General features: G+C 44.7%; 29 protein-coding genes and 2 long non-coding RNA genes across 53 annotated transcripts in view; 10 read left to right on the forward strand and 21 right to left on the reverse strand.

The window, feature by feature from the left end:
- Positions 1-1,634: 1,634 nt before the first annotated feature.
- kcnj12b (potassium inwardly rectifying channel subfamily J member 12b) lies at positions 1,635-4,436 on the reverse strand. The gene has a single exon (XM_086133165.1). The coding sequence runs from the start codon at positions 3,409-3,411 to the stop codon at positions 2,131-2,133; it is 1,281 nt and encodes a 426-aa protein (XP_085989291.1). The 5' UTR covers positions 3,412-4,436; the 3' UTR covers positions 1,635-2,130.
- Positions 4,437-8,036: 3,600 nt separating this feature from the next.
- LOC147192458 (uncharacterized) lies at positions 8,037-17,728 on the reverse strand. Of its 2 annotated transcripts, none has more exons than XM_086133158.1 (16): positions 17,581-17,728; positions 17,223-17,283; positions 15,969-16,287; positions 15,789-15,885; positions 15,582-15,714; positions 15,275-15,372; positions 14,941-15,191; positions 14,617-14,741; positions 14,450-14,536; positions 11,620-14,376; positions 11,002-11,140; positions 10,840-10,927; positions 10,611-10,770; positions 10,339-10,486; positions 10,163-10,242; positions 8,037-10,006 (listed from the first exon to the last, which is right to left on the reverse strand). In XM_086133158.1, the coding sequence occupies exons 1-16, from the start codon at positions 17,598-17,600 to the stop codon at positions 9,944-9,946; spliced, it is 4,626 nt and encodes a 1,541-aa protein (XP_085989284.1). In that variant the 5' UTR covers positions 17,601-17,728; the 3' UTR covers positions 8,037-9,943. The 2 variants fall into 2 exon arrangements, with proteins under 2 accessions (XP_085989284.1, XP_085989283.1); XM_086133157.1 differs by having other exon boundaries at positions 10,163-10,254.
- A 2,460-nt stretch (positions 17,729-20,188) lies between these two features.
- Positions 20,189-22,912, forward strand: natd1 (protein NATD1). The gene is made up of 3 exons (XM_086133870.1): positions 20,189-20,402; positions 21,235-21,353; positions 21,424-22,912. Exons 1-3 carry the CDS (start codon positions 20,303-20,305, stop codon positions 21,538-21,540), a joined length of 336 nt encoding a protein of 111 aa, XP_085989996.1. The 5' UTR covers positions 20,189-20,302; the 3' UTR covers positions 21,541-22,912.
- A 626-nt stretch (positions 22,913-23,538) lies between these two features.
- On the forward strand, positions 23,539-29,739 carry LOC147192460 (transmembrane protein 11, mitochondrial). 3 transcript variants are annotated; one of them, XM_086132639.1, is made up of 8 exons: positions 23,539-23,741; positions 24,090-24,190; positions 27,650-27,809; positions 27,890-28,008; positions 28,174-28,384; positions 28,757-28,849; positions 28,946-29,098; positions 29,403-29,739. In XM_086132639.1, the coding sequence occupies exons 1-8, from the start codon at positions 23,660-23,662 to the stop codon at positions 29,606-29,608; spliced, it is 1,125 nt and encodes a 374-aa protein (XP_085988765.1). In that variant the 5' UTR covers positions 23,539-23,659; the 3' UTR covers positions 29,609-29,739. The 3 variants fall into 3 exon arrangements, with proteins under 3 accessions (XP_085988765.1, XP_085988764.1, XP_085988762.1); XM_086132636.1 differs by lacking the exons at positions 23,539-23,741; positions 24,090-24,190 and adding an exon at positions 27,236-27,380; XM_086132638.1 differs by lacking the exons at positions 27,650-27,809; positions 27,890-28,008; positions 28,174-28,384; ... (1 more) ...; positions 28,946-29,098; positions 29,403-29,739 and adding an exon at positions 25,421-26,362 and having other exon boundaries at positions 23,546-23,741; positions 24,090-24,186.
- Positions 29,740-30,023: 284 nt separating this feature from the next.
- Positions 30,024-41,796, reverse strand: cramp1 (cramped chromatin regulator 1). 2 transcript variants are annotated; one of them, XM_086132635.1, is made up of 20 exons: positions 41,712-41,796; positions 39,649-39,998; positions 38,271-38,473; positions 38,042-38,195; positions 37,774-37,857; positions 37,569-37,617; positions 37,058-37,143; positions 36,561-36,684; positions 36,197-36,278; positions 35,080-36,024; positions 34,639-34,816; positions 34,326-34,504; positions 34,163-34,234; positions 34,004-34,085; positions 33,790-33,903; positions 33,519-33,661; positions 33,102-33,288; positions 32,841-33,008; positions 32,380-32,525; positions 30,024-31,895 (listed from the first exon to the last, which is right to left on the reverse strand). In XM_086132635.1, the coding sequence occupies exons 2-20, from the start codon at positions 39,995-39,997 to the stop codon at positions 31,782-31,784; spliced, it is 3,459 nt and encodes a 1,152-aa protein (XP_085988761.1). In that variant the 5' UTR covers position 39,998; positions 41,712-41,796; the 3' UTR covers positions 30,024-31,781. The 2 variants fall into 2 exon arrangements, with proteins under 2 accessions (XP_085988761.1, XP_085988760.1); XM_086132634.1 differs by lacking the exon at positions 41,712-41,796 and adding an exon at positions 40,379-40,617.
- A 639-nt stretch (positions 41,797-42,435) lies between these two features.
- On the forward strand, positions 42,436-46,394 carry jpt2 (Jupiter microtubule associated homolog 2). 2 transcript variants are annotated; one of them, XM_086133777.1, is made up of 6 exons: positions 42,446-42,603; positions 43,370-43,437; positions 43,806-43,957; positions 44,311-44,462; positions 44,642-44,678; positions 45,116-46,394. In XM_086133777.1, coding segments are annotated over exons 2-6 (651 nt in total). In that variant the 5' UTR covers positions 42,446-42,603; positions 43,370-43,435; the 3' UTR covers positions 45,424-46,394. The 2 variants fall into 2 exon arrangements, with proteins under 2 accessions (XP_085989902.1, XP_085989903.1); XM_086133776.1 differs by lacking the exon at positions 43,370-43,437 and having other exon boundaries at positions 42,436-42,603.
- A 2,445-nt stretch (positions 46,395-48,839) lies between these two features.
- Positions 48,840-70,122, forward strand: mapk8ip3 (mitogen-activated protein kinase 8 interacting protein 3). Its single transcript, XM_086132553.1, has 35 exons — positions 48,840-49,456; positions 50,048-50,317; positions 51,356-51,476; positions 51,805-51,875; positions 52,187-52,269; positions 53,021-53,044; positions 54,315-54,462; positions 55,528-55,762; positions 55,850-55,952; positions 56,110-56,228; positions 56,473-56,484; positions 56,835-56,852; positions 57,021-57,078; positions 57,319-57,471; positions 57,666-57,723; positions 58,031-58,182; positions 58,468-58,524; positions 58,614-58,784; positions 59,124-59,283; positions 59,948-59,998; positions 60,255-60,344; positions 60,458-60,613; positions 60,790-60,955; positions 61,551-61,748; positions 61,859-62,042; positions 62,111-62,230; positions 62,415-62,495; positions 62,587-62,654; positions 62,782-62,930; positions 63,026-63,197; positions 63,386-63,499; positions 64,267-64,305; positions 65,159-65,323; positions 68,958-69,104; positions 69,228-70,122. Exons 1-35 carry the CDS (start codon positions 49,421-49,423, stop codon positions 69,350-69,352), a joined length of 4,074 nt encoding a protein of 1,357 aa, XP_085988679.1. The 5' UTR covers positions 48,840-49,420; the 3' UTR covers positions 69,353-70,122.
- Positions 70,123-70,488: 366 nt separating this feature from the next.
- On the reverse strand, positions 70,489-72,231 carry nme3 (NME/NM23 nucleoside diphosphate kinase 3). The gene is made up of 5 exons (XM_086132552.1): positions 72,076-72,231; positions 71,585-71,715; positions 71,408-71,509; positions 71,086-71,198; positions 70,489-70,963 (listed from the first exon to the last, which is right to left on the reverse strand). Exons 1-5 carry the CDS (start codon positions 72,119-72,121, stop codon positions 70,849-70,851), a joined length of 507 nt encoding a protein of 168 aa, XP_085988678.1. The 5' UTR covers positions 72,122-72,231; the 3' UTR covers positions 70,489-70,848.
- A 580-nt stretch (positions 72,232-72,811) lies between these two features.
- mrps34 (mitochondrial ribosomal protein S34) lies at positions 72,812-74,547 on the reverse strand. 2 transcript variants are annotated; one of them, XM_086133023.1, is made up of 4 exons: positions 74,442-74,547; positions 73,937-74,272; positions 73,774-73,816; positions 72,812-73,230 (listed from the first exon to the last, which is right to left on the reverse strand). In XM_086133023.1, the coding sequence occupies exons 2-4, from the start codon at positions 74,252-74,254 to the stop codon at positions 72,932-72,934; spliced, it is 660 nt and encodes a 219-aa protein (XP_085989149.1). In that variant the 5' UTR covers positions 74,255-74,272; positions 74,442-74,547; the 3' UTR covers positions 72,812-72,931. The 2 variants fall into 2 exon arrangements, with proteins under 2 accessions (XP_085989149.1, XP_085989150.1); XM_086133024.1 differs by having other exon boundaries at positions 73,937-74,287; positions 74,442-74,518.
- Positions 74,548-75,111: 564 nt separating this feature from the next.
- On the reverse strand, positions 75,112-79,065 carry spsb3a (splA/ryanodine receptor domain and SOCS box containing 3a). Of its 3 annotated transcripts, none has more exons than XM_086133122.1 (7): positions 78,902-79,065; positions 78,220-78,424; positions 77,967-78,141; positions 77,697-77,884; positions 77,505-77,607; positions 77,266-77,391; positions 75,112-76,670 (listed from the first exon to the last, which is right to left on the reverse strand). In XM_086133122.1, the coding sequence occupies exons 2-7, from the start codon at positions 78,343-78,345 to the stop codon at positions 76,279-76,281; spliced, it is 1,110 nt and encodes a 369-aa protein (XP_085989248.1). In that variant the 5' UTR covers positions 78,346-78,424; positions 78,902-79,065; the 3' UTR covers positions 75,112-76,278. The 3 variants fall into 3 exon arrangements, with proteins under 3 accessions (XP_085989248.1, XP_085989247.1, XP_085989249.1); XM_086133121.1 differs by having other exon boundaries at positions 78,898-79,042; XM_086133123.1 differs by lacking the exon at positions 78,902-79,065 and having other exon boundaries at positions 77,967-78,136.
- Positions 79,066-79,533: 468 nt separating this feature from the next.
- Positions 79,534-82,735, reverse strand: atp6v0ca (ATPase H+ transporting V0 subunit ca). The gene is made up of 3 exons (XM_086133124.1): positions 82,510-82,735; positions 80,941-81,124; positions 79,534-80,637 (listed from the first exon to the last, which is right to left on the reverse strand). Exons 1-3 carry the CDS (start codon positions 82,583-82,585, stop codon positions 80,433-80,435), a joined length of 465 nt encoding a protein of 154 aa, XP_085989250.1. The 5' UTR covers positions 82,586-82,735; the 3' UTR covers positions 79,534-80,432.
- A 921-nt stretch (positions 82,736-83,656) lies between these two features.
- ypel3 (yippee-like 3) lies at positions 83,657-87,374 on the reverse strand. Of its 4 annotated transcripts, XM_086133762.1 has the most exons (7): positions 87,043-87,374; positions 86,746-86,811; positions 86,582-86,631; positions 85,818-85,936; positions 85,498-85,541; positions 84,976-85,084; positions 83,657-84,874 (listed from the first exon to the last, which is right to left on the reverse strand). In XM_086133762.1, the coding sequence occupies exons 2-7, from the start codon at positions 86,748-86,750 to the stop codon at positions 84,785-84,787; spliced, it is 417 nt and encodes a 138-aa protein (XP_085989888.1). In that variant the 5' UTR covers positions 86,751-86,811; positions 87,043-87,374; the 3' UTR covers positions 83,657-84,784. The 4 variants fall into 4 exon arrangements, with proteins under 4 accessions (XP_085989888.1, XP_085989890.1, XP_085989891.1 ...); XM_086133764.1 differs by lacking the exon at positions 86,582-86,631; XM_086133765.1 differs by lacking the exons at positions 86,582-86,631; positions 86,746-86,811 and having other exon boundaries at positions 87,148-87,374.
- A 502-nt stretch (positions 87,375-87,876) lies between these two features.
- gdpd3a (glycerophosphodiester phosphodiesterase domain containing 3a) lies at positions 87,877-93,397 on the reverse strand. 3 transcript variants are annotated; one of them, XM_086132214.1, is made up of 10 exons: positions 92,086-93,397; positions 91,905-91,947; positions 91,560-91,695; positions 91,089-91,134; positions 90,860-90,978; positions 90,278-90,367; positions 90,048-90,181; positions 89,864-89,923; positions 89,497-89,548; positions 87,877-88,929 (listed from the first exon to the last, which is right to left on the reverse strand). In XM_086132214.1, exons 1-10 carry the CDS (start codon positions 92,222-92,224, stop codon positions 88,765-88,767), a joined length of 984 nt encoding a protein of 327 aa, XP_085988340.1. In that variant the 5' UTR covers positions 92,225-93,397; the 3' UTR covers positions 87,877-88,764. The 3 variants fall into 3 exon arrangements, with proteins under 3 accessions (XP_085988340.1, XP_085988342.1, XP_085988341.1); XM_086132216.1 differs by having other exon boundaries at positions 91,560-91,690; positions 92,086-92,180; XM_086132215.1 differs by lacking the exon at positions 89,864-89,923.
- Positions 93,398-93,517: 120 nt separating this feature from the next.
- mapk3 (mitogen-activated protein kinase 3) lies at positions 93,518-102,678 on the reverse strand. 2 transcript variants are annotated; one of them, XM_086132213.1, is made up of 9 exons: positions 102,236-102,678; positions 100,270-100,452; positions 99,526-99,715; positions 98,813-98,929; positions 98,604-98,718; positions 98,381-98,512; positions 97,976-98,085; positions 97,056-97,184; positions 93,518-94,083 (listed from the first exon to the last, which is right to left on the reverse strand). In XM_086132213.1, the coding sequence occupies exons 1-8, from the start codon at positions 102,451-102,453 to the stop codon at positions 97,065-97,067; spliced, it is 1,185 nt and encodes a 394-aa protein (XP_085988339.1). In that variant the 5' UTR covers positions 102,454-102,678; the 3' UTR covers positions 93,518-94,083; positions 97,056-97,064. The 2 variants fall into 2 exon arrangements, with proteins under 2 accessions (XP_085988339.1, XP_085988338.1); XM_086132212.1 differs by having other exon boundaries at positions 93,518-96,787.
- A 442-nt stretch (positions 102,679-103,120) lies between these two features.
- Positions 103,121-106,146, reverse strand: nudt9 (nudix (nucleoside diphosphate linked moiety X)-type motif 9). Its single transcript, XM_086134019.1, has 8 exons — positions 105,975-106,146; positions 105,484-105,762; positions 105,013-105,102; positions 104,856-104,942; positions 104,593-104,704; positions 104,345-104,491; positions 104,061-104,145; positions 103,121-103,938 (listed from the first exon to the last, which is right to left on the reverse strand). The coding sequence occupies exons 1-8, from the start codon at positions 106,070-106,072 to the stop codon at positions 103,793-103,795; spliced, it is 1,044 nt and encodes a 347-aa protein (XP_085990145.1). The 5' UTR covers positions 106,073-106,146; the 3' UTR covers positions 103,121-103,792.
- A 1,601-nt stretch (positions 106,147-107,747) lies between these two features.
- On the forward strand, positions 107,748-111,849 carry LOC147192472 (uncharacterized). The gene is made up of 12 exons (XM_086133981.1): positions 107,748-107,994; positions 108,502-108,613; positions 108,786-108,879; positions 109,049-109,103; positions 109,264-109,404; positions 109,486-109,646; positions 109,861-109,959; positions 110,065-110,210; positions 110,351-110,522; positions 110,617-110,729; positions 111,067-111,151; positions 111,241-111,849. The coding sequence occupies exons 1-12, from the start codon at positions 107,877-107,879 to the stop codon at positions 111,295-111,297; spliced, it is 1,353 nt and encodes a 450-aa protein (XP_085990107.1). The 5' UTR covers positions 107,748-107,876; the 3' UTR covers positions 111,298-111,849.
- Positions 111,850-112,055: 206 nt separating this feature from the next.
- rabep2 (rabaptin, RAB GTPase binding effector protein 2) lies at positions 112,056-118,684 on the forward strand. 4 transcript variants are annotated; one of them, XM_086133624.1, is made up of 12 exons: positions 112,056-112,229; positions 113,337-113,492; positions 113,929-113,999; positions 114,083-114,421; positions 114,748-114,843; positions 114,929-115,027; positions 115,173-115,286; positions 116,019-116,100; positions 116,229-116,240; positions 116,444-116,598; positions 116,699-116,815; positions 117,465-118,684. In XM_086133624.1, exons 1-12 carry the CDS (start codon positions 112,184-112,186, stop codon positions 117,567-117,569), a joined length of 1,392 nt encoding a protein of 463 aa, XP_085989750.1. In that variant the 5' UTR covers positions 112,056-112,183; the 3' UTR covers positions 117,570-118,684. The 4 variants fall into 4 exon arrangements, with proteins under 4 accessions (XP_085989750.1, XP_085989751.1, XP_085989752.1 ...); XM_086133625.1 differs by having other exon boundaries at positions 116,022-116,100; XM_086133626.1 differs by having other exon boundaries at positions 115,173-115,247.
- A 103-nt stretch (positions 118,685-118,787) lies between these two features.
- Positions 118,788-130,929, reverse strand: atp2a1 (ATPase sarcoplasmic/endoplasmic reticulum Ca2+ transporting 1). The gene is made up of 25 exons (XM_086133623.1): positions 130,798-130,929; positions 130,553-130,708; positions 129,778-129,795; positions 129,291-129,373; positions 127,909-128,013; positions 126,867-127,005; positions 126,641-126,721; positions 126,479-126,564; positions 126,134-126,289; positions 125,886-126,027; positions 125,344-125,510; positions 125,166-125,254; positions 124,994-125,096; positions 124,784-124,915; positions 124,577-124,702; positions 124,224-124,442; positions 123,719-123,830; positions 123,416-123,639; positions 123,092-123,312; positions 122,762-122,964; positions 122,112-122,197; positions 121,893-122,026; positions 121,703-121,820; positions 121,268-121,385; positions 118,788-119,063 (listed from the first exon to the last, which is right to left on the reverse strand). The coding sequence occupies exons 2-25, from the start codon at positions 130,668-130,670 to the stop codon at positions 119,053-119,055; spliced, it is 2,991 nt and encodes a 996-aa protein (XP_085989749.1). The 5' UTR covers positions 130,671-130,708; positions 130,798-130,929; the 3' UTR covers positions 118,788-119,052.
- A 9,237-nt stretch (positions 130,930-140,166) lies between these two features.
- nherf1b (NHERF family PDZ scaffold protein 1b) lies at positions 140,167-161,059 on the reverse strand. Of its 3 annotated transcripts, none has more exons than XM_086133630.1 (7): positions 160,976-161,059; positions 159,519-160,439; positions 147,177-147,347; positions 145,012-145,165; positions 142,743-142,786; positions 141,415-141,525; positions 140,167-141,274 (listed from the first exon to the last, which is right to left on the reverse strand). In XM_086133630.1, exons 2-7 carry the CDS (start codon positions 160,068-160,070, stop codon positions 141,137-141,139), a joined length of 1,170 nt encoding a protein of 389 aa, XP_085989756.1. In that variant the 5' UTR covers positions 160,071-160,439; positions 160,976-161,059; the 3' UTR covers positions 140,167-141,136. The 3 variants fall into 3 exon arrangements, with proteins under 3 accessions (XP_085989756.1, XP_085989755.1, XP_085989757.1); XM_086133629.1 differs by having other exon boundaries at positions 160,891-160,997; XM_086133631.1 differs by lacking the exon at positions 160,976-161,059 and having other exon boundaries at positions 159,519-160,165; positions 160,248-160,675.
- LOC147192476 (ras-related protein Rab-37) lies at positions 160,817-169,913 on the reverse strand. Its single transcript, XM_086133632.1, has 9 exons — positions 169,430-169,913; positions 168,445-168,555; positions 166,350-166,391; positions 165,606-165,672; positions 165,429-165,481; positions 165,047-165,112; positions 164,359-164,415; positions 164,183-164,259; positions 160,817-162,702 (listed from the first exon to the last, which is right to left on the reverse strand). Exons 1-9 carry the CDS (start codon positions 169,538-169,540, stop codon positions 162,597-162,599), a joined length of 690 nt encoding a protein of 229 aa, XP_085989758.1. The 5' UTR covers positions 169,541-169,913; the 3' UTR covers positions 160,817-162,596.
- Positions 169,914-173,340: 3,427 nt separating this feature from the next.
- xylt2 (xylosyltransferase II) lies at positions 173,341-183,838 on the reverse strand. Its single transcript, XM_086133246.1, has 11 exons — positions 183,634-183,838; positions 180,235-180,778; positions 179,884-180,059; positions 178,767-178,969; positions 178,279-178,359; positions 177,454-177,670; positions 176,943-177,119; positions 176,592-176,848; positions 176,276-176,471; positions 175,814-176,147; positions 173,341-175,104 (listed from the first exon to the last, which is right to left on the reverse strand). Exons 1-11 carry the CDS (start codon positions 183,763-183,765, stop codon positions 174,782-174,784), a joined length of 2,640 nt encoding a protein of 879 aa, XP_085989372.1. The 5' UTR covers positions 183,766-183,838; the 3' UTR covers positions 173,341-174,781.
- LOC147192478 (uncharacterized) lies at positions 183,837-190,124 on the forward strand. The gene is made up of 5 exons (XM_086133248.1): positions 183,837-185,335; positions 186,087-186,196; positions 188,150-188,242; positions 188,972-189,142; positions 189,604-190,124. The coding sequence occupies exons 1-5, from the start codon at positions 185,185-185,187 to the stop codon at positions 189,781-189,783; spliced, it is 705 nt and encodes a 234-aa protein (XP_085989374.1). The 5' UTR covers positions 183,837-185,184; the 3' UTR covers positions 189,784-190,124.
- Positions 190,125-190,695: 571 nt separating this feature from the next.
- LOC147192479 (uncharacterized) lies at positions 190,696-194,663 on the forward strand. The gene is made up of 10 exons (XM_086133880.1): positions 190,696-190,833; positions 191,107-191,235; positions 192,032-192,133; positions 192,713-192,814; positions 192,937-193,071; positions 193,168-193,305; positions 193,365-193,419; positions 193,527-193,553; positions 193,674-193,700; positions 193,792-194,663. The coding sequence occupies exons 2-10, from the start codon at positions 191,176-191,178 to the stop codon at positions 194,349-194,351; spliced, it is 1,206 nt and encodes a 401-aa protein (XP_085990006.1). The 5' UTR covers positions 190,696-190,833; positions 191,107-191,175; the 3' UTR covers positions 194,352-194,663.
- Positions 194,664-195,391: 728 nt separating this feature from the next.
- On the forward strand, positions 195,392-205,948 carry recql5 (RecQ helicase-like 5). 2 transcript variants are annotated; one of them, XM_086133113.1, is made up of 19 exons: positions 195,392-195,523; positions 195,706-195,827; positions 195,910-196,431; positions 196,547-196,643; positions 196,730-196,841; positions 196,922-197,084; positions 197,199-197,281; positions 200,231-200,434; positions 200,507-200,600; positions 201,291-201,327; positions 201,497-201,555; positions 201,715-201,785; positions 202,116-202,206; positions 202,294-202,446; positions 203,521-204,080; positions 204,385-204,427; positions 204,491-204,709; positions 204,801-204,873; positions 205,050-205,948. In XM_086133113.1, the coding sequence occupies exons 1-19, from the start codon at positions 195,412-195,414 to the stop codon at positions 205,178-205,180; spliced, it is 2,946 nt and encodes a 981-aa protein (XP_085989239.1). In that variant the 5' UTR covers positions 195,392-195,411; the 3' UTR covers positions 205,181-205,948. The 2 variants fall into 2 exon arrangements, with proteins under 2 accessions (XP_085989239.1, XP_085989240.1); XM_086133114.1 differs by lacking the exon at positions 195,706-195,827 and having other exon boundaries at positions 195,408-195,523.
- Positions 196,694-199,480, reverse strand: LOC147192481 (uncharacterized). The gene is made up of 4 exons (XR_015103218.1): positions 199,259-199,480; positions 199,045-199,159; positions 198,149-198,267; positions 196,694-198,074 (listed from the first exon to the last, which is right to left on the reverse strand). It is a non-coding gene; the product is annotated as an uncharacterized LOC147192481 (long non-coding RNA).
- Positions 205,949-206,559: 611 nt separating the features above from the next.
- Positions 206,560-213,587, forward strand: cdr2l (cerebellar degeneration-related protein 2-like). 2 transcript variants are annotated; one of them, XM_086132660.1, is made up of 5 exons: positions 206,560-206,913; positions 211,088-211,200; positions 211,298-211,446; positions 211,742-211,906; positions 212,543-213,587. In XM_086132660.1, the coding sequence occupies exons 1-5, from the start codon at positions 206,835-206,837 to the stop codon at positions 213,408-213,410; spliced, it is 1,374 nt and encodes a 457-aa protein (XP_085988786.1). In that variant the 5' UTR covers positions 206,560-206,834; the 3' UTR covers positions 213,411-213,587. The 2 variants fall into 2 exon arrangements, with proteins under 2 accessions (XP_085988786.1, XP_085988785.1); XM_086132659.1 differs by lacking the exon at positions 206,560-206,913 and adding an exon at positions 209,145-209,917.
- Positions 213,588-213,634: 47 nt separating this feature from the next.
- Positions 213,635-220,615, reverse strand: LOC147192483 (rho GDP-dissociation inhibitor 1-like). Of its 2 annotated transcripts, none has more exons than XM_086132661.1 (6): positions 220,496-220,615; positions 216,694-216,889; positions 215,206-215,289; positions 214,915-214,991; positions 214,776-214,839; positions 213,635-214,696 (listed from the first exon to the last, which is right to left on the reverse strand). In XM_086132661.1, exons 2-6 carry the CDS (start codon positions 216,881-216,883, stop codon positions 214,494-214,496), a joined length of 618 nt encoding a protein of 205 aa, XP_085988787.1. In that variant the 5' UTR covers positions 216,884-216,889; positions 220,496-220,615; the 3' UTR covers positions 213,635-214,493. The 2 variants fall into 2 exon arrangements, with proteins under 2 accessions (XP_085988787.1, XP_085988788.1); XM_086132662.1 differs by having other exon boundaries at positions 220,504-220,609.
- A 1,620-nt stretch (positions 220,616-222,235) lies between these two features.
- Positions 222,236-225,055, reverse strand: alyref (Aly/REF export factor). Its single transcript, XM_086132758.1, has 6 exons — positions 224,674-225,055; positions 223,281-223,430; positions 223,061-223,208; positions 222,887-222,950; positions 222,625-222,811; positions 222,236-222,536 (listed from the first exon to the last, which is right to left on the reverse strand). Exons 1-6 carry the CDS (start codon positions 224,908-224,910, stop codon positions 222,522-222,524), a joined length of 801 nt encoding a protein of 266 aa, XP_085988884.1. The 5' UTR covers positions 224,911-225,055; the 3' UTR covers positions 222,236-222,521.
- Positions 225,056-225,851: 796 nt separating this feature from the next.
- Positions 225,852-228,833, reverse strand: mcrip1 (MAPK regulated corepressor interacting protein 1). Its single transcript, XM_086132759.1, has 5 exons — positions 228,738-228,833; positions 228,065-228,151; positions 227,819-227,937; positions 227,005-227,109; positions 225,852-226,909 (listed from the first exon to the last, which is right to left on the reverse strand). Exons 2-5 carry the CDS (start codon positions 228,070-228,072, stop codon positions 226,845-226,847), a joined length of 297 nt encoding a protein of 98 aa, XP_085988885.1. The 5' UTR covers positions 228,073-228,151; positions 228,738-228,833; the 3' UTR covers positions 225,852-226,844.
- Positions 228,834-229,684: 851 nt separating this feature from the next.
- On the reverse strand, positions 229,685-231,801 carry ppp1r27a (protein phosphatase 1, regulatory subunit 27a). The gene is made up of 3 exons (XM_086132757.1): positions 230,963-231,801; positions 230,696-230,846; positions 229,685-230,397 (listed from the first exon to the last, which is right to left on the reverse strand). The coding sequence occupies exons 1-3, from the start codon at positions 231,363-231,365 to the stop codon at positions 230,277-230,279; spliced, it is 675 nt and encodes a 224-aa protein (XP_085988883.1). The 5' UTR covers positions 231,366-231,801; the 3' UTR covers positions 229,685-230,276.
- A 32,473-nt stretch (positions 231,802-264,274) lies between these two features.
- Positions 264,275-274,492, reverse strand: part of LOC147192487 (uncharacterized) — a 12,433-nt gene continuing 2,215 nt past the window's right edge. Inside the window, exons 2-4 of the long non-coding RNA XR_015103264.1 lie at positions 273,036-273,113; positions 272,112-272,293; positions 264,275-265,562 (exon numbers count right to left, since the gene is read on the reverse strand). This is a non-coding gene — a long non-coding RNA (uncharacterized LOC147192487). The remainder of the gene's footprint in view (positions 265,563-272,111; positions 272,294-273,035; positions 273,114-274,492) is intronic.

Below are 274,492 nucleotides of genomic sequence, written 5' to 3' on the forward strand. Positions count from 1 at the left end.
AAGCAGCGATCAACACTGTGCTGGGACTAAAAGTTGCCCCGAGCATTATTTGTGCTTCTCTGCTCATTTAGGTTTGAATCTCGGGCTCCGGCCTTTGTGTGGATTTGAATGATTTTCACACACTTCGGCTTCATTTCTTCCATGTTCTGAAGACGAGCATGTTAGGATGAACCCGTAAGAGATTTTCACAGGTCTGTTCTCACCCGCCGGAAGGTGCAAAATTGTACTCCAGCAGCCACAACAAAGAAGAATTGTGCTCGCGTCGTCGGCGGGGTGATAACATTACGTAACGTCTTGGCTTCGACCAAATGCTCTCAAAACGGCGATGAGTTTGATCCCAAATACACAAATTATCAAGTACGAATAAGTTCAGACAAAGGCAAATAAATGGACGATCCTCGACAGACACCAGATGATGTCGTATTGAATATTCACGGCTCGTTACTTAAGAGCAGAGCTTGAAGTAGACTGTCGGTGGAGTCATGTTACTCCTTTCAGCCTCCACCTCCTTCTGTCACCTGTGGGCAAGCAGTGAAGAAGAAGAAGAAGAAGGCTTGTGATAATTAAGGCTGCGGCCCACTCTTCACGTTGCAATCCTGACTTTCCACGGATTCTCTTCCTCCAACTCTGCAAAGTGGGTGGGATGCATCCCGTGATATGCTTGGCATGACGCTTACATCACGTTGCACATCTCAAACCGTACAGCCAACATTCTCATGGGAGGATTTGCAAATTCAGCGATGCGAATCTTAAGTATGGATGCAAGGATTTTATTCATTATTGGAGGAGGAAGCATGAAAGCGAGAGATTTTTTTTTTGTTAGTTAGAGAACTTAAACTTGAGAGTGATGTAAGGGGGCCCTTGTGTCTGGAAATAATTGTCTTCTAAATTTGAGTTTATGCACACAAAACACAAGTTTGATAGCAAGGGTTGTCAATGAATTATATTCTTCTCACCACGACATGGGGGGGGGGCAGAGACGTCTATCCTATTAACGTTTGTGAAAATGTAACCGTTGAAAATAGGAATTTAGGTCGTCACCGCTCGTTATATTACAGTAGTGAGTGATTTGCAATCACATGCAGGGCAGATATGAAGGTCACAGGTCAGTCAACTGGCTCAACTCTTCGGGTGGAGTGCGTCCATAGCAAAGATGTTTCCGAAGGGGTTGCATAAGTGTGAAAGAGGAAACCTTTGACCCCAATCAGATGCTGTTACCCAAAAATTCTCTTGCCTCCATCCCTCCCTCTCTGTTTGTGTGTGTCCTATGTAAGAGGGTCAAAGGGGGGGGGGGAACCAAACCAATGGCTTAGCTTGCCACAGACTTATTTTAGTCGAGGGCCTAAAACATGGCTTCAACTTAGTTGCATGGCAAGACTCATTCACCGCCAGTCCCTGGTCAAACAGTGCACCTTTGGACTTCTCTAGCCGTCATTGGCAGTGAATGAGTTTTCATATTGTTTGTCTAATTCCTCAAGAACGCCATTGTTGTAATCACTGGCGTAACGGAGCCAATGACCAAAAACAAACTGCAATGACAAAAAAAAAAAGAAGCATGTTTATTTTCAGTACAGAGCTGATGAATTGAGTTCACATTCTCGTCTTCCCATCTTGCTTTTTTTTTTTTTTTTTTTTTTTTTTTGTAAAAATGGCCATATAATTTATTTCCCAGAGCAAACCGTTGCTATTTTCAGCGCACGTCAGCAAGTTCCGAATGCAAACATGTGCAACTGTGCCGAAATGGCATTCGGGTGCACACAAGACCACAACAACTCACATTGAAGAAAGAGAAATGACTTTGGATGATTTATTGGTGGGCTATTTTGGTTCTGTCGTTACATATTCTCTCATATTTACACACTGGAAGGCTTTTTAACATGTCGATTCTTTTCAGAGCTCCGTTCAATTCATAGAAATTCAGCAAATAGCACAAAACTTTGATCTGATGTCGGTTGTTTACATTTCTACATCATTTGTATCGTAAACTAAACCCCGCCCCCCTTCTTCTTTTTTTTTCTTTTTACCAACTTTGCAGTCATGCACGCAACGATCCTCTAAATAATTTTTGTAGTGTCTTTAGAGTCATTTTTCTCTTCAAAGCGATACACTGAATTTCTGTAAATGCCGAGTTCAAATCTCCGATTCTACACTGGATGATTTCTGATCACGTTCAGAGGTGCTTTGCTCATCCAGGAGCGCCGTGGAACACTGTCTGTCTTCGTCTTTGTCAAAGTCCTCATCCTCCTCCTCGTCCCTGCCGATGAAAGCCAGCTCATTCTCATAGCAAAAGGAGTTAGCGCCTGACCGTGGGAACTTCCTGTCCTCCATGTCCCTGGCGCTGCACCTCGGGGTGGACGGTACCTCGAAGGTCTTGTGAAAGAAGGCGTAATCGATTCTGTACTGGCTCTTCTCCTCAAAGATGAGCGGCTCAAACCGGTGACCCCAAAGGATCTCCGACGACAGGTAGGAACTGCGCGCCTGCGTCGTCATGGCGGTGGCTTCCACCAAACCTTCCAGTATGATGACGATCTCAAAGTCCGCCGTCTCCAGATCCTGTTTGCTGATGCCGAACAGTGGACTTTCTTCATCGATCTCGTGGATGACGGTGATGGGCGCGACCAGAAAGAGGCGGTCGGTGCCTCTGTCGTAGCCGACGTTCATGTCGATCTGATCCAGGGGGATGTACTCGCCTTCTTCCGTGTAACGAGGCTTGACCATCTGGGCTCGGACGTGAGCCTCCACGATGTGGCTTTTTCTCAGATTGGCCACCCGAAACATGAGGCACAACTTTCCGTCGCGCATGGCGATGACGGCGTTGCGGCTGAACAGGAGAGTCTCTGCTCGCTTTTTAGGCCTGGCCATCTTGGCCATAATGGCGCCAATCATGAAGGCGTCGATGACGCAGCCCACGATCGACTGAAAGACCACCATGAAGACGGCGGCGGGACATTCCTCCGTCACGCAGCGGGCTCCGTACCCGATGGTGGTCTGCGTCTCGATGGAGAACAGGAAAGCGGCCACGAAGGTGTTCACCTTGGTGACGCACGGGACGAAAGTTTCGTCCTCGGCGGGAAGCTCCATGTCGCCGTGCAGGAGGCCGATGACCCAGAAGGCGAGGCCGAACATCAGCCAGGACACCACAAACACCAGGCTGAAGATCAGGAACATGTAGCGCCAGCGTATGTCCACGCAAGTGGTGAACATGTCCGAGATGTAACGACTCGACTTGTCGTCCATGTTTGAGAAGTGAATGTTGCACTGGCCCGTCTTGCTGACGAAGCGGCCGTAGCGTTGGCGTCTGGTGTGGATCTTGCCATTGCCGAAGCTCCCCACGGCAGGCATGCCGGTCAGTCTCAGGCCTTCCTCTTCACACGGTAAGAAACTGTGCTGGTGGGCCCTTCCCACGTTCATGCCTCAGCAACGTGGCTTCACGCGATCAGGCTGACACATACACGACAGGCTGAGCTCCGTCCGACGCAGACTGAAGGCTCTCTGGAAAGAAAAATGTTAACCCTTAATGGGGAAAATCAACATTGCAAACCGAGACGGTTATCACGCCGCATATCAAGCCTTGTATATTTTCGTCAGCCTTTTAATTCCACGATCGCACGCTTCATATTGCATCTATATGACCTAAATGTATATTTTTCAGTGCGTCTTTTTTTTACGATACTACTAAAGTGATTCCAATTCCGGATTCCTCCTTTTCTTGGTCAATAAAGAGGAATGGCTGTAATTCTGATTTTGAGACCCAATCGCACGACACACACAGACAAAAAAACGCCTGCGCTCACACTTAATCACAATTAAAAATTTTGAGCACACAGCACATGATGTACCAACTATGGTTCTTTCCCTCAAATATCTTCAGCTCTGTTCCGTAAGCATGTGATGGTCGACGACGATTTCACAATCTAGGTTCCCGAGCGGCTCCCTCAGTAACAGTATTTGTGTTTGTAGCAATTGATCAATCCTTCCGAAGATGGATGCATACCGGAGTACCAGTCGAGATGGGAAAGTGTGATACGCATGGAAAATAAAGTTACCTTCACTTCGGTGATACAAAATATGGTTTTCTGTTGAACAAGGTACAGAAATAGCCATCTAATCGAATGCGCTGCCACTTTATCTGACGTATCGTCTGTTTCTCACAGCTGGCCTAAGTATTGGGCCGGAGCCACTGATGATGCCGTGTGATTCCCATGTGAGGGTGTGCTGGAAGACACTGTGGCTTGGGGAAAAAAAAGAGAGCACACCAAAACTTCAAACGCAAACTTCATGCAAGTATTTTGAGAGAAGAAGAAATTGCCAGAGACTCGTAAGTGAATATTCAAGTGTACACTTTGTTCTTTTCAAGAGCCGTATTGTGATACATTTCATTCGATTACTAACACTGCTCTTCCTCAAGAGCACTTTGAAACAATAAATCGTTCCTTCGTCACATCTCTCCTGGATGACCGTAATGCACTTTACTTTGGAGTCCGCCAATCTTCCGTTAAGCATCTCCAGTTGGTCCAGAATGCTGCTGCTCACCCCTTGACCGATACTCGTAAGAGAGAGCACACAATTCCTATTCTGGCACCCCTTCACTGGCTTTCAATACATTTGAGAGTTCTTTATTTGTTGTCAAATCTTGAAATGGATTCGCCCCACCTTACCTCTCTGAGCTCCTCCGCCCTTACGCACCTGCCCGGCCTCAGGTCTGCGGACCAGACACGATTAGAGGTACCGAGAACTAAAGGGAGGCTCAGAGGCATCTTCATTATTAATTTCATTGTTTGTTGTTGTATGTTTTTTTTTTAACTCCACATACAGCACTTTATATATACCGGTGGCTGTTCTAAAGTGCTCTATAAATACACTTGAGTTGATATCATTCATTGTCAGTCGTTTTTTTTTTTTTTTGTGCTGATTGGCTTGCGTCAATCAGACAGTTCTGCCCCGCCGCTTCCTGATAAAGGATTTAGGCTAATGTTATTACTTCTCTGCTGTTTGGTCATAATTGGGCAGTCGCAAAATTAAAAGTCAGGGGAGCATGAAATTGAAAGTTTAGGACACAAAAGTCATTTATGTTAATGTAGACTAAACCGGCGTTATAAGATGAAGTCACAGGCTACCTGTCTTGGCCTTCCAGGGAAATTGCATTCATTTGACGTCACCAAAACTTGACCCCGTCTAGCTGCAGGGACCCAGCGGGGGACATGATTCTAACTGGGTCAGTGCAAAATGACCCGCCGCTTGGCAGTTAGCTGCAAGCACATTGCTTTGGCTATCATTTGGTTATTTCCTGGCACTTTGTTCAAGTCTAAAATGAACGGTATGGACATTGATGCCGCAGTATGTGGATGGCTGGCTCATCAGTCAGGGGGTTGGACTATACACCCTTTGATTCCAAGTGAATTGTACCAGTGTATTGTATTATCATAGCCCTTAAGCAGTCAAGTCATCAATTAGGTCTTGGTTCCCCATTTTATCGTATTTTTGGTGAAGTTTGGGTTCCATCATTTCAATGTTCCAGGATGCAAAATCATCTGTCAAGAGTTTGGAGGGGTTGAGCCCCGCCTGCCTTTTGGGGTGAACGAGGACAGAGGCTGTGCGCCAGGTGCTCACATCCATGTTGTCCTTAGAGTGAAATCTAAAAAGGTTTCCTGGTTGGGTACGGATTGATTTTGTTCCCAGGAACCACAAGTAGGCGGCGTGATGTGCTGGCAGTGAACGCATTTCGCCTCGCAATGCTGAGGTTTGAGATTCGCACGATCTGCCCGCGATTTTCTCCCGCATTCCAAGGACTTGCGTGTCAAGTTCACCGAAGACAAATTGTGAAGAGTTGTTTGTCCAATCTAAGTTGTACCTCACACCTCTCACGCGCAGCCAGCTGCAATAGGGTCCAGCTTCCCGTGACCCCGAAGAAGCAAATGCAGTACAATAATACGTTTGCACATCGACGCAGTAAAGTTCGTTGAAACGCATTACCAAGTTGTGTTCGTGTACGAAGTGTGTGTCTATTTGAGTGACTTCACAGTGGCATCCTCACACCGCTCTAGTTGCTAGGCGTCAGGATGATGAGGATGAGTGCCCGAGGCGCACTATTATCTAATATATGCTATAATAACCGTCCGCCTGCTGCTGCTGTGATCTTCATGCCGGAGCAGAAAATCATTTAATCCTGCGCCGTCATGAATATATGAATTCAAAATGTGGAGGCTACTTACCGTGTTTGCTGATTAAATGTTGATCTTCCCGCTGTCTTTTTTTCTCTTCCAGAACTTTCCGTCTTTTGACCAAACTACTGCATATTTCCCCGGGGGGGGCTTCCTCGTTGGTTTCTCCTTTTTATGGGTAGAACCACTCTATCCTCGTGAGGCAAAAAAGTGCATCGCCGCACCACACATTCATCTCCACAAGTTTGAATGCACCTGTTCCTCTTGCTCCGGTCACCGAGGACAGCATTCCAACCAAAAGTCCGTGAGCGAGTTACTGCTTGCAACCCTCCTCATCTGTCATCTTCTTCCACACGTCTGCAACACTTTGTGAGTATCTCTGCTTACGTCTGCCGGTTTTGCTGAAGATCCTGCTCCGTATCCCACGTCTACAGAACTAATGCGCACCGCTCAGCCCTCCCTCCCTTCCCTCCCTTCCACTGTGTCATAGTACATACTTGGCATTTGGAGACAGCGCAGTCTTGCTTTACCAAGTGCGGCAGCGGTCAAAAATACTTAATAGCTTAGGCAAGATGAATGTGCGCCGAAGAAATTATTCCGCTAGATTTGATTGGGGTCAAGTAGGTTAAGTTTGTTGATATTCTTGAATTGGACAACTATATTAAAGACCCTGTAAAGTGACGCAGAGACTTTTTCTAAATACATTCACTCATTATTGAGTTGAGATCTTAATTCTCCCTATTTGTGACGAAGCAAAAACTGATCAGATTTGGAAATTTCCTCAATACTTGGTAAATTTCACAGGCTAGTTGAAAGTCGCAGAAGATCCACCGCTGGCCTGACCCACTTTCAGCGGAGGCGGTCACACACCATTGTATGTATGTGTGCTTGCGGCTGCAATGCAACATCTGCCAAATTGCAGACAACTGCGAGTGTCAATTTTAAGATCGCAATCGGTCGCAAACAATAGTCCTGCTTCGTACGGGTGATCTAAAATTAAAGTAGGCTTGTGTAAGTGATGCTCTCCAATGTAAATAGGTTAGGAATCCGCTGAATATATGACAGATCCGATGCGGGGGTAACAGCCAGCGCAACGCACCCTGCAAGTTATTTAAAGTCTGCAAAGTGGGCCAGCCTGGACCCCGCTTGGGATTTGGGCTACATTTGATCACATTCTGATCACCTTTCAAGTCAACAGCAAGCGCAGCCCTGCAACATCCGCAGTGTTGGGCCATGTTGTGGTTTGAACCTGTGTGAGGGGATCGTGTTTTATGTTTTAGTGGTGAGTAGCATTGTTTGTGGTCGGGTTCATATGGCAGGTATACAACGATTACATAAGACTAGAACCATCTCTTCAGGCCCATCTGAGCAGATCTCATGCTGGTCATATTTTGTTGCCGGGTGTCTCCGTACTTTTTTTTGTTTTGGGCTATTGTTCTATTTTATGCACTCTCTCGGCACTTCATGTGAATTTTTGGACAGTGACAACTTAAGATGACGATTTAAGCCCGCATTGGCTACATTGTTTCAGTGTGTTTCTTAAACCAAGACCCTCGGCTCTCCTTTGGGGCTGCTTTGCTACACCTGGCACAGTTAAGTCGAAATGTCAAGACTGTCAAGGTATTCTCGAGTCCAACCTGTCAGAACACTTGGCCTCCGCCATATGTTATGATGGATCATCCAACAGGATAGGACCCTAAATGCTTAGCTAAAAAACAGAATTAATTGGTTGAATTTCTGAACGAGGCACTGTAGTTGGATCGTCGTTCGCGGATTTGCTTCACGGTTATGAGGTTCAGGTCTACAAATGATGGCTATAAATACAGACGACAATATTTTTTCTATGTTTATTTGGCTATCAGAGTGCTTGGGGGGGGGCCCTTCGTTTTTATATTGTTTGCCTTTTGAGGGAGCTGGCTCATTGACGACACTTCCACAAATATTCATCAGCTTCATCGTCCTCCAAGCTGAGGTTGGCGATGGTAAACTCGTGTTGGATCCTGCCAATTGTATTTTTGCTTCTGGTGACCATTGTGGGATTTCCATCCATCGTCATGGAAACACTGACAAAATGTTGCTTCCATCACAGAGGATGCATGCGGGACACACGCACCCATGTAAGCCTGTCTATGCTCCTCACGGGTCTGTAAACTCAACCTTTTGGTGTGCTCCGGTGTTGTTGCTGGTTGCAGTCATTGATCTTTGCGTGACTAAATAGGACATTTATTTTTGTAGCCTGTGCGGGTGCACCTGTGCGCTGGTGAGTTTTGTATCGGCCAATGATCAGTCATGAGGCTGGGGGAGCTTTTGTGGGCCAGCTCAGCTCAGAAGGAATCCCACGGGACCGCGTGGACAGCGTGTCGTCACGCACACGCGATTGGAATGCAGCAAAACAGCTTTGCGTTGGGTCCTCCTTTTGCCAATAGGAATGGGCATCACTTAGGTTTCCATCAAAGTGTAAATGTCGAGAGAAATGAAATAAGCATGGTTGGGGATGATTATTGCATGACCAGGAAACTGGACTTTGTGGCTGCTGCACTGCATCATTTATCTAATTTAGACACATGACAGAATCTAGATATTTAAAAAAAAAAAAAAAATGTTTTCAGCATGATGCAGTGCAGGTCTACGCGACTGCGAATTTCAACCACAATAAAACACAAAAGTACATATGCAAATAAGGCGGCACGGTGGACGATTGGTTCGCACGCCGGCCTCACAGTGCAGAGTTGCAGGGTTCGATTCCGGCTCCGGCCTTCCTGTGTTGAGTTTGCATGTTCTCCCCGTGCCTGCGTGGATTTTCTCCGGGTACTCCGGTTTCCTCCCACATTCCAAGTAAACAAAAGACCGCAAGGTAATGTGTTCAGAGATGTGCATGTGTTAAAAAAAAAATAAAAAAAAAAGTAACACTTTTCAGCGACGCTTATGAACTAACTGATATTTAGGAATTTGACAAGAAAGGCAATTCTGATTCTATTGGAGACGTTGCAACTAAATGAAAACACAAAAGCAAGTTCATCTTCCTCATCTTGTGTAGGTTGCGTTGCCTCCTCCTGCTCTTTATTGAACATTTCAGCGTCCTCCTCCATGTCTGATGAGGTCACGTTGCCAAGATAGCCAGCACGTTGTAGTCGTTATTTTTGATCAAATACATCGCCTTGCACCCAACTATTTAGAGTTCTAGACAAATTGTGTAACTGTATAAAATGCGTTAAAAAAAAAAAAAAGACCTGGTTGGTGTGAATGTTACTTAAAGCTCGAAAAGACCACCGCGCAGCCTTGCTGACGATAGGTGGCATTAGCGACGAGTGTTGCTCTTTTGAAAATGTTGCCTCACATGACGAGAGCTCCTCACGTTGGGGGTCACAGGAAAGGAGCGCAGGGTTTAATGAGGTGCGATGTTCCTCTTGAGAAATGTGACTCCGAGGAAGTGAGCAACATTCAAGAGCGAGACCTCTGCAAGGACACCGCCAATCACAACATTCAAATTCACGAGAGCTCTGCACTTGTGAATGATCGGAAAGCGCATCCCAAATCATGACAGCTGCCGTTGCCACATTCCAGCCGCAGCTCCAAACAATCAAATCGTCTTTGTGAAGGCAGAATTTCGATAGACGTGCGTGTACAGTGCAAGTGAGGGTTACCTGAGGCTATTTGTCATACATCAGATTGATGCCTGGCTGATAGTGACCTGCTGTGGTATCGGTTCTGTATTGCAAGTTGGCCTCCGGTGAGGCAACCCAATTTGCCACATCTAATGGCAAAATATGTTCAGCGTAGTTTTATTTTTCTGTTGAATCAAGCCGCTTTATCCTTTCTGGGCCAGAAATACCTTCTTTCAAACTCTGCAAGGCAATCAAAATAAATATTTTGAATCAGTCGGTGAATGAAGGGGAAAAAAAAGAGGAATGAGGGCAGGATTTCAATATTATAACGTGTTTGTTTTTCTTACTGGCTAATTTTATTGTAGCTATGCCACGTAGCGCGTCATCCGGATTTACCTTTGACCTGAGTGCTCTAAGCCGACGGAGGAGAGACGGCTTGTCACTTTTCTTCACCAATGCAGCATGGCTTGAATTCACTGCGTTCACATCTGACAATTATATTCGAATGGACCACTTCATTGCGTAATTAATCGTTAATTAGGGGTTAGCCGTACAAGTTGGCATTCTCTTACCATTTTTCTCTCCGGGTGCCACTTTACCAGAAGGCAGAGTGGCAAACCTGACATCTTGACTTTGGGCCGTGACATCCTGATGGGGTTCATCGTGGTTGTTTTTACAAAAGTCCTTCATCTTTCTCTGGCTGAGGGGATGCATTTTATCCTGTCACAAAGCAAAAAAAAAAAAAAAAAAAAGCCGAATGACGGCTCATATCTTAAAAAAAAAAAAAAAACATTTCTCCCCTCCACTGGACAGTCCAGCAAATCGCACATTTGCTAGCACAGACCTGCTCCGGTTTCCTCTCTGGATGTTCTCCTTGCTTCCAGATGGATTTTCTCTCCAATTGCAGCTCGGCTCTCAGCTTTGAGTTCTCGAGGCATTTTTGAGGGTGTTGAAACGACAACTCCTCCAGCTCCTTACTCAGTGATTCCATCACCTTGCTGCAGCTAAACAAAAGAGAGAGAGAGAGCAAGAACGGAACCATTTCCCAGATGTTGTCTCTCACAGCCACTTACTGATAGTCACTGTGGATCTGTGTGATGTCATCGTTCTCTCGAAGGTTCTCCAGGTCATCTTTATGAGCTCTCCTCTTTGCGCTCATGACTGGAAGATCGATAGATAGATAGATAGATATAGATCGATGGATAGATCCAATTCCAAAGTCATGGATTGTTTACATGCTAACGTGGCAGCTGTCTCTTCCTGCATCAGCCGCTCCTTTTCCTGCCCAAGTTCCTCCACCTGTTTGTCATGCTGCCGCTGCAGCTCCGCTATCGACTTCCTGTGCATTTCCTCCAAAGGCCCGCCACAAAAGAGCTAAAGCGAAGGGGATGTCATGCGGACAAACGTGTGACACAAAGAGTACGCAGTTACTGGAAAGGAATATGAAGTTTGTCAGAAAGGTTTCAGGACTGCTGCGAGAGAAAGCGGCATGTCTGCAAAGACATCCCCCCCCCCCCCCTGAGCCATTTGACTCATTCCGCGCGCGATAAGAGGTGAGACTTTACGAGGATAAGCGCCCCTGCTCACGATATCCCCCATAAAACCCAACATCAAGATACTCGAGTTGAGATTTTGAAACACCGCGATCTATTTTGGGATGCTCGTCCTGAAACCTTTCCGACATACGGAGAAACTGCAGCGTATACAATGAGGGAGTCAAAATATTCGGAACGGCTCTGATGCCGCAGTTTACAAATGTGTCCCTTTTTTTTTTTTCCTCACGATTTCCCCATCAGGATGAACCCGCTGCAAAGACTTGTTCAGCACGTTTCAGCGGCATTTCATTCTTTTACCTGATGAGTGTCCAAGTCCTTCGGGGCGTCTTCTTGCTGCTCTGTTGGGGATGCGTGGCCTTTTTCTTTCAAGTTTGCAGCGTGTTCTTCTTTGGAAAGCGAGTCTTTCATGCCCGGTTGATTCAAACGTTTCATCGCCGCTCGGTGGATTTGCTGCCGTTCCTTCATCTTCATTTGAAACTCTGCTTGTAGTTTTTGCATCCTTTCCTTGTAATAGTCCTCAATTTTCTGCTTGTTTTCCTGAAGTCTCTGGTTTCCGGTCTCCATGGATATGATCTGTTCCTCGGCGTGCTCCAGTTCCTCTCGCAGTGCTCTGTTGACCTCCCGCAGTTGGCGTAAGGCGTGATGAAAAGCCCGCCGCTCCTCCGTTAATGAGGCCTCCCGCTGTTTGCGCAAAGCCTGCACTTTGTCCTGCAAGCTGACGCGGCGCCGCTGCTCCTGCTCCAAATCTAAATACAGCCTGTCGGACAAATACACCAACTTTGCTTGCTCCAGCATCCACCCGGGGTCCACTCCGGAGGCGGCTTCCCAGTTTTCCTCCGTACGCGCGACCTCCTGACTCAGCAGCCACATGACTCGGGCTCTTCTTTGCAGCCTCGCGAGCAGTCGCTCGAACCACGGTGGCCTTTTCTCATCCTGGATGTCCTCAGGTTGAAGCCATGTTGCCGTTTCCTCGAATACCGCGTCCTTCCCCGTCTCCCGCTCTTCATACGAAACAAACGTCGGGTGACTGGAGTCTGCGGGAGCTTTCGGATATTGCTGCTGGATTTTAAAGGCGGCGTAGATTAACTCCGCTTCGGTGCAGGCTCTCATGATGATTTGGTGGTCCTCTCCGGCCCCCCCTTCCTCTAGCGGCGTCTTTTTTAAGCTTAATATTTGCGAGGTGATGACTTGGTACCTGCGTGCAAGAGTCATCCCATCTTCTCTTGCCACTAGAAATTGGAGTTGCTCATTTGGTTTCTTAAGGGCCGCCAGTATTTTTTCTACGACAACTAATTCTCTCATCAAACGCGCCCCGACACTCACGATGTCCTCCGAACGTGCCGTGCCAGCGAGTTCAACCTCTGCATCGATGCTACGGTCAGTTCCGTCCAAAACATCATCGGGGCTTTCGTCCTCCACTTCGGAGGCGCGAAACGACGCCCGTTGTTGTTTTTCCGCATCGTTCTGTCCTTCCTGAAGACACGTCTCGACGGCCGACAGTCCGTCCTCGAAATCCGTCAATTCGATGGCGCCGCTCGTTTGAAGTCTCTCCCGGCAATTTCGTATGATGTTTAGCGCAAACTGAAAGCGACCGGCCAAAAGCCCGCAAAGGTTTTCCGTCTCCAGAGCAAAGCGCCGGCTCTGCCCGCTCCGGCTGTGAAGCAGCGGAGCGAGATGCCGCGCTGAGGCTCGGCTTGGAGCGAGCCGGCGGTCAAGACGGGGGCGCGGGCAGCTTTTGCGATCCCGCTGTTCCTCCAGCCGTTCGGTGATTTCCCTTAGCTTCTCCTCCGTGACAAAGAGTTTTGTTTCAAGTAGCTGGATCGCTGTTGTGAAGCGCTGCGGGTCCTCTCCCGAAGCGACGATGTACTGATGCGACGGGCCAAGCGAGTGGGAGCGGACTCTTGCGTGACGAGGGCTGTTCTGAACAGAGAACGGGCCTATTTCCTCTGACCCGCCGTCGTCTTTTAAATGGGGCTCCGCCTCCAAAGACTCCACGTGAGAAGTGGCACAGGTGCAAACCTTGAGCATGTCGTTGAATCGCGCCTCCGTCTCCTCCAGACTATTACCTAAGACTTCCATCTTCAGCAACAGCTCGTTCAGCTCTCGCTCCTTGGTGTCGAGGAGCCCCTCCAAGCCATCTCGCATTTCCTGAGCCTCGGCCTCCCTCTGCTGCGCCTTCTCCAAAACCGCCGGCAGTTCCTCGGAGATACTCTCATATGAACGTTGAAGGTCGCGGTGGCGCGTCTCGAGGGATTTCAAACAACCCTGCAGCCGACTTATTTCCGCCCGCGCCTCCGCCACGTGATCCCGCAGCTCTTGACATTCTTGCTCCGTCTGCTCTTTTTCATCTCGATACTTTTGCTCAGCGGCCCGCGAGGCAGCTAACTCCTCTTGGAGTTGTTGTCGGGTGTCTTCAAGGTCCCTGCACCACATTTGCGCCTTATTCAAGCTCTGGACTCGTCGCTCGGCTCCATCCAATCTCTCCTGAAGTTGTCGCGAGTGTTGCTCCGCGCTGGCCAAACCGGCTGACAACCGTTGACGTTCTCGGCCCTGGCTGGCTTGAAGGAGCGCGAGATGCTTCTGCAGGAGAGACTCTTTTTGAACTTGTGCCTCTTCGGTGGTGCGGAGTTGCGTCGCGGCCTCCCGGAGAGCCTTCCTCAGCTCCTCGGCCTCCTCCCGGACGGCCCGGTGACCGTGCGACTCCTCCTGTAGCCGTGTCGCGCGCAGCTCCGACTCTTTCCTCTTTTCTTCGCTGAAGCTCAGCCGGGTCTTCAAAGAGGTGACGGAACGTCGCCACTCCATCCGCTGCTCGCCGAACCATCTGCGTTCTTGTTCTAAACGGGCCTGAGCCAGCGCGGTCTCGTCCCCCGTCACGAGCAGCCGGGCTTGTTGAGCTAAGAGGTCGACTCTCTGACGCAGTTCGGCTTCCCTGGCTTCCTCCTGCATTCTCTTTTGTGCCTCCAACTCAACACGGAGTTGACGGTTGGTCTCGTGTAGTCGGCGCAGCGTCGAAGCCGGCTCCGATGGCGAGTTGGAATTGAATCGAAGATCATTCTGCAATGTAAAAAAAAGAAATGACAATTGTAGGCAGTTCCCATCCGTAAACTTGAATAACCTTTCCTCTTACATGACTCTCCCTTTCTTGCTGCAGTTCATGTTGCAGTTTTCTGTTGAGTTGCTGAAGCCGATAAAGTTCCTTCTGCGTCTGTCCCAGCTGTGGACGCAAACAAGCGCCCAAATCAATTAGCACGTACAATTTTTTTTTCCCGATAAATTGGCTTCGCTCCGCCTCACCTCTCGGGCAAGTTGGACTCTTTCGGACTCAGAAGGACGACACTCTTGATCAGAACCGTCTTCATTTGACAGCATCGCACGTGATGGTGAATATGGAGAGGCCGCCGCATGGAAAGTCATGAAATCTGAAACGTTTAATGACGCACACTTGCTCACCTAATTTCAGCGGGACAATCATGAGAGGAATTACCACGCCATCATAACATCTGAAGATGGATGCAGGAATTTGCCACTAAACGCAAAGCAAGCCAGACAAAAAAAAACCTGCTTGGGAAGAGGTGATCAGAAAAACCAACAGATGGTTGACGTTCGGTGTTTCAGTACCTTCTCCCGCCTGCCGTGTCGGACTGAAATGAGACGGCGAATCGGTGCGGGGTGAGGAAGTGGGCGACGGGGTGGGAGACGACGCGCAGTTTATGGCGGCGGATGTTTCCGCCATCTTTTGCTGCCGTTGGCTTTCTTCTTCTTTTGGTTTCTCCGAGTCCTCTGCACCTTCACGGCATGTGTCCTCTTGCAAGCGGTTGTTTTGGTGGCCCGCTTCAGGATCATCCTTATTGTTTAGTTCCAGTTGGGTGCTGTGAGGAAAATATTTTCTTTTAAATCGTTTTGGAACGGAAAACAAGAGGTAAAGTCATGCGAGTGTATCGTAATCGTTTACCTTGCAGCAACGGGTGCGGAGCTCACATTTTTCAACATCGTTTGGATCAAATTGCGTTTTCTCCTTGTTGTGACCAGTGAGTGATCCCAGCCTATGCTCTGTACAAAGATAGAAAAACATCCACGCATTCCACAAATCTTCATTCATGAGAAGAGACGTTGGCACCATTTATATATCGGTAACAACTCAGACAAGTTTCAACAATTCCGACAACGGGTGAATTCTGGACTCTCGAACGTGCTTGTGTCACACAACGTGCACGTAGTAAGTTTTTAACCGTCTATTGAAGTGTTGAAGTGAAGCTTACCTCTTGTTCGACGCTGTCGTCTTGTTGAGGACAGGTGGTGCAAGAAAGCTCAGAAGATGATTTCAGCGTCTCACAGGAGCTGCTCATTTGCTTCTTTTCCTCATTGTCGGCATGGCAGAGCTCTTTATGAGTCCTTCCGTGATGAAAAACATGAATGAAATTGACCAAGGCAATGCGAGAGACTGACCACGTACGAAAACAACAAACCTGACTGGCTCTTGAGAGGACAACTTTCCACCAATGAGGATTTTATTTCCAGACCATGTTTCCTTCCTTACTGGAGAATTCGCTTCTGCATCAGAGTCTGTTTCGGAAATAGCACCCGTCAGTTCTGTTGGAATGCCTACCGCACGTTACCAATACGAAAGCGTATTTGCTGCACGTCACCATCTGCGGTAGCTCTGCGGTCAAGTCTGTTGAGAGAGCGACTGCTCCTCACGAAGGGAACGGTAGTGAGGGAAGAAGTGTCCAGGGATGAAAAGCTCCGGCTGCTGCAGAGCTGCAGAGCGGGTCTGGATGGACGAGCCGACGGTGGCCTGGAGGCCCAGTGACCGCCGCGACCTTGGTGGCTGCTTCTTTTCAAAGTGACACCAGCTTTACCGTCTTTCTCGCCGCTCCTTCCTCCACCATTTAAAGTGGCTTTCGGTGCACTGCTGCCAGCCTGTTTACCTCGACTAAATAGGGGTGCTGTCAATGATGAGGCTTCCTTTGAGAGAGACAAAAGAGACCGATATAAGCCTCCGACGTTTTCTTGCTTCCTCCTTTTGATGATGCAGGAAAGAGACAAAGCTATTGGGAATTATTGGGTGTAAATAACAAAGCATTGGCTTGGTCACATTTGGACCCACCGCTCGCTGGACTATTTCACCCAATTTGGCCCTCTTGACCCATGCAGGCTAGAGGGTGTATTTAAACAGCCCTCTTCATCACGCTGCTGTTCACATTTTGACGTGATGACACCCAAAATGAGACGTCACCATAACAACAGTCCATCAGAGGGCCCAAGGAGGCCTCTTCTGTGTTGCTGTTACGGAGAAAGAACCACACGGACTTACACTTCTGATGGGACTCCGTAATAATAGAAGTAAGGATAGAAAAGTGAAATTGTTTGGTTGTTGTTGTTGGTGGTGATGCTTGGTGATGTTGCGTAGAAAATGTGTGTGTAAAAAAATGCCAGACATGCTGCCCCGCACACGCCAAATTGGACTCGATGACTTTCTCAATCCAGTAACCTCGGTTGCAAACTGTTAAATCCCAACACGATCTCTTAATTTGCTTAAGTGCCATCTGACTAACACAGTGATCACAGACACACACACACACACACGTGTGCAACCACACACGCAATAGCAGTAGTTAATCACACAAATAGACTGTGACAAGACATGGAGATTAATCACTGTCGACTACTGAGACAGTCGAGTCTGGACACTTGACCTCCAAACAAAAGTCTTCTTTGAAATTGAGTCGACGCCATGAAGGAATAACATCATATGAGCAAATGTCGCGACAGCATGCAAATGTGTGTACTGAACCCGCTGACAGAACTGTTCATTCGTAAGAGCCAACTCGGTTTCATGGTGCATTTGGAAATGTGCTCACAAAAGTTGATTTCATACAAGGTTAAAAATGGTAACCTACCTTTTCTCCTTTCTTTTGTGCAGGTTTAGGAATCTTACTGTTAACCAGGACCTCGGGCCACCTAATATTTAAACAAAGTGGATCATGTCAACTTTTTCAAGTACGGGTAAAGGCAGACCGACCAAGTTAAAGGTGTTCAATCGCAGTTTCACGTCAACTAACTGCCATGACAAATTGTTTTTCTCCTGACAAAAATTGTAGATACAAGGAATTTCCACCCGCAGTAAAGTGACACACTGGAACGTCATTTCGTTTAAGAATTCAAACACATAAAAGCCAGCACAATTTGTCATTTACTTGAGTGTTATTTGTTGATGTATTTATTTGCCATAAAATTTGACGCCAACTTGTTTCTTACCTTGGAGCCTTGGACATCATTTTCAGTGAGGATCTGAAGAATGTCCTGAATGAAAATCCAACTTTTTACAGCAAAGTGGGGAAATAAATCTGATTAAAAAATATATATAAAATTCCACATGTGAAGGCCAAAGGGAGACCTGGCTAAATTATTCATCCACCTGCAAAAAAAAAAAAAAACAAAGCTGTCCTATTGCTCACAAAATGAGCACGCAAATCACAAACAAGCTGTGCGGAGAAGTGTCGGACATGCGTAATCCTCGACAGAGTTGACAAACTCCATTAGTTTTGAGGAACGAGGTCAAAAGATTAACAGGATTACCACACCGTCACTTGGCACATCTTTAAAATCCTCTGAATGTCCGCAAAATGTATGATATTATGGTCAGTCGTTTTTTTGTTTGTTTTTTACTTGATCCACTTGAATAGTGAGGTACATCACACAAACTCCCTTCTGTTTAATCTCATTTAGTGTTCTACGAGCAACACACCAAAGGAAAACCGCCAATCAGCTGACTGGAAGTGACCTATTAAAGTATCCCATTGCTGCGTTTGTTGTTGTTGTAGTTGTTGGGGTTTTTTTTGGGGGGGGGGGGTGACAATAAGACCAATAACTGAATGCAAGATCATTATCAAGTAACTACAGTATTTATTCCGATCCGTGTCAACCTCACATCATGCAGCAGCAGGTGCAAATTATTTGAATTGACAGAATGTATTCCAGGTCCTTGATAATTGCTGTGTGTGTGTGTGTGTACAATTAAATGAAGGAATATAAGACGACCTTGAAAAAACATTTGCAAATTACATGTAAATCGCAATCACAATATTGAAGGTTATTTTATTGCACCAAAATGCCACCAGATGGCGCCAGGAAATTGTGGGCGCCTATCAGTCAAGGTAACCGCTGCTTTTTTCGACATTTTGTTTGTTGATGTGCTGTTCTATATTATATACGCCTTTGTATTTAAGATATGTATTGTATGTGCCTTGGATCAATAAGAGTTGGGGGGAACTAGTGTAGTGTGTCACACAAACAGGTAGCGATGGAGCAATGATGTCATACTTGTAAGATCTTTGCATTGACTGACGTCATCTTCACTGCTACTCAGTGCTATGAATGCTGTGGGGTAATACCCGGCAATGCGTCACCGACTCACCATGTAGCTATTTCTAAGAGAAAAAAAATATTCTAGGAGCGTTGTCATTTTTTTTAGTACACGCCCACTACACAGCCGCCAATTGGCCGGAAGTCACGTGACCCTCCAGCTGATTTCGTTGCCTGAAGTGTTTTGCTTCTCATGTAGTCTGGAGTAGTGATGGGAATTCCGGCTCCTTTTAGAGAGCCGGCTCTTTTGGCACGGCTCCCTAAAAAGAGCCGGCTCTTTCGGCTCCCAAATGGCTCCTCAGTTTTTTTGTTGCTTAAATTAATTTACTACCAAAAATAACGTAATATTATGCGTAAAATGAATTACTAATGCAAAAAATAGACAGTATATCAAATATTTATTATTTATATGGATTTATGTATATTCTTCTGAACATACTCAACATGGAGTGCTACAAAAATAAAAACAAAGTACAAAGACCCATATCAAAACATGGTCAACAAAAAGTTCCAATCTCTGAATGTGTATATTTATAAGCTTTTAACTATTTACAGTAAAACAACATAAGTAAGCTTTGAATACCACACAACAAATTATAAGTTAAAATTTGTAAAACAAAAAGAAGAAAGCAGCACCCAGGTAAAAGTTTTAACTTGTCTTTCGCGAAGATTGGCATGAAGAAAAACCAAGTGCCTCAGCTTTGAGGGGTTGATCCTGTTTATCCTCTCTGTTAATATTTGCCCTGTTTTGGAGAAGATTCTCTCTGAGGGGACAGATGTTGCGACAACACACAGCCAACCAAAATGGCTGAAAATCACTTGCAATCATTTTACCCAGTTCCTCGTCAATTGTGTTCTGTTTTGCTGGTTTATAGCTTTTTGCATAAAGTGGCTCATAGAGCTCTGGGTTGTACATCTAGGCAGTTGTGACATTGCAGCAGCAGCAGCAACAGTTGCAGACACACTAGCACCTTCATTAATAGCTGGTTCCCTTGCTTGTCTTTTCTCTTCAAATTGTACTGATGGGTGGACTTTTCTGATGTGCCTGTGCAGGTTATTTGTGGAGCCTGATCGATGGGATGTTTTAACCTTGCACAGTCTACACGCTGCCTTTGAACTATCAATTAAATTGAAATGAGTCCAAATTTCACTGCGTTTCCTATCCATTTTCTCACCTTTCCGCTTTCCACCGTGTTGTTTTTTTCGCTAACTAACTCGCTCGTCTCCTCGTTTGTCTTGTTTGCGTGCTGCTCAGTGTGCTGCTGTGTGTCTCTTCGCTAACCCCTCCCCCTTCTCTAAACTGCAGCGTGTGCGTGTGTTCGTGTGTGTGTGTAAAACCCTCCCCTTCCTCTTCTACCACGGATCTTGACCAATCACGGCGGCTTTAATCGAAGGGGGGGAAAAAAACAGGAGAAAAAAAAAGTCGGCTCCTATTCGGACCGGCTCCCAATGAGGAGCCGGGTCCCATCGTTCACTTCAAAGAGCCGGCTCGTTCGCGAACGACACATCACTAGTCTGGAGCCATTTCTGCTTGGCACCGCTGCACTCTCGTATTTTCGCATCGTCGTCGTGTTTTTGTTTGTATCTTTCTTTGTTTTTGTTTAAGCCTGCCGCCATGGCTCACACAGCACAAGCAAATGTCTTCGACGCCAACAACCCTCAAATCCAGGTGGAACACGACAAAAAGCGTCGACAATTTGTCATTAGACTAAACGGTATGTTTAACGTGTTGTTGGTGGTGGTGGTAGCTTTTCGCTAATGCTAGCTCACAGCTTGTTGTTAGGTTAGCTTCATTTAACGCTGGAAGCGCAAGACTTCATCCAGCAGTCATCATTGCACACATTTTACGATTCACTCATATGCCTTTACTAATGACTTGTTGTGGTGCAGTAATAGGAAACACGTATAAGGCCAATACAAACGATGCATTGTTATCACAAAACAAAGCCAAATGAAGTGTTCGCAAAAAAAAAAAATATTGCATTGAACCAACTAATAGAATTAGTATCCAGGCAAACACAATTAAATTAGATTTTAGGGATCCCCCCCCCCCAAAAAAAGTCAACACAAGTAGACCAAATAAGAAGAAACAATCTGGTGTTTAAAATCTGATTGATGTTTGGTTTAAAACACATTAAAAAATAGCACGATTTTTTTTAGATGTAATTTTTGGGAGCTTTGTTTTGTTGTTTAGAAAAATAGGACCAGAGTGACACAACAAATCGATTACATTTGCTTGTAATATCAATGTCGGTCACGCAGCCTTTAATTACAGTGGAAGTCTTTAATCAAACATGATTTAGGAAAGACAACAGTTTCTCCTTAATGCTATTTAAAACACTTTCAATAATTAATTTGCCATTCAGTTGTAAAAATGGTCATGGAGGCCAAAACAAAAGGGGCTATTTTAGTATCACCTTTGTTGATTTCCAGATTGCACATTAAATGTGAGCACCTAATCGATGGTGAGCTGAGGCAGTACAACTTCATGTCAACAAGCGAAGCGGATGGATAGAAACTAGTAACCGCGTCGATTTTGTCCCTCAGGGTCGCACGACCGTGCAGTTCTTCTGTATGAATATGTTGGGAAGAAGACAGTGGACCTGCAACATACTGAAGTACCAGATGCTTACCGAGGGAGAGGAATCGCCAAACACCTGGCCAAGGTAAAGTCCACCGACATTGCAATTTGTCACGTGTCGTACGAGAAATACAAGTATGCTTCTGTGAACACAGGCAGCCATGGACTTCGTGGTCGAAGAAAATCTGAAAGCTCATCTGACCTGTTGGTACATTCAGAAATATGTCAAAGAGAATCCTCAACCTCATTACTTTGAACATATTTACCAATGACCTCACATGGTGCCAAAGACAGAAAAGAGAGAGAGAGACACATTCTCAAATGTGAGGTATGCTTTGGATTTCAAGGCTTACATCCCACATAGGACCTTCCAGGCATTGTTTGAAGGAGCCAGTTGAGCTCCTTGCAAGAAACTTGAATGCTGACTTGACTCGGTGGCATCTATCCACAACAAGGGCAAGCTCCTCCAACAGAAATCAGCTGACTTGAGTCGATTGTCTCTATCAGATGGAAAAGATTCAGGATGCGAGTTCCTCACCTGTGTGTAACAATTGAAATGGGAGCCGCGTTTTATTTGCTCACAGGTAGGCAGAGCTCGTAAGGTGTATGCACCTTTTGTTTTTCTTCATGATGGTTTGACAGCATTTGACTTTTTACAAAAGTTGACCTTTGACCTCGCCGCTGTCGCCATGTTGTGTTGAGGCGTGGTCAATTTTCAAGATGGTCATAACTTATGATGTGTAATCATGAAAATTGGCAGCATACAAAGTAATTCATGCAAGACACCCTTGCGCAAGTCTCAAGGAGATCAGACAAAATCTATGCGTGCAAGTGCATTTTTAGCCTCGTGAGAAATTCAAAAGCGACCACTGTGTGTCATTAAATAGATTGTCAAACCTAATCATCTGAACACACCATTTGAAAGTTTTGCGGGGCTGAAATATTGTTGCAAATGTCAGGATATGTTAATTCTCTAATTAAAACAATATCCGATATATATCCCTGTGATTCCCCTACATTGTATATTTACGCAACCTTCTTTTTCTGTTAGGCTGAAGTGAACCGGTCTTCGCAGAAATAAAACCACTTTAGCAAAGGGCGTGATACCTTGGCTTGGTCAAGCCAAAGCTAGGAAAGAATTCAGATGAACTACAGGACACAAATCCTTTTATTTCTGACACCCATGTGATAGATAGCCTGTCACTGTGACGTGTGCAAATGAACAAACCAGCATTTTTAAAACAGCACACCTGCATTCAGGGCATTTCTATTCAAGGTCAAACACATCCTTTGTTGATTTTAGAACTTGAACCGGATGGCTGGAGTTTACTCACTGCGTTCCTATTGTTGTGTCATTCTTCGACACCACGAAGAACCGCGCTTTGGGATTTCACAATGATAGATATCATTGTGTTGTCAAATCATAATCCCTCAAATGTTTCACTGTGGTTCCCCCTCCCTAGCTTGGCTCCCTTTGCTGTTGACAATCTAGGTGTTGAGAAGCAAAACCTCAGGAAATTCCTAACACTATAGCAGCGCTACGTTCGCATGTAGGGCCAACTGACTGCTTTGAGTGCAGAAAATACTCGTTTACTGGGTGGCAATCACCGATTACTAGGCAATATTTCATTTCTTTTTCATATGTACCTGTATGTATATGTGCGTCTTCTGGAGCTAAATGATTTCACCCTTTCAAACAGTCACTTGACTGTGAAAATGTTGTGTGCTTCACACTTTATTGTACGAATAAAGTCATAAAACATACAAAAAGGAAGAATTTTTGTGTGATGGCGCAATATAATTTACAGTACACACAAAGAGAAAAAGGGGACATGCATTTATATACTCTATTTTTTAAATGCCACTGCCAAAACCATCAGTACGGTTCCCAATTCCTTTCAGATTACAAAATTAGTTTTTAAATATTGGATTTATTTGGTTTGAGTTACTTTATTGGTAAACAAATACAATTTTTTTCGATGGTAAATGTAGAAGGAAGTGTACGATTACAACGTATGGGGCGGTTGTGACTGAGAGGAACTACTGTAATTGACAATGTATTGGACGTGATTCAACATCAAGTACATTTGCAGGGACACGAAAAGCAGGAATATCTAGAACCAAATGGAATGTTTTACATCAGATCTGAAAGAAGATTGTAGGCAATGGATGCTCTTAACGAGAACATTCGGAGATGGCTCGTACAAAAGAAGAAAAAAAGTTGTCCGGTATTTACGATGAAGTTGGGGTAAATTTATAGACAGTAAACCGTCATGCTGTTCAGCAAGTGCTCTGTGTATTTTTGTTGCTCTCTCATTGTCCGGCATAGATGGAACAGTCAGCAGCATATAGTTGTGGCAGCTGTTATCACATCCAAAACGTGAAGTCATTATGTTGGCGTCAAGTTACAGCACGAGACAGCCGATAGCGCAGGAACAGAACAGAGAGGCGGAGCACGCGAGGCACTGCATGCGTGAGTACCGATCATATTCATCAATACATATTTCATTGTCCAAAAATAACACAATGTGATAAGCCCCCCCTCTTTAACTAATGCAATTGTTAATAATCTTTCACAGTTCGTGTACGATTTAAAATTTGTTTTTTAATGGCGAATTCGAATAATTGTCAAATTGCCGCTCACATAGAGTCCAATGAATGCGTCATATGCATGTATGTATTTCTTATGACCTCTCGAAACGTCAACGTGCTCCTATAAAGTACGTAACGCAGACGCACGAATCCTATGCATTATGGGCAATGTGGTTTACTTTTGCGCAGAAGTTCTTGTAAGTCACTTTTTAAATACTACATTACCCAGGAAGCCTTACACCGCCATGCGTCAATTGCCATCACGGCTCTATCTCCAACATGGCGTCGCTGGGAAGGAGGCGCGGTGTCCCAGTAAGCAGGGAGAGGTCAGTTACTTCACATCTTGCTTATTCAACGGACATATTTCGCTCTTGTCGAAACGTTTGTCCGAGTCACATATTGCCAGACAATTAACGCGTTTATGTTTCAAATACAAAACGAGAAGCCCGTACTGAAAAATTGAATTGTATCTAATACCGAGCTAACATTAGCATGCTATGTTGCTAACGTGTCTGCTGGCGAGTGTTAGCAAGGAAGAAATCTAGAGGCTCGTGTGATGTTTTCGATATTTCACATCAGCCGATCATCGAGTAGGAACACTGTCTTGAATCTTTACGTTGGTGGGACTGTGCGCTATTGTCCTTCGTTGATCCTCTAAATGGCGTGTTATGTCCCGAATTTGCTACCTTTGTCCCACTAATGGCATGGATCCTTCCTAATATAACTCGCCAGTCACCACAAGTTTCTTCCATGCAAGCCAGTTAGCCTCGCTTGGCTACACTGTCTCCTGCGCGTTACAAAAAAATACCTGTTGCCTATTCCAACGCAACAACCTTGAGCTTTTTACTGTCGTTTTAGTTTATTTAGGAATATTTCCATGTTGATGTACTGCACATCCGCGCATTCGCACCTTCAGAGATTAAAGAGTTATAACAGTACTTCGCAGACTGAAAAATTAAGTTTTATGTGCCAAACTGGACCGTGCCGTTTTTCTGACCATGTGGTGCTTTGCCTTAGTCTTATTTCATTCTGTGACGACGCTTGTAATTTAAAACACTCGTCTCTACGGTCAACTTTCCCCATTTCAATGAATGGAAATGCCTTTAATCATTTCCAGCATCGCAAAACGCCATTAAAAATGTCGTGACGTGTTTTTGAGTTAAAAAAAAAAGAATCGGACACCAGTATTGTACTATGAATAACATACAGTAATATTATTTTAAAGGATGACACGTCCTGATAACTTATTGTACCCACTGTGTGCGGCTCATTCTAGCGTGCGTACGCCTTGACCAGCAGAGGGCAATATAATAATATTGTATATGGACAAACTTCACGTAGATTTGATGTCGAAACGAAGAAAATGTGATCAGGCTGTGTGCTTTTATTTTGAAGATGTGGCTTCGCTTGGGAAGCTCGGCCAGTGTTGCGCTTAGATATTATTTCACCTTGGCATCTATTGAACACTTTTACATAATTTAGGAAATGCTTTGCGCATTGAATGGTGTTTTATTTTTTGGGGTAGTCCTCACTGTTCCCTGCGTGTCACCCTATTTGCAGGGGCGTGATGGCGGCGACTGACTGCTACATTGTTCACGAGATTTACAACGGGGAGAACGCGCAGGACCAGTTTGAGTATGAGCTGGAGCAGGCACTGGAGGCCCAGTATAAATACATTGTGATCGAGCCCACACGTATCGGCGATGAGACGGCGCGGTGGATTACGGTGGGCAACTGCCTGCACAAGACGGCCGTGTTGTCGGGCGCCGCTTGCCTCCTGACGCCGCTTTCGCTGCCTCCAGAATACTCGCGCTACGTGGCTCTGCCTGCCGGCGCCATCAGCGTCGCCTGCGCCGCCCTCTATGGGATTTCGTGGCAGTTTGACCCCTGCTGCAAGTACCAGGTGGAATATGACAGCCAAAAACTGTCGCGGCTGCCCCTGCACACGCTCACCTCCTCCACGCCGGTGGTCTTGGTGCGCAGGGATGACATCCACAGAAAGAGACTCCATAACACAGTAGCACTGGCCGCGCTGGTGTACTTCGCCAAGAAGATCTACGAACTCTATGCTGTATGAGTGCACTCTGAAGACCATTTAAGAACCGACAGAAAAATAGAGAAAAACAAAACAAAACAATAAACCTATCCACAGTCTGGTGTAAGAAAAGTGGAAGGTCACAATGGAGCCCACAGCACTCGTAGGGGCTGCTTGAACTTTGATCAGAGGTATATAGTTAAAAACTATAAGGAAGACCCCCCACCTCCCCTGCCCCCATTTGTTTTCTTTAAGCGACAACCACAGCACACACAATCTCTTTAGTACCTTTGCGCCTCCTTCCCTGCATTCTGACACATGCCGTTCGTGTAAAGGCTCCAGCTGAAGCTGCGTGGTTGAGATGGACACGTGTGATTTGAGCTTTACCCTTTCCCTCGTGGTTTGACTGTACTCCCTTACTTGCTGATCAGTAATTCACCTTTCATTAAACATTAGGCTATTTCAAACCCGTGCCTCTGTATATTTGACTTTCTGCAAGCAAACGGGTAACATCCAGTCATGGAAACCATTCAAAGTTGATCAAGTGGTCCATGATATGTATAGCCTGGGATCTCTGTATTTTATTTCTTTTTTTAAACACGTTAGAACCTAAGTCAAAGTTGTGACATTCAAACATCCACCCAAAGAATTGGCAGATTTTCTTTGTAAAGTTAAACAAATACCAAGGGACAAATGTTCTGCTTGTAATTTTATATCTTTATTCTTTTAAGCGTTAAACAAGTTGTTTTATTCTATTATATATATACTGTATATACTACAAAATCACTGTTCTGCAAAAGTGGCACTAACAGAATACGATGACAAAGTAAACGCGCAAATTTTTTGCGCATCTTGGGTAGTATCAGAAGTGGAATGCTGCCTGTGTTTAATAGTATGTGTGGTGCCGGGACGGGAAGCTTTCCACCCAACGGTTCTTTCACAATGTTGTGATGAAACCAACTGTCCGACAAGTGTTTGCAGATTCCAGGATGCTCTCTCTGTTTAATTATTTTTGGAAGGCAGAGGTGATTTTCTGCAATGAGGAGTATTCGGGTGATGATTTAACAACAAATGGTCACATTTACAGATTCCAGGAGAGCTTCAGCTTTGTAAAAATAGCTTTATTAAATTGTCATTTTGGGAAGAGGTGAACTGATTTACGTCTGAAGATTTTCTTTCTTTATAGTTGGAAATAATCCCATCCTTTTGACACAATTGAACATAAAAACGAGTGTTCCATCAATTCTTCAGTCAACAACAAACTCGAATATTCATTGCTGAAATAAGTGAAATCCAGATCCGTTGTTCAAAACGGAATTAAATATTCCATATGCATATCAGTCCCTTTGCGCTCTCTTGTACAGTAGGTGGCGGTATGCACCAAAGAGACGTAATCCGTCAGTAAATAAAAAGAAGATTGAAACTTCCGTGTCTGTGTGGGGAGAAACTCCTCAATACTCAAGCGAATCATTGTGCAAAATCAAGGCGAGTACTGCATTGTTTGTAAACTCTTCTCTGTCTCACTGGCATTAGTGCAATTTTACGTCCGGGTTAAGCGTTTACTGTCAGAGCGATGCTGTGCTAGCACATATGACCTTTCGCAGTTCCGAACGGCGCTTGACTTAAGTTGGTACCCTGACTTTTTGAGAATTTCTTTCCTCATCTTAAAGTTTTTGAAGCGGGTTTGTCACCTACAAATTGGATTCTTGTCATGCCATATACCGCGCTTAGTTGAAATTTCGAAGTCATTGTAGGTGATGGAACGTGTCACCGGAGGAGGAGTGCAATCAGCATTGCTCCTAGCAAGCGTGGGAGGTTTCCTACTCTATCGCCTACTTGGCCGACTCCGAGCCAAAGCTGCTCTCCAGGACGCAGTGGTGGTCATCACGGGTGCCAGCTCCGGATTGGGCAAAGGTCAGCTCAGCTTCCTCCTCATTTCTTCTCAACCTGCCGATTGATATTGAGTTTGCTCGATTGTGATTTTGCCATTGTAGAATGTGCACGCGTGTTCCACGGTGCAGGGGCTCGATTGGTCCTGTGTGGTCGAGATGCAGGTCGACTGCAGCAGGTGGTTGAAGAGTTGATCACAAGTACAAGGGACAAAAGGCAGCAGGTATTCATTCACACACAAAAACACCTATTAGCCACAATACTAGGGTACATAAATAACTCAATTTAGCCGCGTGTCAAACATTTAAGCAACTACACTAGTTTAAAGGCTTACTTTGACATTGTGAAGCCTTTGTGGGTTGACCACACTTCTGTGTGCAACGCACAGACGCATGTTCCCAGCACAGTCATCTTCGACCTAAGCGACACACACTTGATGGACAGGGTGGCAGAGGACATCTTGAAGTGTTACGGACGAGTGGACGTCCTCATCAACAATGCCGGAATCAGTTACCGTGGCAACATCCTGGACACTCAACTATCGGTTCAGAGGGATGTTATGGAAACGAATTACTTCGGGCCAGTCGCTCTTACGCAAGGTCCGTGTACGCAAGCATGCAGTTAGCTCGTTGGGCTAATGGTTACCACACCTGCACACAAAAAGGTCCTTGATTCAATCATGACTTTTATAAATATCAATGCACTTGACGTGCCCAGTTTAGTTATGTGAACCAAAAAAATGCAATAACAGATCAAGCTAAATATTTGTTTATAATCTTGTAAATTATGTTGGCATTCACAGTCTGTGTCTCCATGGGGTTCGCCATTGTCGAGTGACATCACATTGAAAAAAATTGCGAATTACAGTCCAAGAAATACAGTAATTAGTTCATCCTGAAATTCCCCCCGAAATACAATGTGCATCATTTTTTTGAATAGTGTAAATTAATTCTTCCTTTTCCTTTGATCAGCTCTCCTGCCTTCCATGGTTCGCCAGCACACTGGTCATATTGTTGTCATAAGCAGCGTTCAGGGCAAGATTGCTATTCCTTACAGATCAGCCTGTAAGTTCTTTATTTTGTCAAAGTAAAAATTCCCCCCACCCCCCATACTGAATTGAAATGAAATAAGATTGTGCTTTGTATCCTCTGGCCTTTTAGATGCAGCGTCCAAACACGCCACCCAGGCCTACTTTGATTGTTTACGGGCGGAGGTAGAGCGTTACGGGGTTTTCGTGACAGTCATTAGTCCGGGATACATCAGGACAAATCTGTCCGTCAATGCAGTCACTGGAGACGGATCCAAATATGGCGGTAAGGCTGAACAAAGTCCTCCTTTCCAGATACAGTACAAAGAAATTGCAAAAAAGCGCTCTTAAGGGACATAACATGGCAAATATGTTCAAAATATTAAGACGCATTTAATTTGGCATTTCTAAACACAAGCGATGGTATCTACAATTAGAAACATAGCTTGACATGTTTATAATTGTAAATGTAGTTTTACATTGCAGGACCTAGGGTAGAGTGAAATGTAAACATTGAATACATATATTGAAGTGCATGATGATCGAAGGGGCAACATTTGTGACTGGTGTTTTGTAACGTGTCCATTCAGTTGTGGACACAACCACGGCGACGGGTCGCGATCCCAAGGATGTGGCTCAGGCAGTTGTGAAGGCTGTGCATCACAAGAGCAAAGACGTTGTTTTGGCAGGACCTTTGCCCACGGCGGCGATCTACCTACGCACACTGTGGCCTGCCCTCTTCTTTAAACTCATGTCCTCTCGCGCTCGCAAGGAGCACAAACCCAAAAATACGTAAGCCTGCAAAGGTTCAAAAATGGACACGTGGTATTTGATCCTGCAGTAACTAAAACAGATAACTGGTGATATATTTATCACTTTGGTCACATTTTCAACATCAATGTTTAGTAAAAAGCCTGCTGAAAATGATCGTGAGCTGATGATTATTGTATGTCACCTCTTAAGAAATATTAAGACAACATTTTGGGAACAAGATATATTATTAATTTTGTGGCTCGGCAAAATCCACTTTTTTTTTTTTTTACCATACCCTGTCAACCCAAGCAAATTAAAATATAATCTTCACATTTCTAAATCGATAGTTGCTATATTCCAAACAGCTTTTTAAAATAAAATCTAGCTCACCTCACTGTTCATGAACACTACATCCACATCACTGTGGCAAAAAAAAAAGGACACAAATACAAAAGAAAAAGTTTTATACCAACTTTATGCACAGAATAAAAAAACCTTTGACCAATGGAAATTTTCAACAGATGGTTCCGTTTTTAGATATTGTCTTAAATTAAAGAGATCCACTTTCTTTAGAAATGTTAACAATAAATATTCCGGATAACAATTTACATTATGTTACAAAAGCGAAGTGAATATTGGAATCACAACTGTACAAACAAGTTCGTCTTCTTCAAAAAAGAAAGTTTAAAACCTGCAATTTAAAAAAAGAAAATCTCAGATTAGAAATTTACATATAGCACGGTGCTTTCTTATCTTCCTATATCAGATCCAATCAACTCAAAAGTACAAATTCACACTGGGATGATGCTGGTTCGATTAAACCACTTGACGCAATGATGGTGGACTTTTTGAGATGTGTGAGCACCAAAACGGGTAAAGTGTCTGTTCAACATCACCATCGAAAAAGCAGCCCGTGGTAAAAGCTGCGCGGTAGCAATTTGGAGTGACTTTTGGCACAGGCATTCACTTCGGGTATCGGTCAACTTTTCAACTGGCTTCAGACACAACCGGTCCAATGTTATGTCACGAAAAGTAAATCCGTTGCTCACACTCGCGTTGGAAGTTAAAAGGAGCGTTACTGTTCTATAAAAAAATAAATAAAATAAATGAACGGAGTAAAATGAATATCCGTGTACTTTGTTAATAAATTCAAAAGGTTTCGATCAGTCGGTGGAGCCCGAAATATTTTGTCATCACAGATACAAGTTCAACAAGCGGCCGGATATTTACACCAATTTCAAATATTTCAGCACCCAATTGAAATGAAGTCACCGAAGAGTTATTCTTTCCAACTTTCTCATGGCCCGAGCTGCCACTTTGCCTCCTACCTCAAAGAAAAACGGAATACGGGCCGCAAATGTTCACGAAACTGATCCAACGGAACGGATGGAGATGATATGAACGTTAAGAAATACAAGGCAACTTCAACAAGAGCACGATCGAGATTCTAGTGTTGCGTTCTCGCCTTTTGTCGGTATGTATGCACTACTCACAAAAATGTAAAGGACACTGAGCCTTGCGGTCAACATTCACAATGAACCTATACATGCTACAACCTTGACAGCGGAAATCCAATTCTCACCTCCTCTAAACTCGAGTGTGCATGTTCAACCTGCTATTCTCAAAAAAGGAGTTTATCATCAAAATTCCCGAACATGCATTTCTAGGCCTTTTTGTGACCCTTGCAGTCTCGCTGCATTTCCGTCGCAACCTGCTGTGACATTCGGCTCCTCGTCCTGAAAGCCGACAGCTGGACATGCGCATTCAAAAGACTAAAGCCGGTCAAAGTTAAGAGTGCATTTTCGGATCGTCCTAGAATTTCACCCGAATCCGAACGTGCTCAACTTTTTGTGAGTAGTGTAACTGCACATTTTGGTGGATTTGCACATTTTCGAGGACTGACATAAAACAGAAGGAAAAAACACAGGATCAGTGACATATTTTTGTTCAGATATGGCAGAGTAACTTCCTGTACATGAGGTTGTGTTTTGCTCGCGCATGAGTTTTTAAAGGGCATTTTCATCTCGTTGCAAAAAAGTTCAGTGGAGCCAACATGTCTTTGAACAATGCGGCTGTCACAATGTAATTATTGCACTTAAAAACAGAGCAGGCGATGGCTTTCGGTACTGGTCTGTTTCCGCAGTCGTTTTTGCTCCTCGGTAGCCGGTAGAACGCGCTTGTCCAGATGGTGTCGACGGAGCCGTCCCGCCTCCCACTCAGGGGGGCGGAATCGAGGGCTCGGCCACGGCGAGCTCCTGAGCCAGGTCGTTAAAGCGCGCAATGTAGTCCACGCTGCTCTCGCTCATCATGCAGGCAAGCTGCGAGTCCATCTGCAAGCGCAACATACAACAGTTTAAATGCACGATAAAGCCTAAAAAAAATACGCGAATGTGGAAAAGACACACACGGGTTCCACTGGAAATGAGTGTGCATTTAAACCAACCAATTAGCTTCAGTCCGCGAGCTAACGCTAAAACGTATTGACGTTGTGGTGCAATAGATTGGACAAAACGGTGCGAAAATATATCACAGCAGTCATGCATTCTTTATCCTCTGAAAAGCAACTAATATGAGTGCCATACAGATGAGCCGAGAGGAGTTGAGACATCTCGATGAAAAGTACGTTTGTCGCTCTAATACTGCCCCCGTGTCGCCAAGGTGGGGACACCAGAACAAATAACCGAACAGCCTTCAAATTGTTTTTAATGCACCGCAGTGCATTTGTGAACAGTGACGGTTTGAAGGTGGATTTAAACAATGCGTGTTTTATGAGTGACTGGACGTATATGCAGCTGACAAAAGTGCAAAACGCACCTCTGCCACATCTGGAAGACCGCGTGACTGAAAGGAATCATGCGAGTTGCAGTCGAGCAGGCTGGGACCCAGCAAAGCCGTGCCACTGGAGGGGCCGGAGGGGGTGAGGGTGCTCCGCCTGCCCTTTTCAGAAGAAACCATGCTGGCTGGAATGACATCACATCAGGGCACAACATGAATATAATAATAATAATAATAATAATAATAGATTTTATTTATAAGCGCCTTTCAAGACACCCAAGGACACTTTACAATAACAAAAAACACAAAACAATACGGGTTGAGCAGCGGCAGCCAAAACGTTACAAGAGGATGCCGTCCATCTTGGCACTGGTCCCTTTCGCAATACAAACGAGGAGTGCCAAATACAAATACACGGACTGATCCAGGCCTAGCAATAACTTTTTTTGTCGCTGTCAAAATCAAGTTATTTCCCAGATAAAAAGGACCGAGAGACTCACAGAGGAGGCAACCCAGAGTGGAGTCGGATGAGTCACTGGGATACCACTGCGGGTCGTGGCTGGGCGAAGGGATCCAGCCCCGGGACGGGCTGACGGAAGGGGACGAGGCCAGCAGTTTGGAACCGTCGGCGCTACTCAGTTTAGCCGAAGAGAGCGCCGCCTCCTCGCCTGCATCGTGACAGCCACGGAATCGCTCATACAATGCTTCAATTATGGCCGTGCTCTTTCGTCAAGGCTACCCGCCCGCCCGCGTTCACGCACCGTAGTGGGCAGAATTGATGGCCAGCTCAATGATGGAGTCGCTGATGTGTGTTTGATTCTCTCCCGGGGTCAGAGCTTCCTCGGGGGGGCCCGGCAGAGAGATGTCCAGTAATGAAGCCACGCTGGGTGGAGAGAGGAGCGAGTCTCCACCCTCTGTCACTCCAGGAGATGGCGGAGGCAGACCGTTCTGTGAAAGGAACACCGTGCGTTGTTTATGACACTGACTGACATCTACAACCTCAATTCGAATAGCTGATCTTGATGGGATTCATTGATTCCCAAAAGTAAATTCTCCTCATTTCATAGCATTCCTCTTGGCAGCACTGCTTTCACTCTGTGACATCAGCATACTTCTGTCACAGCATATTGGTTAGTCAGCGTAAAAAAAAAGCGACTGAGCTTGTGCATTTTTCTGACCTCCGAGACATTGTGCTGGAGGAGCTGAGAGTCTGGTTCAGTATCAACAATCGGCGTAGGGGCGACCGGTGCAGGAGAATCCGGATCCCGGCAAGGACTTCCTGGAATGATACCCGCAGTCTTGGCTGCGAGGTCAATTGCACCTGAGAAGAACGGAGAACTGCTCAGAAACATGCGCTATTTGGATAAAACACACGGACATGAAAAACCCAACAAACGGCTCTTAACGTGAACGTACTTTGACAAAAGTTAGAAACAAGATGAGACATACCGGAGAGCCGGCTGGCTCCCGCCGAGCCGGAGGCCGCTGAGGAAGAGGCTTTGGACGGTAGAGGGAGGCAGGCGGGGGCAAGCCGGGTTTGAATTGGCCGGAAAGATCCAGTTCCTGAGGCGAAAAACAGGAAGTCGGGGAGATCAACAATAATTGGGACAGTTATGACTCGGTCTGCGTTTGTGTCTATAAATCAAACGTCGGAAGGTCGTACCTGTGGCGGAGGAGTTGGAGAGGATGGATAAGGAGCAGAAGTGCTGCAAAGTGTCCCCCGTAATTTGCGGTAGGAGTGTTCGCTATGGACGAGAGACGCAAGCAGCTTAGCCGGATGTCGGCCGCGTCGGGATCAAATCGGCAACGCACGGAAACTCACCTGAACGACGAGCGGCTTCCGGAGTTTGTTTCGAGGTTTTCTTGGCCGCGAGAGGAAAAGATCCGACTGCATCTACGAACGGGAGCCATTGACACAATCACGCCGACCGCATCAGAATGTGGCGCTTGGAATTTGCTGGTGCAAAAATGCGCCCCCGTCTTACACTGATGGAGTCCAGCTGCTGCCTCAGGGCCAACTCGGCCTCCTTGTTGGGGGAGAAAATTCGGCTGTGGCGGGAACTGTTCGGAGGCAGCGTGGTGGGTACTGCAAACACGTTGCCTTCAGAGTCGCCGGCCGCTGCCCCCGATGAGCCCAGCAGAGAGCGGGCAAGGTTGCGCGCACCTGCGGAGGGGAACTTTCTTAATAAAATAAAATGCCTCCGTGCAAGAAAAGTTGGGGAAAAAAAAAACCAATCTAGCGGCTGGAGAGCGGCCGTGAACGCAACCCGCTGAGTTTAATCTCTGGCTTGCCGATACCTGAGCCCCCAACGTTTGGCGGGTGTAACTTGGCCCCTCGGACAGAGGCCGGCTGCCGGCCAAAACCCGGGCTACGGACCCCCGGAATGGGACCCTTCCCCGGAGGCGTGAGGGCCTGGTTTTGATCGTCCTGGGGAGCCTTGAGGGGCGATGTGGCCGTGGAACAGAGCTCAGGCGCCTGGAAGAGGACAAGAAACATCAAACATGCCGCTTCCGTTAAGATTAAGAGTGAAAGTGACATCCAAATTGAGCTCAAGAGAAACACAACAGTCAGGGAGCAGACTAGCATTTGGCCAACCAGTTGTCATTTTTCATTTTGTCCACAGAGGGACTTGGTCTAAAAGCCAACTAGCGCAATTTGGAGCATTAGATCTCATGAGGGCAAAACACGCACGCTGGTTTAGGTGACGATTTTAAAAGAATTAACCAACAAATGCCTACCAAAGGTTTGGGGTTGACCTCTGTGGTGACCAGTCGCAGCAGACAGCGCAGCACCCGTTGTTTCCCGTACGCTCTGAGCTGCGACGGCGCTCGGCCTTTTTCGTGAGGACGTGAGCTGGCCTGCCACTCGTACTCCAGCTGCAGCTTGCCAGGCTTTCCGAACATCAAGTACAACTCTGCCAGCGTGACATTCTCGGCGTCGCGGACGTTCCAGCCTTCCCCTCTGATCTGTTCCACGCTTCGCTCTTTCACTGCGGGGGGCGAGCCCTGCGGCACCCCGTCCTCGGGAACGACCGCGGAGAGCTTGGCCGGAGCGGTCCGGATGGCATCCGAGGAGGAGGCGGGGTTCCCGCTCGGCTCTTCCTTGCACGGTTCGAGCGAATCGTCGGCGCCGCTAAACGACGCCTCTGTCGTTTTGGTCCCCGCTCGCCCGCCACCGGACTCCAAAGTCGGGGCGGAGGTTTTGCTCCCCTCAACGAGTCCTCCCCCGTTCGCCTCCTCCCGAGGAATGACCACTTGCTGCGCAAGCGCAGCTAGAGACGATGGCCTCTTCTCCTCCACCTTGGCAGAACCCTCGGATGTGGTCTCGAGGCTGGGGGGCTCCGTTTGACAGGCGTCACTCGGCGGCGTGGTCGAAGCGGTCGGAGCTGCGTTTCCTCGTCCGGATTTGGTACCCGTACGCGAAGGCGGCGCTGTGTGAATACCCAAGATCTGGGCGGCGGCGGCGGGAAGCTCTTTGGCATTGGGCCGGGCTTTGCCACTTTCTTGCCAGTGGACTGTGCACGAGGCCTTGGAGTGCACCACGCGAGCCACGCCGGGCAGCGTGGTCAGGGAGCTGCTCTCGGCCGGGAAAAGGAAAAGCTCCTCAGGCGGCGCTTTGCTCGTCGGAGAAGCGGCGTGACACGGAGTCCCCTCTAAAGCTTCCCTTTCCATCAGACTTTTGATCTAAAAAAGCAGAGTCAAGGAAATGTCCTTTGCACAACAACATTGCTGCTTTCCGTTGATTAATGCACCGATTAGACGGTGAGAAGCGTGACAGATTTCAGAAACAAGGTCTCGCATTGCGCAGAAAATCCAAATGAGTTAGTAAGCAAACAAAAAAGTGTTGGGCGGATACAATTCTCTGGTCATGATACGCCCACTTCTGTTTCAGATACTCGATGAGGCTGGACACTTTTCTGTGAAGCTCCACCATCATCCTGGTAGCAAAAAAAAACAAACAAAAAAAACATGGGTTATGAATTACTTTATAAGCAGAATTTTGGCAAAAAAAAAAAAGTGGCTGAATGTCTTGTCTAGTGTCTACAAACACTTACGTGACAATTACCAGTTTGAAAATGTGGCGATAACTTTCCCCATATTTAAGTGTTCTCTTTCCATTATTTGTCATATAGAAAATGTGAATGCGATCCAAAGAAATCGAAGGTCCAACCGTCTTCCGGAATCGATATTGGCGCAGTCGTCGACTCGAGCTTACGGACCTGAGGCGAGGGTTGTGCGCTAGACTCTGAACGCGGGCCCAGGAATAGTTGCTGCGCGGCTGAAGCTCCACCGCCACCTTCAGGGGTAACCGCACCGGCTTCTGGTCCTCCTCGTCACTTACGCCTGCAGAGCACAATTCACCAGCGTGAAACTTAACACGGACTTGCTTTTTTCATGACACATGAGAGAGTTTCTGGCACGTTACGCCAACGTCGGGGACTATTATTGATCACGTGACAATTCATCGGTATAATCACCTACACCGTTTTCCCCGCTCGGCCTTTTCCTCATGCGCTGTTACCGTGGAAACGCCACCAGCCCCCTCATTGCTATTGTTACTCTTAAACACCCGCCCCAACAAAATCCTGTGCCTCATGATTGACACACTTTGCATTTTCAGCAGCATTGTTAAGTAATTTCTCCGCTGCATTTGTGTGTGTGTGTGTGTGTGTGTGTGTGTGTGTGTGTGTGTGTGTGTGTGTGTGTGTGTGCTCACCATCCGGGTCACAAAGTTTCTTCAGTGCACGACACATGGGAGCTTTAATTCGTAAGTTCCTCCCTTTGGAGCGCACCGTGGTGGCCCTGTGCAAACAGACGGAATAGCGATAAGAGTCGGAGTGAATTCGCTTTCGTCAACAACTCCTGGTTCACATTTGTACCGTGACTGAAAAAGCAAACTTTTTTTCCAACAATGACCACATTTTAACAAATGGGACTTGCTGGAATTCCTTTGCAAACATTGGCACCAAGTGTTTGATATCGTGTAGGCGTGTCGCCATCAAGTTGCAATATTAAGATGAAAATGATGCCGACTAGAAATGGAAGAAAAAAAAATGATGTTGCTCTTGAGATCTTAAGAACGGGCGTGAACACCAATTTCCCATCGCTGCTCTTCACCAGAAATTTTGAGGACACCTTATCGAGTGTAAATTGAACTGCGTAGTTGCATATAAAGAGCAGATGACATCATGTTCATTTGAGCTATTCAACGTGATGATGCAACTTACCCTTGTTGGATGAGTTCATTCAGCTTGACGACATTCTTGTCATCCATGACTGTATGAGACAAAATGCAGCGTCAAAGAAGGGTTTACATCAGCGTGCCCGAGGAGCAGCTTTCCCAAACGTCCAAAGGTGTGTGTGTGTGTGTGTGTGTCGCATTTAATTGCATCCCTCAAGACCCCACACACGTTCCAGGAAAACTTTACTTACGCCCTCCTACTTTCTTGCGGAGCTCAGCGTAGCAGATGAGACCATACAGCTCCTGAGAGGATTTTTTCAGCACTCGGGTATACACTGAGCCAGGAGAGGAAGCACAAGTCACCACAAGCGTCATGGTAGAAATGCAGAAGCGCACGTCAAAGCAGCAGGTGGCGCTACAACACCCCCCCCCCCCCCCACGTTCAAGACAATCAAGGCGTTAAAAAGAGTGTGCACTCAACGACATTGTGTTTGATGAGCGTGGCGCTTGTCAACGTACCGTTGGCAAAGTCAATGTGCTTGGAGATCTTGTGCCACGTGCGGTAGTAGAAGTGGCGGACCTGTTCCTTGTTTTTCACCATGTTAGCTGGCTTGCCTCTCTTCTTGTACTTCATGGCGATGTTGTTCTGGATGGCCTCGAAATCCTTGCCGTGCTGTCGAGGGGAATGAACGGAGATTAGACCATGAGATGGTCCGTTTAACGTCAAAAGGATCATTCCGCCTCGTACCTCGTAGAGCCCTTCGAAGAAGCTGTTTTTATCCTCTGCGCTCCAAGACTCCCACTGTCGACGGGCTCGCTTTTGGTTACCGCCTTGCTCCTCCTTCTCAGCAGGTCCTTGGCCCTTGGCGTTCTTGGAGACTCCTCCCGAAGAGCCGGCCACGGGTCCAGACTGTCCCACAGCCCCCTGGGAAGAGGACCCGTTCTCTGCTCCTGTAATGCGCGGACAAGTTATGGAACATTCAAGGTTGACACGCATTTGTAACATAGCTCTAACAAAATGGTGCATTTGTGTGAGGTAATAGAAACAAACACAGAACCTGCAGAGATTTTTGAAATGGGGTTTTGCTCTGGCAGAGAAGCGAGGAAAAACAAACTGGTCGCTTTGGCCGAGTCTCTGGCACGCAGGTCCAAAATCAACTCCGCGTGGGCTACAATGGCCAAATTTACCCAAGCTTAAAGCACAACGGTGCCGGACGGCATCAAAACAAACACGGAGGGAGGTGTTCGCACGTTGTGCACATCAGAGACACTAACCTTGATGCGCCTCTATGGCTCCAAATAGATGAGCACAAATAAAGCATCAATTAATGACATCTGGCCAGTGCCCCAAAAAAGATTTCCTTTTTGCCAGCAACTCAAGAAATAAGACAATCAAGCTTGAAATACTTCATCTGTCCATACAAATTCATTGCGATTGAGAAAACATTAACCAGCTGCATAATTATGACCACTTGGACTATAAAATACATGAGTCATAACTAAGGTAGTTACAAAGATAACAATATATTGTTTATTCCGAGCCGTTTCTGACATGACAAGTCAATAAATTGGACCTGACTCAGTTTGAGACATTTCAACATGACTGCAAACTACAACCATGATACCGAAAATATGACATGAACAACACTCTGACCATCAAAATGGAAAAATGTTCAATGGAAAAACATATTTTTTTTGTATTGGATCTCATTCACTTGAGCTACTGGTCAGAATGTCGCAGTAAGGCTGTGTATATTTTTGCATGACAAAACGCAGCAGAAACGTGGCTGTAAAATCATCTTTCGATTCGACATCTTTTGACCCCAACTGCCACCAAATTTTGGCAATACCGTGAGGACAAAGACAATGCCTTTCAACCTTTATCTTTCCGACTTTCATCCTATCACCTTTTGCTTTAGTGGAAATGAAGTGTGAAATCTTTGATGGAATGACCGCCTTTCCATACGCAAGAGGCAGACCTCCTCTAACTTGTAGACGCAAACTAGTGGGGTGACAATGCAAGTTTGTGTTAGCGACTTGACACAGATAGTGCCGAAACAGAGAGCATGTTAAGAACCAGTGCGAGTGGACGGGATTTACAAACCCACGGTCCTGTTTGATGTTACCTTTCGATTTGGCCCCGCCATGGCCGTTGATGGCCGAGCCGATGGAATCCTTCCGGATCCTTTTGCTTGGGGGTCGAACGCTCGATCGGAGAAAATGATGTTGGTCGTGACACGGGGCGCTGGGCTCCACCGACGGTTGGGTCTGATGGCTCAGACCCGGTCCGGGTTGAGCCGAACCGGGGCTGAGAGTAGCGGGTGCTGGATTAAGAATTTCCACTCGCTCGTCTCCCTTTGTACTGCGCTCCTCGGTCGCCTGTTCTCCGCTCTCCTCCTCGTCGCAATCGTCGGCTTTTCTGGAAGGATTCGCTGTCCCATCGACACCGATCCCTTCCCTGCAGCCCGGTGTCATGCTGCCGCAACACACGGAGTCCAAAAAGACACATGAGGAGCAGGGCGATGAGCAAAATTAACTTCTAAACACGACGTTTGCCGTCTCTCAACATGGCCGCCGCTGTTTGTTTCAAATCCCTTTTCCAGTCCCGACAAAACACCACCAAATACATTCATTTGCAGACTGAAAATAAATTAAACTTAACCACAGACACATTCCGGAAACTGGCAGGGGTATTAACTAGACTTCCGAGCTACCAAATTCGCTTATATTAAGGTTGTATATGAACTAAATTCAAATGCGAGCGCTTTTCACTTTAGCGCCCTGCAGAAACGACAACGAGAACCCGTCGGTGCATTCGACCTCTATTTAAAGTGTTTCTTTCGAACGCAATTTTACCAAATCTCATGCTCTTCGGAAGTGGGCGACGTTTTCTTTCTCTTCACCATGGGTCCGACCGGTTCGATTGGTAATAACTGTTCAAATTGGGCATAATATATCCACGACGGTCTCGCCGCTCTCTGTCTGCCCTGTCGTTGTCCAGCTTCGACTGAGGCGAACTCTGCGCAGTTCCACTGTTGTCTATCAGTATTATTACTCGATGCTTCGACAATAAAACTCATCAAACTTTTCGACCCACCACTACGGCGTCATATTTGCTCCATGTCGCGAACAATATTCCTCACAAGTGCGGTCACTTGAGCTCATTCTCCACGATAATACTTTAATAAACCTTAGTGCACGTCGCTACGTCACACTCCGTTTGAAGACGTGCAGGCTCCAAAACACATTATTTCTGATACATCCTGCATTTGTTTGGCTTTGGTGATTACAATGTAATTACGAGTTGCAATTTGTACTGTCGACAAAATCTTATTCCTGTGTCGAGATCAAAATACCATGTTCTGTATGATTCTCTGAGCATCAATAACCATGTAGTAGGTTACACGTTGGCAAGGCGATGTGGATTTTAAAGTACAGTTTCAAAAAATCTGTCACAATGTTATTTATCTGAGATTTTGACGTTCTGAAAAAGTATTGCATCGTGGGGGTGACAAGAACGTAATATTCTGATTATCGCCATGGGTATTGTTTGCGTTCGTAAATGATTAGAAATTTCAGCATTAGACACGGCCTTTAAATTCCCGTTGTGTCACCTGCAAGCTAAATGGGTAACAAATGACATCGTTTTCAAAACACCTCCTATATTTACTTTTTGGGACACAATACAGCATGTTCAGCTGTTTACACCTAGGTAATTACATCGGTACGCGCTCCGGTAATTGTGGAATCGACATGAAAAACGTGCCAACACATGCACTTTTAATTTAACGGTCAAATGCATGCCCTTTCTGACTTCAGATTACTTTAAATCTAGTATTCTTACTCAAACGTATTGCATTCAAAGGAATACTAACTGATGAATCCAAATAACCTCGCAGTTAAATGGCAACTGATTGATGACAAGAGTGTAAACAATACATTACAAATGATATAGTGTTTTAAGATAGACGGGCAATCAATTGACGAGCCCATTGACATAAATAACAGTATGTGTATGTACATTACAATGATCTCCCTTCAGAACATGATCCCACCGAAATTGCTAACATTACCAGCTAGCGTTGCTGCGTAACTATTTGACCTCTGCAAAATGCGTCAGTGTAAATTGTTTCCTTCCAACAAGTACATCCAGTTGCTTCCTATAACAACATTCATGCTTAGGTATTACCTGCAGTAAAATCCCTAATCGACATTTCCATTCGATGTCAAAATCTAGGCTTGAACCCTAGCAGCTTGCCTCCAACTTGGCTACATATGACAGTTCATGTGGTTTACTCCTCCACGCGCTTTGGCACGCCCACTACAACTCGAAAACAAATCCTGTGATTGGTTTGGAAGTCCACGAGGAGCACGGTGCAATCTTGATTGACGTAAAACTCTACCAATTGGTAAGCAGAAATACTAGTCGAAACACCAATTGGATTGCTTTTCCTGTCGCGTTCAGGTTTCTTGCTTTTTAAGTACCAAAACGCACTAATGGTCACATTACTTGTCATCTAATTCTATTTTAACACAATTTTGGTGAACCATTGACATTTGCAGCCCTGTAGAAGCGTCACGCCCGAGTAAACACGGGCACCGCCTAACAGCCATGAATTAACCAGCAAATGACACTGGTTTTGATTATTAGAACGAGTTGTGGAAAGTACAAACACTTTGTGAATTGAAGTAGATTTTTCAGGAGTGTACTTGCGTATGTATTTTGTTTTTGTATTTTTGTGACGATTCTTCACCTTTACTTTGAATTTTTTTTTGGTCCCCCCTAAACAAGTATCGCCGATTCTCTCATCAGGCTGTCCTCTGACGCAAAACAAACGCGCCATACAAAACAGCTCGGCATAATGCCGAGTCACGTCGGGCGGTGTCACTCTTGCTCCAACTGACACTCTTCGCAAACGAGTTTGGGTGGGAGCAGACAAGACGAAGGAGGAACCTACAAGTCGCCCAGTTGGCAGAGTGACGAAGTTGTCTCCGGAAACTTGAAGGCTCTCAACAAAACCCACAATGACTTCGACGAACATGTTTCAAGGGTTGGACACCGGGTCAAAACCGAGCTCAAGGTGAGTAATGAATGATGTGTTGAACATAATTTGAAGCTTAGGTAACTGCTCGACTAGCCCATGTCATGTGAATTTAACATACGTCGTAGCTTTTGGTGTGTTTATTTATCCCTTTCGAATATAACGTCAGTAGCCTTTGCGTACATCCTCTCTTGATTGTTTCAGATTGAGCTCGCACGTTTAAAGTTGACTTGTCTGATACATTTTTATATTTAGCGTTGAGGCTAATCGAGCAGGCGTTGTCCGCTGCGCCTGCGGAAGTGTGTAGCTCTTCTCTCGTCTTTGTGCTAGCTCCTACGCTACGCGGCGACATTGTTACCTGAAATGATATTCACCCGAGGTCTTCCTAAGATTCATTTATGTTGGTCAGCTTTGTTTTTTACCATAGAATTAAGAACAACCCGATTTAAATCGTGTGTTGGTCTCTGGTAACTTGATAAAGTCTCGTCAATTTTGTAGGGTTATGGCGCCCTTTCCGACCAGATGATCATGTTGTCTGTCAGCGCGGACTGCCTGCAGATTTTACGGTGCATGCTGCTTTAGCATTCCGGTGTAGCATACGGCAATGTTTCACAAGACACATCATTTACACTAGAAAAGTCTCGCAGACTAAACAAAAATGTTACAAAAAGTTTGAAGCCCATAATGAAATGCGTGGTGGTAGTGGAAGAGAGCGTTTCATTGTTTTGTCTGTCAATATATATCACGGGCATAGATAGATAGATGAACAAAGATAATTAACTTGCACGGTGATGGTCTCTCGCAGCACAGTGCATGGGAATCACTGACATTCAGAACAGTATGAGGGACGGCGTTCGGTGAATAGGAAAAAATGTGAGTAACTGACACAAGATGGTGGCAAAGCACTACTTTAGTCTTAACTGAAACTCAACTCCCTTCAATTTACTGTATGTTCTTGGCATTAAGGTGCCACAAGATGGCAGCAAACATCTACCAAATAAGTGCCAAAAATAAGTGACATTTATGATGACCAAACTGCTAATATATGTGGGCGTTCACTGTTTATGAAAATATTCCATTGGAAGTCATGATCCTCCTGTCAACCAAATTAAATTGCACACTCGGTGTTAGATAGTTCTAATTTCTACAGAGATTCAGCGTCAAAGACATTAGACTTCATATAATTGGATTGCAGACTTAATTCACGTTGAAGTTGAGCTAAGAGGCTCTGTCCACTGCAGGGTGCTGCGGCCTCCTGGTGGTGGCTCCAGTAATCTGTTTGGTGGCTATGAAGAGGAGGCCCCCCAATCTAGAAGACCTAATAAGATGGCCTCTAACCTGTTCGCCTCCCCAGAGGAGCCCCAGATTGCACCCAGGCGCTCTAACCCTCCAGGTGAGATAAGTGCGTAATGGATGTGGGGAAGAGGTAGTGTGTGAAAACTGGTACTTTGGTGTGATAATATCTGCACAGACACATCTACTGTTCTCATCTTCAGCGTAAACCGCCTCTTTGCTAAACACTTCCCTAGTTAAGCAGACTAATCTTTGGACTTGTGAGTCATCAATATGAGATTTTGTGCAACGATGATGTAATGTTCGTAATGTTGAAATGTCATATGTCGGGACCATTGTGAGGAACCAAACTTGACATGTTGCCATGAAAGTGTACGGTGGACAGCAAAGAGAAAAGCGAAAATACGTCCGCGTTAATACTCGGTCCCATAACACACATATGGTGTCTTATAGGTGGGAAGAGCAGTGGGATATTTGGGGACCCCGAACCTCCAGTCCACCCACAGAAACCGCTTCCTCCAGGTGGACCAACCAGTAACATATTTGAGTCGGGGGATAATGCAGATGTCTCCAGCCCAAGCCGAAGTCACCCAAATAAGCCAAAGGTGAAGTCGACTCGATGTTTCGATTTCATTCTCTGCTGCTTCAACACGACAAGCTTGTGGAGCGATGCTCTGCATTGATCCACGATTGAAAGGCAGTTCGAAATATGCTGAGTGTCCGAGTGCAGTCAATAATTTGATGTTGCCAAGTGATTATTTTATTTAATTTTATTTTTTTACAGGACAATCTAGCTGTAGGACCTGAACCCGAATCACCAGGTGAGCATCTAACACAATACTATTAAAATAGTTTGAGTTTTTGCATGTTCAAATATTGAATTGAATACAACTTTATTGTCAAATGTCAAATGTGCTGTACGTATGTGTAACAACAAATATTATAATGCATCCATCAAGCTATCACTGTGTTTTTGCCAGCGTCAGAGAATCACAAAATTGAATAACATTCCCGCCAAATGTGCAAATAAGAGTTATGTCAACAGAGGTGTAGGTGGAGCTTTTTATACACTTTTTGACACACCTTGATTCACTGCTTGCTTTCTCCCGAGCCTCCATTTGACATAAACTTGAGATGCACACAGTGAGGGTTTTGTGTTGTGCTCAGAAACAAATAAAGAAATGCAGAACCGAGATTTTTTTGGGGGGGTCCCCTCCCCCGTCTGGTATTTTCATAATGGATTTCTTTCATGTTAAAGGAACTGAGGCCAAAGTCAGCCAGCCTGAGGCCAAAGTCGGCCAGCCTGAGGCCAAAGTCAGCCAGCCCGAAGTCAACGTCAGCCAGCCTGAGGTTAAAGAGCAAATTGCCTCACCAGCCGTTGTGCCAGCGAAGGAGGAGCCAACCGTTCCTCCGGCTACCCCAGAGCCTGCCTCCTCTTCTTGCACCTCATCCACTCCGCCCACTGATGACATTAAGAAGCACGAGCCTCACCTGGGTCCCAAGCCTCGCTCTCACAACAGGGTCCTTAACCCCCCGGGAGGAAAGTCCAGCGTGGTGTTCTACTGATCCTCTCACCCCCTCCCCTTTTCCTAAAGAGGGTCTGTCTGCTCTTGACATGTTTTGTCTGCTCCACCATGCATCTCATTCCAAGTCCCAGCACCCCTCCTGATTGTCTCACATGTACATGAGAAGATCGGCATCGGTTTTTCTTGAAAGCAAACGCGGACTGATCTGTTGTCCTCAACTTGTTGCACTTTTCGCCTGACTTCCAAGCCCCCCACCCCTCTCCCCTATTAACCCTAAACCTGCATTATACAATCACCGCCTTTTCAATCAACAATCACGACCACTGTGAAATGGTTCCATCCCAATACTGTTTTTGGACACTAGACCCTCTCAAATTTCAGGGTGCATAAGCCCTCAAGTTTTGCGTTGTTTTCTTTTTTTCTTTCTTTCTTTTTCTAACACGGTGGCCTTTGAAATCACTTTTGCTTTTCGGTGGCTTACTCCAGACCACCAATGAGAGCAGTTGCATCAATAGTGGTCTCTTTCGTCTTCCTGTCATCCAAACACATGCCTGATACAAACGGTCTACTGTCAACTGAGTTTTCAGGGGGCAAACTACCAAAAAAGAAAGAAATGACATTGAATCCAAGATGAATGTGGTTGTTTACTCCAAATGATTTGTGTTCCCGAAAGAAATTCCATCACGATTTTACACGAATGTGTATTTTCTGTTTTGCTGTCATTGCTTGCTTTATCTGAGAACATGCCGTTTTGTTTGCTTTTTTTCTCCTCGGGGTTGGCCTCTGTTTATGTTTTAAATTAAAACAGTTGGAGACAGGGGAGCTCTGGATAAATTGTGACTCACCTGATTTTAGGTGAGCTATTTGGGTATCACCTCTTCACCCATTTCATGGTGCACATTGAAGGTATTCTGGAACCGGCCCCTCCCCCTGTGTGTTGATGTGCCTGGCAGCAATGAGTGCAGTAGAATTCGATCCTGTGTATTGCAATTAAATGTTTTTGCAGTTGAATGACTGTTTGAGCATCATTCCGCTTTACTGGTATCTAATAAAATGGTGAGACACTTTGCAAAACACATACTGCCCATACCCTGAATGTTTGCAGCGGTGTAAGTTCAGCATACAAAGCCGGGTCTTGTTTTCTACGGTTGTTGACACTTCTTTCCTCACGGAATTGCCACCCTCTGTCTCTGCTCAAAATCCAGCTTGTTTAACTCTGGTCAGAAAAAGACATCATTTAGGCATGGTTGCATCACTCCGGATTAAAATATCGCCACTACCTGCGAATCTGCCCAGCTACTGCAGTAGTTTTGATCAATCGATACTGCCACCTTGAGGTAGTTGTATTAAAAATAAAATACTAACGTATAATTCCGGTAATGTCACAAATGTTAACTCTGCTACAAATACAATTCCATCGTTTTTCAGGTTAAAAATGATAACAGGAATATTGATTTTAGGTTGTCGCCAAAGCAATTTGTTTACAATCATCGGTATGATACTGCACCGTTGACAAATCATTAGTTTGCCTTGCTGCAAAATCCTATTTCACAACAAAGCTTTTTACCTGCCACCCAACTTTAGATAAAACAAAAGAGAGAGACAACCGTGCTGTTGTCCGTTTTGTTAATTATCCATACAGTATGGATGGCTTAAAACAAAAGTATGATACTTTTGTTTTAAGCCATATGCTTATGTCGTTGCACTGAGCTATGGGCTGTGACTGTTCCTGTTAATTGCCTCAAAATAAATGATGGTCCTCCCTCCAGTGGTGTGCATAATGCAGGTCAGATTGAGACAACTTGTGTGAAAAGGGATATATATTTTTTAATTCACATTTTTGGGCTGCTGTGTTTTTTGTTGTGTCTTCTCTTTCTTCCATCCACATGACGCAGTCGCTCAAGCTTCACTCAATGTGGTTCAGTGTGCGAGGCCTTGTGACTCAAACCAATTTCAAATCATCTTGCATGAAATTGATTTTACACCAGATCTTGAGTATTTTCTCTGCTGCCCTACCACATTTCCTTTTTGACATGAACATATTTTGCAGTGATATTAGTTTCCTGACACATCAATGTACAACAACAATAGTTTCATTTTAAATTATTTTTGTTAAACGAACACTTGACAGTAGCAATTAAATTTATTTTATCAATTGTTTTAATCTTTGTGTATATAACTATTGTGCTTTCTCCTGTTAGACTCAGCCTAATGAAAAACTTTGATACCAATATCACACGTTAATTTTTGCTGAATTGTGGATAAAACAGAAACGATGATACCGTAATTGTTGAAATAGCGATCAATCAATAGGCACATGATGGACTTTAACATAAGCGATTCTATGTAGTAATCACTCCGTGTCTGAATGTTTCTTTTACTGCGCAATTCTGATCAACGAGGCTTATCAGTGAGCCCTTTTAGCTGTGTATCATCCGCGGTTCTTTGTTTTTCAGAGTGCATCGTCATTATTATTATATCTCACCGAGCACTTATCAAGCCAAGTGCTTTGGAAGATTGCCGACTTCCGGTTGCAGCCTGCAAAGTTAGAACCTGACTTTCATGCTTTTGTATCTCCCCGAAGAATTTAAGACTTTGTTGAGGAATTTAGCCTTACAATGAGTACACAATAGTACCAGTCTCTCGCCTGAACATCTGTTTAAACTCTTAAAACAAAGGATGTAGAGTGAAGCTTATGTAGTGAAAGTTTATGTGTACTCTTGACATTTGGTAGAGCAATTAGTACATAATTAACAAAAATGTATTTTTTTAGAGGCGGTCCGGTATGCCAGTGGTTAGCACGTCGGCTTCTCAGTGCAGAGGTACTGGGTTCGATTCCAGCTCCGGCCTCCCTGTGTGGAGTTTGCATGTTCTCCCCGGGCCTGTGTGTGTTTCTCTGGGTGCTCCGGTTTCCTCCCCCATTCCAAAAACATGCACGGCAGGCTGATTGGATGCTCTAAATTGTCCCTAGGTGTGAGTGTGGGCGTGGATGGTTGTTCGTCTCTGTGTGCCCTGCGATTGGCTGGCAACTGGCTCCAGCACCCCCCGCCCCCCGCGACCCTCGTGAGGGTTAAACTGTTCGGAAAATGGATGGATGGATATTTTTTAGAATGATTTCTGGCAAATGCGATGTCTTTTGCCAGTTTAAAACCCGCCAACGTGACGTTTAAGACATTTACTCGCAACAAAACCGACAGGCAAGTGAATATGCAGAGAAGCCCAAACATTTGCGGAATTTAATTGACAGGAAAAATTCTTATTTATTTTTGTAGCCTTCACAGTTTGGAGTTTTTTTTTTCAACTTTCTTGTTCAACGACGCAGGTCGATGTTACTTGTACAGTACTTCAAGGCTGATGCATCCTTTCGTTTTAATTTGAAGCTTTCACCCAAATTTCCGGTACCTTTCACTAGCTTGATGTAGGTCGATGTGACGTCATCCCCAGTGGGTCAGCCGGCCCCCGCCATCGAAAGGAAGCGAGAACCTCTCCCATTGGGAGACATCACCATCACCTCCCGACCCCAAAGAAAAAAAATGGAACAAACCTTTTCATAGTGACTTCGGTCGTCGTTGGGGGTCTTATTTACGATTATATTTATTAATTCATGTGTTTATTCCCCCCAACGAGCAATGGCTGTGTTCGCTCCCTGCGGCTGCTGAGAAGCAGGTGCGGCATTATCGACGAAAGCATCACTTTCTCTCCCCCGACTCGGCATGGCCCCGGACAGGCCACATTCGCTGGAGAGACAGCCTCACGGTTGCACCGTCACTGAAGTCGCTCTTTTGTGTTATTTGGAGGGAGTCAACTAGCTGGGCCGTGACACGACGAACTGGTGGCCGCGGCGGCGAAGGAAGAGGAGGAGGAGGAGGAGTGGCCCTTCGTATATTTTTCGCACGATTACATTTCCTTCGCCGATGTGACTGTTATGCGGAATTACACGTTTCTCCTGCGTTGACCTGATCCCAAAACACCTCGACAGTCGACGAGGCCTTTGAAAGTCTTCATCTGGCTCACCGCAGCCAGCTGCAGACGCCAAGATGATGGAGCTACAGATTGACGAGGTGGTCTACCAGGTAGGGTTGCAATGGGGAACATTTCCATGACAGTCTCGGATGGGGAATTTTGGGAACGGTCAAAATTGGAAACTTTTATTTGAATGTGTTTTTGGAATGTGGTAGGAAGCCCAAATACCTGGGAAAACCCAAGCAGGCACGCGGACGTACAGACTCCACACATAAAGACAGTTAACACATCTGCCTAAATAACCCCCCTTGTTTTATTTTTTGTTGGTCAGCTGTGTAAAGCCTCCTATCACAACAGCATTTAGAAACATTAATCCATGCCTTCGTGACAACTTGGCTGCATTCCTGTAATGCACTTTATTTTGGAGTTAGCTAGTCCTACCTTAAGCATGTAATGTTAGTCCAAAATGCCGTTTGCCTCCTAACAGGAGCTCGTGGGAGGGAGCACATAACTCCAATCTTGGTCTCCCTTCAGTATCTCCCTTTAGACTTTAAAATGCATTTTTTAAAATTTGTTTTTAAATTTGTAAATATTCTAGCCCCGCCTTACCTCTCTAAGGTCCTCCACCCCTAAATTGAGACTGCACACCATGAAAATTTCCAACATTAACCATTCCTGGAATTTTCCAACCCTATTACCAGGATGACTATGGCTCCTGTACCGTCATGTCGGAGCGAGTGTCGGGCCTGGCCAACAGCATCTACCGGGAGTTTGAGAGGCTTATCCGCAGCTACGACGAGGAAGTGGTGAAAGAGCTCATGCCGCTGGTGGTGAATGTCCTTGAGAACCTGGATGCCGTGCTGTTAGAGAACCAGGAACACGAAGTGGAGCTGGAGCTCCTGAAAGAGGACAACGAACAACTGATCACCCAGTACGAGAGGGAGAAGGCGCTGCGCAAGCAGGCGGAAGAGGTGAGTCAGGCGCACCTGCTCTCTATATTGGGCCTCCTGCCCCATCAGAACCTCCACCTTCTGTCTGAAGTCTCTTTCCATCTGTTGCACAAAACTCCTTTTTGTCACGGCGGGTATATTTATCAACCTTTCAGACCCAAGTATAAGGATTTATTTATTGGGCCAAAACTAGCGATTTTCAGTTCAAGAGTGTTGCTGTAGCGTTCTCCCACCCACAAAGGCAGATCACATCATCTGCTCCTGCCCATGGCAACTTTAGGAGGAAAATCTGAAGGGTCTACTGGTTGATGTCACTATGATGACACTTGCAAAGTATTTATTTGTCTAACATCGGCTAGATTAACAGCCGTTTGTCATCACATTTGACAACTACAATTCCCATGATCCAGCAGCACGTCCAACCGCAAGACAAAAACAGGAGGAGGAGGAGGGGAAGGACTAACCATAAACAGGCCGTCGGTCGCTGTAACCTGATTTGTGCTTGCAAGGAGTAGAAACGGAGCAAGAAAAGCTGCGAGAATGAAGTCAGACGAGATTTGGAAAGCTACGCGGTTCATCGAATTTCACAGAAGAATGTAGTGTACTTGAAGAAGGGGTCTGAGAAAAACAACGGCTCCCGCTGGGACGAGAAGCGGCAAAGAGCGGCTCAGATTACGAAGTTATTAGACTCGAGATTTAAAAAAAAAAAAAAAAAAAAGAGACAACCCTCTGTCAAATCCTTGACATCCTGATGAAGATGTGGAAACGCTTTATTCACGTTAAGCGTCGCGGGAACTCTGTTACTTGAAAAGTAGATCTTTGGTCAAAAAAGTTTGAGCACCCCTTGGTTGAGGACAACGTGAAGGGAGAGATTTCCCTCTTTCCCAAATTCTGTGCAAATCAAGCAATGCTCCACAATCACGCTGCTTTTCCAGGACATTTCGATTTACCGGCCGCCTTCGTGTTTATCATAATAGGTGGCGTTGATTCTGACATGACTTGATGATATTCATCATTTCTATTCAAAGCTGCGTTGTGCTCACTCTTCATCTCCTCTAGAAATTCATTGAGTTTGAAGATGAGTTGGAGGAAGACAAGAAGGACCTGCAGGTCCAAGTGGAATTTTTGGAGCTGCAGGGAAAACAACTGGAGCTGAAGTCAAAGAACTATGCGGACCAAAGTGAGTGGACTAAAAAGACCACTCCAAGCTAAAACTTGGTTATTCACTTTTTTTTTTTTTTTAATCTGAAATATTCTAAACTGAAATATTGAAGATTGAAAACATCAGCAACCAAGGGTCGGGGTTGGTAAATCGTTAAATTGTATTTTTAGATTGTGTTTTGCCCTTCACCATCTAAATAGCATCTATTCTTTTTAAATATTAAAAAACAAATCTGCCCAAAACAATGACTCGCTTATCATGGATTTGATTGATTGATTTTTTTTTTAAATTTCGATCGTTCGAACGCGCAACAACATTTACCGCAAGTGATTTGTCTGTTTCTCAGTCACGAGGTTGGAGGAAAGGGAGTCTGACATGAAGAAAGAATACAACGCTCTGCACCAGCGCCACACTGAGGTAAGCGCCGAGAGAAAGAAATCAACTTGACTGTATTCACTCACGAAAGTCACAGAACAAGCATTGCATTAAAAAAAAAAAACAAGACAATCACATTTTATATTCTCAAACCAGGAATGCAACAGAACAATAACTGAAGTGTTTTCCCTCTATTTGCACCTAGCATGAATCAGATTACAAAAAGAATGAAATGAAAGTCCATTTTGTTCATGCAATGTGTCTGGCAGTGTATTATTTTATTTTTTTTAATTGTTATTTACTTATTTGACTTTCCACTTCTTCTCTTCGGTTCCACGCTTTTCATATTCAAGATGATCCAGACATACGTCGAGCATATTGAGCGCTCCAAATTGCAGCAGACGGGCAGCAGCCAATCAGATGGCAGCGGACGAACGTGAGTTGCGGAAGCGTGTACATGTTGCTGTGGGAATATTTACAGTGGGTCTTTGTTTCGGTGCCCATTTCAAATGTGACTTTCACCCACAATCTTGTTTGTGATGTTTCATGATTTTTCATCGGGCCTCTCATATCTTCACTTCACTGCCGCTGCCATTTGTTTGTCAGGGTCCATCGCGCAGGCGTTACATGCACACACCAGACTTAAGACACTTCTAAAAATGCTTCTTTTTTTTTTTTTCTTAAGGGGAAAAAAAAAAGAGATACATTTAATTTGCCTGTTTTAAGCCTCTCAGCAAATCGGTTCCAAATACTTTTGAGCACGAGACAATCTGGTGCGGTTTCTGTTGCCGAAGCGCAGATTAATCGCCTCCCGTCCGCTTCATACGCAGGCAAGACTAAAATCTCCTTCCTGCGCAGATTGTCGAATAAATTGTAATCCTTTCAACATGCAGCGACGGAGAGAAATTGAGCGCTGACCTGTGAGGGTTTTTTTTTTTTCCATACAGTTGCATCATAAACATTGGAGAGAGGGGTGGACATTCGTTACATTTAGGAAAAGACGAAGAGACAGATATAAAATATCCCGCACTTTAAAAAGATAACAAACATCACTTGTCATCTAAACATTCGAGAGTTTGGTTTCATGTGTCTTGTCATTTTCCAATGTTGTGTCTCTCGCTAATCTGAGACTGTGTGTCGTCCTTGTGTGTCTTGCCGGCTTGCTCTCTGTGCTGCTGTGTGCACAGTCACCGTCACACATGGAGGAAAAGGTAAATCCAACATGCAACTGCCCCCCCCCCTCGACCTTTTCTCTCCACTCCCGAACCCGCCTGCTTGGATTTGACTTTCCGGATTCCCCTCGTTCGATGCTCAGCATGTTGTTTGTCGATGCTGATCGTGGCTTCCAAGTATTGCAAATGCTTGCTTGTCACAAGTGACGACGGTCTTGATAATGTCGCATTCCGACAGCAAACATTTACGACGACGTGCTCGGGTCCATCGCGCTCCTCCGTTTGCTTTGCCTCATCGTGCGCTCGTGTCCATCTCTGTGCCTTTTCATCTCGCCTCCTTGATCTCATGGTTGAACCTATTAAATGAAGCTAAAAAATATTGAATTGTGCAGGTGAGGTGACGATTCTTGCTTACCGCTCCTCGAATTGGTCTCGCTAGTATGTTACTTTACTAGGACATTATTTTTTTTTTTCCAGAGAGAGTATTTTCATGAGAAGCAGACATGCTTAACGTAGCCGAACCAACTTGATGGACATCCTCTAATTAGCAACGATGATGCTAATAATGGGAGTCGCTGACGGTGTCGTGGTCCACTCGCCTGACTTGTGTGCGGGCAGCGGCGGGAGCGGTTCCCATTCGGTGGCGGTGTGGACGTGGGTGTGAATGGTTGTTCATCTCTAGATGTGCCCTGCAACTGACTGGCGACCGGTTCAGGGTGTAGTCAGCCTTTGGCCCGTAGTCAGCCGGGATAGGCCGCCGCAACACTGTTCAGGATGAGCGGCGTTGAAAATGGGCGGATGGATGGATGCTAATCGTGATGAGGATATTAGCACAGTGCGCTAGTGGCTAGCATCCCTGTCTCACAGTTGTGAGATTCTGGGTTGGAAACTCAAACTTCCTTTTGTAGAATTTCCATATTCTTCCCGCGCGTGTAAGTCAGAGATGTGAACGCTTGTTTGTCGATGTCAAGATATTACAAATATTAGAACCTTTTATGTTTTATCCAGATTCCACACACACAAACATAGAGAAAGAAAAAATATTGCTTGACATAATTTATCATTTCTTAGAGTGCGGAAGTGTTGATGGCAGCTTCAAATGTTCAAATAAGAACCGTTTGAACGCCATGGGGATATTGTCGAAAGGACGTTCATTTTTGAATTGGATTTTCTGCTTTTTTATTTGCATCCCGCACGAGGCTTCAGTCCCGTTGAGAAGAACCTCATCAAAGTTGTGTGAAATATTTGGAACGGACAACTAATGATTTGGCCTTTTGTCTGTGTGTGCGCATGTGTTCGCTGCCAACAGCAAAGCAGAGCGGCCGCCGTCGTTGAGCCTGTACCCCAGCGGCGAGGGCATGGTACGTGGGGGTCTCGGGGGGGCTAGGATGATGCCCGGGAAAGACATCTGGCAGGTCAGCGAGCTCGGCCAGTCCACCCTCAGTTCGGCCTATCAGGTGGGACAGACAGCGGCCGCCTCTTTCCTCCGCAAGCACAACCGCCAGTGGTGGTGGTGGTGGGGGGGGGACTTGAGTCACCAGTTGAAGCGACTTTCTCCCACCTCTGGCGACTGTCGCTTGGGGAGTGGTGGCGCGGCATGGCCGGCCTTACCGCTGAGCATCCGGCAAGCCACACATTCCAAGGACCACCCTTCATGCCTGCTTGTGTCACTTTTGATGCAAATGTACGATTCCCATTTGAATCTAAACCACAATTCGGGGTTTTTTTGCCCCCCCCCCCCCTGTGCCGACTCAAGCAAGCCGGGGTCCTTTTTGATGGCTGTCCTTCAAACTTTGTGATCATTTATTTGTGATCATGGAGCTTCTGCCTCGTGTGCTCGTGTTTTAGTTTTGTCAGCGCTTATGCTTTTGGATGTTTTTGTTTTCTTACCATGTAGATCGTAGAGGTGGGATGCAAAATATATGTGGAGCTCAGCTTCAATTTTCTTTCGTGCCATCAATGATCTTCAATGTAACCTTCTCTTCTTGAATTTATATCATTCTATCCATGAAAATAAGCACCATAAAACCAAAATATGCTTTTTAATTGATTTTTTATAGCACTGTATTTATGAAATTACAGTGCTGCTGTATGTTTAGACGGTATATTTAGATTGCATATTTTTACGGATTCACGTATTGGTGGTTTAAAAAAAAAAAATCGATCCTCCATTATTTGCTGAAAAACTCACCCGTTTGCTGTTTTTGTGCTCAAGCCAAGGCCTTGTCACGTCATTGCTTTGGCATCATTTTGTGACTTATTGGTGCCAAGTAACGATGTCAAGGTGAGTTGAGAAGCTTCATGTCGTGCAGATAGACAATTATCAACCTTTTTCGGGGTGTGTAAATTCGACTCCGCTCGTGGCAGTTGATGATAGCTGTAAAAACTCCAGTTGTCGAGATCAAATGGATCGTAGAGACGCTTTAGCTCTTAGCGTGTCTTTGACTCCACTTCCACGATGTGATTCTCACACTGTTCGTACCCGTCTCTCGCTCCCCTCGTGCCACCGTCCCGCACAAAAGGAGGACGGATCCGAGTCTGACTCTGTGGCAGCCACCCCCAGCAGCACCGGAAGCAAGTCCAACACACCCACCTCCTCTGTCCCCTCTGCCACCGTCACCCCGATCAACGAGGGCTTCCTCCCTTCCTCTGAGTTTGATGCGATGCGGGCGGGCAGCCGGGGGAGGAAAAGCGGCAAGAGGCTGAGCCGGAATATGGAAGTCCAGGTTTCCCAGGAAACCCGCAACGTCAGCATCGGTAAAGTCACACGTGCTTAAAAAAAAAAAAAAAGCCTCCCCCATCCTCAAGTGTTGCTTCGCGCGGCTGAAATGTTCCGTTTGACAGGTATGGGAAGCAGCGATGAGTGGTCAGAGTTTCAAGAGATCATCGATTCTACTCCTGAGTTGGACACGTGTGTGGATCCGCGCTTGTACGGAGGAGGAAACAGGTTGGGCCCAATTGCGTGCACACGGCACACCGCAAAATATGCTCCGAGCCAAAAGTCACTTGACGCCCGTTGCTGGTGGATTTGGCCACACGGTCCAAGTGTACCTCATGAAGCTGAGCTCAAACGAGCACATATGCGCGATGTGTCGCTTTCGCAGCCCCTCCCAGGGAATCGTGAACGAGGCCTTCGGAATCAACACGGATTCTTTGTACCACGAGATCAAAGACGCCAAGTCGGACATCATCGGGGACGTCGATGCCGGGGCGGAGCTTCTTGGTATGAAAGCCACAGCGACACGCGTAGCCAGCTTTACAATTTTCTTGAGGTGAGCGCTTGAATGCTCACGTGCTAACGTCAATGTTCAGAATAGAATCGGTTTGAGGGAAATAAGAGCAGAGTTTCAAATTCTTTTCCGATTTAAATGCCGATCTTGAATTAAGTGCTGATATTCTCTTACTCAACCACTTTTTATTTTTCTTTCTTTTGTCCCTTTTTGTGCTTCCGCCGGTGACACCCATAGGGGAGTTCTCAGGTGTGTATTGGAACACGTTCACCTCTCGCCGCTCCGCAAATGCCGCGTCCATCAATGAGTACTTTTTAATTTATGCTTCCAACGGAAAATCGACATCAGAATTTCAGGACAATTGCCTGATAATGTGTAGCAGTCGACTTGTTTTCATATCCATTGAAGTCCAATACGTGATTTAAAAAAAAAAACTAGTACTGTATGTCAGTGTGCTACAGAATTTATTGTGAAATAGTATCTAAATTTGATGAATGCTGAACAGCATCTTCTTTCTCCAACATTAATCTCATTTTTGTTTTTTGTCTTTCCGTCATCTTTCTTTCCACCCTCTTCCCTCCCTTCTTCTTTGGCTCCAGTCCGAGATGATTTCTTCGGTGAGGCGCTTTGCTTCTGCTCACAGTTGCTTGCTGTCATTTTTGTCAATTGTGCTACTTGTTGTGTGGCTTTATTATGATTATTGTGATTATTATTATTATTTTGCACATTTTACCTTCTGTGCATTTCATAAACACAGCGCGATGAGTAACAAGTGTGTGTTTCAGGAATGGGCAAGGAGGTGGAGAACCTGCTGACAGAGAACAAACAACTCCTCGAGACCAAGTAAGAAACAGAACTGCCCCGCATGCGCCACCGTTAGAATTTTGGGCGATAGTCATAAAAAGACATTTCAGGATAATACGTGAATACACCCAAGCTTTTCCCGCCGAATTGATTTCGCTTGCGTCCAACCGTCGTCCGCCTGCCCTTTTAGAATCATGAACGATGTTTTTTTTTTCCCAGTGGACTCGAATGTGCTGCTCTGAAAGGACTTTTAAGTTCCTCTCTTTTCTCTTTTCACAGAAACGCTCTCAATATTGTTAAAGACGATCTCATTGCCAAAGTGGACGAGCTGTCCAGCGAGCACGAGGTGCTACGGGAGGAGCTGGAGGCCGTGAGGCAGTCCAAGAGCAAGTTGGACGCCAGAATTAAGGAGCTGGAAGAAGAACTACGGAGGTGAAAATGATTCTGGGAATCTTTAGAAAGAATTTTTGTTGCAAACATTGGCTCATATTCTCAGCCAACAAAATACACTCGGGGGTTGGAAGCTGTAATGTTAAAATCCAAGTCGGCGAGTGTTTATGCACTTTGTACATACGACAACGGGAGAAACAATATTTTTTTTTTTTCTCCCCATTTTTGGACTGCAGGTTAAGAGCCGAGGCTCTCGGAGCATCTCGGGACTCCAAGGATGAAGGAAATGACGATGTGAGTCTTGCTCATTTCTCACCGTGCTCTTCATTTGGCACCTGAACTAATAATATCAATCAGAAAACTTATCAGACTTTGCAAAAAAAAAAAAAAAAGATTCAAAATGTATCATGTAAACTGACTGTCGGGATGCGGCCTTGTCCCATGCAGCGGAGCGTGTGTGTGCAAGTGTCGGTGTTTTTGAGCTTTATTACTTCCAAGCTAGAAACGAAATCTTCTAAAGGCAGATTTTTCCTGATCAAACGCTGAGGATGCTTTGTGTCCCGAGGAAACCGCCGTCTCACGAGCCCTTTTTGTTGCCTAGTTCTCATCGCCCATCCAAGACGGCGATATGACCATGACCCAGAGGCGGCGGTTCACGCGGGTGGAGATGGCGAGGGTGCTGATGGAGAGGAACCAGTACAAAGAGAGGCTGATGGAGCTGCAGGAGGCTGTGCGATGGACCGAGATGATTCGGTAACGCTACAGTTTATGTAGAGCAAAGAAACCGGTGCGCGCATCGTAGGACCGTTTGTTATGAGGGGCCCCGTCGCACACACTACCGAAACAATCTCACGCAAACTCCAAAAATCTTCAGTCACATGCGCTACGGAAACATTTTTGGCTTATACCACCGAAGCACTCTCACAGTTCCTTTGCTCATTTGCAAATTTCATTCAGCAACGAGATTGCTTTCGAGCGTCCGCTGTACTTCCCGCTAAAATAATCTCAACGCACGAGATCCTGCCATGTCTCCTCCAGGGCTTCGCGTGAGAGTCCTGCAATCCAAGAGAAAAAGAAGTCCACCATCTGGCAGTTGTAAGTTTCTGCTTTGACCGCACGCGTTTCCGCTCTCCCGCCAGACAAAAATGGACTAAAACCGTGCAACCCCCTCCGCATCCCTCCAGCTTTGCACGTCTCTTCAGCTCATCGTCCAGTCCTCCGCCCGTCAAGCGTCCGTACTACAGCGTCAACATTCACTACAAGTCGCCCTCGCCGGCGGGCTTCCCTCAGCGTCGCAGCCACACCATGTGTCAGATCTCCACCTCCAACCGCACCTTGGAATTCTTCCCAGAAGAGTGAGCGCCGCACCCCGGCTGCTTCCCTCTGTGTGGCAACGCCTCGCCGCTTTTTCCGCTTTTTTTTTTTTTTGCTAGCTTCATTCTCCTCATGCATGAGGAGACAAAATTAGAGTTACAATGATCCCCGTTCATCACACGTGCAGTAAGCCTCCCCAAAGCTGGAAATGAGCTCGAAACCTTTCAAGCCCATTTTTAAACGCATTTCGGCCCGATTAAAAAATTGTACGTTAAGGCGAGGTCAATGACTTCTTTCTGTCTGTGAGGCCGGTTGCCGGCTGCCCGCTAACGCTTGGCTCTCTTTCTCCTCGCTCCTACCACCTGGCCCGTTGCTTCCAGACTGGCCAGTAACGGTGTTGCGTCTCTCCTCAGTGACTCGGCACTGTTGGCCCGCCGAGAGCAGCGGCGGGAACAGTACCGGCAGGTGCGCGAGCACATGCGTCGCGACGACGGCATCATGCAGGCCTGCGGCTGGAGCGTGCCGCCGCGTTTCAAACAGGTACGCGTCAATCCCGCCCCCCGCGGGGGGGGGTCCTGCGTCGTTTCAAACAGGTACGATCGTGACCCAGAGATGAACTCGTGGCCACTTTATCCGTGTTACCGCCACAGCAAAAAAAAGGACGAGAGAAGAAATAAAAAAGATACCGAGACATAATTCGGCGGTACATCGCATATCAGGGTGCCGTTCCATATAAGATAAAATAAATAAGAAAACCTTTATTAGTGTCGCAATGGAGGAATTCCCGATTCACAGCAGCAAAGTTATGAAAGGAAGAAGTAGAACAACAAAATATAGGAGCTGCTGGAAAGGCAGTCACTCAAGCGGCGCCATTTTGAGGTCAAAATAACAAAAACAACGCAACACAAATATCAATAATTGATCACTTTCAGTGAATAATGATTACAAAAGGATCGTTCTGATGCTGCTTCAGAGTTGGACATGCCTGTTCTACAGCAATCCATTCTGTTAGCTCAATATGAAGTCGAATTGTACCGGTAATGATTTAACACCGCCAGACCCAGACAGTATGAGAGCCCCCACCTCCCACCCCCCCCTCTAAATGAGAGATTTCATCTTGTCAAAATGAAGTCGACACTTTGGCTGGCTGGTTGCACTTGTGAAGGGCCAGCAGGCAGGCGTCTCTAACTCTGGTCTCCCACAGACTGCCGGTCAGACGGACGGCGCTCAGGACAGCCAGCTGAAAAGACAACAGGTCAGTGAGGGCAACTCGGTCCCAACCTCGACGCCCGTCCCCACCGCGCTGACGCGTACAACGGGGAGAGCAACGGAAACAGACGCGCCAACTACGAACTCGTTCACTTGTTTAGTGTCTCAGTATTTTGTGGACGACTTGCTATCTTCTAGACAGAGTAACAAAATTCACGCTAAGTGTTTTTCAAAAATTTGCCTTTATTTTTTTTTATTTTTTTTTTTTTTGCTTGGCCTGCATGCTACTTTTTACTTTTTAGACCACCGGTGAAAAAGACGACAATCGCATGAAGAATGTTCCGGTCCCGGTCTACTGTCGGCCCCTCGTCGAGAAAGACCCTAATAGAAAGGTAAGTTATTGAAAAAAAAAAAAAAAAGACAAACGCATGTCAAGGCTTGAAGAAATTTGACAGGAAACTATCAACATATATTTTTTAAAAAATTGTATTTGCGTCCACGTCAGCTGTGGTGTGCCGCCGGCGTGGACCTGACGGGATGGAAAACCGGCAGCCAAGACTCAGAGCCGCCGAAAGCGCTCCCCAGCGGAAGCGACCCTCTGCAAGCGGAAGAGAATGACGGAGGCAAGAAGAGCAAGCACAACTCTCCTGAGAAGAGGAAGGTGAGCCTTCAACATTTCGGTTGTGATCACTTCGATGTTAAATTTTCTTGGACTCTCATGAGGACCACAATTGAATCGGTACCTCTACTTTTACCAAAGTCTTTTTTTTAAAATCTGGTATCTTGAGTACTATGGCCGCCTGAGCTTGCTTCCCTAACGCTCCTCTCCTCCTCCAGTCCAAGGAGCAGCAGGAAACCGACACCATGAGCAGCCGCGTTTGGATCCTCACCAGCACGCATTCTGCCAGTAAGGTGGTGATCATCGACGCCAACCAGCCGGGCTCGCTCGTGGACCAGTTCAACGTCTGCAATGCTCACGTCCTCTGCATCTCCAGCGTGCCAGGTGAGGGTGACACCCCCACCCCCCCCTCGCCCCCACCGTCAGCTTTTGCTCTTCTGCAGTCTGCAAAAACTACCAAAATGTTGCACATTCTTAATGAAATATCAGATCAAGAAATAAACTGGTTTCGAGTTCATGACTGTATTTTGCGCCCAGCCCGAGGTCCCAACAATACAACAACTGGGCGCTTAGGCTGTGTACTTTAAGGGGCGTGGCCTCAGGAATATGACATCTGCGTGAGCTTATGGACTTGAGTTTGGTAAAAGGATGAGCAATTGTGGTGTCCAAAGTCAAAGAAATGGTCAAAGCAGGCCTACGTTCAGTGTGGCCCCGCCCCCTTCTATATCTGACACTCCCCCTGTATATTCATGATTTAAAAAAAAAAAATGCTGGCATTATGGCGCAGTTATATTCTCCCTTTTCTGCACATGAACAAAAAGTGCTTCACAGGGAAGTCAAGTCCATAATGTTCTTCACAATTATATGCGCCTTCACCAATGCTTCAACTTCCTCTAAATGTTTTTTTGGGTGTGTGTGTGTGTGTGTGTGCGTGTGTGTGTGTGTGTGTGTGTGTGTGTGTGTGTGTGTGTGTGTACAGCTGCCAGTGAGAACGACTATTCGGCTGGAGAGATCGTTTTGGATCCGGGTGACGGTGGTGCAGGGGCGGGCGATGATGCCGGCAGTGTGGAGGGTATGTTGGCTGGTATCACGCTAGTGGGTTGCGCCACTAACTGCAGTGTTGCCCGTAGCAACTGCTCCTCACGCACTGACACTCCCATACTGGACAAAGGACAAGGTGGGCGCATGCCGAAAAATTCCTCAATCTTTGTATTAAGCGCAGAGAGGTGAGGCAACGCGGGTTCTACCGGACGTCACGTTAACTCGGAATGATGTGTTGCGCTTTAGCCCCCGTCGCTCCCCCCACAAGCAGCAAGATTCTCCCAGCCCAGTCCGCCGAGGAGGCCACAGAGGCCACCGAAGTTCCGGAGTCAACATCCGGTCACGCAGAACTCAAATCCGCACCCTCGGGGCCGTTCATGGAGCACGTCTTCACCGATCCGCCACCTCGTTCGGCGGATGCCTCCGACAGGTGCGATCCGAGCGTGAACGTGCAGAGTTCGGGAGCGACAGAACTCTGTACGCTCTCTGTCCACGCAGGGCCGCCGGTCAGTCCAAAGAGGAAACGTCAGTACCTCCAGAAATAGAAGATGCTGGTGAAGAGACCAAGATTTACACCAGCATGGCACCCACCATGTGGCTCGGGGCCCAGAACGGCTGGCAAGTCCGCACGCATCATCATATCGCATACCTGTCGAGCAACACGGGGCGTTTCGTGCCACGCCTCCGGCACCTGACATACGTTGTCCTCAAAGAAACTTGCCCAGAGACTAATTTCAGCCAACTCGTGCATCAAACATGACAAGCATTTGAGTTAGTGTGACTTTTCTCTGTCCCCCTCCAGGCTTTATGTCCACTCGGCGGTTGGCAACTGGAAAAATTGCCTCCACTCCATCAAACTGAAAGACTCTGTGCTCAGTCTGGTGTAAGAGCCTCATCATTTATGTGTTTGCCGGTTGATGGACTCTCCCTTTTGGATGTTGTTTTGCATCTCTCGCTCTCTCTTTCCACTGCAGGCACGTGAAGGGTCGCGTGCTGGTGGCCCTCGCTGACGGCACCCTCGCCATATTCCACCGATCGGAGGGTAATGCTTTTTGCGTGCGCAAAGTCGCCAAATCCTTTGCGAAGGTTTTCACGAGCACGAAAAAAAGGCGAACGTTATCGTGGGCTCGCCGCCGAGCGCTCCCGATGAATTTGTCGTCTCCACGCAGACGGCCAATGGGATTTGTCCAACTACCACCTGATGGACCTGGGCCGACCTCATCATTCCATCCGCTGCATGGCCGTCGTGCACGATAAAGTGTGGTGCGGCTACAAGAACAAGATCCACGTCATTCAGCCGAAAAGCATGCAGATCGAGGCCGGTCTCGATTTTTTAAATTTTTTTTTTCCCTTCTTCATTTCGCGCGGAAAACCTTTTTGTCACACGCTCGCTTCCTCCTCCTCCTCCGGCAGAAGTCCTTTGACGCCCACCCTCGGCGGGAGAGCCAAGTGCGGCAGCTGGCTTGGATCGGCGACGGCGTGTGGGTGTCGATCCGGCTGGACTCCACGCTGCGCCTCTACCACGCCCACACGCACCAACACCTGCAGGATGTGGACATCGAGCCTTACGTCAGCAAGATGCTCGGTCAGAGGAAGACTTTTTTTTGTAAAGTCTCCAAGATGGATGGATGGATTGAGAGAGGGAAATTTTAATACGCAGTGTGTGAAACTATTGACGTGTGATCACGCCATAAAACTTGAAATAATTTATACGTGGCAATCTAACGGGATGTAAGTGCGCACTCTGCCTGACGACCGTTTTGTGATTCACAGGCACCGGCAAGCTGGGCTTCTCCTTCGTACGCATCACGGCTCTCCTGATTGGTGGAAATCGCCTGTGGGTGGGCACTGGAAATGGCGTGATCATCTCCATCCCGCTAACAGAGAGTGAGTGTCGGTCGCACAGAGCCGTCGGGTGTTTTGCATCTCATGTGCGAAAGGGAATCGACCGAGAACAAATAGTAAGCGTCACGGCGGTTGTTCACATTCTCGGGGCCTCACGATCTTTTTTTTTTTTTTTTTTTGTCTTGTGTTTGTTGTTGAGTGGAGTGTCTTTACATTGCATAAGCGCCATCATTTAGCGCCTTCATATGTGGAGGTCAAGAAAATGTGGGGTTGCTTTTGAAAATTCAAGGCCTTTAAAGGGGAAGTCTACCCCAAAATGTTCTTTGCCGTTATACGTTCTGTGCGCCTCCGCTAGTCTGAACACGGCATTCTGATTCATATTGTGTTTGTGGAATAAGAGTTAATCAGCAAAATGCCCTCATTTTTTGCCATCTCACGGAGCGGCCACATCTTCTGAAGCTGAGCCGTGATTGGTTGTTACCTGAGCCCCAAGCAACTGTCATGTCAAAAACGGGTGAATTTAACTGCTAAACTCATATTACACAAATGCAATCTGCATTTGTGTAATATGCATTTTGGCGTTCATCCAAACGAGGTGGCGGATCGATGACTACTGGAAAAAGGAGGATTGGAAATTCAAATCAGTCCTCTCCTCGTATGAAAGGGCCGTCAGTGTTGTCCCCTGAGTGGCTTCCCCCTCTGGGTCCAAACTGTTTCCGCTACTGTTACTCTACTTTCTCCTCTGCTCTCTTTCCTTCCTTCTCCTCCTGCTCCTCCTCCTTCTGCTCCTCTCCTTCCTCCCCCTGTAGCGGTGGTCCTTCACCGGGGACAACTCCTGGGTCTGAGGGGTAAGTGGGAGTGCTGCCTCCTCCCGCTACTGGCCCTCCTCTTCACCTGCCTTTGTGTCCCTTCTATAAACAAACACAAAAAAAAGAAAACAACAGGCAGTACTCTCCAAATGTTAGGGATAAACGACAAGAAGATGAATCGAAAATACACTCGAACCTTTACAGGTGAATGACATTTTGAACAATTTGACATGTACCTTCAAACATTTCAAAAAGCGCAAATCAAGTTCACTCGTAAAAAAAAAAAAAAAAGGTTCTTCTGCATTTTAGGTTCGTCACGAAATTTCACCCCAAAATCTGCCTATTCCTAACTTTTAGTGAGTAGTGTCACTGCAGGGACCCTTTTTATTTGTACTCGAGTATCACCTTTTAGTTCACAAATGGGCTCGTTGTCGAGAATAATCAATTTGTGATGTAAAAAGCGCATCAGCTTTCTAACATGCTAACTGAAAAAGGAGCCAAGGTCAATGCTATCGGCTGTACCACAGCATGTCAGCATCGATTGACCGTGTGGCATGTTCGAGCATGTTAGCAATCGGGTCCAACAATGCTTAAGGTCCAATCTCTGAAATGCGCTTGATTTGATTTCTACCAGAACGTCATGAATGCTCCCTTGGTTGCTTTGCATGCTAATCATCTTTGCCACTCTGTGTTGAGTACCTCGGTGGTATCTGTTGCTTTGGCTTACATCTATTGCATGGAGAAGATATGCGGACACCCTCCGCTCTAATTTGCAATTACTGGTGTTGGGTTTTGTTTTGGTTTTTGGTAAACTTTTTCAGTCTCTTTCAGAGCTTGTATATTTCGACTAAATAACCATATTTACCTTTTTTTTTTTTTGTGATCCTTTCAGCCAATAAGGTGTCTCCGACATCTTCCGGAGGTGTGATCCACGTGTACGGCGACGACGACTCCGAGAAAAGCAACGGAAGCTTCATCCCCTACTGCTCCATGGCACAGGCGCAGCTCTGTTTCCATGGACACCGCGATGCCGTAAAGTTCTTCGTCACAGTACCTGGTAGGCCTGGTTGTTGCTGCGTCAAATCAATCTGGAGTATGCTGTCATCAGCGACGCATTTTTTAAAAAAATTGTGTGTTTTCTGAAGTTGAACATCAAACTGATATACATGTAGGACAGTATAGGCCTTGTATAGTAAGGCGTTATTAGCAGAAAAAAAATGACCATGTATAGTAAGGCGTTTTTAGTAGAAGAAAAACGGCCATGTATATATAGTAAGGCGTTTTTAGCCGAAAAAGATGACCATGTATTCATTTTTAGCCGAAATCTATAGCCAAAAAAACGACCATGTATAGCAAGGCGTTTTTAGCAAAAAAAAAAAATCGACCATGTGTAGTAAGGCGTTTTTAGCCGAAAAAAACCGACCATTTATAGTAAGGCGTTTTTTGCCCAAAAAAACGACCATGTATAGTAAGGCGTTTTTTTCCGAAAAAAAACGACCGTATATAGTAAGCCGTTTTTAGCCGTAAAAAACGACCAAGTATAGTAAGGCGTTTTTAGCCGAAAAAAACGACCATGTATAGTAAGCCGTTTTTTGCCGAAAAAAACGACCATGTATAGTAAGGCATTTTTAGCCGAAAAAACCGACCATGTATAGTAAGGCGTTTTTAGCCGAAAAAAACGACCATGTATAGTAAGCCGTTTTTTGCCGAAAAAAACGACCATGTATAGTAAGGCGTTTTTAGCCGAAAAAAACGACCATGTATAGTAAGGCGTTTTTAGCCGAAAAAAACGACCATGTTGAGAAAGGCGTTTTTAGCCCAAAAAAACGACCATATATAGTAAGGCGTTTTTTGCCGAAAAAAACGACCATGTATAGTAAGGCGTTTTTAGCCGAAAAAAATGACCATGTATAGTAAGGCCTTACTATACTATGTCATTTTTTTTTCGGCCTAAAAACGCCTTACTATGTCGTTTTTGTCGGCTAAAAACGGCTTACTATACTATGTCGTTTTTTTCGGGCTATACTATGTCGTTTTTTTCGGCTAAAAACGCCTTAATATACAATGTCGTTTTTTTCGGCTAAAAACACCTTACTATACTATGTCGTTTTTTTCGGGCTAAAAACGCCTTACTATACTATGTCGTTTTTGTCGGCTAAAAACGCCTTACTATACTATGTCGTTTTTTTCGGCTAAAAACGCCTTAATATACAATGTCATTTTTTTCGGGCTAAAAACGCCTTACTATGTCGTTTTTGTCGGCTAAAAACGGCTTACTATACTATGTCGTTTTTTTCGGGCTATACTATGTCGTTTTTTTCGGCTAAAAACGCCTTAATATACAATGTCGTTTTTTTCGGCTAAAAACACCTTACTATACTATGTCGTTTTTTTCGGGCTAAAAACGCCTTACTATACTATGTCGTTTTTTTCGGCTAAAAACGCCTTAATATACAATGTCGTTTTTTTCGGCTAAAAACACCTTACTATACTATGTCGTTTTTTTCGGGGTAAAAACGCCTTACTATACTATGTCGTTTTTTTCGGCTAAAAACGCCTTACTATATATACTATGTCGTTTTTTTCGGGCTAAAAATGTCTTACTATATACTATGTCGTTTTTTTCGGCTAAAAACGGCTTACTATAATGTCGTTTTTTTCGGGCTAAAAACGCCTTACTATACATGGTCGTTTTTTTGGGAAAAAACGCCTTACTATACATGGTCGTTTTTTTCGGCAAAAACGCCTTACTATACATGGTCGTTTTTTTCGGCTAAAAATGCCTTACTATACATGATCGTTTTTTTCGGCTAAAAACGGCTTACTATATACATGGTGGTTTTTTTCGGCAAAAAAATGCCTTACTATACATGGTCGTTTTTTTCGGCAAAAAACGCCTTACTATACATGGTCGTTTTTTTCGGCAAAAAAATGCCTTACTATACATGGTCGTTTTTTTCGGCAAAAAACGCCTTACTATACATGGTCCTTTTTTTCGGCTAAAAACGCCTTACTATACATGGTCGTTTTGTTCGGCTAAAAATGCCTTACTATACATGGTCGTTTTTTTGGGCAAAAAACGGCTTACTAAACATTGTCGTTTTTTTCATCTAAAAACGCCTTATTAAACATGGTCGTTTTTTTCGGGTATAAATTTCGGCTAAAAACGGCTTACTATACATGGTCGTTTTTTTCGGCTCAAAACGGCTTACTATACATGGTCGTTTTTTCCGGCTAAAAACGCCTTACTATACATTGTCCTTTTTTTCATCTAAAAACGCCTGACTATACATGGTCATTTTTTCGTCTAAAAACTTCTTACTAAACATGGTCGTTTTTTTCGGCTAAAAACGCCTTACTATACATGGTCGTTTTTTTCGGGTATAAATTTCGGCTAAAAACGGCTTACTATACATGGTCGTTTTTTTCGGCTCAAAACGGCTTTCTATACATGGTCGTTTTTTTCGGCCAATAAACGGCTTACTATACATGGTGGTTTTTTTCATCTAAAAACGCCTTACTATACATGGTCGTTTTTTTCGGCTAAAAACGCCTTACTATACATGGTCATTTTTTTTCGGCAAAAAACGGCTTTCTATACATGGTCGTTTTTTTTCGGCAAAAAACGGCTTACTAAACATTGTCGTTTTTTTCATCTAAAAACGCCTTACTATACATGGTCATTTTTTTCGGCTAAAAACGCCTTACTATACATGGTCGTTTTTTTCTGGTATAAATTTCGGCTAAAAACGACTTACTAAACATTGTCGTTTTTTAAGGCGTTTTTAGCTGAAAAAAACGACCATGTAGAGTAAGGCGTTTTTAGCAAAAAAAAACAAAAAAAAAACAACCATGTATAGCAGGGGTGTCAAACTCATTTCACATTGTGGGCCACATACGGCCTCGGTAGACGCCAAGCGGGCCGGACCATTAAAAATTATCCCATACTCTGCTATAAATAACCAAAATAATATGTCTTTCCTTTGGTTTGGTCTAAAGATGCACAAGAACACTCGGAAAATGTTGAAATTTAAGGAACATATCATTTACAAAACATTTCATGAAGCACCTAAGATTTCCTTAGACAACTGTGCAATTTTTTTTAATCATTCACATATATGCATTGCAACTGATCTCACTGACTGTACAAAGGCACAAAACCTTAACATGTAATTGGCCTTGAAAAATATAGTAATGCACATTAAAGATTAAATGAGATTTATAAAGAAAGGAATTATTTACACGAGCATATAAAATCTAAATGTAATCCCTGCCTCCACCTTACAAACTAAGGAGAGTGCTATAATATGTGTAAAGAATAAAGTATTCACATGCCCTTGATAGCATCTGCTGTGTTGGGCCTGTCTCAGTGACAGACTGAGGCTGCTGTTGCCTTCTTCTCTGATCAAAACAATGTTGTCTTTTCCTCTGATCAAAAGTGTGTCCCCTAGCGGATATTCTATGAATTGCATCTTTTTAAAATATTCATTCCGTGTCTTTTATGCATTTTTTTCACTTTTAAATTATTCTGCGGGCCAGATCAAACCTCCTTGCGGGCCGATTCCGGCACGCAGGCCGGATGATTGACACCACTGATGTAGGAGCATTGACAAATGATCTCCAGCACACTTGTTGACTCTCTTGACGACACGCCGTGCTCTCCTCTGACACCCTTTCATCGCTTGTCAAAGGCAACGTTCTGGCCACGCTGAATGGCAGCGTGCTGGACAGCCCGACAGAGGGTCCGGGCTCCGCGGCCCCTCCGGAGATGGAAGCCCAGAGTGTTCAAAATGTGCTCGTGCTGAGCGGCGGCGAGGGTTACATTGACTTCCGCATAGGTGAGCATTCACCAAGCAGGAGGGAGAAAGAAAAGAAGAAAAAAAAAACAGCTTTCGTAATGTAGATGAAAATCAAGATGGAGAACTTTTTGACATGTTTGTCTTTTTACCTGTTGTCCTCAGGGGATGGTGAGGACGATGAGACAGAAGAAGGAGAAAGCGACGGCACCTCCCAGGTCAAATCTGCTTTGTGCAAAGCGGAGCGGAGCCACATCATCGTGTGGCAGGTGTCTTACATGCCCGAGTGATTTCTTCATGACTCTCTCCTCGCAGCCACTCAAACTCTGTCATGCAAAATCACCGCTCATGTATAAGTTCTCCCTTCTCAATCCATTATCGTACAAGCTGTCCATCATCCCTCGTGCCCCGTCAACTACTAACCTTATTGCCTCGTACGGTCCTAATCTGCCTGCCATGCTTTTCCCGTCCCCGTCCCGGGGCATTCGAAATATCATTGTGGGCCTTGTAACTCCGCTTCATAACTACTGGACCTTATCTGTCGTGTATTCGCCTTTCAAGCACTATGCCCTATAATGTTCCGCATCAGCGCCACGGTTACTTCGCTTCCTTTCGTTTGCCAACTGGCAAACATGAAATCCTCTCAAAGCAGCTCAAAGCCACCCCCCCCCCAAAAAAAACTCCATTGTACGTACCAAAAACAAAAAGATGCTGAGATTACATTTCACGTAGGCGATAGTTCTATTTGTCGGAATATTAACAATTGAATCACTTTGTCGTGATTGCAAATGGATGGTGAAGGCATGTTCACCTCAACCTTCAAGAGCAAGAGTCGGGAGGAGCCCTTGGTAAAACCTGCGCCCGCCTGATTCCAACTTAAGATCTGATGTCATTGCGGTGTTTCGGGTGACGGAAAGCAGGTGAATTTGTCGTCACTGTGTGTACAGGTCACTGTAAATGTCTCCAAAGCCCACATCCTCTATGGTCAATATGGAAATTCATGTATCGATCTCTGTGTGGATGATAACCTATTAAACATACGTGTGCTGATAAACGGCTACGTCGATGTGTGTAGATGCAATATATCGTGATACAAAAGCCTCCAGACTGAGCGGAGAAATATTTTCTTTGAACAACTGCAAAACAAACCCATCATGTATCATCGTGAACAAAGGGAAACGACTGAGTGGGCGCTGGATGTTGCCAATGGGCAAAAAAAACCCCTCCTGTGCATTTAAATGGACTATTTGCTGATTCAGCAACTGACTGTCAAAGACGAACATGGGCTTGCGGTATTATTGTCGCGGTTTTAGTCACAATCTTTCTTTGAATTTCTCACTTTTGCTTTTCTGACTTATCTGGTGGGCCACAGACAGCAAAATCCACCAGACTGTCAAACTATGTATGACTCAGGCAAACTCAGTGCTTACGTCTTTATATTTATTTTTAATTAGGTAACTGTTCTCACAGCAAAACTTTGAAGGAAAGTGCAATTCAATTGTTTAAACAGAATAGTAGACAGGCTTTTTTTTTTTTTTTAATAATTCAACATTATAGCACGTGTGAGCGATTTCTTGGAGCATTTTCCTTTTGATAACAATGCTGGTGTTCAATTGAAGTTGTACCTCACGTCTTTTGCCCCGCAAAATTGTAATTCAATTATAAAAATACGTTTTGGTTAAAAAAAAAAAAACAAGCCCCAAGTATACCTCCTCCCACATCTGATCAAGTGACCGACGCCAAGGTCCGATGGCAAAGCTGAAATGCAGAAGCCCGGTGGAGGTGCTCAGTAGATCCAGGGCGTGCTGTTGCGCTCCCACAGCTGGAGCTCATGACGCTTGAACCACAGGGAGATTTCCTTCTGGGCGCTTGGAACTGAGTCGCTGCCGTGGATCACGTTCCTGCCAGCACGCACGCACATGACATCACCACACTGAATAATCATTTGGCTTGACTGGGGTTATTCCTCATGATTTAGTTCTTTTTATTAGCCCCATGTAAATCGAGCGTCGGTTGTTCTTACCTTCCCACATCCACGCAGTAGTCTCCGCGAATAGTCCCAGGGAGCGACTCAGCCGGGTTGGTCTCGCCCAACATCGTGCGCGCTGTCTTGACTACATTGAGACCCTGCCACACCTAAATCAACACATGGACGTGTAGGCAAGGAGTGTTACATGTGTTCAATGGAGGTGTGCGTAGCCACGGCAACTGGAATTTTGGTTGCAAGCAAAAATGTCCGTCAGGAGTGAGCTTCAGATGCACTGCCACTTGAATGAAGTGAAAAACAACTAGGGGCCAAGAACTTATTGTAATACTGGTAAAATTCTAACACAAGATCAACTCACCATGGCAACCACTGGCCCAGACCTCATGTAGTGAATCAGTCCACTGAAGAAAGGCTTGTTCCTCAAATCCCAATAGTGGTCCATAAGAAGATCCTCTGATGCCTGGGGCACACACACAAACAATTGGTGTGAAGAATAATAAGTAAGGAGGCACTGTAGGTGGTGTTCGTCTTATACCTGCACAAGTTTGAGCGCCACCAGTTTGAAGCCTTTCCTCTCAAAACGCTGCACAATTTCGCCAACCAGTTTCCGCTGCACCGCGTCTGGTTTGATAGCGATAAAGGTGCGCTCATTCACACCTGTCCAGCCTGGAGAAGAAAAAAAAAACAGAACTGTGAAATCAAATTTGCAAATGAAGGTGTGATTTCGATCCGGTCATCACCTGATGGGTTAATTTATGTCAAATGAATGACGTAACATGGAAATGACCACTACAGTCAACATGCCTTCCCTGTATCTACTCACATCCTGCAGCGCCACGCAGCGACAACAAAGTCTTGTTTACATTTACCATAGAAACGGCTCTAGCTCCAAAATGGCCACCACAACCCACAATCCCACGCGACTTCCAACAACGTCAACACTAGCTAGCCAAACTAGCATTGCTGTCCTGACCAGCCATAAACAAGAATTATGAATTGCAAGATCGAAACGGATACAACACTGACCTGACTGGAAGACCTGCGAAAACAAAGAGAGAAAGAAGCATATCATAGTGGCTGCGGAGGATGTTCGCTGTGGGGGAGCAAGACCAGAGTTCAGCACGCGCTTCGTTTTCTTAGCCGAGTGGTGGACGTGTGTTCCGAGTCCTTGAAGCAAAATAATCGCATTCTGACTCTTTCTTCGAATTTGTCGATTATTTACGTACTTAATATGCCCAATGAAAATGTAATTATATTAAATTGATGGTGCAATTATACCTATGTTTCTGTCCTACATGATAATTCCCCTAACTCGACATTATATGTTCACTATCTTCCGGGACCTTAGTATATTGGTTCTAACGTGTACAACGTGGTAAAACAAGTTGCGGCAATTTTGACTTTTTCCGCAGTTATTTTTCCAGCGTTATTCCAGAATTAAATCTATTCTTACTCATTCAACACACAACTCTTTTTTTGTATAAAATCACATGCTCTCAGAATTGCGCTGCATTTTGTTTACGTTGAAAGATGCGATTGTGGTTTATGGCTGTAACTCATATTCCACAAACGCAATATTGATCCGAATTCGATGTTTACACACTAGTGGTGATGCAAATAACATTTGGCAAAGACATTGTGGGGGGTGGACTTCCTTTCAAGTCCTCGTTGCACCATATAATTTGCATTAAATACTCAGTTGGACAACTGGAATTGGTCTATTTCAAGAGTGGTGAGAGTAAAAAAAACAAGCAATCCAGAGTACATTCAATTGAAATTTAATGACAGATAATCACAAGTAATTTCGACACATGAAACCGGTCCCTCCAAAATGATAGAAGCGCCATATGGTTCTTGTGCTCGAGCGTCACAATTCTGGACATCACACAGCCGTCTCCTGTCTCACCATCTTCCCTTGGTCTTGACTCCGGAAATAGTCTTTGGTGAGCACAACTTCCCTTTCTAATGGCAGAAGAGGCTCCTCTGTTAGGATAGTGCCTTCTGTTTGCTTGTGTTGCGCCAGCTTCATGGCACGTAGCAGCGGAGGGTAAGGGACGTATCGCACAGGCGGGTCAGGAAGGGGCACAAAGTCTTTGAATTGTTGCTCGATGTGCTTGGGAACAAGGCGCCAGTCGTGGTACATCACTTTGTCCACTTCTTTGACCTCTTTCTCCGCTTTACCTACCAGATGCATAAATGTATTTATTTATTTTGAGGCTGAAGCCAGTTTGGCAGTAAAAAAATTCTGATTAATCTGACAATTATTTTAAAATATCTATAAGTAATATAATTACTTTTTGGTCCTTTAACACTGACAACAACAAAATTACAGGCCGAACATTTGACTATTTCTACAATATTAATATTTTACCCTACAACAGAGGATTTTTTTCACGTACAAAAAAAGAAAAAAGTCAAGAACTGATTCATTTATCTTTAGATTTCTGCCATGCATTTGTGAAGTTATTGGCAAAAGGTGAAATGTTAAATTACATTTCTTCTACTCCAATATTTTCCTTGCTATAAAATGACATGAGAATAAAAACCAGAACTGCCTTTCTCAGTTCTGGTTTCATTTTATCCACATATATTTTACAGACTTTGCATCTTGAAAAGATGCCCAAAAAAAGAGAATCACTGATGTACAAGAAATGAAAGTACCGAATTGTAACTGACAAATGTTTTCTGGGCATAGTTTGAATTTACGATACTCTGGTTTCTTACCTTTGAATGTAAGGATGCCCCAGGCTTTTCCATGATCCATGTCCTGCATAAAAATTGAGTTTGAACAAATAGTTGAGGTTGTAAATTTGAGTCAGCACTTCTGATCGTGTTAAGGTCATCCATCACTGCCATTCCTCACAAGACTAAATGAGACTGTTCTTACCTCAGCTGTGTAGTCCACCTTTACTTTGGTGATCTGCCAGTAACTGGGCTCCGTGTGGTCCTCCAGCCACGACTTGCGAGTGAACACGCGTCCCACTCCGAACATTCGCATGCCGGCCGTCAGAGAGAACAGGCGACTCTCGCGGCGGACATCAGTCCAAGCCAGCACGGGCAGCATCTTCCCAGTGAGAGGCCGCTTCATGGTGTCGTAATCGAGGGCGTACTTCTGCGAGTCCCGCGGTCGGTTCTTCAGCTCCCGGTAGGCGCGGATCTTCCGAGCCATCTCTGCTATGAGACGAAGACGCTTTTTCTTCACCATGACTCCTTGTGGGAAGACCTGTGGAGGAGATGCCTGACATCAGTAGAAGCTGTTACCTGCACAAGTCTACTATTCGTTCTGTTAAAAAAATAACCCTCGCACAGCAGTCCCCATCTAAAGTCGTTGGTTTGGTAATGAAGCCGCGATGGGCTTTTATTAAAATACGAACGCCGTTAAAACAAATTACCTGAAGGTTGTGATCGGTGATAAATTTTCAATTGACCTCCGCAAACATAACAAGCGACTTCCGGAGTGTTAGTCCGTCAATAAAATGCTCCGTGCGAATCCTTTGCGCGAACATTTGTTCCTATACTTCTTCTTGGCACTCCGGCGTAGCTGACAACCACAATGCTGTGCATCGCTGCCTACCTCTGGATACTTGTGGTATTGCGGTTTTTTTTCGTTTACGACAAAACATCGTAGAAAAGTTACCGTTATTCAGTAGTTCAATGTAAAAATGCAAACTCCTATATAGAGACTTTGGACGATATTTTGATTTTTTTGGGAGGTATACATGTACGTTTAAAACGTGGTCCAAGGAAGTTTGTTACTTCCCGAGTGTTCTTTTTTAAAAATATTAACATGCTCAAAGCATTTAATTCCAAAAATAGTTATTTTCTCACTTCCATAACGGTGGACAAATTATCCATCAACAGCCATGCCATATTTTCAGATCTCAATGAGTAATGTGGAACAACAATGTGTGTTCATAATGCCAGTCCACGTGCTGAGCCGCCAAACTGCAGAAGGTTACTGTTGTTCACAAAAGAAAACATGTTTGTCCATACTCAGCATTCACTTTCATTTCATCTGAAAATCATTTTGCTGAAAAAAAGCAAGCGAAAGGCCTTCAAATAATCGGTTAATACTAAGGTAAAATTTTTACTTTTCTTCCTTTTTTATCAAATGACACAATGGTAAGTGCATAGACGCATCAATAAAAGACAAATAGTGTCAAAGACCACAAACATAAAAGCAACTACACTAACAGATCTGCAGGAGGAAATTGTCGCTTAGCTAACACTGGAAATAGCCACACCGTAACAATTCCATTTTTTTCCCAGAAAGGACAGAATACTTCTATTGTAACTTAAGTCATCACGATGGTCGTGAGGCGTGAAAATAGGTGCTCGTGAGGACAAAGATGTGGAGTGAATCGGAGTAGAATTGATTCTCTGAACAAGCCAAATTTGTCGACTAACGCAGTGTTTTCCAATTGAGGAGAAACACCTTTCAGCGTTCTGTAATGAGCACACCTCCAAGAAAAGTTGGCTGGCCTCGCACATGCTTTGTGTATGGAACCGGCCTCCCAGGTGCCGCACAGAGTGTCCGGGTTTAAATGTTATAGCTTTTAGGTGTTTTATTAAAAATGACTTTCTTCTAAATCTTAAAAAGGTGACGACGGTGTTTGAAAAATACGTACAGTACATTAAAAAAAATACTGAAAGAGTGATGTCGCAGTAAATAAAGGCAGTTGAATGTAACACTTAGAACCAGCGTGTTGGTCCTTCTTTTGGAACATTTTCATGAAGTGCCATCCAAAGTCGTCCACTCATTCTTTTTCTGACAAATAATCTAACCAAATTACAGAGGGCAATGTTGGTGATTATTTTTGATTAAGTGATTGCATTTAATTTAAGATTATGCGCTATTTGCATACATGGCAACACAGAATAAGCACTACAATACATGGCTCAATTCAAGCAACCCACATTTGCAGAAAAACACCCAAATCATAGCCATGTTTGAGACTTCAGTGTTACGCTTGGCAGTACGTCCTCGTATTAAAAACAAATCCACTGTTCAGGAACGGCAAGAGAGATCTACAGTTGACGTCGTCTTGTTTTGTAGTCCTGCATTGGATAGCGTGTGAGGGATGGGAATCAAGACGTTCTCGTGGCAAGAGAAGACGCTCGTCTCCGATCATTTTCTTCAATACTGTAACACACTCTAAGGGAAAGTTTTGAGGCTGGTACTTCGGACTTGCAGTAACAGCGACATCTGTCTGCGTCAAGCGCGGGATGTCAAGTCCAGCGGCACCTCTTCCGCTGGCAGGCCTCGAGGTCGGACGCGCAGCCCTCCGAGTCGCTCTCCCAGGACGACGGGCCGGCCGAGGGAGGGAGGGCCAAGCGCGGGGAAGGTTCGGGGATGTCCGCGCTTTCGTCCGCGGCGCCGCCGTGGAGATTGAGCAGCCAACCCAGTTTGTTGTGCAAGAGGTGGCGAAGCCCCGGCGGCAGGGGCAGAACATCCAGGGTGTCTGTACAGTCTGGCCGGAGCTGGCGAAGGCGAACGCAGCACAGGTACAAAAGGGAGGTGGGCGCGGAGCAGGATCGGATCACTTTCATACTGCTTTTGGCTGCCGTGGAGCACGCCATCGGGTAAAACCTTTTGTTCTGGAGATCTGTGGCAGCGACGCCTAGCGGGGCAACAGAGACACGAGTCACCCACCATTCATGTAATGTTGCTAGACAGGTAGCGCACATATAAAATACATTTGACGAGGTATTACGGTCCGTTATATTTGTCGAGCTGTGGTTTGAATTTACAACAACGTTAATGTCGGCGGGTTCTTGGGTTACGATGGGCGGCGTGCCGATGCTGCCGATGTAACCCAAATTTATACAGTCAGTCACAGTCAAAGCTTAGCACTTTGAATCATGTTCATTCCAACGTGTGAGGAAGCACCACACCCTTCACTCGCTTGTGCTAAATGTGAAACAATCATCCGGGTAACTAGCAGTCTCTCAAGCACCCTCCAGTGGCCACTAATTTGTAAAGACACTTTTAGAGGCAGTTATTCAAGTTCAAAATAATTTTTTATGTGTGATAATCCAATTTTTATGCAATGGTTAGGTATGTGTCCCCTTAGAATTAGTGGGGGGGGGGGGTTATTTATTTATTTTTTTGCATTTTGTCACAATTTTTGTTTTTGCATTTTGTCACAACCAATTTGGGCATTCCCAAATAAGTATGGCTGGGAAAACTATTCCACTCCGTTCTTTTGAACGTACCGATGCACTTGCGATTCTTGAAGAATGTAAGCGTGCCATGCCACGTGTCCAGATGAACGCCAATGATGGAGCCCTGGCCGAACCGAGACGAAAAGTTCATCTTGTCTCCTTTATGATGCAACAAGCCTGTCCGAAAGAACACGACGTCAGACATCTGCACCTGTATTAAGAACTATTGATGGCATGTACAGTATATTCATGTCTAAAAACAAAAAGGGGCTTCATCAACATGCTTGTACCGGTGTAAGACAGACCCCAGCTGTCTACATCTTTTCCCAACAGGCTGCAGAACGAATGTCTGTATCTGTCAAGGTTGACGTCACAAGTACCGATTCCAACCATCTGAGCAAAGTTAAGAGAGAAAAAAAAATAATCCACTTCAGCTTCATAACAACAAAACTGTTTTTTATTATTCCAGACCGTGCGCATACCATGTCTGTTCCGTAAACGGGAGACGTCATCTTGATTTCCCAAAAGTGTTGCCCTTCCGCCAGCTCCTTGGAACCGCGGATGGCAGCCGTGCCGCAGCTGTACTCGGAGTGAAAGTTGACTTCGCGATTGTCGCAGCTCAGTAACGTGGCTGTTGATCGGCTGCCCGTGTCCCAAACCCAGTCAAAATCTAAAACGGTCAAAACAGCCAAGATTTTAAAAATCCGCTGGGATACAATAACCAATGCATCTTACTCTGCAGCATATCTGACCTTGATCATCTTCTCCACAGAGACAGTCTTTGACTTGGTAAAATCCTTGCCGGTGATGGATGGTCTCCGCCTGGTAGTCGCAGCCACAGTAAGACTCTCCGGTCACGGGCACAGCGCTGGCCACCGGAGGGACCATCACCGCCGAGTAATCGGCCTCAGAATCCGAATCGCTGTACTTGAGAGTGAAAGGGAAGAGACAGGAATTGAGAGATGATAAATGTCTTTGGCATCGCAATTACAGATAAGTGCTAACCTCCAGGCGCTGATAGCCCCATCCGTCACTTTCCGACGCCAAGACAAGCGCCCTTGCATCAGCATCTCGGCGTATTCCGCCCCAAACGTAACGCCAAGCGCGACTGTTCCTGCCTCGCCTGGACATGGCAGCAACGAGGATCTTGACTCTCACGTGGCGGTCACGTTGAATCGAGATGCCAAGGTGTCAAACAACATCTGTCCAGCTGCCGCAAGAGCGCAAATGGTTTTTAATGATGAACTAAGTGGAATGAAACAAATCTTTCATTTGTAGCCTGCATGTACGTGAGTGCCCACGCAAATTTAGATTAGCTTTTCATTAGCTTCTATTTATGAATAGAAATGTTCACCTTTTGGATGATCGCAACATCGTCCACCTAACAATGATGATTTGACATGTGATGCCTGATTTTTTTTGGGGGGGGGGTGGATTTTGAGTCATCGAACCAAGTGACCAGCTATCGCCTATTAGCAACGGTTTCGATGAGATATGTTATCTTTGTTAAAAATGTTAAATTGAGACATTTAAGTACTGTTATTTTTGTTGCAGGCGAATTTGATTAACGCAGACTTAACTAGCAGCGAACGTGTTGTAAGTTGCCCGCATGAAAATGCAAAGATACATTCCAAGCTAGTTAGCTTTGGTTGGCTGCTAGTAGCATTCTAGCATCAACGTTACCTGCCTGTTGTCAACGGAACAGAGAATCTTCATCAAAGGCGCATATCCAGAGACGACGAAGGAATGTGTGACTGTATGCTTTCTATTTTTTTGCCTGACCCAGTTTTCGTCAAGTGCGATCGTAAACAATAACATGCAAGCGGATATGGAGCTCAGGCACCACTTCGCGCCTTCCTTTGCCGGAAGTTTTCGATGGAAACGTTAGAAATCACAATAAATGGAGCTGTTCGTTATTTATATGGAAGCCATTGCATGTTTTATACAATGATGTCATCATAAACAGTTTTTAACAAGAAAGCAACATAAAATGTATTACAAAAATAATAGCAATATAATTGACATGAAGTGTAAAGAATGTTTGGGGAAATCAGTGTGATTATAGTAAAGTATCGACCGTATGACACTATGAATGTTGATCTTGTTCTAAAGTCAATGTCACAATTTAGCAAAACAAGTTGCTCAACCGGTTTTCTTCATCTACACTTCCTGTCACGTACTACAAGAACGACTTAGTTGGTAGTTTTCATCGGAAGCAAACCAAATAAATGGAAAATAATTTGGTCTTTCTAAAAATCATTTGAAATAGGCCAAGTTTTGATTTGATTCGATTTTTAAAGAATGAGCTTGATCACAATGTTCAGGAGGAGGATGAGTTTTATTTGGAAATCTGACTATAGCACAGTTGAACAGTGACCTTAAAACAAACAAAATCAAGACAGCAACACTACAGGTTGACAAGAATAGTGTTCCAAGAACCCATAGTAAACAGAAATGTACTTGCACACATGATGCAATCAGATCACACACACTTCCAACTTCATATTAACATGTGGACATCCTCCATTAATAAATCACACTACATCCAGAGGAAATTTCAAGCACTTAGAACAATTACCAACAGTGCAGTTACTCTAACTATACACAGATAATTTATATATTTTAATGTATATAGGGAATTTCATAAACAGTACTCCATTTAGACAGTTTCATTAAGTCTCCATAGCGTTCCATAAATAGCAAAAAAAAAAGATTGACAGCTCTTCACTGCTGTAATTCAAAAAAATGGTCCCCAAAAAGAACATTAAAACAAAAGAAAATACTGATGTGCACAATCCCGCTGTAGTGTCGGACGAGAGTGACAAAAGCAGAAATTATAGTAGGGTGGGGTTGGGCGGGGGGGAACGTTGATACTCAACACAGCACAGACTGATTACTACATTTACAAGGGATGACCACTGTACAGGATAAGATCAGACGACACATCAGGCAGACTGTCCACATATCATCCCACAACAACCAACACATCTTCATGCCCTCTGTACACTGCACCTGACACAACCGGATGGCTTGGAATATAAACTTTGGACAGATCACGACTATTGATGACAGAAACTGCCAGGTCAGGTCCAGCGGCAACACGCCTCAGCTTGCCATCCCATCCTGTCAGGCCCTCTTGGTGTCATGGAAGTTGGTGAAAATCTATTTGTTCTCGCTGCTTCGATGTGGAATGAATGAAATGGCGCTGGTGCGGACGCTTATTTTGTAGATAGGATAAGAGCCACAATCAGGCCATAAAGCCCCAGCACCTCTGCGAAAATCAGGATCAAGATCATGCCCACGAAAAGGCGGGGCTGCTGGGCCGTGCCTCTCACGCCGGCGTCACCGACGATGCCGATGGCGAAGCCGGCCGCCAGACCGCTCAGGCCCACACTCAGACCAGCGCCTAGATGGAGGAAGCTTCTGTTGAAGGAAACAGACACGAAGGGTGAAAACATGGAGCAAAAGGTCCAAACCGATCTAGTAGCTGCTCCATTCTATTTGTTGAAGGAGAGCAAAAAATTTCAGTGCGACAAAGGGGTTGCAATTGATTGTGTTTTCTCTGCTATCCTCGATGACATGGCCCAGCAAACGGCGATGACTCCAGACTGCACTACTATCATACATTCAACGGTAAAGAGCCAAGCAGTGGCAGCAAAAGCATCTCAGGTATACAAGTAACCACAGCCCGTGTACAGACAGCACTATGTATGTGATGAGTCTTACTTGTAGAGCGTGACCCTCTCCGAGATGTTGTTTGCTATCAGCACTGCCACCACCAGCCCGTAGATGGCGATGATACCCGCCATGACCACAGGAATGATGGACTTCATGATGAGCTCTGGTCTCATCACGGACATGGCAGCGATGCCCGTGCCGCTCTTTGCTGTTCCATACGCTGCGCCTAGAGCTAAAGGAGAAACATGTGGTTAACTGTTGAAACAGTCTTTTTTTTTTTTTTTTAATGTTCACAACGCAACACATTGTGATCACGAGGTCTCATTTTATTAAAGTATGGCTCAGACACACCGGAAGCAAATGAACACCCCCCTGAACAACTCTTATCACTTGCTGCAGCAGTAGGAAATTTTGAATACTTGTTAATTACTGTGCATTGAATAACATTTGTTTTCATTGCTCTGGACTGACAACAACCAAAATAAGAGTGATGTTTTTGCTGAGCATCGCAGGACTGGTAAATGATGAGCCATCTGCTATGAGTGCATCATGGAGCATCCCTGCTGTGTCGTCTTAGTTCTTTTCGTGGCTGGAAAAGAAGACGACGTCACTTCTGTGTCCAGCTAGTTATTAAATGAACATATTAGGCAAATGACAACTCCTGTACCCAAATGAAACTGATTTCAAACTGTATTGTAAGCCTACTTGTGAAACACCTGAAAAGGTGGCACTTCAGCAGACAAAACAGGGCTGGTTTTTGATTTGTTCAGAGTTGTGTTTTTATTGGATGCCACAAGTACAGTGAGCTTGCCATAAATTCTCAAAGCAATTTAATACGGTACTGGAGGATTTCAGGCCTACGAGTGACTGGTGACTCATCCAGGCTGTATCCCACCTATTGCCCAAAGTCAGATAGGATTGGCTCGAGAACACCTGTAATTTTAATAAGGATAAGCAGAGCAGAGAATGCATGGATGGATGGGTTCAGTTAGTAAAGCCCTTCTGAGTTAAATCCTAACTACAATGACTTTCACACCCCTGGGCTCAAATGTTAATCTAAAATCCAACTGGACATAAAGGTAGTGTACTCCGCCTTTCCAGAAAGTTGGAGGAAACGCCCTGAGTGTACCATATGTTCCTCGCCCAATGCATGTCAAGCAAGAGGCCCTCGCGAATGAATGAGTGAGTGGATGGATGTATGGTTTTCTCCTTCACTGATAGCAGGCCTCAAACAGCCTCTACCCGAATGCGTGCGATTTCATTCACAAATGATCATCAAAATAGGATTTCATGACTTCACACTATAGCCTCAAAATTGCAGAGTACCAACCGATTGATTGGTTGATTAGGTGTCGTTTCATCCGCTGACAACCAAGCTAGCAACACTTGGTGGTCACTGGCTTATTCGACGAAGGCCGGGTGGTAGCAAACCGCCCCCCCCTCGCCTCATAGCACGCATTGCCGGCTAGAGTACGAACCGTAACCACTTCTTACTCAATTCGACTGCACTTAACTAAACACGTGGCCGATTTGGGGGGGGGGTGTCACCGATTCGGGCTGCACGACAGGCAAAGCTGACAAACATCAAATGTCAAATGAAGCAGGAGCTGTAGTTACCACTGAAGACCATGGCCGCAGAGGCTCCCATCACAGCGAAGAAAGGCGAGTACTCGGGGCTCTCTTCGGATGACATTCTCGCAGTATTTACGGGCCCAAGAAGCGACGGGAGAAGGTTCTCTTCGGGTTTACCTCGATCCCACTGTCAGCCTCGGACGTGTGTTGCTACAGGGCACTGCGAAGTGCAGAACCGGTGCAGAAGGGGAAAATGGCGAAACGGAAAAAGTCACGTGACCAACCGACTCGGAAGGACCCATTTGTATGGATTCGGGGGGTGCTTGGCGCCATAATTACGGAGATGTACTATTTTAATGGAAACATTCGACGCCCTGTAAACCATCATGGATAATACAATTTTTAAATCATTTGGATGGATTGCTAATATGGATTGCAGTTTGATGAACGACATTAACTGTTGTCAGTTGAATGAACCGTGTTTATGCAGTGGTATATTCTGCTGCAAGTGCATTACCTGCAGTTCGGTCACCAGTGTACATTTGTTTTACATATTACTTTTTAGCTACAATATTTCGTTAGGGATCACGAAAAATATAAATGCACATAATAGCGAAACAAAATAAATCGTCTTCATAAAACTCCCAAATGTTAGGAATAATCTGTCTAAATTATGCCCAACCTTTCAGTAGCAAATCCTTCATGGGAAAATATTTAAATATCGTACTTCATTTCTAATAGTGTTTACTTAAGTAGGAAGAATGTGCTTAATTATAATACTGTTGTTTCTCCACAGTTCGTTACGCAACTTGCCTTTCTGCAAATTAGAGCTCTATTAACATGCTACAGTATTTTGTTTTCAACTCAGCAGAAGCAGGTTTTCCACTTTGGCAGCCTGGAGTTGATTCACCGGGAAGGTTCTGGGTTCTAGTCAGCAATTTGGCCTTTTGGTGTGGCGTTTGAGTCAGCCTTCCTCCCGTGGGGTGAAATGTGCCAGCCAAATTAATCTGTGACTAACCCCCTATTAGGTGTTTTTTAGTCGTGTACTAGACTGTTTACATTTCCTTATCGTTGTGCCCCTCCTGAGCCCAGTACAGAATAAACAGTGTATCTGATAGAGAAATGGATGCATTCATGGGCTTGAATTCCATACACGCTCAAAGCTATGACAAATTGCGACGCATTACACGTGGACTGTACAGTATTTTCATTTTAATGAAAGATCAGATTAAAATTATACTTTAATGAAAAGAAGCAGACAATAAAAATCACCATAAATATGCTATATAATTCTAATCACACATTGCTCAAACACGATTGAGTAAATGGAGCTGCAGAGGGCCTCTCATTGTTACACCGCAAACAAACACATAGAGGCTCATTCTAGAATGTCAGCGAGTAGTGGATTTCCTAATTGTGCAGGTAAAACTCCAGGTATACACTGCAAACGCCAACTTGAAATTCAGCCCCTGTGAGGACACTTTTTAGACTCAAAATCCAATGATCAAATTCAAGCATCTGACACCTACCAGAGAGCCAGTTCTACTATTGACACACCCACACTTAGCTAAATATGTGCTCTTTGTCATGCCAAGTTCCCCACAGAGCTGAATGACCAAGGACACATGTCCGCACACACTCTCACATCCCTACAAGTCAAAGAGAGTTTGGTTTTAAAATTACCTGCGGGAAATGCATATGGGCATGGGACCATTACTAATTCAACAACTTCTATAACTGACAAACTCTGAAGTGATCTTTATAAAAACAGAAACTATAATTGTTCAAAAAAAGGGCTCCACTGCTTCATCAATTGACTTGCATAATCTGCGTCTTGGCCAGATATATTAAGATCGGCATTGTAAACATAGGAAGGGAGAAAAAAAAAAACAAGAATGCAAGGTCACTATTGTTTGACTTGCACCGGCCTCAACCCTACCGAGTGAGTCTTCCTTATTGATCACTGATAAGAGGTTCATCACTCAAACACACGCCTAAAAATCCAATGACCACACATGTGCTCGAGAGTTATTCCACACACAAACCCGACAGTCATTTACACCTGCCCCGAGCGCAGCTAGCATTTGGGATTGCATTATCAGAAACCTTGCTGTGGCTGCTGGAAAACACACAAAGAACGGAGGAAGATAAGGCCTCACATGCTATTCATGGCAAAGCCATAGAGAGTGAAAGTGTGGCACGGCGATGGCTCGAATGCGGAATGAGGAAGCTACACTGGAACCCCGCCAGGACGAGGGGATGCAACTTTTGGGGAAAAAAGGAAAAAAAAGAGTCACGGAGAACAATGAAGATTTCCCGCTCAGTCCCAGCCATTGTCTTTTATCATATGAGACAGCTCGATGATGTACTTCCCTTCCTTGTACTTCTGACTCAGTTCAAAGGCTTGTTCCTGGGAAGAGGAGACGTCAGTTGTTAGGACCGGCAGCATCAAGTACGGATGAATTCCAAGGTACGATTCTGACCACTCTGCGCGCATGTCGAGACACTTACATATTTCCAGCCCAGGGTGGTGTGACAGTTTTCACAGTAGATATCAGCCACCGCGTGAAGACCCGTGAGCAGCAGCCTTTCCTCTGCAGGACCGCAGCCGATGTTCACCCTGAAAATCATCAAACAGAAGTCAGATGTCTGCATTTGTTGAAACAATGCAGTCATGCTTGGGTAGCACAGAACCAAAACATTATTCGGGGCTCAACAAATTAATATTTAAACAAGATAGACAGTCATTTCCAGTGCTAACGTCGTACCGTCAGGTCAAGAGCCAGCGTATTACTGACCTACTAACTGCATGGTTAACACCCAACTTCAGGTTCCATTCAAGAATAATTCAAATTATCTGCGCTCTATGAGATTTGTGTCAACATGTCTGATACTGGAAGACTGCTGAAGCTATGAATGGACTAATTGAAAAATAATGAGGAGGTGAGGGGGACTAACCTACATATGGAATTAGTCTAATGAGAACACTTTTGATCAGTCGTCAAAAAGTAAAACGGAAATGAAAACACTCACACAGAGTTGAAGAGGTAAGCCCTGCCTTGACTTCCTTGGAAAGACTAGGCAACACAAAGGAGGAAAATCAAAGATCAGGAAAATATTTCAAGGCAATTTTGGAACCTAACCAGATCCTTAAGTTTTTGTCGTTAAAAAAAAAAAAAGGACAATAAATGGTCAAACTATAGTCCTTGCACATCTTAAATATATGAGAGTCGTGCGGGGGAAAAAAAATCTGAATTTACAATTTAAAGAATCATGCCGCAGCGCGCTTAGTTGAGTATGAAAATATGCAAGCCACGTGAAATGATAAATACAACAAAAGGGTGGCAGCCGACCTTTGAGATAAGATCATCATGGTTGGCCAGGTGGGCGCGGCAGTGCACACAGCTGTAGCGGCGGTGGCAGGAGTCCAGGTAAGCCTGGAACGTCTTGGCTTTTGTCAGCTTGACCATATCTGAGGAAGGAAAGGGCTCACACGTTATTCTTGCTCATGCAGTTCTGAGAAACATCCCTGTAACAATGAGGAAGTCAGTAGCATAGTATGTACTGATGACGTAAGAAAAGGGAATCTTTTATTGTAGAAACCGAAGACTTCCAACCGGGGTCTCATAGCACACTAGTATGCTGCAGGAAATTAGACAATTATATCCTGATATTTTCCTTATCCTTATTATACAATTCCACTTCATTATTCTTCAAAAGAGTTTTCTAATTTATATTTGCGGCTTGGCTCGATAAAGATCGGGAACATTGCATTAGTGTGCTTATGAGAGATTATCAGGTGTGGCGGGGGAAATGACCCACTTAGACTTGTTAAATATAAAAAAATGTTATTCGCCAAATAGTATAACTGCCTAAGTCATTTTTAATTGACATGCAGTCTGTGTAGACTCCTCGTTTTCCAGGTGGTCATCTCAAAGATTGAATTGAGGCAACTGGACTGCTCTTGTTTGTTGAATGTTAGTTTTTTTCCCCTTTGTTTTCAAAATGATGAATGTTATTAAGTTGACAAAATATCTGTGTTCCTCGATCCATGTCAGTGATATGGTGACAGGCAGAACAATTTATTGCTTTTGCATTAGGTCCCCGTTGTATTTACCTTTTTTTTCCTTTTTCCATTTTGATTTGGTGATATGCCATGACATTTTTCTGAAAGTAAAATGTGTGTATTCTCAACAAAGGTTGAGAAAAGCAATTAATAGCAACCTGGTTTTGTTTTACAAATACATGGAAATTTTAAACTGGATCAGTTTGAGCACGTACATCATGGCCAATTCTCAAGCCCCCCAAGCAGGAGTTATGCTCGGACGTGTCTATCGTGGCATCCTCCTTCAACATAGAAAACAGTTTTCAAAATCAATCGGCCCCCACTCGACTTAGTAAGAAAGCATCACTCAAATTTTAGAATTATACACGACAACACCGGGTCGAAAACACAGTACAGTAACCCGATCGGATCGAGGCTGATTTAAGTTAGCATGTTGGCTAGCTCGGCACTGTCACAACATTGCAGCAGCTCAAAAAGCGCACTGCAGCTTCTTCCCGCGTTTAGCCACTTACCTCCCGATATCAGGACTCTTCTCTGCCTACAGACGGTGGACCGACGTGACTGTCAGCAGAAAAAAACAACAAACTAAAACGGTACGAAGCGCTAGTTGGGCTCACCGCAGCAGTCGACCACGCGTTGACGTCTCGGACAATAAAGAAAATACAGAGAGCTTCTGTTTATGACATGCGTTGCCGCGTTCCTTTGTAAAATGTAATCGTTTGCAAAGAATATTTGTTGTTGTTAAAAAATGAATAAAAGAGCTCTTTTCGACAGAGTTGGCAAATTGTCAGGTTCGTGACTAATTGCACCACGGACAGATGAAAATGTGGTTTGTTTATGAAAACACACTTGGCGAGGGAGTCTGAAGCACATGGGAGGGCAAAACAAAAGATTTGGACCAATAGGAGCTGCGGAATAACCCTAAGAATGTGGGTCAACCAATCAGATTGGACATCACGTGAGCTCGTTCGTACTGTTCCCAAAGCATTGGCTTATCATTTCCTGCTTTTGTTTTGGGGATTCGGGTCCAATTGACAGGAATTAACTGTACGATATTTTCTCATTTTATTCCTTTGAAACGTTAAATTATTGTATAATGTTAGACCCTATTCATGACTACGAGTTCCACACAAGATGTAATTTTGCCGTAAAAGGAGAAATCTATCCTTGTTGTGTTATGCATCTGTTCGACAAACCCAACTCAAATAAATGCAGAGCCAAATGTAAATTTTGAGTTCAAATTAAGACCAAGACAAAGGTCACCCCATTTCTTGGGTCATGAGAGCTATTTGGGTAGTGATTCACGCGAAAGGCTACTAGATTGATGCACACTTCTGAAAAACAAATTTGTTCAAATTACTTTTAATTATGGTATGATTGATAATGACATTCATCTGTGTGACTACGCCAAACATCTTAATGGTGTATGAAGTTTGGAATTTCAGTATGCAACAATTCATTTCTGGTCCTCTCTGCAAGTGTGATCATTTTTACAACATTAATAGGAAATCACAATGTTGTATGTTGCGTTACGTCAAGGACCCATTGCAGATTATATTTCTCAAAAGAATCAGTCATGCTCCGATGCCAAATCCAATGGGCTCTTCATCAGAACTTATGTATATTGCAATTTGAGAAGTGCCATTCAGTACTTAAAAAGCTTTGTCCACAAGCAAGCCGAATTTCCCTGCTGGAAGAACACCTTTTCTCCTTGAAATGCTTACGTGACTCGGCAGTGACCCTTTCATATTCCATTAACCCACTTGTCCAGTTGCACAGCACAGCTAATCGGGTCAGAAAAATACAGCCTTTGTTCTCTCTCCTAGAGACTGTTTGATTAATACCGCAGCAATGTGGTCAGACTTTGACCATGCCTTGGAAAAGCGAACACACTGTTTTTGTCTTTTCTATATTTGCTTCTTTGATAACATTCTCATTATGTGACCACATTGAAACATACAAATGATAATCGCGCGTTCGGTACAGAAGATCATTCATTCAAGTAATGACAAAGTAATCACAGTCTTATCAGAAGGAATGAGCTGTCACGTTGTTCGGAAATGTTAATGTAATACTGAGCTGTGTCTGGAAGATTCTTGGTGGGGGCTGGGAAAACGAATCAGTCATACTATAATTGAGTAACTCTGAAAGATTTGTCAGAATGTTCTGACACTTCACATGCGCGTCTTGCTTGAAGACTTTTTTCCGATCTTCGTGCACCGAAAAGCTGCCATTTATGAAGTATTGTGGACTTCAGACGCGAACGACTCACACTCGTCCCGAGTGTTTCTGAGGAGGTAGTTGGACAGCAGCGAGGGGTAGTCACTCATCACCCCCGTTGCCCCCGCTTCGAATGCTGCTCTTATGTCTTCATCTGTGTTGCACACAAACAAATGCACCTGCAAAGTTACAAAGTCGAATGTTGAACAGACTTCCCTGGAGTATCGTGACATATTCAGCACTACAGCATTGTGATAACCCGATGACACACTTGTTCTATCATTCTCTGTAAACAATTTTATTAAGATAGACTCCTAGTTTGTCATGAAAGACGTTGCTGTATTCGTTCGTGATGATTCCCACTGTAAATCGGTCATTTGAACAGCACGCCGCAAGTTATCAAATCCTTCCCATTGCCAAGATATGGACACTTGTCCTCTTTTTAGCTCTCCTGAAGCAATCTCATTCCCGCGTGCAGCCGCGACAGGGCGATGGCATTTGCTCTTCAATTGTTTTACTAAAACAATTACGGAGGCCACTCGTGGCTCAACTATGGGGGTGAGCTCATCCCTGCAGAAATGACATCAGGACGGGGCAAAAACACTCACTACGGTGCGTGCTTAATATAGTTTGGGATGAACTCACTCGTTGAACGCTTTTGGGGACGCGATTATAAGGTCATGCATGGGTTATTTGTCCAGTAGTTATTTATCCAATAGAGGTGAAAATACACAATCGCGTCGTACCTGAATCCCCCGGGCTGCAAGATGTTTAAAGAGACTCTTCCTCATCGTTAGTCTACAATCAGGAAAAATTGCAAAGTTAGCCATTTTGACAGAGAATGGGAAACAAACTCATTTGCTGATCAGAGGTCTATTCTAGCTGGCTTTGGACAAGAGGCAGGGTACACCCCCTGCACTGGTCAAGCTCAACATACGTGCTATTGATAAGTCACATTCTTCATTTCATCTGAAAAGCACGCTTTGTATATTTGGAAAGACGCCATCCAAAACGCCCCCCGCGGCGATTGGATGAGAGAATCAAAGAGTGACTTTTCAACTCACGTTCATGTTACAGGCCTACTATTTCAAACGCAAAACGAAAGCACCTCACTTTTCTATTAAAGTGACGATCAAGCCGTTCCTCAAAATATTCTTCTCGGGAATAAACGTCCTGCGCGCAAAGAGAAACAACACATGAGAAACGGAGCAAAGATGACGGCGCCGAAGGGGCCGGGCTATAAAACTAGATCAACGTTCCAAAGGTTGTCGATCGTGGCAAAAGTCCCGCACGCCACCTGTTCATGATGCGCGGCAGGTAGAACTGCAGTAAACTCTCTCCCAGCGGCACAAAGGGCAGCAGGCCGCTGTAGAAGAGGAGAAGCAGTAGCACACCTCGGGATAAGGAAAAACTGTACGGCATGGCTCCATTCTGGATGGGGAGAGACCAAAAGATAATGCGATGAACATATTGCAACGCTCACGGGACAATTTCTTGGCCACGCCAGCATAATGAGCTTTCACTCACCGTTTGGCGGCATTTGCTCAAAATGTTTGAGTTCACAGACGCCCAGACGGTGATCTCCTCCCTGTGGTAGCGTTTAACCAGCTCAGACACCTACGCAAAAGAAGTTGACAGTTAAAATAGGGCACGTAGCCGACAATTCCGGCCTTTCCGCTTTCACGTGCGTTTTATGGCCTTCGTCAAAGGCGGCAACATGAGTGGGTCAGTGCACGTTACTTTGGGAAAAGTGCAAATGTTCAGCTGTGAGAATACAAGATGCAAAGCTTATCATAGATGGATCGATGGAAATAGTCGCTAAGGGACCCTAAGGATAGTGCAGACTTACAATGGACATTTTGTCGAACGATGCATTTTGAGCTTCATGTCAGTTTTTTGTTTGTAAGGAATTGTGAGCATGCAGTTCCTCGCATTTTTGAATGTTTTTTTTTTTTAAATGATTGGCAGATTGTTAATATTTGGTTAAAAATGGTGCCAATGTTTTTGTCATAAGATCAGTTTCGGCTTTTCATAAAACCTACCTAAAAGAAATGACAGCGCTTAGATGTGTACTGTATGTGTGTGTGTGTGTGTGTGTCTCCAGGTTGCCTTTTCTATCAACTGGTCGTTGTTCTCTTTGATTTCAATACTGATTGGGATTTCTGGGAACTTTCTGAACACATCCTCCAGCAAAGTAAACGTCCTGTCGGAACCACTGCTGTAGTGACCTGGCGGGCAGAAGGCACGACAGAGATCACGCGCAAGTAAGGTCACGCTTTTGGTTTGACGGGTTTTTGTTGCCACTTGTGAATGATCTGTTTATACAGGAGTGTCTCACCTCGATAAAAAGTCAACTCGAGCCTCTCCTTGTACAAAGGTAAATCCTGAAAAAGAATATTTAATGTGTTTCAAGACAAGAGTCGTGCACAAGAGCAAAGAGACAAATGCTCAAATGTGAACAGTCACATTGTCAGGGACTCGGTATTGATGTGATCACGTTGATTGTGGTGGTTGCAGTATTCAGGATTGCATCACTGCACCTGCATCATAATGAGTACAAAAATAGAATAGAGTCGACTGAACATACGGTAAGGCTCCATGCATCTTTTTGCATGAAATTGGCTGTACAGCCCGGCGAAAAACATTTGGCCTCCTTCCTGATCTTTTTTTTTTTTTCTGAACGATCATGCTTAAATGTTTCGAATCGATGCATTTTTAACATTGCACAGACTATCCCAAGTGCCATTTTTATACATATGAAACCATATGATGTCGGTGACAACCCCCCCCCCCCCACCCACCCCCACACCTGAATGCTGACTGAAGAGATGCTGATGTCATGGCCCGTCTGCCTCAAAAGATTCTCGTCATGTGACACAACCACATAGCCGTCGCGCGTCAAGTGACAATCCAGTTCCAACATCTGCGTTCCTTGCGCCACTGCGCTGCACGTGGGACCAAAAAAAAAAAAAAAAAGAAAAAAGGAATGGTGAATGGTTGCAGTGCATGTGCTTTTCCAACGCGCTTTAACGTTTGGTATTGTCACTCGGGCATTTGCATTGGAATCCTTGGACAACTACTAAATTGCAGTCAGTTCATCAAGGTGGTGAGATAGATCATTTCTTCATACTTTTTTTTTTTTGGACATACTCACTGAGTGAAGGCCTCCATGGTGCTTTCTATCCGCTCGCCACATCCTGTTCAGACGGGAAGCAGTTAGCATAAGTCATACATTTTGACAAGAAAGATCTTAATTGGCTACGGCCACCGAGATGAAAGACGCAAGGCGAAATTGATTTTCTCGAAATCCTCCTCAAACCCGTTCACTCGCTTACCTCCTCTGTGGGAGATGTGTGTGCAGTAGAAGCTCACGCGTTTCCTCTTATGAAGAATATGAGGGTTCTTCAGCAGGTATAAGGAGGCGAGGGTGTACCCTCCCAACGCTGGGAGGACGACACACCAAAACCCGCACATCTTCTTTTAAAAATCTCTGCAAGAGCTCCCCTCAAACTGAACCGATTGGGTGATTTTTTTGTCTGCTGAAAATGTGCGGTTCAAGAGAAGCTGAGGAGAAGACTACCTGCTGCTCTTGCTCTTTGGCCACCTGCGAAAATCTTGACAGACAGGTATTGCTGTCAGTGCTCCACAATTGTCGCCGTACAATCTTTCTTTGTCTCAGCTTGGCTTGTTGCAAAGATAGCGGGAAGGGCAGCCGTAAAAAGGAGTTAATGAAGCACCAGAGCTGACCTGCAGCTCACCTTTACCTCGACAGCCTCTCCCTCATCTGGGACGGCACATTTTCTCTCTTTTACAGGGCATCTTAAGAGTATCGCACCTTTTTTGTTTTCTTTCCCTCTTCATGATCAAAACAGGGCAATGTCCACAACAACTAGCAAGCACCACTTACATAAACTTTCAATGTTTATTTTTTTTATCCAGTCTGCAAATAGGAAGTTGTTTACTCTGAAAAGGCGTCTACTACATTGAGATTGCGTATCGTACGATACAATCTATCGACAAGCAGCGGGGTAATCAATTTGTGTGAATTTTGATTTGCTGCGTGCAAGAGTACGACCATCCCCCCCCCCATAAATGCAGTCAGGTAAGCAGAGTGCACGACAAGGACTGAATAGTTGGCATTGCACCAAGAAGCTGGAATGTGAGCAACAATAGAACAACATCCTAAACGCACTTTGAAGAAAAACAAGCCTGGTTTTCAATAGCATAGAGCGCCCTATTCACGCCCAAATCATACAAGACGAGCAATTTTCCCACATTAGCAGCGTTGGACTTTGTGTAAATCCGGATTATTTTTCCGTACGTGTGATAATCAATCAACCGGCAATGTCATTTGAAATGGCGACGTCAGATTATTCCCACGCAGGCAAGGGAATTTCCGAGGTAAAGGGCGGTGGCGTGCCGAGACGTGTTGTAGACAAGGATGTGAAAGTGGCGCAGCTGGAAAAACAAGATGGCGTCAAGTGAGAGAGACAGACTATCAATTTAGGAGAAAGAACACACTGGTGTTATCGAGAGACGTGATTTTGTTGTTGGGAATATTTGGAAAAATGTATTCAAGTGGACATGATGAACATACAACTGCAGTTACAAAAAATATTGAAATTATTTTTTGCGTCGATGTTTTGTGGCACCCGATATTTCTATTTAATGATAAATTAGGAACGTCATGATCTCAGGTCGACTAATTTCACCTACACAGAGTAAGATGAAGGATACACGGAAAAAGGAAGAACAAACCAGAACGGCAACTGTATCAGGAAATTTTTATTCAATCATATGTAATATAATTTGGTTGTTTTGTTAATCATTTAATTCATAGCCATACAATATACATACTACAACCCTTAACTCATATCTCTTTGACAATTGACAAATAATTCCTTTAAAAATAATTCCTTATAAAGTTGAAGGGGCAAACCCAAGAAAAAAAAAATCTAATCAGAAAAACTCAAAAGACTGGCAATAATTATCACGCCCATATGAGAAATTTGCAAGAAAAAAAAATACAAATAAAAACATTCAAATGATATATATATATAAAAAAATGATACAACTTTAACTCCCTTTTAATTAAAAAAAAAACCTCACCAGTATAACAACAGTAATAACAACAACCATTTAAAACCAACAATATCTGGAACCAGGCCACATGACAGACGGACCACTAGACTCATCAATCCCGTGTGAATGTGTATGGCATGTTCAAGTGCCACATTTCACAGACACACACAGATACACTCCTCAGTCAAAGTGTGTATTTGCGTGTGATTGCGAAACCTGGTCCTCTTGGTTGGGAACCATGGCGACCTAATCTGATGTCACATTAGAGAGAGAGAGAGAGAAAAAAAAAACAAGCAGGGTCGGTGTACTGATGGCTGATGTATAATCAAATGAAACAAACATTATCTTTGTCAGACCCACTTTGCGCTGGATGAAAAAAATTAACTCATGTATGAATGACATCCAAGCCAACATGCCAAAAAAAAACGCCAAAAAATTGGCTGAATGATATTAAAGATACACATACACAGAGCGTCAGATTTAAAGCTGCGCAAGCAGGATCAGACACAGAGGGAAAGATTGAGGACCAAAACCAAAAAAGTGCAGACGTGCTGATTGGGTCACGTGATTGGTGGAAGCAAGTAGCGGCGGATGGCTAAAGTGAAGTCGTGGCTGGAAAGAAGTGCACGCAGGGAGGACGGGACGGAGGCAGCCCTTTGAGTAAAGCGTGGCAAGTGCTGGGAAGGCGAATTTAAAAAAAAATTTGATAGATTTCACCACAGGTGCACAAAAAAAAAAAAAAGCCTCACACCCATTGTAGGGACAGTCATAGTGCTGGCTATGGCTTCTGAGAGAACAGCGAAGCTTTGGACAACATTTTTAAAACGGGGCGGGGCTGAAGCCAGCAGGTGGTCCAGGGCCGGGACCTGAGCACACATTGGTCCGCTCTCTTGACATTGATGCCTGTGCAGTTATGGAGATGGACCCATAGGTGGCGCTCCACCAAGCAGCAGTTAAGTCATGACACTGATCCGAAAAGAGAGCCCACAGAAATAACACGCGCACAAGCCGTCTGTGGGAAACAATGCCACTTGTAAGCGCAGTGAGGCATGGTCACTATGGCAACTGGATCAACAAACGGGCAAACACCGGAGAAGATGGGAGCACAAAAGAACACACCTACACGCGCGCACGCACTCGCATGCAGTTTCCTCAGTTGTCACAAGAAGAAGCCGCTCTCAGGAGGGGCAGTAGGGGAGTCCAACGACAGCTACTTTACACACAAATACACGCTCACGCATATTTAAATGATTCAAACCTGAAAATAATTCCTGACTTCCACTCTGTCATTAAAGCCCATGAGTTGAGATTTTTGTTTCCATTTGGCCCCCCGCTGACGGTTCAGTGTAAACGTGAAAACAGCGCAGTACGACGGCACAGTCCCGCCATGCTCCAGGATATGTACTACCCACATAAGGTTAGCGATACAGTACTTTTATTGTTGAGTAAATTCCAGGATGAACCTTAAATGCACCTTAAGTCCATTTCCAAGGATGCTTTTGCCGATTGGGTCCGACGATGTCAAAACGGCACGATAGAGACGACCGTTTAAAGAGCAATTATAAAAATGATCCAGGATATTTACTGGCCCATCCACATGGATCGAACTTTGTGTCCGTTTTGCCATCCAGTCACCTTTTTAGAGAACGGCGAGAAAAATTAAGAGTGCATTTTAGGTTCATTCTGAAATTCCACCCGAAAGCTCAAAATCCCGAACTATAAGAAGTGTAGGCTCCCTTGTAACGGAGGTGAGGAATGATCGCGTTAAGCCGGCCAACTGAGATAGTGTTGTAATGCGGTAACAGGATGCCACGGTGGCTACTTGGTGTTAGTCGTGAGCGGTGGAGGAAAACCAGTGCTTGAGTTGAACCGCGCATGCATCTCACCGGTTATCTTATGTCTGTACAGTGGCAGCATTTGTGCTTTTCCTGCTCATACAACCTCTAATACAGAATAATAACCAAGTGGGCGCACATTGTAGAAAGCATCCAAGCGTATTCTGGAGCTTGGGGGGGGGGGGACTTGGCAATATGACTGAGTCCAGTAACCACAGCATAGTGGGACTAACTTGTTGCAAATAGAGGGTGGGGTCCAATCCGTTTGCCCTCGGTCTAAGCTGGAGCTGAAGAAATGTTACACGTGGTCACTTTCCACACGAGTTCCTTGCATCTCTTAACCACTTTGGTTACATTTCAGGAATGCATGCATTCATATGAATAGCATTTAGAGAGAACCCCCCCTGGCCCCCCTGCAAACCTGCAAACATGCCAGTGAAAACATTGGCCGGGAGGTCAAAGATTTAAAATGATTTACAAAGGTGAATCAGAGAACATACTGTAAATACAAGAAAGCTGATTTTAAAGCAAACCATTGTGTACGAATGAAAGCTGTGATGGGCTCACTAAAAAAAGAAAACTAGCTTTTTTTTTTTTTTTTTAAGTTTTTGTATCTTAAGTACATAAACCCACATATTAAGCACCCCCGATCTTTTAGCCCTCAGTTGCAAGGTCAAATGTACATGTATGTAGCAAGACAAGAGTACCGGTAATGATGTTGGTCAATAAGGAATAGTAGTTTATATGATAAGAGCGGCCAGACAGGAGGAAAAAAAAAAAAAAAAACAATGAAGAAGAAGCGATCGATTGGGTCGCGAGAGGTGATCAGGATGGAGGGGGGAGGGGGCTGGACCAACCAGGGCACAGGAAACAAAAGAATGTTTTGAAAGGAGCGGGGAGAGTAAAGCGCAGAGAGGCACGACGGCCCCATACAAATCAAAGCTCAACACTTAGTAGCTTTCTCGCTGTGGAAATGGAAAGAAAGCAGCCAATGTTCAGAGTTTTTGTATCTTTTCCTTGGATTCTTGAGGATGCATTTTCTTGAATTTAAGCATATCATATTGGGGGGGGGGGGGTCTTCAGGTGTCAAGCCTGTGGTTGGTGTTGACACTTTTTTGGACTACAGGAAGGAAAAGAAGAAAGGAAAGAAAATGGGGTTTATCCAGATTTTCATCACCCAAATTTTTTTCAGGATCACTTTACAGTGAGGCAGTGTCGAATCCCAATCTGACAAAGCTATTTTTCTTTCTTTTTTTTTTATATTTTTTTACTTCCCTGAGTCTCCCTAAAGGTGCCTTAGAGACTGAGCCAGTCAAGTTGAGATTTTTTTCTTTTTTCCAATGAAATGGTGCGTTCGGGTGAATGTGAATGTGTCTTTTTGAACTGACCTGCGTGTCTCAGGAGCCCTGATAGGTCTCCTGGAAGCGAGCCGTCTCTTCAAATATGAGTTCCTTCAGCTTCTCCTTGGGAAGGTCATCCAACTCCATGGTGAAAGTGAAGGGCTCCTCCGCCACCGGCTGCAAAGATCGACACCGACAGGCGCGGAATGCGTCAAACAGAAGTCTGTCTCAATGACGTGCGATAGAATGAGGTCTATTAAGGTTTGGTGGGGTTGGTCTCAACAAAGACATGAACGTAACACGACAAAGAGTCTTTGATTTTTCATCGGCTTGCAGTTCAAATTGGTGCGGTGAAGTGTTGACGTTTGTATTGGCGCCGTGCAGCAACATTTAAGCTAAGTGCAATTAAAAAAAAAGGAATGAAGAACACTCGCAGTCAAACTTGCGTGACTTGAAATGAAGACAAACACTTGCGCAGTCAACAGGAGGACCATAACAGTTAGGGACAATTGATTAAGCACTTAATGAAGAACTGTTGACTGCTCCGAAATGATTGTTCTCCGGTGTGGATTATTAACTTTGCATCGCTTTTGCATTCTAACAATTATATAATATCACACAAGTGTGATGCGGGTGTCATTTTTGTCCACTAGGAGGTCGCCATCCTCACATTCTATATAATATTTAGAACTATGAGTGTGTTTAGCTTTGAAAGGCGGGGTTTGGCCTCGTGAGTGACGTGTGTATCAGCGAATGAAAGTAGAGTGGCTTTTTTAAAAAAAAAACTCAGATTAGCCATTGTAGTTGCTGTAGTAGGTCATGTCTGAACATGCCTGTGCGTATTGTGTTCAATAAAGCGATCGAAAGTCAACTGACGGTTGTGTGTATATTGACAACTTGTGAGAGCATGACAATACGTTGGAAGTAGCGGCGCATGTTTGTTTGTTTTGTTTTTTTAATGAGTGTACCTCATCTGTGGGATCGTAGTACTGCTCCAGATAAGGATGAGCCAGCGCCTCCTCAACACTGATACGCTTGTTGGGGTTAAAGGTCAACATGCGGCCCAGCAGGTCCAAAGCTGTAGTGGGGAAAAACTTACATTAGATCAACCACCAGAAATAAAATAATAGGCAAAACAAAAAAGGAGGACAAGAAAAAGAGAGAGAGAGAGAGAGAGAGAATGACATGGGGATAAAGGAGTAAGGTTTGTAGATTGGCTAGCCCACATCATGAACTTAATGAAATTCCTTTTGACAACCCATCCTCAATGTTCTTGCACTACATTCGTTCAAGGTTCGCCCTCAGGTGCTTTTTGATTTATTACGGCAGTCCTGCTCAATTCCTTGCAGGAAGTTGAATTCATGTCACTTTACCTTTTGAGTCGCCCCTGCAGAAAAGCTTCTCCCAGGGAATTTTGGGTTTTTCCGGTAGAGACTGCAGATAGTTTCGGGCTTTCATGTTAATGATGCAGTTCAGATCTTCTTGGGACGGAGAGCCCAGGACACCTACATCGACGAGTTTATCAGTAACTTTTTTTTTTTAATTTTAATGCCTACTTCAGGCGCTTTGTGGACAGACGCGTTTATGAGAGCTCACCCAGAATGTGGTTGAGCTGATCCAGGTAATGTTTCCCAGGGAAGATGGGCTTGTTTGATAACATCTCAGCCAGGATGCAGCCCACTGACCAGATGTCAATGGACTTAGAGTAGCCCTGAGGCACACACACAGTCAACAAGCTACTCCGTCAGACACAAACATGCAAAAAAAAAACAAAAAACAAAAAAAAAAAACACTTGCACACTCACCTTTGAGTTGAGCATGATTTCTGGAGCCCTGTACCAACGCGTGGCCACGTACTCGGTCAAGAATCCTGTGTGGTCGTGCTCAGGGTCTGCGATGCGCGCCAGACCAAAATCACAAATCTTGAGGGGAAAAAATGAATAGTCACTAATCTTCGGGTCAATACAATATGTACCGGTACCTCAAACCTGATTTCACTGACGAGAAGTCGTCAGAATGGCTGAAATCTAACAAGATGAAGCCTGGTCAGGTTCCAGTCATGTTACGATGGTGGCATCAAATAAAAACATAACATACAGACTAATTACCGGATCAAAAATGCCTTTTTTTTTTTTAAATTGCATTCACTTGATTGTTAACCGATAATCATCGAAATCCCTTATGTAAACTTAAATATTGCACAATAATGTACATATTGAATGAGATTTGTACAATTGCATCATGCAAATGTGATTATCGCTATTTGTGCTGCAGGACTACGCGTCATTTTTTTTTTCCCCCTGCGCATGAGCAAAATACATCCAAAAGCCACTGCAACAGGTGCCGCTTTTGTTCTCCGCTTCCCACATGATCAGCTAATCCGAGGCTTCAAGTTCGCCTCAATGAGAACACAACAAGTGTGCGCAACAGACACAGGGAAACCTTTGGCACGGAGCTACAAACGTACATTTGAAACAACGTACTGAAGAAACCTTGTGCGGGGTTAGTGAAGGCTGACCTTGAGGTCGCAAGTGGTATTGATGAGCAGGTTGGAGGGCTTGAGGTCCCGGTGCAACACGTTGGCAGAGTGGATGTACTTGAGTCCTCGCAAGATCTGGTAGAGGAAATAGCAGACGTGGTCGTTGCTCAGCTTTTGGCTCTTGAGCAGCTTGTACAGGTCTGTCTCCATCAGCGTCTGCACGATGTAACTGGCGGTGCACTCGAGTCAAGGGCCATCGCGGAGTTGTACGGCATCAACACATCCGTTACGTAACAGCTCTGTAAAACCGACTCTGGCGTCGTGCCGACCGACGGAACTGTGGGTTGAGGTACACGTTGTTTGGGAAAATCAATCAATAACTGCGCTTGATTCACTTCTGCCGCCAAGAGTGAAGGGCGAGGGGCTTGACTTGCAGTGCGGGATTTCTGAACTGGCTTATCTCATCCTGTAAAATCTTGTCAGTCGTTTGTCAAAAGTACAAACTGTGATTTGATACATTTGATACTCCCTTTGCCTTTTGCTGCGTTGATACATGCAGTGATAGCACGGGAATATCCGACGGCTGTCCGAAAGGCAGAGCAACACAACGGCATTGCGAACTATGGAAAGAGTAAGTCTTAAATCATCCAAATGCCAAGTGCCGATAACTGTCAAATCTGTTTTGGGGAATAATAAAATGTGAGCAACTGACGAGAAAAACCACGAACTTAAGTGTGTACATGTCCAGGAAGGGTCTGATAAGCGCGTGAGAGGAAAGGATACACGTCCCTCATATTGTCGATGTGGCGAGCCCTTAAGATGTCATTGATACCGATGATGTTCTCATGGTTGAAACGCAGCAGGATCTTGATCTCCCTCAGTGTGCGCTGGCAGTATGTCTGGTGCTCAAAAGGGCTGATTTTCTTGATGGCTACGCGCTGGTTTGTCATGTGGTCCAGGGCAGAGCTGGATGTGGAGAAGAGAGGCACAAATCAGGGCTCATGTTACACACTGCAGTATTCATACAGGATACCGGCTGATGAAAGGGCGTTGGAGAAGTCTGATCTGCAGAGATGAGCGTGTGACACATCGTTTTACTCGGAACAACCGGAGGTGTATGCTACACCTACACCGTTTAGAGTAGGTGTACAAGTAAAGACGTGACCAGGTAGAGCTCATGAAAGAGCTGGATTGCGTATTTAAGAGCCACACGAATGCATCCGATTCAAAAGAACGTTCCACTGTGTTTTGCAAGTCTAACCTAAAACCTGATGTGGGAGAGTACTCTCGCTCCATGCGGCTGATATGGAAAAAATTCCTGACATTTTTTTCCAAGCATGCGCTAACATTTCAAAAAAAAAAAAACTGCAAGATCTCTGCAGCAGACTAGGGTGCCAGTATGTGCATGAGAATTCAGAGAAAACACAGTGAAAATTCTCACACATCATCTGGAGTTATGCCTCAAATGAGGATATAACTGCAAGTGAAGCAGAAGAGGATGATTATTTGCATTCAAAAATAAGGTAATATTGGTGCATTCTAATTGGAGAAAGCAGTAAAGGAAAGCTCAAGGCAGTGAAAACATTTGAAAGACGACTATCATAAATCTGATCATGTTCACTGTAATGCAGATTATTTTATTGCTTGTGTTTGTGAAAAAAAATGAAGCCCTTGAAAAAAATGATCACATATTAGATGGCAATTGCAAAATTGGGGGTGGGGAGTCGCAACTACATTATTTTTCATAATCATTCAGAACCTCATGATCCCACATGAAAGTTGGCGAGAGGGAAACAAAATTTTATGCGCATCACTTTTTTCTCCTTTTACAAAGTTATCAAAAGAGACGGTAAATACAAATTCATTTTGACGTTTGTACTTTTCAGACTCTCTACACTTTCTCTTTTATTTCTGTAAACACCCGTACTTTGACACCGGTATGAGTGTGTGTGAGAGTACTTTCTCTCCAACGCTCGTAATAAGTGCTGTCAGTCAGCGTGCCTAAAATATCCACAGCGGCAACAGAATCGCATGATCGCGATGAAACAGACCATAACAGAACTCAAATGTCGTCACAGTCCTTCTCTGGGCTGTTTGTATCGTGGAGTGAGGCCAAACGCCCCCCACGTAACTTGTGGCCATGTTCGCAGCTCAGCAATGGCTTGCCACTGCAATCACAGCAATGAGTTGGCAGTGATCTCGTATCGTGCGCAACAGGTTTGCTCAACGTGCCCACACAAGGCTGCAGATCACCAGTAGCGATAACAGGAGAGGCCCCAGTGCGAGTCGCAAATCCCCTTCGCATCCTCTGCAAACCCGTTTTCTGGACAGCCGATTATTTTTAGCGATTAGTCTTTGCGCGGCGACCCATACGATTAAGGTGTCAGTTGCATACAATCGGTGACCAATTTGCGACTGCGCCTGAAATCGACTTGGAGTGGGAAAAAAAAAGCTGTGTGCGGAGTAGGACAGCAAACTGCGTCCTGCGCCAAGCTTCTCTATAGCATTTCCTGTAAAGCTCATAGCCACGCCTGTAGCTAGTTTGCTAACCTGCTAACCACACAACAGGCTGATTTCGATCAAACGACGTCCGGATACTAGACACAAGGTGACGTCTACATGAAAACACGGCTGTAGTTCGGTCGGTAACACTCGTTGAACACTGCAACAACAAACTGCCCTATACTGGAAAACCAAGTGGCGGTCTTGTTTGAGACCGTACGCTAGGGAGAACAAGTAGTGTACTCACCACACCATTCCGTAAGCCCCTTCCCCGATGTAAGACAGGTTCGTGTAGCGGGGGCCCACGTCGAATATCTGGCCCTTCACAGACTCGGACGCGGGTTTCTGTCCCGCAGCTCCCGGCGCACCATCATGCGCAACAGTGCCAGCCGCCCCGGGAGCAGTAGCGCTGTTGGAGGCTGAGGCTGCGGCCCCGACCGCTGCGGTGCTGCTCGAATCCGCCATTCTTCCTCTCCAAGCCGCGCCTGGCTTTGCCTGCTCTGTCAGGGAGTTTTCACCGAGGGACAAGCGTCGCTCTCGGCAAGATGTGACGTCTCAAGTTGAGGCTTTCTCAGACTCGAATGTTTGGAGCAAAGAGAAACGGAGTCTCTCGACACCACCCGGAGTGTAAACCAATTGCGTGCGCGAGCTCGGATTCGGTCGGAGCTCGGAGTGTAAATGCGCGTGCTGGGCTACGATGATGCAGTTGCGTTAGATTTGTTCATCACGTCTACTTAGCCGAGCGGAGTTATGTCCAATTCCCGGATATTTAAGGACCGACCACCTGTCTAGCTTCCCTGTGCGAATAAAACAAGCTTTATATAAAAGCATTGAATAGCGCAAACCTGGGTGGGCATACATTAATTCAACCGTAAAATGTTTGTATTGACACAAAATTGAGACTGCACGGGTACCAAATTTTAACATTTATCCTGACTAGGTCTCATTTCCCGTAGTATATACTGTTCTTCATGTACGCCCTAAACATTAAAATAAGTTATGGAGGAATGATCTGTAAACTACATAACATATTTCTGCTATGGAGTATTAAAAGGGACATGTCTTTTATCCATATATTTTCTTTGTGAATGATTTTCCTCATTCAACAAAATAATTGACATCACACAGTGCAACGAATTAAACAGCTATCATCTTTAAATGTGTTTCATTTCAAATACTTTAGCAGTAGCACGCACTGTAAAATGTTTTGATTAATTTCCACAGGCACAGATAGAAAAGCAATCACAGGGGTACAAGGCAACTCGTGTTAATACAATTAATTCATCACTTGGTTACACTACACTGATTAACGAAGGAGAATCATGAGAAATATGGACACATATACTGTACACGAAGTACATATGTACATACATACTCCGTGTCACTTATAGCATTGGTAAAGATGAAAATTTCGTGGTCGTTCATTTCTGTTCCCATGTAAAGATCAGCCTGCGAATGCTCATTGTGATTGTACTCATCACGTTTCGATTAATGAAGCTAATTGTGTTGTTCTCACATGACCACATTGGGTTAATGTGATCCTTGTGCACAATGAATATATTAGCATAATTTTCTGCAACGGAAATAATGTTGGCCTTGTCTTTTGTCGCATGTTAAGCTTCCCCCGGATCAGATGTTGCTGCACAGCGCGTGCGTGTAATACACACACAGGAGAGAGGCAAACAAATGGTGATGTTGTTTGTTCTCAATTAAGAAATCTATACTTTGGAATCAAGTCTTTTATCCTTTATACTTCAAGATGTCATGGCACAAATGTTTCCAACATTGTTATGGTAGTCCGTGGCTACCAGTGGGACTTCCTCTCTTTAGCAACCAGCTCCAGTAAATGAGAATGGCTCGCATAGAGTGGGAAGGACGAGTCCACATCAACCCACTGTACTTGGCCCGCGTCATCGCCAGCTTGCAACGGTAGCTCGCTCACACTGTTGCCTGCGTATAAACAAAAGGGGGGAAAAAACGTGTTTTCTAAAAGTGGCGATTAGAAAGTACTTAAGTGTCCTTTAAATTGGTGATGAAATGTTAAAACACTGCATTTTACAAACTATGCGTACCATTTTCATCGTGGAAGTTGACCGCAACGGTCTCCATCCAAGCATTATCAGTGTTTCTTGGGTCGTCTACATATCCTTTAAAGACCTGCACAACAAAATAAAGAGTACTTTTTTTTTAAAGAGTGATCATGTACAGGCTCATTGCAATGGAAAACTTAAAACGGGTCCCATTTGGCTTATTTTATTTGCAGGTATATCATTAATATATGTTCATTTGGAACTCATATCGACATTTTTCTTTTGAGAAACATGCTGGAAAAAAAACATGTTTGTCATTTGCAGACCTCAAAACCGGGTGATTTGAAAAGTTGGGTGATGCGCTCATGAATTTTAGATTTCTCTGATGGCGGCACTCCCAGCGAATTCAATGCTTCTTCTGAAAACTCTCGCTGAAGCGTCAGAGATACCTGCTCCCCTGGATCTACCATCCCCTACAAGAGAGACACCAGGATGTGAGTTTTATCCTCGAGAATCGTGGCAGAAGTAATGTGGACAGGAAAGTGAACAACAAAATGAGGAAAAAGCCACCCACGCCTGGAATGGCCCACTCTCCGCAATCTTTTCTCTTGATGGATACAAATTGCAGGATGGGCTTTTTGGAGATATGATGAAGAATCTTTTCTCCTTTAGCATCGACTTTCCATCTGCCAGACAATAACATGCATCATTCAGTTCATCCTAGCTGCAATGGGCACAAGGTTAGATTTAAATTTAAAAGAGGAGCAACCTGAAAATTTGACGGAGTAATAGTATGTTAAGTATAGGTAGGAGAGTAATGGGAAAAAAATGTATTACCTTGTGACAATAGGATCTGCAGCATGATTAGGTCCCCATCGCCCCAGCAAACCTCTGCCCGTCAACCCTGTGCGTCCATTAGGGTTTCTAAAAAAGTGGAAAAAATAAAAAAATGCTCACAAAACACATTACATCTGCAACCGACTGACAACCTTACAGTGGCTTTCCATCTTCCACTTTGTAGCAGCCCTCAAAGCTTCTTCTGTCCACAGCTCCATCCAAAGTATTGAACTGCGGGGAGAATGAGCTGCAATTCAAGCAAAAATAAATTTCAATTTTAGTTCCCCAAATGTGACCAGAATTAGACACAGTTAAAGCCAAATTTAACAAGCACATCTGTACCAATCTGCAAACATTCATCTATTATCCATTATTGGCAAGTATTATGTATTTTCCTGTCTTTCTTATGTGTTTGGATAAATATTGATTCTGAACTGCTCCGCATGATGTGTACGGCACAACTGTGTGTTGTTATACTGCAATTTCTTATAGTATATTAATGATTTCCATAATTATGCAGTAATAGTGGTGGTACGAAGAGGTGGATTAAGTCGAGCAAATCCCCATTGAAGGCCGAGATGCCAAATGCATGGCCCACCACTACTCAAAATACATATATGATACTCACCCAATTTCAGGATCTGCCCAAACTGGCTTCTTTGCCACTGAAGGATGAGTGTAGTTGACTGGATCATATCCTGGGAAGCTCTGACTCCAGTCCACCTGGGCATCACTCACCAGGATGCGCTTGGTTTCGGAGGCCGGGTACTCGGGGCATCTGGATTTAATGTGTGCTGAAGATCTCATTGTGCAGACCCTCTTGGAGCAGTTAGAACAACTTGAACTGATGAGGGCAATGGAGGGGTTGACTCTGAAAGGATGGCCAACTGAGCAGGGGATGGCAGCCCTGTAGGATTTAAAGTTTACGAAATAAGATCCTTCATAACTGCACGCATTGTTTAGGTAAGAAAAAAAAACAAACTGAACAACATTAAGCCCTTAAATTGCTCCTTTAATAGTCGTGATTTATGACCTACAAGTAGTCTAGTAGTCTATGTGCAACGGTTTCCATTACGGGTACTCAAAGCAGTTTTAAGTATTTATGACTAGAATCCAAACCTGAGTCCGTAAGTGTTGACTGTATACGGGAAGTCCAAAATGGCGAGCGCTAAACGAATCGGGATGAGCCAGTTTTGTCGCAATATAAAACGTAGCATTCCTAGTACCAAGGATTCAAGAAATAAGTGAGTGTTCTATAAACAACATGTCACGTACGTTTCAGTCGCGACGTGACCAGGAAGTGCACTCACTGATTGCGTCACGACGCAACCAAGGGGCGCGGTCACAGTGCACTGGTTTCCATAAAGTTCAATTTATCAGAAAAAAAAGATGTTATTTAAAAGTGTTGAATGAGATAAAATTGAACTACAGAGATAATTTGCGTAATTATGGTTTTATTAAATGTTCTTCATTAATCTAATGCTGAATTTCTACATAGTGTGGATTATTTTAAACATTTAATGGTTAATGGCAGTGATTAAATTACTTGTTTAATTGTAAGTTTTGCATACTTCATGAATGTAGGCTGTCAAAATTAAGTGTTATATATGGCTATAGCTATAATTGCTATTAAAAAGTCTACACGGCTATGTTCAAGTGCCAAATTTCTGGGATATCAAATATGGAACTTACTTGATCGATTAAAAATATGTTTATATATTTTGAGGGGGGGGGATAACATATGAAAAAATGTACAACAACCCGGATGCATAAATATGCACATACTCAAACTGATGGGGGGTTTTTCAGCACCTTTGGCTTTTATTGCAGCACTGTGTCTTTTGGGATTGGAGTCGGTCACATCTTGATGTGGCAAGATTTGCCCACCCTCAAAATCTGTCAAGTTTATACCTAGCCCAATTTAGGTTCACCCATAGTTGTTTGATCTGATTCAGCACTGGATTCTGACTGGGCCATTTCAAAATCTTAAGCTTCTTCTGGTGCAGCCATTCCTTTGTTGATTTTGACCTTTGCTTTGGGTCATTGTCATGCTGCAAGACATTGTTCCTCTTTTTCTTCAGCTTTCTAACAGAAGCTCGAAGGTTTTGTGCAAACATTAACTGGTATTTCAAAATGTTCATAATTGCCTCCCCCGTGAGTAAGGTCCCAGTTCCATCTGAGAAAACATTAGTCCCAAAGCAAGTTGGTGTCACTGTTACTCTTCATTTCTCACTGAAGGGTGTGGTGTGCCTTTGTGATGAAAAGTGCCGTGTTTGCGGCAAATTTACCTTTTGGCATTATGGCAAAAAAAAAAAAAAATTAACCCCTGGTTTCAGCAAACCATACCACATTTCCCCATATGTCTTTGGGATATTTCAAATGCATGTGATTCATCTTGCCATCAGACATACAGAAGACAGGAGACTGTTGCCACATACTAGCCTTTACTTGCTAGAAATGTTGACAGGTCCTTCAGTGTTGCTGCTGGCACCTTGGAAGCCTCCCTTTCCAGTTTTCTTCTCGACTTTCCATCAATTTTGGAGGGATATCCAGTTCTCACTCACAGTTAGCAGCTCTGATGATATTTTGTACAACCCTCTTTTGCCACCAGAACAGGACCCGATCTTCTCCTATAATGTTTCAAGATAGGATCATGGGAAAATACAGAATCTATCTATCGTTACACATGGATACTTAAAATTCAATGCACGATTCGGCATTTTAAATATTATAAAAATCATCATGAATTTAATTGCCCGTTTCATCATAAGATAACCCTGTATTGAAGCCATACGATTGGTCACTTCGTGCTAATTCTTTTTATATAAAATACATTACCCACAAGCCATTGCGACAAAAGACGCTCAAGTAGACGACGTGGCCTGATTCTTACGTAGTACTCCTGCGTTTCAGCGTAGCTTACCGGGGCGATTCAAACTCGGCATCGAGTTTGCTTGTAGGAATTGCGGCTGCAGATGGTTTATTAATCATTTTTTTAAACGTTCATATTTGTGAGGAACAATGTCTGGAAAAAGTAAAAGCAGAAGTGCAGCAAATGCCGACAGAATATCTGGTGGTGTTAGCTGCGATGAGCGCATTTTGCGGGATTGTCATCAACTGTACACGGAACCCGACAGTGGTGAGTTGGCCGAGTATCGCGTATTCGTGAAAAGTTAGCCGGCGGACACGCTAGCATCGGTCGTCCGATCCCTAATATTGGGGGGTAACTGTTAGCTAGCGAGTGTCAGCCGCAGTAGTACTTTAGGGGTCGTTAATCGTAATTGCTCGCGTTTGGGCCAAAGCAAACTTTGGTTTTGTGTTCGTTACCCCAGATCACTCTCTAGGCGGGCTCGTTTGTCAGAGCGTCCTAGCTGTTGGAAGAAATTCTGGTTTGCCGTAAAACGATCATTTTGCTTAATTGTTGTTTAGTCACTAAACAATACCAAACTAAACAACAATAATCTTTAATGAGCAGAGATAGGCAAAATAGTTTTGTAATGTCATATATTTTAATGCATAAATGCATTTTCCCCAGATTATTCAATTAGTCGCTGCAATACCCAATAAATTATCGATTCTAAAACGATTCGATTGTGACAGCCCGAGGGGGTTCACTTTCATAACTCATATTTATGGTTGTCTTCAGGTTTAATTGCAGTGGCTGAGTCTGTGGATGTAAAGTTGCTGCCCCCCAGAAAGAAGATCACTGTGATGCTGATGGGTAACCACTCTGCTGGAAAAAGCTCTTTCATCAACTGGTATATATTTTTTTGTGTGTGTATATGCAAGGAAGACAGACCACAATCTTTTTTCATTCATCAGTTTACTGCATTTTCACCCAAGTCTTTCAAACTAAATTTGACTCAGAGGATGTAGTCATTCACCCTTTTTTCGAATTTGATGAGTGATGATTTTGTCTTTGTCTTTCAGGTATGTTGAAGAGCACATCCAGCGAACTGGTGTTGCTATTGAGACCCAGGGATTCAGTTTTGTTACAAGTGGACGCAAGAGAGAATCCCTCACAGTAAGATTTCTTTGAAAGTTTTGTTAAAAGCCCCAAATCAGCTAAGCCATTTTCGAGTGTGCTTCACTGTGCAACTCTGAGCAATCGGTACAATATTTCGATTTATTATAATCGGTACTTATATTTGAAACATACTTCATATCTACAGACACTCTCTGTGTTGTTTTAGGGAAATGCCACCCTTCATCTATATCCCCACTTCAAGCCTCTGCAAGAGTTCAAAGGTTAGCTTTCCAAGACAGTCTCTCCATCTTCTCAACAGAAAACATTCAGAACAACTATTTTATTGGATCTATATTGGGTCAATGTGTTTTGTGTACACAATCAAAATAAGACATTTTCATCCGAATTGTATTCTTATTTTGCACGTTTTCTGCTTTCTAGGTGTCTCAGAGTATATAAGCACAGAAATCTGCACGTCACGGCAGAAACGTTTCAGCCTGGTAACTTTTGTGGATTCGCCCGGGTTGGTGGATGGTGATATGAAGTATCCCTTTGATGTGGATGAAATTGTCTTGTGGCTAGGTGGGTCAAGATCTCTTAGCATATCTGTCGTTGCCGTGGAGTGTGATAGAGTATAACAGGGTTCCCCGTGTCCCCACTCAGGTGATCTCTGTGACCTGATTCTGGTCTTCTTTGACCCAATGGGTCAGGCTCTGTGCAAACGTACTCTCAACATTGTGGAGGCCCTGAATGACAAACATGGGGATCGGCTGCGTTTCTACCTCAGTAAGGCGGATGAGGCCGGGGGAGAGTCTGACAGACAGGTAGGTGCAAAGTAGATGGGCACGGGCCGCCCACTTTACATTCAGCCAAATAGACATTTTGACGTCGATGTGAGAATTGCTGACGTCAGACTAGCTCGGAGGGGGGGTGGGTCTAGAGCTAAAGTAAAAACTTTTTTTTCCACAGTGCTATTGATTTAAAAAAAAAAAAAAAAAAGTGCTCCATCTCACTAAATCTTTCATGTTTATTCTGCAGAGAGTAATGATGCAGATTGTCCAGGAGCTCTGCAAACGACCAGGACTTAATAAATGTGGTTTTGACATGCCCACAATCTACGTTCCGAATCCAAACAAGGTACATTTTTAGATGGTTGTCCACCTTTTAGCCTTGCGTGTGCAGCTAACACCTTGTCCCAATATTTGGAGTGGCTGATGGGTGTTTTGTTGTTTTTGTTTTTAGCCCAGCCGCTGTGTCAACCAGATTGAGGAAGTGTGTCGCACCATTGAGAGGACCATCAATCAGACAGTCCAGAATACGCTCAACTCTCTGGAGAAGGACTGTGACATCATTAGTGAAGCCATCACGGATAAATTGACCAGCGACAGGTATCACACGCAACTAAAAGAAAAATTGAATAAAATCTCCTTTATTTTTGTTGTTGTTGTTGAAAAAACAATCTTGTACGGTATGTGAACACTCACATTATTTTGGCCAAAGAACATGACATTGACATTCCATCTCAAAGGCAGGTCAGTTCTGAGAACTCGCGGGCGCGCTGCAAGAGCTGCTTTCTAACACTGCTGGGCTTCAGCATCCCCATGGCTCTTTTGGCCGTGCTCTTGCTGGGCACTCTGTCCAAGGAGCTTCTGGAAGTGGCTCTGGGTCGCCAAGGCATCGAAGCCCTCTCCCATTATCTGGTTCGTGTCCTCCGTATCTTAACTGAAATTGTTCCCCTGCTTACCGAGCTCTCCGTTCTGAAGCGGCCACGCTTGTCTCTTTTTGAATCCTCAGGTTCCTGTAGTACGTATATTTGAATCGATGTCTCGAGAGCAGCAGCTTTACGGCTGCGGTGCCATGGTCCTTGCCTCCTTCCTGCTGCTCCTCATTGCGCGATTCTCTTTCAGGTAGTACAATCAAAAGTACAATTTGAGTTGTACTTCAGGCTTCCTCAAGTGTCTCTTATGAAGGTGTCATTTGGTTGCATGGCTACATGTGGATACACAAGTGAATTGTGCCTTCTGCTATCTCATGCAAGCATTGATTTGCTCTGCCTGTCAGTCACGATATGTCGCTGTCATAGATAAATGAACAAAGGTATATCTTGTACACTTTGCAGTAAATCAGTCATTTTCACACTGTATATAATTGTCCGTGGTACACTTGATGATCTTATCTCTTGGGCTTTGCTTTATGTTGACGTTTTAGGTGTTGATGGAATTCTTGGTGTTTAACTCTTTGCAGGACTCAACCAACTCTCTCGGGAAAGCAGAAAAGACAATTGCAGGAGAAGTTGGACTTTGTTCAGGCGGTGGCAAAGACCAAAAAGGTAGTGCTTGTGTTTTTTTTTAATAATACTGGGATAAACAACAGCATCTATACAGTATATGCTAAATGTTTTGTACTTTTACCTTGCAGAAAAAGCTGTATGAAGAGTATCTGCGGCAGAGTGTCAGCGATCATGACATGAACTAAAGACACAAATAGACACAACACGGACCAAACGTAAATCAACAAAAGAAAAGCACTGCCAGACAGACACCGCAATAACTTTTGATGATAATTCCTTTTAATGTACACCCACCGAAACCTCCTCCATAGACCTTTTTATTTTGACAATATCTGAGTGAAAAATTAACTGAGAAGAGGCAGGTCTCGTAGCGACGAGGCCTTTATCACTTGATATACATTATCGATGGACATTATTTATCTGTCTTCTGCTCGACTCAATCATGATGTCAGAATCATACCACTCTAAATATATGACCGTTTGCAAAATAATTATATTTCTTTACCAGAGATACTGAACTTTGGGTAATAATCACACTGCACTGGTTTTGTATAAGTGACTGCTTTTTTTTTTTTTTTTTTGGAACACTTAGCATTTTATACAGTGTTTGTCAGGAGAAATTAAGAATTTTACATCACGTGTCGACAAAAATATTAGACAAACAACCTTTTTTGCAAGTATTGTTAATTTCAACTTTTATTAAAGATGTCAACTGAAACAAATAAAATGTTCAACTCTGAAAACCTTTCCTTGGTCCTCACAATGTATGTACGACCATGATTGCCAGATATGTGTTTGTCTTTTATTTTATCCTTCCGTCCGCAAAGTCCTTAGTGTTCAATTTAGGGGTTTTGTCACAGTGCAAATTCCAGGCAGAGAACAAGAGAGCGAGGTGGACACAGGAAGGAGGTTGACGCGATTTCCGCAGGCTGAGACCGGGGAAAGTTGTTTCCTGAAGTTGAAGCTGCACTAGTGATCATTTCCACACTACAGTCGCAGTCGCGGTGTTTGTTCAAATGTCTTGCGCAAGTTCATCGTCCGTATGGTTTTGGTTGTGACATTTTTCTACCGATGGAGTTGTCTGATGACAGGATGAGCTCAATGAGAGAAGACACAGGTACAAATCAACAAAAATACTGCCTGTGATGTGTGACATGTCTCGCACGTAAGCGGGGTGGATGCGAATCGATTGTTTCAAGAACAAACGAACTTCTCACTCCACTGTTTTGAAACCTGTTGAAGCTGCAACTAACTTGATAATGTTAGCACTTGGCGTCATTAGCTTACTTTACTTCACTAGATCATACATCGGTTCTGCTACCGATGGAACACGCTGGCTTTGAGCTTGTGACGTCATTGATCGTGAGGTTAGTCGCTAGCTTCGTTAGCCTGTCGACTTTTACTCGGTTCTGAGCTGTAATATGATCATATCGTTGCTCATATTCTTTCTGAAAGATACATGTCGAGATGTGTTTTAACTTCGCAGTAGTATGACAACTGCTACTAATACTAGCCAATACTAGGAATCGTATATAACAGCTGTGACTGCAGAAAATCTCAATATAATTGCAGCAATGCAGGAATATTGCAAATCATCAACGGTTAGGAAAGATCTGATTACAGTATTGGTCTGAATGACTGGGGGCAATCTTTTTTTTTTTTAAATTTTTTAAATCAGCAGACGACGGAAAGTGCAAAACACAAATAATACACTACAGCCAGTCAAGTTGATAGATCAGCAGGAAACCAAAGCTTTGTCTGCATAAGTTTCCTCCAGGCCATAACAGAACGAAAACATAAACTTTGCAGCTGATAAACAGAAATTATTCTTGATGAATGACCGGTTTGTATAATGGTTGGTTGGACACATGGGTTATTAATGTTGATCTGTGTTTTTTGTGTTCTGGTACTAATTTTAACAATATTTAATTCGCCCCCCGAAAATTGAACAAAACCCAAAAATAAAATGAATGATTTTTGTGCATTTTCATCCATTCTCAATCACTTGGTTCTTTAGCTTGTCCTCCCGTCTGGAGAGTCAGACACACAGTTTAATTTCCCCATTTAAAAAGGATACATTAAGTTACGTTACTCAATAGCTTTTTTTTATTTGAACCATTTGGGTCTCTTCAACCCATGAAATCATTCTTGCTTGTCTTCCTTGATTCCATCCTGTCTGACATTAACTATTACAAAACATCAACACCTGTTTGTCATTTTATAGAAGCCCTCCTTCAAGCCCAGCTGACGGAGTGTCGAGCGCAGGTTGAACACTGGCAGGGTGTGGCGACCATCTGTGAACTGAGCAAACGGGAGGAACTGGCAGAGCTGCAAAAACAATGTGATCAAGAGATCCAGTCCCTTCAGGAGGCTCTCAGGGGTCAGTGCATGTTTACTTGTGATAAGCGGTGCATAGTACACACAGCCCAGTTCTCTGACACGGAAACAACTGTGCCTAAATGATATGTTTAAGCCTAATATGTGCATCACAATTGCTCGAGGAGCGTGGGCCTAACAAAAGTTTGAGAATTGTTTAGCACAGTGCCCTGTGTCTCGCCCAAAGCCAGCCAGGATAGGCTCCAGTCCACCCTCGACCCTGATGTGGACCGGCTTTGTAGAAAATGGATGGATAGATTTTTGTTCCTTATATGATAGGGGTCTGGAGCCCAGTGGGTCCATGAAACAAAAACGGTAATAAAGGTAGAAAGACCTTCTTATGTGAGAAGGACAACCACTAAGCTCAGCCCATTGTAGACAAAATTTCACCCCCCTGATGGAAAAAGTCATTCGATCATTATTTCATGATGTCTTTACAGAGACGGCAGCGCAATATGAGTCCAGGATAGCCGCGCTACTTGAGGGGAGGAGAGCAAGTAGCCAGAATCAGGTTCGTGTGTCATTATTTATTTACTCTGTAATTTTCAAGTTGATCAGATTCAATGCCACAATTTGTTCTTCCTCATCCAACAGGGGAGTGGAAAGAAGGGCAAAATGGATGCAGAGGCCACCAGCAATGATTGCCAGACTTTACCAGACAGGTCGTGCTGCCAACCAGTCGACGGGGAACTTGCACCGGAGGGAGAAGGCCTGCCGCTTAATACCGAAGGATATTTTTCATTGCGGAACTGCGACTCTGACTCGTTGTCCTCATTCTCCGTTGACACACCCTCCCTTCCAAGAAAGCTCCATGCTCAGGAAGACACGGACTCTCTGGTCTCAACAGGAACTCTGGTGCCGGAAGCCATCTACCTGCCACCAGCAGGCCACCGGCTGGTCACCCATAGCGACTGGGATGCACTCAATGCTCAGGTGGGGTTTTATATCCCTTCATTGTATTAAAACAAGTACTCTGCATGACCGTGCTCTGTACATTGTATGGGGAAAAAAAAAACATGATCCACATCCCAAACTCCAAAAACTTACATTAATTGATAAATCACAAGTTGAACAAGACCAGCTAGCCAGTCACAGGGCACATAATGGAGTAGCAAACATTGACGCCCACATTAACGCCTATTGACATTTTACACCCATTAATTATCCTAACATGCGTGCTTTTGGAATGTGGGTGGAAGTGGGATCACCTGAAGGGTTTTTAGTTTGAAGTTTCAAATCCGATGCTGTATGTCGGACAGTTGTCAGAGTTGAGAGGGGAGGTGAGTCAACTCTTGGAAGCAAAGGAGGAACTGGAGAAAGAATTGGACATACAGACCAACCATACACACAAACAGGTAGGACGTAAACGGCCAGACGTACGACACATGCATAGTCGGGATGCTGTGCGAATGTACCGATACCGTTTTTGTTTATGTTCAGGTATCATTGCTCCAGTCTCAGGCGCAGTCCTCAGAGGCGCTTCTTCAGGAATTACAGAACTCCCTCAGCCAGTCACAAACTACAGTCCAGAGTCGACTGGTGAGTGATGTTGATCTGAATCTAGCCGTGTATCACTCATTCTCCATTTTTCACGAATGTTGGTTCTTCACAAATTCTACATTGCGTGTTGGCATGTTGTATGTGTTCTCAAGTGCACGTGTGTGATGTTTGTGTGTAAATCCAGTCCGAGCTGTCACTGTCCCAGAGAAAGGTCTGCTCTGAGCTATCCAGGCTGAAAGGAGAGACGGTTGAGGATGAGGTAACAGGCTTCACCTCAGCGCTTCCAGCGTCACGGCAGGTGCCGTATTGCTGTTTACAAAAAAGTGCCGCGGATACATTTGCTAACATTTCATCACCCGATTTAAATGCATAAAGGGGAGAACAAAATGAAATAGAACCAAGTGCAATGGGACCTCAAAAGGTGCCCCTAAGCGCCCCATAAGGGGCAACGTTTGGAGTTTCAAAGAAATGTGTCTCAGGAGTCAAAGGTTTATGACGTCATGCGAGGGGACCTCGATGATAATCAAGATGCAGACTAGCATCTCTCCAACAATGAGTTGTCTACTGCGGAAGTGGGATATAATGTTGCATAGGAAAGTTCTGGCTTCTCCGTAATCCAGTATATGAGCAATAGACGTCATTAAATATCGCAAGGCTTAATCACAGCAATGCGTAACAATGAAAACTCCACTAGATGACACTATTGCCGTACAAACACCTTCCTGTTTTCAAAGGGTGGGTTACTGTACTTTATTTTTCGTTGTATTGTACAGTGGTTAGCTTCTCTTTACTCTTGTCGGCGTAAACTATGTTTGCCTCTTCAGCTAATTAATGTTTTTTGTGATGATGGCAGTTTGAGCCTTGAACATATGAATTCACTTTCCTTCCCATTGATAATTTTTTTTATATTATTGTTGTCTCATGTTGATATAATTTTGATGGTAAAGCATTAATTGTACAGTAAACCACTTGACACCACAATTAATTGTCAATGGTGTGGGAGTTGACTGTTGTGTTCTTGTTTGGCCAGCAGGCGGCGCACTGTGAGGAGCGCCTCCGTATTGAGATTGTCAACCTGAGGGAGCAGCTTGACATCCGAGCAGAGGAGAATGGTCTGTAATAGGATTGCACTCTTTTTTTTTTTTTGGTGCGTGTGGTTTGGGGTTATTATGTACTTGACTAATATATTTTCAATTCTTTTTCTTTTTTTTTTACCGGCTCATCCATGGAACCACTTCAGAAGTTCTAGAAGGTGAGCATATGAAGCACACGTAGGATTGATTTCAAATAGGATTTTTTTCTTTAACTATGCTGTGCAAACTAAAAAGTGACAAAATTACCTCTGTGCTTCCCTCCCAGTGCTTTAGAATATGAAATATATTCCCCTATTAGATCATCTGAAAGTGCACTTACAAACGGATCGTTATCCGTGTGATTTTTGCTTGCTTTCCGCAGTGCAATTTTCCAGTTTAAAAACAGAGACGGAGAGGATTCAGGCCCAGAAGGACCAGTTTCACCACGAGCTGTTGGCCTGCCGCACTGAACTCGAGGCCCTGCGGGTGGCGCTCTCTCATGTGCAGGGCAACAACAAAGGGCTCGATAGTGAGAATGTGAGTCAGCTTCTAACTAAACCTTTGTGTTCAAGAGAAGCAATGGACCCATCCAATTAGACCATGGGAAGTTTTAACATGAGCCCGGTCTGGCTTGCAGGAGGCCTTACATCAGCAATGTCTGGAACTGCGCAGCCAAGTGATCAGCATGCGCTCTCAGGTTGACACCAGCCAGACTGTCCAGAGAGACTTTGTTGAACTCTCTCAGTCACTGCAGGTGAGAAGCGGAGCTGCAATGGCAACTGAAATGATGGTAGTGGCCACAATTTTTCCTCAGTGCCACCAGGGAGCCACGTAGGACCGCACACTTCCGAACCAAATGCACGACACAAATATAAGAGCAAAATATGTGCATACATCTGTTTTTTTAATGAACCAATGTATAGAGGACTAGCTTTACACATTTGAATGCCCAATTGCTTATAAAGAGGTCTTCTCCACTACAGAGGCTTTGAAACAAACAAAACCCCCCCCCCCCCAGCTTATTCTTGTTTTCCCAGCGCAAAGGGCTTTTTGCATAAAGATTCCCACTCAAAGTTGTCACAAAACAACAAACCAACAGAGCGCGCAAGAACTCGTTATGTGCATGATTTCACAAAAATCAACTCGCTCAGAGGTTTTAATTTTATACCACCGTATGGTTGTCCTGCCTGTTTTTCAAAATGGCCAAATGAATCGGCTGGCTCACCCGCCGGTATGAACAGTGTCACCATATGCATTTGTAACACTATAAAGGTTTGGTGGACACGCATTTCGTAAGTTATTTGTCATCCAAACAACACACTATGTTGGGAAATCACTGCACTAGAGTCATTATGAACTTAAAATGAGTGCTATGTGTGACACTGCTCTCGCACTCCCCTTAGGTGAAACTGGAGTTAATACGGCAGGCGGAGTCCTTTGAACAAGTCAGGGAGATCCTGGAGGAAGGAATTAGCAAAGACGATTCCTCGCCTGCGGACGCCTCCTGAGTCTGCTGCTGCAGGCGGAGAGCAGAGACCAAGCTAAACGATGGACCAATGACCCTCAAGTAAGAACGGCAATGTGGGACAGACGCCGTTTTGAAATGACCAAGAGAAAGACGCCCACACGTGACATTCAGAGTGAAAACGTGGTCTCGAACCAAACCGTGTCAACACTGTATTTTATAGCGTTGCTGTCCCGTGAAAAACACACATGTCCGTTTTTGTCATTTAAAAAATATATATACGTTGATGGGATGTCTGAAATGCAGACAGCCCATGAACGTCAACATTTTAAATATGAATAAAATGGACACACGTATTTTTTCACATGACAGTGACGATACATTTATATTTTGACAATGTTAATGAATTCAAACTCAAACAATAATTCATTCTCAAGTCAACCCAAAACGTTCTGACACTCAAGGTTTAGAGAAGTCAATATTTCTCCACTTGATCCTGTTATCACGGAACCCCGAGGATGGCAGCTCAGCAGCGCTCGAAAGCTCGTTTGTTTGCTTGATGTCAAAACAAGCAGGAACTTTGTGAATGGTGCGTAACCAGCAGACATTACTAGCTCATTATTTAAAAAGCCAGCGTCTAAATGTTGACTCGTCTATTACACCACTACATACCCACAGCCAATGATGACTTTGCCTTTATTTGTGACATGGATAAAGCATTTTCATGACGGCGCATATCATTCAAACAAGGGGGTTAAAACAATGTTTGTCGTTATGTAAACATTTTGCAACCCTCTGTGCAGCCTCTTAGGAAAGAGGACACGTTGCAATAACGGTTCATGAAGTGATAACCACATTTTCGGACGTGTCTGTGGGCCATGTGTGTGTTTCTAAAATATTCTTTATTTGTGTCGTAACGTAGTCATGCGAACTGATCGCCTTACGCTTAACTTCAATATTTATCAATGAGGTCACATCACACGGTCGCCTGATCTGCAATGACAATGATGTATTCTCATTTTTGTTTGTCCAAAACACTATGTGAAGAAATGTCTTCAAAAGCCAATATCATGATGACAACCAAATATAATCCATAGTGACTACATTCTGGCCGGATATTTTCAGTGAGCAGCAATAAACCTTACTCGTGAACTTTTATATCGTCTATCTTGTCTGTCTGTTTTCTCGTCCCTCCCCATAACACTTAAAACATTCTAAACATTGAAAATACAGGAAAAAGTCAACACAGCAATCCCAAATTTTTAAAATATCTTTATTCTTTAAGAATAAAACACTGTATAATTATAATAATAAACTCCGACCTATGTATTAATTTCAGTTCATACGCGGAAAAAAAAAACATTTTGCAGTTCGGTGTATTTTCAGATGGCTTAGGCATGTTCTGCTCGATCAGATCCCATCAAGTGAGCGTTGGTGCGATCTCTCTTTCGCCTTCGGTGGGAGCGCTCAGCCTCTCTTGTCCGTTCTTTCTCACTCCGTGTCAGTTCAAGCGTCGGTGCACGTCTTTAGGCTTTCCCTGCGTCGGAAAACGAAAGATTGTCAGTTGGAAAAAAACAAACGTGTCGCTCTAGTCACGTTTGCCGTGCACATTCTTGTCAAATCAACAGTTTGTGATTGTCGTGCGAATGCATTGACATTAGTCTTATGTGTGAGCAGTATAAAAAAAAATTATAATAAAATATAAAATAGGGATGGGCATTGGGAAACCTTTCTGGATCAGGTTTGTGGTTTTTGTTTCCGCCTTTATTTTTTTTAAAAAGCATGGAGAGAAAAAAAAAGCTGAGCTCTGTCGTGCTCTCCATTTTCAATTGTTTTAACACATGATTAATCAACAATCAAGTTGCACTCGGCTGACTAATTTCTTCATGAGCAATTTGTCAAAGAATCAATGATTATGCCCATCTATCTATCTATTTATCTATCTTTAATAAACACGGTTGTGAGTCCTGACATGCAGATTTTGAGCACACCCTTTTTTTTTTCTTGTTGGAATGTTGAGCATTCTCAGTGCTTATGAGGAATATCATCCGCTGTTCCAAAGCGCCTGAGGCATTCAAACGTCAACATGGATGAAAAGTTACGCTCTCACCAAAGTCCTCTTAATATTGATGACACATTTAACAAGACCCTTAGGTCAAAATTGGGGCCAAAATGACGAGCGTTTGTCATCGAAGTGCCATCAATGTTTTAGTAGACAGTGGCCATTGCTTTAGCAGAGCTGGAAAAACGTAACCACCATATTTTTTCACAAGGGCAGTGGGAAATGGTATTGTTAAATATTAAAAACTTTTAATAGCTTGTTAGCTTAATACCATTTGATTTATGACCTAATTCTGCGGTCGGTAACGAGAGCATCAATCAACTGCGGCTTATTACAAGCAATAACCTTTCGGTGACATTTCAATGGCGCAATGAAAAGGCACCGCCGTATGCAGGAAGCCTCGCGGAAACGCCGACTTTAACACTAACATGAAACTTCATGTTAGACTTTCAAGACATGCACAATGCTAAACCTTGAGATGAGCAATACCTTGTCACGGGGGGTATGGAAGAAGTGGGGGGGGGACAGGTTTAGACTGGATTGTAAGAGGGGCAACAGTTAAAAGAGCATCCAAGGGGAGAACAATGAAATGTCATCATAACAAGCATGTGGAAGTGTTAAAGAACGAAGGAGCTGGATGTTAAATACATTAAAATTAATTGGGTGGCCATTATTTTGCTGCACTGTATTTAAACCAGGGGTCCCCAACCTTTTTTGCCCCACGGTCCAGTTTAAGTCAGACAATATTTTCAGGGACCGGCATTTAAGGTGTGGCGGATTAATACAACAAAATAATATGGTATGAGCTGCATGAAAACGGTTGTTTTCGAAATAGAATAATAAACACAAGGAGCGTCTAATCTGGTCGCAACACTTTTATCGCTATGGTAATGTCTAATGCCTTCAAAATACGATACAATGCAAATTCAAAGTGCATGAAAATGATGACTCACCACAGCCCCGAGCTTGATTTTCTGCAATCAGACAGTCCCATCTCGGGGTAATAGGAGACAATGACACCTCAAGTGTGTGGTTTATGTCCAGTCGACTTCGTAATTTTCTTTTAGTCGCCGTTGCTGCAGAAACTCCCCACTTCACACAGGTAGGATGTCGGAAATAGCAAAAGTGCTATTGTGGCGATCTCAGAGTATTCAGCCATAACTTGAATCCAGTTGTCTCGAACGTACTTTTAAGGCCGCCGTCATTTGCGATCTCCAAGCAGCTTTTTTACTCATTTTGCGGGCTTCAGGGTTTTGTTTTTGAGCGTCATCGGTCATGTGACCGAGAAGCGTGGCTTGACGTGAGTCAAGTGTGACACAGATGGATGTAATGGAGAATCCGGTAATTTTTCAAAATAAAACATCTTTCGTATTCCGAAATAAATAAAACGGAAATAAGGCAAGTTCTTTCTGTGCGGCCCGGTACCAAATGCCCATGCGGACCGGTACCGGTCCGCGGACCGGCGGTTGGGGACCCCTGATTTAAACGACTTACCGCGAAGGAAAAAAGAAAATTGAAAGAATCATCTCCGGCATTCACCAAATGTCAAAAAGAAATACGACTTTACAGTACTTTGTTCCCCTTCTTGTGGAAACTATCACCGATACTGTCACGAGAATTAAAAAAATATACCTGTACATAATAAAAACAACAACAAATGAAAATAAATAGAAACCTACCCTCCAGATATGTGCGAGCCACAAACTTGAGCATCTCATCAATAAGAATGACTGGGAAGGAAAGCTTCAACACCACAATCCACTGGTCCACAGTCAAGTGAGTGAGCTTGAAAATCATCTACGGAAGACACACAAACAACACCGCTTTGTCAACCAGGATCATGAAATCAGGCGGTGGTTATTCACTCAAAACAATTAGTTTGACTTTTCGCAATACACCGATTGTGTTTTATGCTAGAGTACCGCCATGATCTCCTCCAAATGCATCTGAACGAGCGAGGAGACCACAAAGGCCAAAAGTTGCAGCTGCTCGGATGACATGTCAAGCTAAATTGCGCCTCACTCAACAATTTCTTCTTCATCATCATCCTCAGGGACTGTTTACGGTCAGGTGGGTAGGTGGGGGGGGGGGAGGTCCCCTATTAAGAGACTCACGGGCAGGGGGTCCACGTAGATGATCATGAAGTGAAGGGACATGGAGAGGGTCATGGCAGCCACCAGCCAGAGGTTGCTCCAAGGGGGCATGCGCATCAGCGACTGGTTCTCAGACAAGCTGGTGGCAGAAAAGAGGACGTGAGTTCACTTCGAGGTTCTTTTAGTCTTGCCAATGTCTGGTTAGTCGCACCTATTTAGAGCGTTGCACATCTCAATGGTGACCAGCACAGACAGAGCCATGGTCATTGGAGGAGACGCCTCAAACACATGACAGTGGATCCCGGCAAAGTCCTCATTGTCGTCACTGCACTGCATGAAGTGCGACTAAAGACCAAAAAAAACAAAGAACAATTCATAATCATTATACTGAAGGAGAGGGTAGAACTGGGTTGCGCCATTAAATACCAACCAATTGATGGAAGGAGACCAATGGCCCATCCTCGCAATACAGGAACCACCACGCAGCTGCGGCAACAGTTGCAGCGCCAACGTAACCTGGAAAACATTTGACGTTTTGAAGTTTGGGTGGCAGGCCAGCTCCTTTGCTCGGACACACATTTTTATTTTATGTTTTTTTCAGATAAGCATCCCATTAACCTTTTTAGTATTGATTTGCCACATGATAACATTGAGACGCAGGTGTTACCATGGCAACAGCACCATGAGAGAGAAATGGCACGGATGGAGGCGGATTGGAAGCTTAGTTGCTAGACTAAGAGTATGAGGAATCACTATGATGGCTGAACATTTTTAAAATACTGTTCTCTCAAATCAGTTCTTAATTGTGTTCAATCACGGAACAGCTATTAATCTATCATGTCCATTATCGTAGACATTGTAGATTTTGAGTCAAATTCAGATTTGATATCTTACAGTTGGCCCTTCTCTTCAATGTTGAAGCTAATTATTACAAGCCACTTGACTTTAAAGGTCATGTCAGTCCCACAAACAAGTGTAGGTTGCCCAATGGGAAACAGTGGTCTTCTCCAAATACATCTCATGCGGTGCTAATCACAGAAACGCATTTATCCAAAAGAAGCAAGTGGAACGATTTAGTACCTCCAATGGCCAGATATCTGAAGAACAGCCAACCGGAGATCAGGGGCTCTTTGGGCGATCGAGGAGCTTTGCCCATGATGTCCAGGTCCGGAGGGTTGAAGCCCAGAGCAGTGGCGGGAAGCCCGTCAGTCACAAGGTTGACCCAGAGCAACTGAACTGGGATCAGAGCCTCGGGCAGGCCCAAGGCCGCAGTCAGAAAGATACTGAAGAAATATGGAAAGCTTTCGTTTTGGCGGTCTCTACCTTGCCAGAGTATAAACGCTGCTATGTGAGCCAAGCTCCAAAACCAAGTTCTTATCCTGCCAAGGGTGACCGTCGTCAAGTACTTACCAGACAACCTCACCCACATTGGAAGAAATGAGGTAGCGGATGAACTGCTTCATGTTGTTGTAAATCGCTCTGCCCTCCTCGACAGCAGATACGATGGAAGAAAAGTTGTCATCAGCCAGGACCATCTCAGAGGCTGACTTGGCAACGGCAGTGCCAGAGCCCATGGCGATGCCGATCTCCGCCTTCTTCAAGGCAGGGGCGTCATTCACTCCGTCTCCGGTCTGCGTTCATGATGGAAGAGAGGTTGTTGGCGGGAAATTGCCCCCATGGACCGATAGGAAAGCGGTTTCCCATGTCACGTTCGAGGAAAGTTTGTCTCCTCACCATGGCAGTGATCTCATCAAAGCCTTGGAGGAACTCAACAATTTTCGATTTGTGGGACGGTTCCACCCTGGCAAAGCAACAAGCCTTACGGACTGCGTTCTTCTGGTCATAAGAAGACAGGTCATCGAACTCACGACCGGTGAAGGCCTTGCCAGTGACGTCCTCGTCCTCAGAGAAGATGCCGATGCGGCGACAGATGGCCACCGCTGTGCCCTTGTTGTCACCTGAGCAGACAAAAGCAGAACAACTGACCTTGTCTTTTCTCACGGCTCAAGTTGAGCGAGAGCCTTGCGGACTACTGACCGGTGATCATAATGACACGAATGCCAGCGGCTCTGCACAGCTCGATGGAGCTCATGACTTCCTTACGCGGAGGGTCGAGCATACCAACGCAGCCCACAAAGGTCAAGTCAGTCTGATGGCAAAAAGAACGTTTTGGTGACTCCTTGCGCTACTTACTTTTAATATCGGTCAACTTGGGTTGATTGTCACTCATCCGGGTCCAGTAGGAGTACCTTCTGTTGGCTAAAAAGTCATACTGGACTATTTATTGAAGACTACTTTGTAAATTTGCATGCCCAAAAATCGAGACTTCATGGACAAGCTTTCACAAGCGCTGCACTCGAATCCAAGCCATTTGAAAGATTCAATTATCTTCTTTCGGAGAGTATTGGTGTTCAATCGTCTTTTTCCTTATATACCTTATTAATCATCTTCACGGTTAAAAGTTGAAAATTAGGTAGCGTCTGCAACCCTGAAACAGGCCAATCCCATCTGAGCTTCTAACGTAGCAGGGGCTGTCACTCACCTCATAATCTGCAAACCTGGTTGAGTCCTCCAGGTTCATCTCCTCCTTCCTTAGAGGAGAGTCGCAGGTGGCCAGTGCCAGACAGCGGAGGGTGTCTCGCCCTGTGCCCCACTCCTTGATTACTGCCATGATGTGATCTTTGACCGGCCCAGTCAAGGGAAGACGAGTGGTACCCACGCGAACGTATGAACAACGCTCAATCACACCCTCAGGGGCACCCTGGTAAGACATTTAGAATGTCACAACATTTTGCTGTGTCTCTTAAAGCTGACTTGATGCTCAGTTGCTATTCCAAGCACAACTTAAACCTTTCCAGACCGGAAGCTGTGTCAATGCGTCTGAATGTCACTCACTTTGACAAACATCTTGTTTCCTACTGGGCCTTTTCCAGACTTTGCTGGAGAACAGTAGACTGACATTGACTTTCTGTCCCTGGAAAACTCCAGCGTGAACTCCTTCTTCATCAACTGCTTAATCACCTGTTCGAGAAAAGTCGAAAATGAAAGCTCCATCCATGTTATTCGCCTCACGGTAGACTGATGGCTTTTTGTGCGACTTACACTGCAGCAAGCATTGGCTCGTTCCACCCTGGACAGGCTGCGCACTTCAGTGTTGAACACGTTCATCTTCTCCACCAAACAGCTGAGAGCGGTTTCAGTGGCCTCGCCCACTTTCTCGTAGATTCCCTTGGACTGTGAAGGAGGATGTTGCTTTCAGTTGATTTGATTTGCAAATTCCTGCACACGTGCTCTCTTTCGCACTCTGCCAACCTCGTTGTAGTCAAGCGAGGAGTCATTGCAAAGGGCGCAAATGGTGGCCAGCTCAACCAGTCCATCATACTGGCCGCATTTCACGCTCACGCCCCTCCTTGTCCTAAAAAGATCGAAAACTATCGTTTTGCGCGATTCATTTTGTACAGCGCGTGTACATGCGTATACTTACACTTCTCCCTCAGGTGTGTACTTTGAGCCAGAGATGTCAAATTGACCGAGAGTGACATTCTCATTGTCCACTTTATCGATAATGAACATCTGCAAGGGAATGATTTTTTGTTTTTTCTTCAACTCTTGCTATACTCGAAGCTTTATATTGTATGGGAATGAGGCATGTTTCAACCTACCTTAGTCACACACATCTGATTGGTGGTGAGGGTACCCGTTTTGTCAGAGCAGATGACTGAGGTGCACCCCAGGGTCTCGACAGAGGGCAGGCTTCTGACGATGGCGTTCTTCTTGGCCATGCGTCGTGTTCCCAGAGCCAGACAGGTGGTGATGACGGCAGGCAGACCTGAGATGGTTAGAAGCACCTCCAGTATTAGTCTCGGCTTCGCAGCGACAAGCTCTTCCTGGCAAGCTTTCTTTTTTTTGTTTCCATTTTTGAAAAATGGGTAATATTTTCCCATTGGCAATACAACTCATAAAATAAAAACGGAGTACTTTGGAGTAAAGGGGTGTCGGTACTGGACTGGCCTGCCCGCAGTCCAGACCTGTCTCTCATTGACAACGTGTGGCGAATTATCAAGCGTAAAATATGACAATGGAGACCCCCATACTTTTGAACAGCTAAGCTGTCCATCAAGCAAGAATGGGAAAAAAAATTGTCGAATTGAATTTTAGAGTTGATAATCTTCATAGGCAGGCAAATGAAATTCCTGGGCTTTACCTTCAGGTATGGCAGCCACAGCTAAAGCCACAGCAATCTTGAAATAGTAGATTGCGCCACGGAACCATGAGCCACCATGAACCGGGTCATTAAAATGTCCAATGTTGATTATCCACACCGCCACACAGATGAGGGAGATGACCTGGAGAAGGCAGAGGAATAGACAGCGGATCGGCCATTGTCATTTTTAAACTATTCTTTGGGTCAAATTGCCTTGGTTGTTTTCACATCTTGTTTGGGGCTCCCACCTTGGAGAGCTGCTCCCCAAACTCATCCAGTTTCTGCTGCAGAGGGGTCTTCTCCTGCTCGGTGGCAGCCATCTGGTCGCGGATCTTCCCGATCTCGGTGGCGACGCCGGTTGCCACGGCGATGCCGGTGGCTTTTCCAGCAGCAATGTTGGTGCCCTAAGTGTTGGGTTTTAAGCCGAGTTTAATGACCTTTTTGGGAATTGACATTTTGAGAGAGTAAAATTGTAACTAAAACGGGATAAGGAAGTAGGATTATACTATCATGTAATTTTAAAAAGAATAATAATGCTCCCTTTAGCAGAGGTAATTATGACATATCTGCGGTGGTATGAAGAAGACACTCACAGAGAACAACATGTTCTTTTTGTCCTGGTTGACGGCTCGTAGGTCCGGGACGGCATCGGTGTGCTTGATCACACTGACTGACTCACCTGGGGAGACCCACGGGGTGACGGCAGTGTCAGTCACACCTCTTTGCAAAGTGCGCCCGCGGGTGACGACACCTACCCGTGAGAATGGACTGATCCACGCGCAGAGTGGTGGATTTGATGGAGATGATCCGGATGTCTGCGGGTACTTTGTCACCAACTACAAATAGATCGAAATGTGCAAAATGACCATGTTAGTAAAAAGTAGTGATAGCGGTTCTTTTAACAAAGTATCGGTTGGTCGGGTACGCTGATGGCTTTTAACGACGATGAAGTAATACATAAGGTTGTGATGGGGAACTTACCGGAGACCTCCACCACGTCACCAGGAACAATCTCCCTGGCCTTTATTCTCTGCACGCTCTTCCTGTCCGCCCGGTAAACCTTACCCATCTCAGGCTCATATTCCTTCAGAGCCTCGATTGCGCTCTCTGCGTTACGCTCCTATGGAGAAAAAAAGATGTGTACACTGCCATCATTGTGGTAAGAGACACTGAATATACACTATTCACAAAACGTTAGAGCGCTTTCAGGTGAAATCTCAAGGACCCATAGTTGAAATCAACCAAAAGGGGCAATCATTTTAGTTTGAGGGAGCCATTTGGGCTTGTATGTTGATAAACTCCAACCGGGCAATTCTTCTGCATGAGCCCCAGTTGACACCACGTACAGTAGACAGAACATGAAACTGACCAAATGAATGAATCAATGGAGCATATTGCCCCCCCCCCCCAAAAAAAATAATAATCAGGAAGGCCCCAATTGTTTTTCACAACACTGTACATCAAGACAAACGGGAGTTGACAGCTCACCCCTCTCATTGCCTCCAACTGTAAAGCCCCCTCTCTCTCTCTCTCCATTCTCATACCCCTCATGTGTGAATCCTTGTGCATAGTTTCCAAATGACTGCCACAGTATTGATGCCCTCCGCTCCTCCGTCAAACATCGCACAGAGACATGATCATTCCTTTGTAGTTTTTTTTTTTTAACGTGTAGTGTCATCTTCAAGGCAGGTCAGCTATAAGTCTTCCCCCGCCTCCCCGCCTCCCACCCCCTCTGCACCTCCACAAGCTTGGCTTAACCTTTCACCCCCAGCGCTTTGCCTGCCGTCATGCCGCTCATTCTGGTTTCATATGAACTTTAAGCTCTCGCCACGGCTCTGGAAGGAGCACGCCGCAAAGGACAAAAGGACCGCGACCCGAACGCGCCGCTCGTATAATTTAGTATGTGCGACCGGTTCTAAGAATACGAGTCTATTTAGGTGAGTGTAAAAGACGGCCCTTCGGGGGCAGGTATGTGTCCTTGAGACTGCGATTGTTCCCGTGCGTGTTTGTGTGAGTCGCCGACCTGCCACACGCCAACGACGGCATTTGCGATGAGGATGAGGAGGATGACAAAAGGCTCAACGAAGGCTGTGACTGTTTCCTCACCTTCCTCGAACCAAGCCAGTACCTGAGAGAGACGGAGAGTGAATTACAAATGTTCTGGCATGTTAATGCAAAAGCGTGTGCCGAATGCATGTGAGGATATTGAATTTGGGATTTTGACAGTGTAAGTTGTTTGTTGTTATATCGGTTTATGTGGAACATCTTTGCTCCTCCCCGCCATTGACGGTCCAACACGTGTGCACTTCTGTGCGTGGCAGCTCCGTGGTACTGCACACGGGTCTGTTTTGGAATACCGTCATGTTGACATTGACGCGGATTAGTTGCGGGCCAATGGAGCAAAGTCCTATAGCCATTAAAAAAAAAGTCCTCAGAACCTTTTGGTTGAATCATACTTGTCCTTTGGTTGTATCCTATTTGCTCTTTTGTCAGCCTTTCCAAAAGTTCCTCTTCACCTTGTTGTATCGCTTCATCTGGCTTATCTTCACCTTGCCTCCCTTCAAAGATAAGACATCTCCAGAAAATTCCAAGCCTGTCAGAACACTGTCGCGGCAGGACGTTCCTGCACATATCAATCGGGGAGCCGCGCATTCCCAGTCTTGACTGTTCTCTCTTTTCGAAAGCATGCGTGACTCCGAATCTATTGCTCCCATTTGTCATCGTAACAATAATGCTTGTGCAACACAATCCCCGGCTGCCTTCTGGGTCTCTCAATCTCCTGCTGCTGCTGCAGGCCACCGCTCGTTCCTTCCATCCCTGACCTTTGTCCAAGGATACAGTTTCTCTTCCTGGGTTGAGAATTTCTTAAAATAAAGCTCCGGCCATGCATATGTATGTCCACACACACACACACACACACACACACACACACACACACACACACACACACACACGCACACAGGGGCGCTCTCTTTTTCAGCCCGCCGTTCCCTTTCCCATACGCGTGCATACACACCGGCACCATCTGGCCTTCTAAGGCCATCGTGACAGCTGTGTAGGCAAGCCAGAGGGCAGAGATGGGAGATTAAGACAACGTGTGCTGCCTCCCTCCGCTAAACTGTTTTGGAGAGAAACCAAAGAGGCGGGAGGAGGCTTTCTTTGGCTCCATACGAGTGAGGGTGTGAGTTGTAATGTCATTGAATGACTCTGGAAGCGACAGAGCTGCGAGCTAATTTCTGAGGGAAATTTTTACTTTGTCCGGTATCATTTTTTTTCAAATTTAATAATATATAACCAAAAAAAAAAAACCCCAGCACCCTTACTTCAACCTATTTCAACCCATCTAGCATGTCTAGATGTGACAATTTGCTTTTACAAAGTGAAAAGGAAAGTTCTCAAACTCACAAAAGAGATGCAGGCGGCCAGCAGTAAGATTCGGACCAACAGGTCCTCAAACTGCTCCACTACCAACTCCCAGATACTCTTCCCTAGAAGAAATACACAAAATTGACATCGCATTATGCCCCGCACCCGCAGAATTAATTACATTAAACATGCAAATTAGGGGTTGAAGCTAGTTTTGGATGAGATTTGTGATTAGCCTTGCTAGCTTCAGCTATGCTAAATATAGACGCCGCTAGTTTTAAAACGCCATGGTACTGGTAGCGGGCACTGAGGGCAGTGGTGTGAAGTGGACCTGCGGCTCCATCATCAAAACGTGATGTCCAATCATGCATGGACATCAATGGTGCGCTACTTTAGTTCTCAGAGAAGTCGATGGATTTCTTAGCAGGTGTTAAATGAAGGACTGGAGCTTGTCAGAGTGTGCAGGAAGCAAGCCGAAGTGTATGGCATCGATGCTTTAAGATGGATGACAGAAAGCCAAACTCACCCTCCTCCGCTGGCAGCTCTGTGGGTGAAAAGAAAAAAAAAAGATTTGAGAGATTAACGGGCCCGGATCACTACTCGACAAATTTACTGCACTGTTTGTCATTCCTGCTGCGTCAAGTGACACGACTCTCCACTCAAAATCCATTTTCAAGAAATAGACAGGTGCAAGTGCAGATGCTTATCTTGAATAAATCTGCTACTGTTTATTGTCATACAGATGCATTTGTTGTTTGTGTTTGTTAAAAAATGTTGAAGGAAAAAACAATTAATAAGCGGACCTTGGAAAAATAATCGCATATTAAATCGGGATCACAGTATAGTATATTAAAAAAATCGTTCAGCTCTACAGTATGTAGATGGATATCTACACTATAGATGTCTCAGCTCCATACAGAGGATAAAGAATATGTGAATGTGAATACTGTGATAAGAAATGTGTATCTCTTTAAATATCAGTTCCTTAAAGTGTTATACACAGTACGCAATTCCCATTATGTGCTAGTATTAGCATTAGGCAACGAAGGGCTTAGCAATTTTTTTTTCTAATTCTCCCCATTTCATGTTTCTCTTTGCCAAAGTACTGGTGACTTGAGTTGAGTTCACTACCGCAACTCAAATTTGTGTTTTTCACAAGTCGAAAAATAAATCAAGTGATCCACTGCTTGTGCCTTGGAAAAAAAAGACGGATCACTCAAGACTTTACTAAATGACCTTCTGTGACCTTAGCTACCCTCTTGTTCCATTCTCGTGATCATCCATCCATCTCACTCCCTCACCGTTGTAGCCATACTTGTCCAGGTTCTTCTTGAACTGCTCGGGCGTTAGGCCTTTGTCCTCGGTGACGCCAAAGTAGGCCAGAACCTCCTGTGGCTCTTTGGTGTGTGCGTTCTCCATCCCGGCTGAAGCGGAGAAGCTTCGCGACACCAAGACACCTTTCAAACGTGCACACACACACACTTTAGTGATACTCACATCAGCTCATCTGATGCTGCGAGTGCAAAGACGAATGAAATTCACCCACCGCTTTCGTGGACTGTAGCGCTTGGGAGCAAAAAAGGGTTAACCCCCCCTACACGCTGCGTACACCCTGACTGGACCCCCTCGCTCGCTCACGCTCTCAATGAGATGTTTCTCTCCTCCAGGAGCCCCAGACTGACAGAAAGTGCAACTTGGCAAACTGCTCTGAAAAGTTTTATACGTGTGGAAAAAGTTCCCCGATTGGTGTCTGCTCACCATGCGCTCGCCGCTCATTGGCCGAGAGCGCCGCGGGGGAGGGAGGGGGCAGAGGGCAACAACTGCAGAGGGTGTCCACGCTGGAAATAAGATGTGTAAAAGAGAGACAACCATGAGGGGGTGACACTTTCTGAATGAGAGCTAGGGGACACCGATGGCCATGCGGAATGACTTTGTCTATTGGCGTCCGCACGTTGCCGCTCCTTCACTCAGATGGGGATTAACAGAAATGCAGAATACGACGGTGGCGTTTGATGTGTGGAAAGTGAAATTGGCACATCGAGCTTTCGGTTTTAGGGAAAATCGTTACATATTATTCAGCTGTACTTCCAACACCTCCTACGACTCACTAGCATGTCATTCATCATTTTTTTTTTCATTTAAAGTGAGTGTGATATGTGTGTTTGTCTAGATGTGCTTTTTAAGTGACCTTTGACTCTCATCTTGCAGAATCTTACATGATCCATGACAAAAGATGTAAGTGGCATTTTGATTGACACTGTCACTGGTGTATTAATAGAATGATGTTTTTGGGGGGGTTTTAGGGGTGCTCGGCGTGTTGAAAAAATATATGTCAGTGTGATCATGGCCCGTGTAATATGCACGTCACAAATTTGTTCAAATTAATATGTATGTATTTTATTTTAAATGTATTTTCACAAATCTATAAGACAGTACTAGTGAGTTTTTTTTAAATTATCAGCAATTTGTCATATGAGCTCTTTTGCATTGTTTTGGCTCTGCTAACTACAAATAATCCTCACTCCATCATCGTCCACAACCACTTTCTCTCTGCTTTTGTCGTTCAGGCCCGTGTTGCATGTCTCCGCCTCCCCAATGCCCCCACCCCTCGTGACCCGGGGTGTCGTCTGGCATGATCTCCCTTTGGGGATCAGGTTGCTGCGGCTCTTTCTAAATGCTTCTATGCCCATAAAAACATGGCGGTGATAATCCTGCATGCGCATAGATACCTACTAACAGGAACACATACAAAGGGGAGGTATTGTAATTTGACTTGCCGTTGATGTAGACGTGTCCATTTAAAAGACAATTTCTGCCGGGTATTCAACCTAAAAATATACACAATCCAGATTTGGAATGTATAATGTGACAACAGTCCAGCCTGGCATGCAAATACAGGACATGAAAATCGTCTGTTGTATTTTAATCTTATTTGGGCCACTCATTTGCCTGAGCCAGCTGAGTTTTCGGCCAGGGGTGTGGTGGACCCTGGATTGGTCGCCAGTCAGTCGCAGGGCTCATATAGACAAAAGACAACTATTCATGCTCACAATCACACCGATAATGTGCATGTTTTGGAATGTAAGGAGAAGCCGGAATATCTGGAGAACATTTAAGCGCATGTATACGAAAAAGTGTTTCAAAGGAGTATACACGTATTTTGGCAGGTAGATACAGTACATAGAATTGCACCTTTTGTATACTTTATATCTATTGCACTATATAATTCGAGTTAGTTTTGGGTGATAAAAACGCTCAACACAAGTCGCAAAGTTTTGATGGTTGACTCACTTTATTGCAATTCGCAAAAAAAACACACATTCGCATCCCACGTTGTGCTTCCGCATCAAAAGATTCTGTGCATCACAAATAGGAGCTCGAATTGGATGTGATGTAACCGGCATGTGTGCGTATTAGAACTTGTCGGGAGGCAATGTGGGAGGCGGGCATGTAAGTCATATCTGCCCGTGGCTGCTAATCGCCGCCATGGATCCGGGAAGCCCTAATAAGCGGGAGAATAACGGAGGCCAAAAGTAGTAGCGGGGGAAAGCAACTGTCTGTTTAGGCAGTGGTGTATAGTCTGCGCGGTATAATTAACGGAGGCTGGGCAGCTGGAGTTTGAAGTGCCCCACTGTAACCGAAACGATATCAGCAGTTGTGTTCCTCCGGTATAAATAGTGGCGCGGGCATGTGGGCAGGCAGCTATGACACAATGGCAGAATTTCACTGTTCTTTCAGGGAGGTTCGAGAATGTGACACCCTGCCCGGCAAGGACGGCCCAAACCCGCGCCGTCCCCCCCACAGATGCTTCGCCCAGTCTTGAAGGTTACGTCAAGGTGGCCATGGCAGCGTGCTGCATTTCCCAGTGATGGGATCACGTTTAGCAGAGGTTTCATTTGTCTTGCCAAGGTACCGAATGAGAGATGGCCACGCACGTTGTTGCCATGAATGCCAATAATTTCACTTTTTTTTTCTTAACTTGTATACCAGTTTTGGGCCCCAAAAATATAAGTGGTGTTTTTTTTACAGTGTCGGAGTTGCAAGTTGCAAGCTGCCCTCTCATCATAGAAGCTTTGCAATTAAATCGTTTGGAGGGTTCGAGTCATTTAATACTTGGAGCGTGGAGACCTCTGCCAAGGACAAGCAGCTTTGAGTGTGCGAATAGTTTTTGCCCCACGACTGACTGGCGACCACTCAAGGGTGTACCCTGACTCACCCAAAGTCAGCCAGGATCGACTCCAGCCCACCTGCAATCCTAAAGACGACCCATGATAGAGGAAAACCAAAAAAAAAATAAAAAAAATTCAAGAGCTTTATATAGTAGATTTTTAAATTAATTCTTTTTTTAAAATCAAACCTTCTTGGCTGAGGTCAGTGCGTGGGGCTCACCGGACAATAGTCACGTTCTCATGTCATGATATTAAATGTTGAATGCGCAGGCAAAAGGTCACAACAAAGTCCTTCTGGGAAAGTCTCACACTGGGAAGCCATCTTGGCGCAAACACCTTCAGGTGGTTATTTCAGGCTCGGCTTGTTTTCGAAATGACTTGCCTAAGTCTTCTCTGACTGACAATGGACATAAAACAAGCGCGCATAAAACGACCCGATATGACGCTTACGGTTTGCTATTCTGGAGTAAAAACAAAAACAAAACAAAAATTATCATTGTGTACTGGCGTGCCTGATCACTGCGAGAGCATCCTGCCTGCATTCTTTTCTGGAATTTGTGTGTTCAGTGCCCACAATGGCTACTTCCTGGTTGCCATCAAGCTATGCCTGCAACCCCCCCCCCCCAAAAAAAACATCTTCCCTTAAGTGTTTTGTGCTATTTGCTCTACAATGTCTTTGCCGAGTGCATGAGCGGCGCACATGGCAAGATAGTGGCAAAAACAGACGACACCGCCGCCCCGTGCCAAAGATTTAGCCACATGAACACATGACGTCATGGTGAACAACTCAAATGTTGCGAGGAGATTTTGATATTGTTTAGCCGTTTGAAAAAAAATGGATGGACGGTGACAACAACAACAACCACTACGACTACTACTAATAGGGCAACTAAAAATAATTTGAAAATATAGTCTTGTTGGCATGACAGGGCCTGAGCCTCTCTGTCACAGGATACATTGACTCCAATTGTGACAGGTTAAATCCCGCTACATGCTAATAGGAATCGAAACAATTCTCTGGCTTGTGATGGCTCATCTCTCGTGGCCCCGCCCATCCCCGCCGCATCACTTTGTCAACGCGCCCCCCGGAATGTGACTCGCGGTGTGGATGCGCTACGAAGCGCGAGTATCCCTGAGAAGTGGGAACAAGGACGCACTTGAAGCCTCCTTTCATGGGTGGGAAAATTGTAAACTGATGAAGTGCCAATTCCTCCGCAGAAAATACGTTTGGGCTTTGCAATGAAACCGATCCAGTGGGCCTAAAGTTAAACCGCCTACACACACAAGACATCTAAATATACACGCTAATGTACACTCGGTGCCCGGCGTCTCTTCGAAGTGTTGTGGTTTTGTTTACAGGAACCTGTCCAGCCTTTTAGGAGGTTCTGACATCAGCGAGTGTCCCATTAGCACCTTGTGCTCGCTCCGTTTATTGGCCTCGCTCACACCTATGGAATTGTTTTTGTGAGTCATAATGGACACTTTCAAGAGAGAACGCCACAGGCAGGCGCGAATAATGTGCAGTGACACACAGATGTGGTTAGCGGAGGAGCATTTCATTGAGTTGCCTGTCACTTTCATAACTAGATCAGTAATCAATAAATAATACTGCTTTAATTTGGGATATATATATTTTTTATACTTGCTGCCATTTGGAATGTTATATTGAACTGCATATGGCTTTTCTGACCCGACCGCAGATACAAGTTGACGATGATGGGATGCAAGGAACACAAGAAACAGAGCGTGATGACAGGATGATTGATGAACCCAAAGGGCTCTGCTGGGAAGAAGTTCATCGACACGCAGAGGTGAGCGGGGGACAACACTTTATGACCGGTGATTAGCACCCTTTGGCTTTTTTTATTGTCTGACTGCGGCACTGTGGCGTTGTTTACACACAAAAGCCTCCTGAAGGAGTTGTGTACTTTGATGCAAACTTTTCAAACAATATTGGCAAATATATTTTCCGAAAAGAAACTAGCAACAGATTTCGGTGCTTTTAAAATTTGAGAGGAAACTTTTAAGCAATTTTTGAAAAGTACTTGCTAAAATACACACGCTTTGCTTCAACACGACTTGCCTGTTTTTAAGAAATCTTGCCAAGTAACTTTTCAAACTCCAGCAATTAGTGACCCAAAGGTTTCCAAAAAAAAAAAAAAAAAAAAAAAAACACTGCATTGAATGAACTGCAGCCTACTCCAGAAGACTTTTGGCGAGTGGTGGAGTACATCCTGGACTGGTTGCCGGCCCCCTATGGGGCTCGTATACAAAGTAAAAGATAATCAAGTTTTTTGTAATCGGCTTGGAAAGGCGTTCATCGACATATGCTGATTGCGTTGCCTTTCCTGGGAAATCAGCCAATCGCAATTGTTGGACGATCAAACTGAGCACCACTAATATGTATATGTTTATATGTTAATAAAAAGAATTTTAAAATGTGCAACCACTTTTCAATTTTGTGAGTACCGAATCAATCATTCTAAGCTTCTCCGATTTTGTACATACATATGCGACACAGTGTAAAAAAAAAAATTAAAAAAATTAAATAAAAAAAAAGACAGTAATTTAGACCGTCAGACTGACCGCGTGTATGGCATGTATCAGAGAGGTGTGTGAGCGCATTTGTATGTGTATGTGTGTGCACACGCGTGTGTGCAGACATAAAAGTGTGTGGCCACATGTAAGGGTGTTCCTATGCGACAGGTGTTTAGTTGGAATGGTGCTAATCTAGAAGTGCTGTCCCACCAAGCCCCTATTCCTGGGACACTCGCACGTGACGACGATGCTTTTCTGATCCCTGTAGGGAAGCAATTGTTTTGAAGTGAATCGTGTCAAACTTACTAATGATTATCTTAAATGAGGAGAATTTACACAGGCGGGTTTGAATGTATTGATCGTACATAAAAGAAACACTGAAACGGTACCTAACTCACTCTGAATGAGGGCTTGATCTCTTCGGCCTCACAACTCCCAAAGATGTTTGGCTTTGGGCAGAGGCGGACTTTCCTCACTTCGACCGCCTCTTCCGACCAACATTAGCCAATTATAGAAACCATACAGAGCAATTGGAAATACAACAGCATCGTCAAACTCACCAGAAATGCTCATCGTTAAATGTTTTCATGTGCGCCGATGTGTTTAGCTTTGCTTTTTGTCGAATTGTGAGATCAAATCTGATTGGTTAAAGGATCGGTCCTTTTGCTCAATCTGTTTAAATTCCATCAACCGGCACGACTGATCTGGACCCCCGGGGACTGATTTAGGGCTGATTGTGACACCGATTCTTATGTGACGAGCTCACGGCGAATTGTCAGATGGTCAGCTGATGACGGGATAATGACTTTGCCGTGATAAATGAATGGCGGTATTCGTGGAGCTCCAGGGCAGGAGCCAAAGTGGTGAAAGAGGAGCCAAGTGAATACGATAACACTTAGTCTGTCAGTGCTGCTTGCAAAGCATCCTCGGCAGCGGCTTACGGATGTCATGACGGAGAACGATGACCGCCGGCTCTCGGGAAATATGTCTGCAAGAAAACGTTTGAAAGTAAGAATAAAGCACATGTTAGATCGACTCCAACTAGATTGACGATTCATGTAATTGAGAGGGGGGAAGGCGTCGCGGCTTCATTGAGACGTGGAAAATAGTTAGCAGAACAGAAGGTCCAGTTTCTCCGCTGCCACTTGACGACACTTCCTATTAATAGTGACGACTGTCCTTGGGTCTTTTTACAAAAGGAGATGTGGCGTGTGTGTGTGTGGCCACTTTCTAGGAGAAGATGATTAAAAAAATAAAATAAACTTGCGTTACATACAAGGAGCCTCACATTGCGTGCGGATCGTACGTCACACTTGACCTGTTGGCCTGTCTGCCCTCCCCTCCATCCTTCAGAGTAGTCAACATGTCATGAGCTTTCTTCCATAAAACTCCAGGCACTCATTTTCTCCACTGCGCACATGCACACACACATACAATTGCGCGCACACACATGCGCACGCACGGCGGCCTATTTTTAGCACACCGCGATTTTTGAAGGTAGAGCCGGCATTGACCCTTAGCCTCACCCAAGCTTCAGTCCTTACAAGGTCCCCCCTGGGTGGACACGGTTGCCAGGCGACCCGCCGTGTTTGCAACTCAACTGCGGATGTCCAGCACATGACCTGCACCTGCCCTTCATCATCGTCATCGTCCAGCCTCCTCCATTTGGTCCTCATATCATGTGTTGGAACTTTGGAGGCGCACAGATGGAGAGCCTCTCCTTCTTATTTGGTTAGATTTCATTATGGCGCTAGACTGAGATGAACTGATAAAAAAAAGATTTCATTCAGTGAAGTAGTGGAAAGCTTTATGCCTTTATGTTTTATATGTTTGGGAAATTTTCAATCCCCAGACAATTGGCCTAACATAGCATGCACACCAAGGTGATGATAATAATTGGAATAATTCTAACTTGTGATTGACGCCATCAGAAGCATTTATGTTTGCTCGTATTCATACCCAGGCTGCTTTTACCATCATTTACAGTCACTCTTGCGTAAAAATGTTAATTGCGATGTTTCCATTTTGTATTTCGAATTGCCTCGGGATATGACCGACATGAAGTATGAAGATGCACAGCGAGTGGTAATGAGAGTTGTATGATGAGTTGGGTTGGGAAGCTCCAAGGAGAGCTGACGAGCAGGAAGGTCGCGGCCGATTAGTACAAGACAGCTGCTGGAGACACACTTGACCCGCTGGAGGACACCCGAGGGCCGCAGACGGGCCGTCAAGTGGACAAAGACGTGAAACCGTCAAGCCTCGTGACGTATTTTGTGAGCGCCAAGTGCTCTTTTATGGCACTAAAACCGTAACGCAAGAGGCTGATGAGATATATCTTACATGAGGGAACTATACTTTTTTTAATCCAAGAAAAATATCGGTTTAGATTATTTGCAGTCACCCGCATTCTGAATTGTGTATTGTTGTATTGGCTTCCTATCTATGAAAACCAGTGGCGGGCCGTGCATTTCAACCTTAGGCCTTCAGTGACGTCACATACATACACAATATAGGCTCGTCAAGCAGCACTTAATTTCAGGAGCATTTAAAACCATCAAGTATGCATTCACAATTAAGAGCAGGAAACTAAATTTACAGATATTGTCAACAGTAAAAAGATGATTTAAAAATACTAAATAAAATGCCACCCAAATTACGTTGTGTGATCTTAAACAAGTCTGTCCAATAAATTGCACAATGTCGCAGTTTCATATAAGACACTAACCAAACAATAACAAAACAAACTATTCTTTGAAAATAAAGTAAACAGATCATTTGCATTTTGAAAATCGGCGATACAACAGCAAATAACTGAAAATGTTGAGCAGCTGAGATTGAACGAACTTTTGTGCACGAAGGTGACTACAATGCGCCATTATAAATTGCAGGTGAGCAGATTTGGTTGATACATTTTTGTATCTTTGTCATTTTATTTCGTTACCATTAATTTAATACTAACTAAATAAAATGACAAGAAGAAATGTAAAATAAAATTCATTTACTCACCAATGTAGTGCCTGTTCACTGAGGTGCAGATCAACGCGAGTGTCCCCAAACGTTTTTAAACGCACCGTAGCTTCTAAGTGCACAGCCGTGCTCTGATGTTTCCTTGCTGCCTTGGTAAAACAATCCAGTGTGGCTCCAAACACCAAATCGGTCAGTTGCAAGCAATAGGTATTCCCAGCAGTACAATTTGCAGCGTTTCTCAGAGGCTGTGAGCCACGGGTACCGTTCATAATTGCTCGTCTGAAAATGACGGACAAACCCTTTTCCTTGCTGGGACAGGCTAGCTAGCGCAGGAGTCGGGCACCGTTCATAATTGCTCGTCTGAAAATGACGGACAAACCCTTTTCCTTGCTGGGACAGGCTAGCTAGCGCAGGAGTTGGGCGACCTCTTCGCACAATATCCAGCTTTTCGTGGAAGACCCGTCTTAAAAATTGAGTGGAAAGTAGTTCTACAACCAGATCAACGTCTTCTCCTTCGGCCATTTTGGGTTAAAATGCAGTGAATGCTCTCGAAGGCGCGAATCCAATCTTTTTTTTTTTAAGAATCTTTATTGAACAAGTCAGGATACAATTCTCAGTAAACAGAAAAGGCCTTTATCCAATCACCGAACGCGCACGGCCAGTCTCGACGTAAACCCTTCTAGCTGGCCCTAGTACGTAGTCGAGTCTAAGACTCGTGATCTGATTGGCTATCGGAACCTGACTGTGCCCGTTCACTTAAAGCGCACAGGGGCCTGCTCTGTTTAATTTGAAGGCCCCGAGCAAGTTTAATTTACCCGGCAACACAAGCTAGCTGAAATATGATTGGTTAAAAACTCTACCATAATAAATAAGTTATTTATCGAGTGGCTTTCAATGTTATTTTAAATAACATTTTAAGCCACTCGACTAAGTGGAAATAATATGACGTAAAGAATACAGAGAATAATTTTGTTTACATATTTATGAAAATAACAAATTTAATTTATGTTATTCTCAGAAAAGTAAATTTGTTAAATTTACTTTTCTGAGAATGTTTAGGCCAGCAGAGAAGGCCTTGCTTGCCCTGACGGAACGCCACTGATGAAAGTAAAGTGCACTTACACGGTTTAAACGGTAGGGGACGCCCACGAGTAAAATAGATCGTATGCGAAAGATTATTTTCAATTTCATAATCCAATAAACTTTACCGAGGTGTTAATTCAGGCAAATGAACATGCGGCTCATAAGATAATGCTTTATTACAATAGAGACTCTTCACTCCCTGCTTACAAAGGCCGGCTTGTACAACAACTTCACACAAGTCAATCTTTCGTTTGGAAAATAATCGCACAGATCTAGAGTAGCAGGAGCGCACAAATCTAGAGTAGCGCAAACATTCTTGAAGACAAATGATCTTGAACCAACTACAAATCACTAGAAATGAATAAACATTTTACAATGTCTGTTTTTTTTTTTTAATGAGCATATAAGACACGTTTAAAACGATCACAGACTAAAAGATGCGAGGCTTTATCCGACTTTCATTTTGGAGTTGATTCTATTAAAAATGGAAAAAAATATACATGATATATCATATATACATGATGAGAGAAACCCCTTTTAAAATCAGTCCTGTTTAAAGCTATCAGTGCGCCTTTTTTCCCCTTCCCAGTTAAAAACCCATTCATGAAGCACAACGATGACATTCACCCTATTTTTTTCTTCTCTCTAACATCTCATAAAATTGTGCTAACATGGAATCACATGTGCTGTTATTAGAAGCAAATAGCCCCACAAAAATGATTGTTAACAAGAGTACAGAAATACATTTTAAGACGTTTGATCCACTCTGACTGATTATCCGATAAACTAAAGTGATTGTCAGGTGAGTGGGCGTAGCAGCAGGCACACACACACACACACACACACACACACACACACACACACACACACACACACACACACACTCACACACACACATTTCGAACAGTCCAGTTGTCGTTCACGGTTAGTAGTACGTTACAGTTAGATCATTTGTGGACTATCTTTTCACGGATAGAAATGAAGGGACTAATAGAATGTTCATGACACAGGATTTTTTTCTTGAAAAAAAGGGCCTTTTCTGATGCTTGAGGGAATCACCACAACACAAAATGGTGTTGTAGTTGTCATAGTAGTAGTAGTAGTTGTGTGTCGGGCGAGCCGAAGGCCCTATAGGTTGCTGAATAGTTCATTTTTCTTGGTCCAGTCCATGGCCGGGGCTCTCTTATTGGAGCGTTTCTGATGGGCCAGCTCTTTCACCTGCTGCAGGCTCATGTTTAGAGCTGGGATGGCCTCCGTCGCCACACCCTGCGGAAGAGCCAGACAAATTATTCAGTTCGGTCATCCAAAAAATGCAGCAAAACACAAGCTCCGAGATGCTTATTGCCACTCCCGGTTGACAAGCCCGCCACCGCCTCGGATATGTTCTGTGCTGTGCTGAGACATACGTCGGGTGGGGTGCTCGTGGTTGGGGTTGTGAGCGAGGCGTTGGACGAGGCGTTGGATGGCGAAGGGCTGACTGATATCTTGGAGTTCCTCTCGGTGCCTCTGCCGTTCACCTGGCGACACAAACATTGGCATGAGAGGTCTTGAGAGGAGGCGCCTGGAAAGAAACGGCAATCCGAATGTGCATGTGCAGTTCTGATCTGTACTTGCACAGAAAAAAAAACAAAAAACAAACATGTACTGTATTATATTCTATTGGTTTTCCTTTGGGATTCTATTCAATGACAGCGTCTTGCCAATAGTGGAGTACCAAATACCACCACACGGGGGAAGCCTTGCGTTGGTGACGGTTTTCGAGGCTGTGGAGTGGCTGGAAAGGGTTTTTGAAATAATGGCTCTATTAAAACGGTCATAAAAAAGAAGACACAAAGACTATATAAGCATTCTGAATGCGGTTGTGGGAATGGCAGCATGGGGGGAGAGAGATGTGGGGGACTTACTAATTATTGTGCCGCCTGTCATTTAAACCATCTGCGTGCTTGAATCGCAATTCATTAGGGGAAAATCTCACTCAAATTCACCATAACAGAAAACCGCCGCGACATGTGTTTCCTGTGAGGATTCAATGTTCAAAAAGTCACATGTTTCCCGTCCTTCTAAGGCACTCGTTACCCACAAACGAGCTGAGGTGACGACTTTGGGAGGACTTTGCATCGCAGCAAAGAACAACAGGCCACTAAACATGAGCTCGTAAAACTTATCCAACTCAGAGAATTTTTAACCCAAACCAACACCCGTCTAAAGTCCACCTGACACATGACCTTGTGCAACACCGCTCTGCTTTTTCATCGGTCCGGGTTATGTAACCAAAGAGGACTTTCGGGGCTGAACATACAGTTCCTAACAGAGAGGAAGGCCCCCGTTTTTACATATTTGGTTCACATAGTCGCTCACTAGCTCATGTAGCGTTCCACTGGCTTGTTGAAGAATGCGGACTATGCTCCAGTTTGCGTGGGCTCCAACACTAAAAGTATTCCTACCAAGTCAACAAAAATAATTTCTTTGCCGATTGGCTGGGAAAGCCTCGTCGAGCATGTGGCCTAGTAGGGTTCCTCTCGAATGTTCTCTGCTGCTTGAAACACCCCCCTCAAGAAAAAAGAGCATTTAGGGTCTTAGGGTGGAGCCTTCTCTACGGCACGGCCCACACTGAAAGACAATCACAGGAAAGTACGTCCAGTCCGAGCGGAACTTGGTGATTACTAACTCATCGAAAGAAACGTTGACCTCCTTTCAAAGGAATGAGATGCTCCATCGTGCTCTCAAGTCTCACCTTCTCGTCCATTCCTCCATTGACGCCGGGCTCGGGTAATGGACCTGCAGGCGGGGAAAACAACACAAACGTCACCTCTCGCCGATCTCCCCCGCGGGATACTTTCACTTCAAGTCGTGCGGCAGAGAGCCCAGAGCTCCGCTCGCCTTGAACACCGCCAACGCCGACTCTATTACATGGCACAGGCATGACCACGTCATCTATTATTCACGCGTGGTTCATCTTCAGTGAGATGTTCACTGCTTAGCTGCTGCTCCTCTACTCCTAAGGTTGAACCAAAGTGCTTCTAAATGTCACGCCATTGCTTTTTCTGCCCTGGAACTGGCACACCAGCTTTTCTGGCATACAACAAACAAAACGTCATGTTATAGTCATCCCTTACCTTCCATCTTTCAGGTCTCTTTACGCGGCGGCTGACGGCCTATTAGAGGAGATAATAGCTTGTCCTTCAGTATTAATCTGCGCCTTGAGCCCTCCCTGTCTATGCACGGTAGTTGTGTGTGTGCTGGATTATTATTTGTGTGTGTGTGTTGGTTTAGAAAGTAGCCTCTCCATGTCTTCATGCAGCTCCAGGCTGAGAGGCCACTCGGAGTGAACTCCTTGGAAACCAAACAATGGTGCAGGCTGGTCAGTGTGTGTGTGTGTGTGTGTGTGTGTGTGAGTGTGCAAGGGCAGTGGAGTTAAGAGTCGGCGTAGGCAGGTGCCCTCTGAGTAGGCAGCGTGCGAAAAACAGACGGTTACCTGGGAAACGCCTCGCCGGAATATCTTCCCCGCAGTGCACTTGTAGTTTTAATGAAAGAGTGCGAGAGCGACCGTCATGGAAACACTCCAGAAGTTTATGAAACATTTGCAAGGGGTTCAGTGAAGGCATTCGCGGTTCTCACCGGGCCTGTCATGCTCCACCAAACAGCTCGTCCACCGCTTACGACTCGAGGGGCGCGATGATCAAAAGTGCTGTGTCTCTTAAATAAATGTTTTCTCGATGAAGTGCGTTTCTTTCTTTTTCTCCTGGGTTGCCATGCCAACAGCTGGCAGCACCATGACTACACGAGTGTCTTGCCGCAGAGTTGCACTATTTGGACACACACGACCACATGCACAGTTGCACACACACGTACGTGACTGTGCTGGGGCTCCCTCTAGGGGCGTTGTCAGGAATGAGTCAGAGGAAAAAAAAACCCAAGCAGCAACTCTTTCGACCTGTCTTGGTTAAAAATTAGGAGCGTATAGTCCTATGCAATTTTTTTTTTAAACTCAAAACGTGCAACATCTGGTCATAAACCAAACTTTCTATTCCTAACTTTGGCTAAATAGGCTCATTACTAGTTTCACTCTCGGCAGATGACAACACATCATAAAAAAAAGTGTTAATAGTGAGCGCTAAAGTCAACCTGGTCTAATAAAGTGGCAGAAAAAAATAAAAAGAGTGAACACGAACGATCTTAGGAAGTTATTTTCCATCCACAGCCTCATTTAAGATAATTGTGGAAGTTGTTGACCAGACTAATTATTCTTGGAAGATTTGTTGCGCCAGCTGGAAAATCACCAGCTTCGAGTGTTCAAGTACTAAAAAAAATACACATCAACGTGATTCAAGGTAAGGCGTGGTTTTTTTTTTCATTTATCATCACACTTCTGCTCTGCTGCCAGTTCAGTCTTGCTTATCGTGTGAGAATCCAGCTCGCAGCAAAGCTGTGCCCGGTGATGTTTTTCTTTTTCTCATTTGGGAGCAGTGTGCATAAAAGTGGGGAATGGCTTTTTTTTTTCGTTTTGTGCCAATTTATCAAAACATACTGTATATTGTAAATAATTGACAAACATATACTTTTAGCTTTCGCTATGTAGTGCACTTCGGAGTCTGTATTATTATTCTTTTTAACTTCTACTTAAGTCAAGGAGTTGTTTCAGCGGTTCTGCTTTTTCAAGAGTACCACTTCATTAAAAAGTACGGTTGCTAAGTCGGAGGAAATCACGGTGCTCTGTGTAATTCTTGGCAGAAGAAGATGAAGACAGAAATATGAGCCGGATGAAGCGGTTTGTATAATGGATGGATGGATGGACGGAGCGAGTGCGACAGCAGCTTTTAGGAGCCACCAGGAGGCAAAGTCCGACTTTTTTAAACGCTTTCGGCCTGTTGACAACACAGGGTGTCTCCTCACAATAAAGCTGCGGTGGACCATTAAGAGATAAACGCAGTCATTTAACTGCAAAAAAGTAACTGCTTTCAGGCTGACGGTGCAATTCTGCGCGAGGGGGCGTGTCCTCTCACCGGTCAGGTGGTCCAAGGTGGGGATCACTCGGCACCTCTTGAAGAAGGCATCGGCGTCGGGGTCGACCACGAGCAGGCGGGCTTCGTCCCCGCCGGCTTTGATGGTCGCCACCACCTCGGAGTGTGTTTTGCCCTCCACCGACACGCCGTTCACCTGAGGACACACAAACGCGCACGCACAAACGCAGAAAATAAAAATATCCCCATGGGTTCGCTTTGTTTCCCACACAGGATTTCTTGGTCAATATTATCACTTTGTCCGCTCCAGGTCAGGAAATCCTGAGTCTGAGCACACAGATTCATGGACTCGCATTCTTTCAAACATCAACTCGGACAAACCCAAATGCCATTTCTGGGATCCGTCAAATAGAACCGGTCGGGGTTTACCGCTGAGTGCGTCTCATGTGACCGAATTGATGTGAAGGCCTAACTTTCTAGTCAGTGTGCCGGGATGAAATCGCCATGGGAAAACATGTGAGAAATGTCTCCGAGTGTGTGTGTGTGTGTGTGTGTGTGTGTGATTACGTCACAGGGTGGACCTGCTTGTCTAAGCTCGTCCCACAGAGGAAGCCGGACAATAGCAGCATGGCCAGTAATAGCAACAACAATGGCGGTCCGCTCCCCTCAAAGCCCAATCCTCAGTGGGTGGTGAGACTGTCTGGGGGCCCTCGGAGGGGAGGACTGCGAAATCCGTGCAACCTCTCTGTCTTCGTCCATATTTTAGACAGCCTCTTTATTTCTCCACTTGTATGAAGGATGAAATGTGACTCCAAATATCAAAATAAAACAAAAATAAATAAATAAAGGTTTGGGGACGAAAGAATTAGCTCCTTGGTGCTAATTGCTAAATCTGAACACATCAGAATTCTACCAGACCATTCTACCCTGTAAAAGATTGTGCTTCACCTCGGAGGTTTCACCGTCTCTCCGTTTCAAATCGATGCAGGTTTGATAAGAGATGAAGCGATCCATTCATCATCTATACCCCTTGACGGCATTATGAGCTGATTTTTGAGCAACATGCAGGGTACACACACGCAAACGAGCGCTCACGCTCACTTTCACACTTACAGTACATTCACGCTCATGGACAATTTCGAGTCTTCAGGGTTTCGGGAGTGTGGGAGGAAACATGGGGAGAGCATGGAAACTCCACACTGGAATCGCGAGCCAAGATTCAAACCAGAACCAGAAGTCGTCCTGCAAGTGGCTGGCAACCAGGTCCAAGGGTGCACGCCGCCTTCTGGAAAAAGTTAGCTGGTAAACACTCCAGCTCGGGCGGCACGGTGGTCGACATGTTATTAAGTCGGCCTTGCAGTGCAGAGGTGTGGGGTTCGATTCCGGCTACGGCCTTCCTGTGTGGAGTCTGCATGTTCTCCCTGTGCCTGAGTGGGTTTTCTCCGGGTACTCTGGCTTCCCACATTCCAAAAAACGTGCATGGCAGATTAATGGAACACTTCAAATTGTAATTCTCAGGTGGATGGTGAAATAGTGGACTTGTTGTGCTTTTCACTGGGACCCCAAATAAAAATCTTAACTGACTGATTTACTTGTGCCTTGCTCAAGGACAATTTGACAGGCCGAGTACCAAACTGCCTCCTCAGTGGTCCTGCGCCAGATTCTTTATGATGCTGATTAATCCACAGTTAGACAATTACACTCCAGGCGATTTCAGACCTCACAGAGTGGCTATTAGCTCACATTCCTCTTTACTTAACACTCATTCAACTCCAAAACAAGACGGGACCACCGAGGGATTTGAGTGACTCAGACGCTCGCTTATATTTTTGCGATGCCCAAATATTGAAAATCTTGGGGTTCTACATTCAGTACGTTTGCTTGATTGTTTCTCCTCCTATGTGGGAAGTCTGCTTGTGTTCCTCATACACTTGCAGTTAAAAAGTATCACATGATTTCGTTTGACTAATTTATTCCAAGCGCCCAAAGCGAACATATGACTGTGAGTTTTGGTGTAGGTTCTGTTTAGATGTGCTGCTGCTCCGGTTGTGGTGTTAAAGCAGAAGTCGTTTGAAGGTTTTTCATAAACGCTAACATCTGCAGCGCGCTACTTTCAGTTTGCACCTCAATCATGTTTGCTAGCATTAGGCTAAGCGGCTTTATGTTCTATGAAATTAGACGAATGCTTTGTGGCCGTCAGTCAGTACCTGGACTATCCTGTCTTTGGGCTGCAGTCCTGCCCTCTCCGCAGGGGAGTCTTCGTCCACGGCTCTGATGTACTGGCCCGGCCGCGCCCGCTCACTGTGCAGGTTGAAGCCATATCCGTTGGCCTCTCGCGGGATCACGCACAGACGTGGTCGCAGCTCGGGGCTCACCTCCTGCAAGAGGACGGAGGAGAGAATGCGGATATTTAAAGAGTGTGTGTGAGTACACAAGGCCTGATGAACTGAAATTTCTCCAACCGTGGGGGCCCGCCTGTGAAGAACGAGAGGTACAAAGATGAATGAGAGCTCGATTGAATCGTTAAGCATGAATATGATTCCCAGGTCAAACATGCAGGAGGTGGCTGCACGCTGATGCGCTCAGCGATGCGTTTGCAAGAGTTCCCGATGAAAAAAAAAGCGCACTTTGAGTCCTCCTGACACCAGCTGCTCGCCAGGAAGGAAGTGGTTCTTGAATGGAAGCGTGCGATTGGAGGGAAGTTTTGAGGAGGGGTAAGCAAAGGGCACTTGAGGAAGGGACCACTTCCGGCGCATTTCAGGAGCCGAAGGAGGACAATGGATTCTGGGTGTTGACCTCCAATCACCTTGTCTCCTCCAGCCCCCCCCCCCCCCACTCCGGGATGGCAGGACGCGTTATTGTCATCCAGGAAAAACCTCCTAAATGCCCGGCCCTCCCTTCCGTTGCAAAGATGAAGCCGCTTCTTTATTTAGCTGAGAACACGTTCATAGATTTTGAAGTCGAGCGATCAGAAAGAACATTGGATGAGTTATAAGCGCACGGCAGAGTGAAGTCATCATAACCTTTTTGTCACTGTGACCGAGCGACTGCCCTCTGTCAGGGAGAAAAATGTCCAACGTCTAATTATATTGAAATGACTCATAACCCATCTAGAAAAGCTGGCAATAAGTGCCCCGAGACGACTTCTCTTTGTGTGTCTATTAACCGCATGGATTTGATATTACTAAGCATGATTGAACAATCAAGCTTGCTGTAATTGTTCCGTACTGGAAATGATGATCATTTTCTTTTTTTTAACCTTTATTGAACCAGGTCGGCCACTTGACAATAATTTCTCATTTACAATGACGACCAAGAGGCAGCATATGAGGCAGTCACATTAAAGTTTAAAAAAAAAAAACAGTCATGGCAGGGACGTTGAGATAGACTGACAAAGACTTCCAATGGAGTTTAAATCCTCCATGCAGGAGAGCATGGTATAGTCCAGCACTGTGACTCTCATTCTCTTGAAGATAAAATGCGTCTTTGTGGTTGTTCTGACAGCACTTGGTTGTCAAGAGTAACGCGGAATGAGCACCTTTGCGCGTGTCGAGGGACAACCGAGCGCGCCGGACATGTTTTCCGCGAATCAGATGCGCGCCCGATAAGCACGTTGGACTTTCAACAGGCGGGTCAATCATTACACTAAAGCGATTGTCTCCGATTTGTCATCCTTCACCTTAAGTGCCGAGCGGAGCCCGTTGACGCAATCCAAAGTACGCAGCACGGAGGAAAGTGATGAAGCTAATGTTCGTCTTGAATTGCCTGAGTCAACACGCTTGTCACTCCTTGTCGCCTCAAGAACGGCCTCGACGACGTACAGTGAGACGGAGCACATCCTGTCAGCCGCAAAGTCAAGATGTTCAGTTCGCCGCCAGCTAATCTGTTTGTTTTTATCTGCAACAAGGAGAGCGCGTCAAAGCCCCGAAGCGCCAGTTGCTTGCGATACTGTGTCATCAGGGCGAAACTGAGCTGCGGCCTTGCGGAACAACAAACACCGTCATTATTTTGAAAATTAAGTTGCATGGCTAGCCTCAAAGTTAGAAGTTGGGGTTGCACCGCTATCTCTTTTTTGAGAGCGAGCGTCAGGAAGCGAAAGCACTTACATTTGAGTACTCGCCAGTACTGAGTACCGATACATGATCATACCATTACATCTTGCAGTTTCCCAAGATACAAACATTTCTTGACCATGGAGTACGTTTTACTGAAATACAGCATTTTTTGGAAGCAAAGACTTGTCATTGGTGACATTTTAACATCCAACTGCACAGTCTTGCCCCTCATTTTACTTAAAGGTCAAAGGTCAAAAATTTCTTTCCAATGATGTTCTTTTCACCACCCCCATCCGTCTTTATCCACCTCAGGACGCGGCCATTTTGTCACTTTCTGTCGACTGAAAATTGACATCATAGTGCCTAAAGGCTCAGCTAACGACCGCCACTGCTCACTTGTTTGCTAGGCACCGTGAAGTCATTTTCAGTGGACAGCAGGTGGCAGTAGATGGCAAAACAGCTCCCCAAGATGGATAAAAACAGGTGGATTTTTCTACTCAACTTACTCCGCTTTGGCAGTTCCACCCTTCTGTCTGAACTAAACGGGTCACCTGCACAATTCAACCGGCTAATCTCGATCGGACGAGGAAGCGATCGTTCACGCGATGCACTTTGTTGTACCAACAGAGCATCGAGCGCCCTTCGGGTTCAACGTCATGTATTGAAGTTTTCTATCGTGCGGAAGAACATTGTTTCGAGAGGAGCCGCCTCGCAGTGACAAAAAAAACTTTCCCTCTAAGGAGGGAAGTGTTCGACAGGAACTGTTGACACATCTTCTCTCAATATGCTTCCCTCTGCTCTGACCAACTTCCTGACATCAAAGCAAAATCTAAACGCGAACCCTCTAAACGCAGAAAAAAAGAAACGCACGCGCACACGCCCCCTGACACCAGTAAGGAGCATTTTAAGTACGGGAGGTGCCGTTTGAAGAAAAAAAAAAAGAAAGAAAGAAAGAAAATGGCACATTAACAATGATATACAGAATGTTTCTGTGTCTGGCACAATTTCTTCGAACAAAAGGTGTGACAAACATGGAACTCAGGAGAGGGAACCAAATCTGAAAACACAAACAAGGTGACCAAATGCGAGAGGAGCCACAATATGTCCTGACTGGGATCAGACAACATCTGGGAGGACACGTAATCCAATTAAGGCAGCAAGTGAGTGATTATTTTCCTAATCCACTTCTAATCCGTCACTCACTATCTCGGAGGGCATGTTTTCACCGTCCTCTGCTGCTTTGCTTGTCAGCAGGAGGCCAAAACTTACAAGCAGGATGACCGTGAATCTTGCTTGGGGGGGGGGAAATAACAACAACAAATTTTTCATTGTTTTTGTTCTGTGTAACCCCGCCTACTGCCCGCAGACGGCCGGGATGGGCTCCAGCACGCCCGCGACCCTCGTGAGGATAAACGGATTCCAAAATGGATTCCATGTACGGCAAAGTACTGATTGACCATTATTGGACAACTTCTAAACGCGATACATGAATCTTACTTTGAACTTTTAAATTGCGGTCGTGTCCATTCAGAATTGACCACCAAGCGAATTTTCAATCGGAGTCAATCATTTGTAACAAGAGGTAATATATTATTGACTGACTAATAGTTAACAACAGGAAATGTAATATGAAACCTATTTCCTGCCACGTAGAGAAGAAAAGTGGCAACTTCGCTTTGTCTTCGACTGTACGTTTATGCTTCAGTGAAAATGATCCTAATACGATTTATTGTGTTCCCACAGAGTCCGTAAACAACAATAAAAAACTAGAAACGGCGTTCGATATGATACAGCGTCACGACAATCGCAACGGTTATCTCATTATTCAATCTATCGTCCATCCATCATAGCATGGATCAAAACTGAACTTGATGCAGCCGATGTGATTGTGAGGGTGTACCTAATGAAGTGGCCAGTGAGCGCACAAGTGCGGCCTCCCTGACAACGGAAACAGAGCGTGGACTTTGAATGTTCGCTTCTGCGAGGCATTTAAAAAAAAACAAAAAACAGAAAAAACCCGGAGACATTGGGTTGAATACCAATCATTACGAAACAATACCAGGCCTCGTTTTATATTCTCCAAACACATGCGAGTCACAAGATTGCTTCTGAATCGGGCTTTTAATGAGCTGCTTAGAAGCTGAAGTTTGCATTTTCATCGCGCGGAGGCCTTCATTCATTCCCGGGGTTGGTTCTTGTGTTGGCAGAGTGCGCACGGAGATTTGAAAAATAATTTTTCTGTCAAAAACATGAGTCAAATGCTCATTTGGAATATGGCATCAAGGGAACACGCCCACACCCCAGAACCATCATGGCAACTCCCTTCTCTTCGCCATCCTCCATGAATTAACTTTCCAACTTATGAACAGATGGACAAACAAACATATATTTCGTGTTTTTTGATCATACCAATTCTACAAAATGTTTGCATGAGACCAATAATTGACAACCCCCCCACCCCACACACCCCCAACACACACACACAAAAATCTGTTGGCTGATGGCAGGACACATTGTGCTGAGCACAGGGTGGTTTTAACAGCAAGACTGATGTAGAGAAAGCCTGTCTGTGGTTTGCCAAAGAGTGTGCGAGCTGCCACTCATTCTACGAGCATGAGCAACTGCAGGCCTGCCATGCGCACAGACTGAAGCACTTCTGGCTGTGGGCTCTTTCTCCTCGTGCGTGGCCCCGTTCATCTCACACAACTGTTCTTATTCTTTGTCAAAAAGGAGGTAAAGCACCCTATTTTCGTGCCCAGGGCAATTCTAATGGTGTGCATGGGTTGAGTTTCCTTTTTTTTAAAAAAATATTTTCACAGAGGGGCAAGATCTCCATTTGCGGATGATGTAAAGTTGTCCGCTGTGAAGTGGGGACTTGGAGACTGCATCATTCAATGACATCAATGACTTGATTTCAACAATGATTTTAGAAGGTTCGATGCGTGCTGATGTCATGAAAGTGTCTGCCTGTGCAAAATTGTATCGCACCACTTGCACCACAACTTTCACCCGTCCTAAAGTCCAGCCTACGCCGAGGGCGTGCAAAAACTCCCACGGGCCCGCCGCAACGCCGAAACATTCAAGGCCCCGACACGAAAATGAAGATGCGCCAGTTTTTACGTCAAGCGCACATGCGGCCTGTCTACAAAAAATAGCTCCCAAAATGTCTAAGTGGAGGTTGTTATTTTTATTATTATTATTTTTTTTAATTTTACAATATTAATTGGCCTCCTTCTGCGAACGCATCTGCGACGGCAAACTGCGGTGACGGTGAAGCTGTCACGCTCAGCTGGTCATTCTTTCAAGTCTCGATTTCGCTTATCCTCCTCTCGTTCGCGCCCCCTCATTGAGAGGGGGCGCCGCTCCCGCAAGTTTGGCTCCTTTGATCACGCATAAAGAATAACCGCACAGTGACACTTGGCCGGGACCGTGGTTACGCCGCGACATGACCAATCAAGCGGGCTCACGGGCCTTATGTTTGTCACGTGTCGTTTTGGCACAGATTAACAACGTCCCAGACCAACGCACGAAAATCACCATTGTGAACCTTGTCCCATTGCAGGTTTTGTGCACTCGAGTGCATGGAGCGCACCACTCTCCCGGCCAGGACGGGGGTGTTGTATTTCAAGCAGGACCATTGGACCAGATGGGAGGCAGGCAGAGGAGGGAAAACAAAGCAAGCTACTGTCCCCAACTTTCATTCCGTGATGGGACAAACTCCACAAAAGGCTACTAAAGCTACATTCTCGAGAGGGTTCCCATTACAATCGACACGAGGGTGGGGGTGGGGGGGCTGAAAGTAGACAAACAATGTCAGTCAACAAAGCAGAGATAAAGACTGTGACGGGGGGATATTGATTAATAGTCTGGACTATCTCGAAGATCCCCTTGCAGGTCCTGCCTTGTATCAAAGTCAGCAGCACGCGTCTTCTTTTTTTAAACACATTTAGATGACCTGCCGCTGACTGACAACCGAGTCCGCTCAAACAGCGAATTTTATCTTCCAAGCCAGCCTTCTTGTCCCCCTGCCTCACCTTCAAGATCACAACCACAACTCAGATCAACCGGACAGCAGATAGATACTTTATTTCGATAGACAGAAGACGAGACGGATGGCCCTTCGTTATCATTTGATGCATATGTTGAAAAATGGAAGGGGACAGGACAATATTATCACCATTTCTTGGTGGGAATGGAGCGGGACAAGTAGGGGTGAGTCTATTTCAGGGTGAGCAGCAAGTCATTTCCCCCTCCACCCCCGGCAGGGCGCGGCCCTCCCGCTTATTGTCCGGCCGGGGTGGTGAACCTTGAGCAGACTGGAATGTGGCATTGTGGACTCTCGCTCTGGTAGCGACAAAATCACTGTCACCAGAAGCACACGTACACACACACACACACACACACACAGACACAAGGCCCAGGTTTCAGTCCCTGCTTGGGCCACAGTGGCCTTGGACTCATGACAGCACAGTGGGGCTGTTGTTTGGACGGGCGTCACTAAGACGTATTAGTGACACGCCGCATTATGATTTGCATACGTGACAAATGGAGCCAGCTGCTTGCCTTGAATGTTTTTCGCCAAAACATTTCTTTTGGTGAACAGCGCACTTGCACGATATGAGTCACGGGCATTATTTTTCATGACGGTCATTCTGCCATGCTGTGACAACTGAAAAGCCGTCTTCATGTTAAACGGCGGCAATGAGAATTATTTTAACAGCGTTCGAGTAATATTTGATCCAATAAAGCGATGTAGAGTAAAATGAGTCTTTTTCAAACCTCAGCATACGGCAAAACAAAAACGCAATTCACTTTAAAAACGATCCGATGAACATAAGCTCACCCCGAGGTCAAAGGTTATATTGTCGTCGGTTCTCGGCCAACTTCAACTGTTACTCAACGGCACTCAAACATAATTGTTCTTTGATTCATAAGAATCCAGAATGAGTTTTCTCAGTTCTCTTGCACCAAAGTTCTTCATTCATCTAAAGGTTGCGCGTTGCCTGCTGGCGGCGAAAGCATCTCGTACCGACTTCACAGAGGGAACTCGCCCCTTACAGGCTTTGACTGTGAAATCTTAAATACCGCGAGTGAATGTGACTTTGATCAGCTACGGCGCATTTGTGGCCTGATTGTTGACTTGGACCTCTGTGTCTGCCACTGTAGCAAAACTTTGCTGGATGGCATCGATTTGCTAAAAAGCCACAAAAAAAAAAAAAAAAAAAAAAAAAAAAAAAATCACATTTGAATCCAGTTCTTCGTCTTGCGGTTGGACTATTTAACAGTTGATCATGCCGCTTGCTCCCGACACTGCGTCATCAGTGAATGAGGAGAAAAGTGAAAGCCCACTTAGCATTCACTTGAATGCTTCATAGGACAAATTCACTCGTCAAATGTGGAATTATTAACATCAAACTTTGTTATAGTGATGTCAACAATCCACATCGTGGAATGTAAAAAACAATAACAGCAAAGATAAGGTATTACGTTGTTGTTTTTTTAAACTAGGAAGTAGTCATGCAGTAAGGAAAAAAAAACCGGACAAATAAGTATCGATACAGTAACCATCTGAATCACTATTTAATCAAATTAGAAGGTGGCTCATACGGAGCATTTGCTCTGAAAGGCAACACTCAACAAAGCTTCGAGGCGGCAAGGGCAACTCCTCAACATTATCAGGCGCACGTGAAGTCACAAAAAGACACCAGCACACGCACAGTGCGCGCAACCACATGAACACACTCCAGCCCTTTCAACACACTCACACACACACTCAACGTCATGCAATGGCGAAACGCGAACAATGCCCGCTTAAGTAACACACAACCTAACAAACACGCCATCAGCTGGAATTTCTGTTTACTTTGAACCTTGACTAATATTTAACCTGCCCGTATCAGTATCTGTTCACCTTTTATTGTTTTATGTGTTTTGTGTCAGTGCAGTGGTGGCGTTATCTCGGGCGCAAAATCAGCACACCATCGGCAAAATGCTCGTAGTCGCTGTGGGCTTAAACTGTGAACATTTAGTCGAGAATACTTGACTACAGAATGACAAAGTAGCACAACAAACCATTCTACCTAAAGGAAGCGAAACTAGAAGAAAAAAACCTGGTTATGTTTCCGTCTACCCCCCCGACAATTTCTTGAAATGATAGCGTGAAGTTGGGCTTCATCGTGTCTTGGCGCAAAACTCTACTTGGGTGCAACGGTTTTCTGTGTGAAGAAGATGATGACATCATCGATAGGAAGTTGAGCTACAGTATATCCACGCCGACCTCCACATACGGTCGCTAATTAGCTGCCCTGAAGCAGCACCCGATCTCTCTGATGAGGCCGCGTAGGAGGACAATCAAAAAGATGAGGTGGGGTCACCTCCCACCGATAACAATGACGGGAAACCAGCGCACTCCTTGAAGGGCAGAGATTCCCAGACAGTAGCGGGCTGACAGAAAGGCTCTCCAAAACATCCAAACTCAAATGAATTACTGTAGCTGCCGCTAATCTCCACTAAGGGACGAATCAAAAATTTGGCCTCTGTTCGTCTCCAATCTTATTTGTCTCTTCCCTAAGGCATTTCTTCAAATGCTGAAAATGAGGAGCGAAAAAGATAACATGAGATAAGAAGCTCAGGGGGGGCGGGATGGAGATTCAGACACAAAGGTCGCACGGTGCACTCGATATTTTTAAATATCAACTTTGTATTGCATCATGATGCCTCTCTGGATGCATTGCAGTTCGACACCACTAAAGACGACAGTCTCCAGTCTCCAAACATTTTTTTTTTTTTTTGCCTAATCACAGCAATTATATAAATAAAACGTGTAGGCGCTTTCAGCTATTTGCAACATTTGTTTCTCCACATACAAAGCTACAAAGACTCTGCACCTGTGCGCTGCTCGGTTATTTTGTCTGATTACACACCGCTTGTTCCCACGTTTACTTTTGACGCACTGGTCAGATGGCCTAATGGTACAATTCCCTTTGGTCCGGAACAAGCATTTGTTGGATTTTCACAACAAGTTTCTGCTGCATGACGTTTATAAGGAGCATGCACGAGTCTCTACAAAGATCATTTGGGGCCAAACTCTCTGTCGAGCTTGCACAAGGGGAAATTGAACTCAACTCATAGACTTGAGTGTCTCCATGTTGCTTTCATCTCAGAGTGTTTTTCTACTACAGCTCCACAGCCCGGCATTTTCTCCCAACATCCTGTCCGACTTTCCTGTGCCCGAATCCTGCCGTCCACCACACACACACACACACACACACACACACACACACACTGCTGGTTTAGCGGCCACACTGACGTCCAAGCACGCCTGCCAGGACAGATCCTTGAAGCAACACAAAAGAGGGTTCGAAGAGCAAAGCCCTCTCCGGAAGCTCTTGGAGAATCCTACCAGGTTGCCACGGTGACGCAGATGCGTTCGCACCACGTGAGCAGTGTATTTCAATGTAAAGATGAATGTACTATCATCCAGAGCGAGACTGCTAGCGAATGCCTGCGAAAATGAAAGTCACGACATGTAGCGTTGAACCGGCCCCCAAATAATGAAAGAGGCTCTGTCGTCATCATTGAACAAAGCCCCAAAATACTTGTTTTGTTGCTCGTAGTACTCTGCACTGGCAAGTGCAGACAAGTAGCAGAAAAGTTTTGCTTTTCACCATTACAAATGAAGAGCCACTAACTCATCAAGTTCACCTCAACGTTTTTTTATTTTTTTACTTATTTTTTTTTTTCGTTCAATACATTTTGATTGATTCATCAGTTCCAGCTGGGGAAAGCATGAACCAGATGCCATTTTTGTCAAATACTGCAATCAACAATGAACCAGAAAAGAACAAACAGGCCTACAGTGTATGTACAGTAAAAGTTGTTTGCTTCCGCTTCCCGACAACTAATTCTGTTCTCTTTTTGCGTGTGTGACTCAGATTACAATCACAGTGTCGAGAGAGAGAAGGAGTCATTTATGTACGTTTCCTTTAAGATTTTTTGGCGCAAAAAAAATAAATAAATAAATAAAACCAGAATGTATTTTTTAATGTAGTCCATGCCTAATATTAAATATTTGTCGCTTTCTTTCTTTGAATTTGCTTTGCATGTCCAAATAGAATTTCACCGCAAGCTGTCACGTTTTGCGTGATGGTAGTTGGAGGACCCCAAAAAGCAGGGAGGATTGACCAAAATGTATTTAACAAAAAATACACACAGAAGTACAATGGAAAAAACACTAAGTCAAAGTACTCAGAAAGTGCCTGGAAATCACGAGGAACAAACAAAACTAAGACAGGAAACAAAACATGACAGGAGCACACATATGCTCATATAATCCCAGCTCACAATGACCCGACAAAGACTGACAGAAACTCAGGGAACTAATTACAAGCGAAGTGACGAGACAACGACAAACACCTGGACAAGACACAAAGGCTTGAGGGAGCTAATTGGTTACACCCAAGCCACACTGGTAACGACAACAAGTGGCGAAAAAAGCGCACATGAGGAATCAAAACCAAACGTAACCAGACCGAAACATAACACAAGTACTTTTTTTTTTTTTGGGCAATTAAAGAAAATTTGTAGGGAAGATTCACCCTTGGCATGCCTTTTCTTTTTATTGAGGACATTGCTTAAGTAGCTTTTTGTGTAATCATGTTAATTACAAATGAAGAAACCTTGTTGGTGAATGTGATGACTACACTATAACTGAGATGTACTTTGAGCATTTTAAATGATTTCAATCAATAAATGACTATGCTTTGCTGATCGACTGTTACACCACGAGCATCTAATTGTATGTTTGTACGCTGGTGGGTGACATTGAAGAGACAAAAGGAAAGGACACATTTTGCTGCTGGCTGTGGACATTTTGGCCCCTCATCCACATATCAGCATTGATGCAAGCCAACGGGGGGGCGCAGACAGAGACAGACACAAACGGCCTGAGGGGTAAACATCCAGAACGCAGCGGAACACAGATGTCCCACAGCGGCTCGAAACGCTTCTCCTCCTCTAGTGCTTTTTTAAATGAACCCCGATGCTGCGTTCACGACCTCGCACGCACATGCACACAAACAAGTGTGGGAAGAAGATAAAGAAGAGCAACCCCAGCAACAAGTGGCCACTGCGGAGGGAGAATGTGCCCATACAAACAAAGATTCAAAGTCTTTTAATCAAGTGTGATTTAAGGAGATTACGTAGACAATAAGGCTATCCTGCTCTTGTGGTTTGTTTTTCATTGTAAAACATTTGTCTTGGATGAGTACAAATATGAACCGAGTGGTGTCTCCGAGTACATCCGGCCATCAATTTTCTGTATGAGGCCAATCGTTATGGTCACGGGTAACCCGAGCAGCCCCAACTAGTTGCCGGCCATTGGCAGGCCAAAGTGGAAAAAAAAGTGGCTTCTTTCGGGATGTGAATTGAAGACCGATGCAAGGCAAAAACCTCAATCTTCCAAAATATTAGAGAGGAGGAAGTTGATGAGCCCTTGTTCTGTTTCTGGGATCCATGTTGTTTGTCCTATCGCAGCACCCACAGCAAATGTCCATCCAGCCAAGAGCATGTGGGTGCAGCTCACTACGTTAGTGTCACAGCGGAGTTATTCTTCACATCGCTCTTAGCGTTTAATCTCATTTGCAGGATTCACTCCAAAATGTCACCTGAGACTTTTCCACCTCGACTTAGCCAGCTTCTGTGTTTATTGTACACACACACACCTGCCACAACACATGCACTATAAGACAAGTAACGAATTCGGACACCATAAACCAGGCATGTCCAGCTCCGGGCCTGGAGGGCCACTTTCTTGCCTGTTTTCCAGCTCAACACACCTGATTCAGATGATCAGCTCATCAGCCAGCTCTGAAGCAGCATTAGAACAATCCTGATGATTTGAATCAGGTGCGTTGCTCCTTGGAGAGCTGGAAAACAGGCAGGACAGCGGCCCTTGAAGACCGACTTTGGACACCCCTGCTTTAAGAGAACCAATTACCTAATGGCCAACAGGTGTGCAGCTGTAGGGGGGGGGCCCTACAGTGCCACCTGTTGGTCCTAAACCGAATCATGACAGTAATTATAGTAATTATAGCACGTTAACACAACAAGTAAACTATTTTATGTGCAGGAACGTTTTTTCATTGTTAAACAGGTATTGGATACAATTAAGAGTAAAATACAATCTTAATTTTGAAATCATATCAGTGTTTATTTTTGCTGAAGTACATAACTTTTTTTTAAAGACACAGGTATTGGATACAATTAAGAGTAAAATACAATCTTAATTTTGAATTCATATCAGTGTGTGTTTATTTTTGGTAAAGTACATAACTTTTTTTTAAAGACATAGGTGTGTATTTCTATTGAAGTACAGAGTGCGAGTACGGTACTTTTGCCACCTCTGCGTGTCCATCACAGATACTTGCACTCTGTCAATGTAGCGTAAAGTCGGAATCTTTTCTTTTCCAACTGTACCTGGCCGATGCGACTCACCTTGTCTGAATTGACGCTCAGCTTCCTCTCGACGTCGCCGTGAATCTCTCCGTTCCTGTCCGGTACGGGCGTGCTCCCCCTGGACCGTCCGCTTCGCCCCTCCTCCGCTTCGTCGCCGCCGGCTCGCCGATCCTCACCATTTTCCGAGCCCTTGTCCTCGTCCTCCTCGTCTCGGTGCTTCTCAGCTTCCTCTTCATCCTCGAAAGGCAGCGGGACCCCGTCGTCGACGTACTCCTTCAGACACTTGATGTTGTGCTTCTTCAGCAGCTGCTCCGTGTCGGGGTCGACCACGACGAGCTCCAGCCGCCCCGAAGTGGCTCTTATCCGGCCCACGACTTGCTGGTGGCTCTCGTTCTCCACGTCGTCCCCGTTGACAAACACCAGGCGGTCTCCGGCGCGTAGCCCCGACGATTCCGCCGGGCTATCCGGCTCCACGAGCCGGATGAACTGGCCGGTCTTGCCCTTCTCCCCGTGGAGGTGGAAGCCGTAGCCGTTGTCGCCTTTATCCAGCGTGCAGAGCCGGGGCCGCAGGTACTGGCTTTTACTCGGCATGGTCGTCTGCTTTTCTCTGCCGCGACTCAACCTGTTGCTCGATACCCGGTGGGAAAGACTCGAAGAGCGAGCTGTAGGGATGCTGCCTGCTTCTCCTTTACGAGCGGGGAGCGTCAAACGAAGAAGTGAGAGCGCTACGAACAAATAGCCGAGCGCACTTTTTCCCCCTCCACTTACACCGAGTAACGGGTCCAAAGTCTGACTGGGGCTGTGGTCCTCTGCGTGACCCGCTTGCGGCGTGGAGCGAAGGTCCCGGTCCAAAAACTCCGTCAGCAGACTGTACGGCCCAAGTAGAAAGTCCAGTCAGGAAGAGGGAGGTGCGTTCACGGACCAGCCCAGCTGGCCTCTTCATGCAAAGCAGCCGCGAAGCTATAGGAAACGGGTCAGCGGTTGTTTCATTCGGTACACTTGCACCACGGAAGCGGATACAAGACAAAAACTAACGCCGCAAATAATGTTCACTTTTGTTTGGTTTAGTACTGATCTCGTATCATATACTGGCACGAAGTAACCAAAATTAAAAATATTACAGAAACATGTCGCAGTGGGATGGACTCAATTCTACACTACAACACAATAACATAATGGCTGTAGGCTCTAACCCTCTATCGTATCCCAAAAATATTTTAGCGCATGGTTTTTACAGTGGATTCGATTGTAATCCTGCTCTGTTTTCTTTTTACTTTATGATTGTCACCACTAACTGAACAAATAGATAGCATAATAATTTTGCCACGTACACAAACTAGAGAAACACGGTAATTCATCATTTAATAGTCTTAAAAACCCGCTGGACATTCTCAGAAATCCCAGGCCTCACCGCATCATAATTTTTTGGACAGAAACTCCCCCAAAATATTTTCCATGGAGAGAGCTGATAAGAGGCCACAAACAAGCACACCAACCTCCACCGGTGGAAATGTCAACCTGCTGGAGAATCAGCACAGATAAGTACGCGTGCTTAGAGCAGTGCAGCTCGTGGCTCAGCTGATTAGAGGTAAAGGATTGTGAAAGTCCACGCAAGCTGATGCACACTGACTCATACGGTAGATGTGAGAGGAGGAGGAGGAGGAGGAGGTGCGAAGGCTGCTGCAGTGAATCACAGATGTGCGCCATGTTTACAAACTCAACCGCATCCTTCACTTCATACAATCCGGGTATAGAACCGCGGTCACCATCGAGATATCACGCATCGCGCTAAGATACAGAAAGAATGCAGAATCATCTCTGTGGCCTGCAAATACTGAACATTTATACACGTTGAGGTTGCACAAAATAAACAGGCTCGCTGCTGCCACGCTGTGGCCTATTGACCTCTGCACAACCTGACTCCCACAACTTTCGCTCAAAATAACTTAATCATGACACACGCACACTTGTAGAAACCAGCACCACATACATTACAAAATATACTTTATATATATATATATATATATAGAATATGATAACAAAGCACTTTTTTTTCTCCATGGCACTTTGTGATCACCATGACACCTCCAAGAAGGAACACATGTGACAAGCAAACATTGAAAATGAACATTGTACAAATCAAGACAATACAGTGCATGAAACAATTACGGCTTCTGTACAGTCTCCACAACAACATCGATTGTTAAAAAGAGACACGGTTACGTTTCAGAGTGTTTGTGAAATAAGGAATGTACAGTAAACGTTTTGGGGACTCTCGAAGCAGGGCAGGAAATAATCTCCGGTGCAACCATGGAAAGATCCTGTAGCAAATCATTGAATAAAGTTCAGGTATGAGCCTCAAGGTATCGTGTGTACACACACACACACACACACACACACACACCGGGCAGGAGCCCTGCAACCATTGATTTTATTGGAACAACATTACGCATGTGGAGATGTAGCTACAGCTCGACTCGGACGCCGTCTGCACACTAGGCGAAGATTAAGACTGTAAGGCCAAAAAAAGGGATTGAGTTCACAGCCTCTGAAATGTGACATGAAGACAAAGTCATTCTATTCCCTAATCAACAGTCATATTGATTGTTCCTATAAAACTTGACCAAGCTCTACATCAGGGGTGTCCAAAGTCGGTCCTCTCCCAGGAGCAACACACCTGATTCACATCATCAGGATTGTTGTAATGCTGCTCCTGGTTGATGAGCTGATCATTTGAATCAGGTGTGTCACAGCTGGGAGAGCCGAAAACAGGCAGGACAGCGGCCCTCCAGCACCGACTTTGGACACCCCTGCTCTACGTTATCCCTGCAGACGGATCTACCGTTTTCCTTTTGTCAAATCTGGCTTTTTCGTTTGATCACAACTGTCACCACAAAGAGCACAACACTTTTCTACAGAGTGATATTCACATTTTTGAGAAGGGATGGCAATCGGATTCACTGTCATTCGGTAGAGTGGAGAAGAGGAGGACGCTCACTTCTGCGGATTAGTGCTGGGATTGGCTATACTTATCCCCCCCCCACCGTCTTGATCCCCGTCTGTGTGTATGTGTGCATGTGAGTGCGTGTGTGTCTCCCAGCCAAGTGTCGGCTTTAGCTACACAAGGCTGCAGCAACCGGTCTTGTGCTTCTGAGATTCGATGTAGTCATGTAGCTGGAACTTGGGCTCGTTTGGCTGTTGTGTGGTTCTGTGCTTCAGCTCCCTGGTAGAAGGAAAAAAGAGAGAGAACGAAAGGAAGTCAGATAGCAAGGGGGCGGATGAGCGGTAGGATGGAGCAAATCGAGTATATAAGGGATGGGTTGAGAAATGAAAACAGAAAACGCACGCGAGAGCGGGCCCCAACAAGAGATCTGTTCTTTGTTTCTCGAAACCTAATTTCGAAGCAAAATGTCCACTCAGCCGCCAGAACGCTGTTGTCATGATTTGGTTTGGGACAAAAGGTGGCACTGTAGGGCTCCCCCTGCAGCTGCACACCTGTTGGTCATTATGTAATTATTAGTTGTATAAAAACACTCAGTGTCGGGTCATTGTTGCTTTTTGCTGCTGTCATGTTTGTTTGTTGCTGTCATGGTTCTTTTCCTGTTAGTTTTTTTGCTGCAGTCATGGTTTTGTTTTGCTACTTTGGATTAGTTTTGGCTGTTAGCACTTTGTTTTGGATTCAGTTTTCTCCGTTTTATTAAATATAATTCGTCAAGTTCACCCCGCTCCTCCCTCCTGCCTGCTTGCTTTTTGGGGTCCACCACCATCTTGCATACGTGACAGTTGTTATCCTTGCGCAATCTAATGACGGAGGGTCAAACTTAATCACAACCGGTTGCCCTCCGGGGACAATTGTAATTGTGAAACCACGTACTGTTAATCTGGATATGCTCTTCCTCATATTGCAACATGACAATAAAAGCCCCTTGCAATCCTTTGATTTGTTTTTATAGACGGCATCCTTGCTTCTGTGTGAATGGGATCTGGAAAATGTTCACCATCACAACCACTGACAAAGCGCTTTTACTTCTAAATGAGCTTTTGACGTTTCTTGCCATTTAAATTCAGCCTCAATAGATGAAAATACCGGTACTGTGCGGACAAGTACAAGTACTGTAAATATTTTGAGGTTTCGGGCATTCTCTTCATCGTCAAGAATTGATACAGTATATGCATGTGAGGTGCAGGTCCACACATTCCTCACGGTAGTTCCCATGACTGAATGTGTGTGTCCCTTTTTAAAAGGCGGGTCAATTCAGCTGAGTGATGTGGATGTATGAAAACAAAAATAAATGGATGGCTGTGAAGTTCATGGCGTACCGCCACGGTGTCAGCCGACGCCGGCGGCAGGTGTGCTCAAACCGCCGATTATGGATTACAACTAATTAGCTGTGGTCGGCTATATTCAATAAGCTAACAATGGATGCTTTACCTGAGACATGCAGTTGAGAAACTGTATTGTATCGGGAAAAAAAAAGGCGGGGTGGCGGTGGGGGAAGCAATAATATGAACCCGCATGAGCGATCATCGATGGAGTGAGGGACGTCTGCATACACGTGAAACTGATGCGTCACATGCAGCTGAGAGCAAGCTTCCTGACACGGACACTTGTCTTTTTTTTTTTGAGAACTGCATCAACTGTTTGGGTGTTGAAGTTGGTATCGGGTATTAGTGAAGCACCGTGAAGCAGCTTTTACACTTACTTTGCGATCGCTAGAAAGGCCAGCTCCACGTTGATGCCAGTCTTTGCGCTGGTCTCCATAAATGGCACTCCATATTCCTTCAACAAAAACAAAAAATGCGCTTACGAGACTATTCACCGTAATGCGCTCTGCGTCTGTGGGAGTTTTTGTCCATTCCTCCAGAAGAGCAACCTTACCTTAGCCAACTTCTCCCCATCCTCCGTCTTGACCACCCGCTCTGCGGCCATGTCTGACTGTAAGGCGGCGGGATAAAAACAAGATATTGGGCCAAGGTTGGAGGTTAGAGGTCATAGAGTCACTGAGCTCATTGTTACAGAGCAGGTAGGGCTCATAATGTCGGCCCAGGCGCGCGGCTCATCCTCTTATGCGGCAGCCCCGCTTGTATGTCTGCCCGATAAGAGGATGTTCCCGAGCCAAAGCTCCCGCTGAGCGAAGGAGTGTCGCAAACTTCACTTCCAGTGGAGGACAGACGCCGCCATCCCGGCTGCTCTCAACACAAATAAGCCTCATTGACACGACATGACCCCCCACTGAGCAGAAAGTCCGCTCTCAACCGCCAGAGGGCGCCTTTTGGCAGATTCGTTCACGACTGTTGCTGGGAGCAAGGAGACTCGTCATCACCAGACGCATTGTGGAGAAAATGGTTTCCAGCTTCTGAATTCATGATAGTGTTTTGAATATATGACGGGCTGCTTTTGTGTTTTCATGCATCGAAGAAGAAAATGGGGGGGGGGGGGGGGCGACTGAGCTTCATGTGTTCAAATGTGAGCATTTTTCCGAACATGCACATGAGGAGTAAGCGATGGCACAGTCATCCTCTCGTTCCTTTTGTGTAACACAAAAAGTAAAGAAAGGTTTGCTCACCTTGTTGCCGAGCAACATGATGACCACATCCTTCTGGGCATAGTCATGTACTTCATTTAACCAAGCCTTTCAAAAAGTGGAAGAAGACAGCAGTGATGTGTGACACATTTACAAACAAATATCTCAAGACTGCATCGTGCTCGTCCCCCCCCCCCCCCGCCCCCCACGGGCACGCCCATCAATCAATCGCTGTGAGAACGAGCCACCGAGGAACACTTTTACTGCTTTTCATGATCTAAACCGGCCTGTTTTGATAACATTGTGCCGCTTCCGGTGGAGGAAGAGGGAATGGAAGCCCTCATTGTGGTTTGTAATGGGGCTTTTACAAGCAGGAAGTTTACAATACAAAGGCAGCGCATAGCCCCAAAAAAAATAACCTTACCCTGATATTGTCAAATGATGGCTTATTGGTGATATCATAAAGCAGAAGTAGTGCTGTAAAAAAGGAAAAGACACACAATCTCTTTAAAAAGGAGCGAATGTCTTACTTTGTAGAAAGGTCGCTCCCACACACACACAAACGCAGTATGAGGAAGTAGACTAAACAAGTAAAGGTTACCTTGGGCATCTCTATAGTAGGCGTGTGTCACGCTTCGGAATCTTTCCTGGCCGGCTGTATCCCAGATCTGAAACAAGCCACATAATTACACAGTGACGCAAACAGAAATGCTGCCCTACTGAACAAGCCAAACTGCAAACGACCAACGGAGGAATGTACCAGGATGGCTTATAGACTGTCTGTTGCCCAAATCTAGTCAAGGCCAACTTGCTGACATCAGTTTGCTGAATGGCACTTATCCTTTTTTTTTTTTTGTCAGCACGACCGATGAATTCCAAATCACTTCACACAAAGTCTGCGCTAAGATACGAATATTTTCATGGTCACGGTAATTTTGAGAACGCGTCCTGCCATCAGATGTAAAGACAACCACGTGGCGCCGACTGTAGCCAATTGCGCTTTTCAAATCAAATGTGGTCTTGCATCCTTCTGCCACACAAATGATTTTAACTCTCCGTGGGCGTCAAATTCCGCATTAACGGCAGCGTATGATGCAAGATGTGCAGGAACCATGGGTGAAGCCTCCAGCTACCGCAGAGGTATCTAATTATGTCACCTCCTACTGCTGTTCAACAAACAGGTTATGAGGATAGACGACCGGGGTGCCTTTGTGCGAAGAAACACGGTCGTAGTCCATTCAATTTGTAAACACTCGCAGATGAGTCCGCCACATCATCCGTCGGACTGCACGGGTTGATACACGCGTGCTGCAAAATACGGGAAAGGGAAGGCGCACTCGCTCACCTGGAGTTTGACTTTCAGGTTGTCGACGTCGACCACTTTATTCTAAGGGGCACAAAGCAAGAAGAGCTGTGAGACGTGCAGTTACATGCTTGTTGGTATGAGGAAATGAATGACCTCCAATTTGAGGGGACTAAAAAAGCACAAAGGTGCATCATGTGGCTAAAGAAAAGAGACAACTACAAGTGGCTTGTAAATGCTGCCAGGGAAAGTTAATTGCGAAAAAAATAATAATAATCCGCACGCAACAGCGTCAGTGAGAGGACAATGGGCTAAATATCAACCGACTCCTACTGTTCATTTCCTGCTAACTCGCAAGGCGGAAATATGATTTCCTGAGCAAAGTTTGGTCGAAAGCAGTTGCGAGCCACTCCAGCCAAAAGCCAAATAAAATACTGAATATTGCAAGAGAGAACATTTAAATCTTGACAGCAGTTTTTACGATATAATGTTAAAAAAAATACCGTAAAGCTGTCTGTTTGTTTGTTTGTTTGTTTTTTAGAATAACCCTGTTCCATAGGAAAGCACTGAAATAGAATTGATCCGTTTGGGAATCCTACTGTCACCTACATAAATTATTTAGTTGACGTCTTAACTGCCATTTCAACTGTTCTTTGTACAAGACTAAAAATATGATTGCTGTAGGCGGGTCGTCATCATTGGTACCCTTTTGTGGGAGAATCACACCCCAAAATTATTTTGCTCATTTTACTTTGTTTAGCGACAGCAAATTTCACAGCGCCATAGCACTCTTCGGACCACCGGATCGAAAAATGAACGCGCACTCACTTGAAATAAAACAAAACAGCGTCCTGAAAGTCTTCTCAGGCCCTGCGGCCATGTGCAGTCAGGACATTGTGCTTTGCTCACCTTTCCACAACAATAACCTTCCACCAGAAAGCAATTCACAGATAAGGGAAGTGTGAATCCAAAATATGTGTGTGTGAAAAACAGAGTTGCGTAGGATGGGGGGCGGGGGGGGCCCTCAAGATATGTTCAGATCTCACAGAGGCAGCAACCTGGTGACTACTGTGCTATGGAAGAATGGCCATGGTTCAACCCTGCATTAGTTGCCATGGCTTTCTATCCCCCCCCCCCCCCCCCCAATTATGATGTGAGAGGAGCCTGCAAGCTGAGTAACCGCTCCAAGGAAGCCTGCTGAAAATAGACCAGCCATGTTCCAAGCTGACAACAGCACTGCCTGCCTTTTCATGCACAAATAACAACCCCGGCACTCAACTGTTTGGCTCGGCTCACTCCGTTTTCCAGCCGCTTTCACAGCCGCGACGAGCCTGAAGCGGACTATTCACGACAGCGAATGAACAGTGCGGCGGCGGCGGCGGACGCATGGCTTTCTTCAGTCTCACTTTGCTTGTCGATGGATCCTGAACACAGGACCTGTTGCATAGCCTCGAGTGGTGGAAAAAAACAAATTGTCCTCAGCGGAGAGGATCGGCAAAGCTCTATCGGACAGGCAATCATTACGCTCCCTAATGTCTCCCTCGGTCCAGACAATACATCACTCTGGCTAATGCAACACAATTTCCGTCCCAAACCACCCGTAGTTGTCTCGCCATTAGCCGGAGTGTTTTGCGTTGATTGGATGAAACAAAAAGGTTAAGCGGGTACACTATTAAAAGACCACTTTTGTGTTTATGCCGACAGAGCGGTGATTCAGATTCCAAAACAACTGTGCAGCGAGTGCGTCCTGAGCCACCCTGAGGTTTTACGGGGGAAATTTGCTGGTGAATACAAAATAATGCCTCTTTGTTGCTCGAGGTCAGGCGGTAGGATGAGTTCGGAGCGTCACCAGCACTGAGCAAAGGAGACGAGGATGTGGGCGTGCATCCATGTAAGGCGCAGCCGGCGGATCCTAGCAGCGCAAGTGGGCTGAGAACGCCACTGGCTGCCTGCTGCCAGGATTTGTACATTCGGCGTTACCGTCACACGCTGATGGAAGCGAGGGTGATAATTGGCACGCTCAAGAGTGGCTCGCTCTTTGCTTTCCAGTTGTCAGAGTAACAGCAATAGGAGACAAATGTGAGGAAAAGTAGGCGTTGTTTTTTTTTTTTTTTTTCCCAAACAGGATAGCTCTCACCCTAAAGTCTATTCCAACGGTGGCAATAAAGTTGCCTCCCACAAATGCCCCGTCTTTAAATCGCAGCAAGATGCACGTCTTTCCCACGGAGGAGTCTCCCAACAGCATCACCTATCGATTAGAACAAAAGCCGTGAGCAGAGAGCAGGATGGGGGGGGGGGGGGCACAAAGGTGAGGTTCCAATTAAACGCAACAATGCTTTTGATAACAACTGCGATTCCTCTGCGGAGGAAATGAACATGGAGGGTTTCATGAGTCATTTTGTGTTGTGCCATTGCACAACAACTCCAGGATGAGCGGCTTTGGAAATACCAAGACTGCTCTGAGATGTCATCGACATGTGACACTGTCAGGCGGATTGGATGTTTTATAGTCAGATTCTGCCCAATTCAGTGCAGTGTCTACCTGCCCAAAGACAAATGGCCGAGGGCTATCCGTTTACAATTAATAGTTTGGACAATGGAGTAGAATTGAATTAAATCATACATTCACTTAAGAGGGCCCCCCCCCCCCCCCGATATATTGGTTTCCTTATTTGCTAGAGGGGAGGGGAAAATGCAAACATCTCTCATGATGACGCTCTGCAGCTGGAGCGACAACAAAACGCCTCGTTAACTTCCCCTTATCCGCGTGTGTTCAATGAAGTCCCCAATGCAAGTGCTGATTCACTTCAACTCACCGCGGTAATTGCTCGGTGCAATTTAACTCAACTCTGCTATTGTTTGAGCATCTCGACAGTAACAGGTGTGTCTTTCCTGCTTTTGGGAATGGGAGGGGTGCAACAAGTACACCCTCAACAAATATTTGCATCGGCACATGTGGACAAAGGGAAGCTTTGCAGTCTTCCGCTAGCTTGCGAGAAATGCCAATTTCAAACTTTGGGTCTGCACTAAAACAAGACACAAACACACCACGTCTAAGCTTCTATACACTTTGTGACCACTATACCGCAATACATCTAGATGACATTCGGAAAAATACACACCTTGAATGCAATATCATAATACTCGTTAACAGAAGCGCACCGCTCCAACACATATTTGGACGTGCCGTTTCTAGACTGCTTTCGCGTCAACGGTGCCTTCCTGATGGACATCGCGTTGGCAAATGATGCGTTCACGGAGCCAAAGCCACTCTCGTCCGATATGTAGTCCAGTAAGGACGCACACAGTGTTGTGTGTGGATCGGTGTATATGTTGAGTGTAGATCTCAGTCTGAGTCTCCGCCAGTCTCCAGCCCTTTTGCTCGCATGGTGTGCGGTCCCAAAAATGATGATCACCAGGAGGGGAAAAAATGGAAAACGCTTCAGGGTTGAGTTACCCCCCAAAAATGAAATAAATAAAAAGAGAATAAATGCAAGGGGGGGAAAACGCGAAGTGGCTAATTCAGAAGCATCGAGCAGTTATGAGAGCGGAAGATGACACACGGGCGGAAACATTTCTCTGCTTTGCATCCTGGCGTGGGCAGACGATATGAATTGACTAAGTGTGCGCGGCGCCAGCGTGCGAGTGCGCGCACGCACGTGCGTGAACGTGTGTTTCATGAGTGATAAATCATTTGGTACAGCCCCGAGGCTTATATTGTACCCAAAACAACTGAAGGGGTCAGATGAGAGGATAGATGACTCATTCGTGCCACAGGTGTTGTCCATACCGTATAAAGCGCATACAATAACCCGTTTTATTTTTTACCTAATTCATTTGAACGCCCCTTGTGTTCGAACATTTCATTCATGACCACAGTGAAGACGTCACAGTTACCATCTTTCATTGGTTATTTCTGCCCTGAATCATTTCCCTCTCTCTTATTCTTAACAGACAACCAACCGCCAACATTTGCTCTCGTTAAGAACAGATTCTATTTAAAAAGACTCGGTTGCTTAATTAACATGTCGTACGTATCAAATCTTTTCAACAAGGGTCAATTTAACAATTCAATATGTACGCATTTCCCTACAGTGTTTGGCTCCCCCTATCGTTCGTCATAAAAAACACTGATACCAAATTAGCACTTTGGTTGCATTTTATCGCACCCTAGAATCCGAGAAATGCACTGAGAAAACATAGGGCCAGACCATCACGCTGCAAAAGTACATTGAGAATTGTTTAATTCACTTAATGCATTTCATATTACATTTCCAACTAAAAATGCGACAATAAAAGTACGGTAATCTAAAATAATGGATTTTAAATCAACAAATAGACAGTTGTGGAGCATCTTCAGTTGTGGAGCATCTTCTGAAAAGTAGTTGGCAACACTGACGGCGCTGATTGAGTGATTTTGGAACTGACTGGTTTCATTCCACATGAAAAAGAGTAGACTAAAAATAAAACCTCTGAAGATATTCCACAACACACCTAAATGCTGTTTGATCAATATTGGATAAACATCAGCAACGGTTCCCGTAAACTCTTGCTGTTAACATTTCGTGAGATGTGCCACCAAATGCGAGTCAGTATGAAGAGAAGTCCGTGATCTTTAAATGTCAAAGCTGACAAATATTTATGCAGCAAAATACCAGCAGATGGTCGTCGGTTACGACATTAGATGCACTTGTGCAAACAAGAAACTGCATTCACAAAGGTATTCCCTTCATGTTTTATACGTGTCAGTGTCCATTAGAACAGTGGTCCCCAACCGCCGGTCCGCGGACCGGTCCGCGGGGCATTTGGTACCGGGCCGCACAGAAAGAACTTGCCTTAATTCCGTTTTATTTATTTCGGAATACGAAAGATGTTTTATTTTGAAAAAATACCGGATTCTCCATTACATTCGTCTGTGTTACGCTTGACCCCCGTCAAGCCACGCTTCTCGGTCACGTGACCGATTACGCTAAAAACAAAACGTTGGAGCTAGAAAAATGAGTTTAAAAAACTGCTGGAGATCGCAAATGACGGCGGCTTTAAAAGTACATTCGAGACAACTGGATTAAAGTTATGGCTGAATACTCTGAGATCATCACAATAGCACTGTTGCTATTTCTGACATCCTACCTGTGTAAGGTGTGGAGTTTCTGCAGCAACGGCGACTAAAACAAAATTACAAAGTAGACTGGACACAAACCACACACTTGAGCTGTCATTGTCTCCTATTACCCCGAGATGGGACCGTCTGGTTGCAGAAAATCAAGCTCGGGACTGTGGTGAGTCGTCATTTTCATGCACTTTGAATTTGTGTTGTATCGTATTTTGAAGGCATTACACGTTACTATAGCGATCAGAGTGTTGCGGCCAGATTAGACGCTCCTTGTGTTTATTATTATATTTCGAAAACACCACAGTTTTCATGCAGCTCATACCATATTATTTTGTTGTATTAATCCGCCACACCTTAAATGCCGGTCCCTGAAAATATTGTCTGACATAAACCGGTCCGTGGGCCAAACAAGTTCTGGGGACACCTGCATTAGAAAAGCATTTTCATTACAGCTCTAGCTTTGGATCTTTGGTATATATTTACCTTGTAATGACTGGTTGGCAGATATTTACAATTTTTCTTACGCAAACGTGAAGCAAATACAACACACAAATATTGCAACGACACATTTATAGGTCCAATCATTGCCCTTGAAGCTGGAGATACACATCAAGCACCTTCAAGCTTGTCTAAAAGCCAAAGCCCATTATTGACATTCTCCCCCCACCCCGCCATGCTGCGCTATAAACGCAGTGACACAAAGCCAAGTTACCACATCATCCACGACACTGAGCCAAGCCGCTCGTCTGCCCCCCCCCCCACGTCACAAAGCATCTCATCCTTGTTGAAAACGGCACTGCAGCCACCACCCACAAGCCAACAGACTGCTTCCACGCCGTTCACTCTTGCAGCCCTCATCACAATCGGGAAATCATGACAGCAGCATAATTATCCTTAATAACCAACCTTTCGCCAAGACCCCCCCCCCCCCCAACAGGATATTGAGAACAGTAATGAATGCAGAGAGTAGATGAAGCTTCTTACAATGACTGGTCCATTTCTGCATTCACTTAAGAGACTCAAGCACTCTACAGTGAATTGAAAGATACCCCCCCCCCCCCCAAAAAAACGGCTTCTGTTATGTCATAACTTGAGTCCAGACAGCCTGCCGTGAAGCCCTGTCCTTCTCATCACTCAGATGAATGTAGCAGCTTGTGTGAGGGTGGGAGGTGAATCTTGCAAAACAAACTCTTGGTTGAGTGAGTGCGTGGCAGGAAGTGCGCTCACTGTGAAAGTGATGCCCACGGTGGTGGAGGTGAAGGACCCGGAGATGAAATTGCCCTGGTGCGAGAGTGGGCTTTTCCATTTTATAAACTGGGCAGGAAGATCTTTTTTTGTTGTTGTTGAGGCGCACATTTGGTATTTGGGCCATTAGTAGGGACTTTACTGACTTAATGCACTCTTACTACTCCATCCATCCATCCATCTTCCTCTGCTTATCAGGGGTCAGGTCGCGGGGGGCAGCGGCTTGACTCGGGAAGTCCAGGCTTCCCTCTCCCCAGCCACTTTGTGCAGCTCACGCTTCCAAACCAACTCACATTTTACCACCAGCAAGCCTTTGGCGAAAAGATGACTTCATATACAGAGTTCAGGTTCATTTCGCATTCTCAGCAGCTTAGAAGCTGGATGTTTCCATGGCAACGCAAGATTAGATTCCTTCAGAGCATGCCATCTATCTGAATTGTCGGGGCCATTGACGAGGGACATAATGACGCTCATAATAGCCCTAATGAATGCAGCAGATGAACACATTCACTTGCTTGGATTCATTGTGAAACATTATCGCATTTATACTAAATTATTTTATGATTTCGTGCAGGTGACTAATCTAACAGGAAAATGGAGTGCAAAATGTTTTGCAAGGGGGGGGGGGGGCGGCAAATATCCAAGAGATTTTTATAAAACAAAGCAGCCCAAACATGGATATCTGTGTCCTTTTTATTGACTTGTTGGAGACCCACGGTGTACACGAGCCCACCCCGAAGACCTCCTTAGAGTACCAAAGCAGCAAGGACGGAAAACTCAACCTCTCCATCACTGACCAGGAAATAAAATCGAAGTAGCTAAAACCACAAGTTTTGATACTAGTTTAAAATTGAAAAGACGCATTGACACACTTGTTCTCAAACAGTACACAGTATAAAAAATAACATCTGCAGTTCTCTTTTTACAGACATGGGGCTTCACTGAAGCAACTGCACTGTGCAAGGTATACAAGGTCACTTGAAAAACACCATTTTTAAGAATAACAACAACAACAACAACAAAAAGAACACATTACATGTGTTAAAATTGCAAACTAAGATGCAGACCGGGCAGGCAGAAATTGCACATCTTGGGACCCTTTAACCTGCAGTAAACAAGTCATCTCAATCAAATAAAGGCAGCTTCGATTTATCTTTCGAGAATTCTAAAAAACACAAAAAATAAAAGCATACAGTGTTTATCCTTTCTGGTCAGAGGACTTGAAGTGTTCAACCAATGCACGGGCGTCGCGAAGTGTAACAAGACTTTGAAATTCTCTTCCTACATTGGCTTCAAAATTAGAAGCAGTGGTTATAGAAGAGATCAACCCACGTTTTCGGATTATGGGGACATTGAATGAAGGCATCTGCCGCCTTTCCAGACACTTTCTGGGACCACAAAGAAGGTTTTTAGCATTCACACCAAATACCTTTTGAAATGTTAGAACATGTCTACATGTGTAAAACGAATATTTAGCAAAGCAAACAAACAGATGAGTGAGACAAGGAATCAATACTTGCGTCGTGAGTGTCCCACAACTTTTGCCATCACAACGTAATCAACTGAATTTTGCGCAACGGTATCGTGCACTGCGACCGTTCCACGTTTCCGATATAAAATGCTTCAAAATAAGCATAACACGACCCTCAAGTTTTGTTCCTGTCTCCAGATGAGAACAAAAACGGGGCAAGAAGACTGTGGTTGAGCTCAAACTGCATCCTGACCCCCAAGTCGAGAAAAACTGACCATTTGTGAAGGGCGATGTTTCATTCGCCTTCTGGTCTCAGAACCATCGCCGTTTGTCAGCAAGGAATTAAAAAAAAAAAAAATGCATCAGGCATTCATACCATCCTGCAAACCGAAGAAAGCTCCCTGGGCTCGCAATCGTCAATGTGCAAATTTCCAGCATTCACCTCTCGCAAGTCATTTTTACCGAGAACGTTGTGACTCTTCAGTGCAAGATGTCATGTTGTTTTTGTGGCCTTGAGCTTGGAGCCAAAACGCCTCCCACGCGCAAAGGTTCGCCCGGAGCTCTCGTTGCTGCTTGAAGCCTCCGGCACAGGCATCCTCTTCCTGTAACAGCCCCCCCCCCACCCCCACCCCCACCCCACCGGGGCTACCTGATTCTCCCGTCACTTTTAACTGGGCCCAGTTCAGACTTGGGGTCCGGGGACAGGGAGCTCCACGTCGTTTTGCAGCACGGCTCCAAGGCGGTGCAGGATGAAGTCTGCGTGGCGCACATGTCCCCGATAACCCAGAAGTTCGCCACACTGCGGTCGACCCACGCTTCGAGGGGCGGGCCCACCAACTTGGCGTTGCGTTGCGCTTCCAGCATGGCGGGCTTTTGAGGCGGCAGCTTCAGGATGGAACTCAACTGCTGGAAGCTCTGCTCCAGATACAAATTTCCCGGCGGACCTGCGTGGAGCCAACTGTCCTTGTCTGTGGGCAGGCATTCATGTGGACAGACATAGAAAGGACAATGACAATTATTTTATTTTGATGGGTGCTGAAAATGTACTAAAAAGGATCAACCGCAGTCAAATGCCATGAGATGAACAACAATCCAGAACAATCTCCTTATAGGAATGCATTTCTTCATTTTCGGGTATTGTGATGAAGATCAACGACGTGGAATTTCATGCAGTCCCTGATCGTGGAGTATGGCGTGCCTTCAGTTTCCACAAAGTGACTGCTGAATGCGATTGCATCTCCAGACATTCCCTGAGGGTAACTGGCAACCACTCCACTGTGTCGTCTACGTTCCGCCAAAGTTAGCTTTCCCATTACCAGGGCAAGTAGTATAGAAAATAGATGGATGAATGGAACTGTGAAAAAACTGAAAACTGGGAGGACATTTCTAAGCCTTCCTAAACACTAGCTGGATCTTCGGGAATAATAAACTGCTCCCGGAAAGAATATTCTGCCATCTTGTGGTTCTGCTTTGAACTTCAGTCTTCACTACACCTGAACATCGTGTCTGCCAGCTTTTCCAAACGCAAAGCCTTTGTCACAAAATATTGGATACTTTCATCTTGACTGGGATGTGCACATGAGTTATTTAGATTTGGCTATTTGTGGGATTTGATTTGAGCCCAATAAACATCAACTAATAATAATTTTTTAAAAATAAAATAAAAATAAGCCTCACCTTTGCGCAGCGGCTCCTTATCTTTGAAGCTCAAAGGCATGACGAGAAAATGAACTTGGGCCACGTGCTCCCACTGTTTCAAGACACGTACCATCCAAACGCCAGGCCGTAGGGGGCGCTGCAGCGGTGGCTTGTACTGGGTGTATTCTGCGTCTGCATCCACTGTAATGTCGTAGGAAGCCGCCACCACCTGGGCCGGGTCAATCCACACAATAGTGGCTGTGAGGTTGGGTCCTCGGGCCCATTTCTGAACTGCAAGCGGTTCATCCAAAGGTCCGATGATCCCGCCAAAATTACGAAATACTCTTTCCTTCGGATCCCATTCTGTGCCGATCTGTTCGGGAAAAGCATCAAAGGAGAGCATACTTCATGTTAGTATTCCTTTTTTTTTTTTGTGAAGTAATAAGATCCGAAAAGAACAGCGTTGAATCCATCTGACGCGAATCCCCTTAGTGTGCTCACCTCAATGTTTTTGAGCCTTTCAAACTCCTTCAGATTTTTCTCAAGCACCAATGCCGCCTGGGGCACAGCCCACATCTCGATTGACTCCTTGACCTTTGTTCCCGCAGCTTGAACCTCCTGTCGTATCAAGTACCCTTGAAAGCGGTCATCATAGAAGTACAAGTGCACTGACGAAGGGTAGCCAATAGGTTCAAACCTGTCTCGATGGGAGGGGACGGGACATTGTGTTATCTAGATGGCAAACTAAAAAAACAAATAATTTTAAGTTAAAAACAAAACATCTGAATCACTTTAGAACTCCAAAAGTTTTCCGGACCTGCAGGCCTCTTTTCCGCCCTGAGGTGTCGCAAGACTTTTCAGGCCCAGTCGAAACAAAGAAGCGTGAGCGGTGAGTGCCACGTCAGTGAGCGAGCCCACGCCATCCATCTGCTCAAACTGGTTCTCCCAGTACGCCTTAATGGCAACAGTTCCTGGTGCATACTGGCCATACAGGTGGGTGTCCAGGATGTCAATGGCTTCCTGGTTTACCGAAGCCTCAAATTTGCGTGCAAAGAATGTCGGTCGGGACAATTGCTGTGGTTAAAAAAAAAAAAAAAAAAAAAAGAAGAAGACAATCAGTGGAAACAAAGCACGTCAATGCCGTTTTGTCTTGGGCTGACTCACTCACCTGGATGCGAATGAGATCTTGGGGTTTGAAGTCATTGGGGGAGCAGCCACACCAATCCACAATGTGCTTGTACTGGCATTTACAGCCCAGTTTACGATTCCAGTTGGTCACACGAAGGTTGTTGTCCACCAGGCTGTCGCACATGTGACTGTTTCCCAGCACGGTGTGGAAGAAAGACTGTCAAGAGAGCAGAAAGCGGGTTTTACTTTGAAAACATTCAGGCATTAAAGCTGAGTTCGAACATGATATGGGACTTCACCTTCAGGATTTCCCACGACACTTCCTGTTAGATTAGTTTCAAGAACGACATGGACACACCGCTACATGTATGCAAGATCAATCACATAACAATACTTCTGAGAATAAAAGTGCATGGACAGAGGACACAAGCGAAGCTTCCTTTTTTTTTCCCCGTGCGCAATTCACAGTGGAGTGCCACATTATCTTGATGCCGAGCGAGGCGGAGGCAGAGCCGCATCGGACCGTGAGGGCCCACCTCTGGCCGACTCACCTCAGCGGGGAGCAGGGTATAGGAATAGAACTGCTTCAGCCCCGACACCAGCTCGTCCTGGGAATTGATGACATACTCCACAAAGCGGCGGGTGAGTGCAAACCAATCCGAGCCGCCTGACACTTCCAGGCCCTGCGGGATGTTGCGCTCTCCCAGGCGCCACATGTGGTTGTCACACTCGTGGAACAGGCGATCGAGGCCCTGCTTCTTAATGAACCTTGAACACAAAGCAAGTAGCACCGATTGATTGGGGAAGCATTTTCCAAGATGGCTTGACCACAGGTTTGTGAACGCCAGGGTGAAAGGATTTTTTTTGTTGCCCATTGATTAGCGCCATCAGTCGTGTCAACTGCTCAGAAGGTGCTTCATATTGAAGGAGATGAACTGAACTGCTTGCTGACTATCCTAACTTGCCCTTGGGATCTTACTATGCGGCTATGAAAAGGGAGGAGCTCATCTCATCAGGCTGCAGCTCATCACCGATTGTAGACCAACAGCAGAAAATGTCATGCGAGTTTGTCGTCACTCTTGAAATCCAAGCTAAACCAGTGTGCCGGCATGGTTACATACTGTAATTGCCGCTGACTTTTATTAGCTCCATTTTTTTTCCCCCCCTGGTTACATTTTGTTTAGTTCTTTGCAAAGGTTACACTTTATTGTCTGTTGCATTCATGTGATGACTAATTAAGAAAAATGTGACTACATTTACAAAACCATAATCTTTAAAAAAAAACAACCCACACACAATTTTCAATTCAAATTTGCGGCTTAAACTGATGGGTTTTTTTTTTTTTTTTAAATGTATTTTACACCAAGCAGCCTCACCTGGCGTTCTCTCTGCCATGGGACTTGAGGAAGTTCTTGTCTCTGTGTTGTGATAAAAAGGCCACCAGCTCATCATTAGTCCTGTTGCGTAACAGAAAAAGCAAGGGGAGTGTTAAGTGAGGAAACCACATTAAAAAAAAAAAAGATTCTTTGGAATGCCCTGGTGATTATACATTTATGTAAGGAACAACTTTTTCATTCAAACTGTACATCAGAGGATGAGTACATTTATCGTTAGTCCCGTGGATGACTTTCCCCAAAATTCTGCTGAACGTGTCTTTTGCTTAATCGCGTATTCCAAAATGAGAAGTTGAATCACAATCGTGATGTCGCACCCAAAATGGTGATTTATGAATGAGGCGGATAGATGAGGAAATGATGCCAAAAAGATTGAGCGAACTCCACAAAGCTTTATGGAGACTTGCTCTCATCGATATGAGGGAGGTTATGTGTGGTCGACATTGTTTCTATAAATTTGGCTGACCAACCTGGTGGGGAAGTCTGTGCCGCTGAGGTTGATGAAAAAGTCCCACTTCCAGTCCATCACGGAGAGGAGGTCCGTCATGCTGCGCAAGTACGCTTTCAGCAGGCTGGCACCACCCCAGATGGTCACCATCCTCCAGGGCGTGGCACGAATATTTGGGTACTGCTGAGCTATTTGGAGGACTTGGCGATGCATGTAGCCCGACCGCTGGAAGGGTTAGGAGCATGAGGTCAAAAGTGGAAACAAGGATTTAAAAAAAAATTTTTTTCGGGTGACAAGCACACGAAAGGCAAGCTGGTTCATGTTAACACGTCATGTGTTGGTGTGGTACCACGGCAAAATGATACACACACACACACGCGGAATGAGAATGAAATGTCACAACACTAAAGCATGAATCAAAGAGCTATAAAAAAAAATTCAGAAATCTATAAAAATAGTAGCAAACATTTTCTTGGCAAAGTGACAGTAGGATAAATCATCAGAAATCATACTCGGGAGAAACTGCTCAACAGAGATTACGCAATCGAGGGGGAACATCGATGCATGCGGAACCACTACAACTATCGTAAAACTGCATGAGTCACGGGGAAAAAATAAATCACGTTGGGACTTGCATTTGCTGAATCAACGGCGACTTGTTTCCAGACCAACACACCTAATTAAAGTTTCTGGTGTGATAAGCAGTTGACAGGAATGAATCATTTGGGGACACAACCAGATTAGTCAAGATAGTCTAAAAACACCACAAACAAATACTGCAGATATCCTTTGCCCTCGATCCATTTAAAAGAAAATACTCGTACCGCAACCGACATAAATGCAAAGTCTCAGCAGCAGGTTGAATTCCAACGGCACGTGATGGTGGAGTCCACTAATTCCAGCTGCTAAGAATAACTTTGCTTTATTCTAATCCCCTCAACCATGCTGTTAGAACTGTAGGATAAATGTAGCCTACATCACACCAGCGGACAAGTAAACACTTTTTTTTTTTTTAAGCTCGGGGCATCCAACAGCCTCCCCCCGCAAAAAAAAGGGTAACAAAAATCAAATCTAAACTAGACCAGAAGAATCATTTTCCGACTGCTTCATAAGAATGGTGACAGACTCCGCCTTCTTACCTTGTCTACGTGGATGTAGTAGAAGTGATCCGAGTGGTATATGGCTTTAATGAGACGCTTGAGCTGCCGTACGGAGCGGCCGTGGACCATCAAGACAAAAACCACACGGACAGGGTCCTCTACCTTGGCCGGGCTGTTGTCCAGCTCGCCAAGTGACTGAACTGCACTTGATACACCTGATGAAGGAAGAAAAAAAAAACAACACTTTTTTTTTTTTAAGGCCTGGGGCTAAAAAAAACAGAGGGCGAGCCTTATATCAGCTGTTGATGAATACAAAAGGTGTGAAGCGGGTAGCCTGCATAACACGCACACTGACTCAGATATGTGTGCATCGTGTGGCGGTGTTCTCACCGAGGTGGGGGCAGAATTGCGGAAGGGCATCCGGCATGAGCTGCCCGGCCTGATGCATGCACACCATGTTGGCGATGTCCTGGCGACACTGCTGTGAGCCGGCACGATGCAGGGCGGACCACGCATCCTTGCCTTTGATCTGACATTTGGCCTCAAAATCACCATTGGGGGATTGGTGTGCCCCGTCCACGCTGCCCGGCTCCCCCGGTAAGGCGGCAGCGGGTAACCGGGCTGCCATCAAGCCATCGGCACCACCTCGCAGATCGCTCAAGTTACTTGACGGGTCATGTGGCGCAACGCCGTCCAATCCGGTGCCCGTTTGGCCCTGCTCGAGGGGTTTCTTAAGCCTGATCGCCGGCTTTCCTTGTCTTCGGCTGTTGCCTTTTCTTAGCGCGCTGGTTGCTGTGCCTCCTGTCCTTTCCAGCCTGCCCTTCCATCTGCCCTTGTTACTCCCAGACACCGGGTTATGTCTTTCTAATAGCGCGGCATCCCTCTTCTGGTCCTGGCTGTTGTTGTCGGGCAGTTTAGAGCGTCTTGTTTTTTTCTATGGAGGAAAGCTGAGAGTGAGTGACAGAGGGAAACCATAACATACAAAATCAAACCTTTTGCGCATCAATTTTGATGATACCAGTAAACCTTAAAAGACCACATTACGCTTCGCCGCAAAGATATATTTTTATCTCGGTTGATCATTTTTTTTCTGTCCTTGTTGTTTTTGGAAGCTAATCTGCACAAACATTTGGGGAGATAGGCACAGTGAGAGACATAACAAGCCCAATGAATCACTGCAGAAAGCTGAGCCAGCCCACCCCGTGGCAAAGATTGCAGGGGGGAAAAACATGGCGCTGGTGACGTCTTCGCGCGCATTCCACACACGCAGGAAAAACGGCATCCAAACCTCAAAGATCGGAACAGCTTGAAAATAATAATCAAGGAGCTCCACCGCCCGACAGACATTCAAAGACACCCGCGTATATACAGTGTGAATGATGTGCATGATTGGACATGTATTCTATCATTCGGTGAGTTTGGCAGTTTGACCCTCACTTTTTTCTTGCGTTTCACACCAGTCGGCCTGTAAACTGCTTGCCAACCAAAACAGCACTGCCGCTTACAATCGCCGCCTCCCTGAAAGCCGTCACGACAGCAGCAAGGAACATACAAGAACAATTCTGCCTAGTAACAAGTATCAGATGAAGAGTTGACGACATTAAGACGAACAAAGAGTGGAAATGACATCGTTTAATTAGAGTTTACATTTTGTTTTGTTGGCTTGACGCTGTATCCGAGAAAAAGACTTATTAGTGCTAATAAATGTGTGACACACTTTCCGAGCAAATGTCGTCTCACTAAAGACGAACATCCTCATGTAGCTAACGTTTCACTTTTCCTTATCAGGCATTTGCACAGCTTTTAATTAACACCATCGGACAAAAAGTTCTAATTCAAAGCCAGGCTCGTCAGACTTTGCTTTCCAATTAATGGGGAGGAAAAGTATATCAGCATCGCCATTCTATGAAGCGGGCGGCCGTTCCGAGTGTAAAGTTCTCGCTGATAACGACTTTTCGGTCTTTTCAGTCCTTCCCCTTTTATGTGGAAGCTTTTCATAGAACACATTGTGATGACTCGGTGTTATTAGGGTGTGCTTAAAATTGACGGGCACGTCGCCGCATAATTAGATTACGAAAAAAGCAAGTCGATGCAAAGACCAAAAAGCTTTCGAGTTCAACCCACCCATTTTGGGGGATTTACAGAGCGGGATTTAATTTTGAATTCTTCGTCCTGAAATTTGAGTGTTCAAACGAGCATTGCTGTGTGTGATCCTGCGGCATGTACGAGATGGAGTAAAGTGACCAATTTAGTATGACAGATCAGAAAACCAAAAAGGACTGCACAAGTCTTGATCAGGGCTGCTTAATTTGGCTAAAACCCAAAAAATCCAACAGAATGTCAAATCACATGCAAAACACAAACTTTTCATCATTCAAAGATGTTTAGTTGCCTTTCACCTCAGGTGTCAGGTAACATTAACCAACACACAAAACATGCCCAAAATGCCACAACGAGGTGCATTTAAAATTAAAAGCATTTCATCTGTTAGAATTTGGGCTTTGGAATTAAGAGGGTCATGGGTTCAAATTGTTGGAGCGATGCTAGTCTGCTCTATGACGACTGGCGGCACTTTTTGCACCCTTTCCACTCTGACATTTGACCTTGCATGCACCCATCTGAATCTCTATGCGCTGTGCGACATAAATATGCAAAGTATGTGTTTAATTTTCATTTGAGGGATTATAATGAGTATAATAATCCATGCATCCACGCACTTTCTCTACGGTTTATCCTCATTAAAGTCACGGGGGAGCTTGTGGCTATCCCATCTGACTTTGTGCAAGAGGCGGTGTACACCCTGGACTGGTCACCAGCCAATCGCAGGTGGACACACCGATGGACAGTTAAGAGCAAGGTTTTATTTTGACATTGCGCATATTAAACATTACAAAAATCTCATGGCACACCACTAAACAAAGATCTCACAAAAAGTGTAATAGTCAAGTAATAATGTCTCACTTTATGCACAAAATGATGTACACACAGATTCATTGTACCTTTTATCATCTACTGAAAAAACAATATACTTGTTCTGCACGACAATGGCATTGACTTTGATTCTCTCCTCTTTCATCTCAAACTGCTTCAAACAACAAAGCGTGTGACGGAAAAGTGGTTAGGACTGCACGACTGTCCGTGTTTTATGTTATGTGTTGTGTTTATTACCGTATTTTACTTTATGTTAACTGTTTTGTTAAGCGCTTTGTTACAGCTGCCGCTGTTGTGAAAGCGCTATATAAATCAGCATGTATTGTATTGTATTAAAATAAATGCGGCTCAATTAGGTGAAATTGGAGACGCGGTTTGGGAGTCTTCCAAAAACCGACTATGCATGTTTTGCAATGGGGGATGACAACCCAAGCGAGCACGCAGAGAATTGCATGCAAACGCCACAAAGTCAGACCGAAGACGAGATTCGAACCCCGAAAAGTGAAGCAGACGCATCATATGCTACATTACAAGAAAAATGTATGCGTTGCAGCGCGATCGTCTTTTCTCCACAAGTACATCGGACACAGGGACTGTTCAAGTGTATGACCAAACAATGCTGGTCAGCCAACATATCATTGGTCTTTTTTAAGAGTTATGTTTGGTTTGTGAATTGCCAAGTACGATCAGTCTAGTGACAGTCAAGGCTGCTTCGATCGAGTCCCAGCGAAGCCCCTTCTCGGCTAGCTCTGCCCCATCTAAAGTGACACGGAGCTAAGCTAAGCGGTTAGCGGCTCCAAATAAACCGAGCGGAAATCCGCGTCATCCCGGTAAAAGAACGAGTGGATCGTTGCTCACCTGCGTCTCGCCCTCTTCCAGACTTTTCAGGCTCCACACGACGAGACCTTGGATGAGGAGGATGGTTATGGCGGCGGCAATCGCGAGTTTGTATCGTCGGAGGAGCTTCTGCACTCTCGCGCTGGCCACCATTTTTTTCCTTCGGCTTGTTAACTTGAAGTAGAGCCTGGATCGCCTCGTCGGTGAAGCGCGCGCACGCCAAGCGTCGCGCGCCTCCGCTCTCCTCAAATTGACGACCGTTCAGTTCACTCGGGAATTCGTCCTTGGCTGCTCCACTTACGGTTAATTAGAACACTTACGCAAAATGAATATGTCCTGAAAAACGTTAAGTCCTCTGTCCTAGCAAAATGTCCTAAATTGAGGTGTAAAAAGTTGCCACACTTGGTAGGCTGCTTCCATGCAAGTAGAGGTATCTTGTGTAGAATGTAAAAATATCTTATTTCAGATTTATAATACTTGAATTCATAATGCCCCAAAACAGTAAAGATGCTGGTGGGGAGCAGTAATTAAGTATTTTTACTTCATCACCGGTCCTAAGTATTGTATTGTTGGAGATTATGAAGGCATTTTTCCCCTTTTTCTCTTTTATGGATTTTTTATGGATTGGCAGCTTGCTTCACAATTTCCATATGTGTGCTAAATTTTGGCAGATTAATACAGTTCACGTTATATTTAATTATTTGCATTTTGCAATGGTGCAGTTAACCAGTTGAAAAGAAACTCAAGGGCAGATTTACATAAACTCATAATCCCAACTCCAGGCTGAGTACTTCAGCGGCCAGCCTCTCAAACAGATTAAATAATAAGTGACCATATAATCTTCGCCAGAGCTGCGTAATGTTGTTATATGCACACCCATTAATGTGTGAGATATTCAATATGGAAAAGTCTCATTTGTAAGGTCCAAGACATCCTGCCATTTGACTATATGCATATAAAGCCAATTGTAATCACATTTATTTGAATTAATTTGGAGTTAATGGGAAAGACAAAGAAATATGAGCATATTACATCTTGCCATTACAAAACACTACCATAAATATGAGGCACAATTACCAATGCAGCATCTTAGATTTTGTTAAATTGCAGAGCCATGATTACCAATTCCACACTTTGGCCTCTGGTGTGAGTTAAACAAATCATCTCAATGCGGGACCCCCGGTTTCTAGGGTAACAGGAAACCACTTCAAGCATTCAGACCTCCGAGTTGGGATGCCTCCGTGGAAGTAACATGAATGACAATAATCTCACGATTACATTTGAAACGTCAAAGTAATAACTTTTGGCATGTGTTGAACATGTCAAACGTTCGCAGATGTACTTTGTTTTCTTCTTGGAGTTAACCAACCAGTAAGCTCTCCGTAAATCTGACCGCTGCCCGGTGACGTCAGGGCGCCTTCACCGGCTCATAAACGCGGTGGTGTGTTTACAGACTGCCGGACACTCGGGGATCCCGTTTGCAGAGTGCATGTGGACTGTCAGCCTGTTGGATTACACCATGTGGAAGGGCTCCGAAGCTTTGTGGCTGTACGGACGCACACATTTAAGAAGATGACAGCTTTGGTGTTCAACCTGATGGGTTCGGGGACTTCTCAGAAAGCAACATTAAGTGTTTACACGGCAGAAATGTCCGCAACCGCAAATCCAACCATTCCCTCCTTTCAGATGACATCGGATCAACTCACCGTGGTCGCTGCTTGTTGTGAGTAAACGCTTCTTTTGTTTTCAAACAATCTTTTTCCCTTTGTTGCATTGCGATCAAGTTTACATTATTTCATATAATAGCTCTCGGTGGAACAAGAGATGCCATTATATTTCTTGAATGAATTAGCACTGATGGTTTACTTTTTTTTTATGTGTAAGAACACTAGCAGGGGTGTTAAACTTTCCCTCATACAACTGTATAATCACTTGATCCTGTTATTATTATACATGTTTACAATTCATTTCATTTCAAATCCAATATCATGGACAATGGGAAGGGATTTTGTGAATCGTCAAAGTAAAAGCTTGGTGAAAATAAATGCTTGTAAAACCAGTTGAAATGCTCGTCAAGCCAGTTTCAGTGAGGAAAATTTGAACATTTCTTTCTGCCGACACTTCAGAAGAAACATGAAGTGGACATATTGTATTTGCTTTATGGGCCGCATAAAAAGGTGTTGTGTTTGATGTGGTGTGCTATCCTTTTATTCGCCTTGACTATCCAACTGTAACGGTTCTTCATTGGCAGGTACATCACAGAAAATACAATGTTCAAGTATCGTATATAAACAGGCTTTCAATCAATTCAATTCCAATTGGGTCAACTTTATTTTATTTCAAGTATTGTGAAAGCATTGTTTTTTCTTTTTTATATCGTTGGTCTTTCGCAAGTGGTTTTAAGGGAGTAAAGCAAGAAACTAGAGTCCTGCTTATCTGAGATGAACCCTTTCTTTTCTCCCGTTGTCACGCAGTTTCCTCCCTGGTGTTTTTTGTTGTGATTGCGGTGCTCCTGTCCATCATTTACCGCAAGGATCCTCAGTGCTGCAGATTGTGCTCCTATCAGGGGCCGCATGCAGATACGGTAAGCTCTTGGAGCAACAAGAAAAAAGAAAATAAAGGCCCTTTTGTGCTGAGTGGGCTTATGAAGTGGTCTGCATGTTTTGTTTCGATTTGAAACTGCTAAAAGCCAAGCCCGAACACACCATGTGATCTAAGGATGTCGCAATTAGCAAGTGTCACATTCAATTTGCAGCGCAGTGTGATAAGTTTTATATTAAACCTGATATGATCGTTGTCTTTTATTGGATTTGCCACAGCCAATTGCATTGACAATGATAAATGTGGCACTCACAGCAGAGCTATTTTTGCATTGATGTAATTAAAAAAAAAAGGGTTCAAAAGTTCAAACGGCAATGGCATGTACGCATTTGTATTTTTGTTCAGTGTTTGTTTCAACTTAAGATATGGAATTTGTAAAGCTGCCAGTGATAGCGCCGGCGCAATGTAAACGCGCCAAAGAGGTTACGCTTTCATTCTTTCTGCTTCCTCTTCCTGACTTCTTCCTCACTTCAGGGTGAAGTTTGACCGTTATCTTCTTATTGCAGGGGCATGAGTCACATGACTCATAGCTCCCTCACCACAACTGACAGGAAACTCTGTTTAGTTACAGTTTTACTGGAGACAGCGTTTAAACGCACCAAAGAACTAACAGAGCGTTTCACCAAGAACAAACTGAGTTGAACTGAGGCTTTGGCCACATGTGGTTGATAAGAGAACACATAGCCCGGTCAAGAGTCCATCCCCATCCTGTGCGCCAAACACTTGACATCATTTAGAATAACTTGCGGGCGGTATTTAAATGCGACCGAAGAACCACGATGCAGTTATTGGATTTAATTTGGCGTTTTGCTGTTTTAGAAGAGTGAAGACCGGACAGGGGGAAACAAATGCAAATGAACTTGTTCATTGTGTCGCTGTGGCACATTTCCATGTCTTCGACTTCATCGTCACATACCTTCCCCTGCTTCAGTTTGCACCATGAATAGTGGACAGATCCTACTGTGGGTGTTGGGGACGCAAGGAGACAATAGGTCTCCTTTTGAGTTTGCGTCGGTGAAAAAGGCACACTGCCCTTGGGATCCTCCCCCGACTTCAGTGCTGATTTTACACGGTTGTGCTTTTTCACACAAGCTGAGTCAATGGCTGAGACAAAAGGACAACTCTGCTTTTTTTTTTCTCTCTTTCCCGTTTTTGCCTCTTAAAATTATGAGCCAGTGAGGGAAAATGACCCCTGACATTAAGTTTTTTTGTGTCATCTTGGTCTCACCGGAATGATTTGAAGGCTATGGCAAAGCTCATTTGCGTGCATCCCTGAAAATATAAGTGATGCCATTGTGCATCATGGCTTGGGAAAAGTTTAATAATTCCACGCAACCCGGAATTTATCACATGAAAAAAAAAACTCCACTTGTGTTCAGATTTTAACATCCTGCTAAATTTAGCCAGACAACAAATTGACTTTGCTCCCCTAAATGACATACATGGTCATAATGTGTAGTGGAGTGTGCTCGTTAAGCGGTACCTACCGCAGTTAAAAGGGGAATGAAGAGATGCTGAAAAGGCCACACTGTGTGGTTTGTTGCCTAGGGACTCCGATGACACAGTAGGACGCCATATTGTTCCCTACACAAAGGAGACTCATTTAGACACAAGACAATTACCTCGTTTTCCTCGCAGGATTTTTTTTCCCCCCTCAAAAGATGCCAACACTTCATATAGCGAGACGTTGACAGGTTGTGATGTAAAAGGGGGTGGGAATGGGAGGGGGCATGGAATTCAGAGGGTGGTGGTCTTATAGATGAGATAATTTATGGTATTGCTAAAGCGGCTAGTGCCCACAGTGATTAAACAAGGCATGAAAATCAGGCCAAAAGGAACAAAACTCTGACATTTGGGGGTGCTTAGTCAACTTATTGGCTGACAGATGTTTTTCCTTTTTTTTCCTCACATGCTTCTATCGTTTCTTGTTTTACAGGATGCCCCTCCTCAGTTCTACAGCAGCAGACAGACACTGGTGGGATCACCTTGTTTAGAGCAGACGCGCTTTCCGGATGCCAGCGTCACTGATGTAAGCGAGCCATGGCGCGGACTTTATACATGTGAACACATGAGAAGTTAATTGGGATTTGCACAACATTTGTCACATGTGATGAAGTATTGTTCGAAGAAGCATCGTGCAAGTGCATCCGTCAAAACTGAACGGCATTATTTGCAGAAGTGCAATTTTAATCTAGCTCTTGTATTGGATCTTGTTAGGCGAGTGAATGTGTGTCGTGTTCAGTTTATTTTCAGCATTACCCAGGGACGCTGCCTTAGGAACATAATTTAAAAAAAAATAAATAGCCTTAGGAACATAATTTTAAAAAAATAAATAAAATGTGAACCTTGAAGTATAAGACAATCAACAAACATTGTGGCCATTTCTGTGAATATGGCTTACGGGTCCGGCTTACAATTGTCAAAGAATTCATTAAATAAAGGAAAAATACATGCACCTGTTGCTATTGATCGCATTGCATTACTTTTTGCACGGAAGCCGACTAAATGATCACGAGCCAATCTTCCTCATAGTATACACTCTGTATGCACTTTTGAAACAATACAATTATCATATTCCCTGGATAGACTCATTATTCATAATAAGGTTTCCAAAACACAAACGCGTTGTGGTTTGGTTAAAAATGGCTGTAAAGCATTACCTGGACAATCATTGGCACATGACAACACGTGTCTGTGTCTCTGTTCCCGAATAACGACCTCACTGTGTTTTATGGCCCGCGTGTGACAATATGTGCAGGGGAGTCAGCTGTTTTATGTCGGCCTGCCCTCCAGCTACAGTCTGCCCTCTCTGGAGGCCCCCCTGCCTCGGCTGCCCTCCTACGAAAGTGTCCGAAAAAAGGATCGCCAGAGACAGATCCACATGATGATTGCAGACCGCTTTGGCCTCAATGGGCCCATTGAGACGGAGGTAGGATGCGTACAACTCGATGCAGGCATGCTTGCTGGATGACGATGGAGTCTTATTTCACATTTTATGTTACAAATTGGAAATCAAGATGAAGTTGCCCCACCATTATACTAATCATGACGCTTATATGGCAGGCCCTGAGCTTGGGCTTTCAAAAGGCCGATAATCATAAAGTATTGTATCCACGACAATCAGAGCTCATTTGAAAACAGATTGCATTCGGGGCCCAAGACGCAAAACATGCTATTAGCTCATCCGACGCTCATTGCCGACGGCCACGTTTCAAGGTTTTACAGTGTTGATCTTTCGCTGAACATTTGACTCACTTGAGCAAACAAGGTAATGAGAAAAAGGCACATAATTAAAGCCAGCACACAAGCAGTGTCCAAGAGAGCTGCTCCAATTTATTTTGCCCACAAACTGTTCATCTGTGGTCTCTTATTGTCCAACATTCTTCACAGCCACCTCCATCATATGAAGAGAGTGTCCGTCAGTCTGTGGAGCTTCCGTATCACATCCTCTCACCGCGTTTGGATGCTTCGCCCACACTGAGTGACCACACCAACTCTGCACCTGCTGTTCAAAATGAGGCACCTTGTCCAGGCAACTTTGAGAGCAGCGACAATGTTCTTCCTGTATGATACTAATTGAGTCTGGAAGACATTTGATGAATGAGAAGAACTGGACAAACGGGGAGAATTTAAAAACCATAAAACGGTTTGGAACATTCCTCACAAATGTGCTGATTGAAATACCTCAAGGCTGACTTTGGGATATGAGGAGCTGGGCAACCAAAGAAGAGCTGCACACATTTTTGTGCAACACACCGTGAAAAAGACTTAACGATGCTGGTACAACTTGAATAGGATGGGGAAAAGGAGTGTTGGGGATTTTTTGGGTCATAAAAATATTGTGTCTGTGAAAGTTAGTTTTAGCTTTGCTGTTTGTACAGGGCAAAAAAAAATATACATTTTTTCTGATTTCCATTGGACAATTTTTGAGGGGACACAACCTTCAACCGCTCATAAAATAATTTGGGGGGGGCAGCCCAGATGTTTACATTATTTAATTCATTCAGAACAAAAAACACAAGACAAATGGGAATCAAATTGTACTGGTCAACAGCCGATGTATTTTTGACCATTATTTAAAAAATGTCAACATTTTTTTTCTTGCACATCAGGATTTTGAGATATTCTCATTTCTCTCTCTCTCTCTCTCTCTCTCTATATATATATATATATATATAACCATAACCCTATATATATATATATATATATATATATATATATATATGAGAGAGAGAGATTTTTTTCTGATTGATTAATACCTTCATTTTGGCCTATTTTAAAAAAAATATCTCTACATTTGCAGCAAATGTATTGAAATTTGTTTGTATTACAACAGTACCAGTGCTGATATCAATTTTCAAATTATTTGCTATCGATATTAGCACAGTTACTTATTTCATAGCCGACAGTGGCGACGTCATCATGACCTCAGAAACATGGCTGCCAAGTCTGCCCATAGTTATGCCGGCAAACGACGGGAAAAGCCGAAGTTCTCCGAAGAGCCGAGCGTCAGTGTAATTCGTAAACAAGGTCGGGCGCTGCAGCACGCAGTGCAACTCCTCATCTTTTACGCTAGGATAGGACGAACTGAGTTGCTTCCTGTGGCGTGCGACAAGAAAGGTAGGTAATGTGTGTTTCACGACTAAAACTGCATCAAAAATGTTCGATGTACGAGCCCTTTTAATGAAGGTAACGTGCATAATTGGAGGCACGGTGCTATATTGCGCATTTGGTGCAGTCGCCAGTCAGGTGCGTAGACGTCGTAATCTTGGTCGCTCGGGCACGGAGAGGAAAGCTGCAATAAACATTTTACTTGTTTTTGATCTGAACATTTTTGAAAGATTTCCCGAAAAAGTATATGGGAAATATATATAATTTTGCATTTTCTTTCAGGATTGTCACGTTACGAATCTTACCCTTTGTGACATTCATCGGGAAGGACTCCCACCACAGGCAGACAAGATGTTTCAATGTTTTCATTTCATTGCTGAACCCATCAAAACCATGACAGTCAAAATAAAGGTAACCCAGTGCGCCAGTGTTTAATGTGTAAACTGAATTTGCTTTTGGCCCACGGGTCACCTTGATGAATGAGTCAGTTGATCGAATACAGTAGTATTTTTAAGTATTCACACACACATACACACACACACACACACACACACACACACACACACACACACACCATTACCAAAATATTTCTCCCAATCATTATCATGACTGCATTCCAGAAAGTGACAATTTTGGATTTCTAATTAGTGTTGTGGTGTGGTGCTGCATGCAATTGACTCAAAAAACAGAGAGAGTGAGAGCAAGAGAAGCTGAGAAGCTAGCAAGAAAGTTATTGCATTTCTGCAATTAGTGCGGAGGTGAAACGTGGCGCAAAATGTGATGGGGATGGGTTTTCTCCGATGACAGGTAAACAGAGACAATTGGTGTCTTTGATACCTCCTTACCAGTCTGACTTGAAATGAAGGCAGCAATTACACTACAGTCGCCAAAACTAGCTTTTAATGGCACCTGAAGATTGCTTAACTTGCTTTTTCGTTCATTAAATCAATTAATTTACACCTGGAGAAAAAACAAACAAACAGTAGCTCTCAAAATACCCCGGTGTTATGCGGAGCTTGGGGGGTATAACCTAAGCCTTTGAAAAAATTAATTTATTCTAGTTTGCCCAATGGGATCTTTACAAATGGAGCACAAAAACTGTAAGGTCGTCACTTCGTCAGCACTCTTAAAGTGCTCAAAGCTCTTTCTATGTCAACTTTCCAACCCCAAATCTGTTACAGACAAATGTCCTCGATTTGCCTTTCAGACATCGAGCATCAAATCCAAGAAAAAGAAGACGCCAGATTACTTGGATGAAGAGCAGCTACTTATTGTGGAACTGGCTCGAGATCTTGGCCGAGTGTGCCAGGTGTAATTGACACTTTCTACACTGGTTATGTCATGATAGTCAACTTGTGACAGCATATTGCAGAGGTGTCAAAACAAATCAACTCGTGTAGTTGTGTCTCTTCAGATGTAGTAATGTGCCCTGTCAACTCACCTATGCATCAGTATCTTCTAATTATGATGATCCACCAAAAGAGAGCACAAATGCCTCTGCGATCTGTCCTACTTTGTCTGGTTGCTTACCAAATTTCCTCCTCTGTGGTCATGGAAGCGCATTTATTTCAATGCAGGGAGGAATACATATTTTTTGGGTGAAGCTGGTAGACTCTTAGCGCCTCTGCAAACTACAGCTTTACCATTGTGTGCTCTTGTAAAAACTGTGACACATGGTAGTATTGACGATGGTAAATGTAATGTTTTCCAGGACTTGCGTGACCAAAGGAGATTATGATGAATTACCAGAAATGAATTCATGAAATCATATATGAAATGAGAGTCAAAGCACAGTATTTATTGCAAAACTAACCTTAGCGGATTGTGTGATTTATTTTTTTTTCTCCACCAAAACCACCACTGATTTGCTTCTCTGTGTCCACTGAAGAGTGCATCAATCCTGGAGCACGTCTGGAACAAGGATGAGACTTGGCCAACCCCTCTCTGCTGGGTCTTCATTCTCGAATGGGCATCCATGTTAGGGAGAAAGGTACTTATTCCGAGTAAATGGTCCTTTTACGGAAACATGAGACGCAATCCATCAGGAGTGGTTCGGGGTTTTACACCACATCTACACACAGTAACACATGTGGCGTGACTTTTTGTCCGCAGAAGCGGCCCATGCAGACCGATGGCTGGCCAGAAACTTATGGTGACGAAAAGTGTGATCTGACGAACCAGCAGGACATGCAGAAGGCTAAGTTAGACCTCCTCAAATGGATGAAAGACCTAAAAGCTCAGCCTGAGGCAAGGAGCTTGAACTGATTTTGTTCCTCCCCAAATTTCCATAGCGAGTTAATTTGACCCGCGCTTCAAAAAGTATTATAATTCATTGTGATGTAGCAAAGCGTTTGGCTGGGGGAAACTGTGTCAAACATCCTGGAGGACTTGAGTTCAGCTTGGCGCTGGGGCCGTGTGCCAAACCTTCTGTGTGCCATGGAGCTGGTTTTGTGGACTGTGATGCTGCAGGATTCAGATAAGGTCGGTACATATTTCAATTGATACGTATCATAGCAAAGACTGAGCTTTCGTTTTTGTAGCCGCAGGATACAATCCCGCAGCAATGGTTGATGTGGAAGCAGAAAACAAAGATTGGTAAGAGCAAAATGTTAGATGAGTTTATTTTTTATGTATGTATCAAATTGTTTTGGTTTGTTTTATGATTATCTTCCCATCTTTTGATTTTCTGCATTTTTTTTCAGGTGCTATACCCTACATTCCTCAACCAGGTCAGTGATCTGTTGATCGTTAGACAACCACCTCAGGTGTACACTTACCTAACTGTTTCTAGTGTTTAAACATACTCAAGCACCACTTCATTGGAGTAAAATGTGCTTTTTTTTGGCCAGTGTGGGAATGGATCACAGATGCTGCAGGTACAGTGTCAGTCCTATCAGCGTTCATATTATTATCAACCTCACCTAGCCTATCTTGTTGTTAATTCAAGAATTGTATGTTCTGTGTCAGTGGAAGTGACTCTGAATCAAGATACAGCCAATCCTGATCTTCTCATCTCGGGTGATGAGAAGAGGATGCGTTGTGGCTTTGAGAGGAAAGATATCCCCAATTACCACCAGCGCTTCGATGGCTGGTGGTGCGCTGTTGGAATGGTAGGCTATGAATCGGGCCGCCACTACTGGGAGGCGGAGGTGGGTGAGCGAGACTGGCGGCTGGGCGTGGCCAAGGAGTCCGCTCTGAGGAAAGGTTTCAAGTCCCTCAACACTGACACGGGTTACTTCACCCTGCGTCTGGAAAGGGGCACTGATCTTAAGGCACTCACTGTGCCCTTCACTGCCCTGCCGCCAGGCCTCATCCCTCGAAAGGTGGGTGTTTACCTCGACTACGATGGTGGCCAGCTGTCCTTCTATGACGCGGACAGACGTGTCCACATCTACACTTACAATGAGCGCTTCCTAGAGAAGCTCTTCCCACTGTTTGGCACAGTGGAGATCATTGATGATCTGGTGATCAGGACTCCTGAAGCCAAAACCCAATGTCTCTGCGCCACATCCTGCCTGTGGGGTTGATTTCATACCTTGTCAACCTTTCCTTCAATATATCCAGTAGATATCCTATTAAGGAATTTAAAGGTTTCAAGGTTATGCAAATATACTAATCACTGGGAGGAATCAAAGATCCTGCTGTCAGAGCCCATTGTTGTGCTTTCAAATAGCTTCAAGGTGTGACCACTCTCTATGCTGCTGCTACTTTCCTCGTTCCTACAGTCAAATTGAAAACTGTGCTCACATATTTGGTGTTTGGAAGGAGAACTGTAGAATATACATTGTCGTGTACTGTAAGAGTAATCATATACTGAATAAAGCAAATTAATGATGGTACTTGCTGTCTCTTGTTTAATTTAACAGGTGTCACATTAACAGTTTAGTAATTATAAGGATCATCATCGTTTGCGGTGGAATGCCTATTGACAAATGTAAAATAAATGCAGATAAAATATATACAAAATAATAGCAAAATATACAAATATAAATATTGAGAAACTGACCATCACACTGTTTGGCAGTGGGCAACACATTACTGACAAACTTGGATCCATTATTTAGCAAAATAAATTCATCATGTACCCTTCCTACTTAACACTGACCAAGGGTGCCGAGTTGAATATGATTTTTTTTCCACAGTAAACAACCACTTTGGAAGTCTAAAAAATATATCTACATTTCTGAGCACGAATTAAGTGACAATCTATTTGCAGTTACACCGTATTAAACTGAATAAAATGCTAAGGATGGTATAAGTTGTCATTTCAAATGACTTAACTTTTGAAGAGGTCTATAATTTAGTATAAAACAGCAGCGACTCAGCGAGTGTTTTACATGAAAATTATTTTTAGAAATTCAGTAGGCTGCAGTATTAAAAAAAAACGCATTTACGTTGTAATCATCGGATATTCTTTTTTGTTGTCAAAAACAGTTTTTTTCATTACTAAGTCTTCCAATAAATTATTTAACTGCCAGGAGGATTCAATAAAAATCTTTTACCAATTCGAAACAAAGTTAAACGAGGATTATTTACAGTGTTGGTGATGATGTCATCAATGAGCGACGCCACCACTGAGTTCTGCTAATGGAGGCGCGAGTAACAACACTAACTTTAAAACAAGCTTTAAATACCCATTTTGGGTTCGAGGACTTTAGATCTAAAGTGCAGGAAAATATCGTCAAAGCAGTTATCCAAGGTAAATCAATAATCAAGTGCATTGACGGATTTGCTCCCGCGCATTAATCTCTGATTGCCCGAATTTAGCCCAGGCACAACAAAAAAGGAACATACACTGTTCCTTATCGTTAGCTGTGACGATCGATATGAAATCTTGCTGACGGGTTGTTTTAGAAAGGTTAAAGGTGTGTCTTTCTGCAGGTGGCAGGGATGTGTTTGTGTGCATGCCCACTGGGGCAGGAAAGTCCCTGTGCTATCAACTGCCTGCTGTTATGGCTGCAGGAATCACTCTGGTTATTTCCCCGCTAATTGCTCTTATTCAGGTCCGTTGAGTTTCATAACCCACTTTTAAATCTGCTATAATTATTTGCCGCTCACCACTGTTTCTATGTTTTTTTCTTCCAGGACCAAGTGGATCACTTGAGATCCCTGAACATCCCTGCTTGCTCCATCAACTCCAAGCTCGCAGTAGGCGAGCGCCGTGTGATTCTTACAGATTTGCAGAGTGCGAGCCCAAAGCTCAAGCTACTCTACATCACACCGGAGATGGTAGCTTCGCCATCATTCCAGCCTTACTTGACTGACTTATGCTCCCGGGGCCTGCTGTCCTATCTGGCAGTGGATGAGGCTCACTGTGTCTCCCAGTGGGGTCATGATTTCAGACCAGACTACCTCAAACTGGGTGAATTGCGTGCTCGCCTGCCTGGGGTTCCCTGTGTAGCACTCACAGCAACAGCGCCTAAAAAGGTCCAAGAGGACATTGCTCAGTCCCTGAAGCTGCGTCTGCCGCTTTCTTTCACTACGCCGGTTTTTCGAAGTAATTTGCATTATGATGTCATCTTCAGCGAGCTTCTTCCAAACCCCTTTGTTCACCTCCATGCTTTCATTCGGAAGGCACTGGCTCTCGGTGGTGGCTCTAATGAACAGGTCGGTAGTTTATAATGCATCATGACACGCATAGAACCGGTTGATACCTACAGTATTTTAGAAAGTAAGGTATTTGGTCCTGCAGAATCCTGACTTCTATGATGTTCTCGGACAGGGTTGTGGAATTGTATACTGTCGGACCAGAGAAGGTTGTGAAACCGTAGCCCATCATCTTACTAAACTCGGTGTCCTGGCAAAGCCTTATCATGCTGGTAAGTCTTCTTCTACTGTAGGAGGTATGGAGAGACTGGGAATCAAGTGGTTAGGAGTAGTAATTATTATTTTTGTTTATGTTCAGGTCTGAAGACAGGAGATCGCACAGAGGCACAGAGTGACTGGATGCAGGGAAAAGTGACCGTTATTGCAGCCACTATCAGTTTTGGTATGGGTGTAGACAAGGCTAATGTAAGGTAAAACGTGTTTTTTTTCCTCCCATCCATCTTGTTTAAATCACTGTATAGCTACAGGGGGCTTTCTTTTATGACCACAGGTTTGTTGCCCATTGGAACCTTGCAAAATCCATAGCCAGCTACTACCAAGAATCCGGGCGAGCAGGAAGAGATGGATTGCCGTCCCTATGTCGCATTTACTACTCCCGGAGAGACAAAGAGCAAATTATATTCCTCATCAATAAGGAGGTTGCACGAAAAAGGGTCAGTATGGCAGCAACAACTATAGCAGTAAGAAAGAAAAAAAAAACCCCCAGCGCTTTACATGATTTCACCATAATCTCACGATCATTTAAAAGGTGTGATTTTTGACTGCAGGAAAAACGAAACTCTGCAAAGGAATCGGACAAAACAGCCATTACAGACTTTGAAGCCATGGTGCGTTTTTGTGAGCAGGAAAGGTAAGTGATGATGTCACACACATGCTTATTGGCTTGTAGCAGGATAATCAAGCAAATGTCTTTGGCAAATAGCTACCACTTTGCTTTGTACATTGACTACAACATTTTTAGTGTTTCATAAGGAAGGATTAGTTGGAAACGAACCGGGTTGATTTTCTTTTCTGGACAGCAGGGGGCAGACTTGACCAGTTAAGAAGCAAAACTGGTTTTCGGACGCTGTCCAACAGCCAACAGCAGCTCGTTACAATCAAACACATTCCTTCCGAATGAAGTTAAAGCAGGCAGTGAAAACTATTTGAATTTGTTCTGAACTAGATTTGAAAAAAGCATGTTGACCTAAATCGTCATGTTTTCTTAACCCAACTTCAGTTTATGGGGTGACATGTTTAATTATGGTTTGGTTGTGTCCCATCCTTTAGCCAGGAGCTCGGTGCGCCCGGCTGATTCAAGGAATGTCGATTGTCTTGATAGTCAGCTTCAAAAGGTGTGTTGAGTAGTGAGTCAGGGCATCGTTGTTCATGTCAGTTGCTTTTGAGGGCGGGGCCTCTTCTTCTGACCTCATTTGCATGAGTCCCATCACAGGTTGCCTCTGTGAGACTTGGCGCCCTTGGTGCAAACATGTTTTGAAGTTTGCGTGCTTTAAATGAACTTAATGATGAGAACTGGTGTTTAAAATGGGTGTAGTTGAGATGCCTTCAAATGTTCGCCCCCTCCTTTTTGTCCCTGCGGCAACGGCAGCAGCAGCAACAACAGTATGTCGCGCAGATCAGGACGGCCATGGCAACAACCACCACTGCAGGAGAGCAAATAAGCATTCAGTTTGACCAGAATCCAGATCCTTATTCACACCAGAGAGCGGACACTCACAGATGAATGTTAAGAGGATGAAGAAACCCCCCAACTCGACTGGGTTGGCACTGGGCAAACTCTGTAGCTTGGCCCAAATTTTACCGAGGAGATTCACCGCTTGGTCTTTGGGTTCCATCCTAATGAGGCAACAAAAAGCGAAGCGTACATTGTCGGAACGCTCAAAAATAGTTTGCTTGGAGACCCTTCTGACATTGTCAGGGGTCTTTTGCAGGGTCAATATACCGAAGGCCTCCCGTCATAGTGAGGCCTGCCGTGGTACCAAATGTCAACAGCAGCCATATTCAGGTACCACATCAACATTACAGTGTCGCCACTAGGGGGAAATGCAATCTTATAATTGGCACTCATAAAAACAGAAAGTGTTCAAATGTAGTTCATGTTGACACCATGAAGTGCTAATGTACTGAATGTGATGGCATCATATCCAGGTCCAGATTGGAAAGACCTTGGCAACAGTTTGGCTTTGGCCACAGAGTCCTTTTCATCATTCGGCAAGTCAATGAGCGCGACCTTTAGGGATAGCGCCTATTTTCGGCCAGGCCTGTTTCATCAGTTTATTTACTTTTTCATCTGTTGAATCACAATTCAAAAGCAATGTCGGATTTTACTTTGTTAATTCTCGTCACATTTTTCATGTATTATTTCGAGATCTTTTTTTCCCTTTCCTTTTATTCTTATTTCTTTCATGAACAGAGGGGTACCCGGAATTTTGTCCACGGGTGTGAAGGCCACTTTTTAGTATTTGCAGTTTGGCACAAATGCCAAAACGACTCACCTGCGCTTGTCTTTATTTCGACGCGCACGGCACGCAAATCCCGACTGACTCTTAGCATTGACAAGTCGGTGTCGAGCAGACCGGTTGACAGCATGGCATTTTCCCCCGACGGTCTTACCTGGAATGTGTGTTGTTTTTGTTGCCGGAACGAGCAGTTCATTATCCAGAGTTCAGATTAGCCCCCATACCGAGATTAGGAGATACGCTGTAATTCTTCAGGAACAGATAATAATCTGCAAGAAAAAAAATACACATAGCATGAAACCAACATGCTGCTTTTGGTCCACTTTGGCTTTTTAGGTGGAGCTCTTCGTGAGTGTAACATTACTTACCGCAGTTTGTTTTCTTCCGAAGCTGTTTTTCCAGTCCAAGACGGGAGTCGCAAAGAGTCTTTTTTTTTGTGTGCTTCCCTCTTTCCCCACCTCTTTTGTGGAAACACTTTCTCTCTGTCTTCTCATGGCTGCGTCAGCAGCGTCCCCCTTTCCTGCAAGGTAGTCTGCATGTTGTTAACGTGGCCCCCAGCACCGCCTTTGTTTACGTGCGTGCGCACGCGCCAGTGTGTGTGAGTGTGTGTGTGTGTGTGTGCTCGCTTGTGTGAAGACAGACTGTTGCGTAATACGGGCTCTCACTGAGGCTTGCTTTCCCCTTATTTAACAGTATAGGAATGTCGGTGGAAAACATGAAGTAGAACAGTAACTGCTTGTCTCAGATACGTACTGGAACTGTCAGCACAGCCGCCTTCATTTTTCAACATTTTTTACCGGTTGAAGCTGTCGCTAACTTCCCCACTAGATAGCGCAACGACACTCCGAAGCAGTCTGGAGGCAGAGCTCAACTCCCTGTTGTCAATCGCTCTGGTAGACGGGGAAATTGTCCCTCCCACGTTCGCGATGGAATGTCGAGTGGAATGGGATGTAAACAAAGGCAGCATTTAAAGAAAAAGAAAAAAAAATGTGGTTAATAGCAACATACTGAATCACTTAAGGCTCGTTTCTGTTTCAGATTTACAGATCTCAACACACGGCACTGTTCTATACCGTGTAGAATTAGTTTTCTGTACATTGATTCAGTCAGTGATGAATTATTTGCCGCTTCCTCGCCATGATATCCCATCGTCGCCATCCCCACTATGGTGGTGAACTGCTGTGCGTTTGAGTTTGAAAGGGAATCAATAGTCACGTCTGTACAACCCATGCACAAAAGCCATCGGAGCAAAACTACATTCCAAATAACTTGTAGACGCGTTCTGAGATTCAAATCGAGGCAATGTGAACCTGCCACTATGTCGCCTGTCATCCCTTTAGTTGCCGCCACGCCACCATTTCCAAGTTTTTCGGGGACCAGCCGCCGAACTGCTCAGGTGCTTGCGACTATTGTTCCAACCCGAAAGGCGTGCGGGCCCAACTGGAGGCCGTTTGCAACACCAGCATCGCCGCTCACAGCAAAGAGCCGTTTGGTTTTGATGCGGAGCTTTACGGAGGGGGAAAGAAGGGCTACGGCTTTGAGAGGCAAGTTCACATTTTTGACATGGATTTGCCGCCTTCACGCGATACGGTTTGGTGACACTTTGCACCTCGTAGGTTTGAGGCAATAGGGGAAAACATTAGTGACGACGAAGCCAATAGGAAAAAGGAATTCTCGGATCTCTTCAAGAAGCAGATGAGCTTAAGGAAGGTAATTTACCGGCATGCACATGCAAACTTATCTGTGGGCGCAGTGTATGTGTTTTGCCTCTCAACATGTGTTCAGCAGCTGTTGGCATCGTGGGCTCCCTTAAGTAAGGCCAGCTGTGGTATACAAAGATAAAATAAAATAATCCTCAGCCACTAGACGTGTTCCCGGACAACGCCGTAGCTGCTCCTCAGCTCGACGGGCCTGCCAGACATTTCCAGCCGCTTGCTTCACTTTATTTACAAACTGGTATCATCAAGACAGCGTTTGCTCTCCATTAATGCTGACGAGTACAAATGAACACAAGATCAGTTTGGACGTCAAGGCAAATTACAGTCAAGCAGATGAGTCTTCCCCCCCCCCCCCCACCCCCCTTTATATGTACGAAGAAATTACACTTATGCTGAGAGCGCTAATGTAAATCGATTTTGAAGTCTCTTCGAGTGTATTTCAATTTCTAGTCGGGGAAGCCGCGACCCCAACCAATTTGATGTTCTCTGAGCGATGGTTTGTTTTCATCTCCATCTTATAATATACAATGCGGAATGACAGACAGGCGGAATAGTAACATTTTAGAATGGGTTTTTCTTTTGGATCATCACCTAAAATGCATCGATTTGGCAGTGCATATGTGAATCGGTCCGCTTTGTATTTAATTACGGTATGTGCACTCGTCTTATTTTTTATTTTTAGGGACTTGACAGTGAGAGAGATGACTTTATTCCTCCAGGTAAAACTTGAATAACTATTAATAATCATACTTTATTATTATTATAATATCTATCCATGTGCTATCCGAGCCACTTATCATTATTATTATTGTTTTTTAATTATTATTATTATTGTTGTTGAGAGTAATCTTCAGGCTCAATTGTTCCCTTCTGGCAATCCCGCTGTAGATGCTGACTGCCCACTGAAAGAAGCGAGCAGTCAGCGGATCCCCAAACTCCCAGTGAAGGTACACGGCACAAACACATTCCTCATAGCGATGGCATTAATTAGCACAGTTCCAGGAATTCAGTGACTCACGTGTTGGAAGTTGTGAAAAGAGACAGCGTAAGTGTGAAAGGGATCTCGTGTATGTGGACGGCCTTCAAGGATGTCAATTGTGTTTCAGTCCAGAGAGCACTGCCTGACACTCTTGCAAGAGGCACTGTATGGCCACCAGGGGGCAGACGAGTCATTTTGGTAAATATGCAGACGCACACGAACAATGTCTGGAGAGTGTTGGTTCGATTCCGACGTGGGTGAGGTTAGGAACCGGCCTCCTACGACTTGTTTCTGTTGGGGGCTCGTGTAGTCGCGGACAGGTGAGCCCTAATTAAAGGGATACAGCTGTTTGGAAATGTTTATTCAGTCCACATTGGCAGCCGGTAAGAAATGTTTGGCAATCAATTACCCCCAAATTTCCCATTCTGAGGGGAGAATATCCGAACAATTATCAACCCTGTGCACCCAAAATGTTTTTTTATAAAGCACGCTTGTATAATTAGCGTATTCTGCATCTTCTCACTGCAGCGATCCACTGTCCTTAGCCGTGGATATTGAACTTGAGGTGTTCAAGAGAAGCAAGTCTTCCAACTTGTACAAAGCGGCAATACTAAAGAAGGTTCTGCCCAACCCCCGCTTGACGATGTTGCTGAGATTTCTATCAGGATCTACCACTGCCATTTTGACTCTCGTTTTTGTCCCCAAGGTGTCCGAGTTGAAGAAAGCGTCCGCTGTCACAGAGGAGGAGAAGCGCCTCGGTGGTTGCGCCACCGAGCTAAAAGAGGAAGACAAAGCTTCCCCCTCTACTTCCGTTTCTGAGGATCTGCATGGGTTCAAATCTGCTTCTGAGGTCTACTCGGTAAGTTGGCGCACCTCACATATTAAATAGAACCAAATTTCCACCAGTTGTTATAATTTGCTTCGGCTCCCCCACGGTACTCGCATCAGGGAGGGGAGCTGACTCGTCACATGCCAAAGAATTGCCCGTGGATGCCACAAGATGGCGCCAGAGCAATATTTGATCAGACTCGGCTTTGCAGAGATGGACGTGGGTGCTGTGAAGTCTTCACAGGCATTGAATCCGTCAGTGTAAAAACAAGGGCTTGATTGGCATTAGAATGTCAAAAAAATTGTCTTTCAAAAGTTTATATGTTAACACATGTAGATTTTCAAGACTGTAAATCTAGTGGATTCCCAAATACTCGCGGTTCAGCATCTGTTCACCTCTTTGACATTTGTTTTCCAACAGTAAGTAAAGTTTTGTTGTCTTGGGGATGGGGGGGGGGGGCGCCAACCACCGTTTTTGTGGAAAACTCTTGTGGGTGGTCCTTGTGGTTCTAGTCGGGACTCTTCAGAGTCGATGCACATCTTGTCCTGTTGCAACTCACCAGCACCGATGAACATGCAGGGTATGGACATAGAGAGGGTGACCTCCTACAAGTACCTAGGTGTTCTTCTGAACAACAAACTGGACTGGTCTACAAACACGGACACCCTGATTAGGAAAGGACAGAGCCGACTCTTCCTACTCAGGAAACTGAGGTCTTTTGGGGTTCAGGGGTCGCTCCTTAAGACTTTCTATAACTCGGTGGTGGCCTCGGCCATCCATTATGGCATTGTCTGCTGGTCAGGCAGCATCTCAGCCCGGGACAGAAAGAGACTGGAGCGACTGGTCAGGAAGGCCAGTTCTTCCCAAACAGAATTAGAAAGCCTTACATTTAACTTGCCTTACTTTGGCCTGAACTAAAAGCAAAACAAAACACTTCTTGTTGAAGCAAACTTCAGCTAAAAGCAGGAGGAAAATCTTTTTGTTTCCTTACGAATGTTGAATCGCGACTGCAACAAACTGTTGGTGAGTTTTTGACGAGTGAGCGGCAAATGTGTGGGGGTTCCACATATTTATGTCTATATTTTTTGCTCCTCATCCCTCCAGATGAAGCGGAAGAGAGTTGGAGCAGGCCAGAGGGGCTCGTCCAACCCCCTTCTGGTTGCAAAGGATCTGCTGAGCGACTCGATGGTGGATAGCCCGTCCGTTCGAGAAAAACAAATTCGATGGGCTCCACAAAGAAATTGGTCAGAAGAGCCTTTGGCTGTGACATCACCCATCTGGGTGAGAACGAACGCCGCGGCCTCCTCTTCCGCTCCCTCGAGCAGCCCGACGAAGCGAGGCAGACCCTGGAGCAAGAAGCGGCAGAAGCTGGAGGAAGCTTCCAAAAGTTCCCACTGCATTTCTCACTATTTTGTCAAGTCACAAACAATGAAAGAAAGCCAAGCGCCGGAGAGCAGCATCGTGATTTCAGATGACGATGCGGACCTGGAGCAGCAGCACTCTCCTGTCGCTTTGGAGGGCGAAAGTGGTGCTATGGAGCCAGTTCTTCAGGATGCGATGCCAGCCCAGGACAGACTGGGGGGAACGGTGATGGATGAAGATGATGATGATGTAGAAGTGATGGTTCAGCAAACATCGGAACTGAATCCACAGTCTGCCACAGAGTAAGACACACTCTTGTGCTACTTGTATATTATTGAGTCATTGTCATCTCCAATGTGATAAATAATTTCCTCGGGCTGAACATTTAACTTTTAATTCACTCATTCAAATTAACTTTTAATTATGCATACGTGTATTTGATTTGTAGTGTCTTTTTACCACATCGGCATTAGTAGTTGGCATTTTTGGGAAGTTCTCGTGGTGAACACTTATGCTGCAAGTCAGTTCCTCGTACTGTTAAAAAAAAAAAATCATTAGCACGCGTCTTCCCTTGTATTAATTGCAGCCGTTTCATTTTTCACTCAGACACAACACAACAGAAGACCACAATCCAGCTGTGACACAATCGGTACGTCTCCGTCAATTTTTAGCATGCCCCCTCCCTCCTGACTATCGACACTTTTCGAATCAGGCGTGCGCTCAGGAAGCCGTACGAGAGCAGCCTCCTGCGGCAAAGCGAGGACGCCTGGCGGGCAAGAGCGCCAGCAAAGTCGCTTTCGACCCCGCCGTACGGCCGAGTGTCGCGCACACGAGGAAGGAGTCGACGACAGCCGTGACACTGAAAGAGGCGGCTAACGTGGTGGTGCGCTACCTGGACCCTTTTTACACTCAGGGGAAGTTTGCCAGCAAGGTGCGAGATGAGCAGATCCCAAGATAGTTTCCAAATCCCAGAGGCAAGCTCGATCATGTTCTTATTTTATTTTTATTTTTTGGGTCGGTAGGACCTGTTCAAGTCCTTCGCTCGCTATTTGTCCCACCTTATCGCGGAGGAGGGGGCTGTTCGAAAGTGTCAAGGTAAGATTGTTGCTCTTAAAGTTTTTCTTCCATAAAAAATATTTACTGTGATGATGACATTTGTAAGTTATGAGTGACACGCAAAGTCGTTTGCGCGGCGAAGAAAGAATGTTTAACTTTTCAAATACTTTTGCACGTTAGCTTTCTCTCACTCGTTCGTCTCTGTGGGCCCTCAGTGAAAGCGGAAGCCAAGGCGCTCATCAGGCAGTTCTTCTGCGAGGTCAAACGCTGCGAGAGTGAGGCGGACTGGAAAGACCTTAAAAGACGGGACTATTGTAAAAGCGCACCCGATCAGCAACTGCCATGACGAAATGAATCATTTGGGGGATTTCTCTGTTTGTGCCTTCTTTTGGTCATATTAGCTCAGGCTTCTGTGCATGCACACTCACTGACGAGGTTCAACTTCAAATGTTTGAGTATTAGAACTTTCGATGCTCTGCTCTTGAATCTGGAGCGGACAAATGTATGTAAGATATGAATAACACACGATGTTATGGCTTTGGTTCAAAGTATTAGACTGTTGAAGATCATTTAAATTATTTTGTTACCGTTAACAGTTTATGCCAAGAAAGAAATGTTCTGTCCTTTTAATTGTCATGTTTAGTTTTTTGTGTAAGATTTTTTTTTTTTTTTTGGTAATATTTTACAAATGAACCATAAGATGGCTGTTGTAAATAAGCCAAAGAGGTTCCCCACCACAGAGATCCTCCTTGTTCAGTACACAATGACAATTGCATTCCGAGTAGTTTTCATATGAACAGCAGGGACCCCTGTGCAATTCCGATTTTGCCGTCCACATGAATGCCACGTACAGATGTGAATAGTCCGTCCAGGAGATGAGTGGGGTCTTGGATGAAGGAGGCAACCCCCTTGTGGGTTCTGTGGTTAGGATGCCAAGAGATGTTAATGCAGGTCACATGATCTGTAATGATTAATAATAACGACGTTGATCAGATTGGAGGGCTATGCTGTTTGGGCTGTCATGTAAAAGGTGACGTCACCTTTAGTTGAGCGCTGCGTTCAAATGTTCCTCGTTCAATATAAACAGTCCAATTTCACTACGTGAAATACCCGATTCGAGCTACTCGTGCTGTTTTTTATATGTAGGTATGCGTCCCCCCCTGGGGGTTCGTGAAGGTACTCTAGCTCGTGCCTGAGATTTTAAATCATATTTAAGAAGTATCATCTGTGTAAAAAAATGTCTTAAAATTAGTAAACTATCTAAATATTTCAGGAAAATATATGTTCGTGAAATTAATTTCACATTTAGTAGGCTATTCAATTTCATTCTCCTAAAATCCTAGAGTCTCCACCATACCAGAATGGTTCAACTCAACCTTTCTGAAGCTAGTCAATCATTTGAAAACTTTATTTGAAATAAGCATTTCTTTATGAAAATACATCTTTGCTCTGATCCTAAAGAAGCAACGTTAATGTTGACCTATGTTATTTGATATGCTCAAATCTTGACTTTTATAATTAATATGAATTTAAAAAAAAAAAATCAAAATAAATCAACCACAACACTGGACTTTACTGTCTTGCATCGATTGTGATTTGATTATTGGCATATTTATAAATATGAGCTTTGTCATACTTGGGTATTGCCATATTTATGAATATGAGCTTTGCCTCACTTCACTTGGGCCTCTGCATGTCGCATTTCCCGAGCTCCTTTGAACGCCTCAGTTGCACAGAAGCGTGGACGTTCATGATGCTCATCAAAGGCTGATGGTACCAACGCATAAGAAGCACTTGTGTTCTCTTGCACCTCGCCGCGGCCCGCTGATGGAGACTCGTTGACCAGCCTTCCTCCATCATAGCGCCGCTCTTCTTTTTGTTTCAAACGCTTCTACGTGCCGGGGAGGGTAACGTCACTCGTTATTTTTTGTGGATTGTCACTTCCGGTGGAGCCGGCGGGCGAATTAGCCGATCACCGGCCAACAAGTTGGGCGGCCTCGATGCTCCGTGCGGGCAAGATGGAGGAGTTTGTCACGGAGGAAGAAGAGCCGTGGTACGATCAGCATGACTTGGAGCAAGGTGAGGCTTTATGGTTATCGATTCACGGCGCGGGGGTGGAAATGTCTCATATTGGATACAAGAGAGTGTGAGGCTGCCTTCTCTTCCTCTGCTGCCAATTATTTTCATCTTGTCAGTGCTATTCCCCCATTTAAAAATAGCCAACCCGTTTCTCCACGATATATATGGTGTTTATGTGCCCGGCAAGCGGGCTAGTTAACACATGTACTGTATACTGTATTTTGTGCATTAAAATGTCATGCTCGAACTGTATTACTCCAAGCATAGTGTGAGTTTAATTAATCCACGTATGCCTTTCATTGGACCTGCTGGCCTCAGCATCACCCCAGCTCCTGATTACCCGCTGACCCAGAGAGGCAAAGCAGCTTTGTGGCTCATCATTGCACACCAGGAACATCCCACTTCAGTGTTTTTCTGCACCAAAGTCTGAGATCATTAAGCCCCCCCTTTTTGCTTGATCTGATTAGGCAGCCATGACCAGTCCAGACCAGACTTTGGTAGCTTTGCTGTATCTTGCACAACCTTCATTCTGCATGAATTTGCCCCAGGAGCACTGCTCTTCCTGTGTTTCTGGTGACCTCTGAGGTCGTTTTGATCAGTCAGACAGTTGCGAATGCAGAGCAAGATGTCAAGTCACGTTAATTGCATTTATGGAGCGCTCCGTCTCTGCAATTTGTCATTTTTATTTTCTGCTCATGTGCACTGCTTCCAGCATAGCTGCAAACAGTGAGGCTAGTTGACAAATGCAGCATTAGGAAGTGTTGCCATATTAGAGATTTGGTCTCGATTTAAGATAAGATATCCTTTTATTTGTCCCACACTGGGAAAATTTACAGTCTACAGCAGCAAGATTCACTTTAAAATCATCCTGCGGCCCCGATCAAACCTCCTTGTGGGCCGATTCCGGCCCGCGGGCCGTATGTTTGACACCTTGATGTATAAGAAGGCGTTTTTAGCAGGAAAAAACAACCATGTAAAGGAAGGTATTTTTAGCCGAAAAAAAACAACCATGTATCGGAAGGCGTTTTTAGCAGAAAAAAGCGACCATGTAAAGTAAGGCATTTTTAGGATAAATTTTTTGCCGAAAAAACCGACCATGGATAGTAAGGCGTTTTTAGCTGAAAAAAACCGACCATGTATAGTAAGGCGTTTTTAGCCGAAAAAAACGACCATGTATAGTAAGGCGTTTTTAGCCGAAAAAAATGACCATATATAGTAAGGCGTTTTTAGCCGAGAAAAATGACCATGTATAGTAAGGCGTTTTTAGCCGAAAATTTTCGCCGAAAAAAACGACCATGTATGGTAAGGCGTTTTTCGCCGAAAACAACGAGCATGTACAGTAAGGCCTTTTTAGCCCCCAAAAAACGACCATGTATATATAGTAAGGCGTTTTTAGCTAAAAAAAAATGACGATGTATAGTAAGGCGTTTTTAGCTGAAATTTATAGCCGAAAAAAACGACCATGTATAGTCGTTTTTAGCTGAAAAAACGACCATTTACAGGAAGGCGTTTTTAGCCCAAAAAAACGACCATGTACAGTAAGGCGTTTTTAGCTGAAAAAAACGACCATGTACAGTAAGGCGTTTTTAGCTGAAAAAAACGACGATGTATAGTAAGGCGTTTTTAGCTGAAATTTATAGCCGAAAAAAACGACCATGTATAGTCGTTTTTAGCTGAAAAAAATGACCATTTACAGGAAAGCGTTTTTAGCCCAAAAAAAATGACCATGTACAGTAAGGCGTTTTTAGCTGAAAAAAACGACCATGTATAGTAAGGTGTTTTTAGCCGAAATTTATAGCCGAAAAAAACGACCATGTATAGGAAGGCATTTTTAGCGGGGAAAAACAACCATGTATAGTCAGGCCTTTTTAGCTGAAATTTTCAGCCGAAAAAAACCACCATGTATGGAAAGGCGTTTTTAGCTGAAAAAAACGACCACGTATTATAGTAAGGCGTTTTTAGCCGAAAAAAACGACCATGTATAGCAAGGCGTTTTTAGCCAAGAAAAACGACCATGTATAGTAAGCCGTTTTGTGCTGAAAAAAACGACCATGTGTAGTAAGGCGTTTTGAGCCGAAAAAAACGACCATGTATAGTAAGGTGTTTTTAGCTGAAAAAAAACCGACCATGTATAGTAAGGCGTTTTTAGCTGAAAAAAAACGACCATGTATAGTAAGGCGTTTTTAGCCCAAAAAAACGACCATGTATAGTAAGGCGTTTTTAGCCCAAAAAAAAATGACCATATATAGTAAGGCATTTTTAGCCCAAAAAAACGACCATGTATAGTAAGGCATTTTTTAGCCGAAAACCCCCCGACCATGTATAGTTAGGCGTTTTTAGCCGAAAAAAAACGACCATGTATAGTAAGGTGTTTTTAGCCGGAAAAAACCCCCACCATGTATTGTAAGGCGTTTTTAGCCGAAAAAAACCGACCATGTATAGTAAGGCGTTTTTAGCCGAAAAAAAACGACCATGTATAGTAAGGCGTTTTTAGCCGGAAAAAAAACGACCATGTATAGTAAGGCTTTTTTAGCCCAAAAAAACGACCATGTATAGTAAGGCGTTTTTAGCCCAAAAAAAACGACCATGCATAGTAAGGCTTTTTTAGCCCAAAAAAAACGACCATGTATCCATCCATCCATTATCCGAACCGCTTGATCCTCACTAGGGTCGCGGGGGGTGCTGGAGCCTATCCCAGCCATCTCCGGGCAGTAGGCGGGGGACACCCTGAATCAGTTGCCAGCCAATCGCAGGGCACACAGAGACGAACAACCATCCACGCCCACACTCACACCTAGGGACATTTTAGAGCGTCCAATCAGCCTGACATGCATGTGTTTGGAATGTGGGAGGAAACCGGAGCACCCGGAGAAAACCCACGCAGGCCCGGGGAGAACATGCAAACTCCACACAGGGAGGCCGGAGCTGGAATCGAACCCGGTACCTCTGCACTGTGAAGCCGACGTGCTAACCACTGGACTACCGGGCCGCACGACCATGTATAGTAAGGCATTTTTAGCCCAAAAAAAACGACCATGTATAGTAAGGCGTTTTTAGCCCAAAAAAAACTACCATGTATAGGAAGGCGTTTTTAGCTGAAAAAAACGACCATGTATAGTAAGGCGTTTTTAGCCGAAAAAAACGACCATGTATAGTAAGGCGTTTTTAGCCCAAAAAAGACGACCATGTATAGTAAGGCGTTTTTGTTTGTTTGTTTGTTTATTGAACATAAAACATATATACAGTAATAATTTGACAGAAAATAAGGTAGATAAAAAAAGTAAAAAGAAAGAAATCAATCTTCATTCAACACAGTTATTATGTTCAAGGGAGTAGGAAGAAGTAAAAAACTTATCTAGTCCTACCCCGTTATGTGATTGTATCTAATAAATCATTTTTATATCAATCAGAAAAGAAAAAAGTAAGAAGAAAGAAGTCTCCATTAAGGCTCATACTTTACCCTTAACCGTGATATTTTTACAACTTTTTACAACCGTTTTTAGCCCAAAAAAACCGACCATGTATAGTAAGGCATTTTTAGCCCCAAAAAAACGACCATGTATAGTAAGGCGTTTTTAGCCCCAAAAAAACGACCATGTATAGTAAGGCTTTTTTAGCCCAAAAAAAACGACCATATATAGTAAGGCATTTTTAGCCCAAAAAAAACGACCATGTATAGTAAGGCATTTTTAGCCGAAAAAAAAACGACCATGTATAGTAAGGCATTTTTAGCCGAAAAAAACGACAATGTATAGGAAGGCGTTTTTTGCTGAAAAAAACGACCATGTATAGTAAGGCATTTTTAGCCGAAAAAAACGACCAATTATAGTAAGGCGTTTTTAGCCCGAAAAAAAAAACATGTATAGTAAGGCGTTTTTAGCCCCAAAAAAACGACCATGTATATATAGTAAGGCTTTTTTAGCCCAAAAAAAAAACGACCATATATAGTAAGGCATTTTTAGCCCAAAAAAACCGACCATGGATAGTAAGGCGTTTTTAGCCCCCCAAAAATGACCATGTATAGTAAGGCATTTTTAGCCCAAAAAAAACGACCATGTATAGTAAGGCATTTTTAGCCGAAAAAAAACGACGTATAAATTTCGGTGAATGCGTTCTCCTGGATCTGTCATTTCCCTGCCGTTTACCTTTGTCCCACTTCCTCACCTCCCGTCAGACTTACACTTGGCAGCGGAGCTCGGCAAAACCCTGTTGGAGCGGAACAAGGAGCTGGAGGATTCCCTTCAGCAGATGTACATCAACAATGAAGAGCAAGTGCATGAGATCGAGGTACGCGAGTTGCTAGCTTGCCACGATTCAAATTGTTTTGGTGGGTTTGTCTCTCCCACAATGTTGTCCACGTGCGCATTTTTTGTTTTTTGCGCAGCATCTGTCCAAGCAGCTCGACATGCTCCGAGAGATGAATGAGCAGCACGCCAAAGTTTATGAGCAGCTGGACGTGACCGCCAGAGAGTTAGAGATCACCAATGAGAAGCTGGTGCTGGAGAGCAAGGCCTCGCAGCAGAAAATAGACAGGTGAGCACCTTCCACAATCGCGGCCTTTGGAAAATATCACGTTCGTTAATTTGCACCGTGTCTTACCGATAAGCCACCCGAACCTCCCTGAGAAATCTTGTGTACAAGGCGACGAATCAAGCTTGGAAATAGTTCAGAGGGAGCCTTTGTCCTTTCTAATTCTTCTACTCGAGTGGGTACCTATAAATCCTTGTAAAGCTGCGAGCACGGTATGCTGAGAAGTAAAATCTGCCGGATTGATTACATAACGAGCTCTCTTTGTTCTGCGCACGTGCTTGCTTACGTGTACGTGCAGGTTGACGGGCACCATGGAGACCTTGCAGGGTCAGGTGGACAGTCTGACGGGTCGGGTGGAGGAGCTGCGCACTTTGGAAGAGCTGAGGCTCGTCCGGCAGAAGAAGGAGCGCCGCAAGACGGTCCACTCGTTTCCTTGCCTCAAAGAACTCTGCACTTCACCAAGGTTGCGTTAACCACGCGCGCTGCGTATTTTGTGAGATTTTCATTCAGAAATCCATCCATCGGTGCTAATAGCTCTACTTGCACAATCTATTGAGACTCAACACAAGAAGTAAAAGTAGCCACTGATTGATTGTTTTTATTCAGGTGTGGTGGGTTCTTGACTATCGCATTGAACACACAAAATAGGGCCGGTGACTGCAGTTTAGTTTTTTTTTTTTCCACAGTAAGCAAAACATATGAGAGAGAGCAAAAGTTTTTTTTTCCTGAACTTGTCCTCTCGCAATATACTTCAACAATTCCGCCCAAAAATGTACAATAACTCATTCAGTACCACCCAATTCTAGACCAAGTCTGAAAAGACGTTTAAAAACGTCTTTGGGAGTGAATGAGTTAAAAAAATGAACCGACAGCCGTTGCTCTCTGTTGGCATATAAAGCAGGATTAAAGAGGATTTCACATTCACAATGCTCTGCGAAAACTCAGCAAGGTTTGAAATACTGCCTGTTTTCAATCGTCTTCTCGTTTTTGTTTCTTAACAAAGTACAAATATGAATAAATATTACTCACACCTCACCTGTGAAACTTCTATGTATCGGGGTATTGCTCTCCTGTCAATACTTTTTTTTTCTTTTCGAAGTTACGAGGACGGTTTCCTGTTGGCCAACCCCGGCAGCGTGGACCTCGCCGAGAGGCAGCCGGCCGAGGGGGAGAACGAGCGCCTGAGGGACATCGTGACGTCCCTGCGTTCAGCCATGGCCGCCGAGCGCTCCAAGAGGGAAGGCGCCGAGCGGGAATGCGCCGCCGTCCTGCACGAGTTCGACCGCCTGGAGCAACGTCTGCTCGGAGCCGAGGGCTGCCAGCTGCGAGTGCGCGAACTCGAGGCCGAGCTCCAAGAGATGCAGCAGCTGAGGAAATCCAGGGCGTGTCTGATGGAGGACGGCATCGAGACGTTGCTCGGCAACGGCCCCGAGACGGACACGCCGGATGAAACGACCGTTGTGGACGCGGGAGGCGAAGTCGGCACCGGCGAGCCGGGGGGCCCCGTCAGGAAAAGCTGCAGCGACACGGCCCTGAACGTCGTGACGGTGCGCGATCCACCGGGTAGACGCCAGGCGGGCCGCAAACGAGGCATGTCCATCCTGAGTGAGGTGGACGAGCAGTACCACGCACTGCTAGAGAAGTACGAGGAGCTGCTGGGAAAGTGCCGGCGCGCCGAGGAGGGCCTTTGCCACGCCGAGGTCCAAACGTCACGCCCCGTCTCCAGGGACCCCTCTTTGAAGGAGTGCAGCGTGGCCACCTCGGCCGCGGGCTCCTCGCCCACTCGCCCCCGCGCCCCGTCCACGCCGGAGGCCTTGGAGGGCATCAGCAGGCAGGTGGAGCAAGTTGATAAACGTCTGAGTCAGAACACGCCCGAGTACAAAGCGCTCTTCAAGGAGATCTTCTCCCGCTTGCAGAAGACCAAGAGCGACGTAAGCGCCACCAAGGGCAGAAAAAGCGGCAAGTGACTTGAATAGGTGAATTTCTTTTCCTGAGTTGGTCTGGCTTCTCCCCGAAATGTTTCGCAACACTAACCGCCAGAGTGTACTGCCTTCGTCTCCCTCGCACGCGTTGCAAGGTGAACAACTGTAGTTCAATTTATAACATGCTGTCAATTTTGTGGTCATTAAAAACAAAAGCATTGACCATGTTTTGGTTTTCTGTCATGGGGAGAAAAAAAAAAGGGGACATGTTTGAATTCCGACACTTTAATGTCATCTGAGGAGCTCCGTAGACTGCGCGGCATCTAGCAAACACTGATGCAGACAGACCCCGCCCAAAGACCAGAAAGCTCTGAAAGAAACTGCAGCCTTGACCACAGTAAGAAAAACACAACAACTGCGTACGGGACTGCTCAGTGCCACAGATGCTTGATGGTAGACACAAATGCTGTGCTGAGAGGAGCAAGAAGCGTGTTGGCCTCCTGTAGACAAGCATGAATGAGAAAACAAGCAAGCTAAAGTGTAAAAAAACAAACAAAAACAAGATTCTAATTGTATCACTGTAGAGTTCAAGCCTGAAGGCAAATAGCTCTGCTAGGTTTGATCTCCTTGTCCTGAGGGTTCATGTTGAAAGGCCACTGGCAACTCACAATTTGCAGAGGGGGAGGGGAAAAAAACAAAAAACGGCATCATGAGCAGGACAAGACGTCTTGCCGCTGGATAATTGTGACCTAAATTCCAAATAATTTGTCAAGATAACAAATCTGCTCAAAAAGACTTAAGTCCAGCAATGATGCAAAGTACAGTAGCCCCACACACTCAATAGATACATAATACAGTACAGCAATGTGGTGGTTTCCCAAGGCAGGCACGGTGATCATTAAAAAAAAAAATGGGACTGCTGATTCCTAAAGAAAACATCACACAGTATTGTGCTTGTCTTCACCTCCATTTCCATATTTCACGGAAAGCCGAATTCAAGCGGGAAGCAAGTGCCAGGGTGTCCACGGACGGAGAGGCCATGAATCGGAAAGAATGGAATGACAGCAAGAGAGGAAAGAAAGCGGAGGATGACGACGTGGCAGGTGGCCGAGGGAGGGGGGGGGGGGGTCAGTCTTTCCAGTCCTTCTTGATGGTGAGGCTCCATTCCCAGGACAGATGGTCGTGTTTGTCGTCGTCGGTGAACTTGGACTTGACGACGTACGTGCCGCGGGCCAGCACGCCTTTGGGCGCCTCCTCCAAGGTGGTGAGGAACTCGTACTCCTGGTCGGGCCTGGGCCCGTAGCTGCCCACCATGTATTCTGTCTTGTCAACTGCACACCAAGAGAGGGCAACACATTCGGACCTCACGACGACCGTTTGTCCGATTACGGGGGGAGGGGGGAGGCTTACCCTTTACTCCTCTCCTGAATGACTGCTGAATGTACTTCAAACCCGACACGATCTCTTTGTTAACCTGCAATGACGTCACACCTCAGAATGGCGAACATACGACGGGACGGCCGGGCGTCTGACGGCGCCGCGCTCTCACCTTGAAATTGACCTTGATTTTGTACTCCACGCCCTCTTTCAACACAAAAGGATTCTTCTTGAAGTTCTCCAGATCTCCTGGCAGACAAAAGAGAAGGGAAACTTGCAGTTATTTTTTGGCCAAAGAATTTACCTCTTCTCTGCACCGTGTGGTGAAGGAACTATGTTGAAATGCAAGGAGGAACTTCCATTTAGTCAGGCGGGAGCCTTGTACAATAGAGGGGGAAAAAAAAATTCTCAGACGCCCTCTAGTGGCTGGTCCACAAACAAACACACACACACACTCACTCACCCTGCAGGTCCAGCACCAAAGCGTTTGGCGCCGTGGCGCATACCAGAGTCATTCGCGTCACCTGGATGTTTGGCGTGTTGGGATCTGGGACAGACGACAAGTCACAAATTTGGTTTTGGTGAAATACTTACAGGTTTAGATAGGAGCAGTGCAAGCACCAAATACATTTCTTTCGCATGATAAGGCGAATCTACACGGAGTACCAAACCACTTCAGTTGTTTAACGCAAACAGTTCAGAATTTCTTTTTCTTTTTTTGTGGGTTGGAAAATTTTGTGTTTTTAGGAGCAACATTTTTCCATTTATTTTTACAATATTTATAATATTTTGGCTGCCGCTGCTCAACCCGTATTGTTTTGTGTTTTTTGTTATTGTAAAGTGTCCTTGGGTGTCTTGAAAGGCGCTTATAAATAAAATCTATTATTATTATAATCTGAAAAAAAAAATCAAATTCAATCCCATCTTATACAATACAAGCTGATTTATATAGCGCTTTAACAACGGCTGCAGCTGTAACGAAGCGCTTAACAAAACAGTTAAAGTAAAATAATAAACACGACACATAACATAAAACACCCTCATACGCTTTGTTGTTGAAGCAGTTTGAGATGACAGATGAGCGAATCAAAGTGTCCTTTTCAGCAGTGGATCCGAGACGTCATGCTGCAATGTCGGCTACAAGCTAAGTTCCAAAGTCAACGGGAAGCCGGAGCATCCATTGACGAGAAAAGAGATTGGTTCACTTCTCCTGTCCCGTGTAAACGCATTCCAATTCCAAGCGGCGACTTTCAGATTCCAAATACGCATCCGCGCCGACGCTCCTCATCCTCAACTTGGGCAGCCACCCGTCCGGCCGCACCAACGCAGACTGTCCGACAGCGCCGACATCTTTACTGAACAAAATGGGGCTGTGATAAATGCTGCCCATTACAGGTGCAAAAAAAACACAAGCACCCCCCCCCCCCCCCCCCCGGGGGCTGTCCAGTACCGACAGTCAATGGCGCCGGCATTCCTCCCAATCAAAATGTGTGCTGGTACAGGCGCGCTGCAGAGAAGGCGCAACCACCAAGCACAGATTCTTCTCCTTTGACGAATGTCGTGGCCAAAAAAATAAATAAAACACTGAAAACAGTTCAGATCAGGTCCACACGACGAAACAACAAACACCATGTGACAAAAGAAAAGACAAAAACAACAAAAACGAACAAAAAGAAAAAGCAAGGCTCTTGAAGAGCACTTGCCGAAGGCTGCCTACTCGGGCGCCAACTTGGAAAAAAAAAAATCTTCCACAATATTCCAATTTATTGCTCAGATTTGTTTGTGCTGCCAGATCAACTGTAACAAAAATAGTAATTGCCACCGCTGGTAAATCAAATACTTTGAACCAATATGCTGACAAATTGTTTCATTTCAAAGTTGAAATTGCACGACGCAGGGGGGGGGGGGGGTTCGGATGGGCCGGTTGTGCGCGCGGGCAGAGATTTCTCACCTCCACTCACAGAGGTGCTGCCCAGTAGGGCTTCCTTGTACTTGCGCAGACTCTCGTCGTCCTTGTCAAGCTCCTTGATCTCCTGTAAGCTCTTCGGCGCCGGAGGTTTGTAGTTGACGGCGGCATCCGTCTCCTCGTTGGCCGCAGCGAGCGCGGCCAGCTGTTCGGCTGTGGGTTCCGACTCGGCCATGGTGTGCTGCCCGGGGAACGAGTGGCAGGAAAAGGCAGCAGGTTAGGGCGGGTCGACAAAAGAATGATGTGATAAATAAAGACCGACCGCAGGGGGGGATTGCGGTCAAACATTTCCTTTCATTTTAGCTATTTATTTTTAGAAGGTTCGAGCACCGCAAGGCGTGTTACGGAGACAGCCGGAACACCGGTTCTCAAAACTAGTGTCCCGTATATCGCCAATGGGGAACTGGGGGCCGCACTTGATTAATTTTCTGGGGGTGAAGAAACAAACAAAGACTAGCGCGTTGGCTTGTAGCCATTCATAGGGAGGAAGAAATGGCAAAAGAGGCACAGTGACATGTGGAAACATTTTGCTTCAACTGATACGGAAGAAGCCATTTTCCAGGACCCAGCTTTACCCCCCCCCCCCCCCAACCACCCATCTCTGTAGGTGCTTCATAAATCACCGTAGGTGAGCTGACATACGGCTCAAAGTCAAACAAAAACGTCATCTCAGCCAAAACTAAACTTTTTTTTTTTTTTTTACACTGAGGTGACAGTCGTAAATTCCACCGCAGCAAACGGAAAGTCTGCAGAGACTCTTGCTCAACGTTTGCCATGCGCAGTCGGGTATCGGCCAAGTAGGACCTGCGTGTCCTAGCGGCCCCCCCTCTGCGCTTCCATTTTACAAAATAAATCCTTTTTTTTTTTTTTTAAAGAAAAAGCCCTCCTTTTCTGCCAACAGAGAGTGCGCAGTGGCTGCTTGACTGTTTGTTGTTGAAGTAGAGACAAAAGAAACGGGAAAATCAGGCCGGAAAACACCGTGCCGCCGCCGTATTATACAGCAAGGAGCAACCGTCGGGTGTTTTTTTTCTCACTTCCTCTGCTCGGGTGCGAGACTACAATAACAATTACATCAATGCGCTACAAATCAGACAATAGCTACATCCCACAGGATTCGGGGAGGGGGGGGGGGGGGTTGTTGTCCTTTTTTTCCCCCCCAAGCTTGAAAAGTGACGGGACCAGTGGCTAGCTCCGTGAATAAAAACCTGAAAAATAAGACTGAATTTTCAAATAGCAACTCACAAAACGCGATCTGAATAAAACTGCACCGATGGGCGGTCAACTGTGAATCCAACACGTTTCCCCAAGTGACGTTTAGGAATGATGGCCGCTTCAAATCTTTTCTGCCTCCCTCCTGCAGCCGCTTTTGAGAGTATTTATCATACGACTCCAATTTCAAATCGCTTCTCGGTGAAATTGGTTCGGCAGCGCCTAGAATAATATTTCAACGGATTTCACGGAGCCCTTTCACCCCTGTCAGTAAAATAGACCAACGCGTGCTTGTGGCTGCTTGCTTCGAGGTGCCAAGTCCACTTCTTATCTAGGCCCTGGGAAGAAAAGATTAAAAACCAAGATAATAACATAGTGAGGCATGTATGCTATTTGGAAAAAAAAAAAACAAAGGATTGTTTTCTCCGAAGTGGGTCATATTGGCACATTTTCCTGTTGACCGCGAAGAAATGAATAAATATCACATTTAAAGCCGAACCGCGCGACCAAATCGAAGCCTTTGCCATTTGAAATTTGCATTGCGCGGCACGGATTTGAATTCCATCGATTGTTCGGCCCGAGAAAGCACCAATCAAATATGCAAGCATGCAAACAGCGCTGCAATACCACGTCACTGCCCTATTGGGTTTTTTTGCTACACAAACCTGGCGAGAGCTCGATGAGTCATATCCTCTTTAGTCGAGGCACAATTTAGAATCTTTAACTTGCCACCAGTGCACAGAACACAACTTTGAATGATTGTATGTATTGTTTTTGGATAATGCAGACGAAGACCGGATCATGTGGTTACATCTGGACAAAAAAAGTTTTAACTGAGCTCAGCGCTGGCACACATGTTAAGTAATAAGGAAGTGCTGCAGCAAGAGCTCCTGCGGAACTGATGCAATGCAGCGGAAGCCCAGTCAATGAAAAAAAAAAAAAGAAAAAAAGGTTGTGCAGCAGTCAACAGGGAAAAAGGAAATGGTGTCGGGAGCTGCACGACCAAGTTCGAAGTGGCTCATGCAAAGTTATCAAATAGTTCATCTTTGTGCATTTTCTCAAGTGAGATCGGCCATCACGAAAATCGTCATCGGCACGCGAGTCCGAATCCCATCATCAATGCAAAAACACACATCAGACATACGCCACTCGCAGACGTAACAAAACAACAGATGACTATCACAGGAAGGACCAGAACTAAGAGACGCTTTAACTTTACATCCGCTGAGAAATCGCTGCAGGTGGTGGCAGGAAGTTGTGACAGAATAGCATAGCAAGGTGCCCAGCTGAAAGGTCACAGACAGATTCTCCCACCACCCACAGCGAGACCACCAATCCGTCCCCACTCGCGAGTGTTTTCCACCACAGGTATTTTTTTTTGGTCCATATAAATGCTTGAGATTTAATCAACAGCGCCTCTGCTGGTTGCAGCCGAGTACGGCAATTCCAGTAATTCCTTCATAACGAGATCAACATTCAATGTCACATCATCGGCGAAACGCTTGAAAATCAATGGAATGGTTAATCAATCGACCCCTTAAGTTCATTTATCTAACTTCGTTGAAACCAAAATTTTATTTTTTTAAATTTAATTGTTTTGCCAGCCACATTGTTTTGCTAGCAAAACAATTAAATGCTCTTCCACTAGATGGCAGAAGCAGAATTATTCAAATTCCATCATTCCGCAGGGAAAAATGTGCTTTAAATTTGAAAATTTGGAGTCCCCTTCAGTCAAAAGAACCAACGTTGATATTTTTGGGACAGTTGGGAATAATTGAGAAGTTCCCTGGTTTATGAAGCAACAAGCCAGAAATATGGCCCAGGCATGTTGCATAACAAAGGGGAAGCAATCCAAAGGGTGTGTTTGAAATTAAAAATATCAGTGTGACGTGATGGTAACACTTAATCGCTGAAGCAGGGATTTGGAATGATCACCGATCAGCCACAATCACTTGGAGCACATTTGATCCAAGCAGGCATGATGTTTACACACTCGCCTACGGGGGATTTCAAAAGAGCCAAAAACCGATTCAAATTGTACCGTTAGGTGTGAGCCATTCATCCATTCGGACAGGGAGCGCGGTGCGGGGGTGTGAGTTGAGATCCAGGAAGTTGGATGGAATCTTCCAGTAAGGCCACATCGGTGGTCAACTCTTAAAGATTTTGTGGACTAACTCTGATAACCACTTGTAACATTAAATACCCGCTTATATTAAGATGAACAATCGACATCCAGTGAGCGGTATCGTACTCCCGTAGGTTAAAACGATTTTACACCCGGAAATGCAATGCAAAAGTTTTTTCAAGCCACGCCACAGAACCCCGAGTGGAAGATTTTGCAAACATTGGAGCGGATAGAGAATGAAAAACAAAATTACAGTCCATAACGATCAATCAAATGTTGAGTTAAACGACTCCGGGGGAAGGTGTTGCTGTTTGCTCAACTAAATAGTCTTCTTTATTCGGGGTTGCTCATTTGAGTTGGCACATACTTTTTTTCAGAGGCGACCAAACCCCGCTTATCAATCACACAGAGCAACTTAGTAAAGAGTTTGTCGAATGTTTCATTGAGTCTTACCGTTTTACCTCTGAAGGATCGAACAGGCTCTTGCGCTGGTTGGCGAAAGGTGCTCAAGTCGATGAACTAGACAAATGACACAGGGAGGGAAAAAAAGAGGAACCCGTGAACAGGCAAAACGACATCCGGCAAATACCATCAAAATAAAAGTCTAAAGTGATATTACTCGGTCAAGAAAAAGAGGTTGCAATGACCCACACCTCACTCGGTTCATTTTTTTAATTCAACGACAATTAATTAAATTCCATAACATTTAGAAGAAGGTGCAAAAGTCCCCACACCCAAATGAAATACAGTTATTTGTGTAAACTCCTGTCAGAAAAAGTATAAAAGCCGAATCTGAAATGTACTTCATGTCAGATGTCCATTATGTACAACACGTGTTGATAATTTTGCACAACAGGAATTTTCACACCAAGTAGTGATTGTCAATGCAATACTATGTCCTCAATGTGACCCCTGAGAAAAAAATATGGACAGACCAGTTGAGAGAGAACATGCTCATGTTTTGCCCTGGCTGTTCTTGACAAATCAAACCTTCCGCTGAAGTGGCGGCCACTGTCCCCTTATCCTGAGCTGGAGGTGTGCAAAGTTAGTAAGAAATGTCAGTAAAATAATAAATGATTGCAGAAACTCGAATGATTTCTTCTAAAAACGTACAACAAATTTCGCCCTTGTTATATTAGTTAACACATTTGTCCTACTGTGAAAGAGAATTTCACACAATCTGTTTTTGACAACTTGTGCAAACACAAACAGGACAGGTGACTCTTGCAAGATGGCGGACACCTTGCCGTATGATCCGACCAGCAACGAGGACTCTTACGTATAGCGTTAGGCGGAAGTGTTTACGTGACAGGATAAGGAAGAACTTTTCCACCGCCATCGTCTTTACAACACAGACTTAAATAAGTGTCTTTACGAACAATGAGGAGTAACTTGTCATCGAACAAAAAACACTCCACAGATTTATTATAGAGGGCCATGAACACCTCCGACAATTTCCCTCAACTTGAGCCGTCGTGAATTCATTAAGCCACATGGTCCTTCACTTGTGCCAAGTGTTCCTTTTGGCTTAAAAACCTCTTTCCAAGCAGCACACACTTCGAGTCAAATGTATTTATATAGCCCTAAATAACGAAAGAGTCTAGACGGGCTTTTGTTGACAAATATTGATCCCCCAATATACCCTTAAAAATATATGTGGGGTAATTTATTTCATGTACTACGGAGCCATGGCAGGAAAAAACACATGACGGTAGATCCGGTTGCGATTGATTGCATAGGGACATCTAGTGTCAGGACTGTAGTATCGCACTCTCCCAGTCGGACTATTTTTGCCAGAGAAGTCTTTGAATGCACCATTTCAGTATGCCTTCCTCGTGATGGTATCTCAGTGAGCAGCAAATGCGTTTGAGAAAAGGCAAATGTTGGTTTTCCATCACTAATTGTTAAAGGTTGCAAAGACATTCGTTTTTTTCTTGTCACCAAGAAATTTACCGTTTGAATGTGTGAACATCTTTGCAAGCTTTTGCAGTCTTGTAATGAATCCTGACGAAAAACCATCTTTCACTGCTCCGCGAGATACCACCTTCACTTGTATTGCAATAGTTTTGTGCAAGCAACCTTTGTTTAAAAAAAGTGGGCTTCATTTGTCTGTTCCAAATTTACTAAAAAAGACAAAATGGGACGATATATTTGATCACATATGTAGGAAGCAATCCAAATAGGGAACAGTGGTTGGTTAATATACACTGCAGGTTTATTTGTAAGTTTCATTTACTACAAGTTTTGAGGAATGGACTTGAAAATTCAAAATTTCAACCTACAGACAAAAAACTTTTTTTTTGGCAGAAAAAGAAAAATACATGATAAAAAACACTTCAGAGTAGTTAAGAGGCTGGAGCGACAACCAATCACATCAGAACAACCATGTGTAAAACAATTTCAACTATTGTAACAATCATCCTTCTGTGCAGGGCAGGGCAGGACAGGAAAGGATGACCAAGGAGGACTGCAACACTTCTTAGCTGGTGTCCATCTGAGAATAAAGAATTACAGTTACCATTAGACAGCTATACTTAAAGAAAAAAATCTTTACTATTCACTGGAAGAAAAGCCGGACTCACTCTTGCATTGTAAGCGTCTAACTGGGCATCGAGTTCTTCCGCTGAAATCTGCTGCTTGCCGCTACCCCCTCGACCACCTCTTCCCCGTCCTCTGAAGCCGCCTGTGCCGCGCCCTCCAATGCGGCCTCCTCGTTGCATGCCAAAACTGCCCCCACGGCTCCTGTTCATTCCACCGCCTCTGTTCATACTTGTCGAAAAAACAAAATTAACATCACACCATATTTCATGCTTTGGGACAGAGATTGTTGATAAAAAGCCCTACCCCTGCATTGGCCGCCTCTGTGTATCAATCTGTGATGTGACAAGTTGTATGTTCATGGGCCTCCCTGGAAGGACAAAAAAACCAACAAAACGATCAATACAGTACTTGTAAAATGGCCGTGCATCAACCTAGTAAACAAAAACAACACTGAATGTAAAACAAATTTGAACTCACCATCCAGTGGGATGCCATTGTACTGTTTCATGGCCTTGAGTGCATCTGCCCTTCTTTCGAAGTGAACATCAGCAGTCCCTAGGCTTCTTCCTGAACGATCATAATGGACTGCAGCTTTTTTCAGTGTCCCGAACTCTGCAAAAAGTTCCTACAGAGCAAAGCAAACTTGAGCAACGACTCCACAGGCCCTCATCTTCGACAAGACAATGTGAAATGGCACCTGAATATCTGCATCAGAAACACCAAAGTCAAGATTGGAGACAAGAAGCTTCCCTCCGGTTTCCACACCAGCGCCGCCAGCTGCACCATTGAATCCACTGTAGCCGTTGTCGAACATGTCGTGTTGCCATTTATCCGGAAGCTGTTTGGGCTGCAACAGACGAAAGAGAACGCACCTGCTGACTTGAGGAATCCGCTTGTCTCTGTCAATCAGAGTCCACAGGCTGCGTGTTGGGGCAAGCAGACGCTCCACTTCCAACATGGCCAGGGTGCTCAGCTCCCCCCAAAAGGGTGCCCATCATCCCCCTTGTCCACCCAGTCACTAAATGCATGTCAATCCTCAAAGGAGGATGTAAAAAATAAAAACTAGTCTATGTGGGTTGGACTTCCTTTTACGCATGCATTACTTAGCATAGTCTGATGTTTGGTGTTTTAAGCACATTCATCCACACCATTTTTTTTGTCAACTGGCCCACCCAAACTAACAGCAAATGTGGCCTGCTGCTTCCTCCACCACAGGCTCTCCAGAAATGATCCTCATCTTCTTTGTCCCCTGCTCCAACTGCCTTGCCTCCCGCGATGAAAATTCATTCCTGGCCGATCAAAAGTTCATTAAAAGCCAGAGGACCTGGCTTTTATTGTAGGGGGAGGGGGGAGGGGGGGGCAAAGGTCCATGATGAATGTGGATGGGACAGAAAACTAGCAGCTACGGCTTATAAAATGGTACATTTAGCCGAGCGTCCATTTTGAGAATACGCCATTTTGACTTGGCCTTTGTCTGGTACGCTAAGAGGCGCACACAAACACGGGCTGGTGGTTAGTTGACTATCAAGGCACTATGCAAAGTGGGGGTGAAGTCCTCGGGTCCATCCACTACACAGCTTGAAAAGACTGGGCCTTCAAACGGAGCCGGTCAGCCACTCCCGGACAAAGGACATCCTGGTCGCTCACAAATCGCTGCTCCTTCGCAGATGATGGAGGAAAAAATAAATACTCGATGTTCTCTCGGCGTTCTCTTCTTACCGCCATTAAGACACTGGATGAAAAGCAAATGTATTGGCGGTGGACGAAAAAATGTAATCTGCGGTAGTAGATTCAAAATGGCGACGCCAAGACCTTCCACGATCCAGCTAATGCGCCAAGACGGCTAGCATATTTGTCGTTTCAAAAAGGGGCTTCTTCTTGGAGGGGGAATGCAACATAAGGTTGGTTCGGGAACGGACAGACACATTAAGCATACAATTTCCTTTAATGCTCAACCGCTCGTGTTAAGAGCTCTCCGTCGAGAGAAATTTGGCGGCTAGCAATCACTTTTATTCGTTGATTAGCAAGCTGGCTGCCCAGGCATTCCGAAGTTTGCCCGAGGTTTTTCCCTTTCCTGCCCATTCTCATACCCTGTTGTATGGCGTCGGTCTGCCTCGAGCGCGATTCGTGTTTTGACGGTTCCTCATGGGGCCGGATCCTCCACCTCGGCCTCCAAATCCGCCGCTCATTCCAAGGCGCCCAACGCCTCCTCCTCGGCCGCCGCCAAAACCTCCGCGGCCTCGGCCTCTTCCACCCCTGCCGCCACCTCTCTGCTGCCTGTTCTGTTTGATAATGTCGTCTAGAGACATATCCATTTTGTCGGTCATAATGCTGTCTCCAAAAAGCTTAAATTGTTGACAAAATAACGGGTGTAAAATAAAAAAAAACTTAAAAGCACACGCTAAACTTGCTAGTCTTGATTGTCCGCCTTCACGAACACGAAGCCGACTGGTTCCGCGAAACACAAAGGGCACAAAAAAACTTTCGACTATCTTACGTCATCACGCAACATACGTAACTACGTACTTACGCCAAAGACGTACCTTTACCCAAAATGGCCCCTTGCCTTTTTATTTGCCGTTTTACTCTTACATTAGAGGTGTCTTCAAATATTTTCTTTTTTAATCTCTCGTTAAAGATGTCTTAAAATATTCATTTGGAAATTGGCACGATGTAAAATAAATAAAATATTTTTTTTCCCCAACTACTCATACTTTTTTTGGGGAAATTCGCTTTGACATAACAGAACTTCCTTTTCACACAGAAAAGTTTGTCTTTTCCCTGCGCAGCGACTCATTTTCCATGGAAATCCGTCCCCGCACATGTCCATCCATCTTCCGATTCGCTTGATCCTCACAAGGGTCGCGGCGGTGCTGGAGCCTATCCCAGCTGCCATCGGGCAGTAGGCGGGGGACACCTGAACCGGTTGCCAGCTAATTGCAGGGCAAACAGAGACGAACAATCATTCACGCTCACACATGGATGGATGGATGAATCATACTACTGTACTATAAAAATATTTTTGGGAGATTGGTTTTCAATCTGTGCATTGTGCAAAAAACAAAAACAAAACATTTTTTTATACTAATGAAAAGAACTGATGTTTTGAAATAAGTTTATGCAGTAAAAGCAAACAGACATTGTAAAAATTAAAAGCTATAAATGGCCACAAACAAGCTGAAAAGGAAATAAAATTGAACAAGGTCTGAGAGTTAACAGAAGAGACTGGTCAAAAGACTTGGCGAAATTAAAAACATTCACAATGACGTTCAACATGATAAATATCAGACTTTATTATTGAACTTTGAGACCCGTGGCAGCTTCGGGGACATTAAAAGAATAAAACAGCATTCGTGCCATGGCGTAGCCGTAAATAATTTGTAAAGCATACAGATAGGTGTGGTTTCATTCCTTCTGTTCGTTGTCCTTTGCACGGTATCTGGGCATTGCTATGGCATACTGTGCTGAGATGTGTACAACAGCGTCCTCAATTGATTTGTTTTGCATTTAGGTCACAGCATCTTTCAGCATTCACAGGCTCTTTCTGAAAGGGAACATCAATTTCATCTTAGAAATACACAATTCATACAGTCGCATTCTGACCTGTAATATTGAGTACACTATCCGTGGTAGATGAAAATAAGATGGTGTTGTGCCAAAATATTTCTTTCAACATTTTGTTGCAAGGCTTTAGCAATTGGGAGTTTTTGGAGTTTTCTTAGTAAAGCCCGTTTTAGGGAAAACAGAATTTTGGATTAAGAAGGTTGGCAATGCATTTGGCTTTTCTAAATATGCTCATCAAGTGCGCATCCGGTGCGGCATGTCATTGATGCTACACCTTATCTAGCCGACTACCTTTTTACAAAACAAACGATAAAACAGAAAAGCCCTTGTGTCATTCATGTACAGTATGTAGTAGTAGCAGTAGTAAAGACTGCAGTCTTTTGTGTCCGGTGGAACAGTTTGTACCTCAGCATCAGATGCCAATAACATCTGTGGGAGGTTGATCAGTCCTTTTCATACATTAGAAGGGTTGCGTGGACTTCAACGTGATTCACAACAGATTTTTAAGAAGTAGAACTCTTCTTCATCACTTCCCGGGTGTACAGAAAGACAAGGGCTTGCTGTGGTTCAAAGTTCACAGAAAATTGTTTGGCATTCTGCCTCAGACTGGCAAATAGGGCTGACTTCGGATGTCAGAGGAAAAGTTCTCAATGATGATAGGTGGAGGAAAAAAATAGTGGTCGGACCATCTTGAGGACTAGGACTTCTTGGAGTCCTGTGTGTTACGTTTCTTGAGGTCAGTCAGGTCCACTGGCGTGAAAGCTGATGATCACCAAGAGGAAAAATGTCAGCACATCACTTTGTATTCATCCTTTACCGATGAACTGGGATGTGCATTTGATTTCAGTTATGCTTACAGTGCAGGTTAGGGTTTGGATTCTTCTCAACATATTCCTGTGGTCCACGGTCATTCCGCTCAGCGTTTTGTGCTGATCTGATTTCTCTGAGCACAAACTGCCAGGCTGTGAAACAAACAACCAAAAAAACCCCAAAACAAAACAAAACCCAATATACATCTTGGTAAATTGAGGATATTATTTAGTGAAGTAAGGATAGGACAGTGTAAAAAAAACACTTCCTGTAATTACACCCTTAATCTTCGTGATGATTTTCCTATATTACCTCTATTTTCACCACCCAAAAATAAATACTATGGTTAAGCTAGTTCAGATTGTCCAGATGATATCCACAAATGTAATGTAAAGAAGCAGTAACCAAGCAAGTATTTGTCAGATTGAGTCAATAAATTATTGCACACTTTTCAACTTGATTTACTATTCATGTCTTTGTAAATTACTTTTTTTGTTGTTGTAATGAGGTGAGCAAGATGGCCAATTAAGTCGTAGGTGCGTAAGTGAGTGTGAGTGGTTGTCTGTCTTCCGCAGTGACTGGCGGGCAACCAGTCCGGGGTGTACCCCGCCTTTCACCCAAAGTTAACTGGGATAGGCGCCAGCGCAACCTCGACTTGAGTGAGGATAAACTGTACAAAAAAAAGGATGCATAGATATTTCTGTTAAGTACTTCATAATTACAGTACTAAATAACTAAGTATTCAATCAGCTAAAAGGGTAACGTAAAAAGTACACTGGTCGAAAATAAATAAAAGATAAACATAAGTAATATTTCATATGTATTTAACAACAATTACATTTGGTCTGAAATGATACTTACTATCATGGATAAAACGCACATTTTCCTCATGTGCTGGGGTGAAGAGCTCCCCACAGTTGGTAGGTGATCTGGGGCTTGTGGTACGCTTGTAACTATTCACCATCCTGGGAGCAGATGAGCTTGAGAAATGTGAAACAACCACATCAGCGGACTAAAATGCCCGAAGCACCTACCGTACATTCGAAGAATATGAACGGATGTATTCATCTGATGGATTCATGCATATCGTGACAATGCACAATTTACCTTGTCATTCTGTTTGCGGTGCTGCTCTTTCCTCACAGCTCTATGGTTGAGTAGCTCTGAAGAATTTGGATGTTTCAAAGTCCTCAACTGGCAATGAAAATTCGTAAGAAATTTAGCAAAACTCCGCCATGTAAAATGTTTAAACACAATGGTAAACAAACACAAAGAAACCTACTATCTGTGACATGGGTATCTCTTCACAGGAACGATTATGTATAAATTAATGTCACAGCTGTTGATTCTCAGTTATTGGTATTAACTTCAAAGCAAAGGCCAGCCATACGTCAGCAAAATTGAGAAAACAATTAAGGTCACTGACAAAGGATCTTTGTTTACGTTTGGACTTTCCCCGGTCCTATGATTCACTTTTACTAACAGGCAACGCAACCAAAACTACCGAACGTAGTTTGCTATATGGGATGGCTGTTAAATAGTCGTAGGAATTAGTGGGGCATGTAGCCCTTTAGTAAATCCGGGGGACGGCGACCGCTGCAGATTTGCTGACACATTAAATTCAGCTAACATTAGCCCGCATAGTTAGCTGTTAATTGTCTTAACGTAACGCTAGCTTAGAACGCCACATTGTTTATCAACATGAGCATGACGTAAAATTATCACGCAAGGTTAATAAATAGTACGTACGCATTAAACGAACTAAATCGCATGTACAAACCTTTAAAATGTATTTCTTTTTGCTGCACACGACGCTAGCTAAAACGTTGCCAATGCCAACCAATCATTTCCGGTTAAAAAAAACAAGGAAGTGCTCTTCTTCGTCGTCGTCTTTTTTCTTTTTATGATGCAAATGCGCCACATACTGCTACTTACTGCATCGGAACGGAACGATGCGATGTATCGGAATAAGAATGGAAAGCGTAGTCATTTCCATTCCATTCCATCGTGTACATTAGTGTGCCGACCCACATGTCTTTGTTTATCGGAGTTGCTTGATATTGAAATACGAGTGCAGCCTATATATGAGACAAATTCCTTGTGTGTTTTACATACTTGGCCAATAAAATTGATTCTGATTCTGATAATCATGACCAATATTGTGCCGATTGTTACATAATAATATGAGAAGAACGGATGTTGTGACTTTCAGCTGTCCCATCAGTGAGTTGCCCGATTTTCAGCAGATTTTTTTCCCTTTTTGGAGCATTGGATACCCTTCCTGATGCAAGCTACTCTGTACAATTTTGTTTGGTTTTCATGCTTGGGGACAGCATTGGCTTGGTATTGAGGTACTGGCCAGGAATCGAACGCATGCCATCTGAATAAACGGCAGCAACATGCAACTGGTACCAATACTACCAGTAATGCTAATACAAATAAAACAATATTGCACATATTTTTGCAAGTGTGTCGTTTCATTGAAATTCATTCTGGTGACATTTATGATAATTCATGAAGAATAATTGAATCATTTATTACATTTATCGTAGGTATTTTTGGTCAGGTAAACACACACATACACACAAACACACACACACACACACACACACACACACACACACACACACAAAGAAAAAAATAATTCTGACATTTATATAAAAAGAGTCTTTATTTATGAAAATGTACAAAAATAATTCGTGAGAAAATTATAAGATTTTCTTTACTGACATTGTTTTCTTCAGCACAGCCTCTATGACAAAAAAAACAGAACACCTGCATATGATAAGGAAATAGTACAGTAATACTGGAGACGAAGTGCGTCAAGATTTTCCTGACTGAAGTAATAATTTATTCATGTTTTTATGTCCGACTTTCTGCCCAGCAGAAACACTTGACAGGATTAACCCTTTACTGAACGGTGTACAAGTATCTCAAATCCTGTGTGTCAACTTAATTTCAAGAGCATTAACACCAACGCTAATTCATAAAAGTACCTATGCCAGCACATAACCCGTAATATCTCCATAAGAGTACTGTAATGGAAAAGAGGAGTTGCTGTCAGTCACACGCTGACTTTAGAACAAAAACACAAAAATAGAAATAAAAATGAATGAGCGACTTAATGGAGAACAGCTGCAACACTCAATGAATACATAAAAGAACCCCCCCCCCCCCTCACCCCCAAACAAACATGACATCTTCCCATCGTCATCAGTATCAAGTTCGGTGTAAAAGCCCTTCGAAAAATCAACTGTCTTTTTCAAGCAATTCAGCTTTTATCTCTTCAGCTTCACTTCTATGTCTTCGAAGTGCCTGATTAGATGCAGCCGGCCTTGAACAGTTTGGACAACTCTGTGCAGTCAGGGTCAATGAGGTCGACTGGCTTCTCTCCGCTCTCATTTTCTGCCTCTGTGTTGGCTCCCAGCGAAAGGAGATAGCTGTGTGGCGCATGAGGTTTACAATTTTAGACAGGATTCCATTCTAACTTTCTTATCTGTTTTAGGTACTGTATATTCATTGATCTTTATAATAATAATAATAATAATAATAGATTTTATTTAAAAGCGCCTTTCAAGACACCCAAGGACACTTTACAATAACAAAAATATATAATTTATGTGCAATTCTGCAATTTGGTGTGGTTATTTATTTTGGGGGGGGGGGGGTGGGTGATTAATTATCTTACAACCAAACTTATTTTAATAGTTATTTAAAGACAGTTCCAGTGGGTTTAACCTTGCAATCTCGGGAAAGCTGTCACTGCAGGCCATGTGAAGAGGCGTCCAGCCGTCCTCGTCCCTCTGATTGACATCGGCACCATACTTGAGCAGCAGCTTCACCGCCTCCAGGTTTCCTGCCAGCACGGCTTCGTGTAACGCTGCCATACCTGCGTGCACCGCACTACCTCAGGCCACTGCAGCATTGCATCACGTTCACCTCCAGCCAACGCCACTCTTCAGTGCCCCATGCGTGCGCCGAAGGAAGCGGTGGTACTCGACTCACCTGAGGGAAAGAGCGTCTCCACGCAAACCTTCCTGGTTCGGATGAAGCGACCAATTTGCTCCAATTCTCCGCATCTCACAACATCCTGGAAGATGATGTCATTCGGAAAGTGCACAGTTCTCTTGGAAGGGGTGATGGATCTCAGGGGAGCGGGATTTTCCCGCGCTTGGGTGCGTCGCGACGAGCTGTACTGTGAAGGGAGGTACGTTGACGTAGACTTGTAGGAGGGCGTGTAGTGCGACGGGGCGTAATGTGTGCCACTATACTGGCTTGGGGTCCTGGATGTCGAGATGTACGATGGCGTATAGTGACTGGATGCATAATGTGTCGGGGCGTGGTAAGTTGATGTGTACTGAGAATGCCGTGAGGACGTTGACACCGGAATATGGTAGTTGTACTTCATTCCTGCAGTGGTAAGAAATCGGTCCCCCTCTATGATGTCAGCTCAACAGGGAGGACATCAGAGCTCAGACAAAAAAAACAAAAAAAACCCAAAACAGTCCGGAAAAAAAATATTTTCGTTCCTTTTGTCCTTGCTTGTCTTCTATCCTTTTAGCTTCCACGTGGGTCCATCCATGACTTGTTCAGTATGATAAGCGTTCTTTTTTGAATCCCTTTTGAGCTTGCGCGGTCTCGTTTCCTCTTTGTTTTCTCCACGTTGGAATTCTGTCCTTGTTGTTGTACTGGAAGTTTTCAGGCAGAAAGAATCGTCAGCTGATGGCACAAGTCACGCAAGGGCCGCTATATAGCTTCCGTTGGGCTATTTCGGGGCCCAATATCAAGTGACTTCAGCGTGCAAAATGAGAAGCCCTTGCCCAACCCCGGCCCACATGAAGTCACTTGACCAATGAAACGGCGCTCACGTCGAGCTCCTAAAAATGTTTACAGCCACGATGTTCCCTTCGAATCGTGCAAAAGACATTACCGCCTTAAAAATATAATGCTGAAAGGACAGCCAGTGAACGAGCATTCATTTGATATTACTCCCGTCCTGAAAGGCTTTGCACTGGCTCCCAGTCAGCTGTCGAATAGATTTTTAATATTCCGCTACTTGTTTATAGATCACTAAACGGTTTGGGGCCTGAATGCATGAGGGAAAGGCACATTGAATAGAAACCGGAAGGGCTGCAAACTCAGGTCAATATGCGGAGCCCAATTTTCAAAGCAAATCTGATGATGCAACATCAAGCTGTGATGATGCACGCAAAGGAATATGTTGCCAACAGAAGTGAAGTCAGCCACAGGAAATGCCTTTAAATTCAGGTTAAAAAAAAGGCTTCATTAAAACTCATTCAGTACCAGCCAATTTTGGACTAAGTCTGAAAAGACGTTTAAAAACGTCTTTGGGAGTGAATGAGCTAACATTCCTTTACGTCAGCTTTTTCATGGAAATGTAACGACACAGTACTGAATTTCATGTTTCCTTATATAAAGTAATGCTAATAAAGCCGTTTTTCTAAAATATTAAAGACCGTTTTGGACGCAATAAATGTCTTGGCTTGACATCTTGAAATTCCAAGTCGAGTATTGAACAGAGTGCCCTCTAAAAGGCAAACACAACACCGAACAGAAGCTGCGAGCTAATGGCTTCCACAATGGAGAGTTAAAATGTTTCACAGCTTGAGAAGGAGCCCCTCTCAGGTTTCAGCAGCTCTTATATGGAATTGCAGGAGTCCAAGGGTGTCCCTGAGCTATGGCCATCGTCCTCCCGCCCCCAAAACAGCACCTTGACTGCTGGAAAATGTTTGTTTGCCATCGGGCCTCCTCCCGGGCGTATGGCGAACGGAGGTCTCGCACCTTCCGCGGGCTTTCTATACATAGGCTCAGGGTGCCCTCGCTCCCACCTGCTGTTTGGGGTGCAAACTACCAAGAAGTCACAGTTGACATTCGGACGTACGCAACGCTACCGAGTACTCTTCCTGCCGCCGCCCCTCCCGGCTTGGTGAAAATGGGATGATTTCAACATGGGATGTTCATGCAGCTTTTACGTAACATTCTCCCGTGGCTTGACACATTAAAACAAACGCATCAATGTCAAGGCCGAGGGTTTAACTAGCGCTGGCCGCTTCTCGGTATTCCATGCCGCGGATGCCTTCTCCTCTTCATGAGATTACGATTCAGTTACCGGTGACATTATTTTTAGTCTTCTAGCAATGTGACACATTAGTATTTTGGATCAGCAAATGCTAATTAAATTATTGCCAGTTATTCCTACACAGTTTTGAGCCCCCCCCCCGCCGCTACTAATTTAACTACATTTCTCTTTGAATGTAGCATATCTTGTTCATGAGTAAAAAGGCAAGCCAAGAAGGTTATATAGCCAGTTCGGTTTTTTTTTCTCACGTTGCTTGTTTTGCTTGACTGTATGCAAATATATGCCGTTGCGTAATATCCGGAACACGTCTTCAAGTAACGTCTTCCAAAGAACATACTCGATCCTGCGCGGAAAGCCATCTCTCATGAAAATTTGCTGTTGTCCAGTGTAATGTTTGCATGCGATCAACAGTCACGCATTCCACCAGAGACTCTCGAAACCCAAGAACGGTTTGGCGACTTTATTTTCTAAAAATAAGAGCTGCGTGGCAAGCATTCCCTCGGATGTTACCAATACAAGTAGCGTATCAAATTCAAAACAGTCTTCCGGCGAAACAAAAGTCTCCTGGTTTATGGAGGTAACATGCCGCTAAGTCAAAAGAGAATGCAGATCATCTGTCGGATTGAAAAGTCACTCCGCCGTCCCGGACGCATCACGGTCACCGAGGTGCCGCATCCCGATCGAAAAATGTCCAATCTGGGCGGCATATCCGCCTCATCGTTACAGCTTCGTATTCTGTGTTGTGGTTTTCACAAGCTTTGCCGCGCTGCCGCAACTCGTCACCGTTTTCCACATTGTGGCCGTTTGTGGCGCTTCCCACATGACTCCATTGACGCTCTGCTCATAGTGTGCCGCGGGGGGTGTACACGTTCCGCACTTTTACTCTTACATCGCTCTCGTTCAGAATCAAACACAACCCCGACGACCGCTATGATGAACTCGTCCCCACGTTTCGGTAAAAAGTGCAAACTGACATCGTTCCGTAACACGTTGACTTTCATAACAGCTGTCCGTTAATCGTAACGACGGCAGCAGAGCAAGGTGCCCGAACAGTCACCGCGGCAAAGTAAACAATGCAGGTGTAAATGTGCGTTTTGAGAGAGAGAGAGAGAGTGAGAGAGAGCCAAATAAATCTGTTTATGCCAGGTTGGCAAACAGAGTGGAGGCTTTTGAACCTTCTGTGCCTATCTGCTCAGAAACACGAAAATACTTGCCAATGTTCTGAAGTTAAAGCACCCGATAGAACAATGGCTATAATTATCCTGTAAGGATTAAAGTTCTGAAAACTTTTGGAGTCGTTGGAAGGTGGCCCGCGATTGAGGGAATCGGTCATATCTGTTGTCCCCCGCAAATAGGTAAAGGCAGTCATGGGTACAGCAGCTGTTCAGAACGGGAGGGCTGAGAATTTGCGCGCCGACGAATGGGAGTACGGATTCGAGGCTCGCGCTGACCGCTTGTTTGAGGGTAAGGTTACTCAGGCCTCAAACTGCACCTGCGAAAAAAGAAGCCAGGCGGCTAAAAGTTGCGCCAATGCCTCGGTTGCACAATAGGGTGTGCATATCCCAGTGCAAATGTCAATTACAACACAGCTCGCTCAACAGTCACCTTTCACATTCCGGCCGCAGTGCGTGTACGAGGCTGCCGAATTCCTTCCCGACAAGCATGACATTTATCTGAGCTCCTCACAAAACGTAACCTTTGCTTTTGTTCACAAATGAAGGACGGCGGTCCGTCACACTTTGACGCAATAAAAGAGACGGCTTGACGATCAACCGGCTTTTATAACACGGAGAACATCAAGCAGAATGTATTTACCGCCCATTTATTTTGCACCAAAATGACTCCACACTTTGGATTAGTAGCCTACCCTTGCTGCCTTCATCGGAATTATCATAATGTATGTTAAAACACAAAAGGAATTTGAGTGACATGAATTGTAAAATGTCAGTGGATATTATTCACTGCTATTTGTGCGATCGGCCCGATTATGCGAATGTCCCACAGAAGCTTGACTGCAAAAAACAGCAAAAGGGGTCTCAGGAACTTTATGTCTCGGAACGTTAGAGGTCGTCAATTTCACGCCCAAACACATCACGTGATCCACTCCGCTGACGATGGTGCCAGGCACTGTCGATGGCTGAATGGACAGACAGACAGACAGACAGACAGACAGAAGAGGAGCAGGGCAGTGGCAATCGAGGAGACAATGTTGTCGAAAAAGGCTTCAGCTTCAAGGCTCTTCACACGATTACAAAAGATGAAGCACATGGACAGGAATGGACAAGAGATTCATTTGGCGAAGAGTCAGCACAGCACTGCCTTCCTCGAGGATGCCGTTCATCTCCAGTGCGTCATTATCAGATATCAATAAATACGGAACCGACGCACCCTGTCAGGCTCCAGATTGGACTACAAGCTCCAGTCGTGTTTCCGACGACGTTCGTGGTGCAAAAGCAAGACGTCCGAGGGTAAGTGCGCCGAGAAGGTTATAGCGTCGAACTTTTCCCTCGCGTTAATAGCCAAGTCCGAAGGATGACCCCATTGCTGCGCTGCGTCTGAAGACAACGGATTCGGCCCCGTAAGGCCGAGCCAAAACAAGATCTCGCCAGAGTGCATTTCGCAGGGGTCAGTATGCTAATATTACCCCGGCGGCTAATGGCATTTCAAGAGCGGGCGCGCCAGGAAGAGGTGACGTCTGGGTAGAGTTTCACGGTGAAGACGTGAAGTGCAAACGTGCAGTAATCAAGGACACATGACGGATTTCATCAATCATACTACTGTCCGTCCATCGTCGAGTTCCTTTTCCTTCGAGACGTTGATCATGTGACGGAGCCGCTCCCTTCTTGTATGAGAAGTCTTGGTAGTCTGAGAGGACCCATGAACTCTCACGCCAGCATCGAGAACGTTTGCATCTTCTTTCGTTACAAACCGTGAGCACATCACACTTCCCCTTACGTTATTTTTTATTTATTTTTTTTGCCTTCAGGTCTTGTGATTTCCAAAAATAAAAGAGTCGATAGCATAGATGTGACCCCAAGCTCAGTGGCGACCTCCCTATGACGACCTCGTGTTTCAAGCCTGGCACTGACAAGGTACTGTTGAACAATTGTCAAGTGTTGTCACCAAGTTTGACATGTCCAGAAAAAAAGTATTTGAACATTGGGCCACTTACAGAAACCCCAAGTTTCAAAAGCGCAAGTTAATAACTGAGTGAAGCGGTCCGGTTGCTAGCAGAGAACTTTGGGTTGGTCGCCAATACGTTGCGAACGCCATACTTTGTGGGTTCGGGTGAGTGGGTGTGAGTCCAGGTTTTCAGGTCTGTTGATTCAATAGCCTGACAGCGGTCAGCAGGAACGAGCGAATATATTGAGTAATAATTTGAAATGGCCGCCATGGACATACAATTGTTCAATTAGAATCTAATCAGCAGCCTAGAAAAAAAAAATCGAGGGCAATTTATTTATAAATTCTAATGAGAAATTGCCTCGATTTCATCATCATGATCTTGCAAGACGCATAGAATTCCACTGAGTGGTGCTCAAGTTTAACAGAAAAAAAAAAATAAAATAAAATTCCAGCAGGTTGCTCCAGCGGCACTCTGTGTCAGAATAGAAACGAGGCAGATAATATGGAGGTGAGCTGACGGAAAACGTTCCACTGTGTTGCCATTGTTGCATATAAAACAAAGCACAGACATACAGAAAAAAAAAAAAAAAGACAAAAGCACATGCAACAGCAAAAACAGTGATGGACCAGAGCATGGAGTAAGCACACAATACATGCAGAGAGACTCGAGTTGACAGCAGGGCCGTCCTCCTGCCGACTGTGTTGCTTTCTCCACACCCCGAGCAGCTGAATCAGGTCGACTTTCCGGCTACTTTTCTATCAAAACGTGCTTCTTATTTTTTGGTTAGGACTCTGTAACATCGAGCGGAGTGATTGATGGTTGACCGTGGCAGTAACATTGACACTGTCAAATTTGGATGGTCCGATGGGGCCGCGTGATTGATGTTTCTTGTTCAGAGCTAGATGCTGTCAGCAGTCTTGTTTACCCGTGCAGGATTAGAGTCAGCTGCATGCGCACACACACACACACACACACACACACACACACACACACACACACACACACACACACATGCAATGTGTATGGGTGGTGTGTGTAAAAATGCATGGTCTTGGTCTTTGAGTCCTCCTGGTGTGCTTTTTTACCAAATGATACTTTTTCATTTTAAATGATTTAACTTCAACATTTTGCAAAAAAAAAAAAAAAGTTGTGTGTGTGTGGGGGAAATTTACGACGACAGTTAAAATACTGCAACAAATGATTTCACGCTCCATAACATGTTATGGATGTTTCTATATTCCAACATGAAACTTCAACTTCCATCGCGGGATAATTTCGGTTCAACTTTGGAGAATGAGATCGAAACGAGCTTCGATGATGAATTCCAGTGCAGCGTGTCGCCTTGTCTCGTCAAAGTAGGACGCAAAGAATTCAAGAAACAAGATACCTGGAGATTGTATGTAGGATGTTAGACTATAGGCGAGATTGAAAAGCGAGAAAGAAAACAAAGATCTCGTGAAAGGAAACTTTGAGTGCAAGGTCGTTATGAATAGGAGTCGCAGGAAGGAAAAAGGAAAAAAAAAATCGATAAAAGATGTTTTCGAAGTGAACACATGAAGTGCACGACGTGACTGTCACCCCGAGCAGACGGATTACAATGGCAAGTGGATGTGAGCTGCCAACATTGAAATAAGGCTCAAGACACACACGCAGGGACACAAAAGTAAAACGATCTTTTCTTGCTCTCGTCTTTTCTTCTGCCTGTACAATAACCCAGACAAAAAAACAAAACAATTGGCTTTTGGTTTGTCGCCAACCATTAGTTTCGAATTGGTCTTTCTTTCCCCATTAAAAGTCGTTCATTCATTTTCCGACCCGCTGATCGGAGCCTATCCTATAGCTGTCTTAGGGCGACAGGCGGGCTGCACCCCGAACGGGTCGCCAGCCAATCGCGGAGAAGAAGTACACAAACAACCATTTACGTGTCCATTCACAGCGACCGACAATTTAGAGTCATTGATCACAGTTAAATTCAGTATACTTAAGCCTTCTTTGCTCGATAGTAAAGAAACCAACAACCGAGCACACAGACACCCCCCCCCCCGCACACACACACACAGGTTGGTGCTGCTTTATGTCGTTTCCAAAGCACAGTTCCACTATTCTGTAAACAACTGTGACTTTTGATTCGAGAGACTTTTGACCGCAAATCCAACAAAACGGCAACTATCGCGACGAACCTGAAGAAGAAGACACGGAAATTCCTTTGGATTCACAAGTTACATAAAAGCAAAAAAAAAAAAAAAAAAAAATAGAAACATAAGAATGCAGTTAAAGAGAGCAAGAGAGTTGAACTTTTTGACTCCAAACATTCGGGGCTGAAAAAGGCACCCCAATAAAGTTCACACTTCAAAGTCACGTCATTCATTTTCCATTTGCCGATTTTGCTTCCAAGGAACGCCTTTCTAACGTAAACGTCATTATAACGAACGGATTTTTCCCACCAAATAGTCAAAAGCCGGGATAGCCCTCCGTTGCTTAGCAACGCTACTGATCGACTCGTACATGGTTGTACTTCCTGCGGTCCTGAGCGCATGTCTGGTCAACGGAAGCGACTCTGCCTGTCTGTAAAGGCTGAAATTGTCTGTCGCTTTCGAAAGGCAGTCTCCCAGACGACGCTCTGCCGAGATTACGGATTGGCAAAGTCAACCGTTTCGACAATCATCAGTCATGGCAGCAACATGTTACCAAATGCATGACTGAGTTTTTTTTCCCCCCTATTTTACTGATTGCAAAGTCCCGTGCGTCTACTTGACGGATCAGAATTTAAAAGCGCATCTGTCGCACGGCGCATTTCGAGGACGCGGCACCGACTTAACTCTTGTTTTCACGGGCGCCGCCTGAGCCGACAGCTGCAAGTAAATACGAGTTTGTGTCATCAGAAAGCACACCTGCAAGGCGGCACTGACAAAGGCTTTGATGACGGCCTTAAAAAGGGCGTTGTGGCGAAAAAAAAAAAAAAAAAAAAGAAAATTGCACATGCGTCGGACTATGCTAGATAAAAGCTGAGGCAAACTCATCTGCACTCAATATTTCAGATGGACTCGAAATGTGCCGCTACTATTGCACAGCAGCTATACCATTACTTGGAATGGACGCGGGTATTTATGATTCTCTCCCAACAATGAATGTGTCTGACAATTGCAGTGCGAGAGATTGCATGAAGGGTGGCCTCCGCATTAGCATTTCCTGCAGGTGCCTGTGAAAAGGGTTCTTCACTCTCCATACGCGAAACTGGATCGATGACTTGTAAAAGTGGATATTAATGGGGGAAAAAAAACCATGTTTGAAAATATGAAATGTTAACTCTTGGCTGTTGGATTCAAGGTTTCATCAACCGTACAGCACGCATTTTTTTGGGGGGGGGGCATGTATGTAGTGTACCCCGATTCCATTTGTCAAACACGGAGAGCGGGGCTAAGATGAAATCTAACCACTCCGAAAGGTGGCTTCTGTGCTGAATTATTCATCGTAAGTGCTCGTCTTCGAAAGAACAGGGATCAGGCCCTACAGGAAGTCCTCTGGGTTTCCAGGTCCTTGCAAAATCCACATCACAACTTTCCTCAAGCCTGATGAACACAATGCATGATATGGATGCAGAAATAAAAATGAGAAGAAGGGAAATCTGGCCCGCTTGTCTTGATCGTGTCGACACAAGCGGGCCTTTTACTGCGTGCGCTCGCGAATGTGGAGGGCGAAGTTCGGAATGATCGAATTCCGTTTGATTTCGCTTTAACCCACGGGAATTAATATCGTGCCGTCAGTCAATTGAATGCGATAACGTTGATAAATTTGATCCTTGCCTTTGAAAGTCTCAATTTTACAGTCTGAAGGAAGGAACTGATTGCTTGTACGGACCAATTTGTGATTTCCTCTCGATACCTGACAAACTCAATTGTGTTCCATGGAGAGAAGTGAGAAGGATCAAGCTCAAGAGACACAGCGGATCTGGAGCAGGAGCATTTGAGGAGCTGATCTGAATTCTAAAACGTGTGTGGGAGGGGGGGGGGGGGGAGTACGTAGCGTTTCAAAGAACACGTGGCAGGATATGAGAGCATCTGACTGGCTGAGACAGACGCAGATGCTTCATACACCTTCTTGGGCGCTGTAACAACAAGAGGAACTGAGTGACGAGACACTTTTATAATCGTCGCCGTCCACATGCCGCACCTCGCCGTCATCCGGCTCTTTGCATCGACGTTTCCCATTTTCTGGCTCTCTCGTTATGCGTTGAGAAACGACATCGCAGTCAAATGTGATGTGACAAGAGCTCCCCCGAATAGAATGTTGAAAAGGGTATTGAGGTCTGACAGACGGGGAGCGAATTCCGACGACGAGGAGAACCTAACCGCAAAAGCACCGATAAAAACGCAAAGCGAGTGGGTGGACTTGAACCTTGAACCCAGAGTCGGCTTCCAACGTACTGCGGAAAAGCTCCGCGGTGGCTTGGCGAGGCAATTATGGAATCCAAATGACAAGGTGGACGTTTCTAATGAGAAAATCGCAATGACCGGCATGCCGTTAAAACGGTCCTTTATCACACATTTGCCTTCGTTGCAGCATTTCTAATTCCAATAAATCCCTCAGCATGCGCACACATCACACCGCATTAAAAATACGGAGAATTCGCTGCATGTGACAGTCCGATATTTTCGGTGTGCCATCGACTCCTCCCAATAACAATTCACGCAAGCGACAGATCGTCCAACGCTTTCTGCGGTGCTTTGTTGGTTTCATTTCGTCTTCCTGTTTCTGAGGCTCTCATCATCTCGGACCACAATCGATACAACAGCGAGCGGTGATTAGAGCTCAATTAAGAGTCACGTTTTTCCACATTTAACTTTTGTTTGGACAGAAATCCTGTGGCTGATGAAAGAGATTGATTCAATATTTTGTTTCTAAATTGCATGCAAGGATGTCGTTTTGTTTGTTTTTTCTTGGCTGACTCACCGCCTCCGCGTTCAATGCTCAGATTAATTGCCTGTCACATGAACACATTGTTGCACAAATAAAGAACTAATTTATTGCACCGCATGAGTTTAGGCAAGCCGCAAGGGTTCAGCCCCGTTGCCAACTTTGATATCGTGTACTTGTGAAGTTTACCATGTGAAGTATAGTCAAGTCAAGTCAAGTCAACAGTATTTATAGAGCACTTTCAAACAGCCATCGCTGCATACAAAGTGCTGTACATGGAGCAATTTAACATGCACAATAAACAGTAAGACAAATCGGTAATAAAGGCGGTAGAAAGCACCAAACGGTAAAACCAAGAACAAATCTGAGTCATGCTGAGTCGAATGCCAAAGAATACAAGTGAGTTTTGAGGAGGGTTTTGAAGATGGGCAGCGAGGAGGCTTGCCGAATGTTCGGTGGGAGGTCATTCCAGAGAGAGGGACCAGCAACTGAAAAGGCTCGATCCCCTCTGAGCCTCAGTTTAGTTCTTGGTACTTCTAATAAAGTCTGGTCCGCAGACCTGAGGCGCCGGGCAGGTGTGTAGGGGCGGATGAGCTCAGAGAGGTAAGGTGGCGCGAGATTATTCAGAGATTTGAAAACAAATAAGAGGATCTTGAAAATAACTCTAAAATGAATGGGGAGCCCGTGAAGGGATGCCAGAGTAGGAGTTATGTGCTCCCTCTTACGAGTACCAGTCAAGAGGCGAGCAGTCCGTCCAGCTAATGAATAAGAGAAAAAAAAATGCCAATGAACGGTAGTTAGTTACTCGAGGCCATCCTAGCATTGTACGATCCAAAACACACATGCGTACAAGTTTTTTTTTTTTTTTGTTTTAAACACAGAAATAAATAAACGCACCATAGGTGTCACTGTTTCTTGGAGTCGTGTTATGACGCGACGAATATTGTCCGCCTCCAGTCAAAACTTTGCACTCCCTATTGGATCGCGTGAAGTCGGCAACCCGACTTTACGCTTCCCTACAAATATATTTTTAAACATCGAGCGGCAGGCATTTTTACCAATTACCGTGACAACGTGCCGCGACATCGGAGGAAAACAACAGTCGCTGTACGTCACCTCAGGGTGTCGCCGCAATAATAACCTCAATCTGTCTCTGGCGTGATCCGCCGGCATCTGTCAACAAGCGACGGGTTGAGCAAACTTCAAATTTGACACTCGTGGCACACGATAGACGTGCCGTGGTTTCGTTTTACTCTCCATTAAGTGTCTGTCGGGATTATTCCGTGTTATTCTACAGCGGTGGCATTACACTTCTTTGGCAGGGAGGACGGTTCAAATAGGTCGTTAAATGTTGCTAATAGATTTGATAAAACTTTCATGATTGAAGCTCATTTTAAGTCATTTCGCATTATTTTCTCAGTTGTTTTTTTTGTTGAAAAAAAAAAGTATACAAAGGCGCACGGCACTCTACATATTGTGCTTTACATTTCTCTTCCCTCGGCCTTCGCCTCATTCATCGCACAAGCCGCTGAAGGTCAAGGAGCCGTCGCTGATCCGATTGCGTTTTGTCTGCTGGAGACCCTTCAAATTGTAATTATTCATGAATTCGCAGCAGTGAGGAATGCAGCCTCGGGGGTTTCATACGCACGGCGAGGGTCCCCGAAGAGGGGAGTTTCGAACGTCGGGGAGTTTGGAACCTGAGCGTGAGATTTCGGGATGGTTTTCTGGCAAATCACACAGCATATGTGGGAGCAGCACATGTCGTACTTCTGTGTGGAAACGTCTTTGAAAAGTTTGAAAGGCCATTCGGGTATTGTGTGGTTTTTGTTTTTTATATTCACGCGCACTCTTAGAGTCGTTGACAAATGAAATTAGTTCCATTTATGATCCCAATTTTTTTTTTTTTTTTTTTTGTTTGTTTCAACACCCGTTTTCACACGCGGCGTGCGTAATTAAAAACTCAAGACAAAATAAATTCATGCATCACTTGAGTTTGAGTTGCTGTTGGGTCGTTACGGCATCAAACGACACAATACATCCATCATCTGTCAGTTGTCAATTAGCAGTACTGGAAACGAAACGTGATGGATGACAGATGACATGAATGTCATACATGTGCTGCGAAAACTTCTCCGGCTCATCACCGAATGAGCCCGATGTCCTTTTTAGCCCCCGCCCTCGCCACGGAGCCCGCTGTGATATATGCAGTGCGCATTTAATTACAAGCTACATGGGGACTAACGATCTTCCTGTACGACGGCCCCCTCAGCACTTTTCTCAGAAGGGTTGACATTTACGAGCTCGATGACAGGCCAAGTGTGCTCTCTCTCCGTTGTCTGTTGCAGGCTCAGCGGGTTCGCCGCACCGAGTGGATTGTCCGCAATCTGGTGGAGTGCGGCCGAGCCTCTTCCTTGTTATTTGGTACTAGTGCTAGTTCAAAATATGAAAAAAAAAAAGGGGGGGGGTTTGAGTTGAGAGTTGAACTGACCCAAATTTAGACTGGCGCGCGTGGCGGGACGCTCTGTCCCGGTGAAAATAATTCACATGAAATGGAGTGCCACGGCGCGGGGCAGAAAGGACCGCGCAGACGCGTCCTCCGTTCCTTCCAGATGTTGCGCTCGCAAATCACAGCTGCGCGACACGTGCTCTGCCAGCACTGTGATTTGTTCCTTTCTCATTCCGAGATCCAAAACTCAAACCCTTTGAGCTTTGAGTCACACTTGGACAACGGAAATGAAACCTAAGCACAATTGCGTAACCAAACATGGCAACATGGTTCCTTAAAAAGTAGAAGAGGGATCGATACCGTATAGCCATCGCTAACATTGAACACTTTTTTTGTTCTTGCTTTCAACGAGCAAATAATAATAATAATAATAATAATAAAAATAAAAATTCCAAAAGGAGTATACTCATTTATATCGAGCTCTGTCGACAGATAGATGGCACGATGACCCAGTAGGACACACACACACACACGCTGAGCACACGTTCCGCTGTACCCCTGATGGGATTATCGTCGCGAATGCTATTTGATGAGAACTGGACCTGTCGCAGCAGTAATCGGCGCTGGAGTGTCACGTGACCTCGACATCCCCTCGACACCATGTGACAGGCGTCGTGTTGTGATTTATGCCCGGCTGATGAGAGAGCGCAGCGGTCACCCAGATCAAAGTTACCGCTCGAAAATTACACGACTTCAATTGACATCTGGTGGATCAGGATCAGATATAGCGCCAAATTCTGACATTGACTAAAATGTTGGGGGGGGGGCAGGAACAGTTTTCTTCACAATGCTTTTTGAGGGAGGAATTCAAATGTGATTGTTTAAACAAGGAATTTTAAAGGATACTTTTTTTTTTTTATCATCAGGGTATGGAAAGTCTCTTCTGATCTGGCCTTGATGACATCAGAAGTGGCGCCATGCATTTTTCATGTCAGCCAGCTATAATACCCGCGTTGTCAGATCATGGGAATTCCTAGAATACTCGTTAGTTTAAATTCCCTCCTATTTGTGTGTTCCTGAAGGCATCACGCTGGACTACTGATTAAAGATGACGTATCTTCCTTTCAATAAAAGGTTTTGGGTTTAAATATCATCTTGGGCTCTCTTGTGAGGTGTATGCATGCGTCCCACCCCCCCCCCCCCCCCCCCCCCCCGAGTTCTCTCGCTTCATGCCACATTCCAACAGCATGCACGCGAGGCCATTTGAAGACTCGAAATTGGCCAATGTGTGAGCGTCTGTGTGAATGACTCATTCTCTTATGTGACCTGCGAAAGATTTTCGCACCCGATAACAGACAAACATCCCAAAGCGAACAACACGAATGAAGAGGAAAAATACACACATTTTCTCAGATGTGTTCATAAAATGATAGAAAGACACGAACCGCTCCGAACTTTCCGAATGATGACAATTGTGTGCGTCCGTGTTGGCCTGACACAGTTTGGGAATATTTCCCGCCTAATGGCACTTAAAAATCCAGACAGCTGCTGCGTTCTAATTTCCCATGATCCTATAATCCTTCAAATCGTAACCTGCCAACAGGAACATGATGCAGCAGCGTTTTGCCCCCCCCCCCCCGCCCCACCCAACTCTAATACAAAGAGTTTTCAACCCGCACACAGTATAAAAATTCTAATCCTAAAAAAAAAAAAAAAAAAAAAAAGCATCATAACTAAAGCTGCTGCGACTGCACTGAATTGCGCCGGGAATAGCCCAAGATCAGAGACAAAATATTTAATCAGTCTGTCTGCGCTCTATCTGGGGCAGACTCTCGGCATTTCCAGTAAAGAATCAACAGTCAGAAGTGCAATTTGAAAATGCGGGGAAATTTGGGAAGCCTCCACTTTTGGGATGATCGCGCTTCACATTTCTCCAACGCTCAACCAGTGTCCCGACTCATTGATGGGGAGGCTGTTGAATCGGCACAACCCAACCAACGCCTTCCTCCCCGGGATTAGAGTTCCCAATCGAGAGTCGTGCTCTGTTTTTTTTCCGGGCACTTTATTACTCGTCACTGCTCCCTTCCACAAACTGCCATGTTTGCGTTACCTTTGTATGTGGGAAGAGACACCATAAAACACCAGCGACCCCGCCGGTGCCGCCAAGGCTTTAGACAGGCCGTAAAAGTCAGGGACCGGCTGATGATTATGTGATGAGCGAGACATCAAACTCGTCGAGGCCGTTTTACGGTCGAACAGCGCGACCCCACAAACGCCGCTCGTCCACGGAACGCTTGGCGTGGCGTCATTTACGTGGGATGCGGATCGCCGAGCGTGAAAAGGGCACCGTGTCGACAAATGAGACGCACATTTCTCATTCCCCTTTTTCTGTGACTCATGCGGGAATTGTCAGGACAAAGTAAAGACCGTCCTTGTATATGGCGTGCATCGAGTCGCCGATTCAAGTCAGGATTGCTCACACTTGAGGGCAATCGTAGCCTGCCATCGTGTAATTTCGCAAATATATCCAAGCTCATTTTGTCATCATTTATTATTCATATCCACAGCAAGCGCCGCCCTTCGCTTATAATTGCTTGTTATTTCACTTTTCGAGATTTGCACGAGGACTCGGCGACACTGTACATTTTAACTGCCCCCCCCCCCCCCCAGCGTGATGGAGACGCCGCGATGCCCCCCGCTGAGATTTACACGTCCGACATACATGTGACGGGTTGATGGGGGCGAACCCCGCGCTCGTAATTAGGAGCCACATGGCATGGCGGTGACTAATTATTGATGCCGCCAATATGTGGCAGCGCCTAATAAATAGTCATGCTAACTGGAATGTTCCAGACGAGGGCCTGATGCGTTCATGATTCTTAGGAATCATGAATACGCCCGAAAATGCAAGGAAGGACGTGATCCGTAACGATCGCGTTCTAGTCTAGTTTCGGGGAGGCTCAAATGAATTTGAAATGAATATTCTCAGCGCTCCCCTTTTGTCTCCTCATCAGGCTTCAGCTTGCTTACAACTCGCCATTTCTATCTCATTAATCATTCCTTTGAAATCATGCCTCTCATTAAAAATAGATGATATTATTGGCCGGGAACGGCTGCCAGCTGTTGAACTCCCGCCGCTTCCCATATTCATAAAACGACACTCGACGACGTACGTCAATTTACCAGCCGCTCAACTGTTAAGAGAGCAAACCGTTATTAGCCCCTCATCATAACAAATGACATATTCCAACGTGGGTGGTATCTACACACAAAAAAAAACCAAAACAAAAAAACAGTTTCGAAGTTAACTTTTGTGTCCAGGAGTTTTATTTGTTATTTCAAAAGCCACTTGGTCATGCTAGCGCAACCTGATATCAAAAGTTGACCATAGAAGGCAAATAACAACATAGGAATATCGAATAATTTTCTCTTGAAATTCGAAAAAGCATTTTTAGACGGTACCGGGGGGTCGGCGAATACTGTGGCAGTCTGTCGAATCAACTCCATGGCCGTTTGTGGAGCAGCCACAAAGGCCGCAGGATTTTTTTTGTGTGTGTCATGAAGGCTATCAGCTAAATTTTGGGGGTTACGAGTGCTGATTTCTTTATTATTAAAAATAAATGTTGAAATTGTTTATTTTTTTTGTCGACTGATGCTTCATCAATATTATCTAATAATCAGTGTTGACCAAAGTGGGAAAATACTGTCTTCACACATTTGCACTATTGCTCGCAAACTAACGTTCATGAAAACATGAGCAATTTGATGGACTCAATTATTCACGCTTGTGTCCTCCACCGAATCAAAATGGCCTCGGAAAAGGAGCAAATACAACTGGCTCAGAAATACGACTCTTTTGTTCCCTTAGAAGTCTCACTTGCGTCTTTCGACGAATGCTGCCAGAATCGGCGCCGATCAAACTCTCCAGCCGCCAAGAAAACAATATCGCTTCCAGTGAGGCTGTCAAAACTTTCATCGTGGCGTGTTGTTGTTGCCAACCAGCCTCAAATCTTTAATTATAGATCCATTTCTTATTACGGAATCCAACCAGACAAAAACGGGCGCTTGGAGACTATTGAGCCCCTTTCTCGGCGATAAATTTGTTTCGAGAGACAGAACAACAAATGAGAATGTTGACGGATGCGTGCCTTCAATAACCGCAAAATGTAAATAATTTCTGGAGGCTTTTTCACAGGCTGATTCATATGAGATCATATTAGGTTTTTTTTTCGTCCGAAACCCAACAGACGTTCTGCTTTTGCGGCGCAACCGTCATTTGGGGGCTTAACGAAGCCCTAAGACAGAATGTGGGCCATCGTGTCAGACGGATGCCCCCCCCCCCGCTGACACTAATAAAACTGCTGGAGCCGAAAGAACTTTCGGCGGAGGAAAGTGTCGCATAAATTAAACTTCAAAGGAAGGAACAATAACTAAGTGGACCGACTGCGGCACGAATCGATCCAGTGACATCACCGTGTACCTGAATACCAATTACACATTTTAAAAGCCGATTTCTGAAACCGTCACATACACATTTGTCCGCTCAACATTTGTCAATGAAGGGATTGAAAGCGCACGTGCATTTGTTTAGCAGAGAAAGCCCCAAAAACTCTCTAGTGACATGAAATTTGATATATTCAGCAGTGTTCCATTCCCATGAAAGCAGTGACCAAAACGTCCAACTGTTTCTTCAACTATCCCACGTCTCCATGGTGGCCAGATTACCTGCCAACGTGAGCTTGCGCTCAAAGCTAAACTTCACATTTAGCAGGTAAACGTTATTACAAATTAATGGCGGGAAGATAATGGACTTTAAGAGCACTACCTTCATTTCAGGTTTGGGAGTTTGACATGAATTATTGAGGCGCTGGCCTGCCGAGTGCTGCGGTCCCGACTTGGCAATGTCCATGAAGGAGGATGTTATTTCAAGGAGACATAGCGGCCCGGTAGTCCAGTGGTTAGCACGTCGGCTTCACAGTGCAGAGGTACCGGGTTCGATTCCAGCTCCGGCCTCCCTGTGTGGAGTTTGCATGTTCTCCCCGGGCCTGCGTGGGTTTTCTCCGGGTGCTCCGGTTTCCTCCCACATTCCAAAAACATGCATGTCAGGCTGATTGGACACTCTAAATTGTCCCTAGGTGTGAGTGTGGGCGTGGATGGTTGTTCGTCTCTGTGTGCCCTGCGATTGGCTGGCAACTGATTCAGGGTGTCCCCCGCCTACTGCCCGGAGATGGCTGGGATAGGCTCCAGCACCCCCCGCGACCCTAGTGAGGATCAAGCGGTTCGGAAAATGGATGGATGGATGGATATTATGAATATTCGCAGATTTGAAAATCAACAAGCATCAAGCATCAATCGCGGTCCATCGACGAGTCCGGGGTCAACCTCGCCTCTCCCCCAAAGTCTTCTGGGTTCAGCTGGAGTTGACTCATCACCCGAATGAGGATTACAGGCCGAGAATGAATCCGCGCAGAAGCGCACCGCATTACAAGGCTTTCGGTTTCTGTATTTAGACCTTCAACAAGGTCGGCTTTCAGTATGACGCAGTGCAGTTCAACGCCGCCGCACTCTCCAGCGTCCTTCTCCCAGTACGGTATACATGAAATAAAATGAATGTATTCATAGGACCCTTCTGGCACACAGGCAGGGGGAGGAAGATTCACGATAAAGGCGGGCTAGGGGTTACACCTCAGAGAGCCGCTATGGCAACCTCTGCCGGGAGCCTTCAGACGATCAAGAGGGGGCAATACTGTCGGCAATTTAATAACACCTGATGGAAAGAAACAAAATAAAGTACAGAATAAATAAGGTGCACTTGAGGTGCGTATATACTGTACATCCGCAGCACTGGTGGTGGATTCCCAGGGGTTGCCGTTTATTTATACGTCCATGTTTTTGTCCATTTCTGTCGCCCGTTTTTGTCATGTTGTTAGATAAAGACTGATTGTAAAAGGACTTCAAATTATTGCATTGTAGTGTCGAGGTTTGGAGGAAGACAAAGTGTTCAATATGGTTCTTGCTTTAGTAACGATAGTATTCATTCCAAAGAGCAAAAATGCTTTTGCTCTTCCCTCTCTGTCTCTCTCTCTGGTGTGTCCGCATTTATGATCTGGTAACCCTCGTTTATGTTTCACAGTCTCGAAACGTCATGAGTGTGAAGAAATAATTGAAACTTCGTTTTATGGCGTCTTTTTAGACATGCTCTAATGTGCTTTATGATGTTCTTGTGAATAATTTAATAGGAAAGCGACAAAGGCCGTTTTATAAATTAGATACAATCACTACTCCAAACCCAACGTATTATTTATTGGGTTTTTTTTCTTCAAAAATGTATGTGATGCTTTATGGCCCCATTGTATAAAACACGTAAACGACTTGCCCCCCACCCTGCACTCCCTCAAAATGTATTCAGGGCACAGAGTTGGTAAAATACAGCAATTGAAGGGTCTTTGCAGTTCAACACAGCCCTGCGCTTTGTGATGCTTTCTCACGCATGAATCAGAATCAGAATCAGAATCAGAATCAGAATCATCTTTATTGGCCAAGTATGTAGAACACACAAGGAATTTGTCTCCGGTATAACACGCTGCATTAGTATCATCGTAAACAACAAATCATTGAACCATTTTAGAGTAACCAGTAGCAGTATTTGTAGTACAAGAAGAGTGACTACGTCAGTGACTGTTTAAGGAGTTAATGGCTAGAGGGAAGAAGCTGTTTAAGTGTCTACTGGATTTGGTGCGCATGGATCTGTAGCGTCTGCCTGAGGGGAGTAGCTGGAAAAGGTGGTGGGCAGGGTGCGGGGGATCCAGGAGGATTTTCCGTGCCCTTGTCTTGATTCTTGCAGTGTGCAAGTCCTCAAGAGTGGGTAGGGCGGTGCCAACGATTTTTTCCGCCGTCCTAACTGTCCGTTGAAGTCGGATTCACGTTTTGAATGCGGCTTCCCTTGAATCAAAACGTGAATCGGCCTTGTGAACAGTTCTTTCAAAATACGAGAACGAATCTAACCCGTCTTTGAAATGAGCTTCACCTCAATTTCTCAAGTGCGCATTCGTCAAGTGAGTAAACCAATGTTTTATCCATGCCTAATAAATACATGGACTCAGTCATGCATGAATGGAATTCATGCAATCCCTCATAAATGTCGACTCATGAGGGATCTGAACAAAAAAAAAAAAAAACCAAATCGTACGAGGCGTGTCAGGAAAGTTGTAGGACTGGCGGCTCTCAAAACGAAAAGACACACACACACACACACACACACATGCACGCACGCAGAAGCAGGTCAGGTGAACACGGAGGTGGCTCCGGCATAATGATTTTCAGATGACTGGCTGCTTTCGCCTGACTTGAGGATGGTTGCCAGTGATTCACAGGGCACATGTTGAGACAGACAACCATTCACATCATCACTGTGTACGAGCTGAGCCCACACCGCCTGCACCAAAATCAGGCATGCTCATCCGATTTTAATCAATAGACCAATTTGTCCCACCAACTCTACCTATAAGATAAGAAAACCTTTATTAGTCTCACGATGGATTGTTGACCAATCGTGTCTTAAGATCTGGAGCGTTGCAATAAATGTCATCAAATTTTCCTGCTCAAATTTTGCTAATCACAACAGAACGTGTTTGCCGATTATGCTGGCTGCATCCAAAATTCTAAAAATTTGGAATTCTTGTCAATATACGCCTCACGACGGGCTGGTGATCAGTACAGGGTTTACCTCGGCTTTCGCCCAAAGTCATCTGGGCTCATTTCCATTCATCCGTGACCCTAGTGAGGATAAGTGGCGCATAAAATGGATGGCTGGAGGACAGCACTTTACAGGGTGATAAATGTAAAGACTCAGAGACTCTCACCCAGATTCAATCAGAGCGGGACACGTTTTTTTTTTTCCCTCATCCATACTGAGAGTGAATCGCACAAAGCTTCCGGCCGACGAATTGACCGCCGTCGTCGAGGGAATTATGTGAATCTACCGAGAAATCCACAACCAGTGTCTGGATCCACTTATTCCATCATTGGGGGCAAAACAGGCACTGATCCTTGGCATTGTCAAGGTGTCCCTGACTTCAGCCCTAAGGTACCCGACATAGCTACTACGTCTGTGGCCTGTAGCAGGAATGGCCGTTATCTGGATAAAGTGCTCGGGTTGGCTAAAAGTCCTTTGAATGCTTGAATACTTGCCTGATAAAGCCTCGTCAATATTGTCGGAACAAAATAAAGCTCAGGATCATGTTTCTATAATTGCGCTTAATAATATGGGACTAATATCATGTAAGGTGTGTAAAGAGATAGACGGACAGATGACAGCTAGCTAGCTGGCTAGACAGATAGTGACAGATACTGTACTCCTCTTCAACCAGTAGAAGAGTTGCCGGTTTAATGGAAACCAATTTAGGGGTTGAAAAGAAAAAACAAAGGGCATTGAACTAAAGCCATTATGATCAATCTGATGGCAATGGTTTATTATAGCGTTTTTTTTGGTCAAGTTTTGAAAGACGTCATCCCATTGGGTAAAAAAACAAATGATAATAATTAAAAAAAAAAATCATATACGAAATCGTTCACACTCAAGCAAGCACATTTAGTCAAAGTAAGTAGCAGGTTCTTGGGTCTTAGTGTGTTATTTGCAAACCCAACATTCTGACACAACCGCACACAGAAAATAAACTATGCGCTCGCTGTGAGGCAAATCTGCCGAGACTTCATACTGCTTGCGTGATCGCCGCCATGATCGTAAACCATACTGAGCACGGGGTATATTAAAATGTTTACTGTGTGAACGGCCAGCTGATCAATACAATCTCAGTATCTTACGTGCTGCCATCATCGCTTGACCGATCATGCGCTTCAGGAATCTCCGGAGAATCAACAACAGTTAGCGGTCATGGGGGGGGGGGGGGGGGGGTGAAAAGAAAAACAAGTCAGAACAAAAACATAAATCAAAACCTCAGTGTAGTGATGACAGTTTATTTTGAGTTGATCCTGAATCCTCAGCTGGATGACAAACGTAAACGTTCAAAATAGGACATCTCTCCCACAGGACTAATGATGCATGGTTCTGATACCTTCAAGGTGCAACGGACTGCGATACGCCGTATCATGAACGTTTTTCAAATTGAAGGTTTGTAGACGACATCAATCAAAGGGGGGGAAAAAAAGGCATTTGATTAAAATTGCTGTGGTTACTTGCTTAAACAACGATAATGCACGATTAGAGATCAGCTTGCTGGTGCGACTATGAAGTGATTGTGTGGAATCAGGACAAGGTCAGCAGACAGAAAGCGCAGCGGATTACGCGTGCGGGTGGGAACGTGCCGAGGGAGCACATGGTAACATGAGGCATAGCGTTGAGGAAAGGGGTCAAAAGAAGAACGGCTGAATTTTTCTTTTTTTAATCTAAACCTGACAAATGCTCAGAATATCGAAGTGCCGATGCAAGGCAAACAGCTGGTCCAGGAGACACTTTAATTGGCCATGATTGACGTTGGCTGTGACCATTCCCATAGCGGCGCTGCCCTTCCTCTAGCGGTTGTCAGCGATGCGAGGGAGAGGCTGCAACTTCATCAGACAAGGCTCACACGTCTCTGGAACAGGGGGGGACTGAAGAACAAGCTCCAAGCTCCGTTATTTTCTCAGGATTGTTTTTGTAGATTTTTTTTTCTCCCCCCCCATGATAAGTCAACATATCTCTGTTTTATGAGACACTTATCTAGGGGGAAATAAGAGAAGGATTCCTGAATTGGCCATGCACAGTATCATTGTATTGTTATATTCTGTTGTAGGTATTTGGTGTCGGGTACATTCTAGCTGCTATATTATGCAGTACCTGATCTAAGTGGTGTTGTTTGTTTACAGTACCGAGCGTTAGTGGAGAGTTAGAGACGTCAAGAATGTACATCGGGTGGTGTCAGAACGTGCAGTGCTTAATGGACAACATTTTTTTATACTCCTATAAAGATATGTAGGCCTCTTCTGATATGAGGATGAAGCTAATTTAGTCGTTTCATTATGGTTCACTTTGTATTACACTTGGATTTGACATCAGCGATTCAACTCGATGTTGTTTCAATAATTTGAGAGTGACCGGGCATATCGTGTCGTCGGAATCCCGCCTTACATATTTGTAGGTGTTCATTTCTGGCCCATAAGATGAACATCTTTTTTTGCACTTTACAAAGCAGATGCCAAGAGTCTGCTTCGGAGCCAAACGTTTCCCAGTTGGTATGAACACCCATATGTGCCAGAGTAATGATTAGCTCCAGCGTGGGTCTTAAACCTCCCGGATTGAGAGAGAGAGGGCCAAGGCATCTCTGCATTGTTCCAGATGGTGACCCGTAAACCTCCGAGATGGACTTGCGGATGATTCCGAGTAAACAAATTAAGAATGCAAAATGGGGGATGAGCGGAATCAGTCACGATTGTGAGTTCAGTGCAATTCTGGTCGATTTATTGCAGTTGTCCGTGTGTGAGCTGACCGCTGGCAATGTCAACGTCTTTTTGAAATAGTCCGGCTACATACGTGCGGTGTATAAGTGATGAATTGGAAACTTCATGATACTTTTTCAATAAAAATCATTGTGTGATTGGTCGCCACGGTGTGAAGATGACGCTCTGCTTGATATGATTGGATTGGTTTTGTCACATGAAATTTGACTCGAGATCGATTCACGTCTGAATTGTTATCGGCAAACCAAAATATGAAAAGTGGCAAATAGCTTGCAGGAGGAGGAGGTCTGCGTGGGCGGCGAGATGGATTCGAGCGCGCGCTCGGCTCAGGAATTCTTTTGACTGTAAAGAAAAGATGGAGCAGTCGCTGTCTCGCTTGGACTTGAATTGAAAAAGCAAAGCGTTTGCGTGACTGCTGGCATGAGTGGGCAGGCGAGGAGAGAAAATGAGTCAGTAGGGAGCTTCAATAATGGATTTACATCAAACTATATATCGCCACATCAGTACCTGAATAATTAATTTCCAAATAAATCACATCTCACATCATCGTGACTTATTATTTCCTTTGTTTCACTCGAGCACCGGCAAATTTCATTTTGACTCGCCGGAATAGGTTAGAAAGACAAATCGATCCTAAACTCTTGCGGGGTCACTTTCACACCAAATAAAATGAGAATAAAACTTCTGTTCATTCATAAAAGTGAAGACTTTGTTCAGGCTCAACCTCTACGGGCAGTTCCTATTCCATTGTTCTGCAAACGAGCAATGATGGATAGTATAATTTGGATGCGACAAAATTGACAATGTGGAGCCTCGAGGTTTTCAACTGATTAACTGACTTTATTTTTTTTTTTTATGCCATAGTTCTGCAAATAAAAATATATTAGGGGTACACGGAACGAATCAACTCAAATAACAGTAAAATATGAAAGTCGTCACATGATGAGGAAAACGTCCAGCACCTGCCCAACCCCACCAGAAACGTATTCCCCTCCCACCCCCAAAAAAGCGCTCAAGGAGTTTCTGTATAATTGCACGCCCAAAATTGCACAACTATGACTGCTACTGGTCACTTATAAAAGAAAATGGCGCAACGATGACCCGCACGACCGTCATAAATATCGTATTGCACCGCCGATCACTTCATCTGCGTGCGATGACTCTGCACATTGTCGCGCAGCTGTCATTGGGTGGTCCTACTGCACAACGGTACGCTTATATTACAGAAAATCTTTCGATATTTACATGCCCTGTCCTTACTTATCGTAGTTGCTTGTTAGCATGTAGCGGCTACATGCTAACAAGCAACTACATTGTAGCCTATACTGCCGGAGACAAATTCCTTGTGCGTTCTATATACTTGGCCAATAAAGCTGATTCTGATTCCGGAAACGTCATTTTATTAGGATTGCAGCTGGAATATTCCAAGAACAAGTATATACCTCCAGGACTGTCAAGGAGCTTGTCAAGTTAAAATCAGTCCAAGTTTTACAAAACGATGAAATAGTCTTTTTTTTTTTTTTTGAGTTTGTTTGAACAGAAAAGTCAAGTTTCTTTTCAATAATATGTTTGACGCGCCCCCACGGTAAACCAGACATTCATATTAATAACGCATTTGTGGAATGTGAATCGAGCAGAAAATGGAGCAGATTTTAGCCATCTCAGGGGGCGGCCATTTCGCCTTGCGCTTCCGCTCGCTGTCGACTGAAAATGAAAAATGCCTCAGGGCTCAGGTAACAACGACCTCGGATCACCTGTTTTCTGGGTTTCATGTGATCTACACGAGCTAAGCTCTTTTATTGGGGCGTGTACAACAAAAAGTCAACGTGACTTCCTCTTTACATAAATGTCCATAGAAATATTCAATGAAATGACCTTGTTAATATATGGCGGGTCCCTAGAGAAAGACACCGGTTGCTGGTGTCAAACTGCCGCGTGTGTTAGGCCTGGCTAAAGACTTTATTCATACTTATTATTTATTCAGTCGAACTGCATTATGCATACAATGCTTGTATGCAATTCAAGGCCAATCGTCACGACGTATGGAGTGAGTACAAGTACGGGCAGACATTGAACATACGTGTTGCTCTCGTTCGTGTTACATAACTATCTGTCGCCAACAGTCGGATACATTTTGATGTTATTTTAATCCGCAGCTTATCTGCGCTCAGTCTTAGGCATCACAAACTGTGCGCGCGTGTGTTTGTGTGTGTGAGCATCTGTCACTCTCTGCATTCATTTGCAAATTTCCTTCAGACGTGATGTAGTTTCATTTAAACATATATGCGCTATGGAACTGTCTAATAAGTCTCCAAAGGGGACTAAACAGGAAAATTGCACGCATGCATTCTTTGAATTACATGTCTGCATGCTCAGGTCAGATGACCAGAAGCCATTAAAGTCAAATCTGGAGGAAATACCATCCATTTGTTCTATTTTGAAATTCCCCAATCTTTGTAAAATACTTTGTAAATGTAATTGGAATACTGAAAAAGACATTTAAAAAAAAAAAAAAATGTAGCGATGATGCATCCACTCCGGTGGACATTGGAACCCGATACAAGCGTTTACAAGGAAGTCCCAGGTAATTAGGGAACTAAAATGCTGTTTTATACTGATCTATTAAAAGTTATTATTCCGGGATGCATTCCAAGCCCCCTCCCAGTGAGCTAAAGGGAACAAACAAGTGTTGAAAATAGATGCAGGCATTTTGTCATTTCTTGTGATGTTTTATTTTACTCTTAAAGCTCGAAGGTAACGGCTCAGGCTTTATTCTTCTCACTCATCATTTCTCTTTTGTTTCCCATTTGATGGCAGTCCCTCTTTGCAGAATGTGACCTCTTTATCACCCGCCGTCTTTCTCTCTCAGTCTTCTGCCTTTGAATTTCCCTGCTTCCCGTTTCATATGCTGTCTAGCTTTTGGACTGCTCGCAGGCCCAGCAGGAGTTGGTCAGTCAGGTTGCCATGGCAGATGACGTGTTGACAGCATGGCTCAGTAAGCAAAGATTACGTAAAGCTCAAATTGCGTGCCAGCGAATGGCAAAGAATTGTCTCATGCTTCCAAAAAATGACTAACAAATGTGACTGGGGGGGGGGGTTGTGCTGTGTTAGATCATTTATGCTTGTATAACGTTTATTGGAACAAAAATGAGGTGCGCACATGAACCTTTTTTATTCGTCACAAAAGGACTAAAATAGTGTTTTGTGATATTTATCGGACACATAGTGCCTGGTTAATTGTTTCTACATGTATGATGAGTCATATTAAAACGTGAATCAATGAAAGTGCAAATATTGAATCACAAGGATCGAATCAGACCTTTTGCTTAGTCATGATGAGTCGCATGAAAATGCGCCGTATGAACATCTCTCTCTCTCTTTTGTGTTATCAAAGAGCAGGGTGGGTTTGGGTAGAAAAAAAAAGGAGGAGAAAACCTCGGTTTGCACTTTGTGTTTCGACCTCAGCTTCCTTTGTTCTCTGCAGCTGTCGACCTTTCCCCACTAAATTTTATCCCTGTTTATTGTCTAAAAGTGCCAAGAGTAGCAACGCGCATGCATCCGCGCCGTTTTATCTCCTGACCAAACTAAATTTGAGCTCAGATTCGGTGAATTGCGCAAACAGTCATTCATCTTCAAAGTGCATTGATGGGATTGGGCAGCATATGAGACACGGTTGACCTTGTGAGTGTAAAACAACAAGCGTATCCAAAATCTCGCTTTTATAACCGGGTTGTGTACGCGGAGGTGCGAATACGCTCCCGTCTCACAATGCGCCACGTCACACAGGTGAAAACGTTTCCCATGCGACGCGTGCAGTCATAAAACGAAAGATCAAAAGCCAGAGCCCTGCTTTCAAATCGCAGCCCTCCACTCTTTTGATCACGCCGCGATCGGCTCGCGGCGCATTCTATGGTCATTAAATAAAAAGCATAAATCACGCTGAAAGCTTGCTAGTAAGAGTTAGACGCAGTATTCACTCGAAGGACATGCATTGGGTATTCGTGGTGACGCAGGTGTCAGCGAATATTTAAGACTCGGGTAAAACAAAAAAACCCCTTAAATACGTCGTTCACAAAATACAAGACAATCAAGTGGACTTTAGCGCAATCTTCGATGATGGATGACATTGCAATTCAGTCCATTCAATTGGTGTTGCAACTTTTTGGCTTGGCTGCTCAGAGGTCGCCGCTGTCATCCATTTTAATTTTGTTTCTGAGCTTGGGACGATAGTGGATGGGTACTGGGGCACTTGTCTGTCATTGAACCATTGTGGTCTGCACCAAAGTCCACCGCCAAAAACATTCAAGGTACAGTTTAAAGGGCTGCTTGAGAGTGAGCAACGAATGCATCATCATCCCGGTACGAGAGCCCAATGATGTCTTCCTGGCGGTTTCCTGGTTTGACCCCCTGACGGCTCAAGAGGTCATGGCAAGCGTCTCTGGGCGTGTCAGTGCCTGCCATAAGTGAGCGTCTGTGCTGTAAAGCGCCATGATTCATTCCTAGAGATTAATGTTGCGGTGGAATTTTTTCAAACTAAATCAGCCTGAAGTGAAGTGCTGTGTATCATGTTGTTCCTGCGGAATTTACGATGCACAAAGAGCATCACTTCTCTCCCTCTTGATTTCTGTCCTTCCGTACCGCTTGAATCTTCTTTATAGCTCCACAAACGTTATTTGTGTCTCTGATTACTCACACATCCATAAAGTCACACAGAGACGGAAATAAAGCAGTCAGTTTATCGAGCATTGTGTGAGTCCGGGAAGGTGTTTGCTCCAATTCAGGTTGATTTTGCAATTGTGGTCTCTAAATATATAAGGAAGGCCAACACCTAGGGACGGAACCGTACCGAGGACAGCTTAGCTTCCCCAATGGGAACCTGATTGTTGGTCCCTTATGGCAAGATGGCCTCATGACCTGACTGGGGAAACACACCTAAGTCCCCATAAGGTGATTCGAAAACACACGGGCACGCACACCAAGACACGCAAACAAACTGAAGGAAGCTGGCCGAGCAGGCGGGTCAGTTAAGGGAAAGGGCTTGGAGACATTTCAATGTTGTTGGGCCACATGTGCAGCTGCGCGGTTAAATACAAGCAATGATTATCGGCTCGGATAGAAAAGACGGTCTTAACTAAGGCTTAAGCTTAATTTATAGTTTCGGGTTATTTGCATCGGGACGCTGACCAAATCAAGGAAATGGCAAGCAAATAAGAACTTAAAAAGAGTACCAACTTATGCATCGAGGTTAAGATCTAATTGGGAATAAGACGTTTGCACGCACCCGTTTGAATCATGCTAATATTCAATTTCATGAGATTGTGAATAGTTGCTCACAAGTTAACAACAGAACGAAGTTGGGTGTTGTTAGATTAAAAAAAAAAAAGCTTTAAAAGGGGAAGTCAAGTCAAAAATGTTTGTTCCATTATGTTTGATATGACTCCACCGGACTTAACATAAATGCTCATTTGCAGCCGTAGTCCCAAGGCAGGTTTCTAAAATAAACACATAAAACTTTAAGACTTTTGGTTGATAGTTTCAATTTTCTGCTCCCGACTTCTCGAACACGCCATAACAAATAAAACTCACCTCGTTCATTGTTTAAGAAGCTTGTGAAGGGGTACTGGACGTGATAGCTACACCTGCTTTAAGCGTGGTTAAGAGATTTTATCCACCATGTGATGCGATGATGTCACTATGTAATTATAGCACACCGGACAGTTTGTTGCCTGCGTGTTTCCTTTTCCTTTTATTTGTCTTCATTTTATTCAGCTGTTAGCCTTCAGCTCGGCGTCGCAAACGATAATCCGCTGTCAGTATGAAAAAAAGAAATGAAGTCAACCCAACACGGTAAATGGAACCACCGACCTCTGAAGATGTGCATTGATGTTTTGTGGAGACTGCCTTTTTTATTTTTTTTTCTGAGCGCAGGAAAGTGCTTTTTACCAGAACCGCACAACAGTAGACGGTCCAAAGGCTTGTGAAATGTGATTTCAGCCAAGAGCAGCAGAAAATGACAAGGGGGTCATTCGTGGGCTGAATGCTAAAACCTCATGCATGAGATGGGGGGTTTTTTTTTCTTTTCCACATTTCCACCCGGAAAAAGAAGCCCCGTGTTGAAAAAGGAGCATATCAAATTAATTGTCGCGCTCATGCTTCGAGTATTTTCGGCGCGTGTGGAAAAGTAAAGTTCATATTGTTGGGTTGAGAAGCGGCCCATTATCATATTTTCATGAGCTCATAAAAGGCAAGAAATCTTTAAAAGGCTGAGCGCTCAATGAACTCAGGATAAATTGCACGTTAAGGCACAAAATTATTTCATTGGACTGCTTTGATTTTTGTAGGACTGCAAAAACAAATGTAGCTGCGCATCTCAGCAATAAGTAATCAGTCATGGGCCGGACTGAACCTCAAATTCAAACTATTTATCAATTTTGAGTCAATGATGTGTTTCCAAGACGCACGGAACCATCCATCTTCTACAGCGCTCGTCCTCATTAAGGTCACAGGTGAGTTGGCGCCGACGCCAGCCGACCTTGGGAGAGAGGCAGGGCGCAAGCCGCGCCGGTCGGCGTCCGATTGCAGGCTTCCGACTCTGAATACGTTTGGGAACGTATTTTACCGATCCCACTGCGCAAAGCGAGGTCCCGAGGCATTTTTGGATGACGTTCACCTCCATCAATCACCTTTGAGATGAACGTCAACCAAGAACGTCGAGACCTCAGCGATGGGCATCGATTCAGATTCCTGATATAAGGGAGCATCCGCATTCAAGTTTGACTTTTGGCAGAAACAATGTGCACCAACAACTGCGTTTGCAACGTGTGAGGCGACGCGTCATTTCGCAGTTTCCAACCGCGGTCACATGAAGGTTCGGACCCTGACCCTGCCCCCCATGTGGCCTCTCGTCATTGCACCGCCACTGCAGCTCTATGGCAATATATTTCCCCTCTCGTATAAATCATCTACAATCACTAACACTCTCCTTCGCCCCTCGGGCTGCAAATCATCGGCTAACGACGACGACGAGCTGAGTGGTCATTTGTGGAGTCACGCACCTTCCTCCTCTTGACCTTCTCTCCAAGTGAGACAGCGTGCCTCTCTCCCATCAATTTGTCTATTTTATGTTGTTTTTCACCCCCGCCCGCCAGTGAGTGTTGTTTCCCCTTCTTTAATATTTTTTTTCGTCACCCCTTCCACCTAACAATCAACACTTTTTTCTGCTAATTTACACTCTTGCACTTCTTTGCAGGTAACAGCCTGACGTAGTTGGTGCCAGAGTCTGGCCCAACAAATAAGTGGGGCCAGCTTAAGCACTAGTTTCAAGCACTGGTTTTAAGAGCGAGAGCTAATTTTGGTGGTGGAAAAAAGAAAGACCCGGTGCTAACCCGGGCACTGGCCCGGAACGAGCACGAGCACAAGCATGGTGGAAAAGGGCCAGAAGTGGCCCGAGGTGCAGCCCCATGAGGCTTGTGACCATTGAAATTCTAACGGCAGACCCATAGACTCCACATTGAAATGTCGAGAAATGTGGCTTGGAAAAAAAAAGAAAAAAAGAACTTAACTAATATTCTGAGTCAGACAGAGTCAAGAGAGCATTTGCTCAACAATGCAGAAAGAGAAGAGGGCGGTGTGACGAATGAGTCAAGTTGATTCATCGTTGGTAGGCGAGTGTGCACATTACACTGCGACGCCCACATATTCAACATGAAGACCTGCTGTGGGCCGCCTGCTCTCTATGGCAGACTTCGCCTATCTGATGTGTCTCTTTTCAAACTCGGAATAGATTTCAGAGTGAGGATGTACCAACACGGTAAGGCGCATCCAAGCCGAGCTGGTCCAGGTTTGTGTTACATCAAATTGGGCGACTTTGAATGCGCCTTTTTTTTCTCCTTCTTTTGACCTTTCAAGCAACAAAAATGAGTCAATAAGGTGAAGTGTTGTTTGCGGCTGATTCAGAGCCATTTACTGGCTCGAGCAATGCGCGACGACCATATAACGTGAAATTATTTCCGTTCGACGGTAGAGGTTTTTTCTGCGCGCATCAGCGTGATTCTGCCAGAGGAGAACGACGCACAGCTTTTCACTCTGCTGCCCTAACCAGCTTCTCACGCCGTCTGGTTTGGTATCGGAACAAAGCAGATTCGGAACCGCAAGAAGTGAGAACCGCCAAGCGTATTCCATTTGCGTGCAGCATGAGACCTAAATGCTGCTTCATCGTGTTTGCTTTGAACTCCGGGCTCCACTAATTCACCCGGAGTGCTCGGCAGGCCTCGGAGCCCGACTGGGTTTAGATTCAATCGGCATTTCTTTCATGTATTCGCGACCTAAACTTTCAGTGATTTAGAAACCAGGAGCGGCACTTTGAAGTCTACTCCACAGCTGACTGGGAAGCCTCCAGGACTGAAGTTCAAGTGTTCCGATTGTTTTGTTCAAGTCAGAACCCGACCTGCGGCGTTCCGAATGAGCCGCAGCTGTTTGATGCTCTTTTGAAGCAGTCTCGTCGGAAGACCATAACCATTTCTTTGGCCTCAATCACGTTGACATTGACGGTGTCTGACCCTCGTTAATTATTTTGCTGTATCATTTTGGGGTTTTCTTTTTGGTCAGTGTTGCTTAAAACAACCAAACAAACAAACACAACAAAACTAACAAGAACAGCTACAGTAAAAATGCGATCCTTGTGGTCCCTGCTGATTCCGGCTACATTTGCTGGTTAATTGCAGGAGCTGCTGAGAATCCACAGCTGACCATCTGCTTTGCAGGCCATTGATCCTGCCAGCTGGGTACCACCAAATGACCCGAGCATCTGCTATGTGTGGTCAAGGAGCTTCTGGTGTCTGACTCTCACCTGCACACGTGCATACGCACATATGCGCTCTCACGCGCACGCCCTGCAAATACACATTGTGAGACTCAAATTAATTGGAGTGGAACATTTCTCTTCATCTTGGCTACTACACAATTCAGCTGCAACAAAAAAAAAAACCTGCTCTGGCTCAATTACCGGTCGTGCAGTTTGTCAAAAAGCTTTTGTCGGTTGATGAATCCACCGTAAGGCTTTTTGTTGAATGCAGACCCTTGTAACTCGAACTCTACTACCTACTAATGTCAGGAAAATTTATTATTAGGGTGTGTGTGCGGGCGTAGGGCAGGTGACATTTTTATCTGTGCAAGCATCGATTTCCCATAGCTTCAGGACACAAACGCTTAAGCTGCTGTAATTACAATCAATTTAGCCATTGGAGACAATACTGGCTGTGTCAGAAAAGTTTCAGGACCGGCGTCACCCAAGACATCCGGTCCGGTATATCGTCATATCATCGCAGCGTTATCACGCTGGGGTTTAGTAAGGACAGCGAACGCACATTGTACAGTAGCTGTCCTCACGAAGGAGCTCTTTTTCGAACAATGCGCTCAAAGCTTGGTTGTGTCAATATCATCTTCCGAAGGACACGGGCTTGGGAGTACCGATTTGTTTCGCTTCAGTTTCTCAGCCCATGAACTCCAACAACGGATTTTCATCTGTGGGAGACTTGATGTGAGATGTCGAATGCTGCAATCGTCCTCTGTGGGTTTAACGATGAAGCTGAATCTATTTTTGATGGGTTTCATTGTATCAAACTATGCTCAACATGCACACGGTGTCAGGTTGGATCAATTCGCTCTGGTTTTGTATTGATGTGTGGTGCCTCCAAGGCTATGCTACCTTAGCTCAATACAAGACCCGCACGTTCCGCGAAGCGCTACAAATATGTTGGTGAGCCACGGAAAGAAAGATGTCAAATAAGTAGATTCATGAACTCGGCTCTGCAAATGGGTGTTGCAACCAGTTCGAGGTGAAGGTTGGGGGAGAGTGTTGATGTTTCTTCTCTCGAACCTGAATTACTTGTGTGCTGAAAACGCTCAGCGTGATTCAATGCACTCAGTCAAACAAGATCGTTTGAACACGTGCAGATTTGCTCACAGAGGCTAATCATGAGCAATTAGCAAAAATTATTTTTTTTTTTACACTCTAAATTGTCCAGAGGTGTGATTGTGAGTGCGCATGGTTATTTGTCTATGCGTGCCTTGCGACTGGCAACCAGTTTAGTAATTGCTGTGCTGTGATACAGCCGTCGTTGGAAAACTAACAGGATGACATTGTGGCGTACATCACTCTCATTCCCATCACCCCTAATCTTAACAGCACGTTTTAACCACTGCTGTTTCTGTCATGTAAAGGCGCAGTTTAATTGTGGTGAGAGAGCAGCGTACAAAGTTTGAAACAAGCACCGTTGCGCCTTCATCAGAGCTCAGCAAAACTTGGAGGCGCTACATCATGAGTTATTTGACAAAACCAAGAAAATAAAGGAAGTTGATAAAGCTGCCTCAAAACAGCACCGATGAGTAACGAGTAATACTCCTATAAAGGAGGCATTAGAAAGAAAAAAAAGGAAACTAAGCGTCATAGTTGAAAAGTAATTAAAATAGAACTTGAATAGATGCAAAGAAGACTCTGCAGGGGATTATTAAAAGGCCACAACCTGGAGAGCTGTGGGCTCTTGACTCATACCCTATGGAAAAGGGTCATATTAAAAAGGTGCAGCAAGGCCATTAAGAGTCCTGGGCCTGCTCCACTCCGGATGTGGCATATGCAGTCTTACAAGATGAAAGCCTCGGCGGAATCAAAGAATGACTCGATCAATAATGACCCGACTCTTCACACTGTGCAATACATTGACTCTTTGCCCCGACGGACGGATTTTTGGGCTCGACGTGCTGCGCTGCGGCATCATCGGTGTGAATCCACCTCAGGTGGTTGTCATGGCGACGGCCGGCAGAACCGTGGTGTTCATCTGCGTTGAAGACGGAAGAAAAGGAAGGAAGAGCAAAAGCGGCTCCGTTCGGAGCGTGTGGAAAAGTGGTCCGCTCGGTTATTGGTCGCAACGACAAAATCCCGAATGAGACCTGTTGAGAACCGCCGCTCGAAAGGACAGACAGTGGGTGGCCACTCAAATGATGTTGTAACTCAAACATTTCAGGCTACTTTTGGGAATTACTTTCTGCCTTTGCAGAACTAATTAGAACGACGCCACGTACATTTTGCAATGAGCCGAGATGTTACACCTCACAAATGTCACAGACGCACTCTCCAAAGTGAGTGTCGGAAAATAACCTTTAAATGACCAACGAAAGATAAAAGGTCACACCTATTAGGTTTACAAAATGAAACATAGCCATCGATAACTTTTACCCATTGCAAAGACGGCAAACCCACACACAATGACACAAACGGGTGTCAGGGACAATGAGAATCAATGGATCAAAAATATTTCAAGATTGTAAAAATAATGAAGCATTCTTTCTATTTTTTTTTTTTAGGGTTAGCGTAGTGGGACAAAGAATGCAAACAGATTGTTAGGTTGAGGGAGGGTCAAGAGATGCTTGGTCGGACTCAGTAAGAGCTGACAAGTGCCTCTTTTGCTTCCCGTTTGGGTTTTGCAGCCATTAAAGTGCCTCGGCTTCACTCCGACTTTTGGAGACATGCACCCTCTTCAACCATCCCGACAGTCGGCCCTCTTTTCTGCAGACACAAAAAAAAAAAAAAAAAAAAAAATCGTTTTTTTTCACGAATGCAAAAATGCTCTCTTTTGGTTAAACTTCACAACATTAAAGATCCATCTCAAGGGCAACTTGAAGAAGCGAGAGGAGCTGAATAGTAATTCAATGCCTGTCTTCCTCGAAATTGAGGTATTGAGCGTATCGGGCGTTTATACTTGCACTATACGTAGGACATATCGACGCTTTTCTGTACGGGGAACAACCTGAATGAACATTGGTCGTCGATACGGATTGTTAGTCCAACTCACTTCAGTCATTGAAGGAAATGAAATCAATCAAGCACACACACAGGGCAATAATGACACGTTCTATTTTTAAACCATGCTTGAATAGATAAGAAAATGTCACGTGTTTCAAATGGCACAAGCCTAAATGTCAGAATTCTTGCTTTGTGAAAATCTCGATGTTGCCGTGAGCATTGGCAGTATAGGAACCCAAAGTGTGGAGCAGACCAGCCGTTAGGTGGAAACTTCCAGCAAATCACACCAGTGACTCATGTTTATTTTCCTCTGCTGGTCCAACACGCCTCTTTGTGCATCACTGGCATCAGATTCCTCACTTTTTATCCTGTCTTCCTCGCAAAATCAATGAGTTCCAAGAATACTCTGTAGCAGGGGTACTCCGGTATGAATCTCAGTGGGCCAAAAATGATTTTTTTCCCCCCAAAAATCAAAGGTCCATATATCGAGATAACATCATATTGCGCGTTTTGTTTCCTGAGTGTTGACTGTCACCTGCTTTACAGGCAACCTGGTCACCTATCAGGCATTTTATTAAAAAGTGGATGGAAATTTTGTTCTACTTAAAAAATGTATCTGGATCCTGATGGTTTTATTTCGTGCAACCACATGACGAAATAAAATTGAGGAAATTCAACACAGCCTTTTTTTTCAGAGTAGATATTCACTACCTTTCTATGCAGTTAGCTAGCTATTTAGCTAGCGATCTAGCTATTTAGCTAGCGATCTAGCTATTTAGCTAGCGATCTAGCTATTTAGCTAGCGATCTAGCTATAAGTGATGATTGATATGCTACTACAAATCTACTCAACTTCCGCCCACCACTCAACTTGGTTGAGTTTATATCGACAAAAATTTGTTGGGTGCCACTTTACAACAATACATTTCATTGATTAAACATTCACTTTGACATTTTAGACCGTAGATTTAATAAAGTGCTGAGAACCTAATGACGAGCCGTTTTATATTTCCAACCCATAACATTTGCATCTTTGACCAAACACTGCGTCAGTAAATGAGAAATTCGAACGCACTTTTCCATCTTTGTCATCTGAGAGAAATTTTGCTGCGCCCTTCTGAGACCACATGACACATTTAAGTTGCTCACACGTGCCGACACGTTTCCTTGACTGCATTCACGCACGCCAGTGGGGTTCCCCTGCCAGCTTACTCCCTTTGACGATATTGAACCTTCAAGTAAGCTGAGCGACTGGTCAGTTTGACTTTGCAGAAATTCCGGGATGCATTTTGAATCCCCGCCAGGCAGCCTGCCTTGATCGATGCACAAAGGCTCCGAAGAAGCAGAGGGGAGCTGGCGCCCGTGAGCCACATTGAGTTTGAATTGACAGATGCCGAGTTCTGAGGTGTTTCTCCGTCGTCGGCAGGTGGCTGAGCCTCAGAGACATCTCCCCACGCTATGTTAAACTGCTCAAATTCAATAGCTGGCTAGCCTTATAGAAAGCAAATCGCAAGATTCTTTCAGTACATAATGAAAAACCAGAGCGTGTGATACTGAGACCTGGATTTGCAGGAAAAAGGTTTGAAATCTCAATTTTCTCCTCAGAGCTTCTCATCTGACAATGGTAACTTCCACTCCTTCCTTTGTGTGAAAAGTGTGAAATCGCAGCAGCGTGATAACTCGTAAATGAATTGCATTCTTCCCAGTTTTTTGCTGTTCTTTTTTTTAGATGAGACTGAGGCGTCTTGTGTTTATGGATGAATGACTTTCCTGACTCCAACCTTCCCTATTCATACGGGGCTGGGCCTAGCAATGAGTTTGGCTGAACCTGATCGGCTTCTGAAATGCAACAAAATCAGGGGTTTGCTGAGTGGTGTATGGCCACAGCACAACTTTCACATCCACTATCAGACCGGATAGTATAGCAATGCTTGCTCAAAGCCATATACAGTACGGTGTTGCTCCAGCACAGCAAAACTGTCCATACACTCTTATTCGCGCCGGACGAGAGGATACAGATTGAATATCAATCTTGCAGCTGCGATTACATAATCCTACCGTATGTACCGGTATAGTGCGTGCCTACAAGATCAAAAAGTTTGGACGTCAAACTCCTTTGGGTACATTGCTTTTAAAACAAAGTCACCACTCTGTTAAAGATGCTCTGCTCCGTGCTCGTCAGCTATTCCAAAAGCTTCCTGAATACGGAAAGGAACGGGGCTTTTAAAGAGTAAATATAGAGTCCTGGTGTGATGTGCATGCAAAGCGCCCGCGGGGCGTTTGTGAAGATGTACAGTACATCCGGCGAGTATGGCATTGCACGGTAAAGTCTACTTAGACAGTCCCGGTTTGAGCTTTTCAGCAAGTACAAATCGTCGAGAATTTTCTGCGCTCAAACCAATAGTCTGTGTCTCCCTCTCCCGTGATTAAAAACAGGACTTTTTGGATATTTTTTTTAACCGCAAGCTTTCCACTTTGCTTATAGAATTCTCGGTGGCGGCGGGTGTGCCACACTAAAGTTGCCTTTTGAGCGCAGTGACAATTAGCAGAAGACAGCTTGTTGGCGTTTTGAACTCGGCAAACTGTCATCGCCCTTCAGCCATTCTTCTGATCCAACTGCATGGACATGAAACACCAAAGCCAACGCCTCGAAAAACAGGACACGCTGTCCTAAATGAAGTCTCCCAAGAATTATTTCATGTAAATTCAAGACTAACTTCACACCTGGTACGCCACAAAATCTGCCAAGGACAAAAAACAGACTGCATCTTGACATCTGCTCCATTGGCTGCCGTGTACCTTCACTCCATAGCTTATTATTGAAGGCTACCGGGACACTGCTGTGAACAGACACACTCAATAAAAGAGCAGAACGTGCAGCTCATTCAGGACAAGTGAGCCTTAACTGTTCTCGGTCCGAACGCTCATTTGCTCCGATATATTGGACGCTTTCTGCGATCTCACAGGCGATATCACAGATCGCTCGGATGTAATTGTCAGGCTGCTCGGACCTGTTTGCAGCACATTTTTATTTTTTTTACAATATCAAAGGAATGGCATGATATACAGTATGTGATGAATTTAATGCCATATTAAACACTGCGGAGAAGTTTGAAAATGCCCCGGTCAAAAATAACAAAAATTAACCGGGGACAGACACGGCTATTTTTCATAAATTGTGAAAACATGACCTGACTGTGTGCCGTTCTGACAACAAACTTTGACACTTTTTCAGCAGCCTTGTTTTTTTCCTTTCGTTTATTCAAAAATTACCGTATTTTCCGCACTATAAGGTGCTTCGGAGTATAAGGCGCACCTTCAATGAATGGCCTATTCTAAAACTGTTTTCAAATATACGGTGCACCGCATTATAAGAATAGAAGCTACAATAATGGCCGGGTTTCATGATGCATCCACTAGATGAAGCTATGCTAAAGGGAACACAATACAATGCAGCTTTATTTATATAGAGCTGTCACAACCGCTGCAGCTGCTTTAAAATACGACGTCCATGAAATCTGAATATTGATCCATATATAAAGTGTGTCTGATTATAAGGCGCGCTGTCGGCTTTTGAGAAAATGGAATGCTTTTAGGTGCGCCTTATAGTGCGGAAAATACGGTGCTTTTAACCACCGGTTTCATGCAGCGATATAAACAAACATTTAGACACAAATTTCTGAGATAGTCAATACAGACAAATGCAATTACTAATCACTAAATTATTCATTCATCAAACAGAAAAAAAAATCTGAGTAGTCTGAAACTTTCAGGGGTAAGCAGAACTAAGTTACCCCAAGTGGGAGCAAAGCCGATCCCAACAAGAGCGCTACCAGCAGCCTCATAAGCACACGTTATATAATAAACAGGAAGGTAGCCCTCAGTCGAATGTTCTCTCTTCCTTCCAGTCAGCCGGGAAGGTCAGGAGACATGAGAGCATTTTGTGCAATATCAGCTAAAGAACTCGAACTAAAAGCTACCAAGGGAAAGGCGCATACTGTATGAGGTGCACTGGAGCACCACGAAAATCACATTTGCGCAGAGGTGGTGAGACACACGGCTGATCATGCTGTGAACAAATGTGCTCACAGTAAGCATTTCTGCTCCGCTCGAGTGCGCATTGCTCGTGACAAATCGGAGTTTGTGTTAATTGGGGGTGGGGGGAACAACAACAAACGAAGAAAGCCTGAAGTGAATTTATCAGGAGCGTGCTGTGTATCAAACAGGACTAAAGAAATCACTCCAAATGATGTTCATTAACACGGAGGCAGGGTGGAACGGTGGTCGACTGGTTAGCATGTCGGCTTCACGGCGCTGAGGTGCGGGTTCGATTCCGGGCTACGGCCTTTCTTGTGTGGAGTTTGCATGTTCTCCCCGTGCCTGCGTGGGTTTTCTCCGGGTACTCCGGTTTCATCACACATTCCGATTTGTCTATGTGTGCCCTACGATTGCCAGCACAATGCAGCTCTGCTTACTTTTGGATGCAACCTAAACATTGCCTCTAATTTTCTGAACGGCGCACAATGCGATTAGAATTCGAGAAAGGGCGCAGTTCTCCGTTCCGCCAGAATGCAGTTGACCCGTTGCACCCTTGCGCCACACTCAAGCCGCCGCTGACAATGACGTGTTGGATTTATAAAATCAGAATACTTGATAGGACGCCGTGTGGGCGTGGGGCAAAGTTGTTTGCGAGTCACCGTTTTAAACTCAACTTGCATCTTAAAGAACATCTAAAGTGATAGAGGGATTGAAAGTGCAAATGAAATATTGAACAGAAAAGGAGGTCTATTTTTAGACGGTGGTGGAGGTGGCTGGGGGCGTGATTCCGTTATATTATTGATGTTGCTCTGTGAGTGTGTGTGTGTGTGGGGGGGGGATCCTCTCTGGTTCCTCGCCTGAGAGAACAGCTGAGCGGAGCCTTGTGGTGGTCTGCGGGGAACTCTCATTGCATTAACGAGACAAGATTGGGCAAGAATGGTTCTTTGGCGCAAAATAGTTCAGTGTCACTTTTTTTTCATAAACGCTCGCGGTGACTCTCGGCTGTTGTCGTTTTGGTGCGGCCGTGTGTGCCACGGGTTTTTGTCTCCCCGGGGGACACAAATTGTAGAGCGCATATACCATTTAATTGGCGGTCTGGTGAGATGACTGACAAATATTTACTTTTCATCTTGGAAATAAATTGAGGTTTCCACGTGCCCCCTTGCTATGTGCTGACGTACCCCTCAAACTTTTAGCTTTTAAATTCCGTTTGAGGACCCGCTTCCTTTCTCGCGAGTCACTCTCTTTGATCTCTTTTGACGACCACGCGTGAATGATGGACACACGGAAAGAGCTGGAAGGCATATCGACGCTTGCATAATACATCTTCATCATCACTGCAATGCCTTTCGCCCCAAACACTGTACTTTAGTTCACGGCTTGACGTGCTTACGCGCAGAGTTATGGAGAAGGCTTGATGAGAAGCCAACATACGACCTGAGCCACGAGCACAAAAAAAGGATCGAATAGCTTTAGAGAGAGCACTTCTTTGACAAACGAAGCATAAAATCAGCCGGACTTGGCGGCTCAGTCTACGAAATCAAACTGCGATATTGATGTTGAATGTTTTCGCCGGTGGAGGAATTTATATTTCAGGATGCTATTTCTCTTGAACTCTTGTAATATTCATTTAGCTACCGTTCAAACCTCAACGGCATTAGATTTTCCGATTAAGGACACGCAAATGCAAGAATATGCAGCAAGTTGCCCACTTGGTCGATATCAACGTGAATGTCACCACCTCCTTCCGGACGTTTTGTGGTGGTTGCATTAGCCATTAGTCATGGTTCAATGTCATGGATTTGTCAAACTCGAGTGCATGAAATGCTCATATGCAGTGTTCCCCTGAACCCCAAAACAAAACGACTTCTTTGAGTTTTAATTGAGTATCACGTGCTGGAATCTGTCATTTGCTCAGTGCGTGGGAGTGTTTGGAATTTTCATAAGTTTGGCAAGGCGCAACTTTTTTCCTGTCTACTTTTCTCTCGTGCCGGGCCCAAGTCGGCGTGATTGCCTCAACTTGGAGTCTCTCCTGCAGAGGTGTCAGACAGAGACCTTGAGCGAGTCACTCACTTTCCTTTGTGTTGCTAAGCAAGAGCACATCCCTTCATTAGACTGAAACTCTTGACAGCCGTTCATGCTTCCACAGCTTCTCTGACAGCACACCGCGTGCTTCAACGGATTCGCGAGACAATGGAAACCATGGCGCAAACATGCAACACAAACGCTTCCTTCCTGCACAGTTGTATCACTTTCACACAGACGGTGGACTCACCGTGGACGACGATCCTGCCTTAAATCGCTCACCGTTTCCCCGATAAGAAGAGCAGGTTTAGCGTGGTTCCGCAAGTTCGGGATCGTCGGTGTCAGCCAGTGGTCGTCGTTTTTAATGAAACGATTGTCCGGTTTCTTCTCGTTCAGTCATTTTACAAAAGTGCGTTGAATTCGAGTGCGCACCTGTGGAGAAGAAGACGGCAATGTCCGTAAAGCCTCAAATATTAGCGCGATCGTTTTGATCATTTCAGACATCGATGTGGACGTAGGTAGAGATGTCCACGTGAATTTTGGTGGCGAATGATCGTAGTTTTCCAACATGAAGCCACATTACGTTCTTTTTTTTCTCGCTTGTGAATTTCCGGAGTAAAAAGCTTAGTGCACATAAAATCAAAATACTGTGGCGATTATTTTGATATCTGGTTTGATTTCGTGCAACCACTTGATGGAATAAAATTGAGTAAATTCAACACACCATTTTTTTCAGAGTAGCTATTCACAATCTTATCTATCGATCGAGCTAGCTAGCTAGCTAGCTAAATTTCACTTCTTGCAGCCCACTGGTCGTCATTCAAACGAAAGCCGGACTTACCATTTGCCAAGCATTGTTGACGTTTGGATAACAGTTTACGGATGCCATGTGTCCGATTTGCGTCTAAAAAGAGCACGGATTCAACACGTTCTGGATGAATGTCTCGCCTCTATTTTGGTATTTTGACGAGACGCCTGGCAACTGTTTTCAATTGATTTGCATTCATTTAATTAAAAAAAAAAGACGAGTCGAAATCAATGTGCCGCAGTCGCGTGAGGCTCACTGCATAAACGTGCGACAGTAACTTGCCGAGTACATCACATCAGGAATGTGCACATGTAAGCCTTCTTTTCATTGATGCATAAAACTGGGTGCTTGCGTGATCAATCTCACGCTCATGCGTCGAGTCTTCAACATGCAGAGGTCTCTGCCTTGTACCAAGTTTCCAGCGTTTCCTCGAAAGGTTGAAAACTGCCAAAGGGGAAAAAAAGTCAACATAGACAGTGTAAACAGAGAGAAGCAGAAAGGGCAAGTGCATTCAACCAAACACGCACCACAGAGGGCAAAGCACTGACAAATAAATCATATTGCATTGGCTTTCCATGACTGTTTTCCTTGCCCGACAGTTTGCATGCATTTGGCATCAGATTAAAAGTGAGCAATCCAATTAGGAATGAGCCAGGACTCAAAGATTCCAACTGGGATATATTTAGAATTCCTCACAGCCTTGGCCATGAGAACGGCTTTCCTCGCACTTGTTTGTAAACAGTATTTGCTCTTCTTCTGGAACGAGAACACAGTCACCTAATGAGAGAGGACGATCCCCACGTTAGATGATGCATTGCGTCAATTTCCGACGCTTGCGCAGAAGAAAAAAAAAACATAAAAATGGCACTTTACGCTAGTGGGATTGTGAAAATGGCATCTTCTTCCAGATTCTCTTCAGATGAACCATTTGATCAAGAATACCATGAATGGTTCCAATGGGGGGGGAAACATACACGCAGCAATTCAAGACCTTTTTTTTTTCCTGAACAGTCTGTTCTCACCCAAAAGACTGAAAAGGATTTTCATAATTGAGAAAAAAAAATTGGCTCTGCAAATAACTGATCCAAGTCTCAAATATAATTTTCCACGGCCCCATTCAAATCGCAGCTGATTCGTGCACAGCCTGAGACCGAGCCATTGATTTTTGCGACAGCAGAACTTCATGATCTCTGCTTGACCGGCCCGCGCTCTACTCAGGTTCTAATCGGGTTTATCTTTCGCAATGAACATGATTTCATACAGTTACCAGCTCAATGTGCGGCTCTGTCTCCCGTGATCATATTCCCACGTCAGGAGCAGAAGTCAGATCAATGAAAAAGAACCCGGGCAACATGCGAGATTACAACTATTGATTACCACCGTTGCCCTGATACATGTTTGAATGCCTCCTTATGGAGACAACAGGTGGACGCTTGAACTGGCTGCAAAGCAATATTCCAGAACGAATCGGTGCGGCGCGCGCAGTTGTTTGTAACAGATTAGCATCGCCTTCTGTGAAATATTGTTTTGCTGTCACCTGCGGTATAAAGTGAGAACTTGGAAAAAAAAAATCTTCCAAACTCCATTATTAATTCATGCACATTGAGTCTAACAACATTATGTTGTGTATTCAGCAGCTGTTAATGGATTTGCTCATGGAAAAGATTGAAAAGAAAAAAGAAGAAAGAAAAAAAAACAAACACTGTACAAGCAAATGAAGTTCTGCCCACTTAAGGCATCTGGCTCAAACACTTGCGAGAGTGTGGGAGGTACCCGTTACTAAGAAATTGACTTTACAATGAAGCATCTTTTTGGACATGTCA

Source organism: Hippocampus guttulatus, chromosome 16 (assembly GCF_054856545.1).
Source record: "Hippocampus guttulatus isolate MCC_2025c chromosome 16, RoL_Hgut_1.0, whole genome shotgun sequence".
Taxonomy (NCBI): Eukaryota; Metazoa; Chordata; class Actinopteri; order Syngnathiformes; family Syngnathidae; genus Hippocampus; species Hippocampus guttulatus.

Coding starts and splice junctions, on each gene's coding strand:
- kcnj12b (XM_086133165.1), bottom strand. CDS start 3,411: ATGAACGTGGGAAGGGCCCACCAGCACAGTTTCTTACCGTGTGAAGAG.
- LOC147192458 (XM_086133157.1), bottom strand. CDS start 17,600: ATGATGTCCAAGGCTCCAAG. Junction 17,284..17,580: donor ATGATGTCCAAGGCTCCAAG/GTAAGAAACAAG, acceptor TTTAAATATTAG/GTGGCCCGAGGTCCTGGTTA. Junction 10,928..11,001: donor GACAGCTGCCACGTTAGCAT/GTAAACAATCCA, acceptor TCGATCTTCCAG/TCATGAGCGCAAAGAGGAGA.
- natd1 (XM_086133870.1), top strand. CDS start 20,303: ATGGCTCACACAGCACAAGCAAATGTCTTCGACGCCAACAACCCTCAA. Junction 20,403..21,234: donor ATTTGTCATTAGACTAAACG/GTATGTTTAACG, acceptor TTTGTCCCTCAG/GGTCGCACGACCGTGCAGTT. Junction 21,354..21,423: donor TCGCCAAACACCTGGCCAAG/GTAAAGTCCACC, acceptor CTGTGAACACAG/GCAGCCATGGACTTCGTGGT.
- LOC147192460 (XM_086132639.1), top strand. CDS start 23,660: ATGTTGGCGTCAAGTTACAGCACGAGACAGCCGATAGCGCAGGAACAG. Junction 23,742..24,089: donor GCACGCGAGGCACTGCATGC/GTGAGTACCGAT, acceptor TACATTACCCAG/GAAGCCTTACACCGCCATGC. Junction 28,385..28,756: donor GCCAGTCGCTCTTACGCAAG/GTCCGTGTACGC, acceptor TCCTTTGATCAG/CTCTCCTGCCTTCCATGGTT.
- cramp1 (XM_086132634.1), bottom strand. CDS start 40,602: ATGAGTTTTATTGTCGAAGCATCGAGTAATAATACTGATAGACAACAG. Junction 36,025..36,196: donor CGTATCATGACCAGAGAATT/GTATCCGCCCAA, acceptor CTGCTTTTTTAG/ATCAAAAGTCTGATGGAAAG. Junction 34,505..34,638: donor GCCAAACGTTGGGGGCTCAG/GTATCGGCAAGC, acceptor TCCCCTCCGCAG/GTGCGCGCAACCTTGCCCGC.
- jpt2 (XM_086133776.1), top strand. CDS start 42,548: ATGACTTCGACGAACATGTTTCAAGGGTTGGACACCGGGTCAAAACCG. Junction 42,604..43,805: donor GGGTCAAAACCGAGCTCAAG/GTGAGTAATGAA, acceptor TGTCCACTGCAG/GGTGCTGCGGCCTCCTGGTG. Junction 44,679..45,115: donor ACCTGAACCCGAATCACCAG/GTGAGCATCTAA, acceptor TTCATGTTAAAG/GAACTGAGGCCAAAGTCAGC.
- mapk8ip3 (XM_086132553.1), top strand. CDS start 49,421: ATGATGGAGCTACAGATTGACGAGGTGGTCTACCAG. Junction 57,079..57,318: donor AAACAACTCCTCGAGACCAA/GTAAGAAACAGA, acceptor CTCTTTTCACAG/AAACGCTCTCAATATTGTTA. Junction 64,306..65,158: donor ACAACTCCTGGGTCTGAGGG/GTAAGTGGGAGT, acceptor TGATCCTTTCAG/CCAATAAGGTGTCTCCGACA.
- nme3 (XM_086132552.1), bottom strand. CDS start 72,121: ATGATATGCTTCTTTCTCTCTTTGTTTTCGCAGGTCTTCCAGTCAG. Junction 71,199..71,407: donor CTGGGCCAGTGGTTGCCATG/GTGAGTTGATCT, acceptor GTGTTGATTTAG/GTGTGGCAGGGTCTCAATGT. Junction 70,964..71,085: donor TACTGCGTGGATGTGGGAAG/GTAAGAACAACC, acceptor GCGTGCTGGCAG/GAACGTGATCCACGGCAGCG.
- mrps34 (XM_086133023.1), bottom strand. CDS start 74,254: ATGGTGAAGAAAAAGCGTCTTCGTCTCATAGCAGAGATGGCTCGGAAG. Junction 73,817..73,936: donor AGGTGGACTACACAGCTGAG/GTAAGAACAGTC, acceptor ATTTTTATGCAG/GACATGGATCATGGAAAAGC. Junction 73,231..73,773: donor GGGCATCCTTACATTCAAAG/GTAAGAAACCAG, acceptor TGCATCTGGTAG/GTAAAGCGGAGAAAGAGGTC.
- spsb3a (XM_086133122.1), bottom strand. CDS start 78,345: ATGTCCAGGCGAGGCAGGAACAGTCGCGCTTGGCGTTACGTTTGGGGC. Junction 78,142..78,219: donor GGGGCTATCAGCGCCTGGAG/GTTAGCACTTAT, acceptor TTCACTCTCAAG/TACAGCGATTCGGATTCTGA. Junction 76,671..77,265: donor CAAGAATCGCAAGTGCATCG/GTACGTTCAAAA, acceptor TTGCCCCGCTAG/GCGTCGCTGCCACAGATCTC.
- atp6v0ca (XM_086133124.1), bottom strand. CDS start 82,585: ATGTCATCCGAAGAGAGCCCCGAGTACTCGCCTTTCTTCGCTGTGATG. Junction 81,125..82,509: donor TGCGGCCATGGTCTTCAGTG/GTAACTACAGCT, acceptor TTTCTCCTTTAG/CTCTAGGCGCAGCGTATGGA. Junction 80,638..80,940: donor GAGAGGGTCACGCTCTACAA/GTAAGACTCATC, acceptor TTCCTTCAACAG/AAGCTTCCTCCATCTAGGCG.
- ypel3 (XM_086133762.1), bottom strand. Junction 85,937..86,581: donor ATGGAAAAAGGAAAAAAAAG/GTAAATACAACG, acceptor TTCCTTCCTCAG/ATATGGTCAAGCTGACAAAA. Junction 85,085..85,497: donor GCTTACCTCTTCAACTCTGT/GTGAGTGTTTTC, acceptor GATGATTTTCAG/GGTGAACATCGGCTGCGGTC.
- gdpd3a (XM_086132214.1), bottom strand. CDS start 92,224: ATGTGCGGGTTTTGGTGTGTCGTCCTCCCAGCGTTGGGAGGGTACACC. Junction 91,948..92,085: donor ACACATCTCCCACAGAGGAG/GTAAGCGAGTGA, acceptor CCGTCTGAACAG/GATGTGGCGAGCGGATAGAA. Junction 90,368..90,859: donor ACGACCAGTTGATAGAAAAG/GCAACCTGGAGA, acceptor TCTTTTGCGTAG/GTGTCTGAGCTGGTTAAACG.
- mapk3 (XM_086132213.1), bottom strand. CDS start 102,453: ATGGCGGATTCGAGCAGCACCGCAGCGGTCGGGGCCGCAGCCTCAGCC. Junction 98,930..99,525: donor ATACCACTTGCGACCTCAAG/GTCAGCCTTCAC, acceptor TTTCCCCTCAAG/ATTTGTGATTTTGGTCTGGC. Junction 98,513..98,603: donor TCAGCTCAACCACATTCTGG/GTGAGCTCTCAT, acceptor TCGTCGATGTAG/GTGTCCTGGGCTCTCCGTCC.
- nudt9 (XM_086134019.1), bottom strand. CDS start 106,072: ATGCTACGTTTTATATTGCGACAAAACTGGCTCATCCCGATTCGTTTA. Junction 104,705..104,855: donor GCAGATCCTATTGTCACAAG/GTAATACATTTT, acceptor ATTGTCTGGCAG/ATGGAAAGTCGATGCTAAAG. Junction 104,146..104,344: donor TCAAATCACCCGGTTTTGAG/GTCTGCAAATGA, acceptor TTTGTTGTGCAG/GTCTTTAAAGGATATGTAGA.
- LOC147192472 (XM_086133981.1), top strand. CDS start 107,877: ATGTCTGGAAAAAGTAAAAGCAGAAGTGCAGCAAATGCCGACAGAATA. Junction 109,960..110,064: donor ACGTTCCGAATCCAAACAAG/GTACATTTTTAG, acceptor TTTTGTTTTTAG/CCCAGCCGCTGTGTCAACCA. Junction 110,211..110,350: donor GATAAATTGACCAGCGACAG/GTATCACACGCA, acceptor TCCATCTCAAAG/GCAGGTCAGTTCTGAGAACT.
- rabep2 (XM_086133624.1), top strand. CDS start 112,184: ATGGAGTTGTCTGATGACAGGATGAGCTCAATGAGAGAAGACACAG. Junction 114,000..114,082: donor GAGCAAGTAGCCAGAATCAG/GTTCGTGTGTCA, acceptor CTCATCCAACAG/GGGAGTGGAAAGAAGGGCAA. Junction 116,599..116,698: donor AAGGGCTCGATAGTGAGAAT/GTGAGTCAGCTT, acceptor TCTGGCTTGCAG/GAGGCCTTACATCAGCAATG.
- atp2a1 (XM_086133623.1), bottom strand. CDS start 130,670: ATGGAGAACGCACACACCAAAGAGCCACAGGAGGTTCTGGCCTACTTT. Junction 124,703..124,783: donor GAGCCAATGCTTGCTGCAGT/GTAAGTCGCACA, acceptor TTTCTCGAACAG/GTGATTAAGCAGTTGATGAA. Junction 122,965..123,091: donor AATGTGGGTGAGGTTGTCTG/GTAAGTACTTGA, acceptor ATATTTCTTCAG/TATCTTTCTGACTGCGGCCT.
- nherf1b (XM_086133630.1), bottom strand. CDS start 160,070: ATGCCGAGTAAAAGCCAGTACCTGCGGCCCCGGCTCTGCACGCTGGAT. Junction 145,166..147,176: donor CCAAAGACAGGATAGTCCAG/GTACTGACTGAC, acceptor GTGTGTCCTCAG/GTGAACGGCGTGTCGGTGGA. Junction 141,275..141,414: donor CCACGAGCACCCCACCCGAC/GTATGTCTCAGC, acceptor GCTCTTCCGCAG/GGTGTGGCGACGGAGGCCAT.
- LOC147192476 (XM_086133632.1), bottom strand. CDS start 169,540: ATGTCCATCAGGAAGGCACCGTTGACGCGAAAGCAGTCTAGAAACGGC. Junction 168,556..169,429: donor ATTATGATATTGCATTCAAG/GTGTGTATTTTT, acceptor TCTAATCGATAG/GTGATGCTGTTGGGAGACTC. Junction 166,392..168,444: donor CCGTTGGAATAGACTTTAGG/GTGAGAGCTATC, acceptor TGTGCCCCTTAG/AATAAAGTGGTCGACGTCGA.
- xylt2 (XM_086133246.1), bottom strand. CDS start 183,765: ATGGTGGCCAGCGCGAGAGTGCAGAAGCTCCTCCGACGATACAAACTC. Junction 177,120..177,453: donor ATACCCTGCTCCCCGCTGAG/GTGAGTCGGCCA, acceptor CTCTCTTGACAG/TCTTTCTTCCACACCGTGCT. Junction 176,472..176,591: donor GGCGGAAAAGAGGCCTGCAG/GTCCGGAAAACT, acceptor CCATCGAGACAG/GTTTGAACCTATTGGCTACC.
- LOC147192478 (XM_086133248.1), top strand. CDS start 185,185: ATGACAGCTTTGGTGTTCAACCTGATGGGTTCGGGGACTTCTCAGAAA. Junction 185,336..186,086: donor CACCGTGGTCGCTGCTTGTT/GTGAGTAAACGC, acceptor GTTGTCACGCAG/TTTCCTCCCTGGTGTTTTTT. Junction 186,197..188,149: donor AGGGGCCGCATGCAGATACG/GTAAGCTCTTGG, acceptor CTTGTTTTACAG/GATGCCCCTCCTCAGTTCTA.
- LOC147192479 (XM_086133880.1), top strand. CDS start 191,176: ATGTTTCAATGTTTTCATTTCATTGCTGAACCCATCAAAACCATGACA. Junction 192,134..192,712: donor ATCTTGGCCGAGTGTGCCAG/GTGTAATTGACA, acceptor TGTCCACTGAAG/AGTGCATCAATCCTGGAGCA. Junction 193,072..193,167: donor ACCTAAAAGCTCAGCCTGAG/GCAAGGAGCTTG, acceptor ATTGTGATGTAG/CAAAGCGTTTGGCTGGGGGA.
- recql5 (XM_086133113.1), top strand. CDS start 195,412: ATGGAGGCGCGAGTAACAACACTAACTTTAAAACAAGCTTTAAATACC. Junction 196,644..196,729: donor GGCAAAGCCTTATCATGCTG/GTAAGTCTTCTT, acceptor GTTTATGTTCAG/GTCTGAAGACAGGAGATCGC. Junction 200,601..201,290: donor AGCAGATGAGCTTAAGGAAG/GTAATTTACCGG, acceptor TTTTATTTTTAG/GGACTTGACAGTGAGAGAGA.
- cdr2l (XM_086132659.1), top strand. CDS start 209,746: ATGTGTTTGGAATGTGGGAGGAAACCGGAGCACCCGGAGAAAACCCAC. Junction 211,201..211,297: donor AGCAAGTGCATGAGATCGAG/GTACGCGAGTTG, acceptor TTTTTTGCGCAG/CATCTGTCCAAGCAGCTCGA. Junction 211,907..212,542: donor GAACTCTGCACTTCACCAAG/GTTGCGTTAACC, acceptor TTCTTTTCGAAG/TTACGAGGACGGTTTCCTGT.
- LOC147192483 (XM_086132661.1), bottom strand. CDS start 216,883: ATGGCCGAGTCGGAACCCACAGCCGAACAGCTGGCCGCGCTCGCTGCG. Junction 214,992..215,205: donor TTTGGTGCTGGACCTGCAGG/GTGAGTGAGTGT, acceptor TTTGTCTGCCAG/GAGATCTGGAGAACTTCAAG. Junction 214,697..214,775: donor ATTCAGGAGAGGAGTAAAGG/GTAAGCCTCCCC, acceptor CTTGGTGTGCAG/TTGACAAGACAGAATACATG.
- alyref (XM_086132758.1), bottom strand. CDS start 224,910: ATGACCGACAAAATGGATATGTCTCTAGACGACATTATCAAACAGAAC. Junction 223,209..223,280: donor TTTCTGATGCAGATATTCAG/GTGCCATTTCAC, acceptor TTTGCTCTGTAG/GAACTTTTTGCAGAGTTCGG. Junction 222,812..222,886: donor CAGAGGCGGCCAATGCAGGG/GTAGGGCTTTTT, acceptor TTTTTCGACAAG/TATGAACAGAGGCGGTGGAA.
- mcrip1 (XM_086132759.1), bottom strand. Junction 227,110..227,818: donor TGTGCGTTTTATCCATGATA/GTAAGTATCATT, acceptor TTTGTTTCACAG/CCTGGCAGTTTGTGCTCAGA. Junction 226,910..227,004: donor TCCAAACCCTAACCTGCACT/GTAAGCATAACT, acceptor GGTGATCATCAG/CTTTCACGCCAGTGGACCTG.
- ppp1r27a (XM_086132757.1), bottom strand. CDS start 231,365: ATGAAGTACAACTACCATATTCCGGTGTCAACGTCCTCACGGCATTCT. Junction 230,847..230,962: donor GGAGACGCTCTTTCCCTCAG/GTGAGTCGAGTA, acceptor CGGTGCACGCAG/GTATGGCAGCGTTACACGAA. Junction 230,398..230,695: donor AGCTTTCCCGAGATTGCAAG/GTTAAACCCACT, acceptor TGCGCCACACAG/CTATCTCCTTTCGCTGGGAG.